The sequence below is a fragment of the Tinamus guttatus genome, unplaced genomic scaffold (assembly GCF_059628265.1).
Source record: "Tinamus guttatus ecotype Peru unplaced genomic scaffold, ASM5962826v1 Tinamus_guttatus_pri_ptg000211l, whole genome shotgun sequence".
Taxonomy (NCBI): domain Eukaryota; kingdom Metazoa; phylum Chordata; class Aves; order Tinamiformes; family Tinamidae; genus Tinamus; species Tinamus guttatus.
Window position 1 is genome coordinate 9,104,272 of NW_028288745.1, and position 212,253 is coordinate 9,316,524.

Sequence of the window (212,253 nt, forward strand, 5' to 3'; positions counted from 1 at the left end):
CTTAAGTTATGTAGCTCATTTGATTAAAATGTAATTATTTAGTTACATTGTGAAACATCTATAAAATTCACCTATCGCTGACTGGCTTGTGGAACTTATTGATGAATTGTACCAATATAAATACGAAGGGGAATTTACAGTGTGCGTTATCTTAAAAGCAAACTGATGTTTGCCATTTGCACGCAGGGCAAAAATTTAATGCATTTCCTAGAGATTACAATTTCATGTTTTGCATAGGATATTGTTTACCTGAGAATTGAAAACTTCCAAAGTCTGCTTTAGTGGTCACTCTTAGGAGAAAAACTTGAAATGAAATAACTAGCATGTCAAGAGGGGGAAAAATTTACATCGCAGATATACATGGTCTTATGATTTGTTATTAGGTTGTAAGTACTGCTTATGACTTTTTTTTTTTTTTTTTTAAGAAATTCTAATGAGACATGACTTTATTCATATTTTAAATCCGGTATAACACAGCTGTGGTTCAGCTTTAAGTGCTTCCTTTGATCTGTTTGCCACCCAACTATTGCAGAACTGTGGTAAACTTTGTGGTATACAGTTTTACTTTGTTTCTTATAACATTTTTCAGTTAACATCTCTTTTCATCAAATAATGATATGTCATAGGAAAATGTGTATTATGGCAGTTTTTTGTTTGTTTGTTTGTTTTTGGAAATAGGGCCTCTGTAGAGGCTCCTGTGGCAGAAGGAGATAGCTCCTAGTCAAATCTGACCTTTCATTAAGAGGAACTGCTTGAGACAATTCAGCTTATGTTTGAAAGACTTGGGACTCTTCTAGACCAAATAAAACAAATGCTTAAGCCTGTTGGATGTCACAAACCAGAACTGAAATTGTCCATGCTGTTTTCCCTTATCTAAAAGGACCTTTTGCCCTGAAACAAACAGCCCCAGTGACTTAGAGCTATGCTCCTCAGTGGCCTTTCCTCTCCTGCAGTTACTGTTTCCACAACACGGTTGGCAGAAGTACCAAAGTCTGAACCTTGTTTGCCTTACTTCACCATCCAGGATGGATTAAAAGAGTGAATGTTTATATGCAGACTGTGATGTGGAATGGAGGAGGAATCTCTAACTGCAGCAGATGAGGAGCAGTACCTCAGCTTTAGTATCCTGAGTCGTGCCTTTACTGTGCAGCACTCACACATCACTGGAGGCTTTCTGCCAGCACTGGCTTTTGTGTGGGCTGTGCTGAGAAGGAAATCAGAGACCTGATCTGTCTGCGAAGGACAACTCTCTTATTTGGATTTCCTTTGCCAGATCAAGTCTCTTCACTGTGGCCATGTAAATGCTAGTGCTGGCACACACACACACACACACACACACACACACAAAAAAAAAAAAAAAAAAAACAGTACAGGGGAGAAAAACACCTGGGTTGGGGGCTAGAAAGAGAGCTGGCTGCAGCAGACCTATTATCAAACCTCCAACCAGCAATGAAAGCAACTATTGGCAGCTTTAGTCAAATAAATTCAACACAGAAAACCAAAACAGTATTTAGACATATACACTTTTACACTTCTAAACTTCTATACACATTTGGAAAGCTGTAAAAGATAAAGATAGAGCTGGAAAAAAAAAAAAAGTTCTTTAGTGCTTTGCTAGCACAGCAGTAGCTTGTACTGAACCATACAGGATCTTTGATATGATCAAGTTTATATACAATGTACCAAGTTCCAATTTTCAGAGTATAAGAGGATACACAGAGAAGACAGTACAGGTAGCAGTTTTATCAGTCATAGTTTCCCATCTTTTCAGCCACAGGCTTGGCCCCAAAAGTGCTTTCTCTGGACTCTGTAGTTCACTGTGCCAATAATTATTTGACCAATGTCTGACATTTTGCTTCTGGTCACAGGTTGCTTTTCAGGTATTTCTGTCTCTTGCCCTGTCTTATGCATGCCCTTTCCTTTTTGCTACCAAAACAGATGAATATGACTTTATAGTGCATTATTTTTGATAACTTCATTACCAATCTATACTTTTATTAGACTAGAATCATGCTCAGTTCCTAACTAAAAAATTTCTACAAGTTTTAAGGCTAGTAGAACAAAGCTGATAGACACTGAAAGTTCTCCATTAATGTGTTCACAAATCCTGGAGAATATTATTTCTTTTGTCATGATTGGTTTATCACTGCCATAGACCTGGAACATGTTTTGGGTCATTGATTAATGTTTTTGGACTTCACCACTCTGCAACTAGTATCTCTCTTAAAAATCAGCTTCTGAGTTTTTTACAAGATAATGCTGTTGTGTTAAACTGTACTACTGACTACATGCTTTCCACTTGGCAAATGTTGTAAAGATGGGGGCAGAGAAATAGAAAAGGGAGGAGGAATAGAAAATATTATTTTGGCTGCAAAAGAAAAGCAAGCTTTTTGGATTAAGATGGTAAAATCTTATAGGAGGCATCAAAAGCGTGAGGAGCATTTCCAGCCATTCAAGTTTTTCACTCCACTGCATTCAAGAGAAAAATTCTAATTGGATATGTTTTGGTCTGGAATTAAGGATATTTATCATTGCTGTTTATTTCTACTCACAGAGAATGTTAGAACTACTTAGATGCTTCATGCTGCTCTACCTGCAGTTGCACTGGGATGGCTATGTTTTTTCATTGTTTAAAGACAAACCATGTATTTTAATTAGAGATGCTAACAGATTGGTTTTTTAGATCCTTTTTCTTTTTTGCTTTCCACAATTTGAAACTGACTGTAATGCCAGATCTCGCATACCTGTTTTTTCTTAAGATCAGAGTCACCAGATACACCCTGACTTGTGAGCCACTCTTTTTTTTTCTCTCCTGTCCAGAGATGTGTAGCTTTTAACTGTGAATGTCTGAGTTTGGATTCATTACAAGTGTTTTCACTTCATTACGTTTGCCATCTTTTTGTTTCATTCCTGTCCTCTGGTTATTGGATGTGCATTTCTCAGTGGGAAAAATGCGTGCCCAGCACCTGCCACGTACACTGCCAGTGTGTTTATAATCATATTTTGGGTAATAACAATGCTGGCATTACCTGCCCTCACCAAGAATTAATACTGTCTTCAGAAATAAAAATCATTTAAGGTATAAACTCACTCATAATGATAAACAGTTCCCATAATGATGTATTTAGGGTCTTTTTTGTAACCATATGTAATCCCGTTTTACTCTTACCTTGGTCAGACCCCGAACATTTCTCTTGTGTCCTGACCACTAGGTTGTACCCTCTACCCGATCAACAATGGGTTGGTAAATAAGGGATGTCTCAGTTAATGCTTGTATTATTTGTCCGAACTGCTTTGAACAGAGGATCAGAAAGGAAACTAGTGATCATCTTGTAAGGGAGAGGTGATTTTTTTTTTTTTAATATCTTCCCTTAAACATTACATTGGAAAAAAAAAATCATAGAAAGAGTAAGGAAAAATCTACACAGGCTTCAACAAAGAATCAATAGCAAAAAGGGTACTGTACAAAATAACTGCATTCAAAGTTGTAAATGCAGTATACTGAAAATAGCATCCTTTGGTATCTCGTCATAGGTTACCATGTCATTTTCTGCTTGCATTTCAATTTCCTTTGATATTTTTTTCCTCCTCTTTGGTATAAATTACTAACAAAGCAAACACAGCTGGCCAAGGGAGATTAGATAGCCACTGTTTATCACTATATTGTTTAAGGAGTGTTTTGTTCTGTGCAAATTCTGGGATTCCTTTCATGCTTTGTGCTAGATTTCTCTTTGTTCTGGAATGAAACATAGAGCAACTGTTCACCAATTCTTGCAGATATTCTTAATTGCTGTGTATTAGCATGCAAAATATTCAAAATGAAATATAAAATTGGCAGTCTTACAAAATACATTTGAAATTAACTTGCTAAACAGTTTTGAAGGCAGATTCCTTTATGAGAGCAAAATTCATTTTCAGTCTTTATCTGAATTAGCAAAAGTGGATGAACCAGGAGCTACTTGTGCAGATGTTTCCCAGCGTCCTCATCAACTAGCTATATTTTCCTCTACCTCCTTGAAAATCCTGTGCCTTTCATGCTCACTATCTTGCAGTCTGAAGGTAGCCATTTAAAGCAATGCAATAAAAGGGAGTTTTCAGTAGAGCCGGCCAAGCTTGCCTTCCCCTCACGTGAATATTCTGTGGGGCCTAAGATTCCTCAGAAAAATTTTGCAATGTGCCCAGGCTTTCTGCTCAATGTTACTCAGCAAGGTGCTCTTCAGTTGTAATGCATTGTAATGGCACCATTATTTTGGTGTATAACTCAACTGCCAGCCATGGCCTGCAATATTTTCACAATAATTAAAATAAAAAAATGCAATGAAGCAAGCAGTATGTATAACATAATGGTCTATCCAGGTGGAGGCTAGCAGGATTTCACAATGTGATTTGAAAGTTAACAGGTTTATTCTTTAATGGAGCATGAAGTGTGTGAGGTCCAGGACTAGGCCTTTCGCAACATAATGGCATTGCTATCTTTGAAACATAACCCTTTGGACTAGTTTCCAAGGTTGATTACTGAGGTGAAATTCTTAGTAGCGTCCAAAATAACATTTGATCCAAAAATGTTCTGTGGCCTCTAAAGATACTATTCTAATGTAAATATCGTGTTTTTTTTTTTTTTTAATGTATCTGGAAGTGTATTGTATTTTAATGCAGATGATACTTCTATTATTGGTTGCTTTTTTTTTTTTTCTGGAGCAATCTTTTTGACAGTTTGTATTTAAAAAAAAAAAAAAAAAAGAAAGAAAAAAAGAAAAGAAGCAGCTTCAAAGCTTTAACACTTTTGCAGTGTTCCAAGAATTATAACAATGCTAAGCAGCTAATTCTGTCTGACAGAAAACAATAATGACTCTTTGCTGACCATAACACATCAGCCTGTGGGCAACTTCTCGTTACATGTTCAGAGTAGACAGACAAGCTGGAACATGGAATTTGTTGGTGCAAAGTCATAATTCCAGGTAATTTATACTGAGCTAATGAGTAATGAACAATATATGAGAGGAAAATCTTCAAATGGAAAAGTCAAAATAATGTAAGACTGAAAATACCACATGTCTGGACTTAAGCAATCCCTGCTTTGGGCATCAGTGCTCTGATATGAAATTTTCAGGTCACGAGTCATAGATTTAGAATTGGGTCTTGGAATTTATGGCTCGCTGAAACTTGCCAATGGAAAGCTCTCTATAACCTCAAAACACTTATTTCAACTGTAAGTTTTGTAGATGTTCACATGAAACATTGATGCTGGGAGAATGTTTCCTGTTTAATGACTATCTTTAATTTTAGCAATTGGAGAAAAGGAGGAAAAGTGACAAAAAGGCTTATTTACAGATAATTCAAGCTCAGACAACATCATGATGGAGACCAAATGTAGTAATCTCTCTGTTACTTACATTATAGATGTTCTCAGTAATGGGTTGACTTTAACAGTGTTCGTATTTTGGGCAAACACCCACCAGAGAATCTTTTTCATACAGGGGACTTTATAGAACATGCAATTTCATTTCACTTTCTTCATATTCCAATGGCCAATAAAGTGTAGTGTTTGTCTCTTTGGGTACAATGGCAGAACTTACATGATATTAGGTGCCGAGACATTGAATCATTTAATATTCATAAGCAATAATATTGTAACTGAAGTTTCTGGGGTTTGTTTTCTTTCAGAGCCAATGACACTGGGAGGTGAGAGAAAAAGATATTGAAGCATCTACCTATTCCCAACTGACTGACCCAGCTTGGTTTCCCAGAATATTGCACACTCTTAGAACAATACTATGGTGCAGAGGTAAGAATTGACTTTTTTCAATAAAATTGTTCAGCAAATCTATAGCAGGACCACAGTCCATTACAAATGACTTAATGTTGGAGCAAAAAACTGAAGGCTGATACTTTGCTTTTGCCTTAGGAAAGGCAAAAATAAAACCAATACATTTTGTGACTGTGTACTAAAGCTCAGTAAAATACAATCTCTTAGTGAACTAGATAAAATGATCTTTTTATTCTTTCTAATATGTGTCAATCTGAGCTGTCTCAGATTGTAACTAAGGGGTATGCTTATCAGAGCAAGAGCACATAAATGATTTAATGCTGTATGTTAGTTGTTATATGTACAATGTTATGTCACGTATTAATTGTTATTATGTGCTGATTTCAGTTATCTTGAAGATCCATAGAAATTTATTTGGAAATTCTTAAGGTCTTTCCCAATAGGGTTTTACTTAGTCAAAATGAGACTTTTTTTCTTTATTGTCCATTTTGTAATTTCAGTCCTTATTCTAGAAATATAAACTTACTGACATACACATAGAATAGCATTGTTTAAATATTGCTTTTGGCATGTTTTAATTCTGCCTCTCTACGCTCCTATTTTAGAAAATAAGTATAGAAAATACAACTAAGTATTCTCATCAACTCAAAATATCCTTGGCTTCATTTACAAGCATTTTTTTTCCAACATTTTTTTTTTGTCCCTAACCTAATTGCATGAAGTGGCAATAAAGTTTAATTAAAATTGGTTTCTGTATTGCACATGCAGCTGGTGTCAGCACATATGTCTCAAGGTAATCTTATAATCCAAGGAAAATAAAGATAAAAGGATTTCAAACGTAATGCAGAATTTGTCACAACAAGGTAATGAACATTCCTGTATTCCAAAATGGACTCAGTCAAAACTTAGTACCTTTGTAACACAGAATGTGGTTGTATAGGTCTTTGGGACAGTTGAGATGATAGCAAACATGTCACCCAAAAAAGGCACCCAAAATAGCTAACAGCTTTAATGGGCCTGAGAGCAGGCTTAAAAAAAGTTTTTGCTGAAGCAAAAAACTTAGAAATAGGTCTAGTGCATTATTTTGAATACAATGGACTCTTTTTAAGTTCAAGACCACAAGTCAGGCTTTCATTTCTGCAATTTATGTAGAATATGTTCCATGGACAATTATTATACCATTTCTCAGTTCCTCAGCCAAATTAAATCCTTTCCTGAATTTAGAATTTAAGAAAATGCTTGACATACCCATATTTCACATACCTACTAACATGTTTAATACTAAGCAGATGCTTAAGAGCTGTGTTGAGTTCCTACATTCTTCAAAGTCTCTTAAGTATCTCTCTTCGTCTTCTACCTTAAAAACCAAACTATCAACAACAACACAAAAATTAATAACTATTTACTTTTTTTTTTGCTGCGCTATAGAAGGAATGGTTATATCCATTTTGCTGAGAAACGTGATGCACTATTTCTTGAATTCAATTATGCTTAAATAAATATAATTATGTTTAGATTTACATTAATGGCAGTGGAAGCATGTAGTAGAGCGTGACCGTTCTAGCCAGTTGAAGACCTGAAAAATGTTGTTTATGATCTTGAATGAAGCAAGAAAGCTATAATGTGTGACAAATAACCCTTTCACATATTATTGTTCTCTACTGTAGAAATGTAGTAGCTTCTTTAAAGCTACTAAAAAAACTCAAAATGCTCCTGTGTTATCCTTAGCATGTGCTGTTCAGTACTGGACTTAACACCAACCCATTTTATGTTTCTCCTTAAAATATTTTTGCTAAAGTTTGAAAAGCAGGCATATCACATTTCTACTTGTTTCTGTATAACTTCTAACTTCTTTCTTGTTTTCTGTCACAAAAATAACATAAATTAATATTCTGATTCAGCCAACTGTCAAATATGCTCTTCTGAATAAGAACCACAGGGTTACTGTACACAGTAAGAAGAATAGCCAAACGTTAAATGTTAACACTGTTTTAAAAATAGTATAACACACAGTTTATTATAGGACATTAGAAAAGGCTTCACATTCAGATCACTTTCTATTGCTGTCACAGTCTTCAGCTTACCGAGATAAGTACTGGTAACATATCATAACTGATGGAAGACTATGTCAAGAAATCTGTCTGCCTCATTTGGAAAGACCAAACCCAAAAAGTCAAAACTAAGCAATGTGGTACATGTGCCACCACACCCATGTGAGGAAAGAGGAAGCGTGTCTTACCCCGGCGATCCTTGCCCTTCTTTCCTATTTGGGATTTAGCTATAAATGAGGACCTAGATCAGAATATCTTTTGTCATTTTTATGATGCTTTTATCTGTGAAGAATCAATATTCATCTCAGGCTAGGCTCATGACGGTTGGAAGGAACATGCCAGCTCTGTAAATCCTTCTGTTCTGAAGGGAAGGATATAGCAAGATATTATTCAACTATGACTCATTGTACAGGATATTTTGAGAATTGTGAGCAAGATAACAAGATACGATTGTTACGCACTGTCCAGTAATTCCAAAATATTGGGCCTGAGGGTCTTAAAATTTCATAGAAATATTTTACTTAACTGAGATTCCTGCCTTTCCCTTCTCTCTGTCAAGAAAAAAAGACTTTTAGAGCCTGAATCAACATAAAATATTCATAATATTTGTATAGGCACTTCAACTTTTTAGAACAAACTAACATTTGGTGAATTAAAGCTAGTTGTGTACAAGCACACTGGTATATTTTCTGCATATTTTCTGATTAGTCCAAAATAGATTCTAGATGCAACAGTTACGTATTTTTTCATATAATTATTTGGTTTAACATTTGTAAAATAGGAATGTAAATATGGCTTTTTTTGTGCCTGCTCGTTTGAACAAATTAAGACATTATTCAAGTTGATTACTGTAGTGAAACTAGGACATATTCCAGTTAGAAACCATTTTTATTTGGTTTGGTAACCTCTCAGCTTCTGAAGTGAAGAATAGATTACTGTTCTGTCTGGAGTGTTTGTTGGAGGAAGGGACTCCTCAACCAGTCATTCACACAGTGAACTGTATTTATAGATATTCATGTAACAGTTCAGTCATCTGAATATAACATACCAAATTCTATTAATGTAATTACAATTTGGGATTGTTTCAGCTATGTCAGACTGAATCAGTACTGCCAGAGATTTCAGTGAATTTGAATTTCAATTAAGCATTTTATGTCTGAATTGGAGGGTATATTTTATGAGCTCCAGGAAGATATGCTGCAAGGTAAAGCATGATGCTGTGTGTTTTGGAGTTGACGCTTTAGTAAAAGTAGCAATGCTTTATGTTTTTCTGCATATTTAAAAATGTCTTAGTATGCAGTATTTTCATTCACTCTGCAGTTTGGGCTAATGAAACAGTTAAGTGGATAATTGAATTATGTGTTTGAAAACAGAGCCAAACTAGCTCTGTTTACACCAGGACATTTACATCCAAGGTGACTTTGCCTGGTGTATTCCGAATCCTGGGAAGCTGCTGCACAGATCGGTGCCGCCAGCCCGGCCTGCGGCAGACTGCTGTGTTTTCACAGTGGGGCTCGTGGCTGCTATCTGGTCTCCAGCCTATTATGACATGTTTTTGTTTTGTGGCTGTCTTTGGCAGAGTGCTGTGTCTAGAAGCAAAGTGCTTAATCAGTTACACTGAAAACGCTTGTTTTTTAGCACTGAACTGTACTGAAGTCAGACAGTAGAAGATCCAGTGTTTTAAATCTTCTATTATGTTCAATAAATGTTATTGTCTCACTAAATGTTAAACCAGTGCAGAGCAAAAGAGACATTATTCTGCTTGCTGCTAACTTGAGCTTTAAACAATAGCATTGTGTTTGTTGCCAGTTCAACATTTTTGATATAGTGCTTGATGTCATAAGTCATTTCCATATGTGAGTGTTTTTGCAAGGTTAGTTTTGTAGGTCTCAGCATTTCTAAGGCCAGTGAAGTTAAGCTTTGGAAAATCTTGTTGCAGTATTTTCTGACAGTTATTTTAAACCAACATTCTAAAACGTTACCTGGTTCCAAAGCTACATTGAACAGGATGTGTCTCAGTATGCTGTGACCTGGGTTCTTCCCATATAACTCTAGGTAATCTGACTGGGACTCTCCAGTAATTAATGCCATATCTATGTGTTAACATATTGCCCAGCAACACGTTTGACCTGCATCAAATACGTGCGTATGATCACTTATCTGTTGAATGAGGCAGATTGTACAATTCAAAGTTCAGTAGCTTTATGCTATCTTTATGCCAGCCAATGGCTGGGAATTATTTATAGTATCTGATTTGACACGAGTAACAATAGCTAATCAATATGAAAAAAAAAAAAAATTAAACCACTCAGTCCAGCAGAATGAATATAGTGGATCAGTCCAGCAGAATGAATATAGTGGATCAGTGGGTAACAGGGCTGTGATATTTTTGGTCAGTATTAGAAAACCTAAAGGCTGCTATACTGGACTCTTGATGAATTGAAGCTGGGTTTCCAAAACGCCAGCCTAAGCGATCTGTGCCTTCTTCAGCTTTCCTTGAAGTGTTTTTTCCCATCTCTGTCTTGCTCTTTTGCTATCAGCACAACTATTCTACAGCTGCATGGTGAACCTGATTTGGAAAATAATATGACTGAAAAATAACTTTTCTCCCATGTTGTTTATTAGCTAAAGTGCCCTCCCCAGTTCACCATTCAGCTGCACAAACCTCTGTAGAAGTGCGAGTGGTCAGGGAAGGGAGGGCCAGGCAGAGCCGTAGTGGGAGGAACGGCCCCCCTGCCATAAGGGAGCTGGCAGCCGGATGTGCTACATTGGGAGGCAAGTTACTCACTGCTGCTTCTAGTCATTAGAAAGAGACTGGTAAATTCAGGAAGTAACTTTTGTCCAGTTTGGATTTTAATCACCTTATGCGGTGTCTGCTTGTTTTTCTAAAAACTTTAATGCAAAAAGGATCAGTTATGTGCGCACTTTCTAACACTATTTCACACATAAAGCCCCAAAATGGCAAGGTGCTGTGGGAAACTGAATCCTGGGGAGTGCCCAAGTAAATGTCAAATGCAACATAAATGGGCACACCAACTGATAGTGATGCTTTGCTATGGAAGAGTCTATAAGCATTTAATCTAGCAAAAATTAGATTACAATAGATATGCATGTTGAGAGCTGTAAATACTCTTTCCATAGTCCTTTTGCTTCTGTCTTAACTTTTTATGTGCACTGCTGCACATTCTGGGTGCTGGTGCCCTGCTCACCAGTTCATGTTTTCAGAGCACGTGGTGACTCCTTTGGGAGGTACCTCTCACCTTCCTCTGCAGGAAACTTGCAGAGGGTGGAGCCTGCCTGGGCTCCTAAAAATTTGCTCTGTATCACTGTATTTCTCGGACTCCTGTGTCACACAAACAATTCTTTCTTTCCAGAGGACTCTGTCCTGTAGCTATGAGCCCTTCAAGAATGACATAGCAAAGCTGTAGCTCAGAAGCTGAGTAGTGCTCAGGAAATGAACTGTTGTTTCCCAGAATCCCCAGATAAAGCGAGAGCGGCATTTGACACTAGGCGGGCTTGGGCTGGAATGATATTTAGTTCTATTGCAATATTGAACTACAGTCTTTAGAAGTGTGGTTTAATTGTGCTTTCTTATGAATTACAGTAAAAGAATAAATCCTACTTCAGGTGTGTCGAGGAATGACACCAGGATCCAGCTGCTTAAGTATCGAAAATGTAGAAATGTCAGTAAGTGGGGTTAATGTAAATATACTAATAAAAATGTTTATTTTGATATTATCTTTAAAAAAGCCTGGATTTTGCCAGATTTTGCAGATTTTTTTTGTTCCTGTATTTCATGAATTTGAAGATAGACTTATTTATAGAAAGTTTTGTGTTATTTGACGATTAAAAAGTTTGTGTACGCTCACAAGTATGTGAGGTATTCTTGTGGGCATTGTTGGTTGAGTTGTGAGTGGAAAGATATATAAAAAGTCAAGTGATAGGAAGTTTTCTTATGAGGCATTCCAAGGGCTTGGTCTCTGCCTTTCCACTACCTTTTCTTGCTGATCTGAATTCTGATTAATAACATTTTATAGCTTAACATTATTTTATTAAGATCTTGGAGTGTCTATATATAAAATGCAATATTGTTATTTCTTTTTCCTTTGAGAGGCTAATAAGATTAAGAATCTTGCCTTTTTAGCTTGTGCTTGTGTTGGTTTTCCTGTAGAGAGAAATTGCAGTTTTAATAGAGTTAAAGTTCTTATCTTTTATTAGTTTCATACAGAGAGCGCCAACTTAATGGATTTAAATAAAATATAAACATTGTCACGATGCCCATTACTGTAGGTAAATATAAAACAATATGCAAAACTTGAATTAGCTGAAATGTACATTGATATTCTGTAACTTTGTGCTTTTGATGGGGAAAAGAGATTTTATATTTAAATTGTTGTATAGCAGTTTTTGCAGTTATTGTGTTTCTTTCCCCGCTGCAGGGAAATTTAATTAAAATTAAGTGCAAAGTGTTCCCTCTTTCCTGCCATGTGTGTCTTCACCCTCTTCTTCATTATATAGAAGACTTAAGATGTGCCTATTAAGAAAGAAGATAAGTGAGTGATACCCCTGTCTGTGCTCACAACAATATAGTCAGAGAAAAGTCCATCCATAATTAGCAAAAATGGCTTTGCCTCATCATCTCTGGGTATCTTGCACTGTCAGTTATAGCCATTTTGCTCATACTGTCTTCTTTTGCTTTGCTTTAAAACTTTGCAAACTCAACCAGAATGCTGTGGAGCGCTGGTATGTAGTGTCAACTTGGCAGATTCCAGATTAGTGCTAAAGTGTGCTGGTAGCCTTGCCAATAGATGGAGAAGAGGCTGCTGCTTTGAACCCTTTCCTCTGTGTAACACATTACTTGCTACCTGTGTGGTCTGTCTTGTTCCCACTGAGAGAAAGATTTGAAGACATTTGCTATTTATTTTTTGAGGATCTCAGAAATGTAGATGCTGGTACAGTCAGATTTGTATGTTTTGAACTTTGTAACATTTCATCCATAGAAATTTCCAGCTTAATTTGTTCTCACTTTCTGGCTTTCTGTTTATCCTTTGCTCTGCAATGATTTATTCTGGTTGAAGAACTCATCAAAGTCTGTCACATGCAAAGAGAGGCTGTTAATTCGCTTGTATTTGCAACTTTTTACAGAAACATGGAAAAAAAGAAGCTTACAAGAACCTCTTAGCTTGATAGGAATATGAGTCTTCCACTCCTAGAGAAGAGAGGAAAATGGACTGGTTGGTAGATGATATAGTAAACCAGAAGATTAGCCCATGAGGAAAATGGTTTTATGATTAACCATAAAACTCCTGGTCCTATCTCCTGATTTACTGTATCATTTACCAAAACTAGTCAACAAAACTGGTTTTTGTGCAGTTGAAACCATGTTAATCAAACTTTTGAAAAATGGCTATGTAATCCATGCCAACACAAATTGTTTGATGTAGTTTTTTGTACCTATTTGAATATTGGGAGTTGGATGACATGTTATTGTCACAAATTCTGTGCAGTAATATTTTTTTTCTAGTGTAAAGTGGATTACTAATTAGGAGTTGTTAAAGAAGATGTCTTCTTGCACTGTATCAGGCAAAAGCTGTTTTTCATTCAATGTTTTGGTTCCGTCAGTGGCCAGTACTAGCTGTCTCGGAATACGTGGACCGCTGCAGTGAGTGGTTCTACCAATTTTTGAGAATTGCAATGAATTTTTTTTCCAAAGCTTCCAGTTTCTTTCTGACTTGAGACTCACCCTTTTGTGAGCTGCAGATTAGAGGAGTTTAACAGTAAACCACTTCCTGTTGAAAAATACTGATTTTTCAAAACTGAAGCTTTTAGCCAGTAGGGAATGAGGATCAGACATCTATTATGATACAGAGTGCTAGGTCCACAAGAAATGAATGTGCTGTAGACAGAAACTCCAGCAAGTCACAGCATATTCATGCTCCAGTTTTTTACCAGATCAGCTAAGGGCTATATAACTTCTCTGATTCTCCTGTTTTAATACAGCATTACTTCCAGGACCATAAGCAGTGAGACATTTCTGATTATAAAACTTCTGAGGCTGTGGATCATAAGGCTTCTCAGCTGACTCGTTAATAGATAGCTGTCCACATTGATCTCCAGGCCTAGAACAGGCCAAAAAGCAAGACTGGATATTGGTAGGTTTATCCTGGAAACCTAGAAAGCTACTGGGCAAATTTGTCCACTTCAGTTACCAACTTGGGGGTATCTTAGAAAGCTTAGTCGCTGATGCTTGTAGTTTCCGTATGAAATATTTTGGGGTTCTGAGAACTCAGTTTTGGAGTTTTCATTCCAACCTGGCTTGATTTTTCTTCCATTGACTTGAAAATTATCAGTGAATAAATTTGATTTCCTAACCAGCACTTATACTGAGCATAACTTTGTCCATAGGGCATCTGTGGGAGTTAAGAGAATGGAGCATTTTGTTTGGGTTCTTTCTCTTCTAAGACAAGTCTATAGTAAAAACTTGCTTTGGCTTTTGTTTTTTAGGAAATCTGTGCTGCTGTGTGAGCAATTCTTGCATACCATGTTGTAATCTTGGTATAGTTACTTCTGCATTTTATCATTGCAACTGAACAGCAGTGTTTTTAAAGTAGATGGATTTCCTCCCAGCTATTTTAGGAAGACTGGAATTTTGTAGTTTAAGGTCAAACTGAAAAATTCTCATGAACTCTTTTGTTTCATCCCATCCTCTCTTTCGTTACTATGAGCCAGGCCCCTTTTGAAAATGCTGCCTGCAAGAAATTGGCAAGCATTCAGTTGTTAACGTGATTAATGTATACAAGCTACAACAAGCAGCAGTATAAAGCAATATAAAGTCTTGGCACTGTCTGGACTCCCAGATATGTTCCTTTCATTCCCCTGTTCAGACAGCTGCTTTGCAGTAAGTGGGAAGACGCACCTGTGCACACTCCTCCCCTGCACACAGCGGAAGTCGAGGATGACTAAACAAGGCTGCAGCAGTGTGGGCTACATGAGCGGGGATTGGCAGCATGGTCACGGGTTCCTAGCTTCTCTAGGATGATGTCACGCAGGACAGTACTTCACCATTAAGGTTTTTATGGTGAGGAGATAGACGGCTCGATGCTAAATAGATAAAAAGATGATTAAGGTCAATGGCAGGTTGGCATGGGATACCGGTTTGAAGACTTGGCAAATGTACTACAGTTGTTTCAGAACATAGGTGCTTCCAGATTTTATCCCACATCTTAATAAAGACATTTCGAAAAGTAGATTTAATTGAATATTAAAACACCAAAAATCTTGCAACAAGGAATCTAATCTAATTCAAATTAACTCACAAATTAACTAAGGTACTTACCTAGTGTAGGCAGTCCTCTGAGTTCCTCATTCTTAGAGATTACAGGCAAAATGCCAATAGAAATGTTTCATATAAAGTGGGCACAAGAATGCGTTGTGTAAATTGTCATAGAGAAGACAAATTTTCATTACATCAAGAATTAATTCTGAAGACAGAATTAAACTATTAGGAAGAGGATGTGGTGACTCATGCAAGAGTGGTCACAGTTTATTTAGGACTGCCCAGCTACCAGTCTCATTACTTAGCACCCAGTCATGTAACTAAGGAAATCAGTGCTCCTTTTCTAGTTCTTATTCATAAAAACATGACAATGAACTGTGACATTTTTTCCTATGTAATAACACTGCGTGAAAATTTCCTGATTTTTTTTTAATCAGTCCACACAGAACGTCTTATGTGCCAAAATGGATTTGAATTTTAGCATGGGTTTAGATGTTTTTACCTAAACTCTGATATATATTGTTTAGATAGGAAAGCAAGTAATTTTCCTTCATACAGTAGGGAAAAAAATAGTGTGGACTTCTGTAACATCTTCTCACTGTACCTAAAGCATTTATCTTAACCTCTCATTCCCTGTCCTCTCTACTTACTTGATTTTGCATGACAGGCAATGACAAAAGATACTGCAGAGTGCTGTCAAACTGTTCAAGATCTGCCTGTTTTCCAAGTTCATCGGTAGCTCAAATATCATTGCATCTGGGAAACTGAAAACAATTGAGTGAGTTAGTCATGGGTTTAGGCCTCATTTTATGTAAAATTGGTTTGAAATCATCACTAGGAGGTTTTGTGCAGCGCCAGTATGATGTTAAAAGTTTCTGTAATTGAGGAAAGAAGTTACTGAAACGTGACTGTCTCAGTGTGCCACAAGTGTTATGTCCTACCTGTCCTTTGGGAAACTGTTGTCTTTCACATTTACCTGAACCTTTCCTGTCTTGAAAGTAGCCTTTGTGAAAGTGCCAAGAATAATAATGTTTTCCTACTGTGCTTGCCTGTATGTTAGGAATCCAAAGTGGGATTGCTATGGAGGGGGGGGAAATAAAAGCACAGCTGAGAAGTCCTAAGTGTGAGCTGCTTTTCCTTTGGATAAAACCAATTTTCTCATCTTCTCTCTCTTTTCTCTACTGTATATTTGAGTTCTCTCCGTGTTTATTGTTTTGTCTCTTAACTTCAGTAAACTTCATATGGCTTGAGGTTTCTTTTGGAAAGATTCTGCTCACATCTATGACAGCTCTTACTCTTTCAAGAACTTTCCTCTCCCAATAACTACTTCTGTAACGTGCATATTGGCTAAGGAATCTTTGTGAGCTAGAGGTTCCTTAAGCCCCAGGTACGCTTCAGAACAAGCTTCAGTGCTTTTTTTCTTTCTTTTTTTTTTTTTTTTACATTTATTTATTTCATTCTACTGTAAGAATATGTACATATAACATTCAATCTGATTTTTGCTCAGGCTGCAAAATTCAGTATTCTCAATGAAATAAAACTACAAAAAGTGATTTCACCTATGTTAGATTGCTGTTTGGAATTTTAATTTTGCTGTTGTCACTATCACATGCAGTTTAGCTGTTTTAGAGTGAGAATACCACAGCTTCATTTGGTTTTGATTAGCTTGATAACACACTGCGGTCTTGGAAGATGAATAATCTGCTCCTTCATGACCTTTATCATTTAGACAGGGTAGGACCACAACATCAGCAACCTATGGACTGGGCACAGAAGACTCAGTAACACTAGTTCTGGGAAGAATGGGAGGAAAGAGTCAAAGGAATAGATATTACCTGGTTTTGAAAAACAGTTTCCATAAACAAAAGATCTTTGCAGTTTGTTAGCAGTAAGGGGCTGGCTCTGGCCCCCAGGGCCAGGCAGGAAGGCAAAGCAGCCTCTGCTCAAGTGTCTGCCAGCGAGAACTTCACTTGGGCTCTGAGGGCAACCCTGAGATACATTCAGCAGAAGGAAGAGTGAGGTGAGCAACAGCCTGTGAAATGTGCTCAGGCCACATCTGCTTGAAACAAGCAGTAAAAGGGTCTTATCTTAAGAAAGAAGGATGGTTTGAATATATGTCTCAGAGGAATACTTGCTAAAGAGGGAAGGCCACGCATTCCTTGCTGTAGTGTCTGCCCATGCTCTTGTAGATAGTGTATGGAGTACTCCGCATTCGTTGTTGTGAGGCTCTGTGTTCACAGCTCCCAACCAATCTGAATCCTTGCTTTAGAAAATGCATTTTATGCTACCACTCTGTTATACAAATAACCTCATTTCACTGGGTGGAAAGATGGGAATGCCACTAATGTAAGTTCATTATGTGTGTAAAATATGTAATATATCCTGGCTGGTAGGTGACGAGGGTGGGTTTTAGGAAATGGTTAATCTTAGCGTCAGCGCTAATTTAAGGAGAGAACTTATGGAAGTAAAGGTCTTCAAGGGCTGGGAAAGGGCAGCGCGAGGTCACTGTATGTAAATGCCTCGCGCGGCGGGCTCGAGCGCGCAGCGCGGAGGGAGGGGTCACAGCCATAATTGGGCGCGCGGCGCTGGCTCCGCGCTCACAGTGCCTGCGGCCGCGGCGCTGCCTCGGCTCCTGCGGCAACGGCGGCCTCACAGGCGGCGCCGGACTCGGCTCGTGCAGGAGAGCCACGGCGGAATCAGGTCTGTGGCCAGCGCTTGAATCGCGACCTGTATTTTTACCGGCGGCGTGAGGGAGCTTCGCGCTGAGGCGCACGCAGGCTCCGCTGGAGCCGTTTCACTTCAGCTACGGCGAAGGGCTCGTCCTCAGGACCGCGGGCGCTGCGGTGCGCGCAGCCCTGCTGCGGTGCGCGCAGCCCTTCCGCGGCGGGGCGGCACTTCGGGCGTTCCCCCAAGTTCGCCAGGGAATTTACTTGGGACCGAGCGCTGCTGCTGCGGGCCCGGCTCCCGCCGCCCTCGCGGCTTCTCTCCGTCGCTCCCCGGCCGGCGCCAGCCGGCATAGCCGCCCGCAGCCCTGCGCAGCCCCGGGCAGCGCGACGGACTCGCTGCCAGGAAGTCGCTTAGCCGAGGCCAAACTTTGAGCTCAATCCCCCCAGAGCTGGGCAAGAAGCAGTAGCAATCGGGCCAGTAGCTGTGGGGGCCGCGTTGTCTTCCCGGGACCGGGGCGGCGGGTGTGCGCGCCCGCGGGCGCCGGGCAGAGCCCCGACCTGGCGGCGCTTGGGGCACAGGCCCTGGGAATGTCCTAGCCGGGGCGCTGGCTGCCGCGATGCTTGATCCACTGCGATACTTGAGCGGTGACTTCATAGGAATGAATCCTGTGGAAATCTCCCAAATAATCTATAAGTTTAGAGTATCGTTGTGCTCCAGATACCAAGATGTTACACTGCGTAGACAGAAAAGAAATGTATTGTTTTTATTTTTTATTTTTGTCACTCAAAGAGGAAGATACACAGAACTGTTACTGAACATAAACTGATTGTTAATTCCAAATAATACATAGCGTACTTACTGCTGGGAATATCTTTGAAAGAGTTCGAGTCAGTGTGGGATTATTCTTTTTGAGCAAAATCATGGGAACAGAGCAGCAAGCAAAACAATAAATGATTTCCTATGCTGGTGGAAGAACAAAGCTTATATTTTGAATTGTTAGCTGAAAAATGGGTAGATTTGACTTTAGCCTTGGTGAAGTTCTCTGTTTATTTCTGCTAGCAAAGAGGGGAGAGAGTGTTTATTTCAAGTCAAGGCTTCATACTATTCAGCATTACTGAGCTAAACTGGTGGGCACTTAAGTTTCTTACATAATTTTGTAGTATAAGCCTAATGTGGTCTCTACTTTTTTATTATTGAATCCTCTTTAATGATTATTCTTTCATGGTGTTCTTTACTGGTCTCAAGTAGTTCCACAGGTAGAAAGGAAGTGTGTGATTTATCTGTTTCTTTCATCTTGAAACTGCAAAAATTCGCCAAGATAAGTAATCCGGGTCTGTGTGTTTTCTGTTCCCTGAGAATAATTGTAACTAACATTTTAAATAGACTGTCAGATTATGGCTCAAAGATGCATGGATGGGGTTCATGTGTCTGTGTACATATAAGCAGAAAGAGCAAGAACAGTTTGACAGCTCTTCAGGATCCTTTGAAAGCAGTGATCTGTCTGCAATCTTGCAGGTTTTTTTTTTTTTTTTTTTTGGAAGTTTGACAGATTTACATTTCTTCTGATAGAATTTGAAAGCCTTTGAACTCTGATATGTGCTTTTGCAATCTATTTCCCCTTATCGTAACAAGCTGCAGATTCTTGAACCTTAATATTCTTCTCAAAGTCCTGTGACGTGTTTGGTATATCTGCCACTGCATCAGTTTATTCTGTAACAATCCAGGAGAAAATGCATGTTGCAGAGTGTTTCACATAAGCTATTTTGGGAACAGGAATCCACTTCTGTTAATGAAAAAGACTCTATGGTACTTCTAGGCAAGCAATTAACATGAAATCTGACTGCATGCATTTATAGTGGCTTTAGTTTTAACTGTATTCCTTTTCCATAATGTGTGATCTTTAAATCATCCTACCACACAGGAGAGGGGAAAAAATAAGAGCTCAGAAAATCTGTCTGATTTGTATCCTGATGTTGACTTGCCAGAGTTCTTGCCCAGTATGGTTGACCACTTCCATTATTGCCAGCATGTGCATACATAATTCATGTAAATGTGCCAAGGAAATCAAAAGAGAGAAAACAAGTTAAGTATCCCCAACTTTTCCAAATTTACTATTTTGGGAGAGGAGGGAGGTAAGGGACTTTACTGTATTGAAAATAATTGTTTTTTACAGAAATCGACTCCATCCCATGGAGTCAATACCTGAGAACATAAGTTTTCCATCAGTTGGATGTATTCAATAGGTAAAGAAGTGGTGAGACTGGAGGTAGTGCCATACCACTGGTGATGGCATGGTAACACGAGGTATGAACTTCGACAAGCTTTGTCCAGCATCAGGGGAAATCCTGCTCCCTGTTAGATCAATAAGACTTTGAGAGATACATGAATCATTTAATATCAAAAAGTGTTTCAGAAATAATTCTGATAGCTTAGGAATATGATTGGTTTTTTGTTTCCTTTTATAAGGAAAACTTGCCCATTATTAGTCATTCGTGAATCTCTGAAGCCAAACTGAAGATACCTTTTTCCTTCATTTCTTCTCTGCAATGCACTGAAACAACAAATCACAGCGATCACCTCTAGTTATGTTACATTCTGGTATGGAAGTGCTGCTGAATCTTCTATCAAATTGAATAAGGCCTCAGAACATTGTCTCAGGCTCTGTGAACTGCTTGAGAAAGTTTTCATGATGTTCACTCAACCCAGAAAGCTTATGTTTGTGTCCACAAACCAAGAGGGCATAGATTGAAGATTTTTTGCCTGTTGCTGTGAGGCAGGAAAAAGTCATTTGTTTTATTGTTCATATGGTTCTTTTAAGCCTTAAATAATGATGCGAAGAAACCCCCCCCCCCCATTACAGTCTGGTACATATCTGGTCTTGTCCAACAAATACATATTTGTGTCCAAACTCATGTATTTCCTAAAACTCATAGTGATTTTAAACACCTTGGTTTGTGTTTGCTCAGCCCCCTTGATAACGAACAGCACATGTCCAAAGCTATCTGCAACCCTTTGTGCCCCCCATTTTTCTCAATTCAGAATCAGACTCCTGCTAGTTTCCTTCCCTTATGCTTTCTCCAGTTGCAGACTGAAGAAGGAAAAATGACATTATATATGAAAATACAAAATCACATAGCATTTTTAACAGTGTATTGACTTGAATTAGTCTTGTTAGCGTCTATTTAGAGGAAACTTGTTTGACTTCCAAAGCTCTCTGTTCTGTAAGGTGCTACATTTTGGCACAAGGGAATGTGTAAAACTGAATTTTATCTCTTCTTGCAGCTACTCTTCTGGTATAATTCCTATCATGCCTACTGTTGATTGCACAGTGACAAAGGTTCAGAGAGTACTGTTTCTGGGGAGTAAAATTATCGGGTGTCTATCTGTAGTAAGGTCAAACATTCCTTGAATCATACACTAAAATATTTGAGACATTCCAGAATCTTCAGGTTCAGTTCACTAGTTTGCTGTGTTTACATTTAATACAAGAAAAAAAGTATGGAAATTTCAGCAAGACATCTGTTACTGCGCTGATTGTTTTAGTTCTTGGTTTGCATTTACCAGAAATTCTTGATAGAGAAGCAGAGAGGTAAGCAGATAAATTTACAGGTAGAAGTTCGCAGACCGTTTGGAGTGGTTCTGAGGGGAGAATTCCTTGAAATACTGTCAGGACTTCTCTACACACATAATTGTGGCTAAGTGTCTTGCAAGTGCTTGATTTGAGAAGATTTCTTATGAAATGTGGACTCTAATTTGGGTACTCAAAGCAAAACTGAAGTTTGAATTTGAAGATTAGGTGTTGAATTTATGGATTGTGGAATGTTATTGAAAAGAAGGACATGAAAGGTTGAAAGGTTTGAACTTGAAAGGTTTTTATTTTTTTAAGAAAAGCTTTTTAGGAGGGGCAGTTAAAAGCAAAATGCTGTACTTTGAAGGATTTAGTGAAAATTCTCAGAATTTTGGATTAGAAAGGTACTGGGTTGCTATAATATCGTGTGATAGGGCTAAGAGAGATGCTATTTCCAAAAGCTTTTCTGCGATAGTGTAGTTGTGCTCAGAGCCTTGGCAAATTTAATATTAAAATAATCATAATTTAAATATTACGAGTACTTAATGAGTATTTGTTGTAAGGCCTGGAATAATGGAGAAGTGGGAATGTGTTTGTTGTGGAAGTCTGGAACAACTTACCCGGCCTGTGAATTTCTCTGTAGGGCAGCTGATAGAGGGTAGAACTTTTTTCCGTGAATTTGAGCTCAGCCTTAGTATTCCTCTAAAACTAAGACTTTTAGGATAACCTTTGAGTTGAACTAACGGGGCTTTTAGCGCAGCCACACTTTGATTGTGCCGTGATGCTGAGGCTGGAGAAGGGGTAGGGAAGGACTGCAGAGCCAGCCCTGGTGTCGCCGCAGCACCTCTGTGTTCCCCCAGCCCAGAGGAACTCTTGTGCAGCGATAGCAGGTGGGCTTTCAGGGTACTACTGTTCTTTTTCAGCAAGAAACTTGCCCAAAGTCTGAGCAGATTCTCTGGCCAGAGCTGCTATTTCCAGAGTCTTTTCTGAGTACATGCGAGTCTTTGCTGTGCTTTTTTTTTTTTTTTTTTTTTTCTCCAGTTTTCATAGGAGACACCTGGTGGGTGTCCACCTGGGTCCAATAAGGTAAGACTGGTGGACCCCAGATCTGTTGGAGAAAAAAACAGCTTTAGCGGACTAATATTACTGGATAGAGTAGGACTGGTCTGCTTTATATAACATCATGGAGTGAGCACAAGGCAGCTTTTTCTTTTTGAGGAACAGAACTGGGATCTGTGTCTGAAGTGTTTGCCTCACCAAGTTTTGTTCACAGTAATAGAAAACCCTGTGCTGTACAGCAGGCTGTAATGGATAGTGTAAGAGATGGACAGCTATGCAAATCTCCAGCGTCAGCAGTGGTTTCCCTCAGCGGGCTGAGCATGCGGCAGAAGAGAATTCCAGTCATCTGCTCCTGCCTTTATCTCTCGGTCAGAGCCTTTTAGTTTATAGCCTGCCAGAAATATGTAACCATTTCTCTGCTGGATTTGCTACGTGAACAAGAGTATTCAGAAACAGATTTTTGCACCAGCAGTGCCAGCTATTGGATTTAGAAATGTATTCTTACAAATTGAGCTGTAGATTCTCTCTCTTATTTTTGTCAAAATGCTTTTAAAACTTTTTTGTTTGTTAATGGTTGGGCTGAACATGAAGTCCTCAAACTACAGCTGTAACGAAGCAAACTTCTGCATTTTTTAAGATAAAAAATGGACAATGGCTCGAGGCTTACATTTGCATATGTGCTCAAATGAGCAGCTTTTGTGTTGTGACTCTTTGAATTTATAGAAGTTCATATAGATGTGTATGAAATGTGTGATTTGCAAGCAACATGACTGGCCTGTAGTACAGGTTACATGTTGAAGTATCTGACTGCCTTAAAAGAAACAAAGTGGAAGTTCAATTCTAGGTGCTTTCATTAGTTATGCTGCTTAATTTCCATTTAAATAGGGACTTTGATTGATGTGCCTTTTTTTTTTCTCCCCTTTTTTTTTTTTTTCTTTCCCAGAACCAAGAATGATAGCTGCAGGGAAATTTGCAAGTCTTCACAGAAATATCCCAGTGAACCATCAGTTCTCATTAGCTTCTTCCATGGACCTTTTGACCAGCAAACCCTCTCTGGCTGAGCATCGTGCAGATTCCTTTCAAGATATCTCTATCCATGGCACTCTCCCCAGGAAGAAGAAGGCAACGGTTCCCATTAGGTCCTGTGACATGTTTAGCCACACAGGAACTCTGCCTTACACCAGGACACACCGGCAACAACCGTCTTTTGTACAGGATGCCATAGAAGAGCATCCTTTACAAGATGGGCAGAGCAACAAACTGCACATCAGGTACTTTGTAAAAACCTTAATTTAGATATGTGTTTAAATGTTCAGTTACAGACTCAGGTCTTTATTAAAACTTTGCATGATAATGGAATTTAATTTATTTTTATTATTATTTTTATTTCTCTCTCTAATGCTCTGTTTAGTTCTTCATGGAAAAAGCCAAACCCAGAAACAGTTTTGACAAACAGCCTTTGTGATAGTTGGGAGGAAAAAAGGGATTTAAAAAGTTTTAGGGATTTTGGGAACTCCGTTTCTTTTTTCTGCTTTTCTTCCCCCTGCCGCCTTTTAGCCTATTGACTAGTTTAGACTTCAAAATCATTTTCTTTATGGAAGAAGATCAGTCAGTACGTGGGCTGTTAAGTACTCATGCCTTTTTAAAATATCCATTCTATACAGTTGTTTCTGTGCAATGTAGGGATTTGGATTTTGGGTCTTTTGACATCTGTGTAGTTCTTGAAGACCCTGTGGAACCCAAGGTTGACTGAGCCAATGGCAAATGATGCCATTAGTAATTCTCATTTGACTTCCAGGTTATAATGTCCCTGACTCTTGAGAAAGAAATCCTCACTCATACCTAGCTTTTCTTTCGGGAATCTCTTATCATCACTTATACTTCATTCCTCACAGAAAAGAAATGAACTTTGCAAATGTCTTTGTTCTCATATTTTGGTCTATAAAATGGAAAATTGTTCCAACTGACACAAGAAAAATGTGGTTTGATACAGTGGATCAGTTAAAGGGACAAAAATAAGAGAGAGAATGCTAGGCTGCCTGGGTGACGAGAGTTTGAGAAAAGTTAACCAAATGAGAACTTCTGAATTAGGATTTATAGTTTTGCTGTGTCCTTCATAACAAGATTTGTTTTGTTTTCAAACCTTGTGAGGGAAGGACGATTCTAAATTACAAGGAGTTGCGTGTGCATATATATATATATATATATTTTTTTTTTGCTTATGGCAGATGCAATCAACCTTTCTTCTCTATTTTCCACCCTATTTGTGTAAGAAAAAAGGGCATTAGTGTATTTAGTATTCCTCTGTGTCACTGACTTATGAGATATGCCTGCTTTCTGCTGTGGGAACCAGCTTTTGAACATAATTTGCTTCTTTGGCTTTACGTACTTTAAGAGAACATGAGGAGTCAGGACTGCTGTCATAAGAAGAATATGGCAACAGACTGTGAGGTTTTATCATGGGTCTTTTCAAGCCAATATGTCACTTCTTGAATGTCCTTGAGGTAGCTTTGCACCTTTTATTAGTATATCTGACAGCACATGCTAAAAAAAAAAAAGGGGGACCAAGTCTGATACGTCTGGTAAGCATTTAGCTCTAAGTGGTGCAGTATATATTCTAATGCTTATGTTCACATTGAAATAAATTGAGACTAATTTTGTAATGAAGTGCATTTTACCTTGTTGGATTTTTGGTAAAACTGTAACATTTTGGTTACAGTGTAAGTGCTGCTGGTGAGATGGCTGTAAGAGCTTTGAAGCTCTATGTATGTATCTGTTTAATGCCTATAGTGCCGCATGTGATTAAAAATCAGACCTTTTTACTAAACATAATCGATGGATTAAAGAATTTATATAAGAAATGCAACATTTGCAGCAAAATAAAAGTTAGTTTTGTCCTTGCCTGCATGTGTGTGTAGTATGGCACTATCTGTAGAGCAGAGCTTTGGGTGTTTTAGGAGTCACTGTGTGGTCACACGTTTGCAGTAAACCGCTCTCCTCCCTCTGCTGAGCCTCCCGCAGGAAATGCTGAAACACCATCTGCCAGAAACCATCACTGCCACTTCTCCTACTAATTAAAATTTTCAAACAAAGTTGACATTAATTTACAGTGCATGTTTCCAGTTCTACAGGGTAGTTGTGAATTTATGCCATATTAAGTCTTGCATTTAAGTCTTGCTGTCTTTTCAGTAGCCATTTCATCTCCTCACACTTGCAAAGGCAGGTTTTGCTGAAATTCCATTCTTTGTCTATACTGACTTTTCAAATTAGACTCACTGATAAACAGTAGGGCTGTGGCGTTGGCACTGGCTTGAACTCAAAATACTTACCCCATTTGTCCAAATTATGAGTAATGGCCTGGATGTTTTGTTATAACATAGTTTCTCAGAGGTTCTGACACAGCAGCTGGTGAGAATTATTTTTCCTATTTTTAAAGTTTCTTGTTTATTTTTTTATCTATTTAGAAGTATTGAATTGTAGCTACAGAACTGTAATCTTCACCTTTTCTTCTCAACAGCTGTCTTCATTCTGCATTTTCAAGCCATGCAAATTCCTGACTATTTCAGACTTGGCTGCAAAGTCATCCTTTTCTTTTTTTCAGATAGATAAGGTGCTTGTGTTTAGCTGTGCCCAAATCTTAATATGTGCAATTCATACTTACATTGTTTTAAACATATTTTAGGCAAAAGAGAAAGAAATGTTGGAGAGTGTGTGTGGGGGGCAGGGAATGAGGGGTAGGAGAGAAGATAGAGGACATAGGAAGGGGCGCAGCAGGGTTTGGGGTTTGGTTCAATGATTCTTTACCTGTGACAGTGTGCAGCCCAGGAGTTATGATTCCTGCAGTGCTGACTGAATGTGGCTCCAAATGATGCAAATGTGACAACCTGTAAACCAAAATGTAGTTTATAGACTAGTTCTGACAATCTTTCTATATCTGCTAAGAATAAATATCGTTTTTGTAGTTCTGTAGAGTTTAATTGGTGTATAGAATTTTATATTTAGCCAGACTTTAGCCTCTGAGTTTGAGTATTAGGCAGCAGAGGTTTTCTGTTGTGTTTGGCTGTTTTTCCCCATCATTTCAGATAAAGCAGTATCAGCAGTGGACTTTCTATTGTTACTATAAAGGGTTAGTCTGGAGCATATTAGTTTATCTGGACATTAAGGATGTTCTGTACCTTTTTTCCCTTTCTGATCTCCACTGCTCTGCGCTTTTAGCTATGTGAGGTTTGCTTCCTTCTCCTTGCTGAGTTGAATCTTGAATAACTACAAGACTCTGAAGTGTTGCCAGCTGAAGGTGGAAGTGAATGGGTGAAATAAAAAATATAGAGAAAAAAATACAAGGAAGTTCATAGAAATGGTGACCGTTTGGAATAAGCTGTAGTCTTGCTGCCCAACTGCTACTTTTACAGAATTTTAACAGTTCTGTATAAGGAAGATTTATGGAGAGCTTTTAAGAGAAGAGTTTTGGCTCCGTGACCCCAAAGTCTTAAGGAATGTAAAGGAAGAAAATGGAGATGCCTAGTCTGAGCTTACGAAAAGTAGTGAGAGCACTACTGTATACTGTTAAGAAGTAGAATTTACTTGGAAGAGGTAGAAAAATTAGGGCAGATTTTCTTCTATGGTAGATTAAGTGAAACAAGTGGAGAGATGTGAAAGGGTTGAAGTGCTAAAAGCAAATGGTTGTAACAACATTATCTCTGCAGGAGCCTCCTAACAAATATGAACAAGTCAAGATTTCATTTAATTTCAGAGAAAATAGTGCTGTGTCTTTTCTTGAGTTTTAATTACTGCAGAGACCCTGCTGCCTGGTGTGAACTGCAGGTCATTACCCAGTTAGTCATAGCAGTCTGCACTTGTTTCCACTGGTGCTTGAATGAGTCATGCCCATAGTGATGTGCAGCTGGAGGATGGAGGGTGCAATGGCCTTAGGAATGTTGGAGCGTGTGTAAAGTAGAAGCTGCTGGAGGGCAGCTTCTTTTTTTTTCACTCTAGTTTACGGTACAAATAACATTGATCTGCATTACATAAATACTGCCTGTCTAGCGTGTTCCAGCTTGCATCTTCATACCTGAATAGATGTGCATTTCTTAAATCTACATAGATGGAGAGATTGCAACGACACAAATTGAAGTAGCATTGAATCCCAGCTGGTCTTTTTATAGCACTTAGGTCTGTTTGAGGAACTGTGTGACATCCTGGTGCAGTTTCAATTTCTCAGGCTCTGTTTGAGCCTGTGTTATCTTCACTCTGATTTCTCAGGCATCAACCTTGGCACTGTAAAGAAGACGGTTTTGTTCAAGGCCACTCTTCCAGTGTAGTAGAAAGGAGGAGCTTTTGAAAAAGTCTTCAGTAAAGGTCACTTTATAATAAATAAATAAATATGCTTTTATAATTTAAGTGTTAGCAGACTAGAGAAGATAACTGGCAATGTGCCTTAATGTTTTGTTCATAAAAATGCAGAGCAGCAGTCTGAGCTACTACTTTAGTTTCTGTCAGGGTAAGAACACATATATAGGAGCTGAATGATAGCTGAGGATTTGGGCATCTCTGGTAATGCTGTTATGTCTATAGTTAAATTTGTTTTAAGTTATTACGATTAATTTGTAAGCATGACTGAGAGGTCCAAGGATGCCAAAGGCAAGCAGATGCTTCGTATGGCTTAGTCAATTAAGGTGGGAATGTTTGGGGATTCTTTGTGGCAGCAATGGTGAGACTAGGTAACTTACAGTTACTGAAAGAAGGAGAAGCCTTTCATAGAATCCTCACTGAAAGATTAAGGGATAACTGCTTAAAGCACTTTATTGCAAAGTGCTAGAGAGTGACGGGACCAAGCATGGAGTCCGCAGAAAAAGAAAGGCATAGAATATCTAACTTAACTGAATTTTTGACTGTTCTTCTGCATCCCCTGAATTGAACAGCTTCTTTTGGGGTTGAACACTAGAATTCCTCTTTTCGATGGCAGGATGGAGTATAAGTACATCATGACTTTATCAAGAATTTGAAAAGAATGACTAGTTACTCATACTTCAGTGTTTTCTTTATTGGACTTTAGTGTTTGGTTGTTCATTGTCTTCAAATCAATGCATGATTTGAAGTTTTCATAAATACACTTAATCTGTTCTTACCAAAAGTATGGTTTCAGTTGCTTATAGGGTTTTTTCTTTTTACCTACGGTTACTGATGTTGTCAATGTAAAAAAGTAGTTTTTAAGTTAGTCCCTCATGTTTGGCTGCCACTTAGGGGTAAGGGAAGCGGAAGAGCATCTCCTGCAATAACATCCGTATTCTATTCCCTCTCCCCACCTGAGTCAGCTTTAGTGGTCCATGTGTTTTGTGAGCTGAGTATTGGTTCTTGTGGTATTCAACAGTATTAGTTAAATGCTCTTGGGCAGTCACTCACAACCAGTATAACACGAAACTCTTCAGGTTACAGCAGGTTTATATTGATGAGAGAGGAGCAGCTCTGCATTTTCTGTTGTCCTTCTGTCATACTTTGGTAGGGTTGCTGAAGCTCCATGGCAGTTCTCCAAACTCTGTGTATTTTCTTGGCAATATCCACAAGAAACCTACACATGCAAAATATACAATGCTCATAAGAATCTTGTAGCTGGGCTGAAGAAATTGAGATAATTTCCAAGGACTAATAAGAGAAGATTAAAGGTTTCTATGTCTACAAGATTGGCCCGCAGAGAGGCATTTCCAGATGTCACTGGAAACACAATTATGTGTTTCTGGTCAGAACAGCCTCAGAGAAATGGAGGTCAAGACTGTGATGACTAATTACTTTTTTTTTTTTTTAATAATGTACTGTTACTGGAGGAGTATTTATTCTGCTACGGTTTCCACACAATCAATAGAGGACTTTGACTCTTTGCGGGGGATGGTATAATAACATGTTATCAAATCAGATGGTGTTTTTTTTGTTTTTTTTTTCCAGACTTACTGCAAAAAATACTGGAAGGATATATTTTTTTTTCCATCCTTGCCCCTTGAGATGAGGTGATGCTACCTGGATTATTTTGACTAATTGCTTATTATTTGACATTATTTGGACTAACTGCTTTATCTCCTGTTTCTCTGCTTATAATATGGCAGTCTGTGGTAGAACTAAGTTACAGGAAAATTCAGTAATTAATCTTTACAATTTGTTACTCCTTGCCATTAAAAGTAACCATATCTTGAAAATAACCTCAAAAAATTGTGCAAAGATGAAGGCTCAGACAGGAAGGGAAGGTGGGGAGTGTAAGGGAAGCCCTGGTAGGAAGAAGGTATCTGAGGGTAAGAGAGTTGCAGCATGAATCTCCTCATGCATAACTTGTGCTAGGAAGCAGTTGCAGGGTTTCCAGCGTCGGAGTGCGTTACGGCTTTTTGGACAGGCTATGCAAAAATGTGATAGTACCTATGGAGAGCTTTGTTACACCATTCGCTCTCTTTCCTGTGCCAGGCTGCTCTGCAGGAGTGTCATTTCCACACGCAGCCACGGGTGAAGTGGGCAGACTGGCAAAGTGAGCAAATGAACGGCTAGGCTTGTTGCTGAGGTTGGTTCTGCACGTGCTGCCTTTGCAGTGCTGCCTTTGCAGACAGGCGGCCCGTGACCTTTGCGGTGCTCTCACACCCAAGACAAGTGAATAACTGTGCAGTTTTTCAGAAGCATTCAGCATTGCCATGATTTGCCTGTGTTCATTTGAATGTGAGCAGATTTTGGCCGTGTTTAAGAATGGGATTTTTTTTTGTAGTCAAATTGCTTGTTGTTAGGAAATAGAACGTTTTTATTTTTAGCAACTTCCTTTTCCCTCTGTAATTTCATCCTTGTTTTTTTCTGTTATCTTTTACATATTTTATATGCATATGGTTACCAACCTTCTCCTTTTTTGTATATTGGCTATAAAAAGTTTCAGATAGACCAAATTCTATTTGCACTAGATTTGGTGACATTATTCCTTTTAACTTAATTGTGAATGGAGTTTGACCCATGATAAATATCGTGATAATGTGAAGCAGCAACTTATGCATAGCCTGGACAGCTGAGCACCATCACATTTGGAGAATCTTTAGAGACAGGGCATAGAAGCTGGAAGACTCTGCTTTGCCCCTTTATTTTGTGCCAGCTTAAATGATGTTAGGGGACAAAACTAAAACCTTGTGTAAAACAGTCGCATGGTTTCAGCAGTTACATTTAAATAACAACATTGAGCTTAGAGGCTCTGTCCTGGGTTGGTAGATTCTAGTAACCCAACTTCTATGTATTTGAAGCTACTTATTAAGTTTTCTATGCTACATCATCATAACAACCTCCATTGAACAAGATTCTGTTTCTAGATTCATGGGATGTGTGTTGTCAGTGTGACAAACTCGGTTGCCATATCAAACCCCTGAACCCTTTCTAAGTTGGCAAGGTTTTCAGTGTGCTAGGTACTTGCATGTTTGCAATTAAGGCAGCACAGTGTATGTCATCTTAGATTGTGTAGAAAACATCCGAGTCTATGCCACAAATTCTGTTAACCTGATTTTTTCAAACAAAAACAAGTATACAAAACCCTTTATACACACATGTTTATTTTTATTCTTTTTTTACAGAAGCAGTGTAGTTGATCACATGCCTCTGCTCTTAGGCTTTTGTGCCTTTGGGAATATTTGTCACTGATAGGTATAGAAAACTTGCAAAGAGATCAGTTATCTTTAAAATTGGGCAATGGCACGATTGCCTGGTTTTCAAATAACCATCGTGTTGAAATTACGATAATTTTGAGAAGTCTCTAAAAGAGTACAAGAACCATACTTATTTTTCAAGAAGTAAAATTACCTGTGCTTTATTTATAAGAAAAATGAATATTTACTTCTAATTTTCTTGTGTTACCAGTGCCATTTCAATGATACCCTCAGAAGTAGCTTAAATGGGAAGTCATTCAAGCAAATAAATACATTTAGAAGCTCTTGGGAGAGTTCTCCTTTTAATTTATTTGAAACGCTTTAGGTTGTATGTAACTGTTGTAAATGTCATTTTCTGTAAGATTGATTGTTTTCACTTTGCTTAAAACGCTGTGGTGAATTTTAGTTCCCAAATGAACTGCTAGAGATTTCACTACTAACCTTCTAGAGGTTTATGTATTCATCGAAAGTTAGATAGCATAGACTATGTTGCTATAATACATGAACTGTTTTAAACTTGGATTTAAACTTAAATGCCTCTCTTCATTACAAGAAATACATGGACTTACTATTTTTTTTCTTTTTCTGTGTCCTCCTTCCCTCTTTTGCCCCATTTTCTTACAGAGATCAGAATATCCTGGATCCTGTGCTGGAATATGTTAAGGTATGACACCACATCTTAACCTCCAGATATTCTTTTGGCTATGTAAGCAGAGTTGCTACAGCTTTTTTGGTCCTTTTTAGTCAAATAATGCTTCTGTCTATATTCTGGTAGAGAAGCTAACTGTATGCATCAGGCTATTTTCTGCACGCCTCAGTGATACCTGTAGGCATTGTGCTTTGGAGATATGTTGTATTTCGATATTGAGGCCTCTTTTCAAGTTGATGCTGACTAGCTATTAGCTTGCCTTTGTTAACGTTAAAAGAATCCCTATTTCTTGTTTGTGTATTTTGGAAAAGTAAAGGGACCCATTTGAAAAGACAAACCTAAACCTAAATTTTTGATTATCTTTTGAGCAATATTCTTACTAAAATTGCTGTTATTTCATCCCTCATCCAAAATACTATACCTTAATAATACATCCATTAATTCATAAAGAAACGCTGTTCAAATTCAGTAAGAAATCTGAGTGTATAGGACAGTAGTCGTGGATATTTTTCAAGGGACTTGCTCTGTCCTTTTACTTGCTCTTTATAGAACATAAAACCTATCTGGGATCCTGGCAAAACTGTATGTTCTTGGCTTTTCATTTGCACAAGAGAGCTTTGAAAAAAAATCTTAGAATAAATAAAAAATAATCTGGAGCATTCATAAATTTTATTAAAAAAATCAAACTTGGATTGGCAGTGTAGGAGCTTAAGAAGAAACCTTAGGGATGTGATTCCATCCTGAGAGTCTCTTGCAATGTGATGTGTCTGGAATTTGCAGTGAATTAGTACTGTTCCTCATGGTGAATTTAAAGAAATAATATTTTTCAAATCCTTATAAGAATCTGGCTTATAAATCATGTCTCTCTACAATGAGGTTCTTTAATTGTTGGGCTTTTTTCCTTCCTTTTGGGAGATTCTAATCCTATGAAAAGTACCCGATAAAGTCATATGCTGTATTTCTGTTGTTAACTGGAAAGTATTGCTATAGCTACTCATGTGGACTGTCTACGTTTATGCTCTAGGTTAGAGTTCAGGCAAGGAAGAGACTGGGAAGAGACAGTAGCAAAAGGTTGAAGAGGAAATGCCAAAGTCAATAGGGAGCTACTGCTAGAATTTCCTCTGTGGGTATACGTAGCCTAGGCAGCCAGAAGTTAGGGCTCAGGGCTCATACAAGGAGTAAACTGGGCAGGAGTAATGCAGTATTGAGAGGGGACTACCAAAGGGAAATGCCAAGCAGTAATTGGTCTGGAAGTTTGGAGGGGTCCCCTACTGGACTCTCAGCTTAGGGTTAGGTTGGACTTTAAAGTTAGGATATGGAAGAAGAGAAAGGGAAGAGCAGATCTGGGAGGCGTATGGAAAAGGGGCTGTCAAAGGACTCTGCAGGCTCCTGTTGGACAACTGCTCTGAGCACTGGCTGGCTCAGGCGTGCAAGGGCCCTGGCCTCACTCCCAGCCAACTTTGGCCTGTGGCAGGGTGCCTTCTGAGCCAGAGAAAGCTGAGAGCCTCCGGAAGAAGGGGATGCCAAAGGCAACAGAGGACGTGTTAATTGCTGAATTTAATTTACTCTGTGTCTCGCGCTATTCTGTACAGAGCACGTTTTTTAATAACATGGCCAAGCAGAAGGCAGAGCTTTCATTTGCCTGTTCATCAGTATGTATGTCTTGTCTTGTTGCAGCAAGTTTTCTTTTATAAATGTGTTTTCTGATCTTTTCAGCTCTTGTAGCAGAAACTCATCTTGGACTCTAGTCAGTAGCTGTGGTGCTAAGCTTAGTTAGGAAAACTTTGATGTTGGGGAGGAAAGCCTGGGGAAGAGAAGCTTATGAGGGCGAGAAGGCAAGAGACACCCTCAACTTCCTCTTTCAGATTTTTTTTTCCATTTGCATCCCTAGCTTTAATGAGCTGCGAATTGGTTTGAGCCACAATCAAATGTCTTGAAAGTAGAAATTCTGCATAGGGAATGCTGGGTTCCGAAATCACACCTTCAAAAAATATACAGAAATTACTTTCTAAATATAGCCTCCCCAGATCTTTTGGCTGTGATATTTATGGTTACTGACAAAACTGGTTCCATTGTTAGTGATGTGGCATTACTAAACAAAATGATCGGTCCTCCAAATAAAGGAGGACTTCTATCAATTATTTGTTATCAGTGTGCTCTGTCCATAAAGCATATACTTGAATTCAGTAACAAAGGGGTCTTGGAATTTTTAAGTGGATCCTAAAGTTTCATCAAGAATGTGGTCATTACCTTCTATAACTTACGTTTATAAATTTTCCAGCTCCTTGAATAAATCATGCTGGCAGTGTGAAGGCAGGGGTAAACTAGTAAGTTGAGTAGCAACTCCTCCTTGGGTTGCAAAGTTTAAATGACAGTTTTCTGTAGCATCTCACTATGTTTTTACCAACATTTCCATTTGTCTAAGTCTAACAGGAAACATAAATATGTGAATTTAGTCTGACCAAATGGGCTTGGTGCTTCTTGGGTGGTTGGGTTTTGATAAGTGTCTGTTAAGTGATGGCAAAAAAGAAATAGCTTTAAATGGAGAAGAGATGGTAAGAGAAGACGGAGAAAGCAACAAGAGCACATTTGGTTAGCACCTCTTGCTCATTAAGGATTTTAAAGTTTTGAGAGATCCATGTGCCTGATGTGCAGGAAAATATAAGTGTGTTGACTCTAGGCAGGAAATTGTTGAGTGACTGACTGAAAACACATAAAGTTGAATATTAAGCATCTGTGATGTATCAAGTATATAGCAAAGGAAATGCTAGAACAAGCTAATTGCACACCAAGTCTCTATTGATTCTTGTCTCATCTTTTTATTCTTAGAAGAAAGGCTTGGGCTTAATTTAGCTTGAATAAACTGCATTACCTTAAAAGTAGTACACGGTACAAATTTAAGTACTACCAGGATGGTCAGTATGTTGGTAACTCTACCCAGGAGTTGCAGTCCCAAGTGAAGTGTGCTAATAGTGCCTGGCTTTTTTGAAAGATGCAGAATTAGAAGCAATCAAACAGGAGCCATCCTTGGAGCTGAGGCACGCTGCCAGGCTGCACACGCATGTGTTGTCTCCTTCCATTTCAACACAGGCACCTGGTTTAAAAGGAAGTTTTAAACAAGGAAGCTGGTCGCAGAGGAGATCTTATAGGTACACAGATGCAAATGAGCACCTTTTCTGCAGGGATGCAAACATGCTACATGTGTTTGTTATGGGTCCCATAAGAGAGAAGTTGAACATTTTGTTCAGAATGTGCTTCTGCTGGGAGGAGAGCAATGGTTGTTAAAAATTGGATGCTACTGTAAATAGGATGGGGAGAAGTCAGTTAGTTATGTGGAAAAGCAACATGGTTGTTTCTTGACTTAGTTTGCAGTATTTCACAGCAAAGAAACATCCCAGTGATGATCATGGCAGCAGCAACTGCAAGCAGGCATTGTCATAGAAGGCAGAGAGACTGTTTGGAAGTGAAATAAATAATTCCTTGTGTTTTGAAATACTCTGACCAGAGAAAAGGCAAAATAAATCAATTTTCCTTCTGTTTTAATTCTGTTCAAGACAGAAGACAGAGTGCAGTGATTATGGAATTAATCCTCTGAAGACATTCTTTTAGAGAATGCTCTCTATAGATGCACTATAGTTTCTAATACATGAATCTAAATTAAAGCTCACAAGTGGCAGTTTCGTGCATCTTGAATATTGATGTATTAGATCATTCAGTACATAAAGAGAACTAATTATGCAAAGCAAGTTCTAAAGGGAAAAAATGTACTGATTTGCTGGAGTCTGAGTACTGAAGTGTCCATATGACTTCAACCCTTCCTTTGTCTTCACAGTGCTGCTGAAACCATGGTCACAGTTAAATGGCTCTTTCAAGAAACCCTTTTATGGTAGAAGGGAAAACAGGCCAGACTGCTTTGAGTCAGGCTGCTAAGTCGTGAAAGAGATTTACAGACACAATAGCACGTTGTGCATTCTGTGAGATTTTTACAAGTTTTATGAGCCAAATAATAGATCCATTGGTAGTCTCAGCAGGTTCCTCCTGTGCCCCAAGTCTGCGATCCAGAGAACAAGCTCAGCAGGGGAGTAAGGATCAAATGCTGACAACTTTGAGTGTGTCAGAGAACTTTTGTGAGTTGTTTTGATCATATTCATATGAACTAAATATAGCTTTCCATCCCGTTCCTACCCATGGTAATTACTTTAGAATCTTTTAAAGAGAGGTATGTACTGTAATCATTAAGGCTTTCTCTCAGGGTAGAAGAAAAGGAAAAAATGCATTTCCCTCTTCCTTTCATGGAAACCTTGCAAAGTATTTTCTGTGAAAGTGTGCTAATAGCTACAGAGATACTCATTGGCTTGCTGATGATGAGTACTGCTGTGTCTGGAGAGTTTTGGAGATGCATTTTAATCCGTTAGTGGAGGAATTGCAAAATTTATGACTGATTGTCTGCTGAGCATGGTCATGGGGGAAATTTATATTTAGATTTGGTTTTGAAAAAGCTGTCACTGGTGTAAGGAAGTTACAACTGCAGAAAAAATAAACATTATTCCTTTGTGAACCAATACCCTCTTCTGCTGAAGGATACTTGTTTGTTTCAGCCCTGTACTGTTCGTTTTACCCTGCTCTTATTCTTTCCCAATTTAGTAAGCAAACATTCATGTTACTATTATTTATGAGGGCCTTTGTGATTGCAAGTGAAAATAAAATTTTGATGATGTTCCACTGAGCTGGTCTTGTCAACAGCTCTGCAAGGTAGTGCACTATTTGCGAATTAACTCAGCTTCAGGGAACTTTAATCACGTGATGAAGGTTATTGCTGCAGAGCTGGTGTGGCTAATTGCATAAATTCATCAAATTACAGATGCCAAAAGTTTACATTCCTTTTTTTTTTTTTTTTCCCCCAAATGACGAAAGATCTCAGTTGTTCACTTCCCTGTACAGGTTCTGTCAGGAATTGTGATTCTTTGCTGACATGGAGCTGCTTGAACTATACGTGTGTGTAGATGACCATCATCTTCTAATGGATGGGCCAAGAGCAGAAATTGGGAAGAAAACTATCACATGAGAAGTGTGCACATATGGATAGGTCTGGGGGGTTGGGAAAATCTTAGCGTGACAAGTAGCCATGATTGGGAAAGAATATTGAAAAACATTGAAACTTTATTGAAAGGACCCTTTTTAGTCAGGGAAATGTATTCGATAAATCCCCACTCCAGTGCCAAGGTCAGTGAATGCCTCTGAGCTGCCGTGTAGCACTCTCCTGTGGAGACTTGCCTGCGAGATGCGAGTTAGAACTTGTGAGCAGGAAGGCTGTCAGTTTTTTGCCTTGTTTGTGCATGTTATACATTAAGTAGCTGAGCTTGGAGGAAGGCCTCACAGAGTAAAGCACCTAATGATTACCAGGAGATTCCTTTTAAAATATAATTTTATTTATTTATTTTGCAACTGCAACAGAGACAACAGCATTAGGTGGAATGTATTTTGATAAGGGGAAGAGGAATGTGCCTGCAGGGCTGACTTTCATTTTACACATTTCTTTTTGTCATCATGCAATTGGCATCCAAATAGAAGATGCTTACTCATACCAATGATGGTTTATTAAGAGATTATAACATTTTTTCATGTTTGTTTACTTAATAGAAATTTCAGTTTCACAAGCACCATTCCACAGCAGTCCTCCCTTGTGTATAAGCACTATAATTCATAAAGACATCAATGTATTTAAATTAGATAGAATTAACAGAATTATTATTTACCTGTCTTCTCAATGAAAAAAGTCTTTAGTTTTGAGCCTTGAAGGGTAGCTGATGGTTGCACATTGCCCTCTGCCGCATATCTGGAGAAGGACACCATAACGGTACTTAGCAGTTTTGTCTGTTAAGAATTATATTTTTCATGATATTTTTAACTATAATAGATTTGGCAATATATGTAACTGTAACTGGCCTGGTTGTTGGAAGTTGCTTGCTTTTTCTCTGGACACAAGAATGGTGAAGAATTTATAGAAGTAGGTCCTGGAGAGAACTTGAGAAATTCTTTGCTGGGATGTCACCGAGATTGTTAGAATAGATGTTTTTCTGATTTGTTCAAAACCTGTAGTAGAAGAAATTGTATAACCTGCCAAGATAAGTTGTCCTTTCCCATGTTAGATTAGTCTCATCAGTCCTTTTGTTGTTGCTGGTGGGAAAGGTTTTCACAATATGCAGTGTCATCTTTGTTGCAAATACAGGTGTTTGGGTTTAAGCCATCTGACTTCTCTTTATTTCCTTGTTGGAATTTTCTGATGAACTGGTGTTTCCAGTAAATACCCATGCAGTATGATGGTACAATTGCACAAGACCGTGTACTTTCAGACTCCTGTTCTAATTTATATTTTCCTAGCAGAGGCATTCCCCAACTGGGCTGTTCCTGTTTGGGGAATTCTTCTTTTTGTCCTTTCCTGCCCCCCAATTTATGAATCATCTGACTAGCTCTAGGATCCGTTTGGGTGTTGCTGCTGTTGTTTTTGTTTTAATACTGAGAATAATTCTGAACAAAAGGAAATTTGTGTCTTTATGAATGATAAATGAATGAATGATATATGAATTCAGTCGAGTTATTCATGGTTTTTGAATTATTCTGGCCTTTCTTGTGAAGTCTTCTAGCAGTAGTTCTTGCATTTCCCTGATACTGAAATAGGCTTAGGACGTTTTGTGTATGGGGCATATTTTGTAATGCTTGTTATGTTTGGGGTAAATCTAAAATCATGATTCTTGTTTGAGCACATGTATTTATTCTAGTGACATGCTGCAGATTAACTTTACATTTATCTTGTTATAAATTCGACCCTGTTAATGACTGCCCTTTAGCTTGTATATATTTTTACTCACTAACTCCTGAATTCTGTTTCATCTGTAATCATCCAAAGCTGCTACATTGACTGAGATTGCAGTGGCTGAGCTTTGAGCTGAAATCTTGTCTATAGAATTACAGTGCTCTAATTTCCATGGTACCAGTATTAATACTAGTGCAAATAATTACTTGGTAATTTCAGTATTCTGGTGAGATTACTAACTATTGCCAAAAACATACCTGGTCTACATTTTCCAATTCTGTACTAACACTAATGTAGTGGACTCAAGGAGCAAAAAAGCATCTTTGTCTGTCAGATGGCATTACCTGCAATTCCATCTTATTCCAAGCTTATGGAATTCCAAACTTATGGTAGGTTGTTGTAGACATATAAGAATGAATATAAAAGATATGGGTTCCACATAGAATTTTAGTCCTTTTCATGTGAGGTGATTGAACCATTAATAACTGGGGATGTGACTGCAGTTTATGTACTGGGTTTGGTTTTGATGTTTTCTTAATTTTTGCTGACCTCTATCCTATCATTTTTTTCTCTTTTCATTTTAGGCTATTACACTAAGTAATCATTTTGGGCTTTTAGCCTGTCTTGCAGTCATGCTTTTAAGGTGGTACTTGCTGATGTGTCTTAGTGCTTTCCATAATGTTGAATATGGACTAAAAGCAAAAGTTGACTGGGCCATGAAAATATTTACACTGGAATCCTTCGTAAGGACTCCTGCCTGCAGTTGGTTTTGTAATGTCTGTAAATATATTGTGAACCACAAGGAGGAGTGACTGCATAGCTTGTGAAAGGCAAATTACAGATGGTACAGAGATAACACTATCTTGCACAGGTACAGATAGGTGTTTCAGATAGCATACCCAGAAGGCCTTTGCCTCCTTTCTCCTAATTATTTTTTTTATTAATAAACTGCTGAAAGGGGAACCAAGATAAACTTGCTGCTTTTAATTCGATGTTGTCGAAGTGTGTTATAAAAAATGTGGAAAAGAGACTGGTCTCTTGACATTCATACATGCAGGTAAAGACTGAAAAACTGAGCTCTGGCAGAGCCTAAATGACTTGTGGGTTTGTTTTCAGAGTGTTACACATCCAACATGTCTCTCTTGTTAAGAATATGAGGTTTTGGAGGGTATTTGGGAGTTGTAGATAAACGGCTGATTTTGAGGTGCCTCCGCTTATTCTGGTACTGTAACAAATATTTTTTATTCTTGAATAACAGCTGGGATTGGAGTTACGTGAGGCAAATAAAACACTTTGGCAGCACTGGGAAGGCTTTCAAACACAGGAATCTGAAGTTAGCAGTTTTCTTAATGGGTCTCTTTTATAGGCAAGAGAACTCTTGTACAGATTCCAGAAAGCTAAATCAGCAGGAAAGAGAAGAAAATACGAGCCAAAAATCATTAACTAATTCTGAATAAAAGACAGTTAGTGCCTTCTTCCATTTTTCTTTTCTTTTTCTCCAATCTAAGGAATAAATAGAAGGAGGAGAAGGCATTACAAAATCACTTTATATTTGTACGCTACACAGATGGTCAGACAGAAGATGGAGCTCATGAGTACGTAGACCTGTAGGTAGGGTTGATAAAACTTGCTGATAAGCTTCTTAAGAGGAAGTTGGCTAGAAGGAAAACTAAGCCAGAGTTCAAATGATGTCTATAAAGTTGGTATGTTTTAGTTACAAAAGATTGATTTTTCAAATCTGGATCCAATTTGGATGTTTTAAGTGCAAATGAGGACCTAGTGGGAGGCTTTTAAGCAGATTGGGCACCTCTTGTAGATGCAAATCTGTATTTTTAGGTGAGTCAGATTTTCAAAGGGATTTGTTCAAACAGCATTGAAAATTAAGTAGATACAGGCTTGGTTTCCTTACTATTTTGTACTGCATCTGTAGCATATTTCCAGCTTTGCCTTGTGGGCTGTGATAGAGGAGGAAGAAATTATGTTGACTTCTCCCATACCACACCCCACAATGCAAACAAGTGTCATTAAAGCCACAACTCTATCTATTGACTTATGATCAGGAGCTGCACTGACATCAGCCTGCACAAAGTGGGGTTAGAGGAAAGAACAGGAAAGAGGCAGTGGGACATTATGTACATATAGATGGATAGGAAGGATGAAAGTAAATAGTAGTGTCTATAATGCCATTAATTTCTTACATTGTGGTCCTCCCCTTTCTTCCATACACTTTACACTTAAAAAAACAAAGGAAGCTTCCCAAGCAGAACTTTGGTAGAGCTGATGTGCCCATTCCTGAGGATTCAGAATGAAGTAGAGCTTTGTTGGGGTGCTCTTCATGCAGACAAATTGTTTATCAGTTTTCCCTTGTTTCCTGACATCTTCCTCACATAAAAAGTTACAGAGAAATGTGTATGAAATCAAAAGTGTTGTAGTCTTAAGGTTTAGATGTTTTGATTAGTTTTTTTTTTCTTTCAATTGTTATTCATAGTGTACTTTCTTACAGCCTTCTAGCTGATGTCATTTTATAGCTGTAGTCATTCATAACCGCAGATTGCATATATGTGCTGTATAATCAGGTGACATCCGTATGCCATGTGGTGTCGTTAGTTCTGTTACAGCGAAGGTACTCTGAATTTGCTGCATGTCATACAAAACCAGATTTAGGCTGTCATGCCATGCTATCTATTTTTTATATTTAGCTTTTTCCTTGGAGTAACTGCTTTCATTTGTTGAGGGAAGTCTAGAAGAATATCATTGTATTCTACTGAATATTGTTAGGCTTCTTAAATACTCCGTTTGTTGAAGTAGTTCCAATTATAAGCGGCAAGTCACCAATTCCCTCATCTAGTTTAGTCTGAAATGATTCTTCTGTAATATGTAATCAGACTTATACAATTCTGTATGTAGTATATAAGCACTTCTGTGAACAAGAGCACTATCCGGTGGTTCAAATTAGTTTTTTGCAGATTATTTTGATGACCTGAGACTGCTTGTGAGTTAAAAAGTAGAGTTCTATTTGTTATCTGTTCCCTTCAGCTGTCTGTGCTGTTGCCATTGAAGTGCACAGATTGTGTCCATAATCAAGGGAATATGTTGAATGAATATATCCTTTGCTTTCTTTGCAGTATATCCTTTTGCTCTCAGTAAAAAAACAAACAAACAAAAAAAACACACACACACACAAAAAGGGAGAGGGTGAGGAGAATCTAGGTCCTGTCAAAAAGGTTTGGGAGGCTAACCAAAATCCATGTTTTCGGTTTTTGGTTTTGTGGAAGCAACTCTACTGGGAATTATGTCATTAGACCTAGACCAATAGAACTATACCAGTAAGTATTCTTTGGTGAGTGAGTCCTACAAGAAATTGGAAAACTCGTAGGTCTTTCTGTAAGACATGAATGTACATGTGAAGTGTTTTGAGGGCTAGGGAAATACATGTGCTTTAGCTAATGAACCATAGCTACAGTTGGGTTGGTTTACAGTTCAGAGCTTGCTAAGGTAGGAACGCCTGAATACCCAAAGGAACTCTCTGAAACTTATTTCTAGTTCTTTTCAGGGTATTGTCTTTCCACATTACTACAACAGTCCAGGCAAAAAATTCCAGTTCAACTTTTGGACTGGGAGCTTTCTGAATATCTCAGTCCTTCTCTTCTCCTACAGGCTACCTGCTATGGATTTTCTCAAAATGGAAAAGAACTAAAAATAAATTAAATGTCCTGCATCGTAGAATAGAGGAAAAGGAGTGACATTTTCACATTTTAAATATTTTATTAAAATATTTATATATTTTATATATAAATTTTATACTTATAATATAGATGTTTAAATATTTACTTATTTATTATTTGAGTCTGTCATAGACTACTTTGGGAGGCTTTTCCTCTCCAGCTATACCAAGACTCCCTCTTCAAAGTTGTTATTCTCAACTGGGCCAGTTCTTTTCGTGGCCACATCTCTCATCCTTTCACGTGTCAGGGTAATCACTTCTCAGTCTGTGTAATACTCTGACCTCTGCAGAGACTTAGCTTTGAACTTTTGGTAGTCTGACTAACCTTATGAACAATTCTTGGTTTTATTGGTTAACTCTGTACTAGGCATCTGCAAACTTTTTGTGGTCAAACAGGTAAGAAAACTTCAGACATCATCTCATTTTCCTTGTTGTCAGGATGGTATTCGTGTTTTTTTTTTTTTTTTTGGATAGACTCTCCATCCCATTTGCCGATTTCCTTGGAAAGAAATACATGTTTTTTGGCTTAGCCTTGCTCAGTGCTGCTGCTTGGTTTATGTGCCAAGTCTCATTTCTTGATGCAGGTTTGAGAACGTTCCACGCTGTTCCGTCAGTGTGGGTAGGAGGGACTCTATTATTAGCTGGAAAGTATTGCCTTGCAAGAAATATATGAGGACATCCATAACCACTTAGTACTTGTGCCTTCTAATTATGGAAGGTATTTTCTGCTGAGGAAAAGACAAGTAGCTCTTCCCTTCACCCCCTCTTTGGGACTAACTCATTTCTGATCTGAGATGTGAAATATCTGACTGATCTCTTCCAAGTTTCTCTTTTAAAAATATTGTAGGTTTTCTTGTGCTTCTCAGTGCATTTCCTTTCACCAAGGCTGTTAATGGGGCCTTACTGTAATTAGCCAAGTTAGTTGCGCCCCCCTGCCCTTTTTTTTTTCTTTTTTTTCTTTTTTTGAGAGGACATTGCGATCTGTCGGAGAGATTTTTTGCTGATCATGCATTTACTGCTCAATAAGCTTTCCACTTACCACGTGACTGGGAACCTGTTAACTCTTTCATGACCTGTTTTCCTGGGGAGTTTGTGTTCCTGGAGCCTTTGTGCTACTGGTAGAAACCACTCTAAACCAAGAGAACTTCGCACATCTCATGGCACAAGTTGCTTTGGAAGTTAAAGTGCGAACAACTCTGACTGCAGACATGCCCAGGACCTTGGCCCTTTCCCAGCTGAAGTCACATCAGGGCAGGCATTCTCAATGCCATTATCAAAGTAGAAGCGAGTGCCTAGCTGTGAAAAGCTGTGCAGTTTTGTTATAACCTCCCTCCTCTGTCAAGGGCACCGAAATCTCTCTTGCTGCGTGGAGGCTAAGTCACTGTGGCCTATGTGGTAAATGTCTGTGTTTCAAACTGGTGGCTCTTTGAGTTAGTTCCTGGCATATATACTCGTGTCATCCATCAGTTTTCCAAAACAGGAGATTCACTTTGGTAAGGAATTCTCAGCTTGTGAGTTTCTATTTGCTGCTGCAAAGCCCGTTTTTCTTCACCCTCTCTTGCTCCCAAGAAGCACAGAAGAGCAGCTTGACTTTTTCATGTTTCACAGCAAAGCACAGATTATTGAGATCCTAGGTGAGCAGCTGGAGGGTAGGACTTTATTAACATCTTCTGCAATTGTAGGGTTTTCTGTCACGAGCGTGAATCAATCACCTGTAATGCTTCCGTGTCTGATCTGCATGTGCACAAATACTTTTAGTTTTGTTTCCTTGCAGCTCTTTAAATCTAGCAAATGATGGTGAGTGCGAGATTTGATGATGATGATTCTCAGAGCAGAATCTGTGAGAGAGAGATGTTGTCAAACATCAGACTGAATTCTTTTTTCATTAATTTTAACTCAAAATAGAGAATTAAGATTTTCAAAGTGCATTTGTTCTACATCTCAGTAACATGCCTTTTAGAAGATTGTTTTGTAAATATGAAAGTACCAGCCAGTAACCTATATGTATGTGGCCAAGCTATACAGAGCACTTCTGTGGTTATAACTTCTTGTTCATGGCCAATCGTTAGACCTTACGATTCTTTCTTTCTTTAATCCTACTTCATTTATTACTGAGCCTAGATGACAAAATCAGCATGGAGGTTGTGGCATTTCCTTCTGTACTGTGCAGCTCTACAAACTTTAATGAATCACTAGTTGATTTTGACTGAAACTGGGAAAAAAACACTTTCTATACTTAAATTACTAAAATTAAGCAATGCAGAGTGTTCTTACAAATAAAGCACTCTGTTTTGGCATGCTGAACTGTTTGCTCTAATAATATCCTGTGTCACTGAATTCCACTAGCTTTTTATATACATTTCAATGAAAACTTTTCTGTTGGCATTGACTGCACAGTCACTTTTGTGCTAGTTGCTGCTTTTGCTCTCTCTGAGTGACAGTGGAAGAGATGTAATACCATACTTTTTGAATGCTTGCAGTATTTTGAACAAGTTGATTTCAGTCATTGGACCATATATAGAATTCTAAGAGAGAAGGACCAAATGCCTTTTTGCAGCTGAAAGAAAACTCCAAAAATTATACTCAAGCTAAACAATAGTCTCTGGGACCTTGTAGTGGTAAAGTCTGAGAGAGCAATGACCAGTGAGATGCAGGGAGTGTCACATAAAAAGACATTGGCATAAAAAGACATTGCAGAGATGTGCACATCTCATTCTGTAGATAATTTGTGATGGAGTTGTATCCTTAGAGAAAGATACTGTTTCTTCCTGTGATGTATAAATCAGGACTGTCACCAGGAAACACACATACATGAAGGTAAGGGAGCAATATTAAAAGGATGGTATAGAAGAGGCTGTTAAGCAGTTTCTAGTTCTCTTTCCATAGCACAGAGATTAAAAAGAACGGATGAAAGATAATGTTCTAATTGTCACTATCTTGCCATCCCTCTGTATGTCTATGCTTTAAAGGAAAACGGAATCACAGGCATAAATGCAACCTTTGCCAAAGCAAAGGTGTCCTTAAAACCTTCCCTAGCAATATGCACAGCCCTGCAGGATGACCGCTAAGCTAAAGCTCATCACTGGTGGCTTTAAAAACCTAAAGGTGCACTGGCTACACAAATAATATTGGCCACGCTGGTAGTGTTGCTTTCTTGCCATTTTTTGTAAGGACTGATTGCCAGAAGCTTCCTAATGAAAAGTAAACAGATTTATCTTTTTCCTTAGTTACCTAAGCTCTAAGGATGTACATTTATTTGAGTATCAAGTGTAACAGTGGCCAGAAGCTAATCATTTGCTCTTCCTCTTCAGTTTTACCACTTACGTGTTTGACAGAGGTATTGATGATGCAGATGGAAAAATTGCATGATTGAGTTGGAGTGACTGATCAAGCTTTCATCGGCAGTGGGGGAGAGTCAGGTCCTCTAGCTCAGCAGGAAAGATTTGCTTTGAGCTTGGGGCTTAAATACAGCTCTGAGCAAGGAGTACCAAGCTAGAGGAGCTAGTATTTCACTGGTGAGTGAACTAGATCACATGAGGCTTCTGGCACGCTCTCCATGGCAGGCTGGGAGCAAGCATGCCAGAACTGATAGTATCAGCCTCAGCTGTGGAAGTGTCCCAGACTCATCTCTGAGTAGGGGGAACGGAGCAAGTCTGGCGGGCAGTGGGGATACTAAAGAGCTTACAAAACCTTTGAAAACTGCTGATATTGACCCCTTGTCTTCAGTCTTGAGGACCCCCAAACAGCAGGATTGAAAATGCCAAAGGATTGTAATGTTTTTCAAATGCTGGTTGCAGGTCTTTGCTGCTTTTATCATCGTAAGTCCATTATCGGAGTCAAGGTAGGTTTCCATTTTTCAGTAATGTGTAGTGTGCTACTCAGTAATGCTATTTGTTTCCATTCAGAAATGTTTTTATTACAATTGGATATAGTGTATTTCTGTTGTAAAGAACATCTGAGAATGTACTGTTGTCTCAGAGAGATGCTGAAACAACTTTCAGTTTTATAAGCCTGTCTTCATGTTCAGGCACCAAGTTACAAATGGTTCTGGCATTGGACTTGCTCAGCAGTACTTTAGCAGGCAGGTTTCACACTTTCAGAATCTAACTGATCAGATCACTTGGTTCCCTAAGCATTTTTACTTGCTGATTTAAAGCATAGGCAAGTTCAGTTAAAATCTCAATTTTAGACTATCTTGATTATAAAACAGGCACAATATATTAAGCACTATATGAAAAAATAGTCTTTTAACATTTAGAGACAGGCTTTCAGAGATGTCTAAGTGACTTAGGAATTGAATTATAATCAGATGGGGGATCTAATTCCTTCTGAAGATCTATGAGCTATGCTTAAGTTTTAAAATCTTTTAATTTCAGATTTATGCATGAACTGTTCTGTGAATTACAAAGTCAAGCTGTGTCAGTCATTGTGTTGGTGTGTGTAACTTTTCTGAAGCCCTTCATGTGAAGTTTGCTATCTGGTCCCTAGGTTTTCAAGCTGTGATGGAAACATTCAAAAGTTGGGGCGGGGGGGAGGGGGAGGAGGAAATAGGTGATTTAGCTGTGTAAATGACTTGTCCATTTCTGAAAGTGAGATGCAGTTTCAGTCTTTTGGTCATGCTGAGAAAGTGACTCGATCAGACTCTTTCATCTTTCACTGGAACAAATGTCAGAAGTTCTCCTCAGGAGAGAGGGCAAAACACTCACTCCTATTATCATAATTACTTCTTATGTTCAGTAAGATTTTAAACATAAGACCTAATTGTGTTCTTTGAAAACTTTAAAAAATGAAGTTGGGCTTTATTGCTGGCTATCAGAACAGTTATAAAACCTTTGTTCTTTACCATGCCCTCTGTTTAACTTGGCATGAATTTCTAATACTTAAAATAACGGTGTTGTCATGGCAATTTTCCATTTGGTCTAATCCATACAGTCTCTAGAGAAAATGAAACATTAATAGTGTTTGCTGTTCAGTGGGGAAAAAATAAAACCTTTTATGTAGAAACAAATTACAGCTGGGCTATTTCAAAAATAATGTTCTATTTAAGGAGATTTGCAGCCTTTAAAATAGCTTTGAATACATGTCTTCCAGCGTGTGGACGTAGTTTTAGCTTCATCCAACAAACTACTATTTTTAGAAGTTCTGATGGCAGGAAACTGGGGTGCACTTGTTTAAGAGAAAATGGCCATAGGTGTACAAACAGCTGGTGGTGAAACCTGCCGGTGGGTGAAGTTCACACAAAGTGCCCAATTACGTGCTTAAGTGCTCAAGATGGCAGTAAAAACAAGGCAGCCTAAGTTGTCCCTTTAATTGTAAAAACATACCACTTGAAGCAAAGTCAATTTCTATAATTAGATTAGATTAATTTGTAGTTTTAATGTAATAATGTAGTTTATGAGTAGATACTAATAAAATAATAAAATGATCCATGATTAAGTCCATTGATATCTGCAGCTACCTCTGAGAGAAACTGAGTTGTCTTTTTTTTTTCCTGCATTGAGATAAACTAATTTTAGTTACATTGTCTTACTTAATTGAAAGTAATATGTGACCAAGCATAGGGATGCCCCATTATGTCCCACTAAGCACAGGGAGCAATGTAGCACCTAAATACTCACTGATCATTGTGCTTTTAGCGTGTGGAAATAGGATTTCAACAGCAGAAGTTTAGTTTGTTTTCCCATACATTAATAGAAAATGTAAGGGTCAGTGCAGACAATCTGAACTAGCATCAAATTAGATGTCATGATGTATCAAGATTGTGCTTGCATTTGATTTTGGCAGATGCTTAAAGTGAAGGCAAATTTCTGTATTTGTGGAAAATGAAGGGGAGTCCCTTTAGGGTGAAGCCTCCTTTTTGTAAGAGTGAGTTTAACCTGGTGGCCAGACAGATTGTTGCTCTAGCTCTCATGGCCCTTGTGACTGGATGGAAAGATCTTGATGTCTAAGTATTTTCATTAGTAGTTGTCTGCCATGATGTCTGCTCAGCTGAAGCTGTGTAAAGTCAAACTGTCAGGACTGCCAAGTTTTAAAACTTACAGCATGTAGATTTTTAGCTCATTACTGGGTAATGTACTAATGTTATGAATGTGGTATGGGTAAGACAACTTTTATAAGGAGCTACTTATTGCAAGTGATGGCACTCATCTCTTGGATGAGTTGCAAATGCTTTTTATAGATAGCAGATCTTAATTAATATTTCTTCAGTATGTGATGTGATGATCTAAAACTGTTTCACTGGCATCCTGAGGCTTCATGTATCCAGTTTCAGCATGTTATGTGGAGGCTCTTGGGCTTGATAACATGAGTTTACAAGTCAACACCATCCAATGTTATAGATCTGTCTTTTTGATGTTTTACTCGTTGTTATTGGAGAGGCCCTCATGGGAAAGACTGACTTATCAGAGTGATGGGAATTTTGCATAGCTCACTGAACTTTGGTTCCCCACTGTCTTGCCTCTGGGCTTGTGGTTGTACTGAATCTTATACTATATCATCTTTGCATTCCCAGGTAACTTTACATAGCTTATCAGATTTTGACTGCAATATGCCCTTTGTCAGACAGTGCGAGGACTGCTGCTGCTCCTTGAGGGGTTCCTGTTCCATGCTGTGGTAGCATTCTCTAGTAGCTATTTATGCATTTGGCTTCTTGGCAATATATTTAGATATTTCTCATTTTTTTAAAAAATAAAAAATGGTTCTAAAATCATTTGGATTTACTAGTCAAAATCCCTAGTACCACTGAACAAGATTAGAATTTGACTAATGTTAAACTCTGAATTTGCATGAACTAGAAATGGCAATGTACTTCTTTCAATGTACTAATTGAGGAATTGTTATCATTATAGTGTTGTTGTGGAAGGTGAATACAGAGTTCGCTAGACCTGAAGTCTGTCCCGTGACTTTGATGTTAGACTGAATTTGGTACTAAACTACTTTATTATTTTCCCCTCTCTTGAACAAGTGTTTTCACGAATGGGTTAATGGAATATGGACACTTTTCTGTGAATGCCAGGTGGCTTGTGCATAATGGCAGGCTGAGATTGCACGCACAATGGGATCTATTGGAATTTTGAAAAATCAGCATACTTGTGATGCAGGTTTTTTAGGTTATCTTGTTATTTTTCATCAATGACCTCAAAAATGTTAGCTGATATCTAAACAGGCACAGAAAATCTCATGGCTTCAAGATTGCAATTCTCCCATGTTAGTTCACTTCTTTGGTTAGTTTTACACTTCTTGTATTACTTAACATGGTACTCATTGTAGTCCTGAAAGAACCTTGTGCACTCTGGGAGATGAGAGAAAACTAACTCTGTGAAGAATGTGGCTGTGGTTATTTTCCGGACTGTGTTGGAATGAAAATGATTGAGTTTGGATGAAAATGAAGTCATCATTAGTCAGGTACCTGTAACAGTCCTTGCTTTGCCAAGAGGATACGTGAGACATGATGTGAATTCCCTGATAACTGAACTTTGTGGTAACCAAAAATTAAGCAAGAGATTTTGGGCTACTTCCAAGTATGTCTAAAAAGTGAAAGTGCTTAAGTATCTCCCTTCATGATCAAGCCATTAAAAAAAAAAAAAAAGACACACTTGATCATTTTGGGGAGAAATTAGAACAATTTTTTTTCTGCCTAGGCTGTCCTGTAATCACCGTGTAGTTGTGTCTGCCAGTTTCAGATACAAATTGAGGGAAGCCACCAAAGCTGGAACACATAAATTACAGTTTGGGGGAATACACGTGGAAACCTATGTGATTCTCCTCTCAGGTATTTTGATATAACATTGGTGCAATTCCAGGTACTTCCCTGGAGTTACTATACGCATAGAGAAAGAATCCAATGCCAGGAGGCAACAGAAATAACTCTGGGACTTTTGTCACCAAACTCATCCTGTAGATCAGTCATCATAATTCAAAATCGTTCTAATTTAATATAGTAAGTTTAACTAGGATTGTTTACACCAGAGTTGGATATAGTAAGTTTCCTCTAGAGGGTTCTGTTCTCTCAAATGAAAATAAAAATAATCTTTTGAATTTTTGAATGCATAAGCAACAGATTATTGTGAAAAGTTTCCATTAAAATATGTTCACAAGTTTCACTGATACAACAAATAGAGGTAGGCCAAGTCTTCTTTTGTTTACCCTAAACAGAAATTTGTTTAGGCATTTGAATTCCTTGAACTTCAATATTTTGCACTGTTCAGTACAGTCAGTTTGTATTGCCTGAGAAATATAAAATAATATGTAACATGAAGACTAGTTTGCTAAACTAAAAGTAGGCCGTGCTTACTGATGCAATGACCTGGGAATAGAAATCTTTTGTGAAATATAAACCTTTTGTGAAATATAAACTTGTGTGGCGTTTACTACAAACAGTAAAATAATTTTACTCACTGGATTTTTCCCCTCTAAAATCTCAGGCTCTCTAGGTTTTCCATTGTGGATTTAAGCTCGACTGAGGACTTTTGCTGGAAATTGATCATATGCATTTCTAGATAGTTTGGGGCTTTTTTGAGACCTGTTCACAAAATCTCAGCATGGCAGGAATTGCACCAGGAGTGCAGTACTCACGTTTTCTTTTAAAACACAAGTCTATAGCAATTTAGAGCAAATTATGCCATCCTGAACTTACACTCTTTCTCATTTGCACACTAAATTGTGTAATTTGTGCCTGGGCTAGTTTTGAGCCCTTGCAGGATGTAGAGTTCAGTGCATGAGAGGTTCTTGTAGTATCAGTGGTCTTGGATATAGGGTTTAGAATAGACCTTTTATCATCATAGACAGTATACTACAATTCTCCTTTAATGCACAGTCTTGGTCAACAAAAAGCAGTCCAGGAAGACAGCTCTGCAGCAACTGCTTACCTGGGCAGGTCCCTTTACCTGTTTGGGGATGTGCAGCAGTGCAGGAGCTCTTCACAAAGTTCCAACTCAGAGGGCTGTTTCACTGCGTTTGCTTTGGCACGGGACAGGTCTGACCTTGGGCAGTGAGGGTTATTGGCCACTGTGGTTAACCATGGTGGAAGGGTTTTTTAACAAACCACTAATCGTGAATGTTAACAATTTAGTTAGTTGGGATTCCTTAAATGTTTTCCTTGTGATGCTGCTTGAAGTAATTTGAGTGCAATGTGTGTCTCATTACGCTCACTCTGGAGTAGTAAAAAATCCGTTTAATCACTAGAGGTAATTCTAGGTTTCTCTGCTGTATTTGACATTTCTTGTGTGTCTCTAAATTGATCAGGATCTCTCCACTATCTCTCCTTCATCTCTTCATGGTGTACATGGTATTAGGAAAGGAGCACTTGCAATGAAAATGTTCTTTTGTGGCATGGTTTGTTTCTGCATATGCATTTCTTGAGAGGATTGAGAGGAATTGATGAAAAAATCTGACTGTGCAAGAGAATAGTGGATTTACTCCATGTTGAAAATGATTCTCAGTTTTGAATCTTTTTTGTGTGGACAAACACCACCCTAATAGTGTTTACAGAAATAAAATAGAGGTGAAAAGGTGAAAAGTGATCCTTTATGAGGGATTTTTTATCTATTGCCTTTCTGTGTAAACTACCACACTCTGTTATCTTTGTCTGAAAGAAACCACTTTTTTTTTTCTTTCCCCTCTGAGTGAGGCAACAAGAGGAGAATTTATTTTAGAATTTGTCTGAATTCCCAGCATGTTTAAATAGTCTTGGCAGCAGGATGCCTCTTCTGGCGTTATTCCACCAAAAATCTGCTCTCTGGTAATCAGTTGTAATTCAGTCTGCTCAAAATTGCAGAGCGGGCGGTTGAAGGGGTGCTAAACGTGTGCCACCTGCTCTCACGGTTGGGTGTGCGACTGCCCGGCTGCGGCAGGGACGCAGGAGCACTCCCAGTACCGCTGCTCGCGTCGTGTATTTGCCAAGTGTTTCCGAGGGACCTGCGAGCCTGGGCTCATAGCCGGAGAAGCAAGGAAGAGCTGCATAATGCTATGGGGAAAAACCTTGCTGCATTTTAGTCTGCTCTGTTGCTTTGAGCAATGTAGCAACATGTTGGCTGCCGTGAGCCTGTTTCTCATGGCAGGCTGTTTTTCACAGCAGGCTGTACCTCATGGCAGGTTGTTCCTGTGGCAGGCTATTTCTCATGGCAGGCTTTTGAAACTGTTCAACAGCGTTGAAGACAGGCTGGAGTCTCAGGCACTTGAGAGAACATAAGGGAATTCAAGGAATTTCCCTATGCTACGTGCTTGAGTCGGGCATGTTGCTAGCGAAGAGACTGCACTTTATTATCAATAGTGCATCCACAAGAAGCGCTAATGAACCCTGCTGGGAAAGGCCTTCGCAGTGAGGAGAGGGAGATGGAGTTCTTCCAGAATATCCTATGTATATCACATGTAGAGTGATGATGGAGTTATCTTGGAGTAGATCTCATGCTTCTTGTACTTAGGGATAACAGGACCTTTTTCTTTTTCCCCTTTAAGACGAGAACATGTAGGAGATGCAGATTTAATGTGCATCAGAAGCAAGCCTTTTAAGGCTTTAGTAGACTTTTTTTTTCAGAATATTGAACAAGTATATATGTCCACTTTAGCTTTTCTTGCTGCATTTGATTCATTTATATTTGGTTGCAAGAAAAGAGACAGAGGGAAAAAAAAAAAAGGAAATATGAGTCTAAAATGGCGGTTTAAAGAGCAGAAAGCCTATTAAAGCCATGTGTTCGGATCCAGGTGCTATTTTTGTAGTAGTTGGAATTCAAAATGAGAAAAAGGAGTTAGAGAAATGATTCTGCAGGCACATCTTTATTATCTTGGGGTACAGACATAGAACTTTGCTGTGTTCTGTGCAGTGTATAACACTAACACCTTATCTCACCAAGTGCTGCATTTTGCAAATATGCCTGGAGAGCAGTGAGGCCAGGCGAGCCTGATAAAAGCAGCACCTGCATTCCAGTGGCTAGTGCACATCATGTGATGGAAGTTATAACCCAGGTAAAATGTTAATCACTAAACTTGGCACGGTTGAGGCTTTTAATCTTTTATTGCAGTTTTCTAAAGAGAGGCAACGTATGGACAGCCCAGAAAAGCTGAAGAAGGAGTTAGAAGAAGAACTGCAGCTGAGCAGTAAAGACTTGCGCAGCCATGCCTGGTACCACGGGCGTATTCCTCGGCAGGTATGTGCTCACTGCTCTGGACATTGCCAACAGTGTTTTGAGCTTTTGTGGATGGATAGGATTGCATTAAAAAGGTACATGTTGATCTCTGACATTTACAGTAACTCAATAGAAAGGTAACTCTGACTAGTGTGGAAGCGGTATTATTTCTTTATCATGGATAGGAATAAAATAATCCTGAGAAAAAAAATCAGGGCAGATATTGGTGGAGATTTATAAATATTAAAGGACTTGGGGGCACTTAATAAAAATGCAAGTGAAATCTAAACTTCGTATGAGAATAATATTTCCATATATTGTTCAGGAATATTACTATTCATTTGGTTCACTGTACTTATCTGAATTTAAAATGTACTACTTTATTTTCTGGAGCTTGGCATTTGGGAAAGAAAAAAACCATGAAACTTATGTAGGAACTTCATTTTGATCGTTATAAGATATTTAAAAACTCATTATATTGAATCTTCGGTACCGAAAGCATCTGGAGCTCCCCCTGCAGGCCTCACTCCCACGTGTGTGTCCGTAGCTGTCGCGGTGGCTGTGACGCTGCTGCTGCCACTCGTGGAAGTACCGAGAGGAGGCACAGGGTGCCCAGGCACTGCGCCTAGGGCTCTCTGTTGGGTATGTAGCTTGTCTTGTGGAAAGGACAAGCTAGAAAAAAAGACATTTCCAGACTATGCCTGATAATAAGCAGTATTCACTAAGAATAATAATAAAAAAAACTTCTGTCATTTGAGGTCATAATGAAAGGATGACTTTTGCATGCCTGTAGTTGTGGCTTCTAAACTTCTATTTAAGTATATGTTCAAGAGATCTAAACTCTAGGATCCCGTGTCGTTACTTTCCTTCGTGCCTTATTTTCTGTTAAGAAATTAAAAGAAATGTGGATCATGTTTCTGGCTGCTGAGCCAGACTTGTGCTGCAGGACGATCTCTCAGCTTTACAACTGAAGATAGCATTCTTCTACAGCTCCTGTCCTCTATTCCTTATTTTCTGTCTTTGCCTGTGCTCCCAGGGCAGCCAAAGTCCTTTATTTAAGAGTATTTTGTTGCTGGTTGTTTAACTACCTGTTTTTTTTTTATTTGAATTGTATTTTTCTATTTTTCTTCTTCCCTTTTTTTTTTTTTTTTCTTTTTCCCCTCAAAGGTGGCAGAAAGCCTGGTTCAGAGAGATGGAGACTTTCTGATCAGGGACTCTCTCTCCAGTCCTGGGAACTTTGTTCTTACCTGTCAGTGGAAAAATATCTCTCAACATTTTAAAATCGACAGAACAATTGTAAGACTCAATGAAGCCTACAGCCGTGTTCAGTATCAATTTGAACTTGAAAGATTCGACAGCATCCCTGGCTTAGTTAGATACTATGTTGGAAATCGCACACCAATATCAAAGCAGAGTGGAGCAATTATTTTTCAGCCTATCAACAGGACTGTTCCTCTCAGATGTCTAGAAGAAAAATATGGTGCATCTCCAGTCCGACAGAAAGAACCAAGTACCCCTGAAGGAAAAACAGAGACTGCAAAAAGGCTTAGTCTTGGTATATCCAGCATGCAATCCCCGGAGCAGAGCTTAGCCAGAGGAAATCTTTTGAGGTATTTGAATTTTTCTGTCCTTCTGGAGGGACATGGGTAACTCTGCTCCTCTTGAAGGTGATGTGAGTTGTGCTAATTTTTAGCAAAGAGTTATTTTAAGGCCTGATTTTGAAACTTCTTGAGGTTGTTGAACATGCTAACTACTTTGTGGTTTTGGGATTTGATTCTAGAAAAAAAATAAACTGCATTAAGGTGTTAAAGTAGATGGGATGGGTGAAGCCATGATGGGAGTCTCATGGCTGCACAGTCTTCACTCATAACGTGATCCAGAACCTGCGTCACAGTTACAGGAAGGTTCTTAGCCCTGTTATTGCATTATAGCAGTGACTAACGAGTGCTTCCTGAATGCCATTTACATATGTTATTAGCCTAGCAAAGAACAGAATGTCTGGCAAATGAGTGCAATAATCAGATTCTTAAATTATCTTTGGAAAAATAGAATGTCCATATGCAGTTTCAGAGGGACTAGTTGCTTAAAGATGGTGTTGGGGTTGCAGGTTGATGGAGAACAGGGAGAGAGAAGGGATAACTCGGTTGAAATCTAAGGCAAGAGCAAGTTTAAGACTGTGGAAGCAAAACTGTGGTGCTGTTTGTTCTTCATTGGTTTAGCAAATCATTAAAATCCTAATACATATTGAAGAATTAAAATGAAATCTTGCTGCTGTTCCAGAGAAGCCTTTCTTCCCATATTTTGCTTCTGCAATAAAAGCACTGGGTATTAGGTAAAGAATGAATGAAGTATTGTTGTAAACTCGGCTCCTGGATTAATAAAGATAATGGATCTTAATTTCTGTGCCCAGATCAAGTGTTCTATGAAGAAGTCTCAGCATTTAAAGAAACATCCAGATGAATGCTGGAGGTTCCCACATGTTAAATCCCCTTTCATTGTTGCTCTATCAGCATGAAGTAGCTTTTAATCTTGTGAGCTGCTGCAGTGCAGTGCTACTGATCCTTGCCCTGGTTGTGATATGTTCTGGTGATTAAGTATGTATGCTAGGAGTTGTTGGATTTGAGTGTTTTTTTTTTTTCTGCCCTAGAAACAGAGAAAAAAGCGGAAGCCAGCCAGCTAGTTTGAATCATATCTTGGAGAAGAGGTTCCCCCTAAAGGCTCACCAGTCAGAGAGCTATCTGCTGATAGGTATGTTTTCTAATGAAACTTCTAAGACTTAGAAGCTGTCTATGTCCTGCCTGTGTGTTACACTTCAGATCAAAGTTAGACTGTTCTGTGTTCTGCGTACATGCACACCGTTTCACAGCCAGGGGAAGCTGAATTAGTACAAACACTGCATTTCAGCTGTGACCGGGTTATTTGTTTACAATACACCAGCCAGTTTGGTATCCTAGCACACAACTCAGCAGGCTTCCACGCCACAAAAATGATACCCACAACTGGCATGATTTAATATCCTTTCTGACAGCGTTGCCTTTCCTCACTTGTGGCTTGTAAGAACTGGCTTGTTTTGCTGTTCAAGCAAGGTCTGTTAGGTGCTCCTACTTTCCCTTCAACAACCTTGGTACCTTCTCATTCTCATTGTTTTCCAGAACACCGTCACTGTCATCACTTTTCTGTGAGTGAAGCAAGATGAACCAGTGTTCAGCTGTTGACTTTTGGCTTTTTTCTTTCTCAGAGGCACATGGTTTCCATACCAAAATACTTTGTAAGAAACTTACAGTGATACTACAGCTGTTGAAATTTATAGCACCCATTGTAGAACAACTTCTTGAGATAAAATGATGTTAAATATTTATATAACGAAACTGTATGTTGATAGAAAGGGAGTGTTCCTGTGTTTAGCAGTGGGATGGACAGCAGCATTCATAAAACAAATTCTGTCCATCTGTAATTGAATCAATTATCTAATTTCAAACTGTGTCTGCAAAAGCATTTCTTTTGCTACTGTAACAGTTAAGTTGAAAAATATTGCTGCATGTTTTAGGATGGGGTCCTCGGAACTAGTTTTGGTGTCATGAGGTTGTATGGCTGGAGACAGGCTGTGATCTGCAGATTTCAATATCTGCTGCTGCTGAGAGCCAGCTGGAAGCAGCCCAACCCACGTGGTACAACTGGCCGACTTGTTGTAAAAGCGAGCAAGTGCCCTGAGAACTGTGATCTGGGAATGTCTGACATACGTTTCAGCACTGTATTTGATGTCAATTGATTTGCATGTGCTATAAGTACAGGATGAGGCATAAATACTAAACACAGAAATATGTGGATGTATTTGTCCAACTCTTTGAATCAGCTACTGTTTAGCAAAAAGGGATTAGCATCCCTAAAATTCATTCTTTTCATACCTCACTACGTGTTCAGGCTTGGCTTTTGGGAAGCTTCTCCTTCATCTCAAGCTTATCATTCGCAGAAATGACTCATCTCTTATGTGGTGCAGCTGGAAGTTTCTGTTTTTGTAGGACAGATCATGTTACAAAGAAAGTCTTATTGCAAACCATGGAGACTATCCAGCTCTGACGTTGCAGCCATGTATGCAGTGGGGACTAGAGTTATTGTCAGTGTTACCACAAAATAGCATTATAGCGCAGCTGTTCTGTTTATTTGGGACTTTGGGAGGATCAGTACGTGAATGGAATTTGCTGGCTAGCTCATTCCTGAAAGCATTTATTTCAAATACATTTTTGATGGTGAATGACATGATCTGATAATATTTCCCTTGGGGAATATTGTTGAGCAAATGAATTCTGAGTTAGGCATCAGGAATCATATGTGTTTTTGCCTTCAAATAATGTGGAAATAATTGATTTTTTTTTCCTTTCTCTTTGCCTCTGCAGGTTCAAGATACCCTTCTCAATTACCTGAAGCAGATGCAAACTCCTGCCCAAGCTCCCCTGCCTTTCGAACAGGCAGTGAACCTTCTCTGAGCCCCACAGTTGTTCAGAAAGTCACCTCTGAATCACATGCAGGGGAAGCTCTTAGAGGATCAGACAGTCAACTCTGCCCAAAGCCTCCACCTAAACCCAACAAAGCACCCTCGCTGAAGCACCCAGGGTCTCCTGCAGCCTCACGCAGTTCAGAAGGACACTATTGTGAACTGAGCCCTGCCAGAGACCCTGCAGCAACAAAACCACCTTTATGTCAGAAAAACAGCTACGTGGAACATCTGACACTGAAGGAGAGGGGAACACACTCATTCAGGAACTCTGACACAAGCTACTTAATCCTGGAAGACGATTCTGTCATGAGCTCTGCAGATCCTTTGGAAACTTCAGCTGAGATAGCTGAGGAAGACAGCCCATTTTTTGCACCTGTTCTTGAGACAGTTTCTAGTTTCAAACCAAATGATTTTGAATCCAAACTACTTCCTCCCGAAAACAAGCCATTGGAAACATTCATGTTAAAAAAGGTTAAGGAGATATTTACCAACAACAATCCAAAGATCATTGCCAAACATATTCTTAGAATGGACTGCAAGGTAAAGAGATTACTTGTAAAAGCAAATAATTGTAAGAAGAAATCTTATTTTACATTGTGCAGGTATAGACCTTTTAAAGAACTGATTTGAAAAGATTAAAGGCTAGATGAGCAGATAGTGTAGGCAAAGCAGTGAATATATTGCTTTGGTGTGGGAATTTTTTTTCATTTGCAGAAAAAGAATGTGACAGACACTTTGGACTGAAGGTCTCTCCCACTGGCCTTGACTTTAGACTTAGATTTCTATGTTCAATGTATTTATTCATTTTAAATCTTATATCATATGTTGTATATATGTGATTCATCCTTTCTTCTCTCCAGGAGGAAGAGGTATATGTGTGTTGAAACCCAAAGTGGAAACAAAACTAGTGACAGGAAAGATGTAAGCAGGTTGCAGAGGCAAACAATAGACAGCACCTAGTTCCCATAACATTGGGCATAATGTCAGAGTTTGAAGGGCACTTCAGTCTTTTTAAGCGTCTCAAACTAACAGCTTGTCTAATCTTCTCTTATGCTGGGCTAAGCAGTGTGGAAAAAAAGTTATCAGGACTTCTGCAGCTCTCTCCTCCAAGAGGCCTGTATTGTGATTTTGAAATGTGAACAGTTAAATTGTTTAGAAAGCTATAAAATCACAAAGAAATGTTTTTCGCAATGTAGACTCTGTTCAACTGGCAGAACTTGGAGATCAGCTGTTGGAGCAGAAATATGGAAAGGGAGGAGAAATGTCTATCTTATGAATTAAAGATTTTGTGTAATAAAAGGGAAAAGCAGTGGCAGTTAAATCTCTGCTGGGTTGCCTGGGAGCCCCAGTGCAGCCCCAGGGATCAAGGGATCAAGCTTCGTGTGTTCAGGGTGTTGCAGGTTTTTTTAAGAGCAGTTTGGGAACCGACACATCCAACTACTCACTGGGGAACTCCACCGCAGACCAGAGAAACGGGGAGTGGAAACCCACGGCAGCGTTTCCTGGCGCTGCTGCACTGAGTAGCGCCACAGCTCGGGGAGGGAGCGGATCCTCAGAGCAGTTGAGGTGGGGGGTCAGCGCGTGCATGAGCGTGCGGGTGCGCGCGGGCCGTGGGTCCAACTGAGAGAGGTTGGCAGCCGCTGCGCTCGGGAGCGGCCTAGGCTGCCGCTGAAGGAGCCTTCCTTGGTGCAGCCCTGAATTTGAAGCCCTGCTCCGGTGACATTATCTTGAATCCCCTTCGGATTTAAGGGCCTTAGGGTCAAGGCAGTGACCTGCTGGAAATGTGGACGTACAATGAAGAGGCCCTGAAGTGTTTTAAAGATTGAAGTTTTGGGGCTTTGAAGCAGGAACTAACTGGGACAGGTAGAGAAATATCTGCATTTTATCTCATCTAGAAGAGCTGAGAACTGTCATTCGGTGGAAACTTGTGGCATACTATTGCACGGATAAGAACTGCATGATACAAGCAGATTGGCATGTGAATTGGGCCATGTACTGAGATCCGTGATAAGGCTGAAATTCTTAGGCCTTGTTGCATCAGTATCTAGTCATCCTTTTAAAAACAGAAGTTTCTAGTCCTCTAGAAACTTTCTTTTGTGAAACACCCATTATTACACGGAGGAGTGAATGTCTGCGCCTCACATGCCTGCAAGGGATCTTTTGGAAGGAGTGATCAGTGCAACTCCATTGCAGGGCTTCACATCACTCCAGCTTCTCTGAATGTGAAACAGGATTCTCTACAGTGCTGGGTTTTACACCATTGGATGTGTTGTTTGGCCCAGATTGCTTTAATTTTCCATAACCAAGGAAGCCTGCTGACAGTGTATCACAAATAGCAAGCAGAGCAGTTTGCAAGTTTATCAACACACATTTTTAAACCAGCTGATAATCTCATCAGATAAATGTGTTTATGCTTTTGATTAGCATAGATAATGGTGAATGGTATAACCAGTAGCTAATAGTGCATGTTAAAAAAAAAAAAACAAGGACAAATTGGTGAGGGCGTCTGGTTTTACATAATGACTTTGCTTTGATTTCGGTGTCCTCCTCGAAGTCCCTTTATTAATTAATCTTCATCAGAACGCTGTGGCATAATCTAAAATATTGTGAGCAAAAAGTCCTCTTTTTAGAAATGAAGAAGACAAAACAAATCTGTATGTGCTCAGGGCCAAAGAGCATTGCTGCCTTGACAAGAATTGGGCTGAGAGAGCACTCAGGTTTCTGACAGTGTTTATATGCATGTCCTTCTGGAAATACAGGACATAAGTCTGATAAAGCCCCTATAACGTCTGATGTCCGTGTGTAGGATAGTATTTTGGTTATGACTTTTGTATTGTCAGAGATACAAGTCATTCTGCAAAAAAAATTTAATTGATTTGTTTGTGTAAGAAGGCACTGAATGGTCATTAGCTCCTGAAGTGGTTCCTAAATGACTGTATGCTGTCATGCACAGGCGCTACATGTGGCCATTTGACTTGAAGTACTTCTGTGTGGCATGTTTTTTTTCTTTAAAGAATTTCAGAACTCATGCATAAGTTTTTGCATTTGACAGGTAGCCAGGATACTAGAAGTTTCTGAAGAGATGAGGAGAGTCATGGGAGTGAAGTCTGGTCTTGAACTGATTACACTCCCTTACGGACATCAGCTGCGCCTTGACCTAATTGAAAGGTAAATGTTTCTGTTTCTCTGCATATCTGGGGCAGATGGCTAGATCACATGCTCTGCATCAAAGCATCAAAAAGACTGCTGTCCTGTCAGCTTTTCTGAATTTGTGTGCACCGAAGATAACTCGATACATAAAGTATATCACTTCTACTTGCATAGGGAAGCTCCTAAAGATTGTAGGGCAACTCAATGAATGCAGTATAGAGAGACATGGGAAAAGCAGAATGGCAGTGAAAGCAGTGGACTGGAGCTGCCAGGCATCATCAGCTCTCCTTTCTGAGCTGGTTTCCAGGAGGAACATTCAGTCATTCATGCCGTGAGCATAATTTTGGGTTCAGTGCTTCAGCAGCTAGAGTCAGTGAGCTAGCATGTCCTAAAGTGTTACAGCCCTCCCTGTACGGTGCAGCAACTGACAGCTAATGCGCTCCTGGTCCCTTCCAGTATGGAGAAAAATAGAAAAGTAGCTCAACTGTCAGGTGTGGTTGGTTGAGGCAGTCATGCTCCATACACTCAGCGCCGAGTGGACTCATGAGCTACTGTTCCACGAGTGCTTACCAGGGCATCAGCCTGGTAATCACATATTACAGGTCTGGCTGTATTGTAGCAATAGCTATTAATAATAGCAATTAAAATAAATATAGTAAGCCGTAACCTCAAAGCCAACATATCTACATTCCATATATTGATATAAAGACCAGTGAGCCACTTAGCTGAGCACAATCAAGATAATGAATATACCTTCAAACTGATCTTCTCCGAATATGTATGCACAGTGTAATGTATTGGCTTTTTGATAACTGGTAACCAACAGCATAAATTATGTCCCTTGCAGGCACACTACCATGGCAATAGGAATAGCTGTGGATATCCTGGGTTGCACAGGAAATTTAGATGACAGAGCTGCAACGTTAAACAGGATCATCCAAGTAGCAGTGGAGCTGAAGGACTCGCTGGGGGATTTGTATGCATTTTCTGCAATTATGAAGGCACTAGAAATGCCACAGGTAAAAACTGTTTTCTCTTCTATGTTCCAGAACCAAAAGGTGTTTGATAGGTTTGCTTTCTTTAAACTAATTCGTCCTAACATAATTGTCTTATGTCTAAAGAGACAGTCACAACACAAAGTTCATTTCCCTACAGACAAGAGAATCAGGATTATTTTTGGCCATTGTAAACTTAACAACAATGCATCTATGATAGCAGGCTAATACTTGTTGATGCAAAATATACTGGAAAATGTTTTTTTTTAAAGAGGGTTTCATTATATGAAATGCGAGCTAATGGTGCAAAAGGAAGGGCTTAATCCTATAAGGGAAAAAAACAAATGTATCAGGAGGCAACTGTAGTTGCAGACAATGTGTTCTCTTGATGCATCTCATTTTGCATGTTGCTGATGAAAGTGCCTGTTGTGTTCAGATTTTTCAAAACTACCATTTTGTTCAGGACGAATTATGCTGAACAATACCAGAAACAAAAACAACAAAAACAAACAAACAAACAAACAAACAAAACCCCCACAAATTGTAGTTATTTCTGGTGGGAAGAAGTACAGGAAGGATGCATGAGGTTTGCGACTGAACATGTAGTGGAAGTTAAACTTACTGAAAGTCTACAGGTAACAATAAAAACAAGAAAGACCATGAGTTCAATCAGAGGAAGATTAAAAAAAAGTATAGTACAAAGTGACATTGGCTGAACTGTGAGCTCTTTCCTGGCCTCAAAAACAAGTAGGAAGAGTACAACCTACATCAAATTCTTAAGGATTTGGGGAGGTGTTAAAATATTAAATATATGTATAGGGATAAAAATCTAAAGTTCTTGGCACAAAATACTGCTAATGAGGCACCTACTTAGTGAAAAATCAACTCGTAAATAGAGTACTTTTACCGAGTAAGAATCAAAGGCTTGGATGCATATAGTTTTGTTTTTCTAGCACCAGTTTTTCAGTAAAAATTTCAGCTGCGTGATGAACATAGTATGAAAAAGTCTCAGTTAGAATCAAAAAAGAGGAAGTGGATGTTTTCACACGCCATCTGAAAAGCAGCATTATAGGATGAGCTGACAGTGTCCAGCTGTTACAAATCAGTTTTGAGTGTGCATCCTTGAGAAAGGAATTGGGAAACTATTAAAAGGGGGCTGTGATGCAGAGAGGAGCCGTCAGCCTGACTTCAGTTTCCAAAGAAGCTCTATGGTTAGAAAACTATAATTTAAAAGAATGTATCAAATTAGAGAGCTCTGCATCCAAGATGGAATGTTTTCATTGATGACCTAGATGGGAGAAATTATGCATATATCATCTGCTTAAATATGGATCAGAGCTAATAAGAAGTTACTAAATAATACATGGTAGCAAAAAGATATAAAAATAGCAACACCACTTTTCCAACAGTGGATATTTAAACAAGGATCCTGCCTTTGCATGTGTGGGTTAATCTGTTTGCTCTACCTAGCAATGAAGCGATCTCAATTTAAATAGAATGTCCTGTTTTGCCTACTGGCCAAATGTGGACTAAGAAAAGAAATTGAGTGCAAAGACGTCTAGAAAATGTGAAGAAAAAAAAAAAAAGATTGAGTGAATTATTTTTTAGCTTTATAAGGCTACTTAGCTTTTAAGACTATGGAAGCTAGTTACAAAAGTAAGAATGTTCTGCCCTGTGAGTGGGATCATAATTAGTGAGTTTAAATTGCAAAAAAAGAAGAGTCAGGGTCTGTGTCAAGCCAGGCTTTAGGAGGAGAAGCCCTGGCACAATTTAGGTAGCGGGGTTGGGGGAGTCCCCATCTCTGGAGCCTTTTAGGAAAAGCACCCAAATGGTTCAATAACTGTGATGGTTCTCAAGCATCATACAGGGACAAGTCCACCGCCTGCTTGTTGGGGGGTGGGGGTGGGGGGGTGGGGCGCAGGTGTGCAATTGGATGATTTCTGATTCTCCCATATAGGTTTTTTTTGTTGTTGTTGTTAGTAGACATTAGAATAAGGGAAGCATTTAAGGAAAATTCTCCAATTGATCAGGCTTGAAAAAAAAAAATTTTTTTTTTCTTTATTCTCTAGCACTTCTGTATTCAGAGAGAATCTGTCTTACTGTACTGATGATACACAAATTAATTTGTTGGCCTTTTCTTGCATGTTCACTGGGTTGGAACCAGACTTCCAGGTTTGTGCTGAGGCTTCACAGAAAGTTTTACATCATGAAAACTGAGCACTGCACCCGTTAGCTGGCAGGAAGAAAGTCTCATGGTTTTGTTCTGAATGAGCAAATTCTTTACTTGTGTTGGCAGTGCTCTTCTACTGCAAGGGCTCATATCTTGGGAACAGAATATTGTTAAGATAGCTCTAGTAGAAAGGTGGCATTACTTGATATATTTTTGGCTCACGTGATGTTTGACTCAGGCTTTCATAGTAGTTGCATTTTATCTAAAAATAAAGGCACTGGCTGACTACTAACTCCAACCTGGCCAGTAGCAGTGTTTTCGCCATGTGAATGGCTATGGAATCAGCCAGACATTCCTGACTTCTGTTTGAACAGGTCTCTAGGCTAGAACAAACCTGGACATCTCTAAGACATCATTATACCCAGACTGCCATTACATATGAAAAGCAGCTGAAGCCATTTAGCAAAGCTTTGCATGAAGGACAAGGTGAGTGGTCACAACTGACAATGTTTTCTGTCTGTCCCTACAACTCTCCCTTATAACTCTTGAGGGGTCTGTGTAAGGAGACAGCTGCTATTTTGATAACTGGGTATCATATGTTAGAAGTGACTCTATGACCTTCTCTAATGTGATGTAACATAATGGAATAGAAGGAAACATCTGCCCACCAAGCCTCGTGCAGCCACACAGAGCAGAACAGGCTTGTGTGCTCAACCCCCCCTCTTTGCAGGGAACTCGGAGGAGCAGGGCCTGACAGGAGCCTCTGATTCCTCCTCCCCTAACAAGAGTGGACAAAAACCTTCCCTGTGTAGCGTGGAGGAAAATGGCTTTGCCATTGGAGCAAAGGACAAATGTTGAAATACAAAGGATGGGTAATTCCTCTGCACCCATGAAGTGCTGCTGGGGAGCCTGCATTTGCAGGAGCCAGTCAAGTATCTTCTGCTCCTGTATCATTCTTTGCAGCTGTATTCTCCAAAGGGCTCTAAGGGGAGATTAAACTTCCCTGGCTCAGGGGAAGGGGAGAGGATAAAAACTTCTGGCCTCACAGAAATTGTTGGAAGTTGCCCTGAAGAAAATGACACAGGTTTTTAAATGTGTTTAAAAGCCTCTCAGTGCATTTATCTCTGTGCCACTGTCTAGAATTTCAGTAGAGCTCTTTCTTTCAGTAATACAGTTTGCCAACAACACTGTGCTTTATTTTGGTTTCCCCATCACAGTGCAGCTACCTGAAACTCACTGCAAACAGGTAGGGCTGGTGACTTTGAGAAATGGAAGAAATACTAGTTTCTGACCTAGAGAATGCTACGATACCTTCTTAAATTAGCAGGTTTTGGAATTTCTGACGGTATGGTTGGTTTGCTCTCTAATCCCAGAGACCATCGGTGCTCTGCAGAACAAGGTAACGGTGCCACTGCTGATGCCGCTCATTACCTTGATGGAGCGGCGAGCGGTCGTGTTTGAAGGAATGGACCTGTGGGAGAGCACTGACCAAAGCTGTGAGATCCTGCTCGCACACTTGGCCGCGGCGCGGCACGTCGCGCACAACGCCGACACGTACCGGGCGGCTGCGCTCCAGCTGCTGGAAGGTAGGGAGCACCGCGGCCCCGAGCACAACACACACCTTGTATTTCAGGAGAGGTCTCTAGTTAAAGGGGAATAGAAGTCACTGGTAGAAGTTCTTGTCTTTTATAAGAACTGGAATAGCAGCAGGAAACTCATTGTTGGGAGCAGCAGCACTATTTAAAGAGAGAAGCAGATTATTCACCACAGTTTTCCAGGAAGCAGTATGACACACCTACTAAATCTTGCTTTAATATCCTGAATTGTCGTCTTCGCAACTGAATTTTAGGTACAGGATGGACTGGGGTAACACACATTCCTACTGACTTTACAAATAAAACAGATAGCATAGTAAGATTCTTTGCAGTAGGCAAATCCAACAATGAGACCTTAACCACTTGTTGTCAAAAAACAACCTGCTAACCACTTCACCTTCTGTTTTAAATTTGCAATGAAAAAGATGACAGTGAAGAAAGTATTTTAGCAACTGCGTGTATATACAATCAGTGATAGTATTTAATGTCAAGTGACAAGGATGATACAAAACAATCGAAACTTGCTCAAAGGCTAGCCTGTCCTGCAGCTGAGTGCAGCTAAGAACACAACACATTTTCTAGCTTTTTAAACCACTATGCAAAATGATCCTAGTATATTAAAGCTAATGTTTGGAAATAATACATGTTAAAAAACCTTTTCTTCTAAGTAAAAATTGGTGATTAATGGTGATACTGTGCAATTCTTGTTTGCTTATTAGGTTTCCAGGCAGATGAAGAGATGAGCGAGATCTTCAAGACAGAATTTCAAATGAGATTGCTGTGGGGCAGCAAAGGGGCACAAGTTAATCAAAATGAAAGATACGAAAAGTTCAGCCAGATCTTAACTGCACTCTCCCGAAAACTGGAACCTCCTCCAGTGAAGCAGGTGGAGCAAATAAGTATTTAGTTTACAGAGTCTTAAGTGCTAAATTTGAAATAACCATAGCTTTTCTTCTGGCAAATTGATACTGCACCAACCTGTAGCATTTCACAAGATGTCTAGAACTTTAACTGCACAATGCACACTTGTTTTAAAACTACTGATTAGTAAACAAATTATTTATTTAATGTGTCATCAAATCATTTTATGATCCTTTAAATGATTAAGATTATTCCTGTAAGACAGTCTTACAGTTTTCCGTATTTCCCCAGACCTGTAATGTTTTAATAATACCTAGGAGTAGGGGGAAGTTGGGCATCTTAGAGAAATTAAAATGAAGCAAATAGTGTAAATAAAGGTATAGATTAAGTATGTGACATTGCAGTTGTATAATACTCCTTAAATGAATATAAAGCACTGTACATAGAATTGTGAATTAAAATATATATCTTTATGCAAAATAATTTGTAGACTACGGTTACAGAAATGATCCTTTATCTGTGACCACAACTGAAGGCTCAAATTTCACTGTAACGACAGTAAAAAATTAGTTTTATGTATGTTGGGACAACTGATTCTGCACCTGAGGCTGGAGCTTGGTCTTTGCTGGAGCCTGCACAACAGCTAAGCTGCCGGCAGTGAATGTCGACGTGGTAAGAGCAAACAATTCTGATAATTAAAACACTTCCAGATATGAGTAAATGTGGGTGTATGTGCATATTCAACTCACTTCAGTTACTGAAGTGAATCACTTTGGTAAGAATTACGCACTTTTCTTTTTTTCATGGATGAAGCCCAAGTGCAAGTTATTGGCACTTTTCATAAACATCATGCACGCTGACTTGCTATGTAAAGAAAACTTTTAGTGGCAAATTCCACTTCATTCCATGCAGAAGCCTTGTATGAGAGTTAATGTTTTGGTAACTGAATAGAGCTGAATTTGCTCTTCAACAACAAGGCTAGTTCTGAAGTGTGCGGTTACATATGCAAAATATTTCAGGAGGAGGCAGGCTAACAACAAAATCAACCAACACCAAACAGTAGCATCTGTCCCATCAGCTACAAATGATTAAGTCTCCCTGTCAATCTCAACAGAATACAAATGGGAAGTTAAATTAGACCATGAAAAGATTTCTTTATTCCATGAAAATATTCTCAACAGAGAACACTATTTTTAAACAAAGTATTTAACATTTAAGAAATCAACATGTGCACAAAAAATAAAAGATTAAAAATTACTGGAAAATGGAAGATTGTTCAAGACAACTCACGTTCAGAAATTTAGAGTAAGTGATTTATAACTAGCTGTGCAAGTACAAATCGTTTTTTCCTATGTTTAATAACCCTCATATAAGTTGCACTATCCCTCATGAAAGGAACCTGCCTCCAAAGGAAGCAAATCCTGGTTTTAGAAAAACAAACAGTAGCGTGAAGAGAACATTTAGTCCTTTACCAGGAAGTTATTACTAACCTGCGAGGCTGTTAGCCAGGCAAAACCACAGGCCCTTTAGCAGAAAATACACAGATCACATTTCCTCCTCTAGCTATAAAATAAAAAGCACTACATTAAAAAACAAACCCCAAAAACTACACATGTAGTTTTGTCAGTATTGAGTAATGTCACATTATTATATAAATAACCCTGTATACAGTATCCAAAAATCTAAACTTTAGAGTTTAATAGCCCCCAACTGTAATACACTAGGTCAAGCTGTGTAATAGTGGTATACATAAGAAAAGGAACAAACCTCTACGCAAGTCACTCAACTTCAGTTTTACTGGTAGTACAATTTCTAATAACACTGAAATTAAAAGGAATCCAGCACTGCTGCATCCAAATATTGCTTCAGATTCCCTCCTCCCTCCCCCCCGCCCAAAGAAAACCAGGATGTTTTGATTACTATTTATTTCCTCACACAGCAGGTGGCTGGGCTGACAAGCTTTGATTGATACAAGTATCCCTCCCCCCACCCTCTCTAGTCTAATTCTTATTACCCTAATAAATCAGATATGATGTATTTATTAATAGAACCACAAATGGGAGGCAAGACAACATAAGCAATAGGGGCACTGCAGACAACTCTATTTACATGTATAAACATATCCAAGTTTCAATTGTTTACAAGTAAAAGTGCACATAGATCATTACGAAGTATCACTCAAATTTCAACTGGTCCATACAATGAAGCATCACCTGGAAACAAACTAGCACTGCAGTAATTAAAACTGGAACTTCATAGTCAAAAACTAAGAGACAAAGTTTCCATAAAAATATTTCTAAAAATATTGAAGTAAAATGAAGAGATACATGTCTCAATGTATAAAATTCATGATGCACCATGTATCCTGTAAAGCAGAGCTCTAGAAAACACCTACCATGGCTACCTCAGCAGCTACAGCACTGTGGAAAGAGCTGAGACCCAAAGCCCTTTGTGGGATACTGTAAGTGGTAGTGTTGGCAATCAGCAGATTTAGGCACTCTAGTTTAAGGCAGCATTTGAATGGCAAGTGGTTGACTTGGAAAACAGTCATTAGCTTGCAGTGGTGAATCTCTCTGGTGGTGTTCCAGGTTTCCAGTGCTCACACTAGGTTACTGAAGTGCTGAAGATGGACCACAGTTCTTGGAGTTTTTCTGGCTGCATTGCAGGCTAGAGCTGAGATGTATTATTTCCCCAAACCAACATAAATACAGTATGATCTCAGAGCAGTAAGGTCAAAAACTGGAATGTAATGGTGGTTGCAGTGGAAGTGTTATAGCAGCATACATGGATACTGGGATGAAACTCTAGTGCTGGAGATATTTAAACAGAATGGTTTGTTACTAAAAAAGAGAAGTAATGATGAAATAAAATGTTATGCAGACATGCCTGACTGTCCTAGGCATGCAGGAGGGGTTAAGGGCGAGCATGGAGGTGGCACAGGCAGACTGACAACGGACATGGTTCTAAATGACTGTCAATTACAATCAGTTGGAAAGAGCATAACTGAGATAGATAACCAAAATGTAGCACAAGCTAAAATATAGTTTGTGCCTCTGAGAACTAAGGACAATAAGAATAAGCAATTTTAGTAGCAGTTGCCTTTTTACTCTGGAAATGGAGCTCTATTTTGCAGCAGAAATTTAAAGAATTTGTAATACATCCTTAACTATGTATGGGAATGCTAAGAATGTTAGTGACTAAACGTACGTCTGCATGCATTCATGCAACTAGCTTTTCCCCTTGCTTACTGGGCCTCCCAGGCTAATACCCTCCCACCCCCCCAAAGCAGCTGCATGTAACCTCCTTCAAGATCTCGCCCATTTTCTCAGAAACCCGCTTCAGGAACCTGCAGTCCAAGAGGAAAAAGAAAAGAACAAAGTTACTGAAGGCCTTCAGAGACCGAGGAGCGTGCTCAGTTCTAACAGGCCATTCCCAGTGGCTACACGTTAGCCTTGTACTATTTCCACAAACATTCTTAATAGGAATACCAGACACAGCTTTTAGAGTAGCTATTAAGTAGTAATTAAGTAGTGCAATGTAGTGTTCAAACTCTAGTGATTTAATAGTGAGGGAGTTACTTTGAATTTTAGTTCTTGATTGTAACCCAAACACAATGTAATTCAGATGATTAAGAATTTTAAAACAGTCCCTTTTTAGGAGCAGACAGAGGTTAAAATCCAGTAACGCATGAGCATTACTTGTCGTCTTTTTATCTACAGTTAAAACAGTGAAGCTGCGCCAAATAACACAATTTTCTAGGTTACAACCACTGGAAGGGAAGGAGAGAGGCAGGTCAGTGGACGCTTTGTCCTTTTTAATTGTAATGCTTCTTCCTGAGTGTTCCTGTTGAGCTTTCAAGAATCTGATAACATTTTTCTCTTTAAGAGGGGAAAGCTGCCAAGTATTTGCAAAGGAAGGAAATTAATAATTTTCAGTAACTGAATTTAGAGGAAAAAAAAGAACCTCTCCTGTAAGTATATGGTTTCAGTCATGTAATTGGGAACTGTAAATTTTAGAGGTCTTCAAAACTAGGCATTTTTCAGTTCATTGTAAAACCAACTACTATATAGAACAAGCAGGAATCCTGGTCTTTTTCAGTTTAACAGATGAGTCAAACTGAACACTTTGAAAGCAGGAACATCTGATCAGTTAAATAAAGCAGAAGACACTGGTCAAAATTACAGACCAACAAAAAGTACTTAATGCTGACATCTCTGGAAAAAAATATGGCAAGCTCACATGGCGAACAACAGCTCACTGGTGCCTTCTGGTAACTAATTCCTCTCATCAACCTATGTGACTTACTATTTTTCCACTATCTCCCTGGGAGAATGTACACTTGAAAACTGCCAGTTTACTGTTAGATATAGGTTACTGCACCTTTGCTGTTTTTCTCTAGCGTTACATCTATATATGATGTTGGCACATAGCCTTCCTCTCCGTTATGTCTTCGAGCTCTTGTCCACCCATCTCCTTTGTCTTCCTCAATAATGTACAAAATTTCCCCCTCTTTCATTGCCAGGGTGCCTTCATTATGACCTGGGAAAACAAGAGGCAAAGAAGTCTCAACATTATGACAGCATTTCAAAATTTTTTTTTCCCAGGACATAGTTTCCAGATTATATATAAACAGGAAGTATCAAAAATCATGCAAGTGAATATACGGTTAAACAGGCTTACAGACAAAAACACTCATTCCATTTCTAAATCTGAGCATTTGCCAATAGCTGTGCTTTCTAATATGACAGCATAAAAGTACCAGTCTGCCTGTAAATTAACCAATTTATAAATATTTTACCTGTCTTCTGTGTAACAAATAATCCATACCTCTTAACCAAGTCACCTCATCGTCAAAGAAGAATATATGTTGTTAACCTTACCATCAAAAGGATATATTGCTTTGCAGTGTCCTATAGCTGGTAACGGATCATCATCTTCAAACTCGTCGTCAAACTCGCTGGGATGCGCGTGCTGCTGTGGCGGGCCCCTCACTTCCTGATTCGCGTCGTCCGTGTAGCTCCCTTCAGGGCTGCAACGCGACAATTGCAAAGTGAGCACTGCAGAAGTCCGGGCGTCCGCGCGTCACAGCACAGGGTGGCCAGGGACGCTGCTCTGCGTGCCTGTCCGCAGTGTGTATGCACGCACTTGTGCAGGTGATTTTCTGACAAAGTTTTGAGCTGACAGGCTTGGGACTGAATTCTCCCAAGAAAACAAACATAAATTTCACATACCTGTATCTACAAAACCTGCAGACCTGGTGAGCCTTGTACAATGGAATATGATAGCTTTAACATGTGCTGCTATTTAATGAAGGGGTGTTTCAATTAGACTTTCTTTTTTTTTTTTTTAATGTAAACCCTAGAATTTGTAATCAGTAAAACTTTCCATTCAGCAGATAAGGAACAACCATTTCCTACTGTTGACAATCAAAAGTTAACCATCAAATCACTGATACTATCATAAGATATAAATGCAATAGAGATAGAATAGTGACCTCTCTCTGCCCTGTGTTACGAGGTGGTTGATATCGCTGCTGTGCCGCCTGTCGCTTCTGGCTGCTACTTTACCTTCAACTTCCGACAGCCAAGCCTTGGAGAGAAAAGACAAACAGTGGTGAATTCTAAGACAGCAAATGCAAGTTTACAAATATACACAGCTGAGCTTTCAGGATACAGCCATATAAAGACTGCATCCACATGTGAAGCTTCAAACTCATTTTACACAAAGCACAAAACTCTCCATTCTGTTCAGCACATACTCCATACTAGAATTAAGAATGCAACAGAAAAAGCAAACAAACAAAACTCCACATCTTTAATAGCATAAATTAAGAACAAGTGATTAAATAGAGTTTTTAACTTTAGAGAAACATACCCGAAAATATGGCACCTCATGGAACACTGAACTTCTTAAAAAAAAAAAAATTTCTGGCCACTACATTTGTAATTCTTAAGGCAAACTATTGCATTAACATTAATTTACATTCTCCCAGAAATTGTTTTAGATTTTAACCTCATTCTTGTGTATTTCCATCCGAAGACGGTCCATGTTGCTCATGGTCTCAGCTAGTTTTGGCTGCAGACTGCCAGGATCACCCATCTGGGGATTTTTTTCATAAACATCCTTCATCTTGATGAGAGCATCTCTGATGACAAACAAACCATCACAATAATTACAGAAATTATATACATCTCTACTGGTTCATTAAAAGTAAAATGTTTACACACAGGAGATCGTGACCTCAGCAGAGGTCCTAGATCCTAAGCACAGACGTGGGCATCTACAGCTGCCCCACCTCTCCTAAATCCGTTTCTGTTCTGTCCCCTTATCATTTTGCCTTCCTTTCTTCCTCTTGCATGAGCACACAAGGAATGCCACTACTAAATCTTCTCCACCCAGCTTCACCTTGTTACATGCAATTTTCTACATAATGCTCTTTTTAATGTAGTAACTCACAGCTCTCTTGCTCGACAGACTTACACACTAACAGTTACTGCACGCCCACTTTTAGAGATAGTATTTCCTATGCAAGGTTAGATCACAATGTGTATTATAATGATGCAGAAGGTGGCAAAAAAACAAACCAAAATCCACCTACAATAAGGCATAGATTAAAAAATGCTTTGTAACAGACAGCCTGAGGTAGCCCTTCCTCCTAACTTCTGAGCACTACTGGCTCTAGCAGAGGACTGTAAAAGACAAAGACATAAGGAGAACCATGATAGAGCTCCACAAAATACACCCACTTTTGGTCTGTTTCCTTCTGCAGTTCTCTGTTGAGTTCATCAATTCTGTGCTGCAGTTTCTTCCGTCTTTGCTCTGGGGGCAGGTGACTGAAGTCTTCTGAAGCAGGGCCCTGCAAGTATAAATATTATATGCATTGACCTACACAGTTGCAGTGACATATCCACAACAAACAGTGTTCACTGGAAGCAGGATGAGCCTTCTGAACAACTCTACTCAACACACAGATCTATAAAAGACCACAAAGGAATAAATTTGTGTGTCCTTGCTGCCAGATTGCAGTCCTTCCCACTTTGTTGGGGTACAGGGAGTGTGGCAAAATTTTGTCTATGGCTAGAGGAGATTTGAAGAAGGGTTGTCTATCCAAGTATCTGGATATATGTCAAAATAATCACAAGCAAAAAATATTAACAAAATGTTTACAAGTCACTATGACAAAGTCACTTCATCTACATGCTAGCCAGAACATATGTCAAAGGACTTCAACTGAGCTAGAAGTTCTTTTGTTTCATGTAGCACAGACCATAAAAATTTAGTCTGTCAGAACAGATCTGGTAATGTGCAATGGAGCAAGATACAAAACCCTGAAACATTCTTAGCAAAACATTTTTTTGTTTTTAATATGACTACAATATTCACTTACTGAAACTCATTATTCTGAAAAAGTAATAAATAGAAAAATCCATACAAAGCTGAAATTCCCACTTCTGAGCAAAATTACATACCAGGCTGGACCAAGATATTTATTTGCTTTAAATTACTTGGTAAGTACAACTTCATCCCGTATGTCTTCTGTCACAGTTAGCTCAGGTGTGTAAGTAAAAATTTATAGACCAAACAAAACTTAGCTTGAAAAGCTGAGCCATGAACCTCCACATCACCTCCAATGCACTTAAAGTAGACTCAGGAAGTACAGATTTAGTACTCAGGAAGCATAGATTTGGATTTAGAATTACTCAGCAGTAATTCCAGACAGAACAGAAATCTAAGGAGGAACAGGTTTCTGATTGATTCTTTACCTGGACTGGGTTTTATATGACTATTTGGGTACTAGCAAAAGAATAATGCTGTAAAATTATCATCATAATTTCCTTTCAGTTGTTCATCAGTCTTACTAGAAAATGTATTAAAAGGATTTAAATTAAACTTAGAAAATTGTTTACTTTAACAAGAATGAAAGAAAAGTTTACCATGTACAGAGAATGCCTTTACACCATCAAAACTCTGATCAAACTTGTTACTCTAAATCAAAACTTACTTAGTAATTCCAAGTCCCATTTATTATTGTAACAAAGAATGTTTCAGGGAGGAAAAAAGTGCCACTAATTTTAAAATAGATTTATTTTTACTTTTTTAAACTCAAGACCACCTACTGTTAGGAGCCCTGATGAGGCTGACCTCTTGTCAAGTGCAAAACTGTATCCGCATAATAACCAGGCTGGATGGACTTGGGTGAAGAGATTTTTACATTATATTTTGGGTTCCCTGTGAAAATTCCTTCTCTCAGGTGACAGACACCCTCAGGGCTTTTTAAGGAGGAAGGAAATAAGGTACATATCAATAACAGAAAATGACATTATAATGGCTAATAGGTAAGTTGTTGTAAGCACACGAACGCTCCCTCTGCCGCGCCATTACAGCAGCCCTCCATGGAGGCCACCCAACGCAGAGCATTTCTTCTGTCAACAGGAAACCTGACAGACACGGGACTGTTGGGATTCTGGCAGCAGCGGCCACAGGCTCACACGCCCGGGCATTTATCTTTACGGCTTCCAGGTTTTTAAGTAGCCCCTCATAAAAAAAATCTCTTCCCCCTCCACTACCTGGTGCTTTTGCACTCATTAAATCTTAAACTCACTGCTTTTTTAGTCACAGTGTTCAAGAAAGGAAATCAAGATCTGATGTTTCCAATATAAAGCAGCAGTAGTTCTTTGGGGATGGGGGGGGGGGGTCATTTCTTCCCTTTTATGCACTACAAAGAAGCAAGAGAAGACAAGAATGTCTTGTTTCATCATCGCTCCTTGCAGGTCAGTTAAAAACAGAGTACCCTACAGTAAAAATCAGAACAACTATGAATTTTTCCTGATGCAAAACAGATCAAGGTTTTTTTTTCATCTAATATAACAGCTCTGTAATATCTCAGAACATGAAGGATCATTTTCCCTGCAATTTTTTGGTTAAATTCAAAGGATTGAATTTTACAGCATTCAGTATTTCTTCTTTACACAAGTACTGTAATCTTTTCACACACCTGTTTTATGCTGCTTCAACACTTTTCCTGATAGAGAGAAACTATTTCTTTCATGACCAGCTCACCAATATTGGCCGGTCCAAAAACTCCAAAACCTACAGATTTAGCTGAAGTCAGATCACAAATCTAATTATCTCACATTAAGCACAGATGGTTAAAAAGACAGCTGTGATGAGGTGGAAACTCCGAGGATGTATTTCAGCACCCAGCTTAAAGCAGCTATGATATGGAAACACTGTCAAGAGATACTTTCATGCTATCTTAGCAGAAGTACAGCAGACAGATCAGCACACGGGCTTACCATCTTCACCGACCACTGCACAGTTCATTTGAAAACAGAAAGAAACGGGAAATTATTCACATGCAACCACTGGTTAATTAAGAAAATGATTAAGATTAATGCCTAAGAATGTATCTTTAAAATATTATTTTAAATATCAAAATTTTAATCTGTAAGAAATACATTTTACTATAAACACAAGAACAGCAAAATACAAGAACATGAAATGCAGTTCTGCATTTAGAATTATTGATTTTAAAATTACAGTAAATGATAATGACTTGTACATAAGAAATAACAACACAATTTCATTAGACTACTTTTGAATTTAAATATTTTGAATAAAACGCGTAAGATCTTCTACTGCAAGAGAAGAAACAAACACACAGCCAACACTGCACAAAGAGCAGAATTTGATGACAATGAAAGAAAGACTGATCAGCCATATGCAAAGACTTAATTAGAGCTAACAACCCCCTAGCATTGCTTTTACAAATTGAGTTTTAAAAAGGTATTTATCTCATTATCTCAATTGTCTCCAAAGAACAACCAAAAATATCCCTATCACATGTAAAAGCTTTTTTTTTGCTATTAGTGTGTATTTTGATCATTGCTGCTATCCTGAAAATACTTTAGCCTAGCTAAAAATAAATGGGTTCAAAGAGTAAAAACTTTCTTTTAGAGAAAATAAATAAAGCACGAGGTGACAGGTGTCATCCTGGGTATAACAAGTCACAGCGTTCTGGAGATCTTCCAGATTGTCAAAGCCTTGGGGTGGCCCTGCCAGCAAAACCCCACGCGAGCGGGACCGAAGCTCCTATTCCTGGGGGCAGCCGCGTGCCTGCCTCGCCAGCCAGCCCCGGCAGCAGCTCCTAGACTGTTGATCGGGGCACGCGCAGAGTTTCTAGCCACAGAAAGGCAGCAACATGAGGGAAGAACAGCACCTTCACTAACGACAGCTTGGTAGAAACCTCAATAAAGTCCAAGGACATAAATGTCTGTAAAGAAGTTTTCCTTTTGAAGAGAATCTTCCAAGAAAACGCAGGCAAATCTTACATGTTGCTCCTGATAGAGTGAAGTATCAAATGACATCAAGCCAAGTGCTAAGTTCTAACACTATCTGGAAATGTTGTAATTCAGAGAATAAAAAGCATGTAATAGTATTACTAATAAAAAGGATAGCTACATTCAGACTTTCAAAAAATAAACAATTGCTTTCTTTGCATGCACTGGTAACTAGAGCTACTGTCTGCTCTTTGCCTGTAAAGCCAGAGGGGGAAGACCTGATTCAGGAGGCACAGATGGCGGGAGATTGGTTTGGTGATCTTAACTGGACCGAAATGCTGAATGAGGCAAGTAAAACAAAACAGCCAGTGGGCACCTGATCTCACGCCAACTCGAGGAGAAATCTCAGCAGAAATCAAAGCAAATTAAAACGCCCCTCAATAGTTCTGCATATAAATACCACTTGGACAGAGTTTGCAGGGACAAATCACAGGATGATGTACTAGCAGCTAGCATTGAATCAAAATATACTAAAAAGGTAAAACTAATCACTAACACACACAAAAGCTACCAGAATTAATATATAGTGAAGCTGAAAAGGCATTTACTATGTGATAATGTAGTACATGTTTAACCCTGATAGCATTTTATTACAAATATATATTTTTAAAAGTTTATCCAGAAGATTTACAGAGATTAAATCTGTAAAGTATTGGATACTGTAGGATTTTTGAGTTAAACTAGATTTGTAGGATACTAATGATCCGCCTTAATATTACAAAATACCACTCTATGTATTAAGTTCAACAATATAATCACTGAATTGTAAAAATACAAAATTAAAGTGTATTTTCATTTTCCAGTGGCATTCAGTAGCTATAGATGTTCTTTTACTTCAGTAAGAAACTCCAGAACTAGCAAAACTTTCATTTATAAGCCATTTAATGATCAGTAGAAAGGGAGCATAGTCAAGACCTGAGTTATTTCAGCATCTCCCTTACCTGGTCCCTCACTGAGTGCTAACGAACATTATCTTCACCACCAAAGCCAATTCTGACAGAAGTGATTCAGAGGGAGAAAACAGGATCTGTCTCCCATAAATACTTAAAAGGAGCACAAAGACTTTCTAAAAATGGTGGTGGTAGAAAGGGTAGGACCCAAAATACCCGGGTGCCTATAATAACATGCCCCCATTTGTGTAAGGAATACATTGATTTTACGTGTAACCAATTGTAACTTGAAATGAAGCCTCTAAAACATTAATTTTACTGCAGTACTGTATTTTTATCTGCCTATTTCATCAATAGCAGCCAGCCACTGTTGCTGCACAACTGAGACAGCAAGTCAATTTTGTTTTCAAATACCAGCAAGTCATGAATTATATATAATCAAATGCATCTAATTATCCCATTAGGTGGATCAATAAATACCATAAAACTTAAATAAACAGGCCAGCCTGTGTTTCACTGACAAAACAAGAAGCTGCCAGGATATTTATCACTAGTACTATGTATGTTGCTAGGAAACCACTTAATATTTCATTCTTACTGTCTTTTGAAATAATTCTATTTGCAGAGTATACCACTATAAATTAGTAAGTGAATTGCTAAGTCTCAGAAAATGGCATTTGAAAAGAATAAGTGATTTTATGCAAAAGAACCTTGAGCAAACAGGAACAATTTACCTATTAAGCATAAAATGCATTAAAACAGTATTTCAAAATCTGTGAACATTGTACACTACAGCATTTGATGTACACAAAAGAGAAATGAATTTCTCCCTTCTTAGTTTGATATCTCATAAACCAACTACTATTATTTCAATTAAAAGTCAGCAAATAAGGCATCTGACATCTGTCAGATTTTGTTGTGAAGACTATACGCCCAATGATAAATTACCGCAGAAATGTGTTAAATGATGGGAGGAAAACATTTGTGAATGTGAACAACAATGAAAAAGGTATCATAAAAATGCTGAGCACCCTCTATATAAAACCTTTCTTTGGGCATAAGCAATTGGAATGTTATAAAGAGTAGCTTTTTTATTTTTTAACCTATTCAAAGCATCTGTATAATGTGAAACAAAGTATCCCAAAAGTGACCTTATAGGAGAGTGTTTTAATAGAATAAGCCTTATAATGAGGGTGAAGAGCATTAGAAAAGCCACATCACAAACACACTGCTCATAGCCCATCATGCATTTCAACTTGTTATCAAACTTACCCCTCTTTTGAGGCTTCTGAAAGAAGGAATTCTGGGCTTCCCTGTTTTTATGTCACTCATGCAATAATGCACTGGTTCAATGGAGAATATGGGATACTGGGACCCATTAGGAGTACTGGATGTATATAAACTAGTAGGGGTTAGGGGTGGGGACTGTGGCTAATATGGAAATAAAGAAAGCAATAAATAAGCCAAATGTTCAGAGTGATTTCAAAATGAAAATTCTGTCTTACAAAAACAAAATTTCCATCCAACACAGAAATAGTTTGTAACATGGTCCACAAAACAGTTTTATACTAGAACTGTATTGGTTTTAAACGGGTTTCTGCCATGAATTAATTTTGAGAGTCACAAGTTGGTGCAGAGAATTAGAAGAAGCTTTAGACCCCACTTCTGCAAAATCCTAAAAATACTAAAGCTGCCTGTCTCATCTCTTTACTTAAAGCAGGAAGTTCGGCTTTTTTCAACTTTAGTTACAGTCACCCTGGTAGCCTCTGCACTCCCGTTTGCTCTTCTTCCTATGCATCTGTCAGCCTTTTTTCAGTGCGCCCGGACAGCTGAACTGGACAGAAACACTAGGTGCACCTATGCAGAGCGACTAAACTTAACAGCAGATTCAATTTCAATAGACAAACAGGACTGCTATAGCAGCTGTGTGGCTGTCACAAACATCGCCACTGGAACTTCCTCCACTTGTTTTAAATTGCTTCCCTCTTCTTTTCCTCTCTCGTAGCTCTGCCGAGTTTCCATCTGAATGTTTCTTCTCTACTCTTTTTCTGCTGCATGATTCATTCCCCTTTCAAAATACTTTTCTGTCTTTGACCATATTAAAAACATATCTCCAAGTCAAGCACAGTCAGAGCTTCGGCTAAATCAAGGCCCAAAGGCCACCATGAACACTCCAGCTATAATAAACCAACATATTTTTATATTACCTAAAATAAGAATATCCACTTTCTTATCTATCAAGTTATTATGCTATCCAAAGTTAAAAACAGATACATATCATGAAAGTGTTCTGCTCCCAACTCCTGATTTGTGATTTTTTTTTCATTTACCCCAAAGAAGTGAAAAAAAGGACATAAACTTCCATTTCACCTAGGTACTTAAAGTAGACACACACATATGTATATACATACAGATGTGTAGCTGTGATTTCCATATAGGAAACAGTAAGCTATCCAAAAGCAACGTATAATGTGAACAAATCGGGGAGAAAAAAAAGAGTAGAGGGGTGAAAACCCTGCCAGCCTTCTTCAGCAGTCATCATGCTAAGGATTCTTTCATAATTAGAGTAAGTGCCAAGATCCAGTCTGTAAACTGATGTGGATTTTCATAGCTTTACTGTCCAAAGAGGGAGATGAAAATTCTCCCAAAATCTTATTTTCAAACCGGTAGTGACCTTCTCATTTCAGAACAGGCTGAATCTCACCCATCTCTGCAGTCAAATGCAATAAAATATGCTAATATTTTGCACTGATAAAGTACAGTTAATAATTATATTGGATGAAAAGTTAATTATCAGTTTTCATGGCTAACACACAGCTGCAGTTACACACTACACCGAAGAGGGCATAAAGAATGTGATATATCCTTTCTTTCTATAGAGAAGACCTACTTGCTTAGTATACTATCAATGGAAAAATAAATCTTACTGCTTAAAAGGCCTACGAATAATTTCCTATAATAAATGATTTTAATTTCACCAGACAGAAGCCTTTCTGAAATTTGTGGACATCATTAAAATGACTGATATGCTTTAATGCTAAATAAAGGCCTATCATAAAATTTAAATATATATATTAATAATTTTAAAAAGTAAAATTTGCATTAGTAATTTTTTTGCTGACCCACGAATGCACATGAACAGGAAGTGAGACTTGAAACTAAAATAATTATATAAGAAAGAAGCAATTTCCCTCTTTTATTTTTTTCATGAGTGCAATTTTTAAAAATCAATTTGATAGTTACATTTAATCTTGATGATTTACCTGTATGGAGCTTCAATGATATGAAAAACCTTAACGTTTTCAGACAAACTTCACAAGCTTGCAAAAGGTACAAGTAGATAATAATCTAAATAATACTCCTATATATAAAAAGATGACCTTTAAAGAATTTCCTTTTATTAATATATGAGAGATCTGAAGTTGCTTGATTCTAAAGCATAATCCCCTAATCTTTTCTGCTTATATTACTATCCAGATTGATACTTTTCCTATGGTAGGGCAGAAAGTCTTTACAGCAATTTAGAAATACTATAGAAATTGAAGGTTATTTTTATTTGCACTGTTTAAAACTATATAGAATATCAAATAAGTATTAAAAAATCCAGGACGCAAATCAACAGAAGAAACATTGCAAAACTTCCCCAATGAAAACTTCCATAAAAGTAAAATTTGCCATTCTTGGTATTTTCTACACATATCCAACCCCACTCAAACCTTCAGGTCTCGCTGCACATCTTTAAAAAGAAAGTGAAGGGCAAGAAGAAAATAAAAAATTGCCACTTCCACGCACTCCAAATCTTCACATTTTAATTTTCTGAACAGTAATTTCATAATTATTACCTTCGGCTTCTTTCCGAACAGCCACAGCTTTCCTTTAGCCTTGCCCACTGTAGTTTTTGAATCAATTCTCATTCCTTCCTGCTTTGGTGTACTGATCGTTCCATCAGAGATAGTTCTGTAAATATTCTGACTATAGTCTTCAAATGGAAAATCTCCAGGAGGTTCAAAACCAGATTTGAAGCAATCTATCACTATTTGGGAGTCCTAAAGATAGGACATTAAGGAATTTAAAAACAAGCAAAGACATGCAGATATAAAGAGAGAAACAGAGACATAAATTCTTCTTTTAAGTGCTGAGATGGGAAGCTCAGAGAGAACATGAAATGCGCATTTCTGAACATATCTTTTTTTTTTTTTTTTTCCCTGCAGTGCTACCAAGAGTGTAAATCAAAGCATATCCTGATATTCACAAAAAACAGACACCTCCCACAGCTCACCACAGATTTAAAATAGGATACCCTTTAGGGCCAAACTATTACTACATCTTACGATCCTTCAGAATTAGCACTGAAGTTGGTTGAAAATAACACCAACAAAATAGATTTAGTAAGATATAACTGGAAACAACCCTTATTAGGTGAATAGGAAAAAAGTAAATGTGCTCACCAGAGAATAACTGCAATCAGAGTAGGATATAGAATGATACTTTGTTAACTGCCCACCTTTAAATGATTCAATGCTACATGCAGGAGAAGGTAAGAACCATGTTGGTATGGAGAATGTTTCGGGATAAGCAAAACAAAGAGCTTAAAATCATACAAAGTGAGGAGGCATAATTGAACTTGAGATCACAAGAAAGGAAAGAAATGAAAGAAATGTAAACAGAATTGACAGCAAAATGCAAGTGACCATTTAGGCTAAGCACTGCAATCACAACATCTTTAAGGCAGGTAGATATTCAGATACCAAAATAAAATAAAATAATTTAATTTGTTCACATACTCCTAAAAAAGCAGCTCAACTTTACTTACTCTATGTTCATCAACCGATTTTGCTGCAAGAATCATTCCTTCTAAGCATTTAGAGATGATTGGAATAACCTTGCGCTCAGAGTCAGCAAAACCTTTGTAACATTCACTAAGTTTGATGGTCCTTCTTTCATCCATTTCTTGAAGTTGCTGCAAACAAAGTAAAATGAAGTTTTCGTTTCTACTCTTATTAAATATTTCAGAAAACATGAGTAAGTGATAACGGATTTTAAACCTAGACAAAGTCAATAAAATAAATCTCTACTTCAAAGATGAGTGAACTGTTTCTCCTGGGAGATGGCTGCTATTCCTCCTTTAGCCTGCGAATGTCAGAACTACCGAAGCACTGCTTGCCAGATAAAATATTTCAAGAATCTTTAATAAGGCAGGACATTTTCTTCCTGTGAATTCTGCACCATCAAATAAATAACTGTTTAAAAAAAGGATCTCCCCTGTGTTTCTGGAAAATATCAAGCATTCTCTTCTTGAAACACTTTTAATAAAGTCAACACTCACTTATCTTCCATTTCCTCACTGATTCTCAGAATCAAATTCTACAGTCACAGTGTTCTTCCCAGATGCTTGAACATAGATTCTGCTACATTTCTGAAGATTCCCTCTGCTAATGTTCCTCAATTACTTTGCTTTAAACTAGTCCTGCAAGATATCCTTGTTTTTGAAAGCATTTCTTCCTTAGTAGAAGGTGTAGATACAAATCACCCTGAGAAATTTGCTTTTCAGGAAAAGTCTTGCAAAGTCTTACTTTGACTTTTATATTATTTTCAAGATTTCCATGGACAATGGTAATGTAATGACAGACTGCATCAGATAATTTTCTTAGGAAATCAGCATAATCTACTAAAATTCTAAAAATAAAGCTTAAAGCCTTAAAATCTATTTCTTCCTCCAAAGAAAATAAGATATGCTTGTTAAATATTATTTTACCTTATAAATTTGAGGAATAACAATGTAGTAGTGTTTGTGCTGCTCCCCGTTAAAATTCTGTAGCTGTGCAGCGTATTCATTTTTGTTTTCATCAGCCATGTGTGTGCGCAGGTTTAGCTGCTGCTTAGCCTGGTAGGAAAGTGTTAAAGGTTCAAACACATCCTGTGCTTTTAAAAGATATACAGCTTTGTTTCAACCTATTTTACCACCCACCATGTAAAAAACACTAATCACGATAATCACTGAAGCTGATACATTTGTTATAACTGAAAAAGTAAGCCTTAATTTATACTGATAGCCTACAGATCTATTGTGTTGTACACAGAGAAAGCATCATGGTTTTAGATCTCCTAGGCAAGTTTCTTAAATTTATATCCAAAAAAAAAACATTCGGAAGTGACTGAACTAGACTAAATATATCCCACAGGTTACAAGACACCAGTAAGCCTGTCTGCTGCAGGAAGATAACCCACGTAGTATCATCTTGAGGATAACGAAGGAGGATGCTACCCTTCTGCACTACCTCACATTTTACAGTAACTGATTTTGCATATAAACAGCAAGCATATGCATATAATACATTATTTTATACACTCAGAGAATGCTGTCCTAGTACTGCTGATGATAAGCAGGCTAAGGGGAAGGAAAGAAAGAGATGGCACCACTCTTACCTTCTCAACATCAGCCTTTGTGGCATTAGTGTCATTGTCCAGTCTTTCATAGCTTTGCTGGGCCTTCTCTGCCTCTCGGCATTCTCTTTCAAATTTTTTTTTGCTCTACAAGAAACACAGACTTATTGCATCAGTAGCCATTGTCTTATTTTCGCTTTGTAATTTGGAATTCTAATAATCAAGGCTCCCCTTTAAACAAAGATCTTAAAAGCAAACTTTTATTTAAGTAAGTACACTTCACTAAGTACTTTTATTTAAGTAAATACACTGTTCTTGCCGGGGCGTGCAATTAGGTCTCCACATTTTTCAACTTATTTATTTCATCTTCTCGTAAATGAAAAGTGACTACTAATTATTCTCTGAGCAAAAAATAGCCTACAAGAAACAAAAAGAGTCTGTAACCATGCTAAGAATGGTCCCTCTACACTAGATAAAAGCGAGAGGCTCACTCACACACAGAATAGCCATTTACAGTGATTTTTTTTTTAACGCAGTGAATTTCATATGTATTTGACTATATTTTGGATCAGGTCTGACTTAGCCATTCAATAATATATCTAAACACTAAGTAACTAAAATGACAATAGTTCTGTTTACAGATGGAATATTGTTAAGTTTGATACAAAAAAAAAAACAAAACAACAACAAACACCTTACATTATCCATCTGTTTCCAGCACATGTCCAGATACTGTTGGGCTTTTCGTCCCTCCTGAAGATGCTGGAAACATCACAAATAGGATTAATTTACATATATTTTGAACACTGTTAGCTTTAGCAAGCTTCTGCTCTAATCTACGCACATTATAATGTGCTATAACTTCCTGGAGATAGCAGCACTCCTTTTTGAAAGATAATTACTAATCAGCCAATAACAGTACTACAGATGAAAAAATACACTGGAAAACACGTAAGCACTTATGAGCACTGCCTACCAAGATCTTAATTTTCACATTTTAATAACTGTAGCAAACCAATACATAAAAATGTATGTACAAAACCCACTTTTTGCCAAGTTCATGAAGTTGGGCAAAAATATCAATTCTTTCATAGATATATCCATTTTGACACCTTATTATCAAAATAAAATATAGAAATTACCATTTTTCTCTCAGTTTTTAGATCATGAGAATATCTCATCAACTCTCCATATACTCGGTGTCCCATTTCTTCTGCAACTACTTCTCGTTGTCCTGCATAGTCATTCAGCTCATTAAGGATGTTAAAAAAGGCTATACACGAAGTAAACCTGACAGAAAGCACACACACACACACAAACACACACATACAGAAAGTGAAAAAGTTTTTTTAATAGACTTTCTTTTACATGAAGTATATATACAATGGTGAAGTCAGATACACTTTACAATAAACCTCATCTCAGTGCTGATTTGAGTACTGAATTACAGTAGAAATGCAAGTTGGGAAAGCCTACATTGAGCCTAGCACGTAATATATGTTTAATGTCTCTTCAAATACATTTTATAAGAATATGGATTTTTGTGGATGGAAAAGAAAGAAGAAGAAGAATACTACCTGGAGAGCCCTGTAGTATAGTGGTATCTCCTAAGCTGCCAACTGAGAGGCCTGAGCTTGGGAACGGATACATACGTCCCTAGGCTCGGAGGCTCAACTTGTTGCAGAGATGATGTGCTTGGTGGTCTTGAGGGTGGAACATGCCAATCATACCACTCCTATGCATCCCGATGGATGATCTACAGAACAAGTTTGCTATCAGCTCTGAAGACAGCTGCCTGTTTGCCTGCCCACCTCTTGGCTGGAAGTAAGGTGCCACTATGGCTGGCACTAAAAAGGGGGAAGAGGAGGGGCAAAGGGTGGAGAAGTGTGTGTGGAAGGGAAGAAAGAAAAAAACAACATGCACCATATTAAAATATGCATCTTTCTCTCTTTAAACTGTGGAATACAGCCATCTCCATAGGCTCGCCTCTCTGGAATTCAAATGCCACTCTAGAACTAGAAATTCTGTTTCTTGAGGCCCAGGATTTTGAACAGAATAAAAATAACTAGCAGAAGTCCTAGCATGGACTCCCAGGCACTTTGTGCACAGCATGCACTCTTGTTGCAACCTGAAGTCCAGCCCACATACTTTTACTCTCAAGCATTTTATTTATGCCTTAAAAAAAGTGTTTTTCTAAATAAATAAAAAATGACAATGGACATGGACGACAAAATAAGCACTTCTCTGTTGTCTCTGAAATCAAAGTGAGTCACAAGTTTAAGAGGTCTGAGTTCTTCTAGCCAAAAATGTGACAATTTTGCATACACTTAAGTTCCAGGTTTACATAGCTATATTCATACTGCAATATAAACACTCGAAAATAACCTAATGCACTAAATAAAAGCTAGAACCTAAGCACAAATCACTTTCCTATTAAAAAAAATACTAGAACATACATAGCATACAAATACTGAACCTTTGGTCTACTAAAGTTGAATTTGCAAGAGCTCAATTAAAGAAACATAAACAGATTGTTTATGACTAAGAATTACTTCATGCTTTTGTTGTCTTAAAAGTTTTCTAGAACAAACAAAAAATTTTAAAAAACACTCCAGAAAACCACAGCTAAAAGTATACTGCAGTACTGTAGTCTCTGTTTTGTATACACAAAAGTTGAAATGCACATTTTTACCTGGGCTCCTCATCTTTGGATGAACGTTTAGGACAGTACTTCTTAACCAGATTTCTATTAAGGAAGAAGAAAAAAAACAGGATTTAGAATCTCCTCTGAGAAAACAAACTGTTAAACTTACCCTTGTAAGTTTATAGGGTGAATAGTTTTGCTCCTTGTTGTTTATCTTTAAGGACTTCAAGGAGCAAATCTATTCACTCTATAAACTTACAAGGGTCCCTAAGTTAACACAAGGCAGAACTAGAGCATTTCAACAGTTGTAACACTTAGAACCAACAATATACTTGTAAATATTCTGAAATCTCTATTGCACAGTGACTAAACATAAAATAACCAGTTATTTCATTTATTTAAATTCCTCTTCAAGCCTGCAAAATAGACTAGCAATCAAGAAAAAAGCAAACCTATGATTGCTTTGTGACACATACACATAACACCCATGCTGTATCCATGAGCACAAAACTACATGCCCGATTTAAGCTTTGAGTATCCATTCATATAAACGCTTTTAACCACAACACATCAGTAAGCAGCTTCCTGACTAGAGGAGATGACACCTCGTTAAAAGGAAAGTGCTACTTTGGGTACTGCCACCAGCATTACAAACACGAGGCTGAGGCCTTCACAAACTAAGCAAATGCGAGCAAGAGGAGCCCAAATGTATTTTTGAGAATGCAGACAGGAATACGATATGGAAGCAATACTTCAGAAACATATAAATAACATAACCTACTTTACCCTAGAGTATTGCTAATACAGATGTACACTGCTTACAAAAGAAGTGCAGAACATGTGCAACTGCACAGACCCTGCTACAAACACCACTCTTAATAACGCTGGCAATTATACAGCTAAAATCCTGTAGTGAAAATGAAACAAAGTCACACAATTTTTAGTTGTTTTTCACACTCAAACCTTCCTGTGAGCCAACTTTTGCTTGCAGAAGTATTTCTGAGTACACATCTTCTCCTGCGAACCATTCTGTCCTTACAATAAATGCTTTCCTGATAATAATAAATTAGTCTGTTTAAATTTTTGATATCTCAGAAGACACATGCTCTCAGTCTTCAAAAAAAAATCCACAATTCTCCTCACATTTTTAGTATAGGGAGATCATAACTTCAATTGTATGTGGCTGGAGAGGGGGATTATTCTGGCAATTTTCCAAATTGACAGTTCCTTCCATGAAGTAGAAAGACTGAATTGAAGCCCCACTGACGCTCCTCTCCCTTCCCTGAGAGAATATATTATTTCATAGCAAACAACAGAGCATTTTCTCATATGAAAGAAAAAAAAAAGGAAAAGGTAAGATGTACGATTTTTACTCAACCTTCAACATCTGTGCTCCTTGGGATCAAAGACACACTGTATTTTTTAAAACCATAAGCAGTGTTTGAAAAGATACTTAAATTAATAAATCAGTTATTTAAAGAACAAACCTCCTATTCCCACAAAAATTCACTTACTTTTCAAGCTAATCAAAACTAATCAAAAACTCACTAGTAAGGTTCACACTGTGTGACCACATCCTCCTGTGTGATCAGATGGATGGATACCCAAATAATCGGTAACCCTCATTTAAACTGTCGAAGTAGTATTTTAAGCATCTATTAGCATACTCAGCAGAAAATAAGGCATGCCAATTACTCAATTTATAAAGCTCAAATTAAAGCAAGAGAATGCTGGCAATTAGAATTATTTCCACACATCTCTAAATAATGATACCTACCATTTCTGGGAAAAAAAAAGTGTGCCCAATTGACACATTCTGTTCAAGAAACACATATTCATCTCCAGCTTGTCAGAGGACATTGCTCAAAAGTGCATTCCTGAGAGGTGGATCCCAATGACGCATAGAAGGGTTTGGGGTTTTAACTGCTCTGCAATATACTTCATTCTACCTTACGTATTTTGTGAAGGGATAGTATTTTGTTAAGGAACGGTATTTTACACTTCCACCCAGGTCAGAAATTAAGTACAAAACAACACGAAAGCTTTGCACACCCATGAGTGAGCAGCTTCAGCAAACCTAGGATTGCTGCTCTAACAGTAATCTTTTAATTGACCTCAGGACTTCCAACGGTCTCAACTGTCTCTCCAACAACGATTGAGACAATCATCCTTTATATATAGCTGAAAATACCTTCCCTTAGACAGCTTGTAGCTGTATTAGAAAAAGCAGTCTGCAGTCACAGTGCTACAGAGGCAGGGAAAGGAAGAGGAGGAAGATAAGACTACATGAGACAAAATCTTAAATGCATTTTTTAAAATGACATTTCCTCTGGCTGCATGGAATTTGCAACAGAGTGACCTATCTTATCGCTAGCAACAGGGGTGCTAGTCATGCTTTCATCTAAAACAACCTTGTACAATTTCTCAAACCCATGTAGTTGGAAGTTGGAGATTATCTCTAAGACAGAAGTGGTGAGACCATGTTCAGTCGTTAAGCATTCATCAAAACATGAACAGGGAGTCACTGCCAAAGTAGCAAGGTTGGACCTTTGTCTCTCTACATTCGCAGACTAAAACCAGAAAAAAAACTTATTTGTAGAAATCAAAACAAGAATTTCTCTTCAGTATCACCAGAATCCTCTGCATGTTGTAAAATTTTACCTGGTAGAAATTAAAAGGTATCTTGATTGGAAAAATGCATAAACTCAACAACAACAACAACAAAAAAAAGCCTTCTCAGTGAAGTGATTTCGCTATATTTGATTTTGCATTACACTTCAGCATTGCTCCTCGGAGCTTATTAACATGGGAAACTCCTAAAATTCACCTGATTATTATTCAGAATGTGAAATACATAACAAGCTCACAATGCTGTAACTAAGCAACCACGCAAGGGCCTTTTCAAGAGGAGACTTTCAGAGATCTACAAATAAGAAGCCACTTAATATAAAATATACAGCTTAGAGTGACAGGGGAGCTGGGTCATAAGCATAGGTAATTTACTAGCCTGCTGATTTCTGTTCTAGCTTTACTCTTTAATGCGGCTATTTACAATCACAAGAAGAGAAAAAATATTATACAATCCTTCTTCCTAATAAAAGTCAAGATATGTTAATCATGATGCCATTTACATTAATTAGACATTATTCAATCTTGGCTGCATTTAGGATCACAGGAAAATACAATTTCAAGATATTGTGTGATCAGGCCATAAGGCCAAAATAACAATACATGCTATTATCTTCAAAGTTATTAAATATGAAATGACAAACAAATGTAGAATTTATGCAAACTGCAGAGAAATGCAAAGAGAAAATAGGAATGCATATGAACAATAAATGAAGCATAAATACCTTTTTAAAGCATTGAGGACCAACACAAAAGAACACAGCTGAGAAATTAAATTTAAATCTTTGAAAAAAATGCTGACTAGAATGAGAGTGGATCTGAAGATATGAGTAAAGCAGCATTTCAAAGAGGAGTCAGTTGACACCTGGTGTGTGTGTGGGGGAGGTTCACCACCATTTTCATCTACACTTGTGTGTAATCCCTTGGATCCAAACACAGAACTGGACTAGTATGCCCAGAACACTCCAACCTTATGGTATGTCTACAGCAGCAATTAGAATGGTTCAATAGGTTTAGATCTTTACAGTCAAGGAATGATGTTTAGGATTCAGTGTTCACACTATAGGAATTTCAGAAGGTTTGACTTTGGAGCAGCGCTATCCTTGTTCCATGGGCAAACCCATGGACAAGTGCACTTCCCACAACTCAGTTTCCGTGGAAAGAAATCCAGCTTGAATATCTTCAGACTCACCCCCACAAGGGAGCCGTAGAGTAAGCAGGAACAAATCAGCAGATCCATTTGTAAAGAGCATTCCTGATGCGGACCAGAACACTTGTGTAAACACATCCTAATACAACATCTGGAGTGACCCTTCTTCAACTGTAGTTAATTTAGAAGGAGCCCTTGTCCATGCGTAACTGGAGCAGGGGCTCCCCACTCCGCTCAGTCACATCTGGAGAGGTCTCCCTACAGTGGGGATTTTATGTATGTCTGTATATATATATACATATATATGCATACGTATATACTTTAGAACTTAAGGCAGACCTTAAAAATAAGAATCTAAAATAATTAAGTCCTTATTTCACCAAGTTACTCTTGTCACACTGTTAAGTACCCCCTGTACTTCTAGTGAGAGTTTAACTTTCTGCTCTAATTGAAAGGAAAGAAACAAAAGCCCGGCAATGGAATACAGATACTTTGTTCCCCAGGCATCAGTACAAATGCTACTGATGTTAGCAGTGATCAGAAACAGCCACGAGCCAGTCAGGTCAACTTTCATCCACCTCATCACAGATAACTTGGAGCAGAAGTTCTTCAAGAAGGCAGTACAGCAATCCCAGACCGCCACTTTGTATGACATTCTCCAAGGACAAATGAATGAACTCAGATATAGTGAGTCAATCAGCACCACAAGGATGTGGCAATTAAAAATAAATGCAGATTCTTCCTTACACTTCTTTTTTCTTTTTTATTCCAAGGAAATAAAAGCACAAAAATGCAAGTGACAGACCTAAGCATCAGTGCCACTGTAAAAGTAATAAAAGTAATTCCAGGACATCAGAACTGAACTTAATCTAGAGGACAAATTGTGCTACACTTCGTTTTAAAAGCAGAGATTGATGAAACTTTAAGCTTCTCCAGAAACACAATCTAGACTTCTACCACATTCTGTTTTACAGCCATTTGGAACCAGATTTCATACAGGACTAATCACATCCAATTTGTGCTGCTCCTTTAATCTTGTCACCTACTCTCCTCTGCATAAGTCAGTCTCAAATGAACAGCAGTCAGACAGTAACCTACACTATGTTACTATTTTTAAAGGAAACAAGAACCTGAGTCATATACCTGTAGGCTTTAAAAGGCACCCTACTTAATCATTGCAGTAACTTATGCAACTATGTACACATATCATCTGTGTAAACAGTAGTAATCTGTACAGATTTGTACATTTGTACAAAAATTGGGTCAGCGAACTCAAAACTAATATTTATTCAGTCCCTCAATGCAGAAACGGAAGTAATATCAATAATATTGTAGAATATGTGTGAAGGTAACTGCTCAAGTATTGTTGCAACTATTTACACTAAACTTTTACAGGCTCCAAATTACGTTACAGAAGGGTCTGGAAACATACCTGTCCTCACAAATTATAAAACAATGCAATTGGAGCACTTCAAATTTATATGGAAAGCAGTATTTTCAAGAGGGTTTTGATGAATTCATTCACTTCATTTCAGCATACAGATTGGGTGAAAACAAAAAATAACAATTAACTGCATTTAGGAACACCACCTTACCAGAAAAGGCTAAAAAAATGAATCTTAAAAAAAAAAAAAACACGTAAATTGAGTTTACAAAACTGAATATCCTTGGAACAGTTAAGAAATCACATGTTTTGGCATGCAGAAACATTGCTAAAAGAAACTGCCACATCCACATTTGGATAATAATCCATAGCCCAAATTCTCAGCTCCAATTAAAGGAAGAGAGATTTGAAAAACAAATACGGTGATAATTTGTGTTCTCAAACTCACATCTGAGCCTACACAGATATTAAATAACTTTTCTAAGTTTTTGCATACAACAGCTGAGATGGGTAGGTGTATATTTGATTAGATATATGCATACATTAGTATATTTAAGAAAATAAACCAGTTAGAAGGATTATTTTGTGCAGAAGGAAATACTACAAACACTAAATTTAAGTTTGCTCAGAACACCTTGATATGTCCAGGGATCATGATGTACAGTTTTAAAAAGAAAATACTCTGTTCAAGAACTAGTCTTATCATTTCCTTTCACTGCCAATAAAGAGAACCTGACCAAATTCTGAAATCTTACTTCCATAGGAGTTTAGTCTGTAACTACATGTGTAACTTGTACTACTGTCTAACACCACAGAAAGAGCAACTTCTTCAAAAGTGCCACAATGCTTCAGACAGAACAAGAAGGGAGTCAACCTCCAGAATTACTGTGTGTGTCAGGAACAGGAAGCAACAAAACAACCTCCCCAGCAAAACACCTCCCCAGGAACAATAACTGCCTGGACACAAACAACATCTGAGAATTCAATTACAGAATTTTGCAAGAGCCCAGTAATTTGGCACATACTGCAATTCTATTTATTTCCAATTTTAAAACAAGAAGAAATTGAACAGACACATAACTAAACTGAATCCTTAGTGTACAATGTACACCGCAATGTGTCTGTCCCAATTCAGGCCCCTGTAACTCAAGAGCAGCCAATAACCTTCATATTCTTCGGATACCACAATGTGCTATTTGAGACCAAAGCCATACAAATCTTAAGATTTTTCTTTAAGCATACTCAAAATGAGAACATATTTGCATCTGTGAAAACAAAGGATCTTTCAAATGGAGGTAAGACAAGGTTTCTAAATATTTTTTTCTTCTGCATAAATATCCCTAGTTTCTTGAATGGTTTCACTTAAGCACTTTTATCAGTATCAAAAACTACCTACCAAGAGGAGCAAGGAACGATTTGTTACCTAAAAGCATTGGGACTGGATTCTCATTAGCATTTCTGGAATTACTCAACAACCATAAAGTATCAATATCAGTAACTTCATACAATAATAACACAATAAGTGCATTCAAATAGCTCTTTATAAGCTTATATGCATCACTTGCTTTCCATCTCCCAGAAGGACTGGAACAGCTGTTGCACCCAGAAAAGTCTCATCACTAAGTTATAATAGCATGAAAAGATATTTCATCAAAATGCACATAGAGTGAATATGAATTTCTGCCAGGACACAGACTCTAATCTATGATTTTTTTAATTAAAATTAACTACTTACATAATCATCAATACAATAGCCTGCAACACTCAGATCAATCAACAATTTTAACAGCAAGTTGGTGGCCCACACTGAAACCACGGCAGAAGAAAAATGATTGATTTTTTTGATTTTTCTTGGTCTCCCATCTAAGTACTAATACAGAGCTAGGACTACCAGGAGGTTGCCACAGACCATAAATGTTTCTGCTAAATAAGGACACAGCAAATTTCAGTTCTAGAGCTCACCGTGAAGAGATCCTCAACACTATTTGATTACAAAAGGAAAAAATACCTATTAGAGATACCAAAAATCCATTTCACAGGCTATATGCTGTCACACTCAAATTCACCAGAACCACAGCCCATCCCAAGATGGACTCATCTCAGAGCTTCTCAGAAGCACATTGCAGGATGGCTAACTTTTCTGGATGTGAAAGCTCCACTCGACCTCCGTTTCTCCCCCTTACAACTTTCTCTTTTACACTGTTAACAACAGTGAGCATCCACAGAAGAAAAGATGGCTGAAATCAATGTCCTATCATAAGAGAGTTCACTAGGAATACCCATGAAATAATAACCAAGTGTTAAATGAACTGGTCTACTGGCAGAAACTCTTTTTTTGTGCTGTCCAGACCCTGGTCGGCAGCAAGCAGGAGGTGCACACATGCACTGTACAACACATGCGCAGCAACACCAGTGCCTCCCACAACTGCCACACCTACTGTACATACACAACAAGTTCAGTCACCTCACAAAAGGTGTGTTCTTCCTAACAATTTCGCTGTTGAAAGATACTTTGAAAAAAATAATCGGTGTTTTGCCCAAATGTAAAATGCTGCACAGAAAAGACTTTCCATTTTTAATCAAATCTGAAAGTAATAATGTGCTCTCTCATCTTGCTAGCTGTGGGAGATGAACCTTCAAATATAATTAAGCAAAATGGCACTTGTTCATACTTTTTAAGGAAAAGATCGGGATCTGCAAATAAAACAAGTTTCCATTTTTAAATGGGAATCAGGAAACAAAGCAACACTGGGATGTGGACTGGTGCTGTGCATGCTTCAAACTTTCTTTTACCTCCTGAAGTTCTTGTAGGCCAGCTTTGGAAAAGTGAGAAGTATATATTTCATTCCTTTTAAGAAAAAAAAACAATCCTTCAGTAAAGCAGCGTGCTATAATCTTACAAACTGGATCAAAAGAGGTTGATAAAGACATCAAGAAGGAAAGGTAAACGAGCAGCCTAGACAGAATATCCACTCCCTCAGCTATAAATTTCACTACGGTGTTTATGAGAAAGGATTCTTCAGCTCTCTATCTGAGGACAACTTAGCGTGCCAACGATGACGAGGAGGAGGACACCAAAGGAGAGAAGCTGATTATCGGTTAAGTGTGACACCGGCTTGGTAGCAGCTTCAACTAGGTCCCCAAGGTAATGCAAGACAACAAGGATTATGGTGAATGCAAATTTCTTAGGACTCCTTTATGCTAAATCATGTTCTCCAAGCACTGTGACTTATGGTAGAAACCAATCCTATTTCCTTCTGAAGAATGTGTTTCTGTGCCAGTTCATTGCTGCTACTCTCCTTATATGATCCCAAGGAGAAACTCCTATTGGATGTAAAAGATATTTAACTTGGCAGCAACAGAAAGTAAACTGGAGATAAGACAAAGGGTGGCTGGGCTACAAAGTCTCACCCAAATGAGTAGAACTAGCTATGGGAAAGGTGAACTTTAAAGGACAGGAAGATCTGCTGCTTTCTGCAGTCCTATTCAATCATTTTAATCAGATTTTTCATACACAATGTATTATAGCCCTTGCCAGTTCAACATGAGAAATTAATTAGTAGCAGGGACTTAAAAATGGTTGAACACACATACGCAAAAGTAGATTTTGGATAATGTGAGAAGTTTGCTACAAAAGAGCTGATAATCAGCAGAAAAGCATTAGTAGAGCTTTCTTGTTTAGTTTTTAATCTTAAAATTCCACTGAATATATCTTTCTTGTTCAAAGATTTGAAGGAGGGGGAAGGGAGAGGAGAGGAAAAAACAAGCAAGCAAGCAAATACCCAAAGATAATATTCTCCGCTTTGGAATAGTACAGAAAAAAATTGTCTGACATGAAAAGATGAATTCATTCTGTAAATGAAAAATGGTCTTTAAGCATGAAATTGCATATTTGCCTATAATATGATGCAGTGCTTTTAAGTAACTGCTGAGATTCTTTTAAAAGGAAAACAAACAAACAACGCAACACTTACCTCAGTTGTTTTGCATAGTTTTGTTCAATCTCTATCCTTTCTTTTACAAATTTTGCGTACTTCTCCAAGAAGTCGATGCCCCACTGTGTATGCTTGTCTAGGTTATCAAACTGATCCTTAAAGACAAAATGAAAATATCCAGAATTAGCTAAGAGTAAAGCCATTGCCAGAAACAGCTTATGAGGTATGCTTTGAGGGAATGCTTACTACTTGGATAGAAGTCACGCACGCATATATACAGTAAATTGTATGTGCAGATCTACTGTATGCAGATCTAGGTCTGCATTTCATGTGTAGCCCTTGTCTGATCGCTTTCATGACAAAAATATTATACCTTTTTCCCCTTAAAAATCCTTTCACTCACAAATGAATGTTTTCCAAGACAACAAAAATATAATCAAAGGTATTAGAGATAACTAAGAGACTATTCCACACACAAGATACATTTGGCAATTCTAAAACACAAAACAATTAGTATGCAAATTTCAACTCTTAAGTGTCAGAAAAATAATGTAAATTATAACTGCATGACTAATTTGGGTGCAGTTTCCATTTAAAACCTGTGTTAAAATAAATCTATATATAAAACCAGTTAATGATCAAGTCTGGAAAGACAGACCAAAGAGAGCTAACGGATCCTCAGTCATCAAGACCACTATGACAAAACAAATCAAAATTAAGTCAAAAATAAATCAGCAACAAAGACTGTAGGATTTTTAATAAACAAAAATACTTTCTAAGGTGCATTTTCACCATACGAACCAACAAGTGGAGAATACACGGAATCAGGACAAGCTGAAAATTCCAAAAGCAAGTCGTAATATGGAGGTTAGGGAATTAGGCAGGAATTAATAACAGGACAGTAAACGAGCACAATACAAACCAATAACATTTTTAATTTAACAAGGAAGTATTCACATTTTTATGCTAAAAAAACATGCCATGGTGAAAAAAAATGCATAATTTTCAGTTTAAAACATTTACCATGCATTTTCCTTGAAAGTTACTTGGCAATCCAAAAAATACAAGCAAGCCCAACATGAAATACAAAGTCCTGTATATGCTGGATCCAAATATACCCCACATTAAATACAAGCTAAAAAAATTAAAAATTCAGTCAGTGAAGAAAAAAAACCCACAGAATTAGTGTGAAGTCAAAGCTTATTTTATTTACTTAAATAGTTTGGGGTGAGGTGTTTTTGCAGATTCAGTAACATACCTGAGCCCAATATAGTATATCAACCACTAGTATTAATAACTCAAGTATTCCCATGAAGATAAATCACACAGAAATAATGCTGCAGGGCTCAAGACTAGAAAAATGTAAAAGAAATGCTGGGACAAAAATATATGCTGCTAAAAAAAAAGCCAATTTATAAAAAAATATATAAAGAATAAATCAGAATTAAGGTTTCTCTTGGATCTTGCCTGGCCTGCTGCTCTTAGCATTCTGTACAATGGACGAACTCCGGCTGTTAGTGCCTTGAATCCAGCTGCAGCCAAGTACTACCACCAAAAGGATCTGTCTTGTCCTAACACTGCCTCTGTATCACGCTCTTCATCACAGAAATAGAGGGGAGACAGGAGAGGGTCCAATTACAAGATTTTAATGTGCTTGGGAAACAACAGCCTGTATTGCACACTGTTTTGGCACACCCAGTCTACACAAACTGGACATTTCCACTCCAAATTCCTTTTGTCAGATAAAGTCAGATTCCTGTCATTGTTGTCAAAAGAGCTGGTGCTGTTTGTCTGTGGGAAGGGCAAGGTTATAATCTTGCTTTTAGCACTGAACAACTGTTGCATATACACATAAAAACAGTATTTTCAAGAAGCTTTGCTTTTTTTATATATCTATATACATATAGATAGACAGATAGATATAGATATATCTGTTCTGCTCTTGGTTTTGTAATTTCTTTGACAGTATTAGCCCAATAGCCAAAGCACCAGAAAAAAAGATGCTTTTGGAATGCAGCCACCAGCAATGCCACTAAAAGAGTAAGTCTTCCTCTGGTGAACACAAACATTGCTGTCCTGCTTAGGCTCCTTAGGCCACAGTGCTCAGATTTGCTGCTAAGGTTTCACTAACGTTACGAACACTAAACTAGTGATGTTTCAGAATGTATAGCCAGAGAGTATGGCCTTCCAAGTATTATTTTTTCAAACAACCATAAAAAAGGACTCTGCTGGTCAATATTAATTCTCTGCTACCAACATTAAGCTAGAATGGAAAGAAGTGGGAACAACTGACATGTTACTCCCCTCTGCCCTTCACCAAAGTGTTTCATCACTGACCAACTCCTGAAAGTTTTCCTTTCCTCAAGTTCTCTTCCTTCATCTGATTAGAGAAGCTGTAGGCTCTGGGCAAAGATAATTTTGTAGGATTATACCTAGTCCATCCTTCCCTAGATGAAGAACATGCACAGAATACAGACAGAACCACCTGAACAGAGTAAAACAAAAAGCTCCTGCAAGGTACTGCTCAAAAATTCAAACCCATCTAGCTATCCCCACCACTCTGTGGCTAAGTTCCCCATCTTAAAGCCTCTGATGCAGAAGAAAGACTTCAAAGCATCTGGCTATCTACTACGCTGAGAGCAAAGCATTTTATCAACCACCTTCCAAGCCAAATACACACTGCTGTTTGTCCAGTAACTCCCAAACTTTGAAAGGCAGCTGAGCAGGCAAGTTTTGTACAAAGCTTAATTAAAATCCATCTGTCACTATTGCTACTGATTACTTCACTACTACTTACTGAGGGTCAGCTAATGGACAGAGGCTCTAGTGGAAATTGCCCACTCAAAAGAACGAACGCAGTACGCAGCCTCTGCATCATGAACAACCCTGACACTTTACAAAAGTTTATAATAAGTCAGTATAGACTGTTCCATAATGAGAACTACCCCTAAATGGTACCTGAAGACTATTTACTGGAAACATAGGTTAAGATTCGGAATACTCCAGCCACATGGTTCTGAACTTACTGGCTTTTTGGCGATACCAGGAAGCCTTACAGCAATGGGGGCTGAAGCATCAAAACAAGGAGCTAAGTTGAACCAAATCTTCAAAGATAAAACAGCATTTCCCTGGTTAAACTCAAAATTTGCTCTCCTCTCTTACCAAAAACTGTTTATTTCCCCCATTCCAGACACGCAAGAGCCAGTTAAGAAGAAAATCTAGGGAATCTATTCAAAGCAATGAGCATGGAAGGAACACTAGAGCAAACTTTCCCTCTTCCTAAAATTATCTTGTAGCTAGCCCAACGGTGTGTGTGTGCGCGCATGCACGTGTGAGTGTGAGAGTCTAGGCAGATCAAGATTTTTTAAATACTTGCTTCCCAGTCTTCATGGACTTTTTACTTGTATTAGAAAACTTTCACTTGTATTAGCATTTTTACTTGTATTAGAAACTAGAAATATAAGGTAGTGGTACCAAATTCGGCGGGAGGCAGGGGAAAGTCTGCTTTACTGAATGTTTCCATTACAAGAAGCTCTAGTTTATTGCATAAATATCGAAATATCATAAATATCAAATTCTGATGATTTTTTTCCATTCCACTGACCTCCACTCTGATGATGATCTTCAGATACCTCAGTTCAAAGCCTACTTTTAATCACATGTGAAGAGATGGAACTGAAGCTCGCATTCACAGCACTTGCATGCTATACCCTTCATAGATTCCAAGAATAACAACCATTTTATCTGGCTTGCTGCCTATACCAAAGCATCATGTTCTTTCCTCATCCCCCCCCTTTTTTTTTTTAATATATCAAGCCTGTGTCAACATATTTCATCTGCAAGCTTTACTTAAAAAGCTCCGTAAGCTACAAATCCCACCACACTTTTCCATCAGTTCATCACTTCACTTTCCTTATTTCAGTCACATTAACTTACCTTTCATTTCTAAGCTACTATTTTTTTCTTTTTTTTAGTAGACTGATAAGCTACCTTTAAAAAGATTTTTTTATTTCAAAGAGGCACTCAAACCACCTCATAAAATTATATCTTCATTAACCAAACAGGCTTAACTTATCCCTCCATATTCTCCCCATAAAACTGTAATTTCTGAAGTATTAATCACAGAGATCATCTAGTCCATCCCCCCTGCATATGCAGGGTCACCTAGAGCACAGGGCTGCGTTCAAGCAGATTTTGAAGATCTCCAGAGAAGGAGACTCCATAGTCTCTTTTGCCAACCTGTTCCACTGCTCTATCTCTCGCACTATCGAGATTTTTTTCCTAACTTTTTCTATGTTGTTCTATTTCCCACACAATGATTTCTTCAGTTTTGGATTCAGTATACCAAACATCGTCTCTAACATCACACATATAGTCAAATCATTCTTTTCATGTCACAATTTAGTAATTTCTCACTAACACAGAGTCAACATTTCTTTTCTACGGAAAGTCCTGCTCCATTATTATTCACAATGACTCTTTCTTTTTCCCAGCTAACATACTGCTCCTACCCTTGAAAGAACAACTTGTATTCTTCATTCTTGGATGTAGCACCTCACTACCAGAACATGACTGAATCAGTCTTACAGAGGCTAACCCCCCACTGCTGTTATTTACTTGTGCAGTAAATATTATTGCCTGCAAAAGCTACCAGTAACTTGATTATATATTTGATTAGAAAAACAAGAAATCATATCCACATGCCTGCTATGTTTTACAGTGAAAAACTTACAATACATCAATTCCCAACCTACATTTCCATTAACTAGCTTTTAAATATCAGCTATTGCAACTTAAAAAAATAAAGCATCCTATCTTAATGGTTTATTATTTCAGCTAAACCTGCAACCTTTAAAACAGGTTATCTAACACAACATTTTATTCGAAAATATGACAACTGGCACTAATTACGTTACTATCATTCTGTTCTCTTTTTACTGAACTGGACATCAATATTTCCACAATTTTATCTGACCAATTAGTCTGCAGCTACCCAAGTGATCTTATTTGCCATATGAAGCTCTGGCAGGAAATTCGTTTTTCTGCCGTTCTTTGTTCTCTCTGGCAGGCCTAGCTTGCCAGTCTAAACTTCCAGCTTAGTGAGTGGCAGATTAAAGCTGAACTCCACATCTTTCTCTCCAAATTCCTAACGCTACACAGTTCAGTGGAAGAGATGCTTGCTTCCACATCCTAATGGCAGCCACGGAAGAAAACACATCAGAAAAAAGGAGTAACTTCAATTAAGTGTTTCTCAGGGGAAAAAGGGACAAAAAAAAAAGTAATAATAAAAAATAAATAAAATAAAAGCATGCAAAAAAGTCCGGTACATTTGCTGAGAGAAATGCTGTATTTTATATCATCTTCAGCAATGCAACAAATTATTTAGCCACACAAATGCAAGTCCACAGAAACTCAGCTGAGAAAATGGGGCAGACTCAACACTGACTACGATCGGTCTTGTTTACTCAATCCAAGCCTGTAAGAGTTTCTCAAATAAATCTGTTTTATGCATATATTTAAATTACAGGTTAAGTAACATCTTTCCTCCCTTCACCTGCTATATTCAAGTAGTAAAATAAAAAAATATGTTACAAGACATTACAAAACTGCTATTTCACATATTAGTTTATGTTTTTATTAAACTTCTGCTGAAATATCTATTTTTGTTTTTTAATTAAGAGTCTTTTTTAAATTAACAGCAAAGTCATTTAGGGTCACAATTCAACATATTTTAGGTAAAATACGATGACAAGGTCTTTTTTATATATATATAACTTGCATTTTTTGCGCAAAGAACTGCTTACTGTGCTACGTTAACAAACAAATCTTAAAATGGAAATCATGACTGGACATAAATATACGAATGATAAGTTATCAATATTGTAGAGTGTACCTTTTCCCAGTTCTCATCAGGACAAAATAATTAGGATTGTATTTTCATTACAATATTTTTCACTAATTACTTCTAACAAGATGCTTCAGTTTTCCTGATCTTTGAAACTTCCTCCATGTCTAAGTTTCTTCTTCTCCTCAATCTCTATCTATATGCATTCTTGCTTCCTTTTCTATCCCCGCATAATAGCTCTTCTGTTCGACTGGCTGAACTGATTATCACTTTCCTCTCTTCCTGCCTGCTTGTTCTTATAATTACTCATTTGGTCTTCTGGTCTTGCTTTTTTTCTTGCAACTGCAGTCTGCTACTCCTTAAGAGGCAGACAAGAGCTGCTTCCAGCTAAACAGTAGTTTATTTTTTAAAACATCCTGTTAGTTTTAAATGTGAAAAACAACAAAGAGCTGTTTCTATACAGAGAACAAACCAGAGACTGGCTTTTCTGCTTTCTAAGAGTTCCGGACTGTAACTTCCAAACAGAATAACCTGCAAATTATACCTCATTCCTCTCCAAAAACTCTGTATTAGAGTTTAAAGAAGATATATGGCTGTGAACAAGTTTAGAGACTAAAAAAAATTCATAGACAAGATTAACATCAGTGAGAAAGAACAGAATAGAAATAGCAAATGCTATAGCTACACCAGAAAAAAAAAAACACATGAACAAAAGTTACATGCATATAGGCATAATTTTTTTATTCTAATACAGAATTATGATATGACATACTGTTTAGCTTAATATAGACTATACAGGAGTAAAGGAAATACAGCAGTTTGTTTAGGTACAAAGGAATTCCTAAAAGAACTTAAAAGAAAAGACAGTGCAAGCTGACTTCCAGAACACTGAGCTGCTTTGTCTGCTAAAACCATGACATTGTATTAATAGCAATCCTTATATTGCAGCTTCAAAATACTTAAGTGAGAAGCTGCATTATAAATGCAGACCTGAAGTGCTGCATATACCAAAGGAAAACAATAGCCATGAAAAATGACTTTCTTTTAAGGCATTAAAAAAGAAAACAGTTCATACCGTGGACAAAGTACATAAAATGCACCTGTCCGTTGGACTTTTGGATATATTCTCAGAAAGTAACACCAATGTTAACTTGATTTTTAAAAATCAATTTCTATATTTGATGGTTATAAAATTGCCTGCATGAAAATGTGCTCAAATAACTTGAAGCAGTCATAAATTGCTGGACACCTAACTACTCCACTGGAAACTTTCTATGGAAACACTGGGTCCAGCATGAACGGCTTTTTTGGCAGCCAAGGACTTAACAAGTGTGACAGACACATTTACTTCCCCGTAAGGGAGAAGAACACACCACGGAGAGAACAGAGGTAGAAAAATACACATTGTGGTTGCTTTTGGAATGAGAACGAGACACTTGATTTTGAAACAGTAGGTCATCACGTACTTCTATTTTGAGCTTAATTCACATGTGAACAGATATCAGATAATTTTCAAACAGTGCTGGCCAAGAAAATTGCTGATCACAAATCAAATAAATATGCTTTTACCCATTATTGGATTAAAATAGTTATCGCTAACAGAGATAGCAGTATACATGCCTTGTACAGAGGACAGAACTAGGTCAATTTCCCTAAAGAGCGAGGAATTGCACTATCGCCAAGTCTGAACACAAGCATTTTTGAGACTCTGGAGAGCTGCTGAACAGAAGCATAAGCAAGTTTTAATCCTAGTTATGTCACTTGCAAAAGGAGCCCACTATAAATGAGTCAGATGATTTGATGCACCCCAGTAAGACTATATTACTGTTTTTACAATGTTTAGAGATGGTTTTGCTCATTATAAGAGATAATGGCCCTGAGAAAATCTTGTCTTTACAGCAGGACTGCTAAAACAATGAAACAGGAGAATACTGAATTTGCTACAAGATCAGAATCCACACTAGGTCCTACATGAAGCAAAGCTTCTATAGAAAAATAGCACATTACTGCATGATGAAAGTGATCTTCCAAAAAATCTGCAAGAAAAATATCTAGCTTGGAAAATATTGCTGCAAGATTTTTATTTTTGAAGAAAAATAAAATGTGTAAAACATAGTTTTGTTCTTCAACTGGAAAAGATTATTACTACATGGTTTGCAAGGTTCTACATTATTACTATATGGTTTACAAATGTTCACAATTTACAAGGTGAACATTTTTGTATACAACTAAGCAATCCAGTGGTAAAACTATTCAAAATATAAAACTAAAAATTTTGAAATGCAACTCTACAAAAATCATCAGCATTTCCAGAATGTTATTAAAAGTGCACCCATACAAGAAGGCTGTGCAAGCAAGTAGCCCTGACAGTTTACAGTTCTTACACATTTGACTTTGCAATCTATAGGATTTATTTTCTAAAAACATGTGGAGATCTTACCCACTGTTAACCTTTTCAGAGAAGGGTTAACTATGAAGCTCCTACTGTAGCCTATTTGGCACAGTATCCAACCAGCAGACCATGCACTGCTTTTTTTCCTCTCCATTAATTAAAGGAGTGAACTTTAAACAGTGTCCTCAAGAAAACGAGGAAGTGGTACAGATGATACGGATGACACAACGTACAGATAATACAAAGGCAAAGGGTTTTCAAAGAGGAGAAGACAGTAATTACCTTGGAGGTAAATGATATGGAAGAGACAAGAGGAGCAAGGTAAAGGTTCTGCAAAGGGGTTATTACTGTGGAATGTCTAGGCATCCTAAATAACAAATTTGGAACAGAACAAGCTCCACCAGCTTTGCTGCTCACTCTGTGGGTACAAACCTGCACCCAGTGCTCTGCAGGACACAGTCATTATATTTCAAGTTTCTGGCCTCTGTTCCTTACACGCACACACAGAACTTCTCACAGGCTGTATCACAATTTGTCCATTTGCACTATCAAGAAATCCAGCTTACACTTAATATTAAGGGAAAATGTTAGCAAGTTGAAATGAGACATAGGTAAAACAACTACTAGATTGCATATAACTTAAGAGACATAGTTCTGTATTCAGCCAAAAGCCAAGATGACTCAAAATTTCAAAGAACAGTAAAACACTCTCTGTCATGTAAAACTTTAACTTCAGTAAGAGAAAAGAAAAATGAGGACAAGAAGGATTTATAAGAATATCAACGGGAACAAACACAATAGGGCTCTTCAGAAAGCTAACAGACGGTGATACATCCCTAGAAGAAATAACACTCAGAAGACAGAACAAAACTGCTTTTTGAGTTGAGAAAAAGATAAACAATTAGAGAGAACACCATGAAGTACCATGCAGTGTTTTCATAAAGATTAAATAAAGTTAATTACTGAGGCACTTTGATCACCTTCTGACCAAAAGTCCAGAAATCTGGTGAGATGAGATTGCAGTGAGCAAACACTGGAATGTGTTTGCTAAGTAAACATGGACAAAATTAACAGGGCTAAAAGGAGAATTTAAAAATCAATTTTCACATATTTTATTGTGCTTAATTTTCTTCACAGTCTGCATGCTACTGCAGAAATGCCTATCTTCACACAAAGCTCTAGACTCCATAATTTAGAAAGTTATTGAAAAATAAATCTAAAACTTTTGCAGTTTTAACTCTCTGTATCGTTAATATGCGGACTAATTATAAGGTTAAATTGTTAAGACTTTTTTTGCAATTCTTCAAATGCCGAACAGTATGTCAATGCCTTCTAGGGCAATAAATTAGGTAATAATTTTTCCTTTTTTTTTACATCTCCCTAGCACTCATTATTTATCACAAAGAGTATTTACAAGCAATACAGGTTAAAAAAGGTACTTTAAGCTAGCTGGGGCAGAGAGGAGAGTGAAAAAGGGAACGTACGGGGTAGAGAATATCAACTTTCTCGTCATCCAACTATCACTTTATTTACTTGCCAGGTGCATATGAGTCAGGGATAATTCTGGAGCTACAACCTTTATCTGATGTAAAAAAACTCAAAGTGTTCAACCAAGTGTTTACCAATCCCACTTAGAAGACTCATTTTTGCGTGTTTCTCATTTAAAGATAAATATTTAATCTGTATCTCAGTGGGTAAGTAGACAGAAATTAATCACTTGGTCTGGATTGCATCATACTGTCTATTTTTCTGACAGTTAGGACAAACCTAATACAAAAATAACTACAGAGAATTCTACTACTACTACTATCAGTAGCCGAACTGTCTTCACAGTTCCAACAAGTATAGAGCAAGTGTATACCTTATAATTCTAGTTTTCCTTACTGATCTTTAGTAAGCGTACAGGTTCTTAAGAATATTAAGCTCAAGTGAGTAATTCTTTAAACAAAGTAACTTTCAAGGTACTTTCTAAACTGCAATTTGAATGAAATCTATAGCACAGGAATAAACACCTTCAGGTGCTAACTTTGACATACTAAATGACTATGCAGTATACAGTACAACAAAGCATTTTAGAGTATTCCCACAGCAAATGCAGTAATAGTCAGTAAACATGCAGAATTTGCTACCGAAATTATAAATATTGGATCTTAAGACAAACACAAATTCTTTAAACAGATGCACAAAGAATATCCTTACTGATCATAGCTCTCCCAAGTTGTTTCAATTATTCCCAGAGTTGCGAATGCATTTACATTGTAATACATTGAACTGGACTGGAATATAAGGTATTTCCTAGTACTAATATTAGGTCCTATCAGATAGATTTAAGATAAATAGGCACATACATTACCTTTGTTGCCCCAGTATACAAAAGGAGAACTGTACTATGAAGTCTATTTGTACTTCTAAATAACTTGACAGAATAGGATATACATATGTAAGTATTCTGATCAACTCCTCAATTTTATTGAGCTGAATCATCTGTATTCTATCTATGAAAGACAGGCTGAAAACATTAACAGAATGAATCCCTGTGGACACAATTCCAAGCACGCTCACTTTCTCTTAACCAGGAGCAGACACTGTCCAGCACCTCAGAAGACCCTAGATCCCAAGGGACTGCTTAGGTGAACAGCTATCAGAACTGGAAGGCCACTGCTAACTCACCCACCATACGCTCTGCTGTTGCCAAGTACCAGGCTAATGGTCTTCTCTGAACAGAGTTCTGTTCTAAGCTGTGGAAATTTCCAGTTCAATATTTCCCGTGAATATTCTACTGTTCCTAGTTGATAACTTCTAACAGGATTGAGTGTTTTTTTTAAATGAGATTTTAAAACTAGATCCATATACACCAAAAGAGTAAAAGTGGAAGTAAATTAGGGGCTTCCAACCTTTGATTTCAGATAACACCTTGCAACAATAACAGAGATCCTATATTCACAACAAACTCCACCACATGCACAGGTTTTAAAGCAAGCTTTGTAGTGACACGTAATGTAACTGACTAAAGAATTTAAATTCAAACCAAATGTCAGTACTGGCATATTCAAAGTCACAGAATTTTTGTGATTCTAATAGCTAACATTAAAACGTACCATGATCCTGCTGTGTGAATTTATCTTAGAGTTTTTAAAATATGAGTCTGGAAAACACATAACAAAACCCTCTTATAATTCATTATGACAGACTTCAGGATCACAACCTGTACTACAAGAAAAATACTAAAATTAATCATTAAAATTGTATCCAATAGAAAAATAACTTTCTTTGTAAACGCAAATAGTAAGTACTCATAGCGCTCTCCTTCCACGTTAACAATATACTTTTCCTTTCCAAAAATCTAGCTTTAAGTGAAATGATCAATGACATTATTTAACTATAAGCATATGCAGTTCCATTACAGAAGTTGTGCCTTTAGAAAGGAAAAAAAAACCTGCAAAGACCTAATTTAGATATTGAAGTTGCATATCAATAATGCATATGAAGATACAAAAGCTGTGTACAAACTTCGGGACACCCCAAAAACTGTACTTCTAAACTGTCATAACTACATTAGCCATTTTCCTTCCAAAAGCTCAAATTCAAAACAGCTCAGTTTCATATCATTTCCATAATCCAGAGTAGCAGCTGCAGTGGCCTCCACAAACATATTCCACATCAGAGTTTAATAGTGAAATCACACAACTCTGGTATAATCAGTAAAAATATTTCTGGAGCAACCACATGGTAAATAGCACTGACTTTCTGGGCAGAACGATGGCAGGGTCACATCCACCAATAACACCACCAGACTGCATCCTCCCCCTCCTTTTTTTTTTTTTTTTTCCTAAGATTGAGAGCCAATCAAGCAGCCAATCTACAAATTAAAACAACTTCAACAGCAGTGTACTCTCTCCTGTTATTTCACTCTCCTTTAAACTAACAGAAATACAAAGATATTCATACTGGACCACAGTGGAGTTCAGAAAGCAGAGTTCAAGCAAGCAGCAAATCTAAATACAGTATATGTGACAGAAATGTCTTTGCCATTTCTTCCCCGCTCCCAACTCACTCAGGATCAGTTTCCAATCTCATTCTAACCTAATTTTTGAATGTCCCATCCACCTACTACTTCCCTGGCAATTCCTCCTTTAAGCCTCTTTTGCACAATTTACCCTAATGAGAAGATTTAACTGTTTTCTCTGAGAAACGCTTCTCTGCCATAATCAAGGAATATTTTAGGAAAGCAAAGTAACATTTTAAGAACTACTTTAAATCTCCATGCAAACTTTTAATACTCCATGGAAAGCAGCTTGTTCCATTAACAACTCCCACAGAAAAAACTACTACTGAAGTCAACAATTAATAGTTCTCCTCTCTGAAGTCTTTTCATTATTACTAAATATGACAAAGATGGCAAAATAAAGCCAAATGGTCAAAACACCGTGCTCAACAACATACCGGACCTGTAGTTCAGAATTTAACTGCAAGCAAATCCTCATTGCAAGCGCTACCTCACTACAAATCCTAAGATTTCCTTTTAAAATGCAGACTCTACTTAGTTTAGTTCTATCTAAAGAATCACATACAACTCTCCACATTTTCATCTATATGTAAAAGAAAGTGGCACAGTCTTTTATATATATATATATATAAATTTTAAAATGTGGTATCACCTCCTTACACATTTTTCATGTCCTATATAGGAAACCTAACTATTTTGGGAAGCAATGTAATTGCATTCTTCAATATAAAGTACTACTCGTGTCATTAGTATCTACTCATTCCACAAAACCCTCAGCGAATTAAAACAGCAAAACATTAAACAGGGACTGAAAAAAAATCTCAGTAAATAATCTACCTTTCAGGCACTGTCATGAAACAGTAAGTTCTGAGGAAAAAGCTTCAAATATAAAGTTATCAGCTGTCACATACTAATATCTAACATCACACTTTTAGCTATCAACATATAAATCTATCAAAAATTATTAACAAATTTGAGGCTGTATTATATTGAAAAAGAGGCTGCAAAAATTTAAGAAAAAAAAAAAACAGAAAGAAACAACACTATGAAAAGCTATGCTGCTTCTCCTAATGGAATAAATGGTACAAGCCATGAAAGTACTACCAACAACATCCGAACAACTGTCAGATTTACATGTAGATATAGGAACATGATCCTCTTCCTACAAATGAACAAAAGTCAGCAAAAAATAAACCCTATTTTCCAATGACCTAATGAAGAAAAACAGTCATGAAAGCCACAGGCTTCAGGTTTGACTTGCGGTCTGATTATGTTTGCATGATAAAAAGTTTGAAATGCTAAGCATATAGAACTACAAATACTCTGTGAGAACTGTAAGAATCACTTTTAGATATGGTCTTTGTTGGAAATTCACTGCTCTCAGGTTCCTGGCATTCAATGAAGATAAATGAAAAGCAGTACTCTCAACTGGCCTGTATATATTTGGAGAAAGAACAGTTCTCCTTTCAGGGTTAAAACTAAAGACTGAAACTTGTCTTTGAAACACTGCTAATTCATTATATACTCAATACCTGAGCACGAATGAGAATCAGGCTTGGAAAACACAAAGCCCCGAAGAAGGCAAAATCTCTATTCTTTAGTCTCAATCAGACCATCACACCTACTCCTACAGGAATAAATATTTGGGTATCACATCACGGAGAATTAGGATAGTGCTCAAAATCACTTGGCTTGTCTCACACTGTTAAGTGGAATTTACATTCGACATTCCCCTCACATTATCTGTGAAGTACAAAATTCCCAGACATTCAAATTTTCCTGATAAGCTACTATTTATCTTAAAAAAAAAAAAAAAAAAAAAAAAAACCTAAGCAGGAATTCCAGTCCACTGCTTTTCTTCCAGTTATATTTTAACATGATGGAGAACTGTTAAAAGGAAAGTTTCATTTTTCTTCCTCTCCTCCAAGCAAATTTGTGAGAGCTGGACCATAGTGCAGAGATCTCAAGACCATCACGATCTATCTACCACTTAACAAATTCCCCAAATAGTAAGAGAACATAGCTATTAATATAAATTACACTGTTTATTAATAAGGTTAATTACTTGCAAAGGATTCAGAAAATTGTCACCATAAGTAAATCCAATCTATAACCAACCTATAACCACGTTCTACTAAATGTCTGATTCTAACAGTCAATACTGTCTTTCCATAAGATAATGTATATAAGATAATGATATGAGGAGAGGCTGAGGGAGCTGGGCCTGTTCAGCTTGGAGAAGAGAAGGCTGAGAGGGGATCTAATCAGTGTCTATAAGTACCTCAAGGGAGGGAGTGCAGAGGACGGTGCTGGCCTCTTTTCAGTGGTGGCCACTGATAGGACTAGAGGAAATGGCCGGAAACTGATACACCAAAAATTCCATAGGAACTTAAGGAAAAATTTCTTAACAGTGAGGGTGACAGAGCACTGGAACAGGCTGCCCAGAGAGGTTGTGGAGTCTCCTTCTCTGGAGATCTTCAAAACCCGCTTGGACGCAGTCCTGCGCCACGTGCTCTAGGTGACCCTGCGTGTGCAGGGGGGTTGGACTAGATGATCTCTAGAGGTCCCTTCCAACCCTAAGCATTCTATGATTCTATGAATGTAGAAGAATGCATTATTACTGCAATACCATGAGAGTATCTTCAGATTTCATTAACTTTCCCTCTCTCAGAAAACAGGCTCCGGGAAGTTCCTTGTACACTACACTTAACCTCAGGCACGTTAATGACTTGCAATGACTCTGCAAGACTTTTGTTCATAGTTGGCATAAATAAAAATATAGGAAAGTATTTCTGCGATCAGGACCTAAATCAAAAAACAGATCTAAGGCAGAAAAGGAACTCCTAAAAGCACTTGACTCTTCCCATAACTAAATTTCTGCTATCTGTCCTCATTAATGGGCCTTCATTGTTTTCAGTTTAACAAACACTAATTTGATTTAATTTTTAGTGAAAAATTAAGGGAAACAATGCTTCATTAAAATCTGGATAACATGCATTATCTTTCAGCCACTACATTTTATTGTTTCATATCCTTTATAAATGTGTCCTAATCTTCAAATTTTATTTCATTTGAGCATTTGATCTCTTCCCTGAATCTCAAGTTCATGCTCTATCCTAAAACTTGTTAACAATTTCTACACAATGTTATCTCTACTTGTCTCTGCATCCTTTCCTATCACATCAAACATTAGCTTCCTGACCTCACTTCCAAGGGCCTTCCTGGCTGATTCCAGCTCTGTTACCTCACTATACTAAAGCATCAACACTTGCTTTTCATGAGACTCCAGCACTGCCTTCAGTACATATCCAGTGCTCCAAATTCAAATCAAGAAATGGATTATCATTTCACTGCTCAGCTCCGAAAAAAAATATATTGTTTACTTAACACAGAACTACAAAAAAAGGCACGTTGAAGTATTTTTCGCAGTGATTTGCACATTATCTGCCTTCTAAACAAATTCTTGATAAGCATAAGCATTACACCAACAAATACAATGATAAAATGGTAGATTTTATCTATTCAATTGCTATTTGATGTAATGTTGTAAACAAGCTTCTTTTGAAATAGCTTCAAAACTATTTAAGTGTATTTATATGATGAAACTTTCCATACCAAAGTCATTCAGATATGCTTTACAAGGAAGACTTTCAAATAGTTCTTTCCAGTAGACAATCTGATCAAAGAGAATTAGGTAGGAGTCTTAGAATTTGCTGCTTTTTGGTTTAGTTCATTTAAAAACATTATATTGCTTTGCACTTGCACGTTAAAGAATCTTAAGGTATTCTGCAAATGAAGGTATCATTACAATCTTAATTTGATGCAAAGAAACTTTATTCCAATTTGACAAGCTAATTAAAAGACAAAAAAAAAAAAGTTTACTTAACCAAGACAACACAAGAGGTCCACGCGGCGGGGAGAAGAAAAGGATGGAGGAGAGGAGAGTTGGTGAGGGGAGCAAAAGAAAAATATAGAGCTCACAATATTCACTTTTTAACCCACTATAAGACTACATTTCTCTGAAAAACGTAAAAAGGAACAAAACCAGGCACAAATACATAATCTACAGTGCCAGCAGGCAGTTTCAGCAGCTGAATGTCCTTCTTACTTTAAGTCACAAAGCAGAGTTCTAATTATAGGAGGGAAAAAAAAAGGAATATGAATTGCTGAATCTCAAAAATTTCAAAAATATTAAGATATAAACAGAAAAATAAGCACATTTGAAATGAAACCCTTCCTTGTTCTTGCCACTCAGCATAAAGTGCAACACTGTTACGTGACCACTATCCTCTCAGACCAGAACTTGAAGGAAAAAAAAAAAAAAAAAAAAAAAAAGCATTGCAGATAATTCCATAAACATAAAGTCAGTGTAGAGGGTCAGCATTTTAATGAAAACCTTCTGGGTTTCATTATTATAATATTCTTTTTTTTTCCCCCTCTTCCCATCCAGCTGAAACTCTGTCATGCTTCAGAGCTGAATTTATAAACTTTCTGCCAAGAAAGTGCTGGGACTGGGGTACGCAAACTCACTGGGGGCAAAATGAAGCAAGCTGATTGGAATTTCAGCTTTCACTGAACAATTTGTTCACCAACTGAAGGAAAAAGCTGGACATATCTGGACTTTGGGGGATTCTTTTTCTACCAACAAAAAAAATCAAGTTACTTAAAAAATGTGTGTGAGTGCTATTAACAATAAATATCTATTCAGTAATGTGTTAAAAACTTCTTCTCTAAAAAAAAAAAAAAAAAAACTTTATTCAATCACTGTCTTTATCATTCAAGCTAAAAGGCAGTTCAGCAAATCTAAGCAATGAGGATTTTAACTACTGAATTAACAGTCCCACCTAAATTAATCCAAGATAAGAATTAATTTAAATAAACAAGTGAACCTTTAGATAATTTTCCACAGCACTACTACTTTTTTCACTATCTTGATATCATCAGTGATAACTCTACATAAACAGTAATACATAAACCTTCTCTTTTCAAGCATCTAACTGTCAAAAGTCCTTACCACATGGACACTTTTTCCCAAGAACTGAAACCTAAACACACTGATAGCAGACTGTTCTCTAGCCATGCTTTTTCCACTCCACAGTTCTGATGGTTACATTTAAGTTCCAAAGGATCATGTTCCAGACATTATTTTGATAGGTATGTGCTTTAAAGAAGCTCTTTGCTTGGTTGGGATTGGGTCATCTAAAGGAATCAACTGCTAGTCTTACTCAGAGAAATCAAACCGCAAATTGGAGCATGCAGACTTCTGATATAGTCAACTCTCCAGATATTTCATTATGAATAATATTTTAAGTAAATAAATAACCAAGAAGACACTCTTTCAGTGTTCAGCAAGATTAGAAATTTCCTTGAAAACCATTTACACTTCCAAACAGATACGCAAATGAGGCCACAAATTAAAAAAAAAAAAAAGGAAAAAAAATAGATGCCATTAGATGCTATTCTAATACCCATCAAGTGAGGTTTTCAAAATAGAAAAAAAAAGATCTTAAAAAGGTACTCAAGGGAATGAATTTGTCTGCATCCTTAAAGTATGCTCAATATTAAAAACAACCTGATAAAAAAAAAATCAAGACAATGACTCACTCCTTCCTGGAAAAAAAGAGTAAAAAGGTCAGATGTTTATGAACTAGACAAATGCTGGAAAAATACAGATAAATATTATTTCTAACTAAGACTTGATATAATTGTTTTCATTCCTGAGCCAAAAGTAACTACACATGTAATAATCAACTACTCGATCCTTACATAACTTTCTCTTTGGAAATCTCGGAGGTCTCCACAGGAATGAGCACAGGTTAAGCATCTCATCCAGCACCTTACCCAAGATATAGCATATGTCAGAGGCCATCTCATGCATCTGGAAATATATGCAATTCCATACTTTAGCCACAAGACACATTCCTTGAACACACTTGCAGACCACAACAGGGTCACTGAATTAAAAAAAAAAAAAAAAAAAAAAAAAAAAGAGTACTGCTTGTACTCTTTTAAATTCAGAGGGGTTGCCACTACGGTCAAAGGAGAAATCTGCAGTAAACAGAAACAAGTTTTCATTCCACAAGTATATTAAATAAAATATTCCCTTTCCCACCATGTATACTAGCATATTCAAAAATGAGTTTACAAAACATTTAGATTCAAAACCACACAAGAATTTCTGTATGTGATATGACCTATAGAACTATTTTCAATGTTTTTCAAAATGTTCAGAAATGTTAACAATTCAATGACCACATAACCACATCACCTTGCATTTATTGTACAGAAAGAATTCTCAGTATCAAATTGCTTTGAGATCCTTTAGAAAAAAAAGTATGTTTGATCCAAAATATAATTTACTGAGCATTAAAATAAAATACAGCATTACAATGGAAACCTGGTACATACCGGTTAGCTTTAAGGTCAGCTTTTTTAAAAATATATATTCTAAGGATATTTTCCATACAACTAAACTTTATAATTTTTAATAATAGACTCCATCAGTATACACATTCTATCCCCTTCTATGCAAAGAATATGCACCATTTTAAGGAGCTAACCTAATGCACCGGACAGGCAACAGTATCATGTGAAAAAATTCAAGAGCTTTTGAAAAACTACTACTACCATTGAAGATGACTTAGTCTTTCTATAAATAAAGGTTGGGTTTAGGCATGAAATTAATTTTATTTAAGGGAAAATTAAAAAGAGCACATCACAGAGCATACTTTGATCTTTCTTTGGTCAACTGCAACTTATTTCTAAAACAGTATTGTACAGTGCTAGTGGTTTCTTAATTATAAAAAAGGGTGTGCTTCTGGCTCCAAGGAGCTCAAGACAATAGTATCATTAAATCTTCTATGGCTTTTTTTTAATGTAAAATCTTAGCCCAAAAGCCTTCAGCATAACTTTTGCTTTAAATATGTATCAAGGTGAGAAACAGATGGCTGGACTGGTTTTACACTCTGAAAATTTTGTGGCATGGTAGCCCAGCCTCTTTTTCTACCAACTACTACTACTACTAAGAAGTTTATAGAGATTCAAAAAAAAAAATCCTTCCAACAAACATGTCTGTCTTCTGGAAATGCTTTAAATGATTCTTGAAGAGACAACGCTAACCTCTAAAAATTAAGGAAGCTGCTTTTATAACACAAGTGCCACTGGTGATGAGTTTTGCTTGACTCCATTCTCTAAGCCACCAATTTCACTACAACCCTCCAGGCTCCAAAGTTCAATGAGCCATTAATCTCAAAGCAATGTTACATTATTTGTATGTTTTATATCCACTGAAAAAAGAACTTTGAAAGTACAAGGACATATATGCTAAAGAAAGGCTCATGCCTAAAGAATCATGATTCAAGATTTTTTAACAAATCAGGACTCAACACTTATTTCCACATATCTCAAGTTACTACAAACCAATTTTACTACTACTTTTCTTGCCTTCGATGTCACAGTACAACTTGAAAGACATCAGACTGGGACATCTTATTAAGCAAGCATGCAAGCCTGTTGAGGACTGCACTGTGAAAATCCTCTTACTGCCTGTGAACATAAGCATACTGCATATGAAAAAAAAATTGCGTGTTAAAAAGTTAATGCTCAAAAAAATTTTTTTTAATAAACAGCAGCAGTTTTCCTTTACAAATGAGGCACAGCAGCTGTACTTTGCTATCACATGTCCTCTTTTATCAGATGATTTTTGAAAGAGCTAAATATTACATACAGGAAAAAGAAGAACAGAGCAGTCTAATTCACAAAAAAAGAGCTTCAGATGGATTACAGAGGACTGGGATCCAGGCTCCTCAGTCCTCACTAATCTGTTCTAACCATTAAGAAAACAGTATTATGAAAGGCAGCTCCATATTTTCCCTTTTGTCCAGACCTATCATAAAGAATACGCTGCAGAGTAACCACAGAAACAAATGCACTAATAACAATAAAACTATTTGTGGAATATACTTTCACAATTGAAAAAAAAAGGGGATGTAACAACAAAAAAGAAAGTATAAAAGGGAAACACGTTCCACATAGCACAGAAAAAAGCTGTAAAACAAACCAGTTCTAATGATATGATAGCTTAAACAAATCAACATTTATTTTACTATTATGGGATCACATTGTTTTATAAAATGGTTTTTATAAATGCCTTTATAATAGGAAACGTATCCACAACCGGAAGCAGTAATACAACAGGGAACATGCAGTTTGGCCAATATACATACCGAAAGTGCATCTAACCCCTTCAGCCACACAAGAGATATATACACTGGCCAACACACATACACCCTTTGGAGACTGGGGTGTCCTTGTAAAATGTTTGATGGAAAAACAGAAAGTCCCAGAAACTTCAAAAAGAAGAAGCAGCTACAGCATTTAAATAATTAGAAAATACTGACTTATGAAAGAAAACCTTTCTACTGTCATGTCCCCAATAAAAACATGAAAAAAAAATAAATGAAAGCAGCATAGCAATATTTTAGTATTAGAAGAACTACATTTAATAAGCACCACATAAATATCAGACTGGAGTTGATTTCCTAATTCCCTAAATTTCCTCTGGACCCTTATTTCTCTCTAAATTTATATATGCACATTTATCAGAATTAACAAAAAGACTCTAAAAATCACACATAACAAAATAATTCAGTATTGCGAGTTAGCATAAAGTATCGTGAAGTGATGCAATTGGAGAAGATTGGGTTAAGATTTTAAGCACCATATACAAAATCATCAAATTTGCCTCAGTGTATTAGGGAAATCTCAGGCATATGTGCAAAATATTTAGAAATCTAGGCTCAAAAAAAAAAATCACACTGTATCATCCTAGATGCAAAGGCTGATGAGGGGAGAGCTTCAGGCTCAAGTTCTCCTGTGGACCTGTGCAGAAGAGCTCTCTGTGTAACAACACCCCAAGCTGCACAGTGTCCTGCTGCCACCAGCATCCCCAGCATGGTTTCGTCTGCCTTCTGAAGCTGTAACAATGTTAGCAGGGGTGAAAGATTAAAGGAAAGGTAGAGCATAACAAAACACATCCAACCTTTTATCCACGCAGTGTTCACAACCCTGTCTTTGAAGCCCCTCTAATAATAGTTCTTTTCCCATGATTTTAACCTATATTTATGCTATTTTTTCCATAGATCAGTTTTATGTCTGATGTCAAAGCCTCTTTGTTTTCCCGTCAAAAGATACCAAAATAATTTTAAATTTGACGTGCCTTTCAATCAGCAAGAGAAACACTGAACATTTTTTTCTGCTATGAGAAAGGAAATGGTTTGCTTTATAATGCTCAATGATAGATAATATTTAAGAAACATTCAAAAGAAAAAAAGTAACCCATTTAAAATGACATATTAATATAAAATCTGGATAATGAAAAACTGGTTGCACGGTTACAGACTATTTTATGCATAAAATTACCACACTATAGAGCTGTTGGTATCTCTACGGAATCTACCTCAAACTACATTAATATTGAGAGAAATTAAATATCATAGTAAAATGTTTAACTTAGAATTTCTGACATGGTATCATCAAACTATCAGAATTGGCAACTCTTACGGGAAAAAAAATCCAGTATGTCCAGATAAAATACCTATCATTCAAAGGAAGTGTGCAGTGAAGATCCACCTTTCTGTATATACTTCCTTTAACACAGAAGGAACATAAAAACACTTTCTTAAAAAATCGAACACAAGACAGAATACAACAACTAAAGCTAAAGTAACAAAATAAAACTAAGCGATTGCCAAAATGAACAGAGACGAGTAAGCTAAAACTGTCTTTTTTAAAGTGATACAGGCTTGTTCAAGAGCATAACTTCTCCCAAAACAGAACCCCACTTCTCTAAAACACTGAACCACAATCTCTCTTGTGAAGCATTCACAGTGCATCTACAAGGACATACTTACGCTACCCATACAAGTCATTTACTGTTGTTAAAATTACCATTTTTTTATTATTATTTTTTGCTTTGTTTTGTTAGCAGTGCTGTCTGTACCTCACAAGTCAATTTTACCTGGATTCTCACAGTGGCTATGATTCCCAGTTAAGTACTGAGCACTGCACAAAACACTAACACAAAAGCAATCCTAAATATCGTGCAGACCTCTCCATATGGTAGTTGTGCTGCAAACCTATAAAATCTCTGTTTCACTTAAGGAGCCACAATTTACTTGGCTGCCTTCAGGAACTTCGCTGGCCTGAGACTGCCCTATCTCACAGCAAAGCTGCAGCCCCCTTCCGTTCCCAGCCTGGTGCAGGGAAGCTCAAGCCCTGCTCTTGGGCAGATGTCTGCTGCTCTGCAATTCCACAGCCCTCTGCTACAAGACCAGCTCCCACCATACAGCATTACAGGGCATCAGACTTCTCCCATAAAAGATCGGATCCAGCTCACAAAATGGAAAGGTACAATATTAGGGCCCAAGTAAGGGTTCTGGAATGGGTTTCAAGCTAAAACATTGAGCTTTTTCTGTTGTTTTTTGTTTTGCTTTCTTGAGAGAGTGTGTGCGCTTTACAATCTTTCAGCTTCACTTGCAGCAGCAGGAAATGTAGTAGGAAAAAGAAAAAAAAAAAAAAGAAAGTCATCCCACACCCCCATTAGTGGGCAGAAATCAGTACTTCGTTCCGGAAGGTTCCCCAACGGAGACACCCCCTTCCCTTCTGTAGTAATCTCGGCAAAACCAAAAGCGCCAGAGCAACAGTTTAAGATGTACGAGAAGTAGAGATGCGGCGCAGCCGCCTTCAGTCTCCTGGCTGCAAATTCTTCATATTAAGGAAAAAAAAAAAAAAAACAAGCAGCGCTGCGCGCTTCGCTCCGAGACAAAGCTGCATAATAAGCTGCTTTCAATTAGAGGCGGCAGCTCGGAGCGATCTGCTTGCCGGGGCGGGCGGGCGGACGGGCGCGGGGCCGCCCCGCCCCGGGCTGCGAGGGGGCCGCGCCGCGTCCCCCCCGTCCCGCGAGCGCCATGGCCGCGCACGCCTCCGCGCGCCCGGGCCGCGCAGGGCGCTCCGCTCCGCCCCGGCTCCCCCTCCCCAAGCGATTACGCCACCGCCACCGCCCACCCCGCGGCGCCCCCTCCAGCCGCCCCCGGCGCCCCCTCCCCGCCGCGACCCGTCTCCCCCCGCGCCCGGGCGCCGAACAAAGCGCAGCGGGCGCGGCCCCGGCGGCGCCGGCCTCCCGCGAAGCGGCCGCGCACACAAGGGCGGGCGGCGAGTGCCAGACACAATGAGCGCGAGGCGAGCGCGCACTCACCCACAGCTCCGTGCCCCAGCTCATGGCGGCTCCGTGGGCAGCGCCGGCGGCCGGCACTGGACTCGGGTGGCGACGGGCCAGGGGGGCTCCCGCTGAGCGGCGCCGCTGCCCTCGGTCACCCGGGAGCAGCGAGAGACGGCGGGAGCGGCGGCGGCGGCTGGGGCTCCGGCTCCGCCTGGTGCAGGGCGGGGGAGCCGCGGAGGAGACTGGGAGAGGAGAGGGGCGGGCCCGGCCGCGGCGAGGGGAGCGGCTGCCGCTCCCGGGGGAGGCTCCGCCGCGGCGGGGTCGGCGCGCGGCCAGGCCCCTGCGCGAGCCCGCGGAGCCCCCGCGGCAGCGCGAGAGCGTTAACCGTTAACGAACACTGCGGGGGGGGGGGGCGGTGCGCGCGCGGGGGTTAACCGTTAACGAAGGCGGGAGCGGCGCGAGGTGACACGGAGCGGGCGGGAAGGAGAGCGGGCGCCGCCTCGCAGCAGTAGCCCACGGGGGCCGAGCGGGAAGGGGTTTCACAGGTCTCACAGCCAGATGCCGGGGGCAGCCAGGCCCCGGGCGCCTCTGCTGGGGAGCGGGAAAGGAGGCGACCGGGGGAGCAAATCCCGGATCAGCGAGGCAGGGTATTTGTCCTGCATTTCCTATTGTTGATGGAGCAACTCAGTGAGTCATGGGTGAGGACAGGAGGGTTCGGCAGCGACTGAAAAAAGGAGGGTGTTAAATCCTGCTCAGAGATTTCACTTTCCTCGAAAAGGTCCGTGTTGCACAATTATTAACAGAAAGCAAAGACTTTGAAAGCAGGCGGAATAAAAGTTAAATTCCCTTCTCCACTAAGGCATCACTGACTTCATTTTCCTTTCCAAATTAAGACCATATTTACAGGCTGTAATAATAGTCTTAAAAGCAGTATTCAGAGATGTTAAGAAAAAAAAATGACCGAAATCCACTTATTTCTTTCACTTCTAAGTCACCTTTCAGGTAACTTTTTTTTTATTTTTTTCTCATCATACTTACTTACGCTTAATTACACAAAAAGAAGAGTGAGTTTTTTTTTTTTTCCATTACTAAGATTAATATTGGGATTTATCAAAATAAGTCAGCGATGTTGTGATCACAGGTCAGTGTAATTTCTGGAGTGAAATGTTTAACCACATTACATTTAGAAATATATCTGGTCTGTGGGAATACACAAATTGAGTAACTAACCCCATTCTGTGGTGGCCTTTAGTATGCCTCGGCAAGCCAGTGGCCATATAACCCATGTATTTGGACTATGAAGATTAAATACCACATGTGGGTAGACTTCATCTTAAGTCTGACATGTTAACTTACGGTTTGTAAACTGCAAAGTTTACTGAAAATATTCACTGGGCTGAACAGATTTTGAAGAAACCAAAGATTTGTGTAGCTTTATTTTTGGATGTCCAATTTAGCAGATTTTTGAAACAGCGTAATTGAGAAGCAAATGTGCAACGAAGCTGTAAAAACCGGGAGCAAAATCCTGACAAAGTGAAATAAAAATTTGCTGCTGGCTTCAGTAATGCCAGGATTTTTTTCATTTTCTGATCCTTTCTGGAAAATTACCATTTTCCAATGGTTTTAACTTAAACATCTAAAAATAGAGCTCTCCCAAGAAATCTTTGAATTAAAAATTACCTTAAAAGCCCCAACAGAGCTTATTACAACCCAAAAAGCCCCTAATGTAGAATTAGGCTAATGGAGAAAAAAGAAAAAAAAGAAAAAAAAAAAACACTAAATTTTCAGAATTGCCAGGAGCATTGAAAGTGAGGCACTTATTTCAAGACAGAACATCCAGGCATGCAAATTTGAAAAAAAGAATGACCTTTCACACACACAAAGCATAGATCAGGAGAGCTTTAAAACACTCCTTGTACTTCTGGTTTGTAGATAGCTGAACCTCCAGGTTCTTCCACTTAGCCGTAATTCTCAAGTTAACTAATTATTCTTATGTCTGCCAAATGTGCAAGGATAACATCCCAAGCATGTCTGGATTTGTTTTTAATTTAGAGCAATATAAAAAAAATGATAATTTTAAGAGAAAGCAACTGCAGCTTTTATCACAGCTTCACAAACACAATATGCTGCTTCTCAGTGATGCTGAAAAGCCTAAAGCTTCTCTTCAAAAAGACACCTTTAAAAGCCCCAGGTAGAGCAAGTATCAGGAGCAATTCTGGGTAACCTCACAACCACTGGGGCAGGCCGCGAGGCTGCTCCGAACCACGGGAGAACGTGACAGACGTTATCGCAGCAACCTCTGGACTGCAAGTCCTGCTAGAATATGTGCGCGCTGTAAAAAGTAGCGATCAGCAGATAATCCTGAGCAGGCTTTGAACAAGCTAGCACTGGAGCAGGAAATGCTATAGCTACCGCAATCTGGCTAATTAGTCATGCTGAGAGGTTAACTACCAGAACTGGGAATTACAGCTGCTTAGGCCAGAAGCTGTACACACTGACACACTGTTCCTGGGACGCAGCCTCGCGTCCCTGCGTGGCGAGCCACTTCGCTGTATCGGTTCGTTCAGAACTAGCTCAGAGCATGGACATTCCTTAGGCAGGGTAGAAATATCCCTAGAAAACAAGCACATAACCTGACTCAAAGGTATGACTCACAATTGTCTCCATATAGTGAAGGACATTTTTAATATCCCCAGGATTTCTGGAAAGACAAAAATAATTTTTAATCACATTTGGACATATTATTTTTAAAAAAAATCAATTGAAGGTTTAAAGTCTATACATTATAGGTTCAAAGACTTTATATAAGGCCTTCTGTAGAGCTCTCTTCATATTATAGAATTCTAAAATTCACGTTCAAATGTTAATTGTGCATTTTACTTACTTACAAATTTCAGTGGCTCTATTAGTATTTGATTTGAAAAATGGGCTATTTTCAATATTGGTTTCAGACTTTTAGTTTGTTCTTAATCAATCTACACTCCTTCCCAAAACAGGAGGTTAGGTTCATATACATATCTAAGGTAGACATGTGCAAGATGTGCATTTCATTCTTCAAACTGGGAAGCAACTCTTCATCAGTAAAGAGCATCACACATTACAGTAATAAACTACAAAACTAGATCAATTATAATTAATACAAGAGTTGCCATAATACCTGGAAGTCATACACAGCGTACTAATTCAGGCCACATAATCAAATCTGATATCTTACGTAAAATAGGAAAGTTAGCAATGTAACGTTTATCTCAGAGAAGTCTGACATCAATAAACATTAGGTCCTTTTCCTGCTCAAGTAGTGTCTTATCTTTGGGGATTTCCATGCTCTATGCTCTTCAGTAATTCAGCAGTTTGGGATCTGAAATAATTTACCTGTAACATGAGGAAAACAGTATATTGCATCTGTAAAAAATATTGCTGGAAATGTTATAATTAATCATTTAGAATTTTGATTTTTTTCCCCTTTTTCAGGGATTTCAATCAGCTTCCAGGTGGCTCTAGTCGTAGAAGTAATTTAACAAATGTTACCTGCTTATTTTTATTCTCTCAGTCACATCCCTAAAACATTAAAGACAAGTCTCTGAAAGGATAGGGTCTCACCTAACACCCTCAAGAATACCGAAAAACATACTTAAGTAAACAAAGACTTCATGATAAACTGCATTGTTCTAGTATGCTTATAAAGCACTATCATTTGTCTTTCCAAAAGACAATGGCAGCTTATATTTATCTTAGAAATTACTGCTGCATTTAAATGTTTTATCCATCAATGGCTAATTAATGCAGGCTTGAAAATAAAATTGCCAGACTTTATTTTTAGGCTGAGTCCACATCATTCCAGTTATTGTAACTGCTGCAGGATCTTGTTACTTCTGCTCATTTTTGACCAGAATCTACTTGGGCTTACAAGTCTATCTAAGGATGTTATCTTGGCAGAATAACAGTTTGCATGATTAATTTGGAATGACAGAAAGTCTTTCTGGCACTCTCTGTGTGCACACTTTCTAAAGAGGAAAAGAGCTTAGCTTTCAATAGTCACAAAAAACATCAGGATCGAACAAATTCTTACCAAAAACCTCTTTCTTGCTGTGAGATGCTAATAATCCGTTCCTCTGGTAGCCAGCAGTCTCTTTGTTGTATTAAAATTGGATTTTTTCTTCACACAAAAAATAAGGCAGTGTTGCAAAAATCATAATCATTTTTAAAGTACTGTGTTCTATCACAGCTTCAAAACCCAAAGAAATTAGCTTCTTTCCTTGTTTTTACATGTACTTTCTCCTATGATGAGGACTACAAGTACTCTCTTTTTAAAAATATTAATGTTTAATACTTCTGTGTGGCAAGAGAATAATTGTTATCTTACAGTTAAGACCAAAAAAAAAAAAAAAAGTTATTTGACATTGGGGAACGTGTAAAGTTTCCCACAGATTTCCCTTTTCCCAGGTTGGGAGCAAGCAGAACAAAGGCATCGCCAGTGGCTAGAGAACAGACGTAAAAGGATGCTACTTACATCAGCTGTAAATAGGAGAGAAATGAGAACTTCTACCCACTTTTACCAATGAACTTGCACATGCTCTTCTTGCCTACATGGTAGCCAAGAGCACGTCTTTTCCATGCCATATGTAGCATGGAGCATATAGTGTCAATCAACATTAACAAACAGTATTATATTTCTAATTATAAGCAGCCTCTTCTTCAAAACAGGAAGTTTCTGTTTTGGTTTGTTCTTTTTCCACTCAGTGAAATTAAACTATTCCATGACAATTTAGCATTTCCTTTTTATAACACTGACAGTACCCCAAGCTGATGACAAGACCATTATTACAAAAATATCAGGGAATTTCCCCAAATCATTATGATCATAAAATGTGATTTTCAACTCTTTAATGCTCGCATTATCAGCTTGAGTACTATAAGTGCATTAGTTTTCATGGCATAGAGCTGCAGAATTCTATCATAATGTAATCACCATCACCATGGCTTTGCTACCTTACCTTCCAAAAACTTCAGTTCATCTAACCCAGGTCTTTCACTCCTTCACTAGCCCATGTACATTTTCTTATATTAAAAGAACATAGAGCTGTATCTAACATGGGGAGTTAAGTAATTATGGTGAATTCAAATGGTCAGAATTTTTTATCACTGTATGATTGGTTTCAAGATAACAACCCAGGCAAGAACTGAACAGTAACTACTATCTGGATTGATTAGCTAACAACTTTCAAGCAGAGTACATGGATTTATTGAAACATGGTCTGTCATGGCACTAGCTCAGGTGGTAGAAAAATGAGTAGCTGAGGAACACAGGGCTAAGGATCAGCAACACCCGTTTTCAGACTTGCCAGAATATTTTACTATTGTTTGATTGTGCGCTATGATTAGGAGTATCAATGTATTTATAACTGTGCAAAGTCAGTCCTAGCACTTAATGTAATGAGTATCCTGCCCCACAGATAAATCTGTTCAGTAGAATCTTAATCTAGACTAATAAAATTAGTTACGACGCTAGACGTCAAGGTTCAGCTAAGAGGTCGGCAGCCATCTCAGCAGATGGGTCCAACTGAAACGCAGACACCGAACTTGACAGCCACCTGCTGGTAAGTAATGGGAAGGAACCGCCACACGGTGACCAGCACAAAATAAACCCCTTTCTGGGGTAATTAATCGGATCCTATTTCGGTGAACGTAAATTGAGCATAAGTTACTTAACTTGAAGCTGAAAGGGTCAATGAATGTCCTACCTTCCATACCATTGCAGATCTTGTGACTCCTCATTTTCCCAAGCTTTGAAAGAAACTCATTGCAGTGGTCAGTGGTTTGCTTTCAAGCGTCCTTCTTCTGTGGCTGATGTACATCTGTGATGGTAACTCATTTTCTCATGAGAAAGTTGATGTCCGTGTTGCATAATAGTTCATTTACATTCTGGTATGAAAGACTGGCAAAGGATCACAGCCTGGAAAGAAACTCAGGGTAATCCACATGTCCAAGAAAATTCCCTCCCTTTCCCCATTAATCACTTTAAAAGAGCATCGGGAATCAGTAAATCAGCATTTGAAATGAGAACAGAATGTGCTGTGCACAGAATATCCTAGTAAGCAAATCCATTACTCTGTCATCTTCTCTCACATTCATAAAGATACCTACAGCTCCATCATTCTTATTTGTCTCTGATCAATCCCACATGGGACTATTTCATTAGCAGGATTTTTTTTAATAATTCCAAAGAAAAAAAATAATACAAATTACCTCACAAGAAATAAAATTACTTCATAAAATGACATGTTTGGGTCTCTATTTAACCCATTTTAAGAGAAACTCATGCTCTTTGGATTTAAGATGAAGATTAAATCTAAAAGGTGACCAACTGAATCCTATTAAGAGGATTTTTCATTTGCTGTCTTATATTCTCCTTTTGCATCTCAACAGAGATGACTCTCTCCCCGCCTCCCCCTGCCCCAATTTACTGCTATCTTGTGGGCTCTCCTTAGATATAGTGCTACCTTGGGTACTCTTAAATCCAGATCTTCTTGGTTGCCAGATTTTTGGAAAGTGAGGTACCTCAAAGAAAGCAACTAATAGAATTGAATCCTTTTAACATGCTATGCAGTACATCTTTCTCTTCCATGGGAAGATTCTAGGGGAGTAAAGGGAGACAGTATAAAAATCAAATCCTAAAATAAGACATAGGAATAGATCTTAATTTCAGGCCCTGTTGGCTTTGATAGGTTATCCATATAAATTTGGCTTTAAAATCTGCTAAATGGACCATGTATGTGGCCCTGCATATTCCTACTGTATGGGGAATAAACATGTTGGCAACTGACTGTGCCACAATTCAAGCTCTAGAGCAGAGCCTGAGGCCAGCAGAGATGCTGTCACCAGCCTGGCAGATGTCGTGCTGGACTCACGTCTCAGAGACAGGCTGCCCAGCTGAGGCGGCAGAGAAGAGGCCGGGCAGGAACCGCTTGTGCCATCACTGACCACCTCCAAGCTCCCAGCCAACTCCAGGTAACCCCTGATATTTTTTCCTTTTAAATCCTAAACCATCAAAATTGCAAAAGGACTAAAGTCTACTAAAACTAACTTTCCACTGTACTGCAATCACCACACGATTAACTTTGGAAAAAAAAAAAAAATACCAAGGTACGAGAAATACTTGTGGAGCTCATCTCACTGTACCTTCTTCCGTGAGAGCTAACTAACTCTTATTTCCTATTTTTGCATTGCGACTTCTCTAGTATCTAAAAACACACAAGCACCAAACAACTCCTGTAGAATACTCCTGAGGTATTTATTTTACCTCATTAAATATCAGACTGACTATAGTCGCATAGTTTGTGCCTAGCTTGTCCTCACCTCAGAAGATTGGCGTTTTTTGTGTCACTAATACTGCTGTGATTTATTCTCTTCCATAGATTATACTTTCACCCAAATGAGAAAAATCCGAAGCTGTACATGAAATAAAGAACATTTAATTTGAATTCTAATTCAGCTGTGGCTTTTCACTCTACAGACAGTAGTTAAACTTGAACACGACATTAATCAAACTAAGCCCCAGCCCATAATCCAGGATCCTGAGCACTGTGCTACTGCAAATAAATGCTTTCATCTCAGATGACGACTTTTATAACAAGGTGTTTGTTTTTCCAGTTACTTGCACTCTGGATGAGTCACCCTTACACAGTCTGACACGAAGATAACATCTTGTTCCTCTACACAGTGCACCACCTTTTAGTTCTGCAGCATGTGAAAGTGTTAACTTCAAAGCACTGCATAGGCTGTTTAAATACCAGCTTTATTAATACCAAGCAGTGCAACATTGCCTAAACCTAAATAATGCTTGTAAAATGCTTTGAAGATATAAAACTCTACAATTACTGACTAGTAACAGTATTGAATAATAGTAAAAATCATGAAATAAGCCTGCTGAAATGCTTCGTGCTCCAGCAGCATGAACCAACCTTGGCAGGGGCAGGGGAGGAGAGAAACCCCAGCCTGGCCCTTTCCAAGGAGAGATTCTTCCACCTTTGGAGAGAAGGGATATAGAAGTCAGTCACTCTATCACTCACCACTTACATTCTAAGAAAAATAAATAAGTACTATGAAAATCAACCACACATTCAGCCTTAAAACTTAGCACACCTCTTAAAACATAAATCTTAATCCCAAAAATGCAAAGTATAAACTCAGAACATCTAACAAACAAACTACCAGTAGTGTTAATCCTTACTTGTACCTTCACTTCAGGTTGTGTGACAAAAGTCTCTTTGTTGTACTCCTGTAATAGACATAACAATAAATCACTTCCATGAAGAATTAAAATAATCAAATATCTCCCCCGAAACATGGAGAACCACCATTTGTACATGTTTGTAGCTCAGATTATTCAAGTTTCTACAAGACTCACCCATATGGCAAAATCCAAATACTGTTGAAGGTATGATTCAAGCCTAGGAGCTGGCATATGCCATCGGATTGACTGCCCTTTTGCTGTCAAACCTCCACTTCAAGTATCACATCAGTCGCAGTATGGCAGAGCACCACCAAACGGAAGCGTCTCCAATGCCGCCGTGCCCGGGATTCGTTTCTTTCCAGCAGCGCACAGTTGTAGGGCACTTGTTGTGACAGGTACCCAAGACCCGCAATAACTCCTTCCAATGCCAACATTAAACGCTCAACAAAATTAATCTCATTTCCATAGCTGTTTTGATTTGGAATTGAAAACAGAAAAGTGTGTTTTTTCTTTTTTCTTTTTTTTTTCTTTTTTAAGAATTACTAAGTGCAAAAAGCACTTTTTGAAGATGAACCTATCATTCCTGCTGACTACAAATGTTAAAAGGCCTACAACGAAGGTTCAGTGATCCTACTTTTCGTCATACCAGACATACTCAATTTTTACTCTACTAACAGAACATACACACTGAGAAAGACTTACAGCAAGCAAGAATTAGAAAGTAATTTATCCATGGCAAAATCCGTCTTAACACTGGCAGGCATCCCACTCAGTGGGCTGCAAAATAAGAGTTTTTCATTTTAGAGACATTTGTAGTACAACACTGAAAGTAAATCTATTGCTAATTGGCCAGTCTAACCACATCATTTGTGAGCACTATTCATATTACAGCCCTTTTACATTGTTCTGTACATCTTTTATACCTAAACACAATCCAACGTAATGCAACTTTCTATAACTAAATACAGACATACATTTCAAAGATTACTGAATAAAGTGTGCTTCAGGTTAGATGTAATGGAGTTTTGCTGGTCCACAGTCAGCATCAAGTAATTTTGTGTCCCTAATTCCAAAATTATGAGGAAATCAGCACAGGTATTATTATACGAGATCTTCCTTCATGGAGATGCTTTTACCCCCCCAAAAAAAACCAAAAAAAACAAAAAAAACTGTGACTTTCAGAGACCTTTCGCCATTCTTGCAGAAGTTCTCTTTTACTGTTTCAATATTGCAAGTAAACATGTGTAAGTTTAAAAAAAAAAAAAAAAAGCTATTTTAGGTAGTTGATATTTAGAATCTTTAAGACACTTCCTTTAAAAGTACTTGTGTAGCAAAAACAAATTATTTCACAGAATCCCGGAATGGTTCAGGTTGGAAGGGACCTTTAGAGGTCATCTAGTCCAACTCCCCTGCTCCAGCAGGGACACCCAGAGCACGTGGCACAGGGTGGCATCCAGGCGGGTTTTGAAGATCTCCAGAGAAGGAGACTCTACAACCTCTCTGGGCAGCCTGTTCCAGAGCTCTGTCACCCTCACGATCAAGAAGTTTTTCCTCACATGGAGGTGAAATTTCCTGTGTTTCAACTTACACCCATTATCCTGTCCCCAGTCTCTGCCTGTGATCTTTCACCTTAAAAAAATTCCAGTTTTAATGGTAGGCTGCATCTGACCTTAGGGGGTTAAGATAATCAGATTAAAAAGTTCAGTTAAGGAGGGAGAAAAAAAAAAGTTATATAAGCAAAAGGCACTTCCAAAGAATAAAGAACATGACAAGCCCAGAAATACTGTTTGCAAATATATAAAAACCCTAGTGAACATCAATGCCATCCAAAAACACTCAGGTTTGGTTGCTAGAAACATTTACAGCAGGTCAAAATGACAGCAGATTTTAGTCTTAAAGTTTTTCTTTACAAAACTATATATGCAATGAAGACAGACTATTCATTAAATATAAAAAGCAATTTTATAAAAACACATCAGAAGTTTATTGCTTGAAGAATACAGCATATGAAAAAAGCACAAGAATGTCCAAAAGAAAGGTCACAAGGATCCAAACATATTACACCATACATACCAGATGCAGTTAAAATGTTAACCTGAATTCTGCATCAGGAAAAAAAAAAAAAAAAAAGCAGCGTGAAAGTATATCTAATATTGTTTATTTAAAAAGAAAAGACTCAAAACAGAAAGTGTGAAGGTGTTACAGTACAAATTAGAAAAGCCAACACTGCACATTAACATTGTATCACTAGACTAGATTTTCTATCCTTGGTACTTAAACCTTTACAGAAAACCACTTCCTTAGTCAGATCTTTCCTAACATATTTCATGTAGTATCCATGATTTTTTTTTTAAACTTGAAATATTTAACTTTTTTTTTGTGAGTTTTCGCTGCATGAATGCATTTAAGGAAGCGTTCACATTTATTCAATATTTAACTTAATGCATCTCAAATTTAAATCAACAGTCACTACATGACTGAGATCTAAGAACGTACCAATTGTACCTTGTTCTTACCTAAAAGATCTTACCTAAAAAAGGGCACATCACTTTCTGCTTGCATCATCATGCAAACAGACTACTGTAGCCCTCCTCAAGGATTCCAATTAGAGCAAGTTGCTGAGGACCTAAGTTAAAAAACAACCCACATTGTTATACAGCTACTGGATCATCTACAGCAGTATGCAAGTGGCTTTTCTATTCTGCTCAGATTTGTGTACCAGAAGATATGCCAATATTACTTCAAGTAACACATTAAAACTCAGTAATGGACACTACTGTGCTTTATTTCAACACAAAGAACAGCTGCTCATCCATTAATCAAAATTTCCAAATCAACTATCAAAAGGACTACTACATCACTTCTGTTCCATGTATTGCTGATCACTCTTGGGGAATAGTTTATCAAAAACCTGGATTTACCTATAAACCAATTTGAATGAAGAAAATGCTATCTTTCAACAAGGAATCTTAGTAATCTGGTGGCAACCTAGTCTGGAAAATGTTAGCATTATGCTGACAACAATGACTAATCAAGGTTAAATAAAATCCCTCTTTTACTGTAAGCATGCTCTTAGCTTCAGCTTTTGCCTTCATAGGCTTGAACACTTAATCATTCCCAGTAACACAGTGAAACTAAAACAATTCTGTTTCATCAGGTTCCAGCTTTACATTTCAACAATATGAATATATCTGGACTACGCAAGAAATACCATCAACAACAGTTAACATTAAACTGGAGTGAAATAATAAGAATAATTAGTCCTCCAAACCAGGCAGTCTTTGAAATGAAATATTCAGCTAGTTAGGACTTTCAAATGGATGTCATAATAAAACCATGGGTTTACTTTTTTCACCCCTATACAAAAAATGACTGAATTTGTACAACTCCTATTAAACATACCTTTTCCTAGCTTGGTGAAAATGTATCATTTTCAAATTTGTAACAAGTGTGGTATTTGAGCATATATAATATTTATTGCCATTTACATCCTCATTTTAAAAAAAGAACTAAGAATTCAGACTCTACAATACTGAACTCTGCCTTTTTTTCCCCCTAACAGATTATGCCTACTATACCACTCCCCCCAAAAACAATTAAAAATTCTAAGTAAGATTTTATAGTTTAGTTAAAAGGGAAGAAATGCAAATGCGGATTTAGAGCTTTTTGTATAAATCTCACTATATTTTATAAACTTGTTGTTTATCGTAACACTGTTTATTGATCAAATAAATGACGCACTGCTATCTAAAATTTCCATATACACCATTAAAAATCCAAAGTTGATATGATACTGAACCTTAAATCTTCAAGAGTTCAAAAAAGACAGTTTATACATGTACAGCACACAACAGCAGACACCCCTAGAATATCAATTGCCAGTCCATGATGCATACAAAATTACAGGTAAGCATTCATTTCACTGTTTTCATTGTGCAGGAAAAAAATATTTCTTAGTGGAGACAGAAACTCAGCTGGTGAATTTCAGATATCATCTTCATCATCTTCATCCTGAGAGGATCCTGCCTGATTGGATGCACTGGCTGAGGCAGCAGCAAGCTGTGCTTGTTGGGCTGCTTGTTGCATCTGTAGCCATTCCTGCTGTGCCAGTTCTGCTTGCTGCTGTCTAGCCTAAAGACAAGAATTCAATTGTTAAAGTCTTTCAGTAACTTGTGAAGAATCTCTAGAGCACCTTAGCTTTAAGATCAATTTTATTTGCACCTGCAGTTTCTGACAGGCTATTTTCTACAGCTTTTATCAACTGCACTTGCCTTTGCAGTTTGTACAAAGATGCACAGCTAACTTATCTCAGATCTGCAATATAAACAACTTCTTTTGATAAAACCTTTTTTCATTCTTGCTGTTGACAAAACATCTTCTCCAAAGGAGCAGAAGAGATACTCAAAGAGGCCACCATCTTGAGCATTTAGCCTTACAAAAACACAAGACAGGGGGTACTGTACTTAACTTCCAGCATAAGGATAATACAGAAACACTTCCTAATAGGAAAAACAAAAAACACACCCCTAGGTGAGGCAGAGCAATGGAAAGTTTAAGCTTCTACTAATGTGCTGTCCTACAATTGTGCTCCACAGACATGCTATTACAAAAAAAAGTCTTCTTTGCTAAGTTCTCAAATGAGAATGCGCAAATTAAGGAAGTCTTTGTTGAGAATGGTACAGTCCTTTAATTACATGAATCAAAGCTGCTAACAAAACATTTCAAGTAGTTCGGCTATATGCCCACTCACTTTTCTATTGAGAGTTTTCACTTGTTTTTCAGCAGATACTATTATTGCAACAGTATTCTAGTTACTTGTATTCAGGAACAGTCACAACTTCAATTTTTGTTTAGTGAAAGCACTGGAAAGAGTTCCTTAAAATTAAAATTCTTCAGACATTTTACTTTCCTCCCTTTATGAGTTGTCATTAATATTGCAATAAATTCCTTTCCAACTCCATTTCACTCATTGATTTTTTTATTTTTCCAGAGCATCCACAAATAAGGCGGTTTTCCAGACTTCAAAAAGCTCAAGAATGAAGTTTTGGAAAGTGATCAGAAAAACAATTTATCTATTTAGTACAAGTGGGAAAAAAAAATCCCACATTGTAAGTGTCACGACTCCTCCTAGTCTACTCTAGCATAAAAAGAACAAAATTTTACAGGGGTAAAAATCTCTACTCAGTGAGGGCTTTTCATTATTTTCAACTTTAAATGGTAGCAAAGTTACAAAGCATTAAAAATAATTTAAGATTTTAAGTAGTTTTAGATACAGGAAGACAACAGCATTTTTAATCCATGTAGCATAAGTATTTTCACATTAGGGAATAACAGGGCTCCCTACTGACCTTAATACAATTAAGTTTACTGTACACTTAACAAGGTGATGCACACGCACACACCAAGAATCAGAGGCTCAGCACTTCACATGAACAGATCATTTTGTTCACCCTTACCCTGACATATAACTACATCATTTCAGCCATTTGAAAATTAGGAAAAAAATAAAAGGCTTTTAGCCAGTACAATCCAAAGGAATTATCAAGATCTGGTGAGTTTATTCTTTAACTGCTCAGGTTATTTCAAAGAACTTTCCCCCCCACCCTCCTCCAATGCATAGTGAGGGATATTTCCCACCTCCAAGTCACATCTGTGAAGGTCTTTATGTTACACAGGTATCTATGGACATATATTAACACTGGGATGTGCCATTCCACTGACTTCAGGTATTTAAAATTCTCCAAGCTGTAGGTGTCCAAGCATTTACACTATTAATACGAAAATATTTTAAGACTGGAGCAGGTACTTTTACCACTGAAGCGGTCAGCATTAACATGATGATCTAGAATACTAAAAATATGAAATTTACAAATATGAGTGCATATTTGTATTTCCAGTATTTACTTTCCTTGGAAATAAAATTTCCAAATAAATATTTCCAATAATAATAAAGTGGCCTTTTCCAATAACATATCACAACTGATATTTTTGATAGACATCAGGGCACTGTATTTCAAAAAATATATATATTAAAAAAAAAAACCATATCTCAGCAGGACATTCTTCAGATAAAATGTGGTTTACATAAGTTGGCAACTGTTTGTTTTATTTTACCCTGGAACTAGTATTTCCTCAACACTTTTTTTGCTGCTTTTTCTTTTGTATACCATGTTAACTTACTTGTTAAAAAAAGAAAAATAAGGGGGGCGAGGAGGGAAACAGGTATAAAACTGTTACTTGTAAATCCAATTCTTATCTCAGAAGACGGTATGTTGGTCTTTTTAATGCCAGCATAGGCAGACAAAACTAAAGCAAACAAATTCATCCTAACTACATTGCTGCAGGCTGACAAGAGCCATGTGGTATGCTGAAACTTCAGCTGTCTTCAAATTTATCATGCACTAGAGATTAACATAGGTGGCATCATCATCACATACTATGAAAAATAGTTATTAGTGTTTTGGCGCGATATGAGGATAGTAAAGCCAGAGGGGAGGAGGTTGCAATAATCATATGTGGCAAGACAAGTGAAAAAGCATTTTCACAAGAAAAAATTAAAATAAGTAAGTTGACATAATAAGGCTCACGCCCCGAGTAAGAGAGGAAAACCAAAAGAAGATGCTTCTCACATTGCTTAGTCTAGAGAACGGTCTTATTCTGAAACAAAGAAAAAGAGGAAAAGATGGTGTAGGAAGATAAATACAATTGTTTTTTCAAAAATTTAAACTTGGAGTTGTCTGCAAACTCTCTGCAAAACCTGTGCAGGGGGAAAAAGGCAGAGATGAAAGACTGTACAGATGTCTTGCAAGGAATCGCCTCCTTAAAATTAGATGAATTCGCTCAATCAGAATCTTTTCAGGAATAAAGGAAGATGAGAAGGGACAAATTAAAAATTCTTAACAACTAAACATTTTTTTCCAAATACTTAGAAAATACTGTATCGATGGCCAGTAAAGATATTTCTATTTTCTAATGCATAAAAATTGCTAATTTCCTAAAATACCACCAGTCATTTCTATACCTCCTCAGTCACATAATTCTTCATGTATTCTCCACAACAGAATGGAAATACCTGCCTTAGTACCTTGAAAAAGAAAACTTTTAAAGCCTACAAAATAAGTTAACTAATAAGTTAACTCTTTGTATGAAAGTTCTATTCACCAAATTACAAAAGTAACACGAACCAACACCTTATTTATTGTCTTTAGTTTCCCCAATTCAAACAGGCCAGAGTCAACAGCATCTACAATGCCATAGCAATCTACAAGGAACAGGATACTTCTAGAGGCTTGCACATGTTTTTGTTGCACTAGGTCTACAGCATTAATTATTCTAACCGCGTGTATACCAGTCCCGGCTCACTTACTTTTGCAAATAATTCCTGTTGCTGCCTTAGAAGTTCTTCTTCTGGAATGCCGAGGTTTTCCAAGCGCGAACTGGCCTTTCTTCTCTTTAGTGCTACTGTTTTGCATTCTTGTAAGACTTCTTTTACTTCACTGATATAGGAGCCAAAACCCAAACTTTCCAGTGCTAAAAAAAGGAAAGAAAGAAAACACATTGTACATCTTTTATATGACTCCTGACAGTAGATATCAATTTGCTTATTCAAAAAGAGTTCTTCTAAAAAAAGGTTGCCAGCTTAAGCATTCTTCTTTCATTGGCTGATGAAACACCGTTTTTGTAATGATCTGACAGCTATTTTCCCTGTCTCTTCTCCTACACCATTCTTCATAGTATCAAGCTAGAAAAAATAAAGCTAGCCCAGCACAACCATAACCAGACTGCACTTGATGACAATCCAGGAGATTCAGAAAGATTTCCTATTTTCCCTAACAGGACAGGCATTATTCTTGAAGACATTTTTATCCCACATTTTACACACCAGATGAAGGAGGTGAAACATAGGAAGGACTTCTTGCTTATCTGAATTGTTCACTTTTAATCTCTTAGGGACTTTATCTTGCCATTTTTTTTGCATGTTTTCAATAGATGGTAAAACAGCTACCTACTATAACAGCAAGAATATGATGCATGGAAAGTAATCACAGATCTTTTATTAAGGCAGAAACAATGTATATTTCTTTATAGCTATGTTTTTTGTATTTATTCCTTAATATGTAAACTCACCAAAAAACTAACCATATCCTACATACATATTTAAAAATCTATAAACAATGTGTGACTTTTTTTTCCTTAATTTCTACAGAGAAATTCTTTTACTTAGTCCTACAAGCAAATGTGCTTGGAAATTAATTCCAACACTTTCACCAGACAATAATAATAATCATCATCATCATCAAAAAAGCAACCATCTCCTACAATAAGATTCTTTCCAAGAATGGAAAATTCTGACAAAGGACAAACAAGTGACCAAGTGCACACTGTTTCTCGATTCACTTATTTACCTCCATGTGCCTACAACCCCTGCAACATGGAAGCTATTGCAAAATACAGTAGAAATATTACATAAACACCGATTTTATTAGCAACAAGTCTCAGCTTATCAAAATAGGTAGTCACCTCCAGTGTTTATACATATTACAATTCTCCTTACAAGATGAGATCTTACTTTACTGCAACCTATGTTACAAGCTATTCAAGAAACTGCACTAGAACAAACTACACAACAACAATCAACATCAATAACACGTTATAACCTAACTCTTATTTACCCTGATTCACTCTACAGTTTGAATTTCATTTTGTAAGAATCTTTTCCTGCTCTTGAGTAAGGAGGCACAGCACTGTTTCATGTCAAAGAGATCCTGCAAGCTTCTAGCTTCCCACCCTGGGCCCAGGAGACCCTCAGGGCACTGTCTTCAACACAACAGTGCAGGGCAGCTGCCTTATTACGCAGCACTAGCGGTCCCTTAACACATCCCATTTATTTGGGAAATGAATTTAGACAATCCCCAGTTCTATAGGGGAAAAAAAAAAAAAGACAGGATAATTTAGAGATAATTAAATGATTTTAAACACGGTATATGAGTTCAGCCGCAGTCCACTGAGACAGCAGAAACAAGAGAGACTAGCAAACAAAAGATTGCCCAGTTTCACCAAAATCTTTCAAGCACTTGTTTAACATGACCTCAGCAGACGGGAGGTAAATATATGCTTCATGGTGCAGAGCTAGTTGCTCAAGTGGCTTTATAAATGCCGCCAAAATACTTGAGCCCACTGAACTTCAAAATTTAAAATATATGAACTACTCCAAGTCATAATTTATGCTTTTTAAAGCATAAAAAACTTAAAGCCCTGCAACTCTATCTTCATTCAGACAAACCATCACAGCACATTCAAAGGTATTCATCAAAAGCACATTCATGGTCATCAGGTTAGCAATTTCCTTCACTAGAGCATGAAGGAACTTTGAACACCATAATAGATTATAGGCAGTAGATTTTTAAATCTTTCAGAAACAAATCAAGGCTTACAAAATACATGTATGGAAAGAGCAAACATCTCTTTATAAAAGCATGGAGCATTCCTCCAGAGCTTCCTCCCATCTAAAGGGCTTTTGTGGCAGATCTCCAATTGATTACTATAGCACAATTAGTTCTATGTTTGTTTTTATTACAGCCAGGTTTGGAAATCTGACATTTTTACCTCCTTTTAAAAATAAAATTAATTTCCAAAGTGAGATTTGAAACCTTAACAAATTTTTGTATTAAATTTTAACATAAGCCCTATAAACATCTTAACAGTTCATTAAAAGATCCTCTAAGATTTCTCATAAATTCACAGCCTATCTTATTGGACAATTTCATGTAGACGAAGTAATAAATTTCAGAAAAAAATGGTGATTCAACATCTCACCATTTTCATAAGTCAAGGAAAGACTACTTCCTCAGAAATAGTGAGCTCTCATAGCTTCACATAAGAAGCTCTCATAACTCCACCAGATTAGGCTATTTGGATCTTAGTCTAACATGGATCCCAAATGGATTCCCAAGAGCGCAATTCCACCACAGACACGATCTCTGCATAGACTGCTACCTAGCCTTGGTGCTTTGGGCATTCTCCAGGCAAGCTGCTTTGTGTTTTGTTGCTATTACTGAGCATTTGGCACAGTCTCATGATCTCTCATGGGCTTGGAGCAGCCATGGCTGCCCTCTGCCTGTGCTGGTCAGGTGTTTGTGCTACCACCCAGCAAGACAGAGCAGGGAATTCATCCCCTCCGTGCTGGGCCATATTCAGGGAGACCTGGTTCAGCTCATGGCCACACAACCATTTTTGCTAGCACAGCAAAGGAACAAGCATCTTATGCACCATTGCTGCCTACAGCGACAAACTGTAGTTTCATATTACCTCCAACCGCAGGGTGACACCACAAGAACCAGTTCTACCTTCTTTCCCCTTCTCTTTCCCACTGAAGGGCCTTCCCTGCCCCTTGCATCCAAGTGAGGATCTACAAGAGTCAGACTGACAAACTCACCCAACGAAGAACTGTGTTCTCCCAGTTCCCACTGCCTCAACTCATTCCTCTGGCTATGAGGCTGCTGGATCCAGCTCCAAGGAGGGCACAGAATAAGATTCCTCTTTTTGGCAGCCCTTGCTGTTATACTGGACTGGGTGTGATGCCATGCACACTGATCTCATTTTATTTCCAAATAAAGTGGTTTAAGGAATTGAGGAGACTAATATATTTTGATGTTAACAAATTCAGTAATACATAATATTGTTGTCTTGTGGTCATCTTTGTGGCAAAACCATGCCAAGAGGGATTCAAACTACCAAATATCTAGGATGCGTGAAGATGTAACTAGAGAACTGCTGAAATGCTATTTCTATATGCACATAACTTCATTGTTTCCAAAGTGACTTGATCTAAACCTTCATGCCTCACCGAGAGATCAACTGCTATCTAACAAGTACCTAACCTAACCAGTAAATCCAGGTACAACTCCTTTATCTCTGGAGCATTACCAAAAGGATACATTTCCAAGTTTTATTTGGTAAAATGACTAAAATGAACAGATCTAATCTGAAACTAACATTTTCTTTTAACTCTTGCTTTTGATGACTCAAAGACACAGATGGTATACAAAAAAGCACTTGCTTGGGGAACACCTGCTCATGACATAGGCAAAGTCCTAACATTTCAATTTCCTATTGGATATTTCCTATTTGGATAGCCTATAAAAAAACAAACAAACAAACAAAACCCCACTCCTTTATTTTCAGAAATGCAGTATAATCCTCAAATAGCAATAAGTAAAAATTTTTCAAGAACAACTTCTTTTGGGCAGAAAAATACTTTAAGTGAATTATTTATTGTTCTCAACCTTAAAGACTGCATTCTTACATTAAGGACTGAACTCAAACCTTTTGGTGATCACTGGAAGATACTTTCAGTGCATTAAGAAGCATCACATCAAAGCACAAGTTTTACCCTTTACTTCCTGAACTTCTGTAATGAAGCTGCTTTTCTGAACTTCCTGTTGCCAGTTTAAAAATGCATTCTCTGTTTAACATTACAGCTCACATACAGCATGTATTTTTCTTCTGTTATTCATAATGCAGTCAGGTATGGAAGTGCTGTTGGTATGCCAGTAAACATCAGACAAAAGAAAACTCATTTTTTGTTTCATTGGATTAATTAGATAATCCAATAGTGTATTACAAAAAATAAACACAAAGAAAACATTCTTCCCCATTAACTTAATACCTTTGCAGCCCTAGGAACAGCTCCACTACGACTGATTCTCTTTGTGCCAGCTCTACCAGGGAGCTGAATGAGCCTCTCTGGCCGTTTGCAGCTTTACTGCTACCAGCTCAGCTACAGCACACACCGGTATCTCCAACCATTGCTTAAGCAGCAATGTGACCCAAACCATCAACGTGTCCCAAACCAGACATGAAAAGAGATGCGCTGGAAATCTGAGTATAAGCTTAAAAAATTCTCCCTATTTTGGAGCAAAATTCATGGAAAAATGAGTGAGAGAGTGCACAAACTCTCCTTTTATTCAGCATGGGGAAGCACAAGTCAACAGCAGAAAAGGATGCTCTGGCACATGCAGGTTTAAGTGTTTCCTACAGCTAAGAGGAACGGTTCATTTCGGGGCTACTGGGCAGCCCCGCAGACGCACTCAACCATTTATGAGACTCAGCCAAAGGGCCAGGAGCAGTCCGGGCCCCGCACACCCCTTCAGCAGCCCCCAGCCGGCAGGGTGCTAATCCGGTCTGGGCCTCGGGGCCCCTGGCAAGGCCGCCCCGGCAGTGCGGCACGAAGCGCCCCCCCTCGCCCCGGACCTGCCTTGGATGACGTGCTCGGGGGAGATGGTCTTTTTCTCCGACTTGTTGCAGATCTCGTTGGCCTCGGAGGAGATGAGGTGGATGAACTCGGTGCAGCAGTTCACCACAAGCTCGCGGGCGTCGTTGGCCACGCGCACGTTGGGCAGCGTCTCCTTGATCATCTTGTTGATGGCGGCGCGGGGGATGGTGAGGTCGTCGTCGTTGCCCGAGGACGAGGCCATGGCGGCCGCCCCGGCAGCGCTGCGCTCCGGCGCTCGCGGACTCCGCCTCGGCGGCCGCGCGGGGCTCCAGTGCGCGCCGGGCCGGGCCGCGCGGCGGGGCTCGCGGGGGCGGTGAGGGGCGCGGAGCGAGAGCTGAGCGCGGCGCAGCGGGATGCGCGGCCCGGGCTCAGGGCTGCCTCGGCCACGGCACCTGACGCTGCCGCCTCCGCCACATCCTCCGGGGCGCCGGCGCCGCCGCCTTATGAGCCGCAGGAGCGCGGCGGAGCGGCCGGGCGGCGGCGGCGGCAGCGCGGGCCCGGCCGAGCGGGGCCGCCAGGCGGAAACGCGCTGAGCACGGGCTCGGGCTGCCAGCGACGCCGCTTCCGCCGGAAGGCGGCTCAGGCTTCCGGCGCCGGCCGGCACCGGAAGGGCGGGGGCGATGGCGGTGGGGCGGGCTGCGCGCGGGCGGTGGCACCCGGGTCCTGGCCGGGCCTCAGACAAGGCCGGAGCGGGGGAGGGACGTGCGGGGATCGCAGGGGAGACGGAGCCCGAGCCGAGCTCCTAGCCCAGGAGCGGCCCCAGCGGGGAGGGGTTTCATGTCACTGCTGAGTGAGGGTGTTTGTGCAAGAAATACAGCATAGGAAGAAGGGATTTTATTTTGAGAACCTTCAACAAAACTGTCACTGTCAGGCAGCAAGTACCCAGGGCCTTTAAAGCAACATTCATACAATAGTATCATATTAAAAGATTCTAGTTGAACTTTTTAAAGGAGCAAGGAGGGTTTTTTTTTTTTTTTCCATTTAGCAAAGGATGATGTTACAGTGACAAGGGAATACTCTGCTATTAAGCAAAGTGATGAAATAGATTCTCAAAACTGATTTACATACAGTACACAGCTCAGGCTATGTTATATGCTAGTAAGTGAAGAAGATCAGATTCATATTAAATACATAAGTGTCAGTTAACATTCACATTTCCATGAAAACACATATTGATCTCTAAAACACAAGACCTAAACTAACTGAACCTGTGCTTAGAGGATTTTGCTTTCAAGGCTCTGGAAAATGTAAAGCTCAAAATAAATTAATTGAACTGAATATCTTAGCTAACATCTTGAATGCCTTTTTAACAACTGATATTTTAGTAACAGTATACTGTATGAAGTGGCATTTATTGGGAAGGTTTTCCCAAGTCAAAGCTCTTTCTACTTCTCCACCTTAGCAGTTTGATAAAGTTAAGACTTGCACTGAATACTTTGTCATGATGAAAAACCATTTTGTAGAATATATCAATGGGTAGATCTCCATTGGGATCTGCGTACTTCAGAGTTGTCATCGGAGTATACAAGGTGTTGGTTTGATGGCGAAAAGGTGGATTTTCTGCAAGAATTATCTTTACTGTATGCTGCCAAGAAGGAGAAAACAATTTTTAAAGAACTTTATCAAAATAATAATGTAAAAATGGCTTTCAGTTGGGCAGGGGAAGAGTCGAAGAATACACTTCAGAGTTGTGCAAAACTTAATGTGAAGTTTTATTAGAATTTAGTTAAGACTTTTAAAACTTTTTTTAAGCCCAAAGTACTTCTTACTACTTCCAAGTCCTGTTTCTGTTATTCTGTATCATAGTGATATCACCTTCCACAAGTATCCTGAATACTCCTTATCCTTGCATACCCACAATAGCCAATGTCCTCTCCCCGCAACCAGCCTGAACTGTAGAGGGCTTCCTGCAGAAAGCCCTAAACACCAGAAAACCTCTCCCTTTTGGGATGTGCTGGTCTTGGGTACTGAGCAAACTTCACCCTGACAAAGGGACAGCTCTAGTGAGACAAAGAGGGGCCTTAAAAAAACAGTGGGAAGACCATGTTTTATCTGGTGACACTGTGGAATGTCCAGCCTTCACCAGGTAATGTCCAAGTACATCTCTGCCCTCAATGCCATTTAAACTACAATTCACAATTGTCTCTCAAACTCTTTACTATTCATTAAATTATTAAATATAAATAAATAAATAAAATTGTTGGTGAGTTACCTCTGCAACATCCTCAGCACTTTGTCCCAGACTCTGGAAAATTTGTTTGTAATTTTTAAGGTAAATGTTAGTAAACATCTCAGCCGTTTCCTTGTCTGCAGCTGAAAGATCCATTTTCATTCCATCTTCAAAAACTTTTCTTTCAAACTCTGTGACCACCGGGCCTGGTTCGATCAGACTTAACCTGTTCAAAGACATGCTTGTTATTGATTCTTCTCATACTCCTAGCTATCCTTACAGAAGGATATTGAATTGTCAGTTTGGAGTACATGTTAGCAAGCAGTATGAAATGGTAAATTCTGTAATGGTGATTAGCATCTAATGCTAATGGTAACTAGCACCTAAACTTTAACAATTTATTTTGTATGAAGGATGTGAACGTTTCTGTGCCTTTTGTGATGTGCAGTTTATATGGGTTCCTCAGATTGTTTCTCCTAGATAGTAGGAAGCTTTAAACATTTATTCTGAATATATTTTAAAATTGTGTAAAATACATCAGTGATTCAATACTTACTGCAGCTTAAATTTGAGTGCCTGTATAGCTAAACTTTCACAGAATCCTTCCACAGCAAACTTAGATGCAGCATAAACATCATTAAACAGGATACCTGATGGTGCAAACAAGACATCCTGAGAATGTGATTGTATGCAATATACTAATATTTTAATTATTTTGCCAATATTTTAGGTTTAAGAATCTTGCATTTTCCCCAGATTTGTACAATCAAAAGAAAACCAGGAGCACAGCCACTTGTTCCTGAAATTACAGACCATAAAGTTCTATGAGAGATTTTCTTAAAAATGTGCTACAGACATTTAAGACATGATCAGATTTCATCACATATCTTTGTGCAGAGTGTAATAAATGTACTTGCCTTTTCTCCACAATCATTTCCATCAAGAAAAAAATAATAGTAATATTAAATCCTGTTTTCTAGAGAATCTCTAACAGTTGTGTTTAGGTTAAAAACTGGTAGCCTTACCCCCACTAAAAAAGACAATCCACTCTGCAAGTTTTGATGTTAAAATGTCCTGAGAGTAGTTTCGTAGTAAAATGCTACCAAAATACACACACACACACACACACACACACTCATATATACATATATATATAAAGGAGATCTAAGTGCTATACTTCTCATTGTTGGAAGCTGAGCCTTACAGAGTGCAATAGTTTGCTATGCTAGCTACGATTTTTTTTTCAAGTGAAAAGAAGCAAATTTTAGATTTTGAATACTGAACTCTTAGTTTTAAACAAAGAAACAAAACATCTTTGCCTTGTATTCCCATAACACTGCTTATTATAACTATATGGCCACTCTTCCTCTTCTTCATGTCAGGTAAAATCTCCTTCAGGAGCCGAACCAGTCCAAAGAAGTTGGTATCCATCACGGTTTTCATTTCTTCTATGCTCTGACATTCAATAGGTCCAATGAGTCCCATTCCGGCATTGCTAACTGCACAAAATGGAAGGCACAACAGTGAGCAAAAACCTCCATAAACATTAACTTGATTTTTATCAGAAACTGTGATTTTTATCAGAACTGTGATTTTTATCAGAAAGCATTTAAGAGCAAAATGAGAGAGCAAAATAAATGATGGAGACAAAAAGAGCGCTCATGCTGTTAGTAAAGCTTTGTGAATATACCTGTCATTGCCATTTTTTTCTTTTTAATTTTAAATTATGATGTTAATACAATTATTTCTATTTTACTTTTTATCTTATCTCTGATTAGTCCTTTTTATTTAAATAACAAAAGGATTACAGGCAAATGAGCAAAGAGTGATCTATATTTGTTTACTGTTCAGTACTAAGAAGCTACAATGAATTCCCATAGGAATGTGCAGAAGTCTTCAGTTTATCACACATGGCCATGTTCTATTCTACCTTCTGTTAATTTTTTATATTCTATCTTCAGGGAGAGAGAGGGAGAAAAAAGCTTAAATCAGTTAAGCTAACAAAGCTTTATTTGCATCGTAGATTTTATAATTAGGGAATATTGATAAAAAAGGCATTCTGCACTGAAAGTAGTGTATCAGATTGGAGTATAATCCAGTTTGCTAGCAAACCCCCAAAAGAACCTTGTTAATCACTGCTTTAGTAATTTGTCAAAATGAAGGTGGATCCATGATTCTCTTTGAAGAGATCTAGTCACTGATGGTGTAAGCAACTTCCATCTTACTATTATCATTTATTTTACCAAAATAGTATGAAAACACTTCTTACTAAATGGTATGTAAAATAAAACTATAATTGTCAATACAAAATCAGAATACTTTCATTTACATTGTTTCTTTAACTGTTATCTCCCAACTGCTACTACTTCACTATAGGAAATAGGGCTGTGCTTCATCTAAAGGGCAGAAACAGTCTTGTATGTGAAGATGGGGATTTACAATTAGTAAAAATTATCATCTTACCACAGAAACTTCTTTTCTGCAACCACCTTTCTCCTTGGTAAAACAGGGAAAACCCCCTACCTCACAAAAGCGTGGTGAGGTTTAATCCACCTGTGTCTGCATAAGCTTTAAGGATCCTGAATAGAATACGCGATGTAAATATCATTACTTTGATCATTTAAAATTGCACTAATGCAATTCCCTCCAAGTATACAAAAGAACATCAAACAGAAAAGCGATGCCAGTTCATAACATACGTATCCAATACTTGCCTAAAACATCGATCCTCCTGTCGGGAATACTATTCACACACGTCCGAATGGACTCTTCATCACAGACATCCAGTTGTTTAATCTCCAGGGTTTTGCCCAGCCTGGCACCTGCGGCCTCCTCGAGCGGCGCGCTCTTGGCCAGGTTCCGCATGGTGGCAAACACTGCAACACACCAGCAGCAACGGCCGTCAGACACGGCCACAGAAAAGGTCTCCTTTCTACGCAGCATTAAAGAATGTTGCTTGCACAGCTGTATCTTAAACACCAAAAATACAACCAAATGTTTTTGCCACTGAATGTTTTTTTTTTTTGGTATGTAGACATGGCTTTCAGGTTCTGTATGCTTTTTTTTTTAATCACAGCCAAGATGTTTAGCAGAGCAACTGTAATTTTAAGAAAAATTGTAAGACAGCTGCTTCCTCTGGATGTGAAAGTGTTTTTATAAGGTACTTATCAAAACAGAAGTTACCTTTATCATTATTCTGACTTCATTACCCTAACAACTATGAAGCTGCACCCAAATCTCTTAGCTGTAAAACACAGTGGGAATAACTGTAAGGAACTGAATTTCTGCATGTGCTTTATTTGCCCTGTCCTCCATTTTCAGTCATAACAAATGTCTCGTTTTGGGGCAGGAAAATAATTTCCAACTCTTTTGTTGCCCCTGCAGCATTGGAATAATGAAGTGTGCTTTAAGGAAAAAAATGCAGGTTTATAAACCTAATTCCATCTTTTCACCCAGAAACTGACAAATACATTTTGTTCAACAAAAGTTTTAGTAGCATCAAGCAAAACTAGCTAGAGCCCTTAATGTACATCCAGGAAGCATACTGCAGACATTTACAATTATTTGTTTTTTATACTACTGTCCTTTTTTTGTAAGCAATTCACTTCAAATAGGGGTTGAGCTTCAATACAGTTACAGAAATAACATATGCTTACAGAAAGCAGTGTTATCTTCATTACATTTTATTTTCTTGAAAAAAGGGGGAACTAATAAGAAAGGTGTCACGAGACCAAAATCAATCACTTCCGTTAAATCCCAGGAAACAAAAAGAAAAAAGAAGTTACAACCTCAAACAGTTTTTCATAAAAACAAATAACAGAACATATCTTTACCTTTAAATCTTTTCTGTTCATCTCTTGCCATTTTTACCGCTAAGGCCAGTCCAATTCCTGAAGAACAACCTGTAATGAGAACATTTCTTCTTGCCATTCTCTTTAGTGAGCGGAACAAGCAGGAGTTCTGGCAACTCAGAGGCGCAACAGCCTAAATGTAGCTACAGCGTAATGTAATCAGCCTTTAATGCTATCACCAGCTTTCCTGAGTCAACAAATCTGAAAATGCACACCTTGAGACTGCAAGATTAAGGGGATAATCTCCATCTAGGCAAAAACAGAAACTCATGCAGGAGCATCTGCTTATAATCCTCATTATCACCACGGAATAGATCTAATACAGTTTTGTATTAAACTTTGAAATGAGACATTCATAAACTACACAGATATTCTCCAAATGTCCATGTTTCCAGTGGAAAAATGTTTTGCAAGCTACTGGCAGGGAAAGCCTTGCTACAGTTACAATCAGTCTGTAGTGTTGAGTTCTCCAGACACACAGAAGGGAAGTAAACTGCACCCAAAACATGATCCCCTTGGTAAATACTTTCAGGCTTCCTATGCTTGGAGCACCCTCTCCATTTTTTCATGCAACAGAATAGTGAATGGATTTATTCTCTGCTGTCTTACTGACTATTATATAAGTGCTTGCACCTACATGTCTTGAAAGGCTTGAGAGAAAAGGTAAATTGAAAATGCATTTAGAAAAACATAAATTGTTTAGACAGATTGCTCACTTTTTTTTTTTTTGGTCCCTATGCCCATCCAAGACCATGAACAGGCCAGCTTTGCACATCCTCACAGCCACCGAAATCTCTTTGAACACTTTCTATTCACCAACTGACAGGCTGCAAAAATAGAAAGAACAAAGCCCACCCCACCTCCCAAGTACTAGAGTAGTATCTGGTGTTTCAGTTTTGCAGCAAATATTCCACAAGCTTCAGATACAAACCCCAAATTAAGTAGTGGGACAGCTGGACTGGCACTTTGGTGCCGTTCACCTTTGATACGCAACAGCCATAGACATGCTGCAACACAGAAATAAAAAACAGTCTCTTGTGAAGCTTAATTCCTTTTTTGTCGCTCAAGATATCTTTATAAGCAATTAGCCTTCTCTACAGCACTCAGCTAACTGCAGTGCAATCTGTTACACTGAGAAAAATATATTCCAAGAGTCAGTGACCCCATGTTAACGCAAGAGTTCAGAAGAATGAACTTAGTGTTCCAAGGGTCCTGTAAATGCAAATTGGGTAACAACTCAAGAAAAGTAGGACTCCACAGAAATATTTCACTGAAGTGACAATGTTAGGAAGAAGATTCCTGTTTTCCCCACATAGGCATATACACTTGAACAGTATAGCAAGTGGAATCATTAACTCCTCAGGTAAGCAGCAAAATAATCAGACAGCATCCCTAATTAGTGAGAAATGTAACTGTGAGAAATGTATGATTCCACCTACTTGTCAGGTTTGACAAACAGCTTTACTGGAGAAAGCAATGCCCGCATAAACACTTTCAGTACAAACACTATTTAGCCGATTCGGTTATTAGGCAAAAATGGTTCTGCTGCTCATGCACATTTATATTTAGTGCGCTCAGGAGGGGCAAGTGAGGCTTTATGCAACAACATTAGTGGAATTCTGCTACTGTTATGATGCAACTGTTGTTAAGGATGAAATCCTAATTTGAAAGGGATAAATATTCCTTTGCTTTAAAAGATCAAGCTGAAATTTGATGCATAGATTTCTAGCCTGAAGGCAAACTGCTCTGTGTAAACTTGGGGGAGAGGGGAGAATAAGATATTTGTTGTTGTTTGTTTGTTTGTTTCAATTATTACACTGGCCAACTTAATTCTAAAGTTTTCAATTTGCTATTATATAGAGAAATAAATGTTTGACTTGAAACATATATGTCAGTAAACCAAGTAAACTATTTTTTGCCACATCATAAATAGTGCAAAACTTCAGAAGCACATAAATTAGATGTGTATCTTGCTCTTTTGGAAGTGGCAAAATGTGTGTCTGGTGCTGTACAAGTACCAAAGTAGTGCAGCTACACTTGTGAGCATATTTCTGTAAGTAGTGAACAGGACCTACCACCTCGTGCAGAGGTTGGCACACCTGCCCCTATACAGTTACTGAAATACAAGAGCCTGTTTTGCTGCACCAAATACTCTCTAAATACCCAAAACATAATTTGGGCTTAATTTTTAAATTGTAGTACATTCATTTTTGTTCCTCCTGCTCTATGTCAAGGAGCTTTGCTAATATGATTTTATGAATTATGTATAGCATGGTTTAATGCATGGAAGCCAGGTGTGCATTACCTGCACTCAGTTCAGGCAACCGGTCAGATTTCTTTGACTCTTTCATAAATACAAATGTTAAGGACAGCCAAAACATTTCTGTACGTGTAATACATTTGGAATGTGTAATGTGTGTGAATGTGTAATGCATTTGGAAATCTAGCAATAATCATCTTTTGGAATGCATGGTTATGATGCTTCTTTATTCAGAAGTAGCTTTTATAGGTGCTCTTCTGAAAACAAAAACAAATCAAAAAACCACAAAACACCAGCTTCAGCCTTCATATCCCTGTTTCATACCTTTTTTACATCTGAAAAAAACCACCTGGAGTAAAGCAATCAGATTTTCCCAGAGTGTCTATTTATGGTCTGGATCAAATCAGTCTCCTAGAATATCTTACAAACCTGTCAATTTTAATAAGATGTTGTTTCTGTACATTGGATATGTACAAAAAGAAAGAGAAATATTCCAGATCAGAAACTATAAAGCAATACCACTCTTAGAAATCAGCTAGGGAACCCAAGTACGTGGATTAAAATCCTAGTAAAAACACAGTAGCTGAAATTCATTTCTACAATTCAAGGTACTTAAAAATAAAAATTTATTTCTCGAAAACAAAATAATAATTATATCAAGGTAATAATATCAAACACACTTGAAAAAATAAAAAAGTTGGCATTTGTATCAGTACAAATACACTCATTATTTACAACTCTTCTATATTAAAATTTCCTCTTTGAATGCAGTGCTGCATGCAGTGCCGCCTGAATGCAGGCAGCAAGAGCTTGTGTGGCTACTGTGTGTCCAGTGAGAGACATCCTTCCTTCACAACTCTTGCCCCTGGAACAAAATGTCTGTGATCAGAATCTGCCTTTAAACCTCCCTGCTGAATTTACCAAATCAAAATATATTTGTTTCAAGATACTACTTTTCACAATGAAGATTTCTCTTACAAAATTAAGCAAAGTAATTGCAGAAGTCTCAAGTCTATGGATTCTTTTTTAAATTGTTATCTAGACTAAAAGTATTATCATATTTTGATTACTCCTCTTATGGCTGAAGTCAATTTGCTTTCAAAATCAGGGTCACTCAGAAATTTTAATATAAATTTACCTCTAGCACATAAGTAGTAAAACATAATACAGAACAAACTGATAAGAAGTAAAAATACAGAATGCAAATCTCTTAAAAAAATGTACACTTTGAAACATCATTTGGATTGTTCTGTACAACATAGAAAGTTCCAATAAAATTTGACTGGATTATTGTGTTTACATTCCTAACGAGTTAAGTCTCTAAGAATTCAGGAGATGTTTATGAAAAAAAAAAACAATAGTGTCAAAATATTTAAGTCGGTAAAGAAGGGGAAAAAATATGATTTATAGCGGTACAATTTGGTAAAAGTCTTGTTAATATAATCTTTCTGATTTTACAACAATACAAAGGAAAAACAGACAAGCACCTTACTAGTTTTTATTTTAAATTTCTAATGGTTTGGCACACTTAGGAAAAAAAAAACACCAACAACACAAGTTGTATTTAGTTGTTTGACGCTTCACTTTTACAAATTAAAAAAAAAAAAACACCCCAAAATAATAGGAGTGTTTGAAGATCAATCAAAAAAACTCTATAAAATATGATCCATATCAACTATGATTACATTAGCCAGTATTATGGCACCACCGAAAGATCCATGAAGCCGATGAGAACCAGACTGGTGAGGGGAACCCCTTGCCCAGCCCACGTGCTTTGCAGGGGTTTTACTTCACAGTGGCATCTCTGCTCCTGCAGACTGAACGTGGACCTCCTCCTTGCACTTGTGCAGTACCACTTCCAGTTTGTTCTCATCAGAAAACTATCCAGTTCAACATGCTTAGATAGGAATCTTCTAATATATGGCAACAGACCCTATGGCTGCAGTTAATTTTAGGTACAAGAGCCGTTATGTTGTTTGTACCTGTTCACTCTTAGCTAGGTGATTATTCTTTAATGAGAATGCTGTTTATAGAGTACTCAGACATCTGTAGGAAGTACATAATGAGCTTAGTGCTCATTGAACAAAAGACTATTATACTAGCTTCTGTTTATTTTTATACTATGATTAGATGCATTATCCTCCTCATAGGGTTTTGGATATTACAATACTACTAATACATAACAAAAATGTATATATTTTTGAACAAATACATTTTAAAAATGATGAACTGTATATTGATTTGGACTGAATTGCAGCAAAATAACCAACTCTTACATGACATGTTCCTCCTGTCTAATCCTTTAACAGGGTGGAAAAAAAAGAACAGACCTGTGGTCTTGTATATTACAGGAAGTTAGGTAGGATTAATGTTTTAGGTCTCCTAGGCCTAAATTTGTATGAATCTCTTCAGCTGTTTCTTGTTTGTCAATAAGTAGAAAACAAAGTGAAAGAGACTATTGTAAAAACAAAAAAAAAAAAAAAAAAAACAAAAAAAAAAGAAGTGATCAATAATTTCCCTTTCTTCATTGCTGCCGGTAAAAGATCCTTTGAATACAAAAGACTGTTCTGTGTACAGAATTTGCCTTCAATATTTTATGTATACATAATCAAATCAACTTACCTTGTCAGGCAACCGTTCACTTGCAGCATGAACCATTTCATCTCTGATCTGAAGTTTTTGCTGCAGATTACTGACAGCATTTTGAGCCTCTTCTAACTCTCTCTTCATCTGTTTCAACTGTCCACTGAGAAGGCAAGAACCAGATTTTTGGTATTCTGTTGATGGCTGCCATTTTGCTTGCTCTTTCTGATGAGTCATCTTCTTAAATTTAGAAATATGACAAAAACATTGTAAGATTTACCTTACATTAATCTTTGTCAATCGAAGTATTTACCCTATCTTACTTGATAAATCAATTTTCAAACTTACTACTGTTAACATAATTTTCTTATTTCAGGAAAAAACTGTGGCCATTAATTTGCCATAAGAAAGAGTCCTTTACCATTGTTATTTAAGTATTTTTTTAATCAGGAAAGGACTCCAAATTCCCACAAAAAGAAAAATGAAAGGCCATTCTGAATGTTCAGCAAGATTTTTCCACTTCCTCTATTTGGAATACTGAGAACTTCTAAGGGTAGTATAGTACTATTTTGTAACAAGATCTTTATCACAGATCAAAGCAAATAAAGAATGATTCAGCTGAAAAAATCTGGAACCTGGTTATTTTCTGAGTTCCTGGAAGGGCAGGGGAAGAGCAGAAAAGTAAACCTCTGTGTAGAAACAGATACTAATTCCTATCTTGTAATAATATGTTTGCTGTAAAAAGCAGGCAAGAGGACATATGAGGGGGGAAAAAAGAGCAAAACAAGACCACACACACACTGTACACACAGATCCTTTCAGCAAATACACTGAGTACATATAGGCAAGCAATAGAGCATTTAGAAATCCTTATCTAGAATTAGAACAGAAACTTTCTGTGGAAGATTGGTCATCCTGCAATAAACAAGTATGTTACTAACGGAGAATTTTTTTTCTTATATATATATCACTTTCAAGCAAAGAAGCAGCCATATAGTATTCTCAATGGAGCCATAGTCCCTCTGTGACATATTCCACTTCTATACAGAATGCTACTGAAATCTGGTTTTAACTACTTAACTATGCTGAAAATAATTTTTAAATTCCTCTTCATTGATCTCAAGTCTTTCAAGGCAGATGACTGGAATAGGTATATTTTCATTATCTCGTCTATACTATTTCCAGTATAAGTGGTAAATGGCAGAGGATCTAATTAGAGCTATGAACTTATTAGGGGCAGCATGTTTATAAAGGTACCTCATGGGATTTTAATTTTTAGCTTTTTATTTGTGGAACCTTTTTCTGGTTAAGCTTTTCATCCATGAGTATTTATTTGATCAGAAAGACAGGACGTATAACAGGAAAATATCCTTAAGTGAATTCACATCACCCTCAAACCCAGCATAAGCAAAATTGCAGAGCCATTTCAGTTGTGTGTTTACCTCTAGCTGGCAAGCATCTTTTAACAAATCCAGTTCTGCAGAAAGTTTTTTTATCTCAGATTGCATTCGTGCTTCTAACTGAGCTTCACGAGCCTGAGCAGCACCAAGTTCTTCTGCCAAACGTTTTGCACGAGATTCCTGAAAAATAGTGATACTAGGAATCACGCCTGTAAGTGACAAATGGTGTAAATGCAAACTATTATTTGAACTTGCTCAATCACGGGATGTGAGGGAATCTAAGTTTGTGTTTTATGTGAGGAAGCACAGAGGTTACCCATTTCTCTATTTGTTCATAGGGAGTCAGCAGCTAAACGAGGACTAAAACACAACAGTCAACAAGCTGTAGTTGTTTAGCTTCTAGGACTAAGCCTAGCGAATAAAAGCAGTACAGAGTCACACTCCGTTGACTAGATGTTTGCTTGCAGTAAATGTAGTTGTACATTATATAGTCAAGCAAGACACCTCAGAATTTCGAATAGTCCCCAGAGATTACGCACAGACAGGAAAGGATGACCTCAGGCAGGTGGTTATGAAGTTGCTTTTACAAAATATTATTAATATCTTTAAGTTCTTTGCTTGAGAACACTCTTCCAAAGCTTGGTTAGGATTATATAGCTGTGGCACTTGAGGTTTCTAGAGACTAGTAACTGACAAATCAGGAAGACAAAATAACCATGTATTTGCAAATGAATGTACCCTTCTGTCTTATAATGCTCCCTCATGCTTCTTATATATATATTTTTTAATGATCAGTATTACAATTCTACATCTGCATTCTATTGATATGTCTTCACAACTAGCAACTACACACATTTGATAAGGAAGAGGGAGAAATGGAGACCAACTCAAGTAAAAACAGGTAGCCTGCATATAAACGCAGGAGCAGAACTGACTCTCCTATACTTAAGGCTATATCTTAAGCAGAAGAGCAATCTTCTGTTTTTATTTTTATTTATGTCTTGAAGAAAGCCATGAAAACTGCTATTTTATGCACACATAACTATTAGGCAGAAGTAGTTATCATGCTCCAATGAACCTCACAGATCGTCAGTGAAAAACACGGAGATATGCACATCCTTTCCTTCCATTTTCTCTGCACTGGCTACTAACCCGTAGTATCATAAAAGAGAGGAGTAGCTATATTCAAGAGAGAACAGGAACTGCAGCTGGGTCTGACCTGTGTATGGGAAAGAGGAAAGACAGTGGGCAGACAGCTATTGCATGAGGTTTTGATTCAGTCCAGTTCCTTGCATAAACTTAGTTATGGAAACAGTTCAGCTATTTCCCATTTCTGTTCCATGCAGCAGAGGAAACAACACTTTTTGCTGGGCAGTTTGGTAAACTGGACAAGTCATTTTATAACTTGCTTGCTGTTCAAGCATTTTTAAATTTGGACATGTGTTTTTTTGTTCGTAATTACCAAGAAAAGACCTTTGCAATTTTCTCTCTTTCAGAACTGAAACAAAGCTGTCATTTATAGTGAAAGTCAAAGGGAAAAGAAATCCGAGTCCCAAACAAAACTACAATATGCTTCACTCTTACAAACTTTAAACTGCAAAGTAAACACAACTTTTCCAGAAACAAACATATTTTTCAATAGCTAGTTCTACCATTGCCGAAAATGTATTTGGAAATGCAGAGTCACCTTTTCTTGGGACAGATGATTTACTTCTTCCAATTCGTGTGAGAGCCGGTCTGCTTCCCTTTGAGCCTGAACTAGCATTCGACGAGCCTCCAGCAATTCCGAGTGCGTCTGCTGCAGCTGTTCTCGTTCCAGCCTCAACTGCTGTCCCAAATCTAATGCTTCCTTGTACTGGTCTCCAATGCAATTCTCCTGATCTTTCACTGTCTGTGATAAGTAAGTAACATCAGATCTCAAAGAATACATACACAAAACAACTTGCACTCATCCTTCCTCACAGGGGAAAATGAAACAAGCCCCAAACAGACAAAACGGAAAAAATGTAACATTCCTTTTGATATTTATAGATGCTTAAAGGTTGCAAAGACAAGACATGTCATATCATACCTCATCTATGGTCCATTTAAGCCCAGGGCCCTACCTCCCACAACAAGCCAATAGAGATAAAAGGAAAATGCAATAACACTTTCTAATGAAATTTTGCACAGTAACACATTCATAAAAATAGTGTGTTTTTAACTCATATTAACTAGTTGTTTATTTAGGCCTGAAAACAAATATTTGTATCATTCTTAAATTAAAATTTAGCTGCCTCCTCTATGTGTATGCTCCTGTTCGCTATATAAAATTATCTTTTCTAGTTCCCATAAGCACCTTCAATCTTAGTGTTGTTTTGATGCAAAAGCTAGACAGTTAAGGTATAAGATGCTCTCATCATAGAGTGCCTTGTTTCAATTCATTTCAGGGAAAACCTTCTCCATATAAGATAAGATAATCAATATTTTTTCAAACTTCTCCACAAAACAAAACATTAAAGTGTACTGTTAAATTTGTTTATTGTTATACCTCTAAAATGTTTTAATTATAGTAAAGATTCATCAAACACATATAGCAATTCCTTGGAGAGAAATAACAACACTTATTTTAAAAGAGACACTATACAGTTCTTTTTAGGCACTATGGTAAATAGTAAAACTGATAATCTGTTTAAAATGACCTTAAAGAATTTATGTAGATAATTTCACAGGATTTGCGAGCACCATGTTTAGCGAGAAGGCTGTTTTCTTACCTTGTTTGTTAAACTGCCAAACAAACAACAACAAAGAATGCTCAGTGAACTGTGATGAAAATATCCTGTGTATCCAAGTAACATTTTACCTTTTCAAAAGCTACTAGCCTTTGCTGATTTCTTTCAATTTTTTTCTTCAACTGATTTATTTCTTGATCTCTCTGGAGCAGTTCAAATTCTTTTTCACGAAGCTCATCTTTAGAATGCTGAAGTTTGCCATTTAAGATCTCAATCTGAACACAAAATGCAATGAAATCAGAACAGATATTTTACCAAAATCGGGATAAGGATAATAATAAATTAGAAGTGCTGTCAGTATTACCTCTGACTTTGGATATCCTTGACAACTGTTCATAAAAGAGAATATAAAGTCTTCTTATTTTATAGAAAATTTAAGCAGTTTGGTAGCTATATTTTATTAAATAAAAAGCCACACTTTGTTTACATGGGCATTTTCCTGTTATAGCTCAAGTGATGAAAAAAAAAAAACTGCTGGCACAATATTAAGGTACTGCCTCCTTCCTTCTCTTCACAATAAGATACTTGTCTTGCTTTTTCTGGATTAAGCTTGCCTAGCTATTGTGTCCCAGGGAGAGGTATTCCTGTACTATTAAGAGCCCTGTTAGCATAACTGTTTTTTGTTGTTGGTGGGTTTTTTTAAGGCAAGAATTACCTGTTTATTGCATTCCTTAATTTCTAACTCCGATTTCTCTAAATTTCCTTCTAATTGAATTATTTGTTGTTCCATTTCTCCCCTATGTTCACGAACTGTCATATCCAACTGTGTAATCTAGAAGCAAAATGGAAAAAAAAAGAAATATTTATTTTGCTCTACTATGTAGAATTTAAGAAATAATATTACAAAAATGAAAGCATAAGAAATGAAACTAATCCTTTTTAGTCTCAAGCAGTCAGTATAAAAATGCCACCCATGCATCTCTGGACTCATTTTCTCCTCCTCTTCTCTTTGTATTTGGACTGTATTTTTAAGTAAGTCCGTAACTGAATAAATTTGGTCCCCAGATACACAAAACTGAGCCCAAGTTCTCAGTTTAAACTGAAGTCCCCGAGTATTGTGTCATTTTAATCCTTCATGTTAGAAAATGCCTAACTTCTGGAGGAAGTAACTATTAGAAGGTTAGTTACAAGTGACAGAAGAACAGTTCTTCTATGAGGCGTATCAGGTCCTAAATTCAGACCAAAAGACTGAAAAAAAATAAAGTGAGCTAAAGAAATTTAATCACAGCAAATACACTATTTCATATTTAGAGGCCACTTTATATCTAATCAAATATGCTCCCATGCAAACATGGAAAAGAATCTGTCATGTCAGAACCACTTCAAAGCAGACCCTTCCTTATTTTATCCAACACCAAAGAAACACTACCTGTCCTGTCAGAAATCATGGAACAGGTTTACATGAGGTTTCTGTTCTGTCAAAATAGTAATCTATCTGTCACAATAGTGATCTGAGACCACTTAATCATAATATAATGCAAGCTCTCAAAGGAACATAGCCTAATCTGTCTTGTTGATGCAAGGCTTTAGGAACATTCAATTGGTTTTGAGGTTGACCCCCTGGCTATATTAACAATACAGTTTGGAACAATGTGTTAAGACTATGAAATCTAGTGGTCATTTTATATTTTATCTACTACATAATAGGTAAAGCTGTCAGTAACATACATAAAAGGATCTGACCTGAGCTGCTCTTTGTTTCAGTTCCCAATTCCTTTCTTTCAGTGCTTGCTCCAAGTCGAGGAGTTCTTGCTTTTTGTCTTCTACTTCTCCTTTGCAGTACCTGAAATTCCCGAACACTTATTTGCTTAACTGCACATTTAAATGCTTTGCTTGGAATATACAGTTTGAGAGGCATTAAATCTATTTTTTATTCAAAATGAAATTACTTCAAAATGTAAATCAACTAACTGTTTGTGGAAAACACAAAACTGTAAGGAATAGTACTGTAAACTGTCTTCAAGATTTCCCAGTAACTTCCTTATTTATTTAATTGGTTATTGGGACACAGCAGTATAGAGGAAAGTGTAATTAATTTATCATCATAGAAGAAAACGGTCAAATCATCCCTCTTACTGTTATTTCACAAGTCTGGGATTCAGAAAATAATTTTAACACCTTTTAAAACTGAACTTCAAAACAGGAAGTAGGCATCATTTTAATTCAGAAATTAAATCTAAGCTGAGTTACAACTATAACAAGTTATCCAGTGCCGCAAACCAGACAAATATTAAGGAGCTGCCTAGAAGATAAAAACCATGTGAGCTACCAGCTCAGATGCCAGCTTACCTGAGCTCAGCTGTTAGATCTGTGATAGTAATGTGCTTCTCCTCCAGAGAGGACTGTGCCTTCTGTAATGCATCTCGCAATTCCTGAAGCTGTTTTAAAGTGATTTTTAATTCTCCATGGGCATTCTGCAATGAAGATTCTAGTTCTACTATTTTCTGTAAGGCTTCCCTGTGGCAAGTCTCTCTTTGAAGCAGCTTATCTTCAAGTTCATTCGCTGTTGTAATTAAAAAAATAAAATAAAATAAATAAAAATACGAGAAAGAGAACCAGAAAAGTTTAATCATCAGGAAGTCATGTTCTTTAGGTGTTCTTTATGCGATGTCACTGCCTATTAGCACTTGTAGTCCTAACCAATTTCCACTATTGCTACTTTTAGGAAAAATCTAGAAATAACTGCTGGGGATGTACCACCCTTTCATGAAATCAAAGCCTTCACTCTTCTATTCATCTCAGAATTTGCAATAGACTTAAAATATGAGGACACATCCAAATCATTTGGCCAAGGGGAAAATGCAGAAAAAGCATATTAACTGTAGTGCTACATAAAAGTGTCAACAGAATCACTGGCAAGGACCTGGTTTAAAAGTAAAATCAAATGGAGAAGGTTGAGAAATTTGTTTGTTTCCATAGATTTTCTTGTGATTGTTTTAAAGAGCTGAATTTTTGTGAATAGAATATACCTTTGTTAAATCTATGTCTTATTTAACTAACGCATTAAGAAACCATTTTACCAATTTACAGGGACAATCTGGCCAGTCCTTTCATGTGCAGTAAAGGTACATCCCACACAAGTAAGAGTTTGCAGAGGCTATACTAAAAAGAAGTGTATATAGTAAAATACATGTAATTATTAGCAAAATAAAATTAAAAAAAATGTTATAGTTTAGGTCTACATGTGGTACTTGATTATAAAATAGGGAAAGATACATCTATTCTAATACATATAGATAAATTGCATTATGAATGAAAGCTTTAAAAACAATGTAGCTAACTTACCCTCATTTGCCTTTTTACTGAGCTCTGATCGTGTTTCTTCCAAAATAATATCTAATTGATTTATCTGCATTGCTTTGTCTTCACCATCTTGTTTTAATTGCACTACTTCATTTTCCAGACTAGTAAGTTTATCCTTGCACTGATCCATTTCCACTTTAATCTCGCTGATTAAGAGAAGCAAGCAGAGCAAAATGTAATTAATCTAGTAATATCAAAAGCAACATATATATAATCTTATATGTTCTCAGAAGACAGATGCACTTGTGAATAGCTTTATACTGAAGAATCCATTGGGGTTCTGTTCACGGATATACAATAGATTTACTAGGGATCCTGCTAATTTCAATTAAAGAAGTTAAAAGAAAGTTGTTCAGGGAAAGATTACAGTACTTAATTGTGATTGTTTTTACTCACAATTAGTTAGGCCAAGTAAGTGAAACAATGACAGGAATTTAAAAAAAAAAGTTGTGTTGGGTAATGCTTCTTGCAATCAGAAGTATATTCTGTGAGACTAAGTTCTCCTAGAATTTAGCAGCTAATATTACAAGCACCTTCATAATACAATTCAATTCATAAATATATCAGGTACTGTCTTAAGACTAAGTTGTTTGGACATGCATTTACTCAATTTGAAGACTCTTCCAGAACCTCAAGTTTAGGAGATTAGAAACTTTTCTTCTGATTTCCAGGCTGTGCTCATACAGAGACTGTACAATTACATAGCTGGTACCATTTCAGCAACAGTTTACTAATGAACAATCTTTCTAATCAATATGTGCAACTATAGAACATACCACTCAGTTATTCTAAACCTACCTGATTGTGCTACTAAGTTCAGCCACCTTTTGTCTTTTTAAATCTGCTTCCTGAGAAGCTAGGCGAAGTTTCTCCTCTGCTTTTCTCAATTCATCTTCTGCATATGTTTTCTGTTTCTGAAGCTCTTGTTCTAAGTTAGATACCTATTTAAAATTGCATTAAAAATGCTGGCACTTTTAAATTACATTTCAAAGAAATATGCAGCCTTGTCCTGCAACCAACACTGAGAATTTTAAGATTGTTTCCTTAAAGTCTAAAGATGCACATAATTTAACACCAGAAATATGCAGTCATATTTGAAAGACAAGTTGTCTCTAGCACATATTGCTAGGCTCAATTTTCTCAATTTCAATATATCTCTAGCTAGTTCAAGTCTAAGGTTTGATTTTTTCAAGTATTCAGCCACTGTAGTGCTAGTTATGTAGAAGAGAATCTGGTAACAAAAAAAATAACTAGATCTGAAATAACTGCCATCATCTCAGTAAGTTATCAAATAAACATTCAGATTCTAAGATGTTACAAAACACACAAAAGCATTTAAATATCTGTCCTTACATATGCTATTCTCATGATACTGTACCTGCTTTTCAAGTTTAATTTGATTATCTTCCAGCTCTCCATTTCTAATAGTTTCTTGTTGTAACATTTGCTGCTGATGATGCAGACTTTGTTGGAGGACAACATTTTGTTCACTCGTGTCCTGAAGATTTTGACTTTTCAGCTTTATTTCTTTTTGTAACCAACAAACCTGAAAATACATTCACTTTCTATTACAATTTCCTTTCGTGCTAATTCATCATTTAGCTATGTTTTTAAAGTATAGAAAGAAGTCACCAGTCCCAGTCTTTTAATTCCTGCTTTCTAATGAGATCTAAATGGGTCATATTTTAAGAACAAATATAAACAAGAATTTTCATTTATAAGTCACTATTCCTGTACAAAACTCAGGAGGTGAACCACCTTCCTTTCTATTACCCTTCCTGCTTTATTTCTCAGAGTCCTTTTTCCTCCTTGAAATCTGTCCTCAGCCCTTTCCTAAAAAAAAAAATCACTAACTGTTCACTCTAAGATAGAGGTAGTAACTCTTTTACTTATGAAAATATTGGTCACGATTGCAAAACTTCAGTTGCTACCCTTGAGTATAACAGAGTATCTAGTCTTTTCATATGCAGCATGACAGCAATTAAAAAAAAAAAAAAAGAAAAGCTGTGTTAGGTAACTCTTCTTGAAATCAGAAGTATATTCTGTGAAACTAAGTTCTCCTAGAATTTAGCAGCTAATATTACAAGCACCTTCATAATACAACTCAATTCATAAGTATATCAGGTACTATTTTAAGTATGGAAAGTATGATAAAATTCAATGGTTGGAATTTGAAAAGTTTTCTCTTGCCCAGATTTTTTCCCTAGTGGGGCACTCAATACAAACAAATCAATCGTATACACATAACTTTATACAGCAATAGCTATCTGCCTCATTTTCCAAGATGGTGCTTTCCTTCAATTAATCTTGATTGTTTTACTTCTTTCAGCACCTTTTTTTTGCATGATATTTCTTAACCTTAAGCTTATTCAATGTCCTCTAGTCATGGTTTTTATTCTTAGCTTCACAAAACATAGACTTTTCTCAGCTTCCTTCCAGTGCACAACTCCTGCTGCAGATGTTTTGTCTCTCTTTTCAAAAACAAACTTTTATATTATATCATTCATAACAGCAATTTTCTCTGTAATACAGAAAAGCTATTAAAACAAGCCGTTACCTCTTCAGATTTCTTTTTAAGCTGATTTTCAAATATCTCCTTACTTTCTTCTGACTGATTCAAATACAGTGCAAGTTCTTCCTTACATATGTCCAATGCTGACTGAAGTTGTCTCACCTAGTTACATGTAACAGACCACTTTTAATTAACAAATTTCTGATTAACAAGTTGGAAGTCTACAAAAAAAGTTTAAAAACATCTTTACGTAAAATGCCTGAAAAAGTTACATTTTACTCTAAGTAGTATTAAAACAAGCCTGAAATACTATGATAAACTGCAAAGGATTGAAATAACATTTAGAAATGAAAATTATTTATGAAATTACAATATTTTAAGATTGTGTTCAAAATCCCAGAAGACTACCATATTGACAAGATATTCCAGTATGTGTCAATAGCTAGAATTTAAAAAACAAGCATATGTACAATACCAAGTTACTTACATGCCATGTTTTATTACATATTAAGTTTTATAAAAAGAATTTTATTTGTAAATTTGAAATGGTCACCATATATAAATTGTGACATTTGAAAGAATGAGATTCAGATCTTAACGTACTACCCTGTTCTCTAAAAGGCTAGAGAGCATATATTTTTGTTTTATGCTGTGAGAGACAGTGCCTGACTCACCAGAAAGGAAAGCAACAGCTTTAATACAAAACATGCAACATAATTTCTTATGGTAGCAATGTCAATAGTAAATTATCTGGATTTGTATTTGCTGTTAATTTGGATTTGAGTAATCTCAAATAAATACTTTGTGATCTTGCACAGACATAAAAATTATAAAGAAAAGATCTCCAAAGATCCTAAGCCACAGAATAAGGATTAATCTTTTGATTTGTGACTGAACTTTTCCTGCTGTTTAGTTTCAGCACTAAGAAGACATTTCCCATCAATCCATTTCAACACCAATTGTGTGGATAAGCTTTGGTGGATGGGCTAATGCTTTCAATGCTACCAATTTATTAAACCACAGTATACCACAATCTTCCTTAAAAACACATAAATAAAGTAGTTGGAAGGTTTCCAAAATTTCTACATGAGACAAATTTCTATTAAATAGCCTATAATATAACTTGTCTATAAGGATAGAATGAACTTCATTATTGCCATTTAAATAATATTAATTGAAAATTACAAGAACTTACTAACTTTGATCGTTTCTTCAGTTAACTGGCTTTGCAGCATCTTCAGTCCTTCATTGTTCTTTACATTTTGTTTTTCCATTTCCTGTTTGTGCACATTTTTTGAAAGAAACAAAATATTAATATAGTTGCAGTAATAAAAGTTAATGTGATAAAAATTCATACTAGAAATCAGGAAAAATATCATTGTATTCGAAACACAGTTGCTTTTATATTGGATTTGTGTACACCATCCTTCCAAGGGATTTTGGCTCCTAGTAAGTATTCCTTTATATTCAGCTGTGAAGAGGAATTCTAAAAAGAGCGTAGATTGACATCTTCTTAGTTCCCTGCCTGGTGCAGAATAGATACAATAGCTCTGTTACTGGACCTCTTTCCTGTGATTGCAGCAACAAACCCAAGGTACAACGCCAAGCAATAAACAGAATGCTGAGAGAGCAAGCAATAGAGAGTAATTAAAATTTGTAGAATTTAGAGTAGCTTTGGGACTAGATTCCTTCGATGACTCAAAAAAAGAAAAGAATTAAGAAAGAGCAAAGAAAAAAAAAAACTTTCATCTTTCATCTCTCTACATTTTTTACATGTCCTTGGATATGCTTTTCATCCCTAAATGTTACTCTGTTGATTTGGATTTTGAGGAAAACAAGACCTTACCTCTCTGCTTTCTATCAGCAGTTCATCCAATGATTCAATGTGATGTTGTTTACATATAACATCTTGTTGTAAAATAGACATTGTCTTTTCTTGTTCAATGAATTGTTGATGTTTCTTATCCAGCTGCGTCTGAAGCTGTCCATAAACATTTATTCACTTATTATTTTAATAAGTTTTTCTAGAGAACTATGCATCTAATTGTGTCACTCAATTCCCTTCTCCCACCATCTTGAAAATGAAAAGTGATCAGACTCATGCTATCATTAGCATATTATAAACATCGAGAAACACCAAATATTTAAAAACAATAGGAGAAGCAAAAAGAATCAGGGTAGGCAGAGTAACTGTTTATATTGTTATCAGAAAAAAAGACATACATCATACAGCTCTTCTTTAGTAGAATGCCATGAGCTGCTTTAACAGCTAGCCAAAATTATATTTTGAAACACATAAAACAGGAATTCTTAAATAAAAGACTAAAAAATCTTAGCAAGGATTGTTGCTGACCAAGATGCTTATAAGATTCAGCTTGGCAAAGGTTCAGCAAACAAAGGAATAGTGAGAGAAGCTATCACTTTCTGTTCTAGATGGTTTTCTTTGGACCTAAGAGGATTAGCACTCTTCCTAGGCCTGCATTCTCTTCAGTTTGCCCTTGCACACCTTCCCTAGTGTGCAGGTGATGGTTTTATGAGGAATGACTTGCAAGGATTTCAGGGGATTAAAGGAAGATTTTCCTGTGGAAGATATCTGGCATCCTGTTTTGAATAGGGAAGAGGATATTCATATCTCAGACATTTATATTGTGACATTGTTGCATGTTAAGAGAGAAAATAAACTAAAAACAGGAAATGCAGAGAATGTTAATTGGGTGTCTGCCTTAGAATTGCTGAGCAAAAAAGAAATTATTCGATATGGTTTAAAAGTTACCAAGTATATCACTCACAAATATTAGAACAAACAGTCTTACTAGTTCAATCTGTTTCTCCATCTCTTTATGCTGCTCAAGGTGAATCAATTTTGCTTTTTCAAAAGCTGAAGCAATTTGCTTACGTTCTTCACTGACAGTTCTTTCCAGTTTATCAATGTAGCTCTTCTTTTCCTGTGAAATGGCAAAAGAATTACCTTGATACAATTATTTAGCTCTGATACCAAATAGTATATTGCTTTAGTATTTTCTGTGTTTTATGAAGTCTAGGAACTTGATTACAAAGTTATACACAGCATTTTTACTACACACACAGACAGAACGTCTGTGAAGCTGGACCACTGTCACAGATTACAGCAACTGGAGGAAGGAACTTCTGAAAAAAGGAAATTTTAAGTTCACATAGATGTATTTTTAAATTTTTTTTAATAAAAGTTTCCATTTGAGAGATTGTCTTCTTTTCTATCAACCTTAGATTCTCATTGCTTAGGAGTGTATATGACAATACTGTCAGAATTTAATGATCCATATGTGACACTATCTTCCTCATTGTTTCCCATTTACTTTTTAAAAGTAAGATTTTAAGACATTTTAAAAATGTGTTCCTTAAAAATATGCAACAGAGGGAAAAAAAAACACAAAAGAGAAGCAGTTTGCCCAGTGCCACATTTAACATTTGAAATCCACCTCTGCTCTTACCATAATAATTTCATACAGCATACTGGATTGTTAATTTCAGAAAAAGAAAGAAGGTCAGCACTGTACATTACTACTTTTCCCATGCTCTTTTTTATTTGTCCTATACTCCAAATCAATCGTGTATACATTACTTTAAGAGTAACTTTGCTCTAATGCAAAAAATAAATTTAATTAGTATTACGTTTAGAGCTGAAAAGACAGGAAATACAGAGTTTTTAATAATGAGGATAAAATTCTGGTCACATGGAAAAAAATGGAAATGCTACCAAGGATTTTGACAGGACTAGGTTTTCATTTCACATGTAATCAAAAGGAAAGAAAAAGTAGTATATCCATTAATAAATTATATTTGTGTTCAAATGGTTAAAAAAAAAAGTTTTATCTGAAGTGAAATTATTCAAGCATTTAAAACTCCAGTGCCTAAAAACTGAATGGAGTGCCTAGCAGATCTGAAAATCTATCCATTTTGAATATGTGTAATATCATTTTAACTTAAACTTTAATCTCCATTTATTTAATTTTACACAGATTAAGTTTCTCACAGAGAATATCTTACCATGAGTTCTTTTTCCAACTCGGTACTTCTTGCTGCAGCTGACGAATAAGCAACAGTCTTTTCTTCCAATTGTTTCTCAAGTGTAGAGAGCTGAGAAGATTTCTTCGCAATCTAAAAACAAATATGGCATAAAACACTGACGAAAATTATTATGGATTTATTCAAATATTCAAATTGACTTAAAAATTAATATGACAGTTACAGTTTTCCATAAATATTGACTTAACTATCTTTGATTACTAAACAAAGGAAATAGTGGCACATTTGTAATGGCACTTACAACTTACTTCTCGCTGTAAGTTAGCAGTTTTTGAAACCTTCTCCAAGAGTTCTTCTTGTATGGTCTGAAACTGACTGGCTCTCTGGGCCATGCTGGTTTTCAAAGAAGAGTTCTCATAATTAACTTTTGTAAGTTCAGTTGCTAACTCTTCTATCTCTTTCTTGAATCTTTGCCTCTCCTTTTCAAATTGTTTGCTGATAAGTTCCAACTGTTGACATTGTCTACTCTCTCAAAATTAGACAAACATAGGATTCATTTACAGAAGAGCATACAAATAAGCAATCAAGTTAAAATCACACATCCAATCAAAAAAGAAATAAAATTTAACTGTGGCATGTTGAATTAACAAATATACTATTCAGAAACAAAACTAACATTTTCCTCCTCCAAGATATCTGCATACTATGAGTCGGGAAAAAAAAATTAACACAATAAAAAAAATGAAGGGACTCCCCTGAAATCATTTTTTGTACAGTACTAACAGTGACCGCAGAAGCGAAATTAATTCAGTGACAGCAGAATACAGACAAAAGAATCAAAGAAAATATGTAGACCTTGACATAAATAGCTTAAACAAAAAAGACATATTTCCATTTCAAGTAGTTTGTGGCTAGAACATACAAGAAGTTGAATGAGCAACTTCTAACTCACAAAAATAAAACAGCAGTAAAATATTGTGCCTGGAAGATACCACAATTTCCAGAAGAAAATACTAGAAAAGCAATTTAAACCTCACAAAAATTTGAACTCCTATTCTGTGGTTTAATGAGAAGGAATTGTGCAGCTAGTTCAGAAGGTTTACCTGCTTGATTTCCAGTCAATTTGACAGGCTCTGTTTCTAGGACACATAGTCTGTTACTTTCTTGTCCTTCATTATCATTAGAAAGATGCTCAGCTATCTTACATACAGTTAAGTTTGTGTGAACCTTTTGAATTTCTGCTTCTTTCATTGCCCATTTCAGTCTATGACAAAAAAGAAGGTAAGAATTTAATATTCTCTGTACGCACTAGTTCTAATATCTCCTAATTATCTACCTATTCTTGACATAATTCAGTAATCAGAAAGTTATACCTCAGGTCCGCAATCAAAGATTTATTTATTTCACCACAAGAGTCTGGGAGAGCTTCTTTTGTGGATGAACTGGGCAGCTGATGTTTCCAGTGGTGCCATTTGAACTAAAAAAAAGTTAAGGGAAAACAAAAATCAATGCAAAATTGACTTTTTATTTCACGGCATGATTAATTTATGTATTTTACTAGCATATAATTTTAAGACAAACATGCCAGGATGTTAACCTGACCTTTAAAATTCTTCTCCTAAGTGAATGGAAACTAGAGGCATCAAGTCCCCCTGAGGCCTCTCTTTAAGATCTATTTATAGGCACTGAAGTGAGAGCATTTTTGCCATGAAAGATTACAGATACAAGAAATTTCACTTCTTAATCTCCTCACATCTTACTTATTTTCAGATTTCCATGACTTCATTAAATACTATTTTTATTCCTCACTTTTCAGAGGGCTTCGGAATATTCCATTAAATTACTGAATTGATTCCTATTTTTCCAGAAATAGTAAATAATTTGTTTTCCAAAAAGGACCACAAAACAATTCTTTAAGGACTATCTAAATAAACCTCTACAGTTATAAAAGACAAAAACATCATGCTTCACACAAAATTACTATACTCTGCAGCAGAAGCCCAAAATCATACGGCAGTATACTTTTGATTTTGTTTTCAGCTATTCACATTTATACTTTACAAATAAAGAGCTCTTGATCTTGAATGTTCTTCTCTCTATCTCTGCTGTCTACCTTGGCTTCCCAAAAATTCCTCCAATAACTCCAGTCACAACTCGGTGTTTCTTTACCTGGCTTTCCCAACCACAATCAGTTTAGTTATAGAGTTCACCAGTGCCAGTCTCAGGCTGATAGACCAAGCTTTATTACGTTAAAACAAAAGTTAATTTTCAGTCAGAGAAAGGGCATATTTTCTTTACAAGCAAAAAAAGATACACAAACACACACACACATATGAGACTGCCATATTGTTCAGCTGAGAGACACTTCATTATCACATAGGAGGATATTTACAGAGGGCAGAGGGACAGAAAGCACGATTTTAAATGCATACTCATTAATCAACTCCAAAGCACCTATTCCTCATTCTTGAATGAGGGAGCAAACTAAAATACTTAAACATAGCCAAATATTTCATCCATGCATCTTGAAAACAAAAGAAACTGTACTCATTATCCCTGCCGAACTTTACAGAATTTTCATGCAGCACAAGTTAGAATTGTTTAAGATACACAATACCACTTACAATGACATATATGGTACTGTACCTCTTCAGATGTACTTAGAGACAACTGGGAAATAATAGTTTCTAGTATGCTGAGCTCTTTCTTTGAATCCTCAATTTCTTGATGACATAATTTCAGGTGGTCGTGTTGCTGTGCTGTAAGTGCTTTCAGCTCTGCATTTTCAGTTTTTAAAGCATTTTTCTCTTTAAGTATTATTTCTTTGTCCCCAAGTTCTCTCTCAAGCTTGAGGATCTTCTGATTGGATTGTGTCAGCAGGGATACTGTTTCAGCATTCTTTGCCTCTAGATTCTTAATTCCTTCTTTTGTGCTATGGTTCTCTTCCCTTGATTGCCTAAAAGAGCACATAAATATCCAAAGGTATAGCTAAACGGAGTAGAGTAGGAGTCTCATTATTAAAAGTACTAGGAGAAGAATGAGACATAAATATACTGCTTCTTCACTAGTTTCCTCACTCTCAAAATGTAGGATTAGTTCCACACAAAGGACGGAGTTTTTATAGCTTTGCTAAGTTTTCACTCTTCCTAAGGACCAGGATTCAAACTGCTGTGGGGTGCTCAAAGTGCCCACCTTGGGTGATATGGCCTAGCGAGTAACAACTGCTAAGACAAGATGAGCGAGAACGATGTGTGTGAATGAGGCACCCGAAGTTGTCTGAGACGATGTTTGCACAAAACTGATAATGCCAGAGGAAAGCCATCAGTAACATTAATAGTAATGAAGGAATTATAAAATAAACTTCTGAAACAAAGGAGAAATTAACTTGAATAGAATATACAGAAAGCATGACAGCTTTTGACAATAGGGAAAGATTTTGGGGTGGGAAAGGAGCAACAGTCAAAACCTGTTTTGACACTGTCAGAAGTTGTCCTGCCTGCATCGCAGCCTCTGCTCAGACCTGAACGCAGCCTCCTCAACAGATGACAAGAGCAGCCTGCCCCACAACTAGTGGTATGGGGTGCTGCTGTATGGGATACGGCAAGTAGGAACCCACACCAGGGGTGCATCTAAGCACATTTGCAGGGTGCTTTTTCACTGCCATGGACACTGGCAGACTGTAGGGAGCAGAAGAGATACAAGGCCAGAGAACCCACACTCTTGCAGGAACTCTATGCAAGCAGGGGGACCTACACTCCCAAAAAAGGAGTGGGGAGGGGAAATTGATGATCTGAAATGCTGATCCTGGTTTGGTTTAAACTGTATGAATTGGAAAGTAGTTTCTCAGAGAAAGTTGTAACATGCAATTTCTTCTCAAACAATTGCACAGATTTCTAAAAAATATTTGCCTTACCTTAGCTGCTCTTCTAGAATTTCTAAATCCTTTCTGTAGCCTACACACTTTTCATTCAGCTTCTCCTTTTCTTTTTCACAATTAATTAAATGTTTTTCCAAGACTTCTTCTTCAGCTTGAACCTTAAAAAGCAACATTTCTTTACTAATAATCTAACCTTCTATGGCCAATTGGCTTTTTAAAAACATACTATAAACAGTATACTGCTGCTGCTTCTTTTTTCCTTGTAAGCAGTACATAATTCTATTGTTCACAACTTCGAAGGAGATAATACTGCTTTTCCCAAATATCAAAAAAAACATATATTTTAGCTTAGTATTTTTAGGACAAGATATTTAGGCAAAGTCCTCTCACAAAGAAAGAAGTCTAACCAAATCAAAATTCTCCTTAAAAGGTAATTCCCTCAAGTGTGAAGACTTTCTACCCTCCCAGGTGAGTGACACTAACAGCTTTGACCTCTGCAGGTTTGGGATACAGCTTCATGTTCACCCGAGCTCTTCTCTGGTATACGTTTCAGTGGATAGCCTATGGGGAGTCAAAGGTGTTCTTTAAAAGGGATCACACACTTTTCCCTTTCTTGCTTGTCAGTTAGGAATTTTAAGTTTAAAAGAAACAGTAGCTCTGTTAGGCAAGCTCAGGGATGCAGACTGGTTAGATTGTGCAAAGACAGTTTAACATCAGAGAGCAAAAGTTAGCAGAAAAAGTAGGGCATTTGATCCTGCACCATCTCTCTTAAGACTTTGCCAAAAAGAAGCAGGCACAGTTGATCTATATATGAGCCCATAACTGCTGCCCAGCACACTGGAAGAAACAAAACATGTCGAAAATAACAAAGGACAAAAAAACATACCTTTTCCAATTTTTCCGTGATTTTCTCTTTGTACTTTTTGAAAGCTTTTGTCAGCTCCTCAGCATTCAGCAAAGCTTCATTTCTTTGTTGTTCAGCTCTGCAAAGAAACATATCGACTTTAAAAAACGGTCATAGTAATTACATAACTATCTTTTACAGTTACAGAAAACAAAACAATTAAATTAACAAACGGTTAATTTTGGCAACTTCCCTTCTCCTTCCAACTCTTCAGTTTTTAAAAAAAGGGTTTTTAAAAATCATTTTTGCATATATTACCATAAACTAAATCCAGATAATAAGAATGTAAAAATAAATTCCTGATGCTTCTCAAAAGGTTTGTGATTCAAGTCATCCTGCAGCCCCCTCATCCCTACTACTAAAACACATTTCACAGGATTGAGACGCCATGTATGATAAAGAACACGGAGACAAGAATGGTCCTTGAAATTCAAAGTGCTTAAGGGGAACTAGAAGTATTTTAATGCTGAGTGAAGAATGTTGGGAGTGACCTCCTTCTTTCTCCATCTTACCTTCCTCCACAATTGCTCACTTGGGAGGAAGTTGGAACAGTAGCCTTACGACAGCTTAAGGATGCAACCCATTCAGGATATGCAACACAAACGCAACAGAATTACTGCTGGTAACTAAGAATTTCTTCTCACTTCGTGAACTGTGGGGACATGGCAAGTCCCTCATCTAAGTACAGCCTACTCCTACATGAGTGTTTCTCAGTCTGAGGACCATTACCCAGTCACACAGTACCTCTTTCCTTGCTTGCTTCGTTCAATTAACTCAATTTTCAGATTTTTATAGTCCTCTTTATATCGTTGTAACATGTGTTCTCTTTCCTCTACCTTTTTCTGGCTTTGCTCCAGTTTATCTTCTGCATCTCTAGCAGAAGAATAGAAAGCATAGCTAAGGAACAGATACATTTTTGCTAAAGAAAAAGAATTTTATATATATATATATATATATATATATATATATATGTATACAATATCAAGTATTTCATTTTCCTCTTCTGCATGCAATGCTTGAGAAGATCATGCTGTAGATCTCAGAGCTAGGGACCTGCCCCAGTTACCAGACTGACCAAAGAACTCCCCAGGAGTATGTCTCTGGTCTGGAGGGCTATCCAAACATCATCAATAGGCTTCAGGTGTCAAGGTGCCAAGGACTTAGATGACAGACTTTGTTTCACAAATATCTGAACACATAAAATCACTATTTTTCTGGAATTAGGTATAGTCATATACATATGGCACATACACGGCAAACGCACAAAACTCCAAACAATATTTAAAGATAGCATTTTATTTGTTTTGCAAAAACAGGCTTGCTAAGGTACTGTTTGAATATTACATAGCTTCAAGTATTAAGAAACTGACAACCTCTGGCTATTTTGCTTACTTTGGCTTTATTTAGTCACTTGTCTTAATTGACATACTCGAAAAAAAAAGAATTTGTTATCTGCTGTGAGACTGCATTTGAAAGTATCTATGTTTATTTGCTATAAGTTACATAGTTGTGTAGTGTACAAACACTTGACTGCTAAAAGGGCATGGTCATGTTTAGCGTAATTAAAAATTTGACCCTTTACCAGCCTTTTTGATTTTCCTCTATTTCTTAAAGTACATCCTACACATAATACAAAGGCCTTTTTTTGCTTTCTCAAACTTGGCTTTGAACTGAAAAATGCAAAACCCAGGCTTCATGACCCTAATGGAATCATCACTATGTGATTTTGGAGAAAAAAAATAAAGATTGACAAAGAAACCAAAATAAAATCTTAATTAAAAAGTACATTTACTACCTCAGAATTTTATCTTGAGCTGAAACTTCTGCTTCTAAATTTACAATTTGTTCTTCTAATTTAGGAATGCTGGCTGAACGGGTACCTAAAGTAACTTCAAGGTAAGAAATCTGAAATATAAACAAATTCAGAGTTTTATTAACACTTGCATATATACCTTCAGATAAGATGCACAAGTATCTGTTTATGGAAGAGCATAGGGCCCTTAACTCCACTGTAGCAGCTGTTGTTTATATATACAAACTGACGTCCAACTTCCTGCTCATTTAATACTTCCCCAGTTCCTTAACACTGTTCCAAGATGATGCTCTAACAGAATATTTTCTTTACTTGTTGATCTTGTCTCTTGCTTCTCCCCACAAGTTCATGTTCCACTCTTTGTCCTTCCCATGACAAAAAATTGTTTACCTACTTATTTGTAATTAAAAATAACACTTCTCAAACAAGAAGTGTTAAGAATAGATACATTTCATTATTGTTACACTTACACTAAATACAAGAATATAATTGCTGCATGGGAAAATTATATATAAAAGTATATATGTGATAGTAATGATTCATTCTTTGCAATCCATCTTCACTATTTTTTCCCATGTAATTTGTTTTCCCATCTCTTCATTATCTAACTACATTTTAAGACGTGAGGGGCAGGAATTCCCCCCTCCCACAATAAACACAAGGTGACTTATTCTTATTCTCATCCTGTATTTTACTGGCTTAAAAAAAAAAAAAAAGAGGCAATAAATTCCAGGTAGTTTTTGACCATGAAGAGAGAGAATTTATAATTAATACAGTTATTTAATACCTTTATTTTCTGATGGGGAAATAGCTTCCAAACTACTGTCCTAAAATTAATGACAAACAATACTATATGTATGTATATATATTAACACACACACACTTAAACAGAACAAGTAAAGACAGAAAAAAAGCGTGTATTCTGCCTGCAATTACGAACTTGAAAATCATGGTCACTAGTGAATATTTATTTGGAAAATGAACACAGTAAATATACATACTCTTGTTTTTGACTGCATCAATTCAAAGCTGATTGTTTCAACTTTATTTTTTAGGTAGTGGTTCTGAGAAGTCAAAGATGCATTTTGTTCATGAAGTGCATTCAGCTTCTCCTTAAGATGCTTATTTTCTTGTTCCACAGCTTTATCAGAATTTGTAGATACTGAGTATGACTAGATATTAACAAAAAAAGAGAAAACACACAAAGAGAAACACATATAAAGAATATATATACCCAAGAATACATTATCTTTAAGAAACAGTGACATAGCAGCAGCACTGCACAGCTCAATGCTAAAGTATATCAACTGAAAGACAAAAGCATTCGCAAATGTACAAAAGACTGTATAACAAAGAAAATATAGTAAAAATAAGTAATGAAGAGCAATATTTACTTTGGATCTTCTTTGAAGATCTCTCTCCTGACAAGATGTTTTACCAGCATTTTTCTTACAATTGGAAGAGCCTTGATAGTTGCAATTAGGTTGAACTAGATCCTCCAGAGTGAGGTCTGCAGCCTCCTCGAGGTGGTCAGATTGCTCACTCGCACTAGTGCTAGGAGGGAGGTAGAGTCATTACTGCAGTTCAAACTACATGAATCTTCTGTTCTTGTTCCCAAACATGTTCATACCTGGAAAGCTCTTCCCCAACACTCTGCAGATCCCTTTCCGTTCTCCTCAGCTGACTCCGCAGTGACTCCACATTTGCGAGCAGTTCTTCATCATCGTCACTTTTAGAGTGAGCCCACATTCTTTACTCCTTTGGCACCATACATATGGCTAAATTAACATTTAATACTAAAAGACATGTAAAAGTACTTCAGGGGTATTTTCAAGGACACACTTTCAAAGATATGGAAAGGAGAACACACTCTTTTTGAGCCACAGGTGCAAGCTAATCCTTTAGGCCACCTTTCCTGTTGCTACAGCACACCTTGCACACTCACAAGTCAGGACAGGGAATCTCCAGGAACTGGCAAATAGGCAGCTATTTAAGAAAAAAAAAAAGAAAAAAAAAAGAAAGAAAAGAAAAGGAAAAAGAAAAAGAAATCTATCCCCACAAGGGTTACTGCCACCTTGCTGGCTGGACAGCTACCCAGCCTGCACAGAATGAGGCGCGGCCAGAACCTGCACCGGCCATTGCTGTATTTGGGCACAGCTGCCGTTCCCACCCTCCAGCCCTCAACGCGGCTCCCACGGGCAGTGATAGCGGCTCCTGGGCCTAACGCCAGCCGCTGACCCGGGACAGCCGGGCTCACGTCGGAGCGGTACTGAGGGTAGTCACGGGCAGAGCCTGGCGGAGGATTTTGAGTGGAAGGGGCCGCCCGGCAGCACCTCCACGCCGAGCGAGCCCTGGGGCAGAGAGGAGCGCCCCGACGCGCTTGCCGCAGGCCCAGGCTAGACTAGGGCCGCCACCGCACTCCCTCCACAACGCCCCGCGGTCTCGGCCGCCCAAGCAGATCGGAAGGCGACAGTGGCTACGAGCGCCTCCAAGCAAGGCGGCGGCAACACCTCCATCCCCAACACCCCCAGCTCCCTCCTCACCGCGCTTTGAACCGCGCGGCCGTTGGCGCCTCCTCCGCGGTACCTCACGGCGCACGCGCAGCCCCCGCTCCCGCCCGGCGGAACCGCGGCCGCGCTGCCGCCATGGCGGTCCCGTGCGCGCAGCCTATGGCAGCGCTGCGCCGCGGGGCACTGTGGGCAGGGGCGGGGCGCGCCGCCGCGGCCGCCGTTGGGGCGGGGCGCCGGCTGCCGACGGCACCCGGTAGCGGCATGGAGCGGGAGCGGGGCCGGGGCACGGAGCGCGGCCGGGACACGGGGTTGGCCTGTGGCGCGTTCCCGTTCTCGCTGCTCGGCTGCCTGGCGTTACTGCTGCTGCCGCCACGCGCCGCCGCCGAGTTCAGCCCCTCCCTCGACAGCGACTTCACGTTCACGCTGCCCGCCGGCCGCCGCGAGTGCTTCTACCAGCCCATGCGCAAGGAGGCCTCGCTGGAGCTCGAGTACCAGGTGCGGAGCTCGCGGGGCCGGGGGGAGGCCGCGGCGCTTCCACCGCGCGCCTGTGGGCGGCCAGGGCGCGGGGAGCCAGAGCGCGTTTCCCAACGGCTCGGGAGGGCTTCCGCGAAAGTAACGCTGTGGCCCTGCTGGCGGCATCTCTCTCGCCCTCTTTTTCAGTCGCTATTGCCTTTTTTACCGGCTAAGCTCTCGAGTTGCCCTCCTCCAAATCAGTCGACGTGCAGCGTTGACTCCTGTGACCTTGCAGGGCATCACCCCGAGGCAGAAGCACAACCGCTGCTCATGTACAGAACACATGCTCGCCCATCTTTATGTTAAACAGCCCTTGTCTCAAAGAGAAAAGCTTCTCATAAAGTCTGGTTTAACTAGACTAACGTTCAGATCTTGAAGCCCTTTTTCTCAGGAGAGCCAGGATCTCCAGGCATCTCTGCAAAGAGCTCACCCTTCCTTATCTAGAAACTCTGAGGGCAGATAAGCCCAGTGTGAGAAGCGGCAGTGGTTTCTGGCCTGGCTGCGGTGCCTCAGGATTTCATTCCCCTGCCTGAGATTGCAAAGCAGGAAATCTGAGTTGCTAATCCTGAGTATTTCCCAATAGCTGTTAGTTACATGCAAAACTGAGCAGGAATCAAAAATGGAGGTGATCAAGCTCATGCTCACCATATTAAGTAAAGCTAAAAACAAACTAGAACCAAACAACAGAAAAAAAAAACTGTTCTAGAAAGTTAGCATAAGGTAATGAGAAAGGCTCTTTCTGGATTATTAAGACAACAAATGTCTTAATAGGGAACTTATTCAAGGATAATTTTCTCTGGCAATAGTACTGATTCATCTTTCTAACTGAATATGTTCAGTCTGAACAATATTCATAAGTTACTGCAAGTAGTTGGGTTGGTTCATTTGGTTGCACTGCTCAATTATCCTTAACTGTTAGCAGCCAGAGCACCAGAATACTTGAGCTGGAGGCATAGGTCATTCTGCAGTGCACTAAGCACTATTCCAATAGAAAGTTTGGATTTAATGTGCCCAGATTATATCATAGCTTTAAAGGTTTATCACTGTATATGTCTTTAATTTGATCAACTGTTAGCTGCTCATTTTCTCTTTTGGTAGGTCTCCAGTCTTGCTTTCAGTCAGTGCAAACTTTGTTTTTGATTTCATCAGTAAACAACTTCTGTATTTAGACAACTCACTGGAAAACATCCATGCACCCGGACATAGGCCTAGCTAATGTTGCTGTAAACCTGATCACTCTGTGTTTCCTGCTTTGTTGCGGCCTTTCCTGTTGAGAACTTCTACAACACGACCTGTGCTGTGATACAACTGTAGCCACATTAGTGCTGCTAAAACAGCACTGCTTTTGTTACGTTGTATGCAGTTACTACGAAACTTGGCTTGAACTCATAGGCAAATTCACCTTCTAAACTGTTCCTAGGAAAGTTCCCTTAGAAACTCATGTCAGCAATGCAGACAGGAATTCCACTGTTTTTGTTGTTGTTTTCCAGGTTTTAGATGGAGCAGGATTAGACATTGATTTTCATCTAATGTCTCCGAAAGGAGAAACTCTAGTTTTTGATCAAAGAAAATCAGATGGAGTTCATACGTAAGTTTTACCTTTTTATAAATACTTAATGCTTTTTATATGGATCTTGAAATGAGGTGAAGGATATTTTTTGTTTTAATGATAGCTGTTAATAGTGAACAAGAACAATTATTGTGGTGTTTAAAATATTAAATTAAAAATATTAAGAAGCTTGTTGTCAGTCCTATAAATATATGGGAAAGTCCCCTATTTTTCTTTTAATCAAGGCTTTGTAAAAGAGTATAAAAATCTTACTCGTGTTATAGATTTTTTTCTTAGTCATTCGCATTGTTTCAAAAGCCAAATAAAGTAAGCTGCTGCTATTTTCATCATAGCGAGACTTTTAAGAGTAGGCAGATTAGGTTTTACTGTGACTGCAATCTGTAATGTGTATTTAAATTTATTTTCATATAAAAAGGTTACTGAGTTATTCCTAAATGCATGCTTGTCTCTCTTAAACTTGCGTATACAAATCACCCTTTTAGAATCAGTGCTGAAAATGTAGTTAATTTAGTAATATTTTGCTTATATATACAGCGTGGAAACAGAAGATGGTGATTACATGTTCTGCTTTGACAACACATTCAGTACTATTTCTGAGAAGGTCATTTTCTTTGAACTGATCCTGGACAACATGGGAGAAGAAGGAGAAAAAGATCAAGAGGACTGGAAGAAGTTTGTTACAGGCACAGATCTCCTGGATATGAAACTGGAAGACATTCTAGTAAGTGTTTAATCCTAAATTCTTCTGAACATAAGAACATTTAGAAAAACTCACTGTCTTTCAGCCACTCAGTCTGATACATGAAAAAATGCTTTTAGGTTTGACTTCTGTCCCACCTCCTGTAGATGACAAAAGGGTAATTGAATTAAGGAAAACACTGCAATGAAGTATAGGTTTTGTAAGTCAGTTTAACTGTCTACTGGGTGAGAAATTAATACTGCATTAGTACATTATTACTCAGTACATTGTACATATTGCTAGATGTTTATATGAAGTGTCCTTTTTTTTTTTTTTTTCCTCCTTTTAAAAATATTCTTTTGTTGCTTACTAGGAATCCATCAACAGTGTCAAAGCTAGACTAAGCAAAAGTGTCCAGATTCAGAACCTGCTCAGAGCATTTGAAGCTCGTGACCGAAACATACAAGAGAGCAACTTTGACAGAGTGAATTTCTGGTCTATGGTCAACTTGGGAGTAATGGTGGTGGTATCAGCTGTTCAGGTTTACATGTTGAAAAGTCTCTTTGAAGATAAAAGGAAAAGTAGAACTTAAGTCTGTATGGTCATAAAGATATACAGGTGGGGGAAAGAAATAAACTGCAACAGGAAAGAAACAAAAGAAAAAGGTGACCTTTCAGAGTCCTTTGAACAGCAGAAGACACATCCATGTTCTAAGTCAGGGGGGGCTTTTTAACTTGAACAGAAGGTCTTGCTCCAAGCTCTTCCATCTTTGCAAGTGCTATTAACAAACACTTACTTGTTTTTCATGCTTGTAGCACTTGTTATTCATAATGACTAGCTTATGCATAGCACAAAGGATATGGGCATAGGCACAGTAATGTTAATACTGTCATCTTTTTATGTTTGCAAAAATTGCATTTAAATAGTAATTTAAATTTGATTTGTTTGATGTTAAACATTGAATTTAAATCTGTGCCTATATGTTTACAAAACTGGGGCTCAGAGTAGGCTGTGGTTACCATCATTTGTTGTCAATTTTTTTTTTTTCTTTTTAAGTCTTCAGTTTTCATTGTACAAGATCATGTAAAAACACTGGGCTAAACACAATTAGAGGTTTTTTTTTTTATTAATTTTCTCTCTACACAGATGGCTAACATTAGCACTTTAAAGATAAATAGTGTCCATGTGAAAATGAGTCAGCAGTGAAAAAAAATAGAAAAATAGGTGCCATTCATGTTCATAATTCTGTTTTGTTTTATAAGCTTTTTTTTGTTTGTTTTTGGCTGTTACATGAAATCCAAGATACAACTGACTACATGGTGTACAGATGGATGCACACATAAATTAAAGCATGGTTTGTGAGCTCTTAAGTTATTTTAATGTTAATGTATTAGATACATTTTCAGGAAACCATTTCCCTTTTTGACAGTATATTAGCAATTGTCTACTACAGGTGTAAAACATTGCAGCAGTTAATAGGCCTACAATGACCTACATATCAAAAAAGCAGAGCTGTGCATTTATTTTTTTCCCTTTTTGGTCACCCTAATAGGTCTCTTAGCTATGTAGCTACATTCACAGGATTATGAGTAAGGAGGCATGAATTAAGGGAGCAATAAGTACAGACCTCAGATTTCAGAGTTAACATGTAACATGACTTAAGGCAAAATTATCCTCAAACTACTGACTTTTAGTAGTATATTGGGAATATAGAAAACTGACCAAAAAGTTTAAGTATAAAAGAGTGAACTTGGATGTTAAAAAAAAAAAAAACACAACAACAAAAACCCCCACAGTTTTACAATGTGCCAAGCCATTGAAATTCCGCACAGAAATGAACTACATCATCTTAACATGAAGTGTTTTAAAGACTAAGTGTATTAGGGGTCTGCTCATTCTTGGCTCATCTGGGTATTAACAGCAGAATTGCAACTGTGAGACCTTTTAGGATAAAGTTATTTTAGGGGAATGAGACAGGGTTAATACACAGATGAAGAAACTTCATTCAAATGGAGTAGATGCTAGCAAGGGCTACAGTATAAAGGGAGTGTGGTGCCACCTAGACACAAGGTGACTTAGCAATACTATTTCTAGATAGTTTTTATAAATTAAAATACTATTCTTTACAGAACTTAATACCGAGGACGACAAAGACTGTTAAGCTACTTATCCTGTCTCCAAAGCTGCGTCCAAAAGACCATTTCCCTTCATGGTTCTGGATATCTTCTTTTCCCACATGATTTTCTCTTCTAAACTGCTTTTAATTGGCAAGCTTATTCAGCTGGTGAGGACAAATTCTAAGGAAGGGTAGCTCTTCTCCCAATGTGGCAAATATTTTTCTGCCATTTCCACCATATTTCCCAGCAGCAGGTTCACTGAGGTCAACTTTCAAGGTGTGGATCAGATCCCTTCAGGACAGGCAAGTCAAGATTTAAAGGGCTCAAAAAAAGGAAATCAAAGAGCTTTGTCCTTTTTGCTAAAAGAAAGTGAGCTATCTTCACTTGCATCGCGAAAAGTGTGATGCTCTACTGCAACAGCTCTGTGAAACCCTAAGACATCTACCTCTTATATTTAAGTTAGTAGATTCTAGCTTTCAGCTCACTCTAGCAGTGAGCTTTGCCAAGCTTTCCTAGAGCACCTCTCAAAGGATTAAGAACAGAGCTAATCTGCTCTGCCTCTCTCAGAGGTTATTCATCCAGTGCCAAAACAAGCCAGAATGTCCTTGCACTTCGCTTATCCTGTTCAGTGTGGGTAGGAGCTTAAGATGCCCGAGTGCAGGCTTCTGATAAGACACCAGACTAAACTGCCGCAGCCTCTTTGATTAGGGACAGCAGTCTCTGGTATAGGGAAAATAATGCAACAATTGTCAGCAGAGTTCAAGTGCATGAAAGTATTATTTTCTAACTAAGAATTACTAAATTTCCATCCAAGTTCAGCTGGTTATAGAAAATTTTAAACAGGATAAAGATTAACTACTTTGACTTTAGCACTTGGAAAACATTTAAGTGAAGGATTTGGCATTTAAACTTGCAATTAAATAAAATTTCAACTGGATTTTGAAGAGCAAATTGAGTTTGATTGTATAAAATGTACAAAGGAGAATATCAATCTACAATAGTTTCTATTTCTTAATGGATTTTTTATTCAGATTGTGTTTTAAGACTTGCAGATACTGAATAAGATTATGCAAAACCTTAATATTTTCAATAAATGAAGCTTAAACTTGTGTTTGTGCTCTTCATTTTATAATAAAGGAAAAATGCTTTATCTATGAAAACTGCAAAAGCTTGAGTATACCAGGCTCACAAGAACTTTGTTATGCAGCTCTTAACTTCTTCCCTCATGCAAATGACCCAATTTACAAAGTCACCAGATCAGAACTGAACCCCATCCTCCATAATCTTTGTAGAAGTGAAGAGCTTTAGTTCTGAAGTGAGATCAGATTATGTCAGCTAGCAAGTCTTCAATTTTTCAGTATTGGCACCATCATTAATAAGTGTTCTGTATTACAATTGCAGTATATCCCTCCCAAGCTGAGTGGCTTTGTTTTGCATGCAGTGAGGGTAGGAGCAATTCTAGGTTGGAACAGTAGGCACTGTCTTGTGCAAAATTGAGGCAGAAGTCAGCAATGCTCCTGAGACTAGTAATGGATAACACAATTCCAAATGTTAGAGTTACTCTTAAAACAGTGTTTTTGCAGAGTACAAAGCAACATTCAGTTACTGCAGTAATGTATCTTTGCCAGTGCTCTAATGGCATTATAGACAGATAATCGATGCCAAAAGAAATAGCCTCTGATTTTTGTTATTCAGCCTCCCCTCACTTGCCATATAAGAATGTAGAAGCACTGTGACATTACTACTTATAAGCTTGCTTGCAATGAAGCATTCTCTATGTCACTATCTCAGGTAGAAATTCTTTCCTACTCTTGTTACCCTCTTCCATGGTAGATGTTTTTCCAGGTGTTAAAAATTATTCCTAAAGTTTAGGGACTCTCCCTATTTAAAACTTCATCTGAACCTTCCAGATAGAACTCAAGCTGTACTGTCATGTATCTTACCTGTGTGCAGAATGAACCAACTATTCCATTACTCAGGGCCATTCTAAAGGAAAAAGCCTTCCATCTCGCTAGCATTATTCACAAGATCCCTCACGTTCTATTAATAGCCATCGCTTGAAAATCTTAGGTAAATACTTACTTGGGATAGACAAGGAATTTACTGTTCATTTAACCACTATGAATATATTTTTGTCAATGTTTTAAAAGTGGTGATAGTTAAACCAAAATTACTCTTGTAAATAACCTTGCAAAAACTGATTTCCAGTTAAAGTTGAGCCTTGCATTTTGAGAAAAATCCCACTGACATACTACATTTTAAATGAGTGAAGTAAATTTTAAGAACTGATGAGCTGATAAAATTGGAGCAAATGGCTGGTAGAAGGCACAACAGGTAAAGGTTACCTGTCTCTAACCTGGCTTCCACTTTTTTTAATATCCTCTGCACATTACGAAGTGGGAGAATTGAACATTGGACCTTGTACCAGAGCTTCCAGTCAAAGCTGCTTTTGCTGCCCCACAGTGCAGGATATAGGTCCAGACCAGGTGTGGTTTGCCCCTTCTTCATGAAAAGGTGGATCTGTACAAGCAAAGCTGAAGACCAAGCTGGAGTCCAGAGAGTCAAATTAAATGCTTCAATTCTAGAGGTCCCTTCCAACCCTAAGCATTCTATGATTCTATGATTACTGTACTTTTGTCCCACAAATCTAACCTCTACCCTGGCATTAGAAGTCAGCATGGCTTTCTTGAAAGTGGTGTTAAGAAACATATGTTGGCTATTTTGCTGCCCCAGGAGGCTGCTTGCTTTGTTTATACTTAAAAATTAACCTCTGGTCCTTTTACATATAGCACTGCAGGGCCCATGCCAGTCACTTCTCTCATTTCACAGTGTTGCAGAAAATAAAAGTAGTAGCTTCTTCAATTACAGCAGGTGTGTCAGTTAAATTGTCAGTCTCAGACGATTCCCCTCAACTGATTAGTTTTTTTTTTTTTTTTTTTTTTTAAACTTAAATAGGCTATCAATAAGACAGCACTCTGGTTTATCAAAAAAATATGAAAACTTGATTAATCCACCATATGTGTGTTTTGGAAACAAAAGTGAATGCAGGATTGGAGAACTCAAAAGAACCAACAGCAAATGAGTTTTAATAAGTATTGACCTCAGCAGCACACAAGTGCAGTAATTACTTTGGCAAGTTGCTAACTCAAGTAACTCTGTACCCAGACCAAGTTCTCAGAGCACCAAGCTTCCAGCACAGCAAACACAGCATCCAGTTCCCCAGACCAGCAAACTGCTTCTTCTAAATGGTGGGTCCTATATTGCCCAAAGGGCTACAGACCGTGCTAAACAAGACTAATTTATAACCAGACTTGAAATGAGTCAGTGCCTATCAGAAATGGCAATAAGGTTTCCAAATCTAACCAGCCTGTCTGAATCCAGGAGGCAAGAGTAGATACTGTGGACTCTAACTTGCCAAGCATTCCTTGTATCCTTGTTTAAGTTATCATGCTATCTGGTACTACTTTCCTCACAACTATCTATCTAGTAATTCATATTCGTCCAGAGCAAAAATATTCACACACTACTCAGTTGGATAAGATTGATACTTGCCTCATAATAAAACCAGCACCATAGTGGCATTTTTTTCTTTATTGAAAAGCCAAATTAGCATATGCTTCTTTATCGATATTCCAAAATTAGCATAAACAGCACTAGATGCCAGTCTCGATGGTCAACATACTCTAGGGTTGGGACTCCAGAAAAAGTAACTCGGGAAAACATCTGTCTGAATTGTTTTAGTGCAGACGGGGATATCCCTGGCTCCAGGTAAACTGCACTTAGGACACTGACACTGGCAAACCAAAGCAGTTCCCTATTTGATGCAAGAGAGGCTAAAAACTCAGGCCAGCCTATGTCAAGACAGATTGGTATCAAATCAGCAGCTCTGACTTAGGGTAACTGCTTGTCTAGTTGGTTTAGCTACTAGCAAGTAATACTCAAGTCCTAAGTCTCTCACATTAAGAAAAGTGAGAGGAATTGCTCCTTAGGAACCGATTAATGGGAATTGGTAAGCTCACAATATCACAGAAAGGACAGCAGCAAATTGAAACTAGAAAATCTTGAAAAATCACTTTACTGCTGAAGACTAATGGCCATCTGTCTTCACAAACACCACAAAAATCCGTTTTAGAAAGGATTTTACAGATAATTTCAGTTTAGTATGTTCTAATCTGTGTGCATGTTTGTGCATCTGTAGTTAACAAGCAGTACCTGTCACATGCAATTATGATAACAAAATACTTTTCAGCAGTCAACATTATCTGATTTCCTGCTAAGTACTTCCAGAAATTCTCTCATTTTTCCTCCTCTAAAGAAACCATTTATCTTACAAAAGTAAGAATTTGCATTCCTGATCAGATATAGTCAACATATTAAAGAAAACACAAATAACACCTACAGAAAAACAGAAGGAAACAGAAAAAATAACAAAAGAGATCATCACATTGTAGAAATGAAAAATCACAAAATACTACTAGTTAAGAATATTTAATGATTCCACATTATCAAGAAGATAATGGGCAGATGTGGGACTGGAAGCCTGGGACTCTGGAGCAGTTCCTTCGGCTTCCAAGTAATAGCCAGGACAAATCAGAACCTGTTTAGTATTGCACAAGACCACTAAGTCAGGCCTGCCAGAAGCCTGGTAACCACTCTTTTCAGAGTGAAACAGGAACTTCCTTTTTTCTACTGTTTTCAGTTGAAATAGAGACCAAAAAACCCACTGAGGTACAATGCTATATTGCTGAAAGGACAATTGCTAGTCAGAGGAACTGTATTTTGACTCAGAACAGTACCCGTGCAGGGAAAATGATCAAAAGCCATTTTGGAAAAAGATATCCTAAATATGTGTGTATGTTCCCTGGTGCCCTTTCCCTTTTCCGGTCTTCGCAAGGGCACCTCTGAGAAACTAAACCTTCTGCCTTAACTTCCCCATCCCACAACACTGGCACCCTCAGACCTGGGACTAGCACGAGGCCGTGGTTACCTCACGCGCCCAGCAGCGCTTCCTGGGGGAGTCCAGCTGATTTGTCAGTTTGCAGCACTGTCCTCAGCCCATAGCCAGAGCGCTGCAGAGGTAAGACCACCTTATCAAAAATATTATCCAATCAGCCATGGCAATCATCTCTTTGAACTAACAGGGCCTTGTACTAACCTCCTTAATATCTCAGAGTTTGCATGTCACATCTAGTTCTAAAGAACAATTCACTTTTTTTGAGAGACTTCAACTTGAAAACTTACCAACTCCTGCACACTGGTAAAGATAGGAGATAATGTTAGGAGATAGAAACTCAGTTATCACAGAACAACATCTTACCCCTTAAGCCTTTCCTTCCAGGTGCTTTTTCTCCTCCATAGTACCTTATAACAGAAAGCCACTATTCATACAGGAGAAATGCTAAGAAGTAAACAAGCAGAATGTAAATAACATTATTGCAGAGCACACCTAAAACTATCCACCTTATTGTACAATTCCTTGGTTTTATTTCGTTCTTGAAACCAACCATTTTAGTTGCTAGTTAACATGGCTTTAGTTAGTTAACACAGCTTTTGAAAGCAAGCAAAAATAAATAAAATGTAAGAGTAAACACCCCTATATCACTTAATGTTCACTAGAAACATCTGAATTGTATTGTCTTCTCTCATGCTATGAATTGCTATAGCTGAGGATAGCTAATAAGACTTGGAAATGGTATAGCCCACAAGCCCAAGGTTAGGATGTACGGAGTTTCAGGAAATTAGGTCCTTCAAGACTATCCACCACCTGCCTAACCGGCATACCAGGGTGGAAGGTAGGCAGAGAGTTGCCCAGTTACTGTACAATTCCTATAGTCTGGATCTTTATTTCAACACAAATGGTTCATGTTCAAGGTACCTGACACAGTATTTTCTAATAAAGAGTAATTTTTCTATTATGCACAAGGATTTTAAGGAGTGGTGAATCTCAGCTGAAGTCCCCAAAGATGCCCACAGCTGTGCACAAAAAACCCACTTTGCTACAGTTTGCTGAAGCCTAGTCCCAGGCAGTTAATGAGAAAACTCTCGATTACGTTCTCTGAAGAGGGCAGAAGAACAGAACTGAACCCTCCCATGCCCCCCACCCCATGCTGCCTCTGCTATAGACATCCTTTCCAGTCTCTTCTATTCCGCAGAATAACAGCACAACCCTGGGAAGAAGGAAGCCACCTCAGGTACCCGGAGCCAAACCAAAGGAAGTTCCCACTCAATTTCAGCACTTACCTCTCAATGACTGCTGTGCAGGCAAGCGCCTAAACTACCTGGAGTTTTTTTTTTTTTTTTTTTTTTTTTACTAAAACTTCTGTTTCTTTAAGAAAGGAACTCAACATTGTCCCTTTTATTGATTCTTAGTGCTACTTCTGATCCTCTGCTGCTCAGGCTCATCCTTCCCTCCCCATAGCCTGAATACCTTTGCAGTTGTTCATTCACTACTTCCTCTTCCCTCAACTTCCAACTGCTGCTTATGGATGTCTGGAATTTGATCATCTTACTGCTTTCCAATCTGCTGCCTGGCAGCTGAAGAGCACCTAATGTACACAATGCATAACATTCTTAGTAACATGCACAAGAGTAAAGCGTATGTAGCAAACAAACTACCACTTTGCATGATGACATACTTGACTGAACAAAACAAAACCAGCAACTTTCAAAGTATTCAATAAGACACAGCAGAGAACAACAAAGTTCTTAGGAACAGTGATTATAGAAAGAACAAGCTTGATTTAGAGCTATTGGAACTATTAGCTTCTTGCTGTAAAGCAGGTTTTGGAGAACTTACACAGAACATAAATGAGCTCATAAGAGTAATCCGGCAGCCTTCAAACAGATATCTAAACATTTTGCAGGGCAACTTCTGTCAGATTTTGACAATGTAGAGTCAGAGAGACTCAGAATCCAGCTGGACTGAGCAAATGCTTCAAAACTACAATGATCTTAAAACAATAACACACACATCATCCATACTATACTGGTGAAAACTTTGATGTATGTCAAGAATGATCACAGAAATAACAAACAGAAGCAGGTAACAGGAAGCAAAAACAGAATATGAAGGGTGCATTATACACAGCTAAGACATACATAACCCAAAAAAGTTAAGTGTGAAGCTTCCAACATAAAATCCACTGTTTCACTGTTGCTGAAGGATAAAACTGAAAATAAGAGCAAACTGTCAAAATCCAATCTCACTGGATTTTGAGATCAGGGTGCTTCTAAATGCTCTCCTACTTTACTTCCTTTCCTCTGCATTACCCTTCTCAAAAGATGGCCATTACCCTTTTAACCTTCTTCAGGGACTCCAAAGAATTCCACTTCTTTTTCTGTCTTCCTCTTCTTTACACCACACCTGCAGATGATCCAGTTTGCAAAAACTGACTTGCCTATGAATTTCAGGTTGACAAATCAGATTTAAAGTGCCTCAATACATGCTCTAACTAAACTCTCAGTACATCTGAAATCTCCCTTTGGGTGGTTTAAATATCAACTCAAGTTCCACATGGCCCAAAGAGAATGTCAAACTTTCCCCCTTGAGCCTTTATTTCTAGAGAACATCATTTCTTGCCATCTCACCATCTAACTCAGACGTGAAGCAACTGTAGAAGTGGCATGGCTTGAAGACTGAAAACTTTACCTGCATAGCATTTGCAAGATTCATCCTTTCCCTTTCCGTGCACAGAACCAATATTCTCGTCTAGTTTATTGCTGTGTTCTGACTATAGCTCCATTAGTCTTGTCATGTTTCATCTCAATTCACCCAATTTCCTTTTAAAATACAAAACTGAAGATTACTTATACCTTTAGCAGGACGTTTTCAATACTTGCCCACTTTTCCATTTCTCTCCATTTACTTCCCCTCATCTTGATTACAAATGCCTTTCCTTCACATACAAGGCCCTTTTTTAGATTATTTCTGACTTTATGCTAAATGAAAATATAAACCTTTACAACATTAACCAGTATGTACTCAAATTGTCCCCTACATCTATAAAAGCACAGCCATTTTTCCAAATTCCTCTTGAAGTTGTTCCTGTTGGGACCAATGACTCAACAAGTATTTTGCTATGAGTGTTGTCTTACAATGCTCAATAACAACATGCAATTTCTTTGCGGTCACGTTCGTCTACAGGATGCTGACATTTTAAAATGGCTGCAAGATCAAGTTTGCTGATCTAAATAATACAGTAATACAAATAATACATAATAGGAAAATACTACATCTGACACACATGGAAACAATTCGGAGTCACTGACCACATCAAGGCTGGATTATATCCATTTACACAGATGAACACATCAAATAACTAAGTCATACTAATGAAAAAACCATATACAAGAAAAATTGTTTGTGCTTTAGACATTCCATTACTCCATACATTAAAATTCACATAAATAAGAGAAAGGCATTGCAGGTGTGCTCTAATTACTATCCCAGTGGTATCTACAGCAGCATCACTGCAGCACTTCCTAATACATGACCTTAAAACAAAGTATCCCTCAAGCACAGCTAGAACACAAGTTAGAGCAGAGCAAGCATCTCCACAGTCATACAGGAAGCTACATATAGAGGAATAACAGATGGCAAGAAGCCACCAAGTACATGTTTCACAATACAGAATCAAAACTCATTCTCCTCTCTCAAAAAATACACACATTTAATGTTGGTCTTTTAATTCTAGCGGAAAAAAAAAAAAAACAATTCCAAAAATACAAACTGAACATCAGAGTCAAGTCAACCACCATAATAAAATGAAACAATGACATTCACAATAGTTAAGTCTATGGACAGCTTAAGTTTGACAAGCGTTTTCTCCCCACGCACCTCTAACATCCCCAAATACATTCCAATATTTATCTTCAATTGAATTTTTACTGAAAATACTGCTGGTGTTCAGTTAGAATTAAAGGACTCAGATAAAGTGAAATAATATAGACAGATATAGGTGGTGCGAGTAAGGTTACAAAGGCTTTACATTTTGCATTACCCCAAGATATAAACATTCAAAAATTAACATGAAGTTGTTGTTCAATCAAAATATTGCAGCTATAGGCAAGGCAACATTAAATTAATAGCTGAAGGTGTGAGGGGAAAAAAAAATTAGTGAAGGTAAACAGAAGTAGCAGTTCCTAATTAGCATTTTAATAAAGCTAATTTTATTACCTGGCCAGCCACAAACCAAGTACAGGATAACAAGTTTTCTCTGCTTCCTTTGGCTATAAGATGACACAAAACAAAAACCTTTTCAAGATGTTCTAGACGAGCAGAGAGACACAAATACTTAAGCAATAGAATAAATAAGTACTAATTCAGGCAATACATTTTAAACCACTTTGTCATTTATAAATGTTACATAATTTTATTTTGGTGGTAAACTGCAAGCATGTAAGAAAATTAACTTTATGCAGTACAGTAAATAACCACCAAAGTAAAAATATTCTTCTGTTTACTCTTTGGCTAAACTTCTCAAAAATAGTAGGCAAAGAAAGACATCTAATACTGGCAAGAGACTTTTCTGACTTTTTTTCTACAAGTAAAATAAACTTATCAATTTTAAACTTGGTACATTTTATAAAAACAAAAGAGGTAATGTTGTAATAAAACCAGTAATGTTACTTCAAATGGCAACATACTGTTTGTTGACCCTGTGCAATAATACACTTTGTTCATACTACATTTATCAAAATATGACTGTTTCTATATGTATGTAGGAATCTTGTGTGTGACTCCTGTCAACTTACTTTATAACTGGGAGACAAAAATTACAATCAATGTGCCACAATAAAAGTGTTATTTCTAGTAGAGTTTATGTTCAAAATGTTCAAATTATTTTTTAAACAGTTAAATCACAAGGAAAATAATAGAATATATTACCTAGAGCATATGAACATTAACAACTGCACCCATTGCCAGAACACACTGCACTGGTTTGACACTTTTCCTTAGTATACAGAAAGCAACAGCACCCAATAAGCCTGAGAAGAAATGCTGCTGTGTAAATACTGGCAACTATTCCTGATAAAACAATTATGGGATGTATACTCAAAAGCTGCCCAATCCCATAATTTTTATTGCATAGGTCACAATCACACGTATATACACACGCACAAGTATGTGTGTGCATATATACATATGTATATACACACATATGCGCACACGCACACACACAAAGAATATATTAAGAAGACAATGAAGTCTGGTCACAGAGCAATTTACAGGCTCAATATATTTTTTCTTTTCTTTTCTTTTTTTCTTTTTTTTCTTTTTTTTTTTTTTTACACTTTGCTTGAAAGAAAACTTCAGTATTTTACAGTCTTCAGTAGGCATTATATACACTGCACTTACGAAATCTAGAAAGTATTGAAATAGAAATACATTTCTGCAAACATTTGGGTAAGAAAAACAAAATTTTTCAAAGATTTGTGCTATCTACAAAGTATTTTTTCTAAATCACAATAACTGTATCCATGGAATGTTCTCTAGAAAATGTCTTTTTTTTTTTTTAAACACCATGCACATTTTTAAGCAACTGTAACCCAAAATATCCCAAACTAAAACAATCTAACAATGTTCAGATTAAAAAATTTAAATTTCAGATCAGATTTTAAAAAGATAAGTCTTTATCACAAGAGCTGTAATGATACAATTACATGTTAAGGCTAAATTGGTTTTGTTTTGTTTTTAGAAACACATTAAAGACACACTTTCCTCGTGGCTCTGCATTATGAACTGTACTTACAGATGACAGTGCAGTGAACATAATGTTCAGTCCTACAGTCAGGATGCAGTTGCTCCTTCCCACTCCACAAGATACTGCACCTTTCCATCAAGTGTCACCCGACGAGCCAAAACACGGTATTTTTCACCACAGGCTATTCTACCTGCTGCACCAAAATAACTAGTAATTGAGTTCTTTAGATGATTGAGCTGTAATTCCTGATCAGCTAAATTGTTAAGAATCTCTGTATTGAGTTCATCATACTGATAATCTTCTTTGCTCTCATCATCTTTTACAATTTCTGAATTCTGAGTCTGGAGTGCTTTTCGTGGAAAGCGACCTCTTCTTCTCAAATGTGGTATTGCAGCAGGCCAAGTTCTTCCTGTACGAGTCCTTTTTCTCGAATCTGATATACTAACAATAAAAAAAGACAGCGTTAACTCCAATACACTTACTTAAAATTTACATTTCAGCATTAGTTATTTTGATACAGCTCAATCATGACTTTCTTTTATTTTTCATTGACCCAAGTATTTACGTCCTTATTCAAAAATCGTAGAGTTGTATTTGTAATTGTCTCGATTATAAAAAGCTACATTGTAAGGAGTTTTGGAGAGTTGATGTTAGTGAAGACTGAAAATTAAAATATAGGTACAGTTATTTTGCAAGCTGAATTTATTTTTGTGATCAAAACTCTGAAATATGAAGCACTGCAAAATCTGTTCTACTTTAAGAGTCCTACACTTCTGACTTTCCAAAAATGTATTTCATGTGGCCAGAAGAAATGTGCATATCCAAAACTGACAGATTTATATGCAGTAATGAAAGTAGGAGCTTATGACATTATCCAAGTGCAAAACAGCACCCAACAAAAGATGTATCCTTTGGGGCAAGATATCTCTTGTAGGATTCTTATAACTTTGTTTATTAACTAAATCACTTATTTAGTCTCCCTTCACCATAACGTATAAATAAAATACTAGTAAAAATCTTAATCACTATAGCATACAGAATAATTGAACAATTACCTATAATGTCTGGAAATGCTAGATGAGGTAGTTTCTTTCATACTGGCAGCACCTGTGGATTCCACATCTGAGGTATTAGATGAATGCGCAGTCCCATCAGATTTCCTGATACGCAAGATAACAGAGTTGCCATATAATGAATGTAATCTTATATTACAAACTGAGCTAACATTTAATAAATGAAAGGGAGAGGCTATTCAAATAGGTTTACAGAGTTTTCTGTTTGTTTGTTTGTTAATTTACCCAACAGAGCAAGGTAATTCCAAGGCTGGGCTCTCCATCACCGGAACTGGTTCATTATCCTAAGAAAGAAAGAAAGAAAGAAAGAAAAAAAAAATACCACACACTTTTAGATTTAATTTAAATTACCTTTTTTTTTTCTGAGAGAATATATATATATATATATATATATATATCACTTTTTAAGATTAAGAGGTTCTTTTTTTTCCCCCTCTTCAGAAATGATTATCCAGTTACAGGAAAAAAAAGAAAACATCCAAAACCTTACCAGAGGAGACGACTCTGGAGTTTTGTGAATCATTTTTCTTGTATAGGGACCAGGTGGACGACCTACTGATTTTTTTTTCCCCTTTCTTTCTATACCATTACTTAATTCCCTAGAAAAAAATTTATATTTTGTGCTGTATTATTAAAGATACTTGTCAATGAACAAATGTTTTCTTTAGGCAATGAATACATGCTTAGATGTCTATTTCTAACACATTGCACTACATGAGGTTATCTTGGTAAACCCAAAATTTCATCTACAAAGCTACATATTTGTCTCTGGAATAATATAACAAACAGACACAAGATCTTTCCAGCGACATTACTCATTCCATAATGTTGAAGAGGAATGAACAAGTGCTTACCTATGGGATCACACTTGCTAAAAAAGATGGCATATCTCTAATGAGTTATAACTCCATATCATACTTACTATTTAGAATCCTAGTTAAGATCACTGCATAATAGGCCCAGAATGTGAAGGAATTTTGTTTCCCAACTGGAAGCAAAGTGGGATATTTTTTAATTGTTCTTACTGATAAATCTCATGCTTTTTCAGTAGGATCTTAATACGATATTATTTAAATAAGTTCACACAATCTGTTTTCAAAATCACCTTTAAGTACTATGTGAAACTAAGCGAGTGTACATATTTTAAATATTCTTAAAGTGCACCTGTACATTATATAATGAAAAGGATCTTTTGTAGGCAAGAAAACTACACCTAAACTAACTCAAATCTATCACAACACTGCTAAAATCATTGGATTATTTTACCTCACATCAGGAATAGGTTTAGATGATTTTCTGCCTTTAATTTTGAACTCATGAGAGGTTCCTTCTGGTTCTTTCTCAGCTTTGAAAGCAGCATTTGGTGGAACAGGAGGAACACGAATTCTCAAGCCAAACAAGTGTTTCTTTTTCTTTATTTCTTTTCCAGACATAAACCTAGATACATTCAAATTAATTGTTAAAATTCAGATCTTAGGGAAAGCAGCTTTAAAAATAAAAGTGCAAAACAAAACTATGCAAATGAAGCTATTCATTCTAATGCTATTTTCTTCCTCCTTTTCCCTTAATGGAATCCTCACTCTCAAATACAGGATGCAAAGTGTGAAGAGCATAGAAATCAATACAATTTTGCTCAGGATCTGGATTCCACTCTAACTCCAATAGCTATGTGATGATATTCTGAAAGAGAAATAGCATTTCTGTGTAAAAAAAAATGCAGTGTCATCTTCAGACACAGTGATCATTAGACAGACTGAATGAAGGAGACTGAAAAATAATCTACTATAGACTAAAATAAGGAAAATAATATCTAGAGGAAAAAAAAACACCACACAACTTACATGGTCTTGTAATCATTTAATGCCTCCAGGACATGCTCATATCTTTCAGATTTTGGTGTATCTGCCAGCTGTGAAGTATTAAAAATTATTTAATCTGTCATTTTTTTCAGCAATACAAAAGATCCTGTTTAAGTCATTAAAACTATAGATTTGGATGTCAAATACATTTACAAAATATTTGTTGTGGAAATATTTGTTGAGCCTAGGGGATCTGAAATTCCACCACTTCTACCTCATATATAGCTAAGACTTCACTCTTATTCAACTAAAACCACCTGAAGAAAGAACTCAAATGGTCCTTTTATTCTTTCTATGTATAGTCTCTGTTTAATAAAGAAATGATTAATCAAAAGAGATCAATCAAAAAGATCAATCAAAAAGATCAATCAAATGATTAATCAAAAAAATTTTATTCAACATACAATACTTTCCCCAATTTAGTAGCTGAAGTTAAGAAAATGCAGGCTTTGGAATGAAATGAAGCAAGTTTCATTCAAAGAAGGGAAAAATACTGCCTAAGGAATTGAAAATACCACTTAGCAGACAAAAGGTGACTTTTCATGTTCTGGATTTCTCCTCTTCTCCCTCCCTCTTCCAGACCCAGAGCTGTGTGTTTTTCAGGGATGGATTGAATTGGGGAGGGTGGGAAGAGGAGCAAATCAAGGGCTGCAACTCCTCTACTTCTTCAAAATGCCACGTGTGCTCCAATTAAATGGCAGATAGCTAGCCCCAGTTCCCTTATCAATATCATGGCTTCTTTGTCCCAACAGTTTTACAATAAATGATTTTCAGTCTACAGAAAGTTAATTTATATGAAATGAATGTTCATTTCTTCTGCATATCTCAATACTAAACAAAACAGAAGTCAAAATTAAACAGCCTATAGACATTTGTCAACTACACAGTAAGCTAGACAAATCATCTCATCCTATTATCTGATTTTGTGAAAGCTTTTCTTTAAAACTTCTGACTTGATATGATAGAAATTAATAGACTTAGCTAAGATCTCTAACATATCTCACAGAAGGAAGCCTCATTCATGACACTACTGATCATCTTGCAATAAAGTTCGAATATCAATATTTCTCTTTAAACAAAGTTCTAACTCTCATATTGTCTGAACACCTGCATTTTTAAGGACTTTCTGTTATTTATGAATGTAAGTAATAGGTGTTACTAATTTAAAGCAGAGAAACATACATTTGATTCTCACATTGCGGCTGCTGATAGAAATTGATTACAAATGTATGAATTTACAGAAAAGTACAGAAGTAGGATATACTCAGGACATGAAACTTTCAAAACAATTCAATGTCACCTGCATTAAAAAAAACTTCAAATCTAAAACAATTTCACAAGAGAAAAAAAAAAAAAAACTATTCATAGCATTCAACTTCAAACTCAGCCATAAATTTGCCATTGACCCCTACATGCAGAAACAAAATAATAATAATAGCCACGCTGCTCCTCTTGATCAAATATGAAGTCAATTTACTTGGGGAAATGGATTTCCTCTAACGCTAACATAACTGCGCAGTAAATCAAGTTAACTAGAAAAGTAACTAGCATAGCAGTCAACTGAGAACAAGATGCCTTGATGAGCAATAGAATCAGAGTGAAAAAGGATCAAAATAATCTTTAGACCAGTAAACAAACAGATCAAGTCTCCTGTTAGAAAAAGTGAGAAAAGAGGAAATCTCTGTACAATGATTTGTCAAGTATTACACCTAGAGACTTTGAAAACGTCTTCATGCTCTCTATATTCAGGTTTACATTCAAGTTTTCTGGTCTGTGCACATGAAAATATCAAAGATCTATGTGACAATTATAAAATGAAAACAAAGACAGACAAACACACACACACATATATATATAATAGAATAAATAAAGTTACTATGTTAGAAATAAACTAGTAGTTACCTGTACCACTTCAGAAATTTTGCAGCTCAAAACTGTATACCACTCCAAAGCACTCTATTTCTATAAAGAAATTAAAGATGCTCTCTTCTTCATTTTGGTTTACCAGATCTTAAGGCAATAAAGGTAATCTCCTAGATAAAATTACTCATAAGACTCACATTCCCCACTAATTTGCAGGACATATGCACTGTTAGGACAAAAGAAAAAGAGTATTTCAATTACTTACCTCACCAGGATGCAATCTGTCCCAGTTTTCATTAATGTATGCCATGAGTTCAAGTTCTGAATCAAAGTATTTCTTCTTATGAATAACACTTAGGTTGTAAAGGCATAGATGTGCTATATCTACCCTAAAGTTAGAAACATTTGAATCAAAACCAGAAAAAAAACCTTTAATTTTGCACATTTTTTTCTTAAAATAGTTTAGTATAAAAGATATCAGCATAATTTGGCTGGTGGAACAGAGCACAACTTGAAATAATCTTGTTTCTTGGATTGAGACTCTTTTGTCATTTGTCCTCTTTAAGTGAGTCCTGTTTTAAAATGTTTCAATTCTGCCTCTCCTTGTCATGTTGTTTAGGCTTCAAAACTGATTTAAAACAGCAGCATATTTAATTGATTCAGAATTCATACATGAATGTATCAATTCTGAATTCATACAAATACTTTGGTAAATTAAGTAGTTTGCACAACTTATTTTTTAAACAATTATATCCATTAAGCTGCATATAATTTCTAATAACAGCTACAATTAAAAGATTTCAAGCTACAAATAAACATTAAACCTCATCAACAAAACTACTACAGAGTGTGTCAAGATATTTCCTCTTGTACTCATTACATTTGGCTTATCTAATTGCAGTACTCTAAACCTGCAAAAAGGCGTTTGCTTAGATATCTCAAACCTCTTACATATGACAAGCCTGTAATTTCTTGCAATTTAACAATCCCAGGGATAAATCTCCAAAACATGCAATTGTAATATAGCTGTGCATTTAAAGATAAGTTTTGAAGGGAAGTGTCCCTGTTCACAAAAGTAGTAAGAGCAACTCAGAGGAACAAGAGAACAAGTGGATTTCCTTATTTGCAAGGAGAGTTAAAGTACCAAAAAGAAAATAGCAGGTATTCAACTAATACTTTTCTTCATTTTTATTTAAATGATACTTACCATCTCAAGGGTAAACGTTTGAGGTATTCTGGTCCAGAACTGCAAACTGAGCAAATGAACGTATAAAACCTAAAAATATATACATATGTATATGTGTGGGTGGATGAGTGTCTGTGTACATACACCTGCAAATTTAAAGCTTTAACACACCATATATTATGAGCTATTCACCATTCAGACAGGACTCTTCATCTTTTTTATCAAGGACAGAGGAGGGAAAAAATTGAAATAAGCGTGCTAGAACCCAAGCCACATGGTGTTTGAGATGCCTAGTCCTCCATCTCCTTTCACCCACTTCCATAATTTGTGCTGACCTCTACTTGGCCAATTCAATATCCCTACTTACTATACTCCATCTTTCAGATCTTCCCTCTTATCTTCCCAAGATGGGATGCTCCCTACTAACACTGTGACACTACACTCCTGAGCAAGTCCCTCGGCGTGTGAACGCACTGCCGGAGACACTCCTTAATGTTCCCAACCTATCCTCACGAATGCAGAAACCTCTGCACAAGTGCAAGCGTGCATTTAAAGGGGCATTTCCTAGGTCCTAACTCAATTCTTCCAAAGATTCTAGCACAACTACTAAAAGATAAATGAATGAGATGCTCCTTAACTCTTCTCACTTCACCTGTTTCCCCCCTCACCTGCTTTTAACCACTCCAGTTCCCCTTAAAACAAAGCGGCACACCAGTGTTCTTGCTCATCTCCTTTACTCTCCTCTTAGCCCATAGGATCAGAAGATGTGCACAGTACTCAGCCCCCCTAAGTGTTCTGCAGCTTTTCCTACTCCTCAAACCAATAGTTTTAAGCAATCAGGAAAAAAGTTGGAAGGGCATAGCACATCTAGGTGGGGATAAGCATATAGAAGAGCTACAGGAGATGGAAAAAGCAGGGAAATAAAGCCAGAAAACCATCCTTTGTATGCTACTCCACTAACAGTGGATTCCAAACTGTTGTTAGATAAGCCCCACTGCACACACACACCCCAACTATGTGCCTTAAAGCATGGTGTCTGTTGCATGGGGGATGTTAGTCACTTACACAGTTAGAGCTTGAAGCCCCTACCTAGCATACAGGCCCACTCAAGCAGTCTGCTTTAAAGTTTCCAGCCTCCCAGGATTCAAGTACTAATTCAAGTCTAATGGACTTCCATGCAAGTGAAGTCAATAACAGTTTGAATTCAAGTATTCATCACTTCCGTTCTTCTATCACTCTTGTTTATTTTTATTTTTTTAGAGATGACAAACTGCATTTTCCTGACAGCTAAACACAAGCTTCAATTTGTATAATGATCTACACAAAACACATTTCAATGTTTTGGAAAAACTGTCATAATACAGACGTTTAAAAAAAAAAAGCTCACATATGAAATATCCTCTGCATTTTAAATAAAGACACCATAAAGTATAGATAAGCTTCTTACCTGTCACCAAAGAGCATTGGCTTTTGGAGGCACTGCACACAAGCCTCATGAAACCACTGCTTGCATTTGCAGCACTGCAACATCTTCAGATACCAGCTTAATCAACAGAAAAGAAAAACAAGATGTGTTAAAACAAGTTACCAAAAATGGTACATAAACTAAATAGTAGGGAACCTTTTGACTGAGTTAACTTTCATAGTGTAAAAAGCACGATCATCTGTAGGGATATATCAGTAAGATTTAATACTATAATGAAAAGTCTCTAGGAGAGACCTTGAATAATAAGAGGTAGTCTAATAAAAGGATAAATTAAGTTGTCAAATAAAAGATGAATTTTCTCTGAAAACTACTTTTTCATTTTCAGTAAGAAATCAAGAACTCTATTTGACCCCCTCCAACACACAGGATTAGCATCCTTGATATTTTCCAAAGCAAGGCACACTAGCATTAAGACAGTAACTTGAATGTAATTTGTCCAGAGGCTTCAGATATTTGAATAACCAATCTAAACTTCATAGTTTAATTTTTTTTTCCTCCAGCTTCTCCCTGGAGAAAAATGAACCAGTCGTAGAAAGTGGTGCCTGTTCAAGTCTATAAAATTCTCAAATCAGAATTCTGTATATGAGTAAAAATACTCAAGATTTGCTTCCTTATGAGACTTTTGACATTACCATCCTTGAACGATCCTTTCATAAAAACAATAAAAAAATGTTCTGCCTCAAGAAAAAAAGAAAAGGAAACAGAAGACTAATGTTTCTATATGAAGAAAGAAAACCTTCTCCACACAGTAATTGAAACACAGAGCATGATACTAAGGTAAAATCAGACAGGATCACATGTCATAACATACTACACTACAAAAATTACATATTGTATTACTGATGTAAGGAAGCAACCCAATGTATTTTTATTAATAGAAGCAAAGGATAGTGTAGCATTCGCACAGATAGCCTTACTAAGTTGACTTTAATCACAAAGTTCTAATGAGGAAGTAACGACATCTAGGAGAATACAACAAAACACAAGTAAAAGTCTGTGGAATCAAGGCCAAAGTTTGCAGCTGTTTTATGGAGAAAAGTTCTTAGAGAATATTCATTTACTTACTCTCCAGGTCCTCCACAATAGCAGTAACACTGTTGGACATTGGTTTTATGACCTGCATCCCACTCAAGTTCTGTTGCGTTATATGGTAACGTTTGTTTCATGACTTGCAGTGCTTTGGCATTTGGTCCTTTCTTAAGCGCACCGCCCCTCTGGGACAAAATAAATGCATACATTTATAAAGACGGTAATATTTTTCCAATATTTCAATTTGGAAATTATGAAAATTTGTTCGTAAAACACTTTTATCTGTATTTGTGCTTTTATATACTAACCCATTTCCTTAAAAATAAAATGAAAATCAACTTTTGAATATTTCTTAAACAAAAAGTCAGTTACAACATATAAAACTTTACCATACAAACCAAAATAAAAAGGATAAATTTCTGAAAGAGGTTATTTTTCTTATTTTTCAGTTTCAACTCCAAAAAAATATGTAACTGTTTTTCTAGAAACATACCTTTGTTGTTGTTGCAAAAACGCACTGTCGACAGAGCCATTTATCATCTGAATCAATCACACTGGAATCAATATTTGGTGTGTGACACAGCTGATGATAACCTGTATTAGAAACAATCAATTTAAGTGTTATTATAATGGCAATACATGCATACGCATATACTATTAGTGCACCATAGTTCCATTATCTTTCATTATATCATATTCAAAATGGTCTTTCAAAATCTCTTAGTGGAAAAAAATAGAACTTTATTTACATAACAGATGTTTTTCACTTAAAAATTGATTATCACTATTCACTGAGAAGTTAAGAGCCTCTAACAGCTATTAAATTTAAGAGCATGTGAGCAGTCAGTCATAACTAGGTAAATATCAAAACATATTAAAAAAATAAAAACAAATCAAAGTATTTTTAAAGTATAGTAAATAGAAAAAACAGAGCTAATTACCTTGACCACATTTATCACATATAACCATTTCATTTGGTGCTTCTGAATACTCTTCTTGACATATTGTACAGACCATTTCCCCACTCTCGGTGGCTCCTAGACAGATGAAAATACATTTTTTTCAGACTACATCTGCAGTTGGAACAGCCACCGTGTGCACAGCTTTTTACTGTGAGTTACAGATCCTTGCATTGTAGAAAAAGATTGCTACAGAGCTTAACTTCGAAAACAAAAAATTAACTCAGATGTTACAGACTTTATTTCTACAAGTTTTTACATCATTTATCATAAAGCACAGGTTATTTATAGGCTATCTATTGCCTATTCACTAGGCTGTCAACACTTCCATAATAATAATAATAATAATAATAATAATAATAATAATAATAATAATAATAATAATAATATAACTGAAGGAATGTAAATGCAGAATCAAAAAATACACATCAATTCCTATCTGGACAACTGATAACTTATTATTAACAGCAGTTCACATCTTTTTCATATAAATATTATATGCATGATTTGGTGCATATCTTTCAGAAACAGAACAGTCCAAGGCACTTTAAATTTACTATTAAACTCCAATACTCCTAAGATACTTAGGAGACTAAGAGATAGTATTACTTCTTATACCTATCTGCAAACATGCAGAAGCAAACAACAAAAGCAGAGCTAAGAGACAATGCTAAATTGTTGATTAGGAAAGAAACTAAAATACAAATTATTTATCTAAGCATTATACTGATGCACTAATATTTAAGTCAAGATCATCATAATAAAAGATAATAAACTAATACTATACAGAAATAGAACAAAGAAGTATTTTTAAAAAATTCTTGGAAAGCAGTATGTTTATGCTATGAATAAAAAGCTCGTCCTGTTAGCAGATAAAAGTGTTTAGCCTAAACATCAACAAGCAGAAAGGGCCAGATCAGCTTTTCATTACTTCTATACGATAAAGAAATTCCAAATTATTTTCACAGTCGCTACAACTTCCATCCATCAGAACTACAGTATCAAAACACTTTCTATTCCCTGAGTATTTGAAAAATAAATGTTAATGTACAACAGCATCTCACTTAAATGAGCATTTCTTCATAATATACGAATACTTCAAAATCTGTAACGGATTTTTCTGTAAAACAGCTATGATGTTACATTTAAATGTGAAAATTCCCTTCAAATCTGGTACTTTTTAGTCTTTGCTTGCTTTCTGTATCATACTGTTTCAACTAAAAAAAAGAAAAAAAGACACAAATCATAGCCAACACATGAGGGCCCAGAATTTTGTTACAATGAAATATTATACTCTACCTGTCTACAAATAAACCAAAATATGATTATTGTTTAAAAGTACTCTCTTCCCTCTACATAGTTATGTAGGGGAAAAATTATAACAGCAAGGATAAAAAGTTGTTTGAAGGGGACTTTTTTTTAATCTAGCTGACAATGCCAGATCACAATAAATTACACTATTCTTTTGTATTCAAGAATATAATGTAACAATTTATTTTAACGGATATAGTAATCTAAACAAAATACCAAACAATGACTACTTCACTGAAGTTCTTGCCTGTTTGTATGTCCTTCCAGAGAACCCAGGATTTGGAACTGTCTTCAAATATAATGAAGCAGTTCTGTTTCAGTTTGTTTATCTGGAAAAAAAAAAATGTAGTGGAAGCCATGTGTAAAAAGGCTAAACCAAATAATGCATTTAATACTAAATAAGTGACACAACACTACTGTCGTATTTACTCAACATATAATATTGTATCACTGCCGTCAAGTTAAAAAATATTTACCTTTTTGATAGTTCCAAGATAAAACAAGCCATCTGACCATCTAGCTAGGACATCCTGACCTTCTTCAAATTTACACAGTGGCTTTTTAGCTTTCTGTCCATCACGTACAGACAGCTTAGTCAAGGATGCTGAGGTCTTATGGCTTCGACGTAAAGGAGACCGCTTATGGACCAGTGAATTACCCACCCCTGTAGAGTCTCTAAAAGGAAGAAAGTAAGACAAAAGGTAAATGAAATGAAGGTAAAGTAAGAAACCATGTATAGTCACTATTTGTGTGATTTACAACTAGAAGTCACTCTAGGTAATTAACAACCTGGTCATGTTTTCCAATTGTATGCAGCTTTAATAAGTGCCCGTGCAGCTGTGAAATTCTACAGATTTGACAGAGAAAGGTTTATAAAAGAAAAAACGCCTGTGAAACCAACACATATAAATGTATGGCAGGGAGGAGACAAACATTCCAGCTCATAATCTCTCCATTAAATCATCAAAAGCAGGAAAGGAGGCATCAAGAACACCCAACACAGGATCACCTATGTAAAGTAAGTCACAGGAGTTAAAAAGGTGCACTGACAGACTTCTAAAATCCTGAGGAAACTACTAAACTACTTCTGCTCTTAATGCTTTGGTAGCAAGAGCACTATCAATGCGGTTGGTTGCATAGCTAGCTGCTTAGAATTAAAAATAAATAAAGATAAAAATAACAAAACATACGCACACAGGTGAGGGTGGAATTTAGCCCAGGCTGAGCACTGTGCTTAAATCAAGCTCTATATAAATTAAGGCATTCGTGCACCACGTTACACACAAACATAGCTGTGGAGATTTCCAGCAAATAATGAATTTCTCCTATGTGTTGAAATTCTAATATAAAGCAGTTTTTTCCTCTCCCTTAGAATCAGAAGAAAACATTAAGGGATGAAAACAAGACATCTTTTAACCTTTCTTCAGATGAGAAATTCAAAATTATAAATAACTTCACCAATAATCAGCATCTTCTAGTACATTATTGCAACATATAGCCTCTTCATAGAATCAAAGAATCGTTAAAGTTGGAAAGGACCTCTATAAATCAGCTAGTCCAACCCCCCTGCACACAAACGGTCACCTAGAGCACTTGGCACAGGACTGCGTCCAAGCGGGTTTTGAAGATCTCCAGAGAAGGAGACTCCACAACCTCTCTTGGCAACCTGTTCCTGTGCTGTCACCCCCACTGTTAAGAACTTTTTCCTTAAGTTCCTGTGGAACTTTTGATGCTTCAAGTTTGTGGCCATTACCTCTAGTCCTACCACTGGCCACTAGTGAAAAGAGGCCAGCACCATCCTCCTCACTGCCTCCCTTGGGTATTTATAGACACTGCTCAGGTCCCCTCTCAGCCTTCTTCGCTCCAGGCTGAACAGGCCCAGCTCCCTCAGTCTCTCCTCATAGGGCAGATGTTCCAGGCCCCTCAATTCTTGTAGCCCTGCACTGGACTCTCTCCAGTAGATCCACATCCCTCTTGTACTGTGGAGCCCAGAACTGGACACAATACTCCAGATGTGGCCTCACCAGGGCTGAGTAGAGGGGCAGGATCACCTCCCTCTACCTGCTGGAGACGCTCTTCTTGACACGCCCCAGGAGCCCATCGGCCTTCTTGGCCATGAGGGCACCAACTTGTCCACCATGACGCTCAGGTCCCTCTCTGCAGAGCTGCTCTCCAGAAGGTTGGTCCTCAGTCCGTACTGGTGCCTGGGGTTATTCCTCCCCAGGTGCAGAACCTTGCACTTTCCCTTTGAACTTCATGAGGTTTTTCACCATCCAGTTGTCCAGTCTGTCCAGGTCCCCCTGGATGGCAGTGCAACCTTCTGGAGTATCAGCTACTCCTTCCAGTTTAGTATCATCAGCAAACTTGCTGAGGGAGCACCTTGTGCCTTCATCCAGGTCATTGATGAATAAATTGACCAGGACTGGACCGAGGACTGACCCCGAGGGGCACCGCTACCGACAGGCCTCCAACTAGACTCTGCACCACTGATCGCAACCCTCTGGGCTCTGTCATACAGCCAGTTCTCAATCTGCCTCACCATCTACCCATCTAACCCACACTTCCAGAGCTTGTCCAAGAGAATGCTGTGAGAGACTGTGTCAATCATAACTAAATATATAAGTGCATATGAGAACTTAAAAGAAATCATATGGGAACTACCTCCATGACCTGAACATCAAAGAACTTTTATGACAGATGAGCCTACTGCTCCCAAACATTGCACACCATACAAAAACAAGAAAAATGCAGCACATCACAAAATAAGACCACCTAACATGAGGAAGAATATTCACAGATGATGCACAGAACTAAAGACTGTGAAAAAGAGTTACCATTCCTATAACAAAACACATTTTATCTTTGGAAACTAAATGTGTACATACCAAGCAAACACAAGGGGAGACCAGAACTAAGTGAGATGGAAATATCTGAGTTTCACCTCACTAGGATAGTTGAAGCAGCACTATTAGCATTAGTAACACTGAACTAATCAGAAAGCACTAACAAGACAGGAACTAAAATGGCTTAAGCCATCAAAAACAAGCAAGAATGCAAGAGGTTACCTACTACAGACAAATCAATGTTTTGGGGTTTTTTGTTTTTGTACTAAAAAGCAAACTAGACACAAGAAACTTAGGCAGCTATTTCAAGTGTCTTTTCACCCTAGTAAAAAGCTAAAAGAAGACCTGATGGGAAGAGGTGCTATATGAGGCCAGATCAGTTTCATCCAGCCCTCTGGCAGCCTCATGGACAAGAGGACCACCAGTTTCAAGGCCTGTCCACCATCAGGTTGTTGCAGACAGAAGCAATGTCCTTTTTTTTTATTATTTAAAAAAAAAAAAAAACACACAGAATCTTCCAGGAAGTGTTCTTTTGTGTAGGAAAGATGAAGTAGCACCTCTGTTTGCCTCACAGCTGGCACTTCCCCCCCCGCTTTCTGCACTACCATTTTCCACCTTCCCCCTTTGCAGCTCAGGTTTTGGTTTTGAGACACTCCCCACACACACATCCGATCCATTTCCAAAATAAAGAACTCTACCCATTCTGTTGCTTTGCCCCTGGAAGTTCATTAATATTGCTGCTACTTTAGTCCAATTCTTCTTTATCCTTGATAAATGGGCCAGGATAGACACAGCATTCACATGCAGCTTACAATGTTAACAACACAGCAGCATAGCTCATTTTTCTCTCTACTCCTTTCCTTCCAGTAACTCATATAACTTGGGCATAAATAGGCATTGAGTTTAAAATTTCAAAGAATGATTGGAAGCCCTGGATTCTCATTTTAAGTGCTAGTAGTCAGCTCAGAGGCCATTGTTTCTCTTTTCACTATTAGTTCTACCTGAACTAGATTTCATTTGCTCTTTCATTATTCAGCCATGCAGTAGCTTGAAGCTCTTCCACAGTGCTTGGCCTTCCCCCTAATTCTGAATAAGCTCACATCCTTAAAAAATTCCATTCATTTAAAATAACTACCTTTTACACATCACCTCAAGACTTTGCCCCTTATCTTGCACGGTAGCTTAAATTTTATGTTTAAGCAGCAACACCCCTAGCCCTTGGCACTTGTTATCACTACATCCTACTCTCTCCTTTTTATCTGTGCTGCAACTTATATATCCAAACACCAGGTAGTTTCCAGACAGATTTGCTCCTGAGCCTAAGTCAGTGAAGAGAAAAAAAAAATAGACCCTTCATCAGTTCCTAAAGCCTTTCTGACTATGCAGATACAAGGCAGCACAAAGTAAGTGGAATAAGGATAGTTCAAAGCAGTCTGAAAATATTTGCTAAGATCTATCCTCATTCCTGCTAACATATCTTTGCTTGGGAAGGACACACCATGAAGATATATTTAAAAAAGTACATGCTTCAAATTACCTCTATGAGCCTGAGTTAATAGGTCAATAGATTCTAGTGTGTACCTTAAATCATCTGGAGCAGTCACTAGGGCTAATGGACCTCTATACAGCTTAAGAAATGTTTCTATGGCTTTACAGAAGACTTTAAAAATCAGTTTATAAGATTAACTAATTTCAGAGCAAAAGTAGGTGAAAAAAAGTTTTACTCCTATTTTCAGGATGTGAAAAAGGTATAAAAAAAATCTTGCACAACAAGCAAGCACAAACACAAAAATTATTTATTATACATCAGCTAGTAAGGATTTTCATTTAAATCAACAAGGTATTTTGATGAACTTTACATATAAAGGGAGTACCAGATGCTTCTGAAGATTTTTTCTTTCACTAGAAAAGCTTGTTCCAGAACTCCATTCAAAGTATACTATTAAAAGTACCTTCGGCATCATTTTCTGTCATAAAGCATTTAAATAAGGTGTCTACATATTGACTTACATAACAGACTAAATTCACTATGTCTGAAGTAGCTATTGTGAAGATCTGTGCCAATAAGGCACATTACTTCACAGTTGTCCACATTGCTCTTTTGACGGAAGATACTATTGCCAAATTAATGACTAAGCAGCTTATGAAGCAGCTCCTGATCTGCTACTTTTCACTTAAAAAACATGTAGACTGAAAATTGGGTTAGTTTATTATAATAGGCCAAGAGTTGCAGCTAACTTGGGAGTTGCATTCCATGTACCTTCTGGAGAGTCTCACAAGAAAGTCAGTGCTGAGCAGCATAAGAACTATGTGCTTACCACATTAATTGCTTTCCCTTTTGTTCCAGCTCTCAAGCTAGGTAGCAGAGGACCTACAAGTTACACCAGCCATTAAAATGAAAGCACTGTAGGAAGTTAAGATGGAGAGGGAGGGGGATGAGGTATATTTTTTGCTTGCCCATTTTTAAACGGATCCAAATTCTAGGTATTCCACATTTCCTAAGACTTTGCTTTCAAATCTTCCAGAATACTCTCTCCATAGTACCTTCCTATGATTCCATTTAAAAGTAATCAATAAAAATTAGGACTATTTAAACAACTACTTCTCCACTATCTTAAAAACATACAAGTTTTTATTGCAGAACATCCAACAGACATGGCCTTACTTGAATTCCAGACTCAGGTGATGTAAAATTCTACACCATCTCTTAAATCCACAGGACTAAGCTACACTTCATGTCCTAGACTATGCACAGCTGTGTGTATTAGGCACAGAGGGGTTTTTTTTGTTCAATACAGACTATATTGTGGCCATATTCTTATTTAGCACTCACCCAGAAACTGACCAAGAAACACACTCCAGCAGACAGGAGGTCTTCCAGAAGATCTCTGATAAGTAACAAATATTAATTTAGCTGTTGAAGCATGATTCAAAATGGGGAGTGCGCTTTCACCACTCCCTGAGAAGGCAATTTCATTTAGTATGAGAACACTCACTCCCTTGCCAGCCCTGGGTCGGGCTGTTAGCTACAGATATTCAAGTCAGTCCTACTCATCTACTTAATCGATCAGTTTGAAATATCATGCTGCAGTCTCAAAAAATGGCTATTACTCTTTATTTTTATGATTTATCATTCTTTATTGACCCTCTCTGAGGACAAGCTACCCAAAATTCTCAGCAGCAAGCTATCAGTCTGCAATTAGTAGATCAGGACAATTCTATTGGTTAAAGTCAACAAAGTTGGATTTCTGTGTTAAAAGCTGCTGATCCGTCACTTTGACTGAAGGGTAGAGTGCTTAAGTGTTCATGCAGTGCCTCCAACAATAATATATAAGAGGAAGAAAAAAGACAGGAAAAAAAGTGATGCAAGGAGGGCAGAGAATGCAAGACCGAACAGTCTCCCTCTTGTCTCCAGGCGCCTTTTTTCCTCAGCAGCAGTGCCATGTTGGGCCTTTTCATACTCCTGTGCTTCTGCAGCTGTAACAACTGCCCCAAGATGCTCCTGGTCTCCCTCTGCAGAGTTGTTCTTTCATCCAGCTCAGTTCACTGATCTGTTACATAGAACAGTTTGTCAGCACAATACAGCAAATGTAAACAAGCAGCTTGGGACAAGAACCCCTTCAGATGTCACTGCCAAAGTGCACCATGGAGCTACAAACTGTTTCATTTACAAACCATGCCATTTTAAGTTTCATGACTGTGATTCACAAATACTCTTAACAGTAACAGATTATAGTTACCCTATATATTTGGAAGGAAGGTTTAATAATAATAAAAACAGTTAAAATGCCCAAAGAATATCAAGAGGGAATTTTAATCCTTTAAGACAATGACTAATACAAGTTCGACTTACAGGTAATTAATTTATTCCCCTTGTATAGGAATCTCACTGAAAGGAAGCTCGGTAGAGCCCAGCAGGTTTAACAGAAGTAAATTCAGACTAGCAGTCACAAGCTGCGGATACTATGTTGTACTTGCACAGATCATAAGGCCATCTCAAAACTGAGGAGTATAGTATCACATAGAAGAGAAAGATCTAGTGAAAGAACTTTCAATATATTCAGTTTAAATTTGGCTTGGAAGCAATTTCACCCTTTCAATCTCAATTTTATTTAAAATTAGACTACTCTTTCATTGAACTAAAACCCAACCCAGAATCACAAATAGGGACTGTAAAGTGTAGACAATCTGTTCAACCCTCATCGAGGCAGAACAGTTAACATTTCACAAGGAGATGTAGCTAGGAAAGATTCACAACAGGCAAAACTGAGGATACACTTCTGCATGTCAACCAAGCAGCTTGCTTCTCCCACTAGTTCTGAAATAACAGCCAAGCTTCTTCATATGCTTCTCTACCCAGTTTCCCTTTCATTACCATGGATTAGTTTTCTGTTATTTCTGATATTTTGCACAAATTAAAGCAGGTCATACAGAAAGTATGCAAGTCAACACCTGGTAAGCAGCAGGAGCTCAGACAGAGGTTGCCAGAGAAGAATAAGCCTTTCCATGCGAGTCAGTTCTGGTTCACCCAGTGCTGAGAAACCATACCCCATGCCATGCTCCCAGAGGAGCTGCCAGCTGTTAACAGCTGGGGAGGGCTGGATCCCAAACCCATTCTCTTCTCACCTTTCTTGCATTATCTCTGCCATTTCATCAGATCTCTTGCTGAACCATATTTGCTTACTGTGTCCACAACATACCTTCTCCCTTTCCCCCCACCCCCCAACAGAAAGATTCAGACAGGACAATAGGAAAGGCAGGTTTCCCAGGTAGCCACTGCACTGCCAGCCTGCCCTCAGGGTGGTAGGGGTAGTGGGCAAAGCTTTGTCCATATATCCACTGGAACATCTATTATTTCAGCATATGTATTTTGTCTTGTGTCCTGTCCCGCACCACTGAAGAGCCTACCTCTGTCTTGATCACCTCCTCAGAAGAGCTGGCTAGGTCTCCACAAAGCCCTCTCCCCCTTCAGAGGCAGTGGGGCCAGTTCCCTCAGCCCCTTCTCAGAAGGCAAGTGCTCAAATCACAGAACATCTGACTGACCATGCTCCAGTTTACTGATGTTTAAAACAGTGCCCTGTTTCAGGTCGCCCACTAGAAGAAAGATGCAGTCTGAGGTGTACTGAATAGAAGGGGCATCCATCAGTCTACTGGCTCTTCCTATTAATATGCCCTAGGCACCTTGGCTGCCTTTTCTGCCAAGACACACTACTGGCTCATGTTCAATATGTTTTCTCCCATATCCCAGGGAGCATTTTCTGAAGAGCTGTACCCCCCACCCCTCCCAACTAGGCTCAGACAAGATTTCTTCCTTATCAAGTGCCAAAGTTTGTATCTGCCCCTGTTGAATTCCATGAGGTTTCTGTCAATCCCTTTTTTTTCAGCCTTGCTCATCAACTTTGATCAGTCTGGTCATGTGGGATTCCCCCTTGATAAATCCACAATGACACCTTTTGGTCACCACCGCCTCCATATGTTCAGAAGCATCTTCCAAGATAAATTTCTTCCATGATCATCCTGGCCAATGAGTCTGCAGCTCCCTGTGTTGACCTTTTGGCCTGTTTGGGAAATGTTGCACTATCTTCAATTCTCCAGTCTTCATGGATCATCCTTGTTCTCCACAACCTAAGAAAAAGAGCAGCCCCACAAGGGTACTGGACAGTTATCTCAGCACTCTCAAAAGCAGCCTGACAGGTCTCAGGCTTATAAGCATGTGAACTTGACCCATTTAAATGGGCAGCAAGCCAATTCACCTGCTACTCAAGAAAGTAGCGTTTATCAAATTCATCATGGATAGTGTCTAAAATATAATTTAAAGTAGGAAAAAGAAATAGAAACTTTGTCCTGCCAATCATTTCAGGGTAGTCATTCTACATACAGGCTGTCCTTGTTAGCAAGATAAGTTATAACTTGTTTACTTCTCAACACCACCCAGTTGAGTACTATTCATCATGATCAGAAGTGACTATCAGGAGATATATAATCCCAACATAATTAAGAGTACTTTTAAAAAAAAATCTTGGCAATCATTTTTGCTCCAAATTCTTCCTATCTGGTTAAATATGTGGAAGAATTCTTTCACAAATAGTTCAATCAAAATATATTTTCTATAAAGCTCTCAAAAATACATCTACCACATGACCTGATAAAAACAGTAAGTTCTGCTTTAAAATGGTTACAAGAACTAGAAGAGCCCCAGACAGTCCATTCAGCAGCATAGCAGTTAGGCCTGCAAACTGCTCCACGTCAGAAATTTTAGCCAGCAGTCTGACAAAAGCAATTATCCCCTTTTATTCAGGCCACATCTTTCCTCTGTTGGGAGACCCCAGACAGAACACAATATTCTAGACATCAGTGAACTGAAGTGTGTTCAGTGGAAGGTCACCGAGAGGTTCTGTGACTTGAGCACTTGCCCTCTGAGAAGGGCCCAAGAGAACTGGCCCCACTGCCTCTGAAAGGGAGAATGCTCTATGGAGACCTAGCCAGCTCCTCTGAGATGATCAAGACAGAAACACTCTTCAGTAGTGCAGGAGGACACTAGACAAGACAGAGGTAAGTTGAAATAAGAGATGTTCCAACAGATATAAAGACAAAGCTCCCCCACCTCACCCCACCATGAGCACAGTCTGGCAGTGCAATGGGTCCCTGGGCAAGCTGCATAGCCTCCATCCTTGGAGGATTTTGAGAGCCAGCTGGATACCCTATGCTGAGTGGGACTGAGACATTGTGAGATGCCTCACAACCTGAATTACACTTTCATCCTGTGAATCACAACCTGAATTACACTTTCATCCTGTGAATCACAACCATTATGACCTTTTAATAGGATTAGATTCACACTGCTAAAAATTATATACTTTTCCTCATGACTCCCTAGCTTCATTTGATAAGACAATCATTTGATTTCAGCCAATTTGCTCCTTATTTCCCCTCAGAAAGAAAAAAAAAAAAAGAAAGAAAAAAGCACTTCAGTTCTATTTGACACTTGAATTTAAAGCATCAGTCTTTAACAGATCCTTACAGAACAATCCATTTCCCTATGGATTGGGGTAGGCAGGGAAAGAGGGCAGAGTAGTACTGTATTGTAACAGCCTTTTGTAGAATGACTTGGGATTGATCCTGTGTTTATACACAAAGAAGAGGAAGCAGGCAGTGTCAAAGGGTGACTAAGACTACAACATCAGAATGCAACACCTTGTTTTTATCAGATCTCTCCTTAAATGTATACGTGCATCCTCTTCAACCTACCTACTGCCTTCCACAGTACCCAAATACAGCAGGCCTTGCAACCCATCTAAATGAGCAGAGTATGAGCATGCATCAAATGGTAGCAGAGCTCACAGAACATATTTTGACTGGATGCACTGGGGCAAGGGAGAAAATTTCATAGGCAGACAAAAAAAAAAAGAACAGAATGGAATGTCCTTCCTCCTTAAAGGACATTCTACAAGCAAGGCAACCTTTACAAACATCCAAATGAAATAAATTTAAAATGAAAGTGTTATTGTCTTCCGAGATACTATTTAGTAGATGAAATACATTCAGGCTCAACAAGAACACTGTCATCATGAACACCCCTTCTCAAACGGGAGGGAGAAAAAAAGTCAAAACTTTTCAATTTCCCACCTTAGCATTCTCACCTCCTAGGAAAAGACTGCCAGTTTGGAATATAGATCCTTCAACATGTTAATTCAATTGGTTTCAGAACTTTCAGTTGCAGGTATCACCCTGCCCAGCAACCCATCAGCACTACCTGTGGTTTTACCATTCTTTCGTGATTTGTTTTACTCAAAGACACACTTCCCCTCCATTTCCTGCAAGGAAGGCCTGTAAAGAAGAAGAAACCAACTTTGCAGCAAGCTCAGAGGTCATTAATGAAAGAAAAAATGGCATCTCACAGGCTATGAGAGAAGAAAAAAAATCATATTGGCTTTCAGTTACAGGTGTTTCTTTCCTCCAAACTTTCTCTGCCACCACTAATATGGGAAGTATAAAATATTTTAGTTCCTTAAACTGCTGTAAGGCATTACCTTCATTCACATCTATCTCCAAGTTATACTGAAGGTCACCATTTACTAGCACATTTCTGGCAAATGAACCACCACTAACTTGTTACAGTTGTAGTCACTCTACCTGATTACCTAATGCAGGGAAGGATAAAAATCAAGACTTGCCTCATACAGTTACATTAACTAGGAGAGCAACCTTCAACTGCTAGAGAAACTACAGGACTAAAATTGGAAAATCACCATATTAAAATCACATTTTCAGGCAAAACTGACAATTTAGTAGTGTTCACAGAATAGAAGTGACAACTTGTTAAAAAGCCACATAACTGTATTTGGCAAAACAGAGTTAACCAAAAAAACATTACTACCCTATACTCTTTAGCACAGAGCCAATCTCACTACCTCGAAGCTCTTCAGAAAGATCCTACCAACCCTCACTACTAGACCATGTCCCTTTGTTTTCCACTTACTCTGTTTTCCCTGAAAATGAAATGCTTGAACATTCATGTATATTCTAATATTATCAGTCCTCACACCAGTTAACCATGCCTAGAGGGTCTCACACAGCAGCATATTGTCCTCGCTGAGTAACAAAAGTACCAACGCCGCCTTCCTACAAAACTCAAGCACCGAAGTGAAGAAAAGCTACAGCACATCCTTCCTGCCAGCAACAGTTTCCACTTTTTGGTGGGCTAAAAATGTGAGTTTTAAGCACACTTGAGTGCGCTTTAGCTTAGGGAGACCAGAACAAGAAAGATCACATGAAAAAAAAAAAAAAAAAAAAGAAAAAAAAAAAAGGGAAAAAAAAGCGAAGTTCCGAGCGGCTACGGCCACCCCCTTTGTGCGGCTCTTCCCCGCCTCGAGCAAACGCAGCCCCCGAGCGGGCGCACAGAAGGCGCCGCCGGGGCGACCTCGCGGCTCCCGCGGGCCGCTCCCCTGCCCGCGCCCTTTGTTTTGGTGCCGGCGGAGCGCGGCGGCCCCGCGCCCCTCGCCCGCCCCCGGCCGCCGCGCACGGAGCGGCCGCCCGCGCCCTCCCTGGGCCCCCGCGCCGAGCGGGGCCCCACGCACCGTCGGCCCGACCGCCCCCCATCCCGTCCATCACCCCCTTCCCCGCCAGGATGCGGCCGGTGGCCGCGGGGCACCCCCCCACCCCCGCGCG

The 212,253-nt window shown here is 37.7% G+C and overlaps 7 protein-coding genes across 14 annotated transcripts; 2 read left to right on the top strand and 5 right to left on the bottom strand.

Moving 5' to 3' along the window:
• Positions 1-23,217: 23,217 nt before the first annotated feature.
• On the top strand, positions 23,218-66,834 carry BCAR3 (BCAR3 adaptor protein, NSP family member). 3 transcript variants are annotated; one of them, XM_088524524.1, is made up of 11 exons: positions 23,218-23,659; positions 31,661-31,700; positions 53,242-53,367; positions 54,514-54,956; positions 56,000-56,094; positions 57,741-58,381; positions 60,894-61,009; positions 61,839-62,010; positions 64,531-64,642; positions 65,530-65,742; positions 66,471-66,834. In XM_088524524.1, exons 1-11 carry the CDS (start codon positions 23,286-23,288, stop codon positions 66,656-66,658), a joined length of 2,520 nt encoding a protein of 839 aa, XP_088380650.1. In that variant the 5' UTR covers positions 23,218-23,285; the 3' UTR covers positions 66,659-66,834. The 3 variants fall into 3 exon arrangements, with proteins under 3 accessions (XP_088380650.1, XP_010214436.2, XP_088380651.1); XM_010216134.2 differs by having other exon boundaries at positions 23,301-23,659; positions 55,994-56,094; XM_088524525.1 differs by lacking the exons at positions 23,218-23,659; positions 31,661-31,700 and adding an exon at positions 45,739-46,064 and having other exon boundaries at positions 55,994-56,094.
• A 912-nt stretch (positions 66,835-67,746) lies between these two features.
• Positions 67,747-119,509, bottom strand: FNBP1L (formin binding protein 1 like). 3 transcript variants are annotated; one of them, XM_088524533.1, is made up of 17 exons: positions 119,465-119,509; positions 96,007-96,122; positions 86,919-86,972; positions 85,369-85,516; positions 84,926-84,988; positions 84,269-84,373; positions 83,598-83,726; positions 82,656-82,802; positions 81,685-81,888; positions 79,115-79,273; positions 75,909-75,923; positions 73,359-73,468; positions 72,625-72,757; positions 72,107-72,201; positions 71,493-71,641; positions 70,993-71,151; positions 67,747-69,958 (listed from the first exon to the last, which is right to left on the bottom strand). In XM_088524533.1, the coding sequence occupies exons 1-17, from the start codon at positions 119,486-119,488 to the stop codon at positions 69,951-69,953; spliced, it is 1,818 nt and encodes a 605-aa protein (XP_088380659.1). In that variant the 5' UTR covers positions 119,489-119,509; the 3' UTR covers positions 67,747-69,950. The 3 variants fall into 3 exon arrangements, with proteins under 3 accessions (XP_088380659.1, XP_088380658.1, XP_088380660.1); XM_088524532.1 differs by lacking the exon at positions 67,747-69,958 and having other exon boundaries at positions 70,971-71,151; XM_088524534.1 differs by lacking the exons at positions 67,747-69,958; positions 75,909-75,923; positions 79,115-79,273 and having other exon boundaries at positions 70,971-71,151.
• A 10,708-nt stretch (positions 119,510-130,217) lies between these two features.
• On the bottom strand, positions 130,218-140,454 carry DR1 (down-regulator of transcription 1). The gene is made up of 3 exons (XM_088524519.1): positions 139,918-140,454; positions 135,028-135,191; positions 130,218-131,792 (listed from the first exon to the last, which is right to left on the bottom strand). Exons 1-3 carry the CDS (start codon positions 140,135-140,137, stop codon positions 131,646-131,648), a joined length of 531 nt encoding a protein of 176 aa, XP_088380645.1. The 5' UTR covers positions 140,138-140,454; the 3' UTR covers positions 130,218-131,645.
• A 628-nt stretch (positions 140,455-141,082) lies between these two features.
• Positions 141,083-146,321, bottom strand: LOC104569180 (retinol dehydrogenase 8). The gene is made up of 6 exons (XM_088524536.1): positions 145,939-146,321; positions 144,816-144,981; positions 143,425-143,600; positions 142,662-142,755; positions 142,148-142,331; positions 141,083-141,520 (listed from the first exon to the last, which is right to left on the bottom strand). The coding sequence occupies exons 1-6, from the start codon at positions 146,033-146,035 to the stop codon at positions 141,287-141,289; spliced, it is 951 nt and encodes a 316-aa protein (XP_088380662.1). The 5' UTR covers positions 146,036-146,321; the 3' UTR covers positions 141,083-141,286.
• Positions 146,322-158,365: 12,044 nt separating this feature from the next.
• On the bottom strand, positions 158,366-174,002 carry CCDC18 (coiled-coil domain containing 18). 4 transcript variants are annotated; one of them, XM_088524521.1, is made up of 20 exons: positions 173,928-174,002; positions 173,015-173,162; positions 172,779-172,938; positions 172,386-172,556; positions 171,367-171,476; positions 170,316-170,444; positions 169,554-169,650; positions 168,704-168,825; positions 167,437-167,746; positions 166,164-166,267; positions 165,894-166,054; positions 165,099-165,319; positions 164,812-164,922; positions 163,599-163,730; positions 162,632-162,766; positions 161,985-162,062; positions 160,831-160,947; positions 159,652-159,819; positions 159,068-159,214; positions 158,366-158,415 (listed from the first exon to the last, which is right to left on the bottom strand). In XM_088524521.1, the coding sequence occupies exons 2-19, from the start codon at positions 173,131-173,133 to the stop codon at positions 159,068-159,070; spliced, it is 2,592 nt and encodes an 863-aa protein (XP_088380647.1). In that variant the 5' UTR covers positions 173,134-173,162; positions 173,928-174,002; the 3' UTR covers positions 158,366-158,415. The 4 variants fall into 4 exon arrangements, 3 of the variants coding, with proteins under 3 accessions (XP_088380647.1, XP_088380648.1, XP_088380649.1); XM_088524522.1 differs by having other exon boundaries at positions 173,015-173,142; positions 173,928-173,993; XM_088524523.1 differs by lacking the exons at positions 159,068-159,214; positions 159,652-159,819 and having other exon boundaries at positions 158,366-158,419.
• Positions 174,003-174,029: 27 nt separating this feature from the next.
• TMED5 (transmembrane p24 trafficking protein 5) lies at positions 174,030-177,327 on the top strand. Its single transcript, XM_010216149.2, has 4 exons — positions 174,030-174,389; positions 175,898-175,995; positions 176,512-176,698; positions 177,030-177,327. The coding sequence occupies exons 1-4, from the start codon at positions 174,030-174,032 to the stop codon at positions 177,246-177,248; spliced, it is 864 nt and encodes a 287-aa protein (XP_010214451.2). The 3' UTR covers positions 177,249-177,327.
• A 10,088-nt stretch (positions 177,328-187,415) lies between these two features.
• Positions 187,416-199,009, bottom strand: MTF2 (metal response element binding transcription factor 2). The gene is made up of 12 exons (XM_010216136.2): positions 198,914-199,009; positions 198,466-198,566; positions 198,009-198,157; positions 196,905-197,000; positions 195,479-195,547; positions 194,537-194,660; positions 192,391-192,458; positions 191,816-191,986; positions 191,040-191,148; positions 190,775-190,833; positions 190,532-190,636; positions 187,416-189,917 (listed from the first exon to the last, which is right to left on the bottom strand). Exons 1-12 carry the CDS (start codon positions 198,987-198,989, stop codon positions 189,563-189,565), a joined length of 1,482 nt encoding a protein of 493 aa, XP_010214438.2. The 5' UTR covers positions 198,990-199,009; the 3' UTR covers positions 187,416-189,562.
• Between the last annotated feature and the right edge of the window lie 13,244 nt (positions 199,010-212,253).

Bases quoted from the DNA above. Each gene is read 5' to 3' on its own strand.
- FNBP1L (XM_088524532.1), bottom strand. From the start codon at position 119,488: ATGAGCTGGGGCACGGAGCTGTGG. The intron at 86,973-96,006 runs GTAAGTGTTGCG...CTTCCTTAATAG, and splicing joins AACTATGCAAAACAACTGAG to AAATCTGGTTAAGAAGTACT. The intron at 71,152-71,492 runs GTAAGGTTAACA...TTGTTTTCCCAG, and splicing joins AGCAATATATCCTTTTGATG to GTCATAATGAAGGCACCCTG.
- LOC104569180 (XM_088524536.1), bottom strand. From the start codon at position 146,035: ATGGCAAGAAGAAATGTTCTCATTACAGGTTGTTCTTCAGGAATTGGA. The intron at 142,756-143,424 runs GCAAAGATGTTT...TTGCACCATCAG, and splicing joins CAGTGTTATGGGAATACAAG to GTATCCTGTTTAATGATGTT. The intron at 141,521-142,147 runs GTAACTCACCAA...CCTTCTTGGCAG, and splicing joins GTGCTGAGGATGTTGCAGAG to CATACAGTAAAGATAATTCT.
- TMED5 (XM_010216149.2), top strand. From the start codon at position 174,030: ATGGCGGTCCCGTGCGCGCAGCCTATGGCAGCGCTGCGCCGCGGGGCA. The intron at 175,996-176,511 runs GTAAGTTTTACC...TTATATATACAG, and splicing joins AAATCAGATGGAGTTCATAC to CGTGGAAACAGAAGATGGTG. The intron at 176,699-177,029 runs GTAAGTGTTTAA...GTTGCTTACTAG, and splicing joins TGAAACTGGAAGACATTCTA to GAATCCATCAACAGTGTCAA.
- BCAR3 (XM_088524524.1), top strand. From the start codon at position 23,286: ATGTGCCTTTTTTTTTTCTCCCCTTTTTTTTTTTTTTCTTTCCCAGAA. The intron at 54,957-55,999 runs GTATTTGAATTT...CCCTAGAAACAG, and splicing joins GCCAGAGGAAATCTTTTGAG to AGAAAAAAGCGGAAGCCAGC. The intron at 65,743-66,470 runs GTAGGGAGCACC...TTTGCTTATTAG, and splicing joins TGCGCTCCAGCTGCTGGAAG to GTTTCCAGGCAGATGAAGAG.
- DR1 (XM_088524519.1), bottom strand. From the start codon at position 140,137: ATGGCCTCGTCCTCGGGCAACGACGACGACCTCACCATCCCCCGCGCC. The intron at 135,192-139,917 runs GCAGGTCCGGGG...TCCTTTTTTTAG, and splicing joins CCCCGAGCACGTCATCCAAG to CACTGGAAAGTTTGGGTTTT. The intron at 131,793-135,027 runs GTAAGTGAGCCG...TCTTGTCTTTAG, and splicing joins AACAGGAATTATTTGCAAAA to GCTAGACAGCAGCAAGCAGA.
- MTF2 (XM_010216136.2), bottom strand. From the start codon at position 198,989: ATGGTCTGTACAATATGTCAAGAAGAGTATTCAGAAGCACCAAATGAA. The intron at 194,661-195,478 runs GTAAGTATCATT...TTCTAACTTTAG, and splicing joins AAACGTTTACCCTTGAGATG to GGTAGATATAGCACATCTAT. The intron at 190,834-191,039 runs GTAAGGTTTTGG...TTTCTTTCTTAG, and splicing joins CTCCAGAGTCGTCTCCTCTG to GATAATGAACCAGTTCCGGT.
- CCDC18 (XM_088524521.1), bottom strand. From the start codon at position 173,133: ATGTGGGCTCACTCTAAAAGTGACGATGATGAAGAACTGCTCGCAAAT. The intron at 168,826-169,553 runs GTATGTTTTTTT...TTGCTTTTTAAG, and splicing joins TCACGGAAAAATTGGAAAAG to GTTCAAGCTGAAGAAGAAGT. The intron at 166,055-166,163 runs GTATAACTTTCT...TTTTTGTCATAG, and splicing joins TCTTTGATTGCGGACCTGAG to ACTGAAATGGGCAATGAAAG.